The sequence below is a fragment of the Leucopleurus acutus genome (genome assembly GCF_964270905.1).
Source record: "Leucopleurus acutus genome assembly, chromosome: 6".
In the NCBI taxonomy this organism is placed as follows: Eukaryota; Metazoa; Chordata; class Mammalia; order Artiodactyla; family Delphinidae; genus Leucopleurus; species Leucopleurus acutus.
In genome coordinates, this window is record NC_139149.1 from 94,902,376 (window position 1) to 95,190,733 (window position 288,358).

The window sequence follows — 288,358 nt, forward strand, 5'->3', positions numbered from 1 at the left end:
TGAGTCAGAAATATCCATATTTTAAAATTGTCAGGGTTATCTCCCAGATTATTTTATCCAAATGTGATTTGAAAAGAATAATTTATTGCACAAGAAGTTAATAAAAACTAGTTCCATGTTTAGGAAAAAGGACAAAAAATGATTCTCCTGCACCTGGTCAGAAAGTGCTACTTAGCTTTTGAGAATAATTTTGAACGGCACAAAGGCATTCTCATGTTGATGGTCTTACTCCAGGGCTTGTTTTCTGAAACTGCCTAGAGCATCAAATCCAAAATAACAGGTGTGCGTGCATTTCCTATGGGAGTCTGTCATTCCTTTGGTTCCCCTCTCCTGTAAGAAATAAAAAAGTCAAGTTTCCTCCTTCGAGTCACGCTTCAACATGCCAAGGGCGGACATGGCACACCTGCTCCACCTTCGCCACACGTCACTCATCATCAGTGGGAAGAGAGGCATCGAGAGAGAAGAGCGTGAAGATGTTCGTCAGCCACCTGAAGAACTGGGCACGGCTTCCTCAGTTGTTTTCTATGTCTGAAGGCATAAAGTTACAAAATTTGGAAAGGTCAGAACTGCAGGGCAAACTAGCTGCATAACTCCTTTACTGGGAATAGGGATGGAAGAGAGTGTTTACGGTTTGTCAGCTTTCAGCACAGTTTGGAGAATACTAAACACAGGTGCCATTACTCCAGCCTTATTCTGATTTATTTGCAACATCTGTGGAGAAAACCACAGCCTAGAAAGAAATCACCTTGACAACTTCTTTTACTCAAAGAGCTGTTGTATTTTCTCAATGTTCTAACACTCACTCCAAAAACACATTTGTAGAGCTGAATTGGAAAGTTTTTCATTTGAATTGACTTTACCAGTTCTGACCTGGCTGGAGTTAATTTGTCTCATGAAAAGTAAATATTTTGATTTCTAACAAAATTTTAAAGAATAAGTATCTTCTTTATTAATTTACTGTGGTGGGCTTAATGATGGCCCCCAAAGAGGTCCACATCCTAATCTCCAGAACCTGTGAATATGTGATGTTACATGGCTAAAGGGGTTTTACAGGTGTGACTAAGTTAAGATCTTGAGATGGGGAGAGCATTCTGAATTACCCAGGTGGGCACAATGTAGTTACAAGGGACCTTATAAGAGGGAGAGGAGAAAGCAGGGAGGTTTGCTGTTGTGCTGCTGTCTTTGAAGGCTGAACAAGGGGTCTGGAGCCACGGAATATAAGTAGTCTCTGCAAGCCGGGAAAGCAGGGAAGTGAATTGGCCCCTAGAGCTCCCAGAAGAAATGTAGCCCTGTTGACACCTTAACTTCAGCCCAGTGGAAGACATTTTGGACTTCAAAGCTCCAGAACTGTAAGAAAATACATTTTTGCTGTTTTTAAACCACTAACTTGTTATAGCACTGGTAGGAAACTAATACTTTTACAGAGTAAAACTCTGTTCAACTTTTTTGGGGGAATTTGTATCTGAAGCCCACAACGTTAGAGACCGTACGATTACGTTTCACCACACACTGTTACTTGTCACAATTATATGCAAATAACTATCTAGATTTTATACTCAAGATACTTGTGATTCAACAACACTGTTTTTATTTTAAGGCTAAAGGATAATTTCTAGACTTAAGGAAAAACATACAATAGCATCAGTGGAGAGAAACATATTTAAAATACTAACAGAGATTCAGCACTGCTGAAGCAGATAGGTTGCCAGTTAATTATGATAACTTGACTTTTTGATGAGTAAAATCTCACATTCTGTGGAAATGGAGTTTGGGTGTGTGCGTGCAGTTAGCTGGAAGGATAGAAGGAAGCAGAATAAACCATTTGAAGAAGGCTATCCAAAACTTCAAGGGAAGTCTGTGTTTTATTCCTCACCTTAAAAAAAAAAAAAGGATAGATGCCAAGGTTTGTGGCAGAGGGGAGTAACCCAACAGTCACTGGCTTATAAACTCTGAGTGAAGCTGATAGGGCACCGGCAGGACAGTGTCTTTAGGAAATCTGTTAAATGGGGCACAGTCCTACAAATGAACCATAAACCTAAAGAAGAATACAGGTTTTTAACCAATTTTTCTCTGACCTAAGAAACCATGAGACAGAAAAAAAAAATTCTATAAGGAAGAAGCCTGCCCTGGAGAGAAGCCAGGGTCAGCCAACTGGAGCAAAGCTTATTGTTACTGTTTTCATAAGGTGGATGGATGTGGGTTCACCGGGTGAATGAGGAAGGAACAAGTCAAAGGTGGTGATTCAGTTTGGAAAAAAGTATCTCTGATGTTCCCTTGCTGTGAAATAAGCAGAAATAAGAGAACAGAATTAACTTAGGTCTTAGATGTTGGATTGCTATTTATGAAATCTGCTACCTTGATGGGATTTGAGGAAACCATTCAGACTTGGGGGTGAAGCAGCAGAATTTCTTATCTAACAGTTCCTCTTTACTCCGCAAATAGAGGGCTGTGTAAAGGTCTCTGGATGCAAATCTCAGAGCTGTGTGATGAGCCAAGCACAACAGCAAATAGGTCCTGAACCCATTTGCACCTGAGGTGGAATTAGTGAGCGAGACCTTTGGAAAAAGCAGTACTTGCTGGCAATTTCCAATGAATACCAAAAGCTAGAGACTCCTTTCTAGGTGGATGGGATGAGGGTGTCCTGATGCCTTTTCTTCAAGGGTCTACATTAATTTTCTCTCAACTCAACTGCTCTCAACATATTCTAGTTTTACTTTGCAGCAGTGACCAGGGTTTTCTATCTCTTACTTCCATGACTACCTAGATGGCCTTGCTTTTAAAAATTGTGTCGCATGTACTATGCCAGCGTCCTCATTCTGCTTCCCCACCCACTCAACTTAGACCCCAAAGGCATAGTTTGTAAACTGTGTTGTTTCACAGACCCCTTTAAAAATCTAATAAAAGATGTGTAACCCTCCCACTCCACCGAAACAGGAGACTATATATGCACATAATTATACACCAAATGCCACATGTATTTGCAGGAGTTCATGAACCCCTGAAAGCCCATTTATGGAAACCCATGTAAAAAAAAAAAGAAAAAGGCCTTTGCCCTAAAGGATTGTTTCACCCTGTTTTAGGGTTGCTAAGAGCTTTAAAAAGTGAGAGAGGAGTGCAGTGATGCATGTGCCTTTTCAGATAGCTTGGATAGTTCCGTGAGCTGTGGAAGAGTCAAAAAGCAAATAAACGTCAACAGTTCTGAATCCCAACATTGTTTAATGACAACCTTCCCGTGTTTGCCAACTTGCTGCTTGACAACAATCCTGTTGACACTGTGGAAAAAGCTTTCCAGGTCCTCCCAGGTAAATAACCCACTGCTACCGATCACCTGGCCGCCCAGCTGAACCCTTTAATACACACAGAATTCATGATGGTGAGTCATTCCTTGCCAAATGCACCTTGACATAGCATAGACTTTACTTTTTCATGAGATCTTTTCATATACTAATCCCAGCAAAGATAATTATAAGAAGGCATCAATTTTAAGCAAAACCGTATAACAAGTAAAATGTGTTGTTTCCATATTTGTGAAAAGTGTAAATGCCTAACTTTTCTGAAGCATTCTAGTTCCTATTGCTCTAATGCCTAGCATGTGACTTTTGGACAAGTGAAAAGATGTTTTTTAGGTTATTTCACTTGCTGGTGAAGTTAAGTCTCACCAATTTATGTGAAATTCAGTGTGTTACTGGGAACAGGGAGGTAAAATTGACGAAAATTATAACATTCATCAATTCATTATAAACAAATGGGAGAAGTGGTAGGTTTCCTGAGGAAGAAAAACAGTAAGAGTCGAGGGAAGCAGAACTTTTGATGTAGAAAAGACAATTGTGGAGTGAACGGCAGATAAACAGCATTGTGCCCTTGCTGGCTCCACAGCAAAAGTAACTTGATCACTCTGCACAACTTGGCAAGAAGCCTCAGACAGGAGCAGAGAAGTATCCCAGGCAAGCAGGGGGTGGGGCGTGGAAGTTGTTAGATGGGCTAACCAAGCCCTTCCCTAACAGCCAGGAAGGAAACAGATTACCTATGGCTGTGACTAAGGAACCTATGGCCAACAAGACCAGTTGCCTGCATAGAATTCTGCCAAGAAGTCTAATAGCTTCAGCTTTCACAGTGGTTTTACTCAAGTTTGGAAACAGGTGGGAATATCTGGAGGGAAAAAGTCAAGAGGCACTTTTAACTTTAAACAGTAAATGAAGATAAAAAAGATTTCCCCAGTGGGGGGGGGAGGGATAAATTAGGAGTTTGGGGTTAACATATACATACTACAGTATATAAAATAGATAACCAACAAGGACCTACTGTATAGCACAGGGAACTCTACTCAGTATTCTGTAATAGCCTATATGGGAAAAGAATCTGAAAAAGAATAGATATATGTATATGTATAACTGAATCAACTTTGCTGTATACGTGAGACTAACACAACATTGTAAGTCAACTATACTCCAGTATAAAATAAAAATTTAAAAAAAGATTTCCCCAAATCAAAAGTGATTAAATTACTAGAAACCACCTTAAATGCTAGAGATCAGACTGGAGGTAGACAGATCAGCTAGGACAGGGTTTCTGGTTTAAGATAAGAGGAGCCTGAGTTGGAATTGTAGTACAATGAAATTCTTCAGGACCAGCATGTTAGATATAATTTAATCCCTTTCATGCTCCCATTTTACATATGAGGGTGTTCACAGAGCATTTGTGTCACTATATGTTTCTACCTAAGGTACTATAGTTAGTGGAAAACCTAATAGGCTCCAGAGCCCCTGAGGACGAGTTCAGGGACCCTAGAAATAGGGAATTGGATGCAAGAGATACTACAGTGGAAAACCAATTATAGATTAATAACAACTGAAGAAGTTACAAATTAGTGAGAGAGCATCAAATTTAACCAGGTGTTAGCATGATTTAGAATACATTTTAGTGTTTTAGTTCTTTAACTTCTTGGGTTAGGATTCTTAGTTTTTAAAAAGCACACTCTAATCACTCTGTAACTATGCAGAAAGCCAAAAACAATAGTTAAGGGGTTTTACCATTACAAATGTCAAGAAAATGGAATGATCTACACTGTTCCTCTTATTTGAATAGAAAGTTCTTAGAAATGTCATTCAACAATTTGTCCATATGGCGAATGATTTAAAATGAAGACTTCTAATTATTTCTAGCCATAAATTAGAACAAATTTTAAGCTAGGCAAAATTATTAGATTCTAATAGTCACATGAACTTTATCTAAGAAGCCGAAGGTCTAAAAACCTGCAGTAAAAAAGGACACCTTGACTTTATTAATAGTGTTTTAAAACTCTAGTACAATCTTTTCCAGAGAGTTATAATAACACACAAAAGTAGGGAAAAGACTTCCAAGAAGTCTTCCTCAGTTTATTAAGGAACTTCATCTACTGGAATTTATTTTATTATTATTATTACCATTATCATTAGTATTACTTTTACTATTACTGAATTAGGAAAAATTGATCTTTCTAGGCGTAGCCAAAAAGTCTCTGTTCTATACACTCAAAATTCACCTTAAATTATCCCAGATGTCATTTACTTGAAATGTGTAGCAGTAAAACCCCTTCACTGAACTATTGTTTTTGGGGTTCTTGATACAGAGTGAATAAGATATACTTAAAAAAATATGGATCTTAACTCAGGCTAAAGAACCATAAAATTAGTTTTAAATCATGCTAATACACAGTTATAATTTGGTGCCTTTTTTTTGGGCTGCGTTGGGTCTTCGTTGCTGCGCACGGGCTTTCTCTAGATGTGGCGAGCAGGGGCTACTCTTTGTTGTGGTGCGTGAGCTTCTCATTGTGGTGGCTTCTCTTGTTGCACAGCATGGGCTCTAGGCGTGTGGCCTTCAGTAGTTGCAACACGCGGGCTCAGTAGTTGCGGTGCGTGGGCTCTAGGGCATGTGGGCTTCAGTAGTTGTGGCACACAGGCTTAGTTGCTCCACAGCATGTGGGATCTTCCCGGACCAGGGATCAAACCCATGTCCCCTGCTTTGGCAGGCAGATTCTTGACCACCACACCACCAGGGAAGTCCCTGGTGCTCTTTTCACTAATTTGTAGTTTCAATTGTCCTTTAATCTACAATTGATTTTTCTTAGCCTTGGCTTAAGACACAGTGTATCTATTTGGCCACCTAATTGGTGATGGCAAGGCCACGATAGAATTTACTGGGGCCCAAAAGTTAAGCACCAATCAAGTGACTCCAAAGAGAATGTAGGAAAGAAGTGAACCCTATCCTTTTTATTTACACAATTTTCTTTTCATAAGAAATTATTTAAAATTTATGACTGTAGGTATTTCAATGATGAAAATAAACTAGATTAGAAATAAGCCAGGGGTGATACATGAAAGCATTTTGTCATAAAGAAGGAAATGTCTAAAGTAGTTTGGACTCCTCTGAAGAGAAATATGGTAAACAGCAAGTTCTGTACCAATATAATTCGTATTACTATTAATCACCAAAGCCCATGTGATAAAACCTTATCCAAACACTAACCTCATAAGAGATGGAACATGCAGAAATGTCAGTGGAATCTTCATAAGCTAGAATCTCAAGAAACTACAAGAGTATTTTCAGCAAAAGGCAAAGCAACCTCTATCACTTCTCTTTTAGAAATATCGTGAATAGAACATTCTGTAGAATTTGAAATGGGAAGCATAAAGAAGGTGTATTGTGGTGGTAAGGATGATGACAGTGGATGACAGTGGCTATTTAAGGACCAGGCCTTGTTTCTTAGGCATGAAAAGGCAACAGCAATGACCAAGAAAGTGCTGAATTCATTCTGCCAGGATTTAGGAATAAACTGATGAAGTTCCAAGCAGAGTGACTCTGCATATCACTCCCATCTCTGGGAAACTGCCATAGCAAAGTTTCTCAGTTATGTTTCCAGTTGAATTATCAGAAAGTGTTGCTCAGAGCACTAACTTACCCTTCAGAGAACTTCCATATTACTCATGGTATTTAGACAATTCTAATTCCAAACAATCCAGAGAAACCAGGAAGGAATCAGAGTTCACCCTTCAGTCACTGGTTCTTGGAACTTACTTGAGCCAACCTACACATGCCGATACCTTCTCTTTTGTTCCTTTATATTAATCTGCATTAATCCTTTAATCTTGAACAGATTGAGTCATTAAAAATTAACACAAATATGTAGGATTTTTGTTTAATTTAGTTATTGAAATTATCAATTCCCAGCCTATGTGTTGTGTATACATTCTAGTCCTATACATCTCAAGCGCATTTGGGTCTTCTGCTCATGTGCCCGTGGCAGCTGCAGCTCCTGCACTCCTCTGCCATCATGATACTTGATGGCAAATGGTCTAATTGCATGTATTTCCATTGTACCAATAGATTGAAAGAAAAGGGCAAAGCCACTCTGGATTGAAAAGGTAGACTTTAACAGAAGTCCCAGTAATTTTCAGATATTAATAACTTTAACATCTTATTCAGGTAACCAAATGAATATTAACTATTATAATTCCATTAATCTATGTATAGTATCTTCTTTAAAATTGAAGTTGATTTACAATGTTGTGTTAATTTCTGGTGTACAGCAAAGTGATTCAGTTGTGCATATATATATTCTTTTTCATTATAGTTTATTACAAGATATTGAATATAGTTCCCTGTGCTATACAGTGGGACTTTGTTGTTTACTTTATATAGTAGTTTGCATCTGCTAATCCCAAACTCCTATTTGATCCCCCCATTCACCTGTGGTACCTATAAATTTGTTTTCTATGTCTGAGTCTGCTTCTGTTTTGCAGATGAGTTCATTTTATCATATTTTAGATTCCACATGTGACAGAAGATGATATTTGCCTTTCTCTGTCTGACTTACTTCACTTAGTGTGATGATAATATAGTGTGATAATGATATAATATCTTTTTATAATCACAAAAATTAAGAAATATTACAAATTCACAACATAATGTGAATTCTAGATTTGGATGGAGTGCTGTGATTGTTCAAACACACATCCATGAAGAAAATAGTTTGTTGAAAGGAGGGAGAAAAGAGAACTTCTATTTGATCTCTAATCAAGTTGCATCAATATAATCTTAAACATCCCTTTTGTCAGAAGACAATAATATAATTAAGGGCACATGTCTTATGAAAAAATCAAACTATCCATTTTATACTTCTTTACGAAAATCCTTTGGGGTAGTCGAGAGAGATCAGATGGAAGAGAGTAGTAGCTTGAATTGAGTATTCACTTATTCTTTCAGTCAGGGCTCAGTAAACGAAGAGGAAGGCAGTTGAAGGGAAGAGTTTCCTTTTCCTTTCTCAGACTTCAACCTGTAAATCTAAGACCAGTTTTTAGGTACCCACTTACCTAGACAAATATTTATGTCAATATACACACTGGTGTGTGTTTATGCTATTAGTGGTGGTAGGGGTGTTGAGAGGGGTAGTACAAAGGGCAGGCAGTGTGGAGCTGATGCCTACATAAGCTATAGGAGCATTTGGCCAGGTCCACTGAAATATAGCCAGCTCTTGATACGTTCGTTAGTTCATTCATTCGTTGCTTCCTTCTTAGATTTCTTCAATATTTAATTTATTTCCTTTAAAGTATTTACTGAGAACCAGTTATATTCTAAGCATGTCTCTTATCACAGCTATTTTCCTTTCAAATAGCTAACTAGCAAGCTAGAAAATAAGTTACTGTAATTCCATAGAGGAAATAACTCAAGTACGCTGGAGTCCGCTTCACTAATATCAAAATGGTAACCTATTAAAAAAATAAAATGAGTACTGAAACAAAAATGCCATCTAAATTAGATATTCACCTGGGGGTCTGTTAGTCTTAAATAATTTAAGTCAGTGATTAAATTGTAGCAAATTGAAGAAACAAGCTTCTAGGTGGCAGCGGTGGCACCGTGAAAGGGAATAAAATGAACAGGGTAATTAGTCTACCTTTACATTGAAACTGTATCTAAAAGCAAGCCTGTCTTCTTACACACCTTTCCTTTGTCTCCATGAAATAAGACAGGATCTTTAATGAAGTTCTGAATCTCTGTTCCTATTCAAACTGGGAGCTCAAATTTGAAATTTACATGTCGGCAGCTGACAGATACTTCCAAAAGAAATTCCGATGTATTTTCTCTTGTGAAGTCAGTTCCCTTTAAGAGACCAGAATTATGCTTTATGTGTAAGTATAATACATACCAAAAAACTTGATAGAAAAATAAATCTTTTATCCAGAGATGACTGACCCTTCTTTGTGAGAAGTAGACTGCAGAGTGCTATCTCTGAATTTTGCTCAGGGGACTGTGACGGTATCTGAGCATGCATGGGTACTCTTCCTACCTATATCCCAGCCCAGTACTACTGGAGTATCCCAGGCAACAGTTGAGGTGTGCCATCATTTTCAATCTAAGTGGAATGGATTTGAACCTTATCCCACAAGTGATGAGAGCCCCACATTGCTCATAGTTGTTCTAGAAATTCCGGTGCGGAAAAGGAGGGAGAGAGTAAAAGGATGGTGTGTGCTTTTTTTGCAGGGGGTCAATGCTAGCTCTGAACTACTTGTAAACTTGTCATGTTCTTCCCAAGAATTGTGCCTGTACTGTACCACATCACCCCTGAGGCAGTACTTTCTCCTTGATTTCTCCCCTAAAATACCACACTAGTTATGTGAGTGTATAGAACGTTGTATTAAAAGTTTGGGGATAACAAGGGAATTGATGTAGTTAGCCTTATAGTGACTCTTCATAGCTTTCCTCCAATTTCTATTCCCTCACTTTATTATGCACAGCGGTTAACACACCCTCCACCCTTGTATAACCAAAGACTCTCAGTGTGCCAGCCTAAACAATGGGCTATTGACTCCTCTTTCCCTCTAGCAGCACCACAGAGGTGCATTGAGATTCTAGACTTTCCTTTATTCACTCCCTCCATTAGACCCTCCAGGGAAGGCAATAGCGTTGATCTCTACTGATAAGAGTTTCATCATTCTGCATATGAGCCAAAGTAGCTATAGTTGGGTTTTAAATAACCATTTGCTTTTTCTCCATTATACTACATGGTCCTTGGTGTTACAGATTTCACTTTTTCTGCCACAGGATCACAGGCAAAATCCTCTCCATATCAACTGGTTTGTGGACCAGCTGTGGGTTGCCCATAATCTCAAGACCCAAACCCTTACTGGTCATGCCAAGACACTCTGATTAGGAAAGGGAAAGAAACTTAGAACTTCTTGAGTATCTACTCTGTGCCCAGCGTGGTAGATCTACATTCACAAGGACTGAGCAAACAGGTACTAGTATTCCCAATCTTATATATAAGGAGGTTGAGATCAGAGAAATAACTCTCATAAAAATCACATGGGTATTGGAGGCAGGGCCAGAGACTGGGCCCAGATCTTCCAGCCAGCAAAGCTATGTGCCCTTTCATCATATTGCAGTGCTAGGAAAAAGATGTTAAACTGTATTTTCCAGTATTTGACACTCCCATCCCCACCCCTGGGGACCTTTGTTTCTGAGACTTTCTCCAACAGCTTCTCAGATTCTCCCAGCAGGTGATAGGGGCAAATAGCCTCATGAGTCCAAAAGAGCACTTCCCTATGCCAAGCAGAGGGAAATTCAGGCCTTAATTTCAGGGGTCAATAAGAAACTACTGAAATAAACTGGAAACTAAAATTTTGGTTTGATGATAGGTTTGGAGGAGGTGAGCGGATTATCGTTTGGAGACAGAGGGCATGATCTGGTGGTAAATGTGTACACACATGTGTTTGTATACAAGTGGATACAGACATTTCCCACTTTTACTGCCTGCCTTTAGAAAACCACTTAACCAAGAATGGAGAAATGTACCATTGTAGCCACCCTACTTTGTGTGTGTGTGTGTGTTGTAGTAAAATATATAAACATAAAAATGGTTAAAAAGGTAAATTTTAAGTGTATAATTCAGTATCATTAAGTATATTCACACTGTTGTATAACCATCACCATTAGCTAGCCAGGATTTTATTATTCCAAACTCCATACCCATTAAACAGTAACTCTCCATTCCTCCTATCCACCCTTTAGCCCTTGGTCGCCACTATTATACTTCTTATCTCTGTGAATTAGACTGTTCTAGGTACCAGCATGTAAATGGAATCATACAATATTTGTTCTTTTGTGTTAGGCTTGTCTTCAAGGTGTGCCCTGCTAATCTGATTAAGCTAGTAAGGGTAGTTCTCTGCTGCCACTGAAGAGTGGCAACAACTTCTCTGGGGTGAAATGCTTGGTTTGATCATGTCTAGGGATACCTAAGATAGAGGAACTTGATAAATACACAGATTAACCAAGCAAGAATAATGTCTGTGTTCATATACACTGGCACTTGAGCAGATCAGCAAATTTCAAAATGACAAAAGGAAAGCTTTATGTATGCATTCTGCATATGTACGTAGCAATATTTTGACACTAGGAATGAGTATCAAATTTCTGTTCATTAGTTTAGGAAGGTTTACCAAGTTCCTACTGTATTAAAGATATCAAGAGAATGAGATAAAGATCCTGTTCTCAATAAAAATAATGTGAAAATTGTTTATGCCTATCATCAGCCATTATTATGAACATCACTCTGAAATATTATATACAATAAGATAACTAAAGGGTTAAAAATTGTGGCTTTATTTCCCTACAAATAATATTGTTGGGAAGAAAGTCATTCCTACTAAAGGGAAGGCATTGTGGTTTAATATCATGGAGCATATATTAAGAACAATATAATTCTGGCAAAATAATGCTCAGAACTCAGTCAACAAAACAAACTGGACGGCTGTAAAAAGCTAAAATATTACATTTCATCAATTCTAAGACCCACATTTTTCTCCTTTTAGATCTCTCAAACTGAAAGGCATCTTACGATCTATAGATGGAATTGGGTAAATTGAATAAAATAAAAAGTGTCTTCATTTCTTTCCTGAGATTTTTTGCCTTTCCTTTAAGGAAAGGTTTGTTTGATGTGTGCGTGTGTGTGCGCGCGCTTTAAGAACTTGTTTGACTCTTCCAATTTCTATTGTTGATAATTATACAAGCTTAGAATTTAAATGGCACAAAACTCTGACCTTTGTTTTTTATTCTCTGTTCTGACCGTCACTGGGGAGTGCAGAAGCTGAAGCAGATACAAGGTCTGAAATTGGTGATACATAACCTGAGCGTTCTCTGTGCAAGCCTCTGTAACGTATCTAGCTGTGTTTGAATCGTGCCTCTTCCACTTATCTAGCTTTGTGAGCTGACAGGTTACTAAACCTCTCTGTGCCTCGGTTTCCTCACGAAAGGTATCTACCTCATAGCATTGTGAGGGTTGAGTTTAATGTAAGTAAAGCACCTAGAATAATGCCTGGCACATACTAACCACTCTCCACTGTTAGCTGTTAACCCTTGAGCCTCACTTCCTGGATGTTCTCTCTAGGCTCATGTGTTTAACTACAACCCTTATTTGGGACAATTCCCAAAATTATGTCTTCAGTGTGGGCCTTCCCTCTGAACTCCCAAAGTTTATATCCAACTGTTTACTCCACTAGGATATCTAAAGGTATCTCAAAATTAACAGGTTGATAGAAGAACTCAACTTTTTGACTTTCATCAAATTGTCTTTTCAACTTTCTTAAACCACCCTCTTGATCTGTCGCATCGCTTATCCCAGCTTTCAGCAAAGCCTGTCCCTTCAGCATTCAAGGTATGTCCAGATTCGACCATTTCTCATGACCTCCCCTGCATTTATTTCTGGTTCAAACTATCAACTCTTCCTTGAACAACTGAAGAAGGTTCCCACTAATTTCTCAGCTTCCTTCCTCCTTGCTTCCTGTATTTTATCCAGAGTGGTTCCTTTAAGTTGTGACCCGTTATCATGTCACTCCTTTGCTGAAGACCCTCGAATCATTTCCCATTTCACTCAGTAAAGTCCTAGCACAGCTTTTCAGGTGATCCCTTATTTGGCTCGACTACCCCTTGCATCACCTCTTTTCCCTCTTCTCTGCTCCAACCACTCATGTCTTCAAATGGCTCATGTAGCATCCTGCTCTTGCTAGTCTCTTTCCACAAATATCAGGATGGCTCGTCCTACCTCTTTATTTCTTTCAGGTCTCTCATCAAATAGGCCTTCCTTCCCTGTCCACCATGTAGAAACAGCATCCATTTCCCTCCTCACTGTATACTTTTTCTACTTTACTTTTCTTCCTTGCACTTATCACTACACAACATATTATCTATTTGCCTTTCTCCTTGAGATCAGAGATTTTTCATTCAGGCTGTACCCCAAGGGCCCAGAATAATGTTTGGCACATACTAGGGGCTCAGTAAACATTGAATAAATGAATAAAATAATGTGTCATTTTCTAAGGATGACTTTGTTGGGACCCTCATTTGAGTGATTGGATTTCCCACTGCAAATGGATTTGCATTTATCTTACCGGTCTGTGAAAGATTGGGTTAAAAGGGGCTTTTTTTTTCTATCATATTTTCCCCCCGAGATTTGGACACTTACTCATTTGTTCAGAGCCAATCAGTGTCAGCCTTTAGTCTGCCAATGTGGTTGCTGAGTGATGAGGCATTTCATCCCTCTGGGAGTTTAAAGTACCACCTGTGCAGCATGTACAGTTGCAGCTGGCTATGAGCAAAACTCTGAGATTGATCAAGTCAGAATCTCCTAGTAGGGAGCATAGGCAAGGAATGTTCAGACTCTGGGTCAGCTCACGAAGGGTCTTTGAAGTCCTCTCTTCACTTGTATAGATTTTTAGTGCTCATGAAAGCAAGGCACCCCAGAGAGTTGGCTGTAGTCTAATACACTGAAAGATCCCCACAGAGCTTCAACCACAGCTCTGCAGAGAGAGATCTGGGTCTCTCTGGTGACTAAACTCATCATATACTTTTATAACTTAATTTCTAATAAAATATTTGAACCAAGAGAAAAGTCCCTTGTGGATTTTACTTTTAGAGCTGGAGCAGTAAAGAACTTGGCTTTTTCTTATTAAGATGACTTTTCTTTTCGTGCTGTAGAGCTAATCTAATGATTACTTAACAATGTGGTAGTCTTACTCTGCTTGGCTACTGTAACACTATACCAAAGACTGGATGATTTAAACAAGGGAAGTTTATTTTTCACAGTTCTGGAGACTGGGTAGTCCAAGCTCAAGGTGCTCACAGATTTGCTCCTGGTGAGAGCTCACTTCCTGGCTTGTGGATAGCTAACTTCTGGCAGTGTTCTCCTATGGCCTTTCCTCTGATGCAAGTTTCTGGAGAGAGAGAGAGAAAAAAGGGGGAGAGGGGAGATCTATCTTTCTCTTCTTACAAGAGCACTAATTTCATCATGAGGGCCTGACACACATGACCAAATCTAAACCTAATTATCTCCCAAAGTCCCCCACCTCCAAATATCATCGCATTGGGGGTTAGGGCTTCAATACCTGACATTCTGTCCAAAACAGTGGCTAAGAGGTTTGCAGTCAGAGTGACCTGGATTCAAATCTTGGTTGAGATAATTACTGGGTGCATTTAGGCAAATTACTCAACTTTTCTAAGCCTCAGTTTTTTAAATCTGTAAAATGGACCCTCAGCTACCTCACTGAAGTCCTACGGCAAATTCTGCCATCTCTATAGAGCAAATATTTAGATGGTAGCTGTCGTTATTATCTTTTAAATGCCTCCCTTTACCTTATGTAATTACTGAAAATATTTAGAGGAGTATTCTACTTATAATGATATATGGCAATTTTTATTTCTGACAATGCATTTTACATTTAATACATATCTCCCCAGTGCAGAATAGCTTTATAGGTTCTTGAGCTCTTACTAAGCTGTCAATTTTCTTATTATGTATGAAATGTATCAAGTATTATTTTACAATCGTAAAATGAAAAGTATTAGATTGCAAAAATTTTACACTTCAATACTATAGCTTGCTTTTAATCTAATATGAAAGTAGAAAGTAAATGTGTTCTGATAAATATGTATACATGTATATTTTATTTACGTGAAGTACCTAGCTAAGTTCTAGGCATATAGTAGATGTTTAAGAAATGTTAACTTCCCTTCACCCCAATACCTACATAAAGTTTAACACAAGTTTTATATAGGAACCCATGACCAAAATGTTAGCATTTTAATTTTTTAAATGTTAGTTTCTATTTTAAACATTTTTTAATATTACCATTTTTTTCATCTGCCTGACTTCCACAATTTCTAATGCAGGCAATAAGAGCTGTGAAAATTCTGTTGTCCAGACTGATCCCCTTAAATTGTTAATCATTGTTATGCCATTCTTTTGCTAAAATGTTCACTGCCAGATTCAGTCATTTATTTATTGAGCCAAAACTTATGAAGAGCCTGCTGTGTACCAGGCACTGCATTAAGCAGTGGGTATATAGAGGTGAATAAGACAGGTAAGGTCTTTCCCCTGAAGCAAATTAAAGTCTAGTGAGGAATGACAGATAATAAGCAAACTTTAAGATTTTCAAGCATACTAGAAAAAGCCAAAGAATAATGAACAAGGGTAGTATATTCCTTTCTATAGCTGGTCAGGGGAGGTCTCCTGGAGGTCGTGCCATCTGAGCTGAAACCTGAAATTTGAAGTAACCAGCCAAGTAAAAAGCCAATGAAGAGCAATGCATTGAGAGGGGAAAGCAAACCCAAGGCCCCCAAGGCAGATAAGAGTTTAGCACCTTAAAAAAACCAGTGAGTAGACCACTGCGAACATAACAAGTAAGTGAATCTGGAAGGAGATGATGGTGAAGTAGGCAGGGGCCAGATCAGATGATGTTATGCAGTACAAAGGAAAATGTTTAGATTTTATCCCGAATTCAATCAGAAGCCAAAGAAGGATTTTAAGGAGGGGAGTGACATAATTTTACTACATATGAAAATGACACACTTGGCAATTGTGAGCTGAATCCGCTGCAGAGGGGAACAAAAGTGAAAGCTAGGAGCCCAGGCTGGTGGCTATTTCCATAATCCAGGCTAGACGTAATGGTGGTTTAGATGAAGGTGGTGGTAGTAGAAAGAAGGAGTAAGGGAGAGATCAGACTCTTAGATTTTAAACTTGAGCACATGAGAAAAATTACTGGAGGGGGGAATCTCAGCACAGGGTTTGACAAGATGGGGAGTTATCAGGAGTTCTGTTTTTGATATGTTAAACTTGACATGTTTATAATATACAAGTAGAAATGTCAAATGTTGCTGGATATGGGTCAAGGATAAAGACATATATTTAGGAGCTGTTGGCATCTAGGTGGTATGTAAATTCGCTGGGCTAGGAGAAAGTATAGCTAGAAAAGTAGGCACTTGATCAAGCTCTGGAGCACTCCAACGTTTAGAGGTCTCATAAGAAGGAAATAGGAAAGAAGAATAGAGACGGAGCACTCAGAAGTAGGAGAAAAAAACAACACAAGAATGTGTTGTTGAATAATATCAATGATTGCTAGTAATTCCTGTGCCAAATACTGTTTTAATTGCCTTAAAATAACTTAATCCTCATAATTTCAAGAGGTAGGTACTATTATTACCCCATTCTACAGGTACAAAAACCAAGGCACAGTGAGTTAACCAATTTGCCTGTTTACACAGCTCATAAGTGGCAGATCTAGGAGTCAAAGCTATCTAATTCCAAAGGCAATATTCTTAGTTAGGACCTGATATTAGCTCTCTAATTTGTAAATGAAAAGTTGCTTTTTTTTAATCCCCTTAAATATCAAATCTCCCTGAGACAAAATAAGATGACAGGAAAATATCCATTGGACTTGGAACATGGAGATAGATTGCTTCAATGGAGAGAACTTTTCAAGTGGAACATTGGTAATAGAAGACAGATAGATGGGAGTTAATGAGTAAGCAGGAAGTAGGCAGTAGAAACCACAGTATTAGATGGCTCTTGTGCAAAGTTCTGTTGCAGAATGAAACAAAGAAATGGGGCTGCAGCTAAAGAGGGATTTGGGACTCAAGGGAGGTGTGCTGGTTAGGTCATCTGAGAAGCAGACCATAATATGGAGATAGAAGTACAAGAGATTAATTGGGATAATGCCTTTCAAGGATAATGAAGAGGGAGCAGGAGTAGGCAGTGAAAGCCTTGAAATAATACAGAGGTTTGAGACCTGTGAAAGGAGAGGAGGAAGGGAAGGAGGATTAGGTCAGAACAGACTACTGTGCAGCTCTGAGAATGTCTCAGGGAGCCGTGTCATAGATTGCCTGTAGAGGAGCCCTTCATGAGGCAGAATGGCCAGGATTTAGGAGCCTTGCCATGGTCAGTCACTGGCTAGGGTTATCTAGGAAAAACCTTGCCTTGGCTTAAACACCGCAGTGGATGCTAAAGGTGCTTAGCTCCTTGAAGCTGATCAGCAAGGCCTGTCTTAAGGCAGACCTGAGTGTTTGTCTCCAAAGCCATCCCAGGAGGGTTGTTTTGTATATTGGCTTTATACACTGATGAGAATCAAGGTAAAACAGAGAGAACACAATTACTTAAAATTCACAAAAGCTAGCACAGGACTTAACTTTGCCTCTAACACCATTTTAGGCAAAAAAATTTCCCAGTTCCCATTAAATGTTCATTTAAATGGTCCCAACAAAAGTATTATGTAAAAATCATTATCTTAGGAACTTATCTTATTGAATATCAAGTCTGGACACTTCAACTCCTACAACTCTACAGAATAAAAATCTCATTTTAAAAAACAGGCAAAGGACTTGAGTAGACATTTCTCCAAAGAGGACATAAATGGCCAACAGGTATATGAAAGTGAGTTCAATATCACTAATCATCAGGGGCGTGCAAATCAAAACCACAATGAGATATCACCTCATACCTGTTAGGATGGCTATTATCAAAAAATAAAAGATAAGTGTTGGTGAGGATATGGAGAAATTGTAACCCTTGTACACTGTTGGTGTACAAGAGTCAAGATGTAGAAACAAACTAAATGTCCATTAACAGATGAGTGGATAAAGAAAATTGTATGTGCATACCACAAGGAAAATTACTCAGCCTTAAAGAAGGAAATCAGGCCTTATGGGACAACACAGATGAACTCTGAGGATACAAAACAGGCCTCAACAAATTTAAGTGGGTACTTAATTTTATCTAAAGAGCTCAGAACACTTGGTAAATGTCATTAAAACCGTTTTCTTACTGTTGAATATGTCTGTGAAATGGTGATATAAAGATACAATTGCAAAGTCTGAGTGATAAGGTACTAAGGTGAATTGTGTAAAAGACCACATGTTTAGTGACCTGAAAACTATATTTTTAAAAATCTAGAAACCCTTTTTGGTACTGAAATGATAAAGCAATCAACAAACATGAGTCAAAAGTATTGGAAAACTTAACTATGCAAAACACTAGTCTTGTTGCCTTCTTAACTGGATACAAGGTCAACTGCATAGGTTGCAAAAACGTTAGGGATTCATGCTGTGTATGTTGTTTTCACTGGGCTGGAAGACTGAATGCCTTGATTGATGTTTTGAAAACATGCACGTGCAGGCGCGCGCACACACACACACACACACACACACACACGCTGCAAAATTTAAAAACCCTCACAGATTACCAAAAAACAGAAGATTTTTCTATACTAGATCAGAGTACATACACATTTTTAAGTCAATACAGCACTTGTGGAACAATACTTTAATGTACTTTCCCTCAGAGTTAACAGGCTTCCTATTAGAAACAGAGTAATTCCTGAGATATCAGTTGCTTGGGGATTCTTGGTAAAATTACTCTAATAATCCGAGGCAGCATGGAGGCAATAATATAGTAGGCGTATAAAAATATTCACAGCTACTCTCTGTTCCCTGGGAATTTAGATGGGTAATCCCACATGGTTAATAGTACTTGTTATGTATGGTTGAGAATGATTCCAAAACAATAGAAATCACCAAGGAATAATAAGAGGGAGTTAAAAATGAAGGGAACCTTGCCTTTCTGAAGAAAATAAAACTGCTGGCTATTTTGGCCAGTGGTTGCCAAGACCATGTCTTCTTCAAACCCACTTCGATGCTAATTTTGTTCAACAACAGACTATGGAACAATTTAATTCATTCAACTACCTGTTTTGTAAAAAGACAGCAATGATCTCAGTGCAGACAACTGACTTCTTACTCTTGCTGGGCTGTAGATTGTTCAACTACTCTAAGGCTATCTCTATGGGAATTACTATGAGTCGTTTTCACGGGGAGAAAGCAAGGATGAAAAATCCTGGAGTGCCATGGTTGCAGGCACATAACTGCTGCCTCCACACTCCTTAGAGAAAAACGACAGTGCACACAGCAGGAACAATATGTTCTCTCTACTGCTCTGTATTTGTGAGGGGATTTCCTTCCCGGAAGGGCAGGGTACTGGGCTTTATGTCAGCTCTAAGCAAGCCCATGAGGGCTTCCTTTACGTGAGGACTCAAGCAGTGAGATATAGTAGGTCTCAGACTCATAAATTAGGAATAATAACTCTGCAGAGCAAAACTGACTTTGTGCACTCAGGCAATGGGATTAAGTTAATGCCACAAGCTCTACTCTTTGTGAAAGGTAAACTTCTGGCTGAAGAGAACAGCAATAATTATTCAAAATTCCTGAAGTAGGCCAACCATTTGTCCAGAGGGCAAAGAAATCCTGCTTAACTGGCTTCCACTCGAAACCAGTGTCAAGTTCCTAACCTTATGAACTCCCCAGAATGATATTAGGTGGCAAAGGAGGAGCCGTTCTCTTTAGCTTCTTTCTTCTTTTTCTCTCCTTTTCTAAAAATCAGAGCACGCAATGTGGTTATGTTTATATTGGCACACACGTATTGTTTCTCAGAGGATTGTCATATTTGATAATGGACTTCCATCCTTTATAAGCTGGAAGATATTTTTCTTTCTTTCTTAAAATGATAGTGTTCCTTAAGGGAATTCTTCTCCTTCAAGTGGGTGGAGCTAGCAGATGAGCATGTACATTATTGTAGATGTACTGTCTCCCTTTAAGAAAACATTATTGTTAGTGATCTACTGCTTTTTTTTCTAAGTATTTTCTGAGTGGGGCTGGTGACAATTGGTCCAAGAACTGGAGAAAAGTGAGGAATGAGACGTGGCGGTCTAAAGTAGTGGCTCTTAAAATGTGAGATGTCACAGATCTCCTTGAAAATCGGATAAAAATTAGGAAGTACGGTACACTCTTGGTTTCTATGCTCACAAAAAAAAAGTTTCTATGCTCACAAAAATTTATATAGAATCTCAGGAATTTCAGAACCCTCCTGGCAGGCATCAATGAACTCTCAGCCCAAAGTTTATGAATATCAGCTGAGTCCTGTATAAAAAAGGCGTGGAAATGTTTACCCCTACCAAGTTGTAGAAGACTGTGAATACCCCACCATCCTTCAACTTAAGGCTAAAGTCTTTAGGTCATCCTAGTCAGCCCCACTGCTCTGAGCACTGCTATCAAGAAATACAGTTGGGTCATCATTGGCAATGACTGGATTCCTCATAAGTGCTGGATGTGAAACAAATGCTCTACCCTATCTTCCTCTAAATGTTGAGTTCTTAAAACTTTAACCACAAACAGTGTGTTGCAAAACTCACTTGGAGCACTCAGGAGTTCACTTATGAGAAGACACACATGGTTTCAAAACTGGCTCTAGCTGAGTGACTTTGTAGCTGCCTATATGAAATGATCCATCCATTTTAGCTTTGATCTTAGGGAAAATAGCCACATCTTGATACATTCTTCATAATAAGCAGCTTGGATAATACTCTTACTTCTGAATTAAAGGTTAAAAGTATCTGGAGAAAGAACTAACCTTTTTCTTCTTGAGACATTCCCTCCAGGGCAGGCCGAAGGTGTACTAGCAAAGAAGGAAAGCTTATAATTTTTCTCTCCACAGTATCCTGAGCTGTCAATTCAGCAGCTTTCACAAGAACTAAACCTACTTTACAAAAAAAAAAAAAAAGGAGAGCTTGAAAGTGTTGTACCATTAGCTATTCTGATTCTAGTCCATGCCAGGAAGCAACGGTTCTTATACCGTGTTCCATTTTTGATCTAATCCATTTCAACAGCCTGAAGTCTCAGCATGGTAATGCTGGGGGAATTCTTTGATGATAATTGGAAACTGCACTGCCTTGCCCCTTAAGTTATACAATCTGACTGTCACTAGGAGTGTCATTTGGGCTTTAAAGAGCCAGGGATAAGAAAAGTGGGCATCTGAAGTCTCTGTGGAAGGTACAGCAGCAAGTCAGAGTCTCTTGTGAAAGTTCTCCTGTTGGTTAGGTTGGGATATAGAAGGAAGATGTGTGTCCCTCCCCTGATATTTTAGAGCCTCAAGACAACTCAGTGTATCATCATTCAAATACCCAGACTGCACTACCTTTACTTTGGGGGTACACAGCCATGATATGGGATGAAAAGTCACGCTACACAGCAGTTATTGATAACAGTTAAATATAACACCAGGCGTTAAAACCTGGTACCTTCTTGCCATGATAAAGATTGTAACAAGAACAGGAAATGGCACGGCACAAATCCGTTTTCATGATAATGATCTCATGAATGTAAAGATCATAGGAAATGGAACAAATGTAACCCATTCCATTACCACTTGCAAACGGTAACCTCCTTGTCCTAGTCACATGCCCTACTTATGGTCCTGATTAAATCACAAAGGAAATCAAAAGGCTGATTGTGACACCGGGGTAGCAGAGCAGCCCCCATTTGTGTGTGTGCATATGTGTGTGTGCACACGTCTTTCCTTCTTTTGAACTCTGCTGCACTGTTACAGCTGATTCCCTAACTTTGACCTGAAGAAAGCAGGTCAGACACAGAAGGAACAAAGAAAACTAAAAACCAGGGAGTCAGCTGGGAATAGGCACTCTCCTTACCATCCTTTATCAAGATTAGGAAACCCTGACCTTCCCCTAAACAGAAGCCGTAAACAAAGAAGATGACTGGCTGCCTTTCTTCCTTCTAGCCCTCATAGCTCCTCAGCTTCTTAAGGAAAATGGAGCTTCTGTCTCATTATGTGTTCTGTTTGTCCTATCTAAAGAGGTTGCAACTTGATTAGGGCTCATCAAAGGTACAAAGAAAGGTCTCAGGAACACAAGGAAGCCAGAATTGGTTGAGGGCGATCAGGCCCATTCAGTGTTGCTGCTTCCATTCCTTCCTCTTTGACCTGGCCATGTTTCTCAGGAGGATCTGTTCTCCATGGAAAGCTCTTTAGGTAATGCAATGTGAAATCTATAATAAATCATCTCACCCCAAGATGACTGCTTCAGATATGAGGGGGTGTAGTGAGGAACGATGGCTGAGTTTGCCAAATAAATACTAGAGAAGATGAGAGCCAGATTGCCTGGAGTACTGTGCCCACACCCTTCCCCAACCAAATGTCACTCACTCCGCTCAGCTGGCTAGTAACGCCTTACATGGCATCCAAGTAGCTGCTTTATACATTTTCTTCCACTGGGGATTTGTCCAGGCAAGCAGGCCTGAATATACTTTACATTTCAGGCATCCTGAATGTCTGTCCCTTCCAGATGATATCCCAATTATCAAATGGCCCTGGTTGGTTAATGAGGAATGCAATAGTGTTCCTTGCCCTGGTTATATGTCGCTTGTTAAGGGATGTTGGGAGATTCCCAGATGATTTCACATCTTAAGATACCAATTGGTAACTGCCTTATCAGACATCATGCAAAAAATTTTCTGTGGGTGCAGCAGTTTCCTAAGTGTCCTATCTTGATTCCCAAAACTGATTACATTGGAATTATCTTTTCAAAGAAAAGGAAGCCCTAAGTTTCAAATGGTCTAAAATTTAAGAATGTTGTAAGCCCTGAAAAATAATCATTTGGGGACAGTACGGTGTCAGAAAAAGAATATATTGGAAAACTGCCTATGTAGTTTTGAATCTCTAATTCCTTACTAGGAGGTATTAACTGATTGTATATGATTGTGGTGAGTCACAATAATGTGTCCTGTTTACTTAAAATCATTCTATAATACTCTATTAAAAAGTGATGTGATTGGAATAACTAGAATCTAGGTCAGGTTATTGAATAGGCTTCCATCCTCCAATTTTTTATTTTATTTTATTTATTATTTTTGGCTATGTTGGGAGTTTCTCTAGTTGTGGCGAGTTGGGTCTTTGTTGCCTTGCGTGGCCTTCTCATTGTGCTGGCTTCTCTTGTTGCGGAGCACAGGCTGTAGGTGCGTGGGCTTCAGTAGTTGTGGTGCATGGCCTCTAGGGCACAGGCTCAGTAGTTGTGGCGCACGGGCTTAGTTGCTCCGTAGCATGTAGGGTCTTCCCAGACCAGGGATAGAACCCGTGTCCCCTGCACTGACAGGTGGATTCTTAACCACTATGCCACCAGGGAAGTCCCCCAATTTTTTTTTTTTTTTTTTTTTTACTGTTTTTTTTAAATTCTCTTTCACTATTCTATGGGAGACTGTGGTTGTTTACAAGGAGAACTGAAGTGATAGCAGGATGCGGAGGCAGATCTCACTAGCTGTATAGCCTGGGGGTAATCCCTTGGTATTTCTGAGCCTCAGTTCTTTCATTGGTAAGATGAAGAAATGGGTCAACTTGGTACTGAAGGTCCCTTATAGCTCTGAATTCAAAGAGACATTGGGTTTCTATGAAATTTAAACCAGTGACATACACATTCCCTGCATTTGTTGTTGATGTCGTTCTGTGAATTTTTGATGAACATCACCTTGAGGAGGGTGTTATCTTCTCTTTCCATGAATTTTAAGTCTGTCGCCTATTTCTTGCCTATCATTCTTTATCTTTACCAGTGAGAGGTACTTTGTTGTTTCCAACAGTATTTGTCTCTTTGTTTCCACAGTATTTATTTTTAAGGAATAAAGACATGAGAATAGGAAACACAATTATGAAGTGAGTTATATGCGAAGTTTGCAAGGCACAACATGGACCTATGATGGAGACAAGGAGGAGGAAGGGTTTTTTAGTTAGGACACTGCATGTAAAATCTCCAAAGTAATGGAATTATATTTTAAAGAACTACAACTGACTAAATGAAGGAATGAGTTTGTAGACATGAAGTTCTTGAGCTATATTTGGTGAGAAGGAGACTTTTGCTAAACCCTCAGACCTTAGTTTTATTAAAAAAAAAATTATCTGGATGTATAATTAGAAAGAGAATGTTAGAAGTAATTTTCCAAATCAGAAGTATGGGCCAGACCCAACTTTCCTACTATAGATTAATGCCATCATACATAACCCTGAAACATGCCTAACCAGAACTACTCAACTGGCAGAGCTGCCACTATCCTCTGCCGTCCACTCTGTCCCAGCACCCTCTTGGGTAACCCACGTCTGTTTCAAAGGCTTTCATGCTGTAGAACCAGAGATAAGAATTGTCTCAGGCTTGTGCAGACAATTAATCCTGACCACAGCAAGATGGCATTTCCCACCCCGGAAGTGGTATCCGCTGAAAAGGGAACTTCCTTTGATCTTATTCAGGGCCTTCATGCCATTTAAAATTACCCCACTTGAGCATCCTATTTCCCAATTCCACAGTCATCTTGGTTGGCTGTTATTTGAACATTTGAGTTCACCTTACCTGAAATTACTTCATACCTAGGCTAACTTACCAGGGATCCAAAGCAGTCATCGTGTGGTGTGCAGAGGATATAGAGACGGCCTTGTGTGCAAAGGCAAACTGGTAACAAGACGGCATCTCTATCAGTAGCTTGTGACTAGCATGGCTCTCCGTGAATCAAGTGATATTTTCTAATAAGACTTTAGACTTGTGTTTTATCCTAAGTTGGGCTCTGGTGCCAAGATGTCTATGGCCAAGCTAATAAACTGGTGATCAAGCAGATGTGACTTTGTTACCAAAGATTAGAAAGACTATGGAAAAAGTAAACCAAACACTACAAGTGATAATACTACTACCTAGTACAGAAGCAACAATAAAAGCATACAAAAGAATACAGAAAAATGGGCTTCCCTGGTGACGCAGTGGTTGAGAGTCCACCTGCCGATGCAGGGGATGCGGGTTCATGCCCCGGTCTGGGAGGATCCCACATGCCGCGGAGCGGCTGGGCCCGTGAGCCATGGCCGCAGAGCCTGCGCGTCCGGAGCCTGTGCTCCGCAGCGGGAGAGACCGCAACGGTGAGAGGCCCGTGTACCGCAAAAAAAAAAAAAAAAAAAAGAAGAAAGAATACAGAAAAACAATTCTTCCAAAGATTGCATTTTCATTGTCCCCCTTGCCAATGCAGAGTGTCATATTCCTACACATCTGGTAATCCTTACCGGTCCTTTAGAAAGATGGGAGACAGAATTAATGAGGTAATTAGAGAGCTGTAGACAAATAAGAGAAGGCTAGTGTTTGAGATCTCAACTATAGATCTATGCACCTGGTTCTAGATCAACATATGTTTTATTTATGAATCACCTAAAATATGTTTGAGAGTTTGTCGCTTATATCCATGCATTTGTGCTATGGAGAGGAGCCTAAGGTATGTGTTATACGGCAGTCTCTACACTTGAGATAATCTAATGAAAGAGGAGTCAAATACATGTGATCGTGTTCATGTGTTTGTATGTAACATATCTCTAAACTCACTTTAGGTAAGGAAAAGGGTGCACTGGTCAAGTTGGAACCAAGTGTGCAATGTTTCTTCTGAAAATGGCCCAAGGGCTTCATTTGCCTTTACTAAAATGAGAAAAGCTTATGAATAAAGTGGATTTTGAGCTGAGTATTGAAAGTTTAGAAATGAATGTAGATGAGAGTATGGCTAAAGGTTTATAGGCAGGTCATGAAGAAGCAAGTAGGAGAAACAGAAGTAGAGCAATAGCCAGGAATAATAATGGGAATGTTGACGGATGACCTCAAAACCCACTTCAGGCACTTAAGGGATTTTCAGAAAAGAATTATGTGATCCCAGCAATGGAAACCAAGACAGGAATAAAGACACAGACCTACTAGAGAATGGACTTGAGGTAGTAGCATTTAGATGAACATATCTGCAGGAAAAAAGAGTCTTGAATATTAATGGTGGAGCAAGAAATGGTAGCTAAGACCAAAGATATTCAGAACCCAGATGAAAAATGCAACTAAAACAATATAGAATAACAAAATACAATACATAAAATAAACTGACTTTATTAGGGAATTTGCTGGGGCCTGATATCCCTTAATTTTCTGGGAATAGGGAAAGATTGCTTAATTTTCTGGGAATAGGAAAAGAATTTCTAAAATTGTTAAGTGTAATTACCAAAAAAAAAAAAAAAGGGAAAAATCATCTACTCTAGCTATATGGTCTTCTGCTGCTAGGGTTCAAAGGCTGGCTTAGTCTACTTAACTAAATGAAATGTTCTACCCTTCTTTTTCCTCTTCTCCCCTGCACCTTTGGAAATGGATTTTATGCTGATTTTGCATAAAGTATAACATAAAAATTTATTTGGAATATAGTAATCTTGTCTGTTTCAAGAGGGATTTCAATTTCTTATAATGCCTTAAGTTTATTATTAAATATTTTGACAGGGATGAGTGGGGAGAGTATGGAAGAATAATGCTGAACAGTTATTGGGTATCTTCAATTCTGGTTACTATGCAGTGGACTTTCCATATGTTTTCCTATATATTCAATTATTTTTCATTATAGTTATTTCAGTTCATATCTTTTTCTGTTTTAAATAAACTTTACTGCACATTATATATAATATTGTTCATCAGCTTAATTATTTGATGGAAGGAATGATTTAGGGAAAAAACCAGTGTGAAGTAGCAGCCACGTGAGAATGAAGGTCTTAAGTAAAATTAAGGAATTGAGGGTTTGGGGGACAAGTTTAAAATTAAGATATATAGTTAGATAGCTAGATAGCAATTTTACTTTAAAAAAGGAAGAAGAAAAGGATCCAGGAAAGGCAGAGTCTCATTCTGTTAGAACTAGAAAGTTCTGGAGACATTCATGGTTGGACTTTAGGAGAAATACTAAGACAAAGAAGCTAATATTTTGCATTAGTTGCTATAGTTTTGAGGCATTACTGCAATAATTTTAATCTACTCCTGTTTCCATGGGGGTGATGAGCAAATTTTGTGGGTGATTAGGAATCTTGTGCAATATTAGCATAGATGCAAGATACTCTTAAGCAAGACTCATATTTCTGTACCTAATTGGAAAAGCTAGGCCTTTATCTTAAGATATCTTGACTGGGAGATTCATTAGTTATAAAAGAATTTTAACTTTGAATCCACAAACATGTATTGAGGAAATAGATGTTTAGGTCACTATGCACATTCCGAAAGGAGCATCATGTTGAAAGCCCTGAAGATGCATTTTCTTTAAGATGTTTCCCATTAAGATTGAAGATAGTTACTCCAGAAGAGAAATGCCAATGCATTAATAGCACTATGTTCTTTTTGTGGGGTCTGTCTATATACATAGGATCAGATAAAACAGTAATTCCGAGTCACGTTAATCGGGTAAGAAATGTTTGCTGTCTTTCAAATAATAGAACCACTGCTGCCAAGCACTATTAGGTGTTGCAGCTGAAAAATATGTACTGAATATATAAACTTCTGCCAAATATTGCATTTTATTCTGTCTTAATAAGTAATAGAGTAAATTGGAATTTCTAAAATTGTTAAGTGTAATTACCAAAAAAAAAAAAAAGGGAAAAATCATCTACTCTAGCTATATGATCTTCTGGTATTGTATTACTATTTGTAGAGTAGGTTTTCTATGCTGCCATTTTATATAACAGAATGAATAATATGGTAAAAGGTGCGTAAGCAGGAAATTCCCCTAAGGGAAGGCTGCAGAGGGATAGGTGTTTACCAAAGTATTCTACATGTGTATAAGAATCAATGGGACAAAAATACAAGGAAACTTTGTAGTTATTTCCTGTAACACCAAATGATATACTGTGTTGAGAATTACAGGGCATATTTACAACAACCAATATAATTCAGCAAAAATAAATAGAAAACTTCTGAAAACTCCGATCAAGCATTATTAATGCTTAGCAGTTAGATGGACAGTCCTTTAAGTTTTTCTTTACTAAAATGCATCTTACCACCTTTTCCATGATATTTCCCATGGCACTTTCAAGTTTAACTGAGCTTAAATATACCAAATATAAGCATATAATTCATGATTCGGAAATGTAGAGAAACAGATGTTCACAATTTGTGGAGGGAATAGAGTATCACTTGGCATTTGAGAAATGTTCTCCTTCAGTATAGTTTCAAATCCATTACCTTGTTTGATTTTAACAACATTCCTATGATACAGGTAAATTTGGCCTTTAGAAGTATTCACATTTTACTGTAGAAAACGAGCTTGCTACCTGCCCAAGGAGAGTCATGGAATTTCTATTCAGACAACTCTATCGCCTTGGTGTTCTTTCCAATAAGGCCTGCTGCCTTTCAGGACTAGAAACAGGATGGACTTAACAAAAAGTTGAAAATGTCCCTGAAAAGGAGGAATTATTTTTAAAAGAGAGACAGACAAGTGGCTTGCCACTTGTGAAGATTATGCAGTTTTATAATCCTTAGGTTGGTTTGGTCAGCATTTGTAATCTAACCCCTTACTTATGCTTTGGAGAAATAACATTTCCTCTTACAGTATTTCTTATACATATTACATGCTTTCAAAACTGTTCTTTACCACACATCTCAAAGAGAAGCTTAAAAATATCTGAACTGCAATGGGTCATGATGCAAATTCCTACTGACCCCCATTCCTCATTCTTTTCCCCTAAAAGCACTTTTTTTTTTTTTTTATCGCTTCCAACCTGGAGGTGTATAACATTTGACAAAACGAGGTGAGGTGACTCTATTTGTGATTATCTCCTGTTTCCTTCTTAGAAATATTGTCTATGTCTGCCATGACTTCTATGTGGCTGTGTCATGTGAACATATACCATCTTTTCTTAAAAAGTGATGGCCTTTATGCTAGTTAAGACAGATACTACTGTAAACTAGTCATTTTCTATGAAGCTAAAGTTCACTTTTGTTCTTATTTCTCTAGAGGAAAAAGACTTGTTTATTAGTCAAAATTTAATCTAAAAGATTTGTGAGAAAGTGGTATGTCTTACCAATTTTCAAGAGATTTGTTCTATTTTTGGTTATGGGCATGTCAGCTCCTTTAGTGAGAGTTACAGTAAAATTTTCAGTTGGCAACACTTCTTAGTTGTTTATAAAATATCAACTCATTGTTTGAAGTTCTAAAAACTATTGCTTCTTACGTTGTTTAAAAAAAACCAAATAACCCCAAGTTACTGCCTTACTGAATTTTTCTAAAATTTAAAGCAATCCAGACAAGTTAAAACTAAGCTAAACATAAACGAGTAAACTTTATAGTTGAGGTTCTAAACCTTTCAAAATTGCTTCACGAGGGCTTCCCTGGTGGCGCAGTGGTTGAGAGTCCTCCTGCCGATGCAGGGGACATGGGTTCGTGCCCCGGTCCGTGAAGATCCCACATGCCACGGAGAGGCTAGGCCCGTGATGCATGGCTGTTGAGCCTGCGCGTCCGGAGCCTGTGCTCCACATCGTGAGAGGCCACAACAGTGAGAGGCCCACATACTGCCAAAAAAAAAAAAAAAATTGCTTCACATAGTAAGACTTTAAATCCAGTTGGCCCTCCATATCCTTGGGCTCTGCATCCACGGATTCAACCGATCACAGCTCAAAAATATTCGGAAAAAAAAATCTAGAGAGTACCAACAAGCAAAACTTGAATTTGCTGTGTTCCAGCAACTATTTACAAAACATTTGCATGGTATTTACAACTACCTACATAGCATTTACATTGCATTAGGTGTTATAACATATACGGGAGGATATGCCGTACGTTATATGCAAATACTATGCCATTTTATGTAAGGGAATTGAGCACTGGATTTTGGTATTTGAGAGGGCTCCTGGAGCCAATACCCTGTGGCTACTGAGGGGTGACTGTACTTTAAGGATTAGTGGTGGTGATATTTTATATTTCTGTCACACCTCCAACATCATCTATTACAATTCTGGACAAATAATAGATGCTTTACAAATGTCTGATTGTTCAAAACAAATGCTTGTATCATCTGTCCCTTCCTTGCCCTTTTACTGATTTCAGCCAAAGCACACTGATAGGAAGTTATTTCAGTGTTTGTCAATTAGAACATTTAAAGATTAAACACTGAGTTTAATAGGGAAGGAGGATGCTAGACCTGGCCAATAGGAATAAGTGATTAATTCTGAAATAATGAAAGGGTGCAGGAGTAGCCGAAACAGTCAGTTTTATGCTTGCAAGGAAATGATGAGTGGGAAATTTGTGACACCTGACTAAAAATCAATGCTCGTGGAAGGTGATATAATAGCTTTAAGCTGGAAAAAAATAAGTACGGGGAAATCAAAGCTGACACGGTGAAACTGCACAGAAAGAAGTGGGTAGAATAATGACAATGTCAAGCAACTAATGGAGCTAATGAGGCATAACGCGATGGCACTAAAGATCTCATGTCCTCTAAAACAACTAGTTAATTTAGCTGACTAATTTCCTTACCTCTCCTACTAAATCTCTTAAGGACACCCTAGTATGGTCCCCTTATATATTTTGTATCATTTCTCAGAATTTTCAAAACAATAATATTAGAAGGATACATTTCAAAAGAGGAAGTAAATGCTAAAAATAAGCCTTTAACTTATTTATTAAAGTGGTGATTATCTAAATCCAAAACAAATCCCAAAGTTGTTTTTCTGTATGAGAGAACATGAAGGAAAGAGAAACGAAAGTAATATGTACACCTCCATCTTTTTCTGGCTCCAAGAGAAAAAAAGTTAAAATGAAATATGTGTGTCAAGAGAAGAAAGCTTAATACTAGATGTAAAAAGTCTATACTTAGGCTACATTTACTTTATGTTAAATTATTCCCAATCTCCTGTTTGCTTCTAAGGAGACAAGTCAATAGCTTCCTGCACATTCCTCTGTCTTAGAAATAGTAAGAGAGGGTTGTAGAAGTGGGCTAAAAGAGAACACTAATTAAAAGGGATTCCAGAGACATTTGGACTCAACCGAGCAAACTCCTTAAAACTGTAGGAGAGATATTGTCTTCAAGGTAGCAGTCAGTGCCTTTCTCTGACTTAACTTGGCTGGGATAGGCTTCTCTGTTGGCGAGTGAAAGGGTCTCAAGCAGCAAGAGATGTTTTATCTTGGTTAAGCTGATAATTTGTCCTACTTAAGCAAATGATGCAAATTTCCTTGCAAAGCTCCTTGCTCATTAGCTCATAATTAGGGTAATAAATCTGTAATCACCAAACACATCCATGAAAACATCATAGTGCTGTAAAAGTGAAAGTGAGCTTATCCTGTCCTGAAGGAACTAGTAGAGAATTTGCGGAAACCTATTCAAATTCTGAATGCAAAGCTACATGAAATTGTTATAAATTTAATCCCTAGGAAGAAGAGAAGGAAACATTCTGGATGGTGTGAAATCACCTTAACAGTCCATGTGAAAACTGAAAGCTTTAATTGAATTTCTTAAAAATATTTTAGAATTATAAGTATTCTTTATGTTATGCATTATTTTTAAGTGGGTCTTTCATACACATTTTCATACACGAACATTTTTGCAAGTAAGCACTTACTCTGCTGCTGGCGGAAACCAGTGGCCTGAAGGTACCGAGCAATTAGTCAAAATTCACATAGTGAGTCAAAATATCAAGTCAAGAAAAAAGCCCAGTAGAGGACTCAGCAAAGCACAAAGCCCACACTCCACGCTTAATATACAGAATTCTGGGGTGGATGGATAACTTGAACTACTCCTGAGACAAGGGAGAATTGTGAAGGCACGAGAAATCAAGCAATTCTGCTTTCTTTTACGTTTAACAGAAAAATGCTAATTGTATGCTGGTTCCTTGTATACTTATAATACATCTTTCATTCTGCGTTGCTTGCAAATTATTTACAACCGTCGGTTTGCAGTTTGTTTACAAATATGACCCCTCCTCCCTCAAAGCTCATATTAACTAATGTCAGTCTAGATCATGCCTGTACATGCTCTGGATCTTCTGTTTGCTTCTGAGCTCCACCCAACTTGTTCATTTTCCTCATCACTCAAGATTTACAAAATGTTGATTCATGTCAGTACCATACCATGTAGACTGACTAAAACTAACTTCAGAATTAGGGTAGACATGTCTTCTTTATGGAAGTACATGGAATTGCCCTTAGACTCCATGTGTTTGTCCTAATCCATGTGACACTTAAATTAACAGAACTGAATTTCTTGGTAGTTTATGTTACTACTGAGAATATGTTTCTTCTTGCTCAAAAAGTGGTATGTTGAGACCCTAAATTGTTCCAGTCTTAGCAGAGGAGAGGCAGGATGAACTTTCCCGTGGTCTATTTACTCCTCTGAAAGGGAAACGTTTCTTCAGTTATCCATTTGGATCTCTTTTAGGACTAAAATGCAGACTTTTAGCTAAGATGAAACTATTAGAAATTTAGAAATTAGAAATACATGTCCTTTATTTGAAAAGAAAAGACAACAAAAAAGCCATATAAAGTGAATGTGACATCTATTTATATTTTATTCTTAGGAGGTAAGTTTCTGGAGACAAGACCACAGTGGAATCTTAGTGTATGCTAATAGGTAACCAGGAAGATGCTTATCATGTAACATTAGCTAAAAGACCAAATGTGCATGGTAGGCTCAAATATATTTTTATTTTGTATTTAACTCCTTAAAGGTCTTTAGTAGTCTAGCTGCAACTAAAAATATTTAGAATGATATACATAGGTATGAGAATTAAATCCAATCATTGTGAATAAATCATATTGGAACTTAAATACTCCTCTAGGTTTTACCTTAAAAATTTAAATATTTCTTTGCTCCCTTCCCCTTTAATTTATCAAAGACCTACATATCCACTATCCTATCCCTATATGGGGTATTTAACACTAATTTACATTTCACCAATATATTCAAACTTTGCTCCTTGGCCTTTTGGTGAAGTCAAAACTTGCTATAAAATATAAGACATTCATCTACTGCCTAGAAGTCTCTCAGAAAAACTCCATTTAATTATCAGTTTTTCAAACTCGCAGAAGTACTCTGACATTTTCCAAAAAGCAGCTGCAAGCAGCATTTCTCCTGGCAGACCTACAGGCCCCATCCAGTGTAAGGGGCTTTAGTCCAGATCATAGTCACCTCAACTAGAGTGTGAGGCACAACCATTGTTTTCCAGAGCTAACGTAAAGGAAGAGGGGAACTACCTTTAGATGCATTTAAATACTGAAGGCTGAATCATACAATAGAAACAAAAATAGAAAGGTGAGAGAAATGGTTGAGAATTTTTGTAGATTGCTAGGGGAAAAGAAAAGGATAACAGGAAGAAAGAAAAAGGGCAAATACAGAAGACATCAGATATTCTGAAGCTTCTAACTTTAGCACTTCATCAACATTCCATTTTACCCTCTCCTGGAGAGACCAATTTTTCTTCTTGGTCCATCCTTCCCACGTCTCAGAAGAGCATCCCTGAATTCCAAGGCCACATTCTGATAATACTCGTCTCTCATCCCTGTGTGTTGTCAGCACTGCTGCTTGAACAAAATGAGGGGCTAAATCCTCCCATTCCCAAATATTCACCCCTATCTCAAGTTTTTTTTCCCTATATTTTCCTATGATTTATTGTGTATCATAAAAGGAGTAGATCCTGGGTCTTTTTTTTTTTTTGTACTAAATTTAGGTGTTTTACATTTATTGTGGGGAACCTGGACAATGAAGTAAAGAATAACCCCTTGGCTTCATGCAGATTCAATCAATGCCTCCTTTGGCTGCCTCTTTATTGTTATTTAAGACAGAAAATAGTAAATGCATGGAATCTTTTAGTTTATTAAACAAAAATAATTAAGTACACAAAACTTGTCTTTAGATGTCAACACCAATTCTGTCTTTTCTCCTTTTGGGATCTCCACTAAAAAACTCTCAGCCCCCTCCTCCATTTACACGTTTCTATGAGCTGAACTATCTGTGTTTCTTTCTTCAGGGGTATTTACATTTTAACGCTTGCATCTAATTCTGGTATGGAAAACTTTGTTCCTAAGACATTTCAGTTATTACACCATGTTTTTACCTAAGAGACAGGCTCTGAAAGTTAACTTCCCTCATTAAGTTTAAGATGGAGGAGGTGGTGGTGGTGAGTGATTTTTTGCTCTTATCCCATGTCCTCTTCTGCCCTGGAGGCCATGCAAGAGGCTGCAGCAATGGCAGCTGTTGCATACCATTTGCAGGAGACACAGATAATCGTGGAACTCGGAGCTGGGTTGAAATTCTTCTAGTCAAAACCAAGACATGGCGAATAAGCAGGTTTTATTCTGCTTCTAAACTAGGCCTCACGTCGCTTCTGTCCTTGTCATGGTGCCCATACTGCCCCATATACTGAGGTGGCTGGGATATGTAGAATATTCATGTGTCCTACAAGGCTGGTGAGACATAGGTCATAAGCTGGTGCAAGGGGGAGAATTGTCTGTTTTATTTAGACCAATTCAGGAAAAACTGTTTATAGTCCACTTAAAATTTCAACATAAGAATAGCTTCATTTGGTCTTTTGTGAGGGTACATATATTCACTCAAACTTAGATTACCCATTAAATGTCAGTGAAAAAAACTGGAACCACTTCTTATTTACTAACGTGTTAAGGATTGTCATAATACAGGACAACATTCTAAACTGAATCCTAAACATAGGTCCTCTATCACTTGGAAAAGTCGGGAAGACTGAAAATCCGAGCCAGAAGTTGCTCATCACGGACCTGAAATCTAATCCTCTTTAGGTCATTCAAAAACCCAGAATAATTAATGTCAAAATTTCTATGAAGGAAGAATTAATTTCTTTGGTAGTGAGGACAGCGAGCCTCAAACTTGAGTCTTAAGAAAAGAGCAGGAATTGAGGATGTGAACCAAACACTTTTAACATGAGGGCAAATGTCATGATTATCTAATTCAACCTCCCAGATTTTACTGACAAGGAACCAGATCAATTACATAACTTTTCAAGGCATTTAGTGGGAGTCAGTCAACTTCGGTTTGATAACTGACTCCCTCATTTTTCACTTGTGGGATATTAAGTATGTAACTTTACCATAGTTTTCTGTCTACAGAATTGGGATGATTTGATAGTATTGCCTCATAAGGCTGTTGCAAGGAACAAATGGATCTACTCATATATATATAGACCACCAAATCAGTATATGTAACCAGTCTGCACTCAATTATAAAGTTTTCTCCATAACGCTCCTTTCACATGAGGGATTTTAATTTTTCCTCATAGCTTTCAGAATAATTTAAAGAATATAGAGAGATCTTCCATTTACACAAAACTTCTGGAAGAAATAGCATCCTTATGAATTTTAGAATTAAAATATAAAATATATTCAATTTTAGTTCTCATTTGAAATTTAAGTGGGTCTTTAACATGAACTTTGGCCAGACTTGAAAACATGTAATAATTCAACACGTCGGACAAGCATTTCAGGTCTGGCTAAGCCTTGAGGAATGGGAAAAAAGGGAGTGGAAGAGCCTCCCGCATTCAGAGGTAACACCTCCCCACCCTGCTTATAACTCAGACAGCTCTGTACTTTGAAGAGCAGAGGAATAAAAGGAAAAGATAAGAAAATTAAGACTTTCTTGCAGCTCTGTCTTTCTTAGAATTTCTCTTTCCATGAATGTCTTCCTTTCTCTTTCCAGCTCTCAGCCTATCATTCAAGTTCATGAAAATTTCCCAAGATACCCAGCCTACAGCCACCTCTTAGTCTCATAAACTTCTGATACTTATCATTCCATTAATTTGGGTATTAATCCCAAGCCACACTCTGATAACTCCTCTGCTGCTTTAATATTTCGCTATTACTTTTCTGGTGTTAATATTTTGTTTCCCAACTAGATTGTAAGTGACTTGAAGTTCCTGGAAGATATCTTTTTTTTTTTTTTTTTAAATTGGTTGACCAAAGAAAGAAAAGGCAATGCAGAAAAAGAAAGTAAACACTGTAATTCAGAAGAATTTGCCAGAACAACTCAAATACCAGCTTTGCTCCACAAGCCCCACCTCAAAACTAAGCAGGACTGAAACGGCCAAAGCAAAGCCATAGCAAAGCTCAGTCAATATTTAGCTTGTATTGCGTATAGCAATAGATTGCTAACTAATCTTTTTGCCGTCAGTCTCTCCCGTCTAATCCATTCTTCACACGACTTCTTGAGTGATCTTACCTATGTTAGGCACTCAATAATCAGTTGTTTAACTGAATTTATTAAGCATATATTTTCTGCAAGGAAAAAATTACCTTGGTGGTTTGACCAACTGTATCAATGTTGTGCTGTAAGTGAAAAGACAAAACTTTGGCAAATTAAAGTGTAAGAAACTCAACTTAGAAAATAAGGTCTTGGTACAATGTATTCAGGTCCTTTCTAAATTCATAAGGACAGCTGCAAACTAGGGCCCGTTTTTTGTTCACTGCTCTCTTAGCAACTATGGCAAAGTAATAACTCCTTAGCTACATCACTCTATACACAACATGCAATTTGACCATTAATGGTCTTAGTGGAATAATACTGATGTTAGAAACCATAATTCAGGAAATCTTACATATTACATAGATTCATACATTCAATCAACAGGTAGATATTCAGTATCTACTGCAATCCACACACCAAGACTGATAAAATTACCACAGAGGTAAAACAACTACTGGGGTGTTATGAGAACCTTGTTTTATTTAACTATGACAAAATAAATGCATATAGGTAAGATCATACCTTTTGAATCAGTAGGGCTGAAGCAGGAAACAGATGGCACATTCAAATTAAGAAAGCTTGAGAGAGTGTAATGTGAGCTTTCATGAGCTGGGTAGAAAGAAACTACAGGGCCAGTATCTGTTTGAAGGCAGGACTCTTCACAACCCTTGTCCTGAAGGAACGGTTGGGGGGAAGGGGTGGTGACAAGAACTGTAGACAGAATACTTGTGAGGAGGCAGCTGGGCAGAGCGGAAACCTTTGACACCCCACGGGGCTGGGGCCTGAGGTATACACACCCGCCCTCATTCTGGGCACTCCCCCCTATGCCTGTCTGAAGGTCAGAGAGCAAAGAGTCTCCCTGGTGGGGTCCACATGGTTCAGCCACCCAGGCCGCAGGGCAGTGCAGAGAACAGAGCACAGACCCAGAGATGATGTTATTCAGCACCCTTTAAAACTTTATCATAAGTATGGATGCAGTCATTATGGGTTGGTTGAACAGCACCAAACCCTTAATGAATGAGTGATTTAAAGTAGTGCATTTTTAAAACAGCACAATAATATTCTACTGAGATCACTAAGGCAAGGTGTCAGAGCAGCTGTCATTACTGATACTTTTTATAGAAAATGGAAAATTAACGAAGCAAGAAGAAGAAAATCTATTCAAATTTGGTTTAGCTGTATAGAACTACTAATTTCAACCATATATATTAATTGCTTACCATTTATGCCTAATTACCATGTAGCACAATAATGTGTATCATTACACGTGTCATATTCATTTTACAATATTAACTTTGCAATGTTAACTTCACACAATTAGCTCAGTTTAAGTCTGGGCAGTTTTTGTAGGTTTTGACTCATGTAGGATGTTCTCTCTTTTAACTCAGAGAAAGTGATTTGCTTCATTGATACTCTGTCCAATCATATGGTCTCCAGAGACCCAGGAAATGAAAAAGAAATTGTAGCAGATCCTTTCAAGATAATATGACTTAATTTAATAGTGCTCAGAGCCAATCCAAAGCCCAGGATTGGGTTATCAACTCATTCCAGTCATGATATCATGAGCAGGGAAAAGCTCATGCCAGACCCTTTGTAACTCTTAAGTCATAAAACTCAGTATGCAGTGAACTGCCACTAGGAGGATCAAATGGGCAAGGGGTGTGCTATCTTTAGCAAGTATATCCTGGTCACTAAGACCACATTCCATTTTTGCACGTGAACTAATTCTTAACTGTAGCGTAAAACTGGAGACAAGATGACCTACCCTCAAACACCAATGATTAAGGTGATTATGATGTGTTAGTACTACATATTTGCATTTTCAGTCATGATTCAGACATCTCATTACTGGGTCTGTGAATTCATTCCAAGGATTTATCATAAAATTTTTCTTTGACCTTGATAAAGGGAGAATAGATTTAGTCCACAAAGTCTAGATCCTTTAAATTCTCAGATAATGCCTGAAATAATATACTACAAGCTGTTCTGAAAAGGTTCAGTTTAACTATATCAAAAGCCATAATTCAGCAGTGGGTATAATACTATAATTAAAGTAGGTTCAAGGTACTATGTGGTATGCATTTAAAGGATTAATTTACTTTAAAGAGATGATCCTTTGATCCCAGTGAGTAGTTGAGTTGCTTTGCCTCACATCTGGATGAGGATCTATACCCAGAAATGTAAAAGTGTGAGCATATGTTGGGGCATGGGCCATATTTCACAGCCTTACAAAATACAAGAGTTTCAGCGATTCCACTCCTCCCTGGGGATTTATCTTCTAGGATCACAGGACCCTTCACAGTTACTGTCTCCTCATGTGTGGTAACAGGGGTGGATGGTTATATTAAGTCCCGCTATGCACCAAGAGAGAAAGCAACATGATTTGGAAAAAGGCCAGTTGTTTGCATTTTCACGCCATCCTTGCCTGCTGATGTGTTATCTGACCTTTAGACACTTTGCCACCGTTGTACATAGAGGGCCGCTAAATTAACCACTTAAATGTCAACAGGAATGAATTGACCATCTGCGGTAAGCAAATGATGGAAATATGACAGCTGGGGGTATTTTTTATGGGTTAAGAACACTTCCTACATAATCATATAGGAAGTATAGCTACCCTATATTGCTTGCCTATTTTCTACTACATACTTAAATCCATCAGGATTTTAATTCTTTGATCAACCATGTGAGGTATACCATATACCTATACCCATTACGTAGATGAGGCAACAAGATGAATGGAAATAGAAATTTACCTACGGTCACAGAGCACATGTAAGAGGAGGAGCCTAGATTGAGACCAAGTCTGTCTAGTTCTAAAACTCATCTCCTTCCCACTATTCGGTAAGTCTTAGCAATGCCTTTTAGCATTCCAGTTATGGTTGTTTTTTCTCCATGGAGATTTCCCAATTACCGTATACACAGAAACCCACAGCCTATCCCTGACTCTCCTCCCGTTCTCTGTTCCTTCTAAAACATCTGACTCAGAGTAACCTTCCTGAAGCAGCAAGATACTGAGACTAATGAAGCAGAAGTTACTATTATGTCATTTGGGACAACGACCTATGGGCTGTGGTCAGTAGATTACAGCCTGGAAAGGTCACATTTTGGGGAGTCAGAGGTGATGATTCATGATATCTTCTTTTATCAAGATTAGTTTTAAGAAATGTCAGAATGTCCAGTCATCCAAGTTCTCTAAGAAATCTGCTGGTAAAATAATTGTTTTTTCTCAAAGTTTAAAAAAATCCACTAAGGTGTTCTATAACTCATCGTTTTGGGAGGACTGTCAGGGGTTAACAATTACAGATTTCTCCTTCCCTAGGCTCACTCTGGCACCTGTGCCTTACATCCCATCCCTTCCAAATTCCTCAAGAAACTTGTTACCACATGTTTTGCCTTCATCTCTAGAATCTTCAGTTTCTGCTTCATTCCACATTTATTTTCTTCTGCCTTCATACTTCACCAAAAACTTTTAGTTTGCTCTGCTGTCCCCTCCAGCTACCATTACTCTCCTCGTCATTGCTGAGCTTTTTAAATAAGTGGTCTCAGTATGCCGCCATCATCTCTGCCTCATATAGCCTCCCTTCAGCTCCCACCCCACTACCCTTTCATGGATGTGCAGTGGTTTTTTTCTTTGCCAGATACATCAGACAGTCTTTATTCTTGGTATCTCTGTGTCATGTTAATTTAAACTGCTCACTCCTCCTTGAACCACTGGCTTCTTTCTTGGTTTCCTTTAGTCTCTTCCTACAAATTTCAGTAGCTTTTTCTCCCCTATTTTTCCTTTTGTATTTTTATTTACTTATTTTTCTATTTTAGGGTTTCTGTGTAGTGCTGATGTAATCTTTTTTATTAATCTTCGTTAGCAGCTTTATTGAGATATAATGGACATACAGTAAACAGAACATATTTAAAGTGTACAGCTTGATGTTTTGATCTATTTATACACCCATGAAACTGCAATCAAGGTAACGAATATATCCATCACCCCAAAGTTTCTTCATGACCCTCTATATTCCACTCCTCTAACTGCCCCCCACTTCATCCCTAAGCAACCACTTATCTGGTTTCTGCCACTATGTTTTTAATTTTCTAGAAGTTTTATAAATGGTATGATACAGTATTCACCCTCTTTTTTTGACCTGGCTTTTTTCAGTCAGCATAATGATTCTGAATTACTGTTGCATATATCAATAGTTCATTCTTTTTTATGGTTGACTTTGAATTCATTGTAAAAAATAGTATACTAGAATTGGTCCACTCATGTCAATTCTAACTACTCTTTGATGGACATGTGAATTATTTCCGGTTTTGGGTTATTACATAGAAATCTTCTATGAAAATGTATGTTCAGGTCTTCCTCTGAACATATGCTTTCAGTTCTATGGAGTAAAAAACTTAGAGTGAAATGCATAAATCATAGGTGGTATATTTACCTTTTAAAAAGCTGGTAAACGAATCTCCAAAGTGCTGTACAGTTTACATTCCCACCAGCAGTGTGTGAGAGTGTAATTTCCTCTAAATCCTTCCTAACATTTAGTATGGTCCACATTTTAATGTCAGCTATTCTAATAGCTTTATTTCATTCTGTTGCTTTATTTGCTTGTTATTACAATATCAAAATGTCTTCATTACTGTAGCTTTATAATAAAATTTTACTATCTTCCTCACCTTATTTTTAAAATTCCCCAACTGTGGCTACTCCTGTTGGAACTGCTGCTGAACTTGAGCTTTCTCTCTAAACATGACTGGCCTTAGTGAATTCTGGAAACTTTCTCACAATTCCCATAGACACTTATTTTGCTAAAGGTGCTTTAAAAAAAAAAAAAAAAAAAGCAGAACCGCTAGCCCCAGCTTCTCCTTTTCCAAGCCTATAGCTCTGCCAATGTAAAGATGACTATAACTATACTTGGAAATCTCATTTCTTCAAGTTCTGAACTTTTCTGAAATTCTCATCTGACCCTCCCCATTAGTTCTCCCTTCCACTCCATTATGTCAGCACTACCACCATTCTCCTCTCTGTCTCTCAGACTTGAAACTTCATCTGTGACTTAGCTCTGTCCTACTTCCCCTAATCCAATAAATCACCATACCCTGGCCATTTTTTTCATTCAAAATAATTTTCATATAATGCTTCTTCTCTTTTCCCATCGTTCATTCATATTCTCACTTTTCTCATTCCTGAATGACTGAAAACCTAACAGACCATCCCATTTCCAGACTCTCCCTGCCCCAAGCCATTTTCTTGGATTTATCTTTCTAGAGTAAATTTGTTCTCAAGGCAAACCCCTTCCCAGAAGTTTTCCTTTCTAGCTTTGTTTTCTTCTAACTCTCTTTTAACTTGTTTCAGTCTAGCTGGTTTTTTACTTGCATTTACACGTGAAACTAGCTAGTTTTTAAACAAGTATTTTCTAAGTAGAACAGAATTTTAAGTAACATTTACTTAAAGACTTTGTGGAAAGTCTGTGAAATCCAGGAACCATCACAGAATTTGGTTCTCTGTCCTCTCTATTTAAATTATACCTTTAGAGTTTTCTATGAACCGAAAGGCATCCAATCATTTGAGATTGAATGATTTTATTTAAACTTGTCCCTTGTCCTATATTCATACAAGAGCCTACTATAGGTTAAAAGAACAACAAAAACAAAAATAGAAGTCTAGAGTAAGTTCTCTCATGTCTCTAAGATACGAAGTAGACCAACTAGACTGGTGTTCTACAGTAAAGAGAACAAATTCCTGTGACTGTAGGTAACTAAAGGAGAATTTTCAGAAGTGACAGCTTACTAACTATCCCCTTTCTTCAATTAAAAGTTCAATGAGGGGCTTCCCTGGTGGCGCAGTGGTTGAGAGTCCGCCTGCCGATGCAGGGGACGCGGGTTCGTGCCCCGGTCCGGGAAGATCCCACATGCCGCGGAGCGGCTGGGCCCGTGAGCCACGGCCGCTGAGCCTGCGCATCCGGAGCCTGTGCTCTGCAATGGGAGAGGCCACAGCAGTGAGAGGCCCGCGTACCGCAAAAAAAAAAAAAAAAAAAAAAGTTCAATGAATCTACTTAATTTCAACTTAGGTAAATGCCCAATTAATCTTTAGACTTGCCGGCCTAATTGAAAGTCATGGGCAGGTAACATTTGTCAAAATAGAAACAAACTATAAAAGTTTACTTGTGATATTTTGTAGAAGAGATAAGAAATAAAACATTTTCTAATAAGTATAATTGTTCAAGGGAAGTAATATTTGAAGATCAATTACTTGAGAATGGAAGAAAGATTAGAACCTTATTTATACATACAGAAGGACATGAACTAGGAAATGTATCTTCTCCTGGTTTTCAAGAATGTGGTATCCTAAACATGGAATCATTAACATGATGAAAATGCCATAGTTAGGGTAAATATCATGGTTGGTTATTCTGGCATAAGATTATTAATTCTTTAAAGGCAGGTATTTAGCTTTTCCCCATTAGCACCTGATAAAATGCCTTATACATAGTAAGCACATAAATATGTATTTAAAAATTGAGTTCAGTAATACTATTTTCCCAAAATTAATATCACTGACACAGTTAAACAACTGGCTTCAAAGGGTCAATTAGATTTTAATTTGCAGGAAGAAAATAAATGAAAAGAAGCAGTACAATTCCAGATTCAACTTTTTCTAAGCTAAGAAAATAAAATAGATGACCTGAATCAGAGCAGGGCACCGATGAGATAATTTTCTGATACATAATGTAGATTTATTTATAAAAACTGCTAAACAGTAAACATTAAGGAAAAAAAAATTAACCCAGCACATTGTATTAGTAGAAAGGCTTTTTTCCCCAAGGAGCACAAGTTCTTTTGGAAACCTGCATGTTTTTAAGGATGTGCAAGTTCAGGTACATGCACTTGTGTGGGGTAAAGTTGTCATAATCAGAACACGGTGTTTAAAACCCAGGTGCCTGTGCACTCACACAGTTCAACTTCATTTCAAAGTCTAGGAGAATTGAGTTTCCTAGAATTCTCATGAGTAGAAGACGACTAGCTTATTGTTTTTTATCTTCCCACTTCATGTGTGAGGAATGAGCGGCAAAGAAGGATAGTGGCACTGTTAACCTCACGCAGCAAGCTAGCCTGAGCATTGCCTGATTACCCAAGGTCTGTATTGCATTAATTTTCACCTGCTCAGGAAAGAGCAGGAAAGTGCAATGCTATGTTTGGATGAAAACACAGGAATCCAGGTAAGCCAAACCAAACAGCTTAGCCAAGAAGATGATTCAGCTTATTAGGACTTGGGCAGGCAAATGGGGGAAAAAAAGGAGTGGGGGGAAGGGCGGATGCTCGCCTTTTCCTCAGCAAACCCAATCCCCTTCTCCCAAAAAATAACAGGAGATTTTAAGCTTTAGTAAAAGATGTATGCGATGATGCAAAGTAGGTAGAGCAACAGTTTGAAAAGAGACAGCAATAAATCAAATTTACATGTCGTACGTGGAATGTGATTTCTGATAATTTTAGAAGGAGAATTTGAACATAGAAAGGTTTGAACAGACTTTAAAAGGAATGGAGAGGGAGGTAAGAGAGTGAACTTGTCCATTTAAGCATGTTTTTTCCCCAGTCCTTACTGCTCATCTGAAAACAAGAAGTAGAGCAGGTCAGGAAAGGGGTTATGGTTAACACTGCAAGATGAAAGATAAGCAGCCAGGCAGTTAGAAGCCAAAGCATTTTATCTAGAAGAGCAGGTCTGGCCTTGTTTCCATCTTGATAAGAATTTGATTGGAGAGCTTGTTTGTCTCTAGGCTAGGATGGGGTGGCAGGGCTGAAGAACGGGGACAGGGAAGTTGGGGGCTTAGTTATGGAGCTGTGGCAAACCACTAATGTAGTGATAAGTCCTTCTTTTGTATTGTATGTCTACCTGAACTTTCAAATTGTTAGACTTGTCTGTTGAGATAACACGGCTGTGTTTCTTTCAAATGTGCAGTCTTAAATATCTAGAGAATTTAAGTGACCTGAACAGGCTTATTATCCTAGTTTAAAATGTTAAAACAATGGCTAACTGGTTAAGCCACTGACTCAAAACTTGAAGGAAATGACATTGACTTTAACTCCTTTTAAATGGTATGTTTATCTTTTTTCTGAAGCATATGCACAACGTACACTGGATTACTTTTTAAAGTTATGTTCTTATTCCACTTCAAATCCTTTTCTTAAAAAAAGGATTACAATTATAGGAGCTTCTACTTTCTGACGATATAACTGCTTCAGAAGTGGTTTTTAAAAATATAATTATTAAAATCAAAAACTTCTAGGGTCATCAAGTTCTGTTCTTGGTGTTCTTGGATAAGAGACATGGTTTCAGGTTTTCCTGGGGTTTTATTTACTATTACTTTAAGTATCTCAGTCTCTCATAGAACCAAGAAATCAAAAGTTCAAAATGAAATGAGTTATTTTTTTAAAATAGGCCTTTAAAATTATTTTAGCAGCTAATTGAAATGATTTTAACGTGGTGAATTTACTGCTCCTGCCATTAATTGGTCAAGTCGGGTTTATTGAATATGTCAGATGATTAGCAGAGGAGGAAGCATCATAAGATGGATATAACCCATACATTTGCCGGGGTTTATAATCTGTACTATCTGAGAGATCAAGTAGAACATTTGTAGCCCAAAAGGTTAGATCACAAATAAGTTTGTATAAATGACTGGTGGAAAGAAAGATCTTAAAACAACATATTCTTATCTTGGCTACTTTACATATTGTCTGGCACTTTGAGTCTTGTCTTCGCTGGTCCTGAGGCTGTCCCTATAGGTAAGGACACTGCCCTGACCACCAGGAAGAGTGTCCAGAACACCCTACGAAGAAAATTATTTCTAGAATGCTCCCAAATTAAAATTTTTCTTCTTTTACCTCTTGCCTTTGGCTATTCAGTAAAGTTGTACTGGTACTGAAAGTCTGAGGCCAGAAGAAATTTAATGGTAATCGATAACAATTATGATAATATAATAATAATAGCATCCTTCATTTACGGGAAGCCTCCCAGGTGACGGGACTTTGTAAGACATTTTATATATGCTGTTTCTCCATTGGTTATAAATGTCTACCTACTAGGCCCTTACTCTATTTCCTTTCACAGACAAGTTTTGCCAAAAGAAATTTTATGTTTATTCTATATCCTGACCTCCAGGATGCTTTTAATTTTTTTCTTATAAAACAACGTATGTGTATGTATATATACATATGCATATATATATATATATACAATTTAGAAATGTGTGCAAATTTAAAAGTGAAGTAAAATGCATACTCCAACTACCCAGCAATAAACACTTTGATATATATAGCTTTTTAAAAATTGTCCTATATACATATGTACACATTGTTTATTCATAAATGGAGTCATTGTATTCATTTGGTTTATAATTTTTTTCTAATAATAAACATTAATGCCTTTCCGTAGTGTTAAATAGTTACCATTTTTCATGGTTGCGTGTTATCATAAAGCATGGATACTTTTTTAATCAATCTTACCATTAAATATTTTAATTTTTGTCTATATTAGTTTAACAAACACTCAATATAAATACTTTATAGTATTTATTCACTTAATTCTTGTAAGACTCAATTAGGCTGTAACAACCATTTCTGACAATGGTAATCCTTTTACTATTTTACAAATAAGGAAACTGAAACGCAGAAAGGTTAAGTAAATGACCCAAGGTCACAGAACTAGTAAGTGGCAGATTTCAACTCAGGTTGTCTGGTTCTAGAATGAGTGCTCTTAACTACTGTGATATGGTTATGGTTACTATCATAAATAATGCTGCAATGAATATCCTCTTTTTTTTTTTTTTTTTTGAGAAAATCATTAGAATGAGAATGCTGGCTTTTCAAATGCATTGGCAATTGACCTTCAAAAAGTTGATACTTTTCTTTCCACAAGCTGTATATTTCCAGACCTTAGATAATACTGAGTGTTATAATTTAAAATTAAATCTCCTGCTGTTGTATTTCTCATTTCCCAATCCTCTTAATCTAGTGGACCTTTTTCAGTCATCTATTAGCACTCTGTGGCATTGGGTAATTTTCCCTCATTCCCTTCTCGTGCACCTCTTTCCTGCTTTGGTGTGATATCACCCTCTGCTACTCCCCTCTAACTTGTATTAACATTCCTTCTCTGTCTCCTTCACTGATACTTTTCTCTGACCTCTTTTTTAATTTTAGTGTTTCTTAGCTCTCCACTTGATTCTCTTCTCATGTTGCAGTCTCCCTGGGAAGTCTCATCCATCCCCATGACTTTAACAACAATTTAAATGCTAATGCCTCACTAATCTTTATCTCCTCCCAGACATTGCCCCTAAATTCTAGACTTATATATGTAACTATCTATTAGATATCTTCAGCAGGGATATTCTCCAGGCTTTAAAAAACAGAATATATTTAAAATTGAACTCAATATTTCCCCCCAAACCTGCTCTTCATCTTGTATGTACTATCTGAATTTGATGTTACCATCACACAACCAGACACCTAATGTGAGACTCACTCTAGACTTGCACTACAGCATAGGGTAAGAATGAATAGCAATGATTTTGAATCAAGCAAATCTGGATTTAAACCTTACCTCTATGACTTAAAATCTGGATGACCCTGGAAAAGTTGTTTAAACTCTCTAAACTCCAGTTTTATTTTCTGTAAAATGAGGATAAAATTACCTACTCTGCAAGGCTATTGAGAAGAGGAAATGGGATGGTGTATGTTACATATGTTCTTATTGGAGTTCCTGATATACTAAAACACTTAATAAAGAGTATTGCTATTTGGGGGATAATGTCTCACCTCTCACATCCAATTGGTTTCTAAATCCTGTTGTTTCTAACTCTGTAACTTCACTCCAACAATCCTTGCTCTTTACCATCACTGCTGACAATGCCTAGTTAGGATCTAGTCATCTCTACCTCAGTGATTGCAATTTTCTTTAACTCAGTGGTCCTCTCCATTTTTTCCTGACATCACACAGGGTGATGTTCACATGCGTGATTCATTCCCTCGGTCATAGTCAATGTCAAGTACAGTTATAAAAGTTTAGGCTATAACTCTACTCCTTTCTTTCCCATGCCATGAGAAAACATACTAGAATAATAGTAAGAGTGGCACTATTAAAGAGGTTAATTTGAATCTGCTCCCATTTATTTCAGTCTGGTGCAAATTTGAGTACTATATTTTCAATAGCAAACTGCTTGCAGCACATATGTGTGCAACTACATCATGGTTGAAAGCTTTGTGTTAACCAGCTTCCTTTACCAGTTTTCTTACCCCACACTAATCCCATCCCCCTCAAGATTGTCAAAGTGAGCTAGTTTCTATTATGTAGATTTTACTACATGTTTTGCATTTTCTGTGGTGTAAAATGCAACTCCCTTTGGTCTGGCCCTTTTTAGCTTCTTCAGGCTTTTCTTTTTCTATACCTCACCTTGCATTTGCATATGACTTTTGAAACAACAAAATAATGACATTCTCATCTCCCTTTCTTCATCCCCCCTCTCAGTCCTCATCCCACTGCAGTCTGCTTTAGGCTACAGGTGGTCCCTTGATTGTGCCCTTCATCCTGGGCACTCATGACCTGTGTACCACTGAGTATCTTCACTCAGCAGTAATGGACACTTGGAACACTCCCCTTCCTCCTGATTCTTTGGCTGCCCCTTTATTAATTGCATTTTTGGCTTTTTTTTTTTTCCTACCCATACTTCAATATTCTGCCCCCAGGACTCTTTCCTATGCAGTTTTCTTTTCTTCTCTGTTTTTCTGTTCTTTTTTTATTGTCTACTATCTTTGGGAGATCCTCTACACTTTGTAGTTTCAACTACCATCTGTATGCAAATACCAACAAATCCTTTTTTGTTTTTTCCTCTTCTAAGCCTTACCTCTTTCCTGAAACCTATATACCCAATTGCTCATAGGACTTTACCACTTGATGGTCTTATAAGTGACATAATTATTCACAGTGTTTCCAGAAGAGACTTCATTATCCCCCTACCCTCCCAAACCAACCTTTTTCTCATTCAAGTTGCACACTTCTATAAATGGAATCATTCACCCAATTTCTAAGCCAGATATCTAGGAGAATCAGTACTTGACCTCTACAACTCTTTTTTGAATGCTACATTTCAACCAGTTATCATATCTTGATGATACCTCACTAATACCTCTAAAACCCCACAGCATATTTCCAAATCCACTGCTATGCCTTAATCCAGGCTGCCATCATCTCTTACTTAGATTAATTTATCTTTTTCCTTCAACTCAGGACTTAAAAGCCTTCAAGATAAGTTTCAAAGATTTAACATGATTGATATGGCTCTCCAAGACTTGGATCTGGCCCCTCCTTCCAGCCCAGACTACTTGCCATGTTCACTCTCATACCATACAGTCCAGCTATATTGAACTTTTTTCAGTTCCTCATGTGGTGTTTTTTTTTTTGGCTCTGTTTTGCCTGCACGGGATACTCTCCTTATTCCTACTTCCTTCCTTTGCCTGGCTTTCTCCTACTTCAGAGCTCCTGTTCTCTAGGATTGATTGTCTTCCCACTGTAGATTTCTAAGGTCCCAGTATTTGCCATATCATTACATCACATTTCTTTACTAAAAATTTTCATCGCATATGACTGCTAATAAAGTAGATTCAAATTAGGGAACTATAAAAATGTTATCTACATACCTTAAATTATTTTTCAGCCTAATACTTTAAATGCACAATCACCACCAGTTTTTTGATGTAGGGCTATCACTTTTAATTTGGAGATGAGTACGTTGAATGAAAGCCATTGTCTTTCTTTACCACAGTGCACCATGTGTAAGTTCTAGTTTCACTTTATTTAAAGTGCAGTGATAACTTAAAATAGGGTGAAAAGTTAAAGACATTGACCAACCAATCTGAATGTACAATTTTCTGGATTATTAAGACTTTTTTTCTCAGTCTTTTCTGGTTTACATCCTTTACCTAATTTTGGTAGAAATGTTTTTAATGGTTCCCTTTTATTGAGTCTTTCCAAAATATTCAACTTAATTTTCAAAGAAACAACTCTTTCATTTTACAGTCTATATCACCAAATTATGCAAACAATATTTAATTATATTACATGGTTACAATAATAAGTCAACTGTCGTAAATAGTTTGAGCATAAACACAACTAATTCTTGGCAAGCATGCAACTCAACCAACGAGAGAAGTGTGTAGGCTTACTGGAGTGTAGCCTACTGTCTGAGAGCTTTCACTGAGCCCAGAATATTAATGAGTTTGTTTTGCAAAGGCAATTGATAGTATTAGTTAGTTTGCCAAGTCAGTTAAGTGGAGGTCTGTTAAGAGCGCTCTGTTAACACAGTTGTTTCTCTTCCACATTGACTGTATGCACTGTGAGGACAGGAGAAGCATGCATGTCTTAGAAAGAAACCATCTCTTTTTTTTTCACCATGATGTTCACCAACATGTGCTGGGCACACAATAAATATTTGCTGAAGAAATGAATATATTAATAAATAGGTGGAATACCTACTCCTCATAGCGTGTCTTTCCTCCAGAATAGCTCAAGTGTCAACATCTTAATTTATAGCCTGACTTCCCTGATTGATCTCTCTATCCTTCAAAGTAAAATGTGTAACTTCCCTCTTTGTCTCCACTGTATTCTAAACCTCTTTAAAATACTCTTACTAACATTTCATTTTGTTTCTATTTCCTTTTAATGTATTACATCTCTCTGGAAGTCAGGAAATTTTATTTTTATATCTTATGTTTAATATATAAATGGCACATGTAATATTTCCGAGAAAAATTAATTAATAAATAAATGAATAAATAGCTCTGCCATGTAGGTATACTTGTCACTGCTTTAGACGAAGAAACTGAGCCAGAAAGAGTAAACAGCGTAAGTAATATTACAAAGCAAATAAATCTTGGGGTCTTCTTGGGCCATGGACCCCAAAGCTCATTCTCTCTTTCAACTCTATTATGTCTCCTTTAACCACCTAGTAAATTAAAACCTCTTCTAGGAATAGAAGTAAAGCATTTCCTGGTCTCGATCAATTTTTACTTTCCAGCTATCCGTGAATATTAATATTCTCTTTGCTTAATTTTTTTTTATAGACTCATAGGTGAATAGTAAGGAGGAAGGGCAGATGATGAGTGCGCAGGAAAAACGATCCAAACCTGAGCAATGAGGTGCAGTATGTGGTCTGAATTAGAGGAATGTGGAAACTGAGGTGGGAAAGAGATTATATAAAGCAAACCAGACCCAAAGATATAGATTTGCCCTATGGCATTACTTATCCCATGGAATGAGAACATTTGTATAAATTATCCATGCCACTGTTTCTCTCCATGGAGGATACTGTATTTCCCATATATGGTTTGGGAAGGCTTCCTGGAGTAGATTGATCCCAAGGGGGTATCTTGAATGACAGGAAAAAAGAAAATAGCTTAGTGTTTGGAACAAGGGATCTAATTTGCAGGCTGAAAAGCCAGTGTTATTGAAGGAGCTGACACAAATGAAAAAAGGCGAACGTGGATGATGAATAGAGTGAAGAAAGAGCCATTGCAATGTTGTAAGCAGTAGAGAATCTCTGCACACTCAAGGGAAGAAAGGAACAACATCTTTATATTAAGGATTTTCCTGAACCTCCAACTCCATACCACTGACTCTTGCATTCATCTCTGATTTTGTCCAGATCAGACTTGCCTAACACTCATCTTAGTTCTTCAGACGTCATATCGAATGCAAAATCTCTTAGTTCTCAAACTCAAAGCTTCATATTTTAGAAAATTCAGACATAAAATCAATCCTCCAGTTTTCTAAACACATTTATAACTGATTTACTTTCAGTATACTTAATAATGTAGCTGTTCAACAACTTTTTGTGTTTCACCACAAATTCTTTCATATAATCTGATTAAAACACATCCAGAATATACTACTACCTTTCCTACTCTACTCGTTTTCAGTTTTATTCAGCAAAGATATACATCCCTGTGGTCACTTTCTTCAATATCATTATCTTTGTAACATCATCTCTTTTGTTTTTCTTTACTATTTATAAATTCTTAATCCTCAAGCAAGGTGGGCGGGTCAAGTGGTCTCTCCCTTTCCACCTTTCACTTCAATCACTTTTCCACACATTTACTTCCCCTAAAATCAAATCAGCTATCTTCACTGAAAATTAAAAGTACAAAATTATCTAAAATATAAAATATATTGAGATATATAATTATCTTCATATTTGTATCCCTGGATTATCACAGGTTAACTCCATAGATTTAGGCAAGCCATTAAACTCTTAAGTCTCTCGTTACTCCAACTAGAAAATGGGGTGGACAGTAACATCTACGTCATATGATTCTTTTGAGGATGAAAAAAGAAAAACATGGAAATCACCACAGTGACTGTTACATAACAGGTACATAATAAAAGGTAGCTGTGGTCATTACTACAATACAGGATTATTTATACAATTGAGTTTAACTGTTAAGACAGATCAAAGATCTGCTACTGAGTCCTTGGAATGTGGCTAGTGAAATATGTCTAGTCCAAATCGAGATACATTGTAAATGTAAGATAAAAACTGGATTTCAAAGACCATGAAAAACGAAGGTAAAATATAACATTTTTTATGTTAATATTAGGCATATTAGATATATTGGAATACAAAAACTATTAAATTTAATTTCACTTGCTTATTTTAAATGTGGCTATTAGAAAAATTTTAAGTCACGTATGTAGTTTGTATTTGTGGCACATATTACATTTCTATTGCATAGCACCATGATACATAATAATCACAAACTCATGAGTGGGTTTAGTGTTACCTAGAAGTCCTGTCATAAACTTTCTATTTCAGATGAAATGTTGTCACCCATAATTAACTTTATTAATTTTTATAATATATACGTCTAATAGAAGAGGCTCTCTCTTAAGATGATAGATTTTAAATAATCCATATATTATGATGTGAAATTCTTTCTATATTGTATTTGTAAAATGCTCTCCTACATAGCCTGCGAAAATAATATTGGGCATTGTATATTTTATGTATCCAGTTAATTTATATCTGTGTGCATAGCTGAAGATTTGTATGATAATAAATGGAAAAACATAGTTAATTTTACTACAAAGCACGCAGGTTACCAGAAGACCAGTAACACATTGTGGTTAAAAAGTGGTTCCAGAGAAGCCTATGTAGGTAAAAGAGATTGTCTAAAAGCTCTGTCGGGCTACAGGGTTGTTCTATAACTGTACATCCTGCCTTAGTGTGACCTTGGACACCATCTGACTATGAAACCCCAGTTCCCAGTCATGTGATGAGTTGGTGGTGGAGAAAAAAGGCTTATGTAAATAGATTCACCAGAAGCCTCGTGGTGAGGACCCTTGTTTCTAGCTCTGTAAATTGAGACGAAACCTCTAGCTCAAAATAAGATGATAATGCATGGCACATTTAAATAACTGCAAACATACACCTATTTTTTTTTACACATATATGCCACATCTATAAAAGAACAATTTTAAATGGTATTCTATTGCATACATCACAAAGAGAAACAAAAAACTGTTCAAACCTTCTTGAGAGAAGGAGACACATGACTGGACACCACCCACCACCCCAGCTGAGGTATATGGGGATTCACTCTCTGGCCAAGGGGCGGTCTGTGTCTGTGCCTGTTTGAGGTCTCTGGTTGTGCTCTGTGTTTATTTTAGACACATTCAAATTCAGAGGAACTTAAAATTGAGGAAGCTTTCCCTTAAAATTCTTTTGTAACACAATTTCAACTTAACTTTTTAGTTATCTTTCTGAGAACTTCCCAACAGAATTTTCAAAATCTCTCTTATTTATTTATTTTTTGGCTGCATTCGTTGCTGTGCACGGGCTTTCTCTATTTGTGGCGAGGAATGGCTACTACTCGTTGTGGTGCGTGGGCTTCTCTTGCTGCAGAGCATGGGCTCTAGGCACAAGGGCTTCAGTAGTTGTGGCATGTAGGCTCAGTAGTTGTGGCTCACGGGCTTAGTTGCTCTGCCGCATGTGAGATCTTCCCGGACCAGGGCTTGAACCCGTGTCCCCTGCATTGACAGGCACATTCTTAACCACTGTGACACCAGGGAAGCCCCTCAAAATCTCTCTTAAATCCCACCTTTTCTATGAGGCTATTTCTGGCCCCAACACCTTCTCTCGGTACCTGTGTTTTGATTCTTGGTCACAACTTTTCTTTATAATCATTTCTGTACATCTCATTCCTTCTATTGTTTTATGCGTTCCTTGATAAAACTCTTCTTACACTTTACACTTTAATCCCTTGAGTTTAACTTTAAAGTTTGCTTTTTTGCTGTACACTCTCCCTAGATGATCTCATCCACTCTGTGATTTCATATTACCATATATATAGTATATGTATGTGTCTATATATAGTATACATACCATATATTTTATATGTCATATTGTGTGAAATACCAGTATGACATCCAAGTGGAGTTTACATGAACTTAAGCTCAGATCTCTCTCCTGATATTAACCTAGTATCTTCGATTTCCTACTAGACATCTCCATTTGGATGTCACACTGGTATTTCACACTCAACATGTTCATTATGTTCCTCCTCTTTCTACCCCTCAAATCTGTTTCTCCCCACTGTGATTTTGACATCAAAAAATGGCACCACTGTGTACTTACTTTTCTGACTCAGAAACTAGGGTATCATCCTCAATTTATCCTTCTTCTTCGCCACCTACATACAACCAATCACCAGTCCAGCACTTCTACCTTTTAAGTATCTTTGGAGTCTAAGCACATCTGTCCATTTCCAGACCACTCCCATAGCATCAGCCACCATGATCTTTTTCTAGGATTTACTGTAGCAACTTCTACTTCCTGTCTGGCATCCCTCCAACCTAGTCTCATACTGAAGCCCAAGCAATTTTGCAAATCTAACCATGTCACTCCCCAATAGAATCTTCATTGGTTCTTGTTTCCCTTGGTATAGATTCAAATTCCTTGCATTAAAAAAACAAAGCCCTAATATCTGACTCTACTTACTCACCTCTCCAGTTTTATCTCTTGCTATGTTTCTGTTCTCATCATACACTCCAGCCATATTGAGCATGCAATTTCCTGGTAACCATTCATATTTATTCTCTTTCTGTCATCTCTTTCTGATTCTCCTTTGTCCTATTCCTCTTGTCCATCTGTCTGTTTTCTCTCTACCCTCCTCTCCAGGAGTTTGTAGATGTCTTCCCTCTGCATAGAACACACTTTCCATCTTCCTCTCTCAGTTTTCCACATTCATCAAATTTACTTCGATTTATCCTTCTGGACTCAGCTTAGATGTCACTTCTACCAGGATGTTTTTTCTTGCTCCAGTGCTAAATTAGGTTCCCCTTCTATTTATCTTCACAGCATTTTACTTTTACATTTATAGTAATGACTATCATGTTTTATTCCTAATTATTTGTTTTCTTCCTCAGTGTAAGATAATTTCTTTGAGTATACAGACTTTGTCATATTCAATATTATATCCTAAGCACCCAATCTGACACACTGGAAGTACTGAATAAAAGAATGAACTCCCTGTAGTACTTAGCAAAGTGGCTTGCCTGCAGTAGACATTCTAATCCCTTAAATTTTAGATGATTTTACTAGTGAATACTGTAACAGGAACCAAACATGCACAAAAAGAGGAGATGGTATAGAAAGGAGAGGGACAGAGCTTACGGTCTCCTCAAACTTTCAAAGTAGACTCAAAGTTAATTTTGGAAACAAAATCATCTGCACATTCTATCCTCTTAAAGCCTCATCCTACAGGCTAATTCTGTAGACATTTGCTTAAACTTCAAGGACTCAAAGTGACCTTGTCAAGAATCCCAGAATAAATAATGTTCACTGGGCCAGAATCCTAGAATGAAAGTGTGAATATGTTGCTTCATACTTGTTTTTTGTTCTTCTAGAGCTATTTACCAAGTAATTTCTTCAAGGTTCTCAAAAGAAAAAAAAACCTTTACATCTTCAAATAATTTATTCCCTTCACCTTGACAGAATCAGGTTTAAATCTAGATTTTAAAATGTGTACATGCTTTCATAACTGTATCTCCTAAATATTCTATGTTTAATATTAATAAAATGATCAAGGACTTAGACCCATATGTAGCCTAACTTTATACTTAGAGTAAAATATCAAAAGGCCTTGCTGTGTCATGAATTAGGTGTTACTCCATATAAATCAGGCCTGGGCTTCCCTGGTGGAGCAGTGGTTGAGAGCCCGCCTGCTGCTGGAGGGGACACAGGTTCGTGCCCTGGTCCGGGAAGATCCCACATGCCGCGGAGCGGCTGGCCGCTGAGCCTGCGCGTCCGGAGCCTGTGCTCCGCAACGGGAGGTGCCGCGACAGTGAGAGGCCCGCGTACCACACACACACACACACACACACACACACACACACACACACACACACACAAAATCAGGCCTGTTTTTGTGATAAATGAAAAATCAGGCCTGTTTTCACTGATAAATGCAGTGGGGTAGGTCATTCACTCTTACTGTCATTCAGATGGCCAATGATATTGCTGTCCTTGTTTCTCCAAATTAGTTTTATTATGGAGTTCTGCCATAATAGCTGGACAAATGGGATGAATTTAGATCTCACAGACCAAAACAAATTTAGAAGCTAAAGCTCTTTTCCTTTTCCAGACTATTGCATTTGTAATTTACACAGGTTCAAAATAGTGAAAATAAGTCTTACTTAAAAATGAGAAAAGTAGAAAAAGTCTTTGCTTCTGAGAAATACAAGGATTATTTATAACTCAGCCTCCAGAGAACTAAAGAACAAACAGCAGATAAATGGAACCCAGAAAGTTTACAAACTTAAAATGTAACAAGTGAACAAATTATACTAGTTGTACCTTAACCCTCTGCTGGTGTATTATAGGTGACACTGACTGTCCAAAAGCAGCAGCTGAGAGATCACCAATCCTGATGCTTGAATATGCTAGGTTACCATGGAACACTAGCATTACCCAAAGCTACTTATAAACCTCTATGTGGTGACTGATAATTGTGGTTGGGTTATACACACATTGGAAATGCGGCTGGCAAGGCATACGGACATTAATATGAGCCACATGATCACAGAAAAGAAAACACGTGCCCTCCATTTATCTTGGTCATTTTGGGAGGCTTTCTTTAAACTGGGATAATTGTGCCATGTTTTCTGAGTCACATACAGGAGTATAATATAACTGATCCAAGCATATCTAACATACTTCATCTTAAAAAAAAACTACATCATTAAGATAATCTACATTGATAGAATGATATGTTAGCAAATTTTTACATGGCCTCAAAGTCACCACACAATATCAAGCTCTTCAGAGTTAAGTTTTCTATAGGTTAGAAACTATGACCAGGATAAATTACTCTAAGAAGAGTTCAAAATATAGCACAAAGGAGAATGTTATTAACACTGAAAAATGTCATATTGAATATGGTGGCAGGTATCTCAAGAGGATGTTTAATAATTTTTAAAAGCCCAAGCCACATTTTTATAATTAAGGCAGAGAGTGTTTTTCAGCATACTCTAGTTTAAATAGATAATATCGGTGTCTATTTTAGAGTTTCAATTTAAAAAAAGTAAGAGAGATAATAACATAGTGCTAATTCAAAAGAATTAGACAACAACTCATTTCATATCTCAAAGACCCAAGAAAGCTATTTAAATTCTTCTTGGTGAATAAAGTGCTGTTGTCCCTTTACCTGTGCCTGAAGCAGAGTTTTTCCCATGCTCATTATGTGATCAAGTGATCACATTCTTAGCTATAATCAGACTTGTCAAAACATTAAAGAAGAAAGCAGAAGACTCTGGGTTTATACTTGTAACTTGGAAAATATATTAGTGTAATACATTGGTATAGCCAAACTCTACTATTTGTTAGGATGACTACAAAGTAATTTGGCTAAGAGTTTGGAAAAACATGAGTCATTTGCTGTCCCAGTTTTTTTTTTTTTTTCCCTTGAGTGTTATCAAATGATAGTAATATATATACATGTCACAATCTGATGCAAATAAATAAAACAAGAAGGGAGGTGGGGTGAGATGGGGAGACAAAGGATAGAGTGTTTGAAGGCCAAAATATCAGGTTACTTACTTATATTGTAGAAGACAAGGGAACATGGTGGTAGGCGTAACTACAGCAACCATTCCTGAAGACTGGGGAACTTGTCAGGTCAAAGCCAAGAAATTCCAGATGGTTGTACATGTCTCAATCCTGAGGGTACACGATATCAGGTCGGATTTTATCATAAATATATCACTCACTTCATAATGGCTAGAGTTGGAACTGGAGTGAATCTTGGAAACTCCCTTAGGCTACAGAATTAACAAAGTGGTAAATTAGTAGATAGGTTTTAGCACCTAACAAGAATAAGCACAATATCTAGGCCACTTACAGAATTTGGAAGATACCATAAAGTGACAACTTATCATTGCAAACACTTGGATATCATGGCCAGTGCTTCCAGTACAAATCTCTTCATATTACTCATGACAAGTTAGCTCAAGAGTTTTAAATAGAAAGGAGTTGGAAAACAAGCGTAAATATTGGAAATTATATTCTGCAGTAAGGAAAGGAGTATGAGGATATGGATAGACTGATATGGATAGGCAAAGAATGCTATTAATTATGGAGGAAACTTGGTAAAAGCCCACACTTATTTAAATCAAGCATGAAGGCAGTTTTCAGAAGACCATGTTTAGGACAATTTATCCATCTTTAAAATTTCTGCAGAAAAGTGTTAATTCCAGATTATTTTTGCCCTGCTACTTAATGCTGTTTCTTAGCCTTTCTGACTGTGTCAATGAGTTTATCTGGAACCATTCTGTTTAAAAATCACAATAAGCAAAACATTACTTATAAGGTATGACTGTTGAAACATTATTTTTTGTTATCACTACCTTATAATATTTGCTGTCTTTGTCCATTCTGGCTGATATAACAAAAGACCACACACTGAGTAGCTTATAGACAACAGAAATTTATTTCTCACAATTCTGGAGGCTGAAAGTCCAAGATCAAGGCATCAGTATGTTCGCATTCTGGTGAAGGTCTTCTTCCCGGTTCATAGCTGGTGGCTTCTTGCTGTGTCCTCACATAGTGGAAGGCACTAGGGAGCTCTGTGAGGTCTCATTTTTAAGGGAATTAATCCCATTCATGAGGGCTCCACTCTCATGACCTGATCACACCTCCCAGAGACACCTCCTCCTAAGACCATCAAATTAACATTGCGATTTCACCATCTGAATTTTGGGTGGACACAAACATTCAGACTATAAATCTGTTATTCCCCTTTATTAGTGGGGCTTATCAATCAAATGCTGAATAAACTACTTTTGAAATGAAACACTGGACTAAGTATATACAGAATTAAGAGTCTAGTTTTAGCTTTTTCACTTATTGGGGGTGTTTATGAACAAAATCACAACAACCTGAACCTGTTATTAATAAAGTATCAGGTAGCCTACAATTTCCATGAGAACTTTGAGAGTAAATTAGATAAATCCAGTTAACAGCTGTGCTAATTTGTAAAGTCCTTGTAAAAAAGCATACTTAAAACTCATATTCTGGTTGCACTAAATTACTTATATTAAAAATGGCTGTATTTCAGATTAATCAGAATTGTGACAGGGTGAAGAAGAACAGATAGCAAATGGTGCAACCGGTTATGTTGAGAAGAGAGGGGAAAGAGAAAAGGTTGGTGTGGACACAGATGAGGAGGGCGGTGAGAAAGACGCTGGAAAGAGATGTAGATGAACTACATGACATCATGAGAAAAAACAGGGGAAGAAGGAAAAAAATAGGAAAGAAAATAAGGCCACTTACTCCCTAGACTGGGATATTCCGCTTCCAAGATACACATCCACTTTTATTGCTCTAATAGCCAAATGCCCTAGGTCTCCCCATCCCTACTTCTGAATGGGGAATGTTAGAAACTCCCCCATCATTTGCAAAAGCTGTGTGGGCCATAGTCTCTCAAGCTTTTATATCCACCAAACCAGAACCAATACGTGGGCCCAGGGCTTTGAGATAATAGGGACTTTATTCCCATTCCCTCTTAAATTCTCCTACTTCCCTATCAAGGGATTTCACAAAACCCTCCCAGTGGAGACAGCTGATTCTAATCCCAATCTCCATCAGCTGAGGTAAAATGACAATACTGCATGACTCTTGCCTCTTTAGGCATAGGCTTACCTAAGGCCCAGTAGTGCCCCACACATACACCCTTACCTTCATTTTTACCTTTGGTTTTTCCTGTGCATTTAAAAATCTTGCTTCTTTGCATATGTTCCAATGGGTCAGATGATCAGGTTCATGTAGCTCTTTTAAGGGCTTCTAGAACAAACAACTCAACACTATATGTGCAGCAGCTGTTTTTACTGTTTTTTTTTTAAAATCTTTATTGGAGTATAATTGCTTTACAATGTTGTGTTAGTTTCTGCTATATAACAGAGTGAATCAGTTATACATATACATATATCCCCATATCCCCTCCTTCTTGCATCTCCCGCCCACCCTCCCTATCTCACCCCTCTAGGTGGTCACAAAGCACGGAGCTGATCTCCCTGTGCTACGTAGCTGCTTCCCACTAGCTATTTTACATTTGGTAGTGTATATACCAAATGTAATGTCAATGCTCTCTCACTTTGTCCCAGCTTACCCTTCCCCCTCCTTGTGTTTTGAGGGATTTGTCCTGTGCCTGACAAAACTTCAAGTTAGAAGTAGTTGGTCTGATCTAAGACATGTTTTGGGATTGTAGAGCAGCAGTAAGGACAAAAAGAAAAAGGCTAACATTTCTTTTTCTCAGATTGAGCATCTGTTTATTTTCTGGGATCTCCCTTTATTTTCCCCATTTTTATATGGAATTATGGGTACTTTATTACTCTTTATCAATTCCTCCCCTCTGCCTGTTAGGCTAGTTTATGGAAGCACCCCCCTCAAGTTTTGTGCCAAACCAGAGAAAAGCAGCAAGATTCAGTTTTACCAGTTGTTATCCTTGTTGGTATTTCTAGCGAGAAGTTAAAAAAAAAAAAAATCACATCGGGAACTGTTAGTAGGGCTATTAACGAAACATGAGGTTTTGTTGAATGTTTAATGGGTCCATCTTAGTACTCCCTAATAGCAAGAGGCAGAGTGGCAGAGTTGCTAAAATGCTAAAAATGAACTTCCTTCACCAGGTGGCTCACACCCCAGGGAACCCTTGGGCTTGAGCATGTTGATAAAGTCTTACAAGCATATCAAGATTTCAATTATTTATCATTTCTCTGACTCTACTGCAATAGAGAAATCAAGAACATATGGCAGGCTTAAAAAATCTTTTTCATTTTGCTTCTGTCGATACTATAAGTCAGGAGAATTTGATATTTCTTGCTGATCTTGAAGGGATCCTTCATAAACTTAACACTTGTAAACCTTGCTACTTCATTTGTTTGCACTTTTCCCCCACAAGGTAGGTTAGTATTTTGGATTAAAGGCTGGTCAATGAAGTAACATTTCATTTGAATATGTAGCATTTTTCATTCTCTGTGGCATGTGGAAGTGAAATTATTGGGGAATGTGATAAATATTCATAAAATTCTAATACTTATGGATGAAGGAAAATTCTAACAGCCATCTCAAATGTGATGGTGGACTTTAACTTGGCATGGGGGGTAAAAGATAGCTAAAGCTCAATAAAATGAGTTTATAATCATATGTGTTCTTTTACGTTTCCAGTTATGGAGACATTTGTAACAACAAACCTTATGTTAAAACAAACCATATTTGTAAAATTTGAGGAGATTACGACTCACATGGTGGTGGTATAACCTGAAGTGGTAGTATAACAGAAAACCCATTTTTGCCTATGTGATTGAACAATCTCTATGACTTAACCCTTAATCTAATCTTGGTCTGATTCCTAAGAAATGCTGGTTTCTAATATGGTGATTGACCATTACTTGGACGGCTTGTGTAATTTACTCTGTACTCTGGAGCAAGTCCCAACTTTCTTCCCTCAGGTCTTACTCTTTTCTTCTATAAATAGGGGATAGGCTCTGACATACATACCTTTAAGATTCGTTTTAAGTGTAAAATAAGATATATATGAAAACTGCCTGAAGAGAAAAGAGAGGTCATCCTTAACAAAACAGAGGTTACTTTGTTCTCTGCTTTGGTGGACTACATAGTAATGATGGAGGTTTCTGATCTCACATGTACCCAGATCTCTGGGTCAGAAAGCAAGACATGTATACACAATGGCAATGATAACTTAAGCCTGATATGATTCAATAGTTCAGTTTTCTGTATTTGAAAGATGTGTTTGTGTACAGAATTTTCGCCAGAAAGTTTTTATAGCAAACTTTTTATGTCAGAAGTTTATTTTATTGGTAAAATATTAAATAATATACAGAATTAAAAACTGCACTTACACTTCTGAGAAGAAATAAATCTTGGACAAATTATATGCTTGTTCCTGAGATTCCCTAAATTTATTCCAGTAGCTGTGCACTCAGACAGTACAAACCTTTATAATATAATCCTTTTCACAAAGTATTACAAAGTTTCTGCAGCTTCTTTAGTTGTACATACATACAGACACACACTCACACATGCATATACAACACTCATACACGTATACACAATACCCACATACATGCACAGAACATGTATGTGTGTGCATTAAAAACAAAGAAAATACAAGTCCCACATTTTAGTCTGCAGTGACAAAACTGTTAGCGGAGGTCTCCAAACTGGTATATAGCAGAGTGACTTGTCACACAGCTGCAAAGACTGTTTCAGTATTTCCGTAGTAAACCTCATTTTCTGAGGTATGGTATTTGAGCCTTAAAAAAACTACATTACACTGAGCAAACCTGACACACAAGGTCTGGAATTTTAATTTTACATATATATTTATATTTATATATATATATATATATATCTTTTTTAAACAATAGTTTTTATTTTCCCAAATTATTAGTTTGAAAAAAAATGAGGTTTACTGGTTTGACCTATTTTTTTTTCGCTTCTAAAACTTAAAATATCCTAGAAACTGTCAAGCAATTAGTTTTTAAAGTAGTCTAATTACCTTTGGTATTGTTAAAGAAAAAAAATCTAAAATGGCCAAGACATATACTGTACAACTGCAGTAACTGCCTTTAAAAGAAATGCCAAAGAAATGTTATCTTTTAAACCAAATATGTATTTACATTACAGCAGTTTTACTACAGGGACACAGGTATGTATAAAAAAAAGAAAATCAGAATACTACATATAAATATGTATGATATGAAAAATACCTCTTACTTAAGTTTGTATGAAAACAGGAGTGCTCCAAATATTTCTTAAAATTTTTCTCCAATAGGTGATAGGTAAGTGTTTAAAATTGAGCTAAGTGCTTTACTTTTATTTTAAAGTTCATTTCCAAAAGGAGAATAGAGAAATAAAAAAATACTAGGTTCTTAATTTAAAACACTGGGTAAGGGTCTAAGAAAAAAATTCAGTCTCTAAGAATTTCAACTTTAGGACACATTTCTCAGGCAAAAGATTACTAATTGCAAAGAAAATTTAGCCTAAATAGAGATACCATGAGATTAGACCAGTAGTTTCCACGTTCTCTAATCTTTTGACTGTGGAGTGTTTTTCTTTTTGCTTGTTGTGTCCTTTAACTAACATACCATAATTTTCAAGGGTTTCTTTTTGTCTTTAACTAAAGAAAGAAGGAGAAAAATAACCATAGTTTTTAAGACTTCAAGAAAAGTATTGCACTTGTACAGAAAGAAAAGAAAACATCGTTTAAACTACATAGCAGAAGCAATCATTCTGGGATTGCAAATAACACATGGTCTAAAAGGTCAACTATTAAGAGCAAAGGTGGAGCCTGGAGAGCCCACTCCAAACCTGGAATATTATTATAGTAATGTTAAAGCATTTTCTCCCAACTGGGAGATAGTTAAGACTTTTTGCTTCAGATTTTTAACATCTTTCTAAATTCTTGCAAAAAAATTGTTTAATCTCTCATAATACACATTTTAGGAAGAAAAGCGAATCAGAACACAAAATCCAGCAAAAAAGGAAGGCAAACATATCATGTTATTATGATTACATAATCTCTGAAGTCATATTTTAGATACCCAATATTTGAAAGTGAAAGTAACACAAGGGTTATATACCTTACTAGTTTTAATCCAACTACCTTTTTAAAAAAATTATAAAACTACACTTGAGTATAAAAAATATGTCAGCAGATTATACAGCCAACAAAAATCATACACAAAAAATTAAGACTTAAGAGACCTGTGAATTGGTAATAAGAGTTGGCCTAATCCTCAAACTAGTAGGGGGAGAGAGAGGCAGAGATGTCCAGAGACAATGATGGAGGGAACGTGGACAGAGAAAAGAAAAGAGGGGGGGAGAGTAGACAAAATTTAAGAGATCACAAAGAACTTCACTACATAGAAGGGGAAGTGATTTATGTTAAAATCTGAGCATGCTTGACAGTCAAAATGTTTTATCACAGTTTCAGAAATTGAACTACTTAAAGAAAACAAACACAGAAGAATAAAACAACAAAAAACAAAACCCAGAGTCTTTCCCTTGTTACAGTGTATTCATTAAAAAAAAAAAAATCCATTTCCAGTAAATTAAGTAGAATCCTGATAAGTGCATAGTTGGGGATTCAGTGACCTCCACCCGTTCAAGAAGCTTTCCTTACTGTGTGTCACTTGAGGTAATTTGAAGGGCCCGATTAACTGCAAACTGGCTTATCTGTACCTATATGAAGTTTTATGCTGTACTTTATGTGGCTTAGCAGAGGGCCTCTAAATTTTATACTTTATTCACAATAAAAAGGACATCTTAGAAAACTAGTCATTCATGTACCACTCTCTGTATGGGATAAAGGTTAATTCACAACAAATTTATACAGAAAATATACAAATGCCATGTTACGGGAGAAAAACCCCATAAACAGAATTAGGAACTTATTTCTAAGAGTGTGTGTGAAAAATATCCACAAACTTACAGTACAGCAAGAGAAAACTGAAAGGCTAAAAATACAATGTTACATAAAAACCTTATGGAAATTCCAAAATTTTAGGTTTCTGCAATAAATGTAAAAATATTCAAGATGTCATTATTTGGCCTAGCAATACACTATGATAAAAAGAAACACTAGATTATCACAGCTTCTTGGTCATATGACATTTGCTTTGAATAACAAGCAGCTCATTTTTAAAAAAGCTGTCATATTTTAACACATCCATTGCAAGTAATACACAACCATGGTAGGAAACCATTTGAGATTATGCTTTGGAGAACAGCAATGTGATATGACTGTTCAGTTTTGTTTTGTTCAAGGAGAATTAATTACCTGCTTCTCTACATCATTCCACAAAACATTAACAGGTTAGAAGACAGAAGTTCTAAGACTAGCAGAACACTAGTCTACAGGTGAAATTCCAAAACAATACTATATTTTATTGACCAAAAACTCCACTAATAAAGCCTTGTATGATATTAGAACTTATTCTTCCTTAAAAACAAAACAAAAACACATACCACAATGCAATTCACAGCTACAATTTCCCTCTACCTCATATTTTACCTGCATAATCTTGTAATGGTATTCAGAAATATTATCAAACTAAAAAGATATTAACATCTGGTTTCAAAGTTTCCTTTTACTTTAAGCAGATAAGCTGAAAGTCTCTGTATTGGAAATTCCTCTAACAGTTTTGACCTAGGAACGCAAAGAAGAATTATATAGTAATCAATTTTAAGTGATTTTTAAAAATACATAATAAAAGTGTGGTAGAGCTACAACAGCTAACCAACACTCTCTCAATGCATTTTAAAAAGGCACCAATATAAATAAATTTTATAAGTATTTAATACATTAAATTCAGGATCTTAAGACCAGTTACTGTATATTTTAATTATTTTGCAGAAACTGGAGGTTTAAAAACATTTCTAAGATAACTTTCATATATACAGACTTTAATTTCACCCCCCCCCCATTCTTCTTTACTTTTGCATTTGGGGAATTTTCTGTTTTAGAATAATTTTCACACAGATAGTACTTACTAAAATATATATAAAATATAACTAAAGATGACCACAAATGTAACTTATCCCTTTTTGTAAAATGAACAGTTAAAGTTAAAAAATAATGTATCCAGTACCTCCTATAATCTAAGTTCTGTCTTGAAACCAGGAGCATATAGTTTTTTATTTGTATTTTTGCAGCCTTTTCTGTTCTTTTTCCACCATAAGGAATCACTTTAAAGATAACATTTGGGAAGTAAGTAAAACATCATTTTCATCTAAATGCCTTCACTGATGTAAGTTTTGTCAAACATTTAATAAAATATCATAAAACTTCATGGTTCTGTGAGGTCTACAACTCAGACACAAAAACCATAAATCAAAACAATACCAAGCTCACTAAAACATTCTTGTCTTTCTCCATTTGTCAACAAGTAAAAGTTGAAAATTTTTCTTTTCTGTATCTTCCTATTCAAAAGTAATTTGTGTTTCTTTCACTTTGGAGGTTATATCAAATCAAATTAAAGCCTTTTTTTTTTTTTTGATTTGATTTGTTTTGATTTGTTCTGTAAGTACACAGTAAAGCCTCACGGTTTGAGTTGAATAGTTGCAACTAGTCCTAAAGACACACTAGTAACTTTAATATTTCTCAGTACAATCTGGTAAAGTAAACCTACTAAGTTGCTCAGGTATTAACTATAATTTTAACTCTCTATAGGCTCTTGCAACACATCTGATCACTGTGCTTTTTTTCATGAATTTTCTTTAAAAGAATGTGTGTGTATGTGTACTATGATGCATGTATATAGCTGCTTGTATGTATGTAGGAGAGACAATCCCTACTTTTAGCCAAATCTGAATCCTAGTCTCTCGTTCTCCCATTTTGTCCCTCCAGAAAATTCTCAATGGCATGTTTCAACAACTCAAAATCTCTTCCAGTTTGCTTACTGGTCACTTTCACTATTTTAACAAGCCAGATTAGAATGCCTTTTTAAAAGTGATTGACCACTATCAGAGAGAGGTAACACATTTCTCTCACAGGAGCTGGAGATAAAATTCTGGGCAAAATTAGGGCAAAGCAATGCGATGAATTTTTGCCAAACTGGAAAATACAGAAGCTAACCTATTTTCATGCCCCTCAAATAATCTGTAATGTGAAATCTCACCTAAATAAACTGGGCATATAACTGTTATGTAAAACTTGATTTATTTGGTGTCTGACTCTCATATCTATTTTTAGGTGCTACCACCTTGCATATTTCCTTTCATGAAGAAGCATGCAAATATAGCCATCCAGGGTTTCCCAGAAGCACTGTGTCCACAAAAATTCTGTCTAACCTACACATTCGAATTGATCTTGTCCTTATTTGTCCCTGCCATACCCTGAGCCATCTTTACCTCTTTTTGTTCCTTATATAAAGCTAAGAAAGTACAAGTACACACTTGTAGCAAATACACTCTCAAAAGTATTAAGTCCCTTCAATAAAAAAGATTCTCAGAAAGATGAAATCAGAAAAGGAGAGTGCATTAGTACTGTCCTCATGGGGGTACTATGGAACTCTGTAGGTCCACCTAAATTCAGTTTCATCCCAGGGCAGGTAGGTACATGATTGTTCATACACTGAAAATAAAAAATAGTAACCAGGAAAAAAATTCATAGATGATGCCAGCAGAAAAGTTATGAACATACTGACTGCCATCCAAATATTTCCTTGAATTGTAGTAAAACACAAAATCACTAGCCTTAAATTATTTCCCTTCCTCTAAAAGGAAAAAAAAATTAAATTCCAATTATTTATGAGCGGTTGTGGCAGGTGGGTGAGGAAGTCTCAAAGACATGCTTCACCTTTGAACACACTGTATGTTCACGATGCAGTAATGTACCAAAGCATGCAGGAAAAGTGACAGTGGACGTTCTCTCTAAAACAGTTTGCATTTCTGTTTTGGTGCCTTCTCTCAGAGTTAAAGGAACAATTTGGACATTTCTCCAGAAATAATTACCACAGAGGGCTAGTAAAAGAGAGTTGCGTTGTAACCATTTTTGCCTAGCTCTAGCTGTGTCAGTGCTTAGAAGCTGCTTACATAAGCAGATGGTAAACTAGAAAATGAGTGAAGAACAGTACTGGGGCCAGATCTGCCTATCTGTCCACAGTTCTCTAGTCTTGCTAATTCTCACATTCTTGCATCATTAAGAAACACAGTTTCAGCATCCCATGTAATGACTTTTTTTTTTTTTTACAGCGGTTATCAGCTTAATGTAATTTTAGTATTCAGAAATGGTTATCAGATAATCCAGTCATGGTCAGGCCTGTCCTCCGTAAACACAAACAGTAAGTTCCCCCTCCAAGGGTGTCCCCCAAGATGAATTTAATCAGTTTCATTCAGTTCCTCCCCTCTAGTGCTGTTAGACTGCAAAGAAAAAGCAGAGGAGCACCCATATAAAAGAAATTAAAATCTGTACATGAAATATGGCAACGTATGTATGAATTGAAAGAAGAAAAATTCTGCAGTAAGGGATTGAGATTCATTTCTGACAAGAACTTATAAATAGTTGCATGTTTTTGAGACAGAAAAATGTGGACGTGGACACTTAAGCTTGGAGGTTCAGTCACATTCTGGACTCCAAGAAAGGTAAAAATAAGTTTTGCTTTTCTGTCTTATCTATAGTTAATGTACCGGTTACAAAGATGTTCCCTTTTCCTTGTACCAAAAAGTGGTAAATATTATTATTGAAGAAATACTAGAATAAATAGCCCTAGTTCCGTAATCTTATGGGGTTCAAGTTACCACATTCAGGTCAAATTAGCAATTGCTCTGAGGAGATTTTGAAAGAAACAGCCTATGGCAAGATTTTTATAGACCTTCCACTAGAAGAGTAAAAGACGAACAGACTATGGACAAAACACTGGGTGGTCACAGCTTGAGAAAAACCAGTGAAAAGAGAAATACCAGAAAAGGGATTTCTGAGTGGATTTTTTTCCCCCCTACTGTTAGTCTAATTATATTTTTCTGCTGACTGGTTAACACTGATTAAATGCTGATAAAGTGACAATCGTAAGCATACTTTTAGAAACAGATACATATACTATGCTGCCATCACATTACAACTTTAAGAGAAAACTTCCCAAGCAAATTTAAGAAAAGCAGAGGTCCCTTCTGGAAACTATTGACTGCCTCTTAGCCGCTCTTAAACCATGTTATTCTGAAAACTAGATAAAAATACTATTCATTAAAGGTGTTAAAAGTAAGGCTGCCAGGGTGTCTATAAAATGCCAGTCATCAAAACTATGGAAAAACAGTGCTTAAGTTTAGAAAAATAAGATCCTAGGACCTCACATGTATTTGTAGCTGTCCTTAACTACCTGTAGTTTAAAAATTTTGCTATATGGTACAGTGTACAACATACCGTATTAGAAATTCCATAGGGGAAGTAAACATAGAACCCACAACAACAACTCATCCAAGGAGTTATCACTGAAAATAATGTGTTTGTGTTCCATGATCTCTAGAGGGAAAAAAAAAAGTTTACATTTTGAAACAAATTCTTCTTTGAACAGTAAAATTACTTATCCCATTTTAAACTGTGAAAGTCCTACCCAGAAAACGCTAATCTTTCCTGCCTTCAATCATAATCCTGAACATCAGTGGCAAATTAGAATCCTTAGGTGTGAATCTTTACGAATCAAGTGATTATTTTTTTCTCAAAGCATGATATACCTTAACATCTATGCATGGCAGAAATGAACTGCTCTTTAATTCCCACAAAATAAACAAGCCAAGTTGTCAAGAAACAATATCCCATCCCTTCTCTCTTCTGTTTCTTCCTTCCTTATTGTAATTAGGCAGAGCAAATGACACTGCGTCCACAAAATAAGAATTAATGACAGTAATAATATTAAAAAAAAAAAAAGGTATGTCAACATCTGAAGAAGGTGGGATTGTAAGTGCAGTATTTCTTCATGTGCAGTTCATTACTTCATAGGGGTCCCCTTTGGAATGAAAAGGCCTAGTGGAATGTGTGCTCCCCTCGAACAATGTGTGATGAAAACTCATAACGGTCCTGGCTTCTGTAGCCACAGATGTTGCATTCCAGTGGGTCCCGGTAGCCATGGCAACCCATGTGAATGGTGTACATGACATGGTCTAGGAAAAGGACTCGACAGTGCTCACACTTGAAGGCCCTAATCTGTTCTCCTTCTCCATTAAAGACCTTGTAGATGTCCTTCAGCGAGCCCTTAGGAGCCTTGGTGGTATCCAAAGCCTTGACATCCTCCTTCATGTAAGCTGGGCTTTGTTTCCTCTTGGGATTTAAGGCTGGGTTTCCTTGGTAGGACTGGTGGTCATCATGGCTGCTTTCTGAGTCAGTAGAATCTAGGCAGCTATTGCTGGGAGAGGCCTCTCTTTCCTGGGGTCGACTCTTTGGTCTGATGAGAGAGATAGGGCCATCCATGTTGTTTTCATGACTATCGGAGGTTTCCCTGCTAATGGGTCTTTCTATCCTATTTGGATGATAGACCTGAGAATAAGCTGAGCTTATAACTGGGGCCACCTCAGCGATTGTGCTTGGTGGGTGCTGCATCAGAGGGTGAAGGGCCTCAGCTCCAAGGTAGGTGATTGCATTGTTGATGGCTTGGTCCATCATATGAGACTGCATCAGCTCAGCCTCCTTCTCATATGTTAAGTTCATATCAAAGTGAATGTCTGGGTAGCTGAATCGCATGAGCTTTTCCCCTGAAAGACAGAGGGGGAGAAAAGTAAAAAAGAAAAAAAAGAACACAACAAAATAAGTGGTTGGACTAAAAATATAAAAGTACAAAGTTAACTCATCACTTCCGTTTTCCATAATATGGTATCTCTTATTCTTTAGATCAAGTATTTAAGCTCTTTAATTCTGCTGAGACTCACAAATACTCTTCACCTACAAAAAGGATTAGTAATAAAAATGTCACAAGCCATTTGCACTTGTTCTAATGCCACCACGAAAATGCATCTAGCCTAAAAGTTATCATTGTGTGTTATCTTATTTTCATTCTCTATTAAAATGTCCACTTGTCTAGAGCTCAGCCACTATAGGAGAAAGAAGAAATACCAGGTGAAAGTAAGTCAGAGATTATACTTGTTTTTGCATACTTTAAACATCAGTGACCAAGCTTCAAAGATCATAAAAGCGAGAGTGATCTGGTTATAACACTTGTTATCTCACAATTGTGTAGGCTTAATTTGGTTGATATAGGTGCTATATTAGAGAAAGATTATAGATCCAATACATGTCATTCTGGAAAATTTTAAAATGTCACAATTAAAATACTGTTAAAAGCTGATATTGTCTGATAAACTGAATGAAATTTAGGGCTATATAAAAATAGAATATTTCCCAAAGCACTTACTTATAAACTTGGAAAATACTATGTTTCATTGTTTTGCTTCTTGAAATGGATAATTATTCATTTTTGCATCAACCCTTTCTTATTTAGACACATGTGCAATGGTGCTGGTCTGTATGTATACCCATTGTTAGTTTTCTATACATTTTCTTGACTGAAGGATATTTGTAGTTTTCCCTTTAACATTTACTTCAACTAATTTAATTTTACTTCAGTATTTTACTTCAACATAATATCTAATAGTAGCTATAAAAGAGTCTGGTGCATGAAATAGTAGTTTAAATTTTTCTCCTTCAAATATTGCCAGCTTTGGACAGAATATTTTATCTTTGAAAACTTCTGCCACTAAAACAATGGGTTCTCCTACTAATACTTAGTTACTTTGATAGGTAAATCTTACAGATAAATGCTTCTTTAAAATATATGTGAAGTTCTTAGAAACGTTTAGTATGCTGTTTTAGGTGCCTAACATGTGACGCTGATCCATAGAACTGCATTCTGGAAAAATACTTTCATGTGGCTAGTATTATTACAGGTTTGAAGAAATGTCCCCCAAATGAGATGAAGGTAATGGTCAGAGTAATGAAAATGGAAGAAAAAATATGATGAGTAATTATCTTGTAGCATACAATTAAGATATTGCAACGTCAAGAGTTTAAAAGTTAAGCTAGACAAACCTAATCTATATTCTCAAAGAGTTTACAGTTTAGAGGGAGTGACAACAATTTAGGGATCATTTATAATACACTGTGATATATGGTATGGGGTCAAATAAGAGGAATACATAACTCAGAGTAAAAGAAAACTTCTTGAAGAAAGTGACATCAGAGAGAAGAATGTGATGACAAATATTAGCCAAGTAAAGGAATGGTGGGGGTTGGAGCAGCTGGTAGGAAGGTTCAGAGGCTAGAGGGCATGACACATTCTAGGGATTACTTACACTTTGCATATGGCTGCGAATGGAAATAGATGAGAAAGTTGGCGTCAGATAATATAAGGCTCATTCAACAATTAAGGAGTTTGAATTTTATCCTGAGAGCAGTAAGAACTGAAAGGGTTAAACAGGGAAGTGACTTAACTAGATATTTATTTAGCAAGATGGTTTAGGAAGTTCTTGCTGTAGAGGTGTAGAGATCATGGTGGCTTCAACTAGTAGAGTGGCAGTGGAAATGGAGAAAATTCGATGGAATGGAGAGAATTTTAGAAAATGTTGCTAGAACTTGGTGATTATCTAGACACAGAGAATGAGAAAAAGAGGTTAAGTAAGTATGGAGCCCAGGTTTCTGGACTGGGGAACTTAATGGATAGCAATGGGATAGAAAAGATGGTGAATTCAGATTGGGGAATACTATGAGTAATAAGTCATGTCTAATAAGTACTGAGATATAGTCTCAAACTCAGGAGAGAGATCTGGGCTTGAGATATAGATATGAGAATCATCAGTTGATTGAAAGTAACTTCTGAAGCCATGGGAATAGATGATATCACCCAGGCATAGGTAAAGTGTGAAAAAGAGAAGGTCAAAAATAGAACCTGGAAGAACATCAAGATTTTTATGCCTGCCCATAAACTAGGGCAAGTGGGATTTGAGCCCCATGCTTAGAGAGCCCTGGGCCGTGCTGCTCATGGAATAAGGAACGTACAGGGACAAGGGAATGTGCTTACCTGGAGCTTACACCCTAGACCATACTCTGGGTACCCAGGACCCCAGAATTCCTTCTCCAAATGGCTGGGAGCTCGCACCAAGTGTCGCACAGTCCTCTTCATAGGGTCCATTGTCCTGAGTACCAACTGTGCTGCCGGTATGTACACTCTTAGGCTTGAAGAACGGTCAATACACTACTCTTGTGTGCTGTGTGTGGGGTGCGATATGAAAAGAACTTGGATGTGCAGACTAAAGTCTACACATAGGTACATAAGACCCCATTTTGCTACTGGAAAGAATCAGGAATGGGTTTAAAAGGGCCTGGCTGCAGGTCAGGGAGTGGTGGCTCTGCTCATGCCTCCAAGGTCTGATGTGGAACTCCACGGAATCTGAGAATTCTACATTTATTTGAACTCAGTCTTCCAGATTAGGAGGTTAGAACACAATAGTTTTTAAGCCTGATTGACAATATTAAAATATTTAGGCATATGAATTGAGGCCTCCATTACTACTGTTGTCCCATTTGCATAACTGTTGGGGTAAATCCATACAAAAGACTGAGAAGGAGTGGTCAGAGAAGCTGGAAGAAATGCAAGAGAGATCAATGTCATAGAAACCAAGGAAAGAGAGTGTTTCCAAAGGAACTAACTATTCAGCAGTGCAAATGCTCTCTAGGTTTAAGATGGTCTAAAAAGGTTCCTCTGGACTTGACACTCTGAAGCTCGTGGACACCTCAGTGAGAATAATTTCAGCAGAGCACAAGGAAGAAAACCAGGTTGTACAGACTGGGGAATGAGTAGAAAGAAAGAACTTACAGAAAGCAAGTATAGAGAACTCTTTCAACAACTACATCCTTGAAGAGAAGGAGAAAGTAGGCAGCTGCAAAGAGACCTGGGTTTGGGGTTAGATTTTTCTTTTAATCATGAGAGTTTATCACATTGAATGCAGAAAGAAAAATGCCAATAGAAGGGAGAGGTTAAAAATATATGTGAGAGGGCTTCCCTGGTGGCGCAGTGGTTGAGAGTCCGCCTGCTGATGCAGGGGACACGGGTTCGTGCCCCGGTCTGGGAAGATCCCACATGCCGCGGAGCGGCTGGGCCTGTGAGCCACGGCCACTGGGCCTGTGCATCTGGAGCCTGTGCTCCGCAACGGGAGAGGCCGCAACAGTGAGAGGACCGCATACCGCAAAAAAAAAAAAAAAAAATATATATATATATATATATGTAAGAAAGGGGGGAAATAATAGTGTAAGTTATCTGGGGGCTGGGATAGGAGAATTCCAGAGCGCAAGAAGAGGAATTAATCAGAAAGAAGGATGCTTCCTTCATCAATGAAAGAAAGTATTCATGTGAATGCACGTGATCCTACAGGATTAGCGATATTATATTGAAATCATTTCAACTGATTTTATTTCCTATGAATCTAGATGTAATATCACCAAGGAGTGAGATACCATGTTTTGGGAGAGTAGAGAAAGGTCGAAATGCCCAAAGTGGCGAGTAGGAGAGAAAGCTATTCAGGGATGAATTAAAGGAAGGCTGCTATATAGTAGAGATGGGACAACCGGTATTTGAGATCAGTTACTCATTTATTTGCAGTGATGCCAATTCATAAGGCTGTGGGATTTTCTCTAAAATTACTAGCAGCTATGTAGATGTGGAAAAGAGGCTCAATTGGCTCCATTAGAGAGTGGGGTTTTACTAGGAGAAAGGTAGAAGTACAACAAGTCAACAGAGTCATAGAATCTAAACTGAATAAGAAAAGAGAGGAGGAAACATATACAGAAACTTCAAGGATCACTGGCCTGGAGGGCTTGATAAAATCAAAAAACAATATTTAACTGAGGGACATGATAAAAAGAAATTTACAATAAGTGTGGAATGATGAAATTTCTCACTTCAAAAGACATCATAAAAACAGTTACTACGCAATTGTTTGTTATTCAGTTGACCCTTGAACAACATGGGCTTGAACTGCGCTGGTCCACTTATAGGAGGACTTTTTCACCAGTAAATACTGTTGAATCCATGGATGCAGAATACTGGATATGGAGGAACTGTGTATAAGGAGGGCCAACTGTAAATTATATGCAAATTTTCTACTGTATGAGGGTCACTGCCCCTAACCCCTATGTTGTTCAAAGGTCAACTGTGTATTACCACTAGGATAGAATCCAAATAAAGAAAAAATACCATCAAATTCTAATAAAAATCTAATGTCCTTATTTTAGAATCAAAATGTACTTAAAAAAAAATCTACGCTTTTCTAAGGAATTTAATCAAATCGAGAGTAGCATCTCTAAGTCAAAGGAAACATGAAAATATTACAAAGAGCAGAACTAAGTAAATTCAGAAAATAGAATAGCAATAAATTTCATATTTTTCCAACTATACTAGTCTCTAGTTGAGACATAGACATTTAATGGACATCCATCAAATTAATTTTAAAAACAGATGAATGATATTTTAAAAAAGTTATTTATAAACAGGAAGAAAGAGACACAGAGAAATAAAAGTAACTTAGGGCCCAAGGCAGATCTGAGTATACTCTCAGAGGCTAGTTTTAAACTGACCTAGTATAAACTATGATCCTTGGGGCTACCCTTCAGCATTCCTTCAATGAACTTTGTCAGTTAATCTCTCCAGCTTGTCTTAAACTGATATTTTGGTGATTTGTTAGTTCTTTAATTTTAGATTGAAAAGAAATCTTCTCTAAGTGTTTATTGGAGTAGGACAATTGTAACACCCTTTCCTCCCTGAAATAACCAAAGAAAAGATTTTCTCTCAGTCACTACTCAACCCTCACAAGGTGTTCTATAATGCGTTTTGACACTAGAATGTGAGAATCTGTTTATTTTTATCTCTTCTAATTTTTACTCTATGTAAGTCTATAAGAATATATATTACATATATAGTGATAATTCTTTATATTGAATCTGTTATTCATTCATTTTTTTTAAAAAAACTAGATGCTTCTGTATCCTCAGAGATACTTTACAACTTACACTCAGAGTTGGCATCATTCTGTATACTGTATCAAAGAATATCTGAGGGCTTGGAAATGAAAAAGGAAAGTCTAACACATCACATTTAATCTTTTCAGTTCAAAACTGTAGGCTACATGAAAACAAAGATCAAAATATGAACTATAGATCCAAATATGAAACATCTTGAATGTAGGCTGCTGCATTATATATTTTAGTGCAGAATTAAAAAAAAAAAGATTTCTTCATTCTAGATTAAATACTAAAAGCATTAACATTGTGTAAAGAAAACAGCTTAAAAACCTGGCGCTAATGCAAATTTAAAAAGATTACAAAACTGGCTAGTAGGCTACATCATTTCCCTTAAGTATTGTTATTTGTTATTTCACTTTATATAATATTTCATTTTGAGAAAGTAATTGATTACTATCACTCTTTCCTTCATTTCTCTTTCTTAGGCCCATATGCCTAAGGGTGTGTAGTGTGTGTGTGTGTGTGTGTGTGTGTGTGTGTGTGTGTAAATGCGGTACACACAGAGTGGCATAATGGAGTAAAGAGATGGGCATTTACTTCATGAACTGAAATACACCAATATATATTTCTAGCACATGGGAACATGCCTTTGCTCATTAAAATCAATTTTTACAGAAATAAAACCCTTTGTAATGCTTACCCACAAACTTTTGTGGAGTGGAGCTTTTACGTTTTCCCATATTCCCTGTGAGCTTCTCTATGACAGCAGGTCTCTCAAAAGGCACCAGAGAAATATTGTTGTCCATAATAGGCTCTTGTTCCTTACAATCTTCCATAGGAGGTACTATATAAAACCATACAAAAAATGTAATCTGATAATTTCTTCAACATTTAAAAAGATACAAAGCTGGACTTGCCATCTCAATATGTGTTATACAAACATAAGCTAGTATGCTTGAATAAAAGTTAAGTAGAAAGAATAACCTCTAGTGTTAAAGTATACTTTTAACACTAGTGTGTGTATACTCACACACACACACACACAGAGGATTTGTTTTTATCCGAGTCTCTCTCAGATCAATGACATAAACTGTTGCCACTATTGGTGGCCAACATGTTCTTCTTGTGTCTCATCTTAGTCCTCTGAAAGTGTTTTTAGCATTGATTAAAATCAATACTACTTTAAGACTGCACTGTTCTCAAGGCTTCTGGAGTTTATTTTTCTAAAACAATTTAAGTAAGTCAATTTGTTTTGGAGGAAACCTTACACAGACACACAGAAGAGCAGTATAATAGTTAATCAGTTTTTTTTCACCCATGTATTTTCCTGTAACAGGTTTTCTACTTGATGAGCTGAGTGAGCTGTGAGCTCTATTGGCAGTAGCTACATACCTGCACAAAGCAGTCTTCATGAAGGAGATCCAGTTCTAAACATGTCCATGCACAGTAAACAGTGACAGCTTTATGATTGTAATTTATTTTAAAAAGAGCTCTTCAGCAGGACAACATAATCCATTTCTAAACTGGCATATTTGCTTACTAAACTACTGCTCTAATTCATTTGACATAAACTCTCCAGTCTAAGTTGCTGTGGGCTAATATATTAATTCATAGATATTGACATTACATATTGACATTTATGGTGTAGACACAGAACTTATAAAAGTTGTTTTTGGATAAAAATACTGTCAAAGGACATTTAAGTAAAGATAGAGGAATATCAGAGACAGACCAGATCAGTTGATTAAAACCAATATTCACAGGAAGGACCATAACTTATTATTTCTTGATTACTGTTGCTTTCTCCAATCGTACTTGTGTCAGCACTGTTTGGAAATCTAAAGGTTTCATATCTTAGGATATCTTTACTTGTTCATCATCACTGTAAAATGATTTATTCTGCTCCTTTCGTTTGTAAAGGGATAGCCCCACTGTGTGAAACACAATGTATTATCCTTTATAAGGGCAGACACTAAGAGTGAGAAAGCAAGAGATGAAAGTTAAGAAAATCCAGTGCACAATTCAGGTGACCTATTTAATAACCAATACAGGTTGCTGATTTTGAAGAAATGAAAAATGGCATCAGAAAATGTTTTTGTAATTCAAACATGTTTAAAGACATCGATATTCAACCTAAGTTTTGGGTTAACCTAGTATAGCCAGGTGGATGGGCCAGAAAAATTCAATCTTCAATCTCTATTTTAATGGCAAGGGATTCTGTAATTACTGGATGTTAATTTGGGAAAAAATTCCAAGAGGAGACTTAGAAACAAAGAAACACATAGGTCACTTTCTATACAGGTATAATTCATGATATACAACTGCAAAAAGATGTCCCCAGATATTACACACAACATCATGTCCTCTCTTAGCAACAAGTAAAATAAGAAAAAAAAAAAAAACTTAAAAAGAAAAGCAAAGAAAGAATGACCACAGAATTCAAATAAGGGGGGCCAGGAGGATGGAATGGCAGTGGTGATGTGGAGGGGGGCCATGCAATTAGATACAGATTATTGTCAAAATTTTAACTTTTGTTTTAGGTGTTGAATTCACAGGCACTTACTACATTATTAAAAAATAACTATATACCTGAAAAACTGGCCATGAATGGACCAAAGATGAAAATGTCATGAGCCAAGATCCGAAACGAAAGAAGGAAAGAGAAAAAAGTTTGTTGTTGTCAATCTTGCTAAAAAACAGCAAAACTGGTTAACAGGGTTTGCCCCCAAATTGAATATACTAATTAGTTTTGAAATGAATAGTCTAAAACTTGGCAGTTTTGCTCTAAGTCTCACCTTGAATTTTCATATTTGCACACATTTAACACTCAAAACGAAACCTGGGTGTGGGAACTGTCCCACACCACCTCCACCTCAATTCAAGTGATTTGTCCCAAGTTCAATGAAGCTCATATGAACTGAAAACAATGACTTTGGCAGAGCTCTGATCTAACTTCTACTTCACAACCAACAGTCCTTTACATATCAAACATTAGTCTTGTTTCTACCATATCAGCAATAATAATAACAACAACAGACTCACCCTATGTGCTAAGTACTGTTTGAAGGCTTTCCATCTGATAATTTATTTAAGCTTTCAACAACCCACTGAGATAGGTACAATTACCATCTCTTTTATACAGATGGGGAAACAAAGACCCAAAGATGTAATTTTCTCAGCGTGCTTTTTTAAAAATTGAAGCATAGTTGATTTACAATGCGTTTTTTTTTTTCAATTTTTTTTTACTGAAGTATTTTCTCAGTGTTTATATCTAGTTAACAGGGAATATACGAGTAGAACCCAGGTGGTGTGACTCCAGAGCCTGGGCTCTTAGCCACTATTTGAGTGTTGACTTTGTATAAACAAGTTTGAAATATTTTTAAGGTCTCCACTGAGAAAAGATCTGACACATTTTATATATTACATAACTAATCTAAATTATTTGCTTTCATGTGTCTGGGTGCAACTCATCAAAGTGCTTCTAGATATACATTGCTTGAAACACAAAACAAGTTGTCTAGTTAACTCAATAATGCATTAATCGCATTGTGAGACATTCAACTAGGCTAAGAAAATACCAATATGCAAACTCCACTTCTTAGAACAAACTTCATAACCAAATATCTTCCTTATTTTTGAAGTTATAACCATGATAAAAATATTTATCCTTGCATTATTTCATTATCTCACCACACTGATTAATCATAAAGATAGAACCATACAAGTGTTCCCAACATAGCTATTTTGCCAAACAATCCACTCAAATTTCAAATTCCAAGAAGACACAGTCTGAGGGACCTAGATTAGGTCACATGTCCACCCCCCACCAGAAGAGGGCAGGGCACCTAGACTGACAGCCCTGCCATGGCTTCAGCCGATTAGAGAGGACAGCTCTCTAAAGGAAAAGAGAAGTTTTGTTAACTGTAGGAGGATGAGGGCATGTATGACATGTATGACAGGCAAACAAAACAGATGTCTTCTATTTTGTCACAAATTTTCTCCATGTTGTAGAACATAAACGAAGCTTTTATCTAAATTATATTCTTGACAACATTGGGCAGTGCCCACACTTGAAATCACTCTTTCCATTTTCCCATCCTCTGGTCTTACTTAGCTTCATTGCTCTTTTCTTCCCCTTCCTAATGTGTTCTTGGTCTTCTAGATGTCTTACTCTATGCTCTATATAAGGTTGTACCCATATAACCTTATAAAATCTCTTACTTTAGACTACTACCTATATAGTGATGGCTCCCACATCTTTATTGCCTACTGAGACTTCTCTCAAGAGCTCGAGATCTATATATTCAACTTCCTTCTAGATAGTTTCACTTGGCTGTCTCTCACAGGTGCCTAAAAGATAATGTGTTCAAAAACTGAAATCTCTATTTCCCTCCCCAAGCTTTCTCTTCTTTTCCTAATTTCCATCTCAGTGAATTGACACTACCATCTACCTGGTCATCCATGCTAGACACGTTGGGCAAATCCTAGATTTCTTCCCTTTCACCCAGTCTTCTACCCCTCCTCCCTATCATCTCTCCTTATATATACGCATAGAGGTACTATGTGTCTTAGATTCTACATCTATAGTTGCTCTCAAATAACTTCTGCATATTGCCGGCTACTAAGTCCAACTCAACCAATCAGGAGACTGTTGCAATGGACTACTTGGCCCTATCTTGACTCTTCTGATCTATCTCCCACATTTCTAGCAATAAAATGTAAATGTAATAATACTTTTTAGGGTGAAGTACAAAATTCTTTGCTTAGCACAACAGGTCTTTGATGCCCTGTTCATTGCCTCTCTTTCAGGTCTTATCACCTTCCAATTTCTCTCGCCTTTACCAACTGGGCTCTAGTTATACATAAGTACTGGTAGGTCCTTAACCCACCATGCTCTTTTAGACTTCTACTTCTTCACACATGCTGTTGTTCTCTCCACATGAAACACCCTTTTCCATTTATTCAGCTGGCTATTCTGCCTTTCAAAACCCCACTCAAAATTTTCCCTAGAAATTCCTCTTGGACACCCACTGTGATTTAGATATCTGTCCTCTGTGCTTATCATCTGATGCTTATCACTCAGTGCTGTAACTGTTGGTTTACTGGTCTATTTCTTCCAATAGCTGGTAAGTGACCTTAGGTAGGGACTGAATTTTATTTGACTCTGTGTCTTTAGTACCCTTTACGATGTGAGACAAATGTAATAGTCAATGGATGTTCACTAAACATCTTAATGAAGGAAATGTTGTCACCCATTGGAAATAGGTTGAACAAGCTTACTAGGAAGTTTATAGGTTCCCAATTGTCTCCATCCTTGCAATAAAGAAATTCCCTTTACCAAATAATTCAAAACATAAACATAAGAATATATATTCTTGCTTTAAAGTTGGCTGTCTTTCTGGGTCACACTTTCATTTTTGTCTTCAGGCAAGGAGGAAAAGCTAATTACATACTTTGCTTTTTAAAGCTTTTACTTGAAGCTGAGAAGACTTGAAAAATGAGCATAAAATAACTTTCAAATAAGATAATCTGCCATAAAACCCAATTCATCATTATCTTTATTTCCAAAACTACAAGTCATCAATTTCCTCCTTTTCCATCAAACTTGAGGACTTTCGATTCTAACTTGTAAATATGTCTTCAGTGTTTCATCCTTTTCTCCTGCTGCTTCTCTTCATCTTTTCCTTGGCATTCTCAGGCCTAGTCTCTCCTCACACCCCAGTCAGGCATCTATCCTTTATTCTACATTGGTGACACTGTTCTTTAGAAGACAGGAATCTGATTACCCCAATGAAATTCAAACACTGGATTAGCATGTAAAGCTCTATCGTTGCATCACAGCCTACTGTTTTAGTCTCATTTCCTACCACCCCTTTAACTCCAACTATGTTCTACGTCTAGAAACTTGTTAATGTTCTTTTATACCTCCAAGTCTTAGCCTATGGAAACTTCTCTCCCTGGAATGTGTTTCTGTGAATCTATCAGATCTATGCAATTTTTCTCATCCTCGTGTATGGATCAAACACTTCATTTAAGAAGCTTTTCCAAAGACAAACAAAAAAACCCAAACAAACAAAAAAAGAAGCTTTTCCTTGACTTCTCCAGTCAGTTAGGTCACTTCTGCATCTGTGCTTCTGGGGAAGTGTATATGCCTTTATTAGAGCGTTTGCTTCATTTTATTGATCTTTTATGTATTTCCTACCAGACTACAAATATAAGAACAAAATTGTATCCATTTATCTTTATATTCCCAGAACATTCCATAGAGCTTGGCACATAGCAAGCCCTCGATATATGTTTCCTGAATGAAGTGAAAGAAAGTCTCTTTGACTTCAGATGCTTCCTCACTAGAAGGAGCCAACGTGGGAACATGTTTTGGGAAAGAAAGGCTAGGAAATATAACAGTGTCAGATATGAAAAAGAAAGAATAGTAATTAATTTCAAAGAGCTAATGGGTGACCACAATAATGGCAACCCCCCTACCTACTCTGAAAGAAAAGACAGAATAACAGATACGATGTAACAGGATACGAAGAGAGGGAAGGTGTAAATATGAATTTCACTGTGGCTCTGTCAAAAACGAGTCACATGCCAAGCCATGTATGTGAGACAAGGTTAATGATGAACTGTAGTAGCATTTTATCCATATTGTCTCTCTTATGGCATTTATCGACTCCTACCTCATAGGGTCAATTCTCTATTAAGCATGTTAACAAAAGGAAGCAGAGATTAAGGATAATCTCAATTTATTATTAACACCACACCTAGAAAAAGTACAGCATGAAATAGTAGTAATATAAACTTATGTGGTTAAAACTCCATCCATTATTGAAGAACAAATATTTGGGTCTATAAATGATATCAAAACCTACCTGCCCCCTCCCATGCATGCACACACTCCATCTTGGCTTTGTCCCCTGCTCTACCCAGTACCTGAGTGTCTTTCCCACTTTCCTCACTTCCAGTTTCAGAGCCATCTGTAAAGACCTTCGCCTGTCAATGGCTAAGCGATCTGGGGAATGGGGGTTGATGCTGAGGCTGTAGTTGTTTAGAAGTCTTTTTACCCCAAAATACACCTGTTGAAACTTTTTGCCACCACTTATTCTACAGCTGATTAATCTCTCAACAGATAGTTACATGTTGACTATAATTATTTATGTATGCCTTACCTCACTATAACAACATAAGGTCTTTTAGGAGAGATTCTATTTTTCATATTCACATGTGTTTGCAACACAGTTTCATAAATAACTGTGAATGGAAAAATTAGTTAATAAAACTAATAATCCAGTCAAATGTCAAAATTGCAATGAGAGAATATTATACAGAAAAACTAGTAGTAGTGCCATACGGTGTCTTTGGAAAACTCTGGCATGCCCCATGCCTCCATCAGCTACCCTGCCTCAAGTCACCTCTAAAAGCAGCGATTTGAACAGAAACAATGTGCTCAGTAAGTAAATGAAACCTCAAATGCCTAAGTTTACACTGGTAAGTAACATAACTTTATAGGGGATGCAATATTTATTATTTCTTAATATTTAATGCCCTGAAATAGTAAAAAGAACTTTTTTTTTTTTTTTTGTACATCCAATCACTTTTAATTCACACCAAGCTTATGAGTGACAAACTCAGACATCACATATCTGGACCAGAGTTGTTGGACTCCTAGGTCCACCATTTTAACCTCGATGCTCTGGATCCTATACTACTGTCATAGGCCCCAGCAATGCAAGCTTGCAGTACCAAATTTACAAAGACTTAAAACATGGACAGGGTTTTTAAAATGTTGGTTGATAATAATAATATAAAAACAAATAGACTCAACTCACAACAAAGATAGAATTAAATCTGATTCTTTAGATTATATAACCTATCCTCAATACAAAGAAATGCTTCAATTATTCAGGATAACAAAATAAAAGATTCCCAGTTCAACAACAAGTAATCATTAGCTGTCCAATAAATATAGTTCCACAGTACATACTATATAAAACAAAAACCTCACAGATAATTCTTGAGCTGCCTATAAATACAAAACCAATATTTATATTTTAAAAGTGACTACAGGATTTCCCAACTGTACTATTTAATACTGGGCAAATCTTTTTTAAATGAAAGATATAAATGTATCAGTAAGTTAACATTTCTGTATATATTTGTATGAATAATAAAATCAATCAGTATAAAAATATAGTAGGACCAAAGAGATGCCCTAAATCTAAAGAATTAAAATTCATAACTCTCCTTAAAAAGGATGATTTACTAACATTAACTTTTTAGTTATAGATAATTACTAATTGATAAACCTTAGGGACTGCTTTCCTACCCGCTATTGTAGGAGATCAGGATGTTTTGTTTGGGTTTTTATTTTTGTGGAGGGAAGTGGCACCTAATTTTGGTCTAGATTGTTCCCCATACTTGTAGAAACCTAAATCAGTAACTTCCAAGATAAATCACAAGACAGATTGGAGACATTTTCAATTATATCACTGATCACTTACCTAAGAGAAATGAAAATACACAAATGAACAATTACTTCTTTTAGAAAAACCTATAGACTTATGTGAAGCCATCTCAAACTCTTTGGTGCAGCCAATGTAAAAGAAGAGTAAAGAGTACCTTACTTTGGTGTATTCAAGGCCAGGCGCCATTATGATGGCAATTCAAACAAACGCTATCAGGAATAATTTGGGTGTATCACAAAAACTCAATATAGCTTGTTTGCAAAGTGTCCCAAAGCTCAACTCATTTAAAGTACTTAAGATAATCCCATACGAAGTGAGTGTGACCTGAAATTGCTCTAAAATAGACTATAATGTTACCTTCATGCTGAAGAGAAGAGAGAACTATTTAACCCATAACAAATGACAAAAACAGTAGGGGAGAATGAAAATGGTGAATGCCATTGCTACCCACCATGGTGACTCATGACCTGCCCGGCAGCCTCCATGCTGACATTCTGGAGATAGTTGTGGCAGCGTTCCTTGTGCTCCTCCAGTGAACTGCGCTGCTTGTAGCTTCGTCCACAGTAGTTGCACTTGTGAGGTTTACCCACTGTGAAGAGAACTCAAGGTTAGTGTGCTGTCAAGTCTCATCCAAAGCAAAATTACCAGCTAACTTTTGATAGTCTGGAGGAAGCATTTATATGCTTTTCAGACTTAAATCTCTTCCTCCACCACACTCCAGTTGAGACAATTAAAGATAATAAACTTCTACCAAGATTAAAAGACAGCAAGAAAAGGCAGATCGTACCTTTGGTGATAGGGGAAATAATGAATCAAATCATGCTCTGACTGTACCCTAGATCATGAGAGGCTGATGATTGATCTTCAAATTATCTGACTCTTAACACTAACATTTACTCTTACACAGTTCTCTCAGCTCTGACTCATTCAAAAGACAAATCAGGAGTGTCCTAGATAGATGATGAGAATTCTTTTTATTTATTGGGAGAGGGCTAAGAATAGAGAATTTTACTGAAGGAAACTAAAATCCAACAACTTGAAATGTCATTGTCTAATGAAAAGATTATTCATGGGTACCAAGAAGACTAGAAAGAATTCAGGTGATGAGAAAAAGCACAGATAAAGGCAGAGAGTTTCTCTTTTCTTTCCACCTTGGTAAGAACTATTCACACATGCAAAACTTTGCAGCAGATCAGCCTATTCTCCTACAACAGTCAGCACTGTTCTTATATTACCAAGAATTATTAACCTACTAGGTGCTTTGAGTCAGGATTATTAACAATAATCACCAAAGCCCTAACATATTTAGTTATACAACGATAGTGATACTTAATTACATATTTCACATTCAGGAAATGAATTATTTTCTAATAGCCACATCTCATTATACCTGGTAAAATACTTCAATGCTCACATTAAAAAAAAAAAAACTTTAAAAAATTAAGAAGAAAGAAAACACATTTAGGGAAAGAGGTGTGTTTTAATGTAAGACTATTCACAAGGGTATCACAGCACTTCGATTCTTGGTGTTGAACGGATACAGAAAACCATAAAGCATCAGGCGGTCTGTTGCCAAAGCCCTCAGTTAAGCACATTGTGAATCAGGTCAGCTGCTCTCATTTGACTCCCTTAGGAATCATTTTGTTTTGCCTAGAGGACAAATAGACAACTCTTTTTCATGGTCAAAGATAGCATCCTCAACTCCAGGTCCCTTACAAACCCATGCTAGGATAATGGTCATAAATGAAATTGAAATACTTTAACAAGACAAGGTATTCACACCTGCATAAAGATTTCACTACATTGATTAAAAAAACCAAACAAACCTTTAGATTGTATTTGAGGTGCATATAAATTCAAATCAGTTATTTGATAATCGCACTTTTTGTAAACCGTCTTAAAAAACAAAAGCTATCTAAGGCAGGATCAGTCATTTCTAAAAATACGAGGCAAAGTAACTTCTATTTTTCAGAACCAAGAATTTCTGGGAAGTAAAAACTAGGTAGCTTTTTATATTGTGAAGACTCTTACAGCATCGTGTGAGAGCATAAAAAATACAAGAAAATATTCTTTTAGTCAAAAATATTAATGTAAATAGTATAAATATATTTATATATAATTGCATTCCAAGATATGGGGCTACATATGACAAAAAGCCTTTTACGAATTTTCTCTCAACAAGTCTATTAAGCAACTAATACTTGTTAAGCATATACATTGTAGTTAACAGCCCACTATAAACTAGTTCCATCATCTCTGTCTTCCCCTTCTTAAGTCCTGTTGCACTGTGTCCTGTGATACCTATGTTTTACTGTGAACATAATATCCTCCTATACTTCTTCCCCTTATTTTTCTAAGCAATTGACACCTTTTTAACTTAATTAAAATACAGTTCTTGTCCACTTCCCTTGGCTCACAACACTCTATAAACTCCCAACTCCCCAGATAAGGAAGAAAAGACAGGATACTTTCTACTCCCCTCATTTTAGAATTCAACCCCATCTGCTTTACTTCAGCCTCTCCCATTTTGTCATCTATTTGTTTAAAACGTCACTCTTCCTCTCTTCATCCCATCCTTGTTCTCTGTGAGTATAACAGATATTGGAGTAAATTGCTCTAAAAGTATAACCTCAATTTCCCCAAATCTTCATCTGTATTCTATTCCAGGAATCCACATACTGGGTGACATGCTTGACTCTGACATCTCATAACTATTCTATGTCCAAGAAATTTGTTCTGGAAGTGTTCCACCTTACCCTTCTACATGTCTCATTTAATACATCTTTATTGAAAGCCTACTAGGTACCAACACTGGGACAAGGCTGGAATGTAAAGTGGAGAGCAAATTCGCATGGTGCCTATCCTCATGCAACCAACAGTCTGTTGAGGAAGACAGACATTTAACAAATATACAAGCAATACATTACAAATTGTAAATTCTACAGAGCTAAAGAATGGTAAGCTAGTATAACATGGGGACCCCAATTTAGTGTGAGAAGGTTGGACAGGAAGGTCTACCTGAGGTATGAACATTTAGGCTGATAACTGAAGAAAAAGTAGAAGTTCGTCAGATAATGGGGATGTGGGGGAGGGTGGAGGAGAGACAGTGTTTCCGGGAACTGCCGTCATCTCTTTCTATTTACTCTCAAGTTCTTAGCTCCTTCGAATTCTAGATCATGCCCTTGCTACTCTTTGGAAAATTATTTTCAAGCATCATCAACAGTCCCTTCCAAATCCAATGGCTCTACTATCCCTACAAGACCATTTCCTGTCAGTTCTTTGACATTTCTTTTTTTCTTCCTCCAGTTTTATTGAGATATAATTGACATAAGCACTGTATAAGTTTAAAGGGTACAGTAGAATGATTTGACTTACATACATCATGAAATGATTACCACAGTAATTTTAATGGACATCTATTTTCCCTAAAAATCAAGGTCATGAAAATATTGTTTATATTTACTCCCTATATATGATGAGTTTAACTGTATAATAGGTATCAACTATATATTCACAGAAAAGGACCAGTCTTTTGCTACTTTTCTTTTTACAAATGTTATTATTTACACAGTCTCACTATCTGAAACACCTTCATTCTGCTACCCCTCCTCAAAGCTCCCTTAACTCCCCAGTGCCATCTTCTCCAGACTCCGGGTCTCCATGATGTAGTACCTTCAACACAGGGACCTTCTATCGCCCTTCCCCTAATAAAGTTCTATATTGAGGGTTAAAAAAAAATTTTTTTAAAAAAGTAATCGATAGTCTCTGAAGTGCTAAATCCGGTAGACTTTAATCAGTCCAAAATGTTCCTAATTCCTTGCCCCTATCAAACTTTCAGGAGTCTTGAATCTCCTGTTTTAGCTTCTGGGATCAGATTCTGCATCCTCACTCCCTGGCTTCTCAATCTTTTCCTACCTGGTAAATATATATGTACCTCCAGGTTTTGCTCTCAGTACAGTAGTCTCCCCCTTTTCCCTCTAGATTAAGCCCTCATTTCTATGAAATGTCCAAATCATGCCTGGAATAATTTCCCATGTTTGGAAGCTCCTATTTGTCACAAACATTTAAAAAGTGATCATGGTGAACCCAAGGACACAGTTTCCCCCCTCTGTGCTCTCACAGCACTCTGTCCATATTCTGTTGATGCATTACTTATGATAACTGCATTGTAATTACCCATCTGATCTCTGTTTCCCTCGTCCTAAACAACGAGCTCTGTCATGAGGACAGAGGTCATGTTTTATTCAATTTGGAATTGATAGTGCTTACTGTAGTTATTAAACATAGGAGGTACTCAATATGTATTTGCTGAATGACTGTACTTCAATCTCATACTTCCAAATGCCTTTGGAGTATTGCGTTATGCATATTCCTCTGAAATCTAAAATCTAAAATTCAACATATCCAAAATTATCTTCCTCTACAAAACTACTTCTTTATTCTGACTGCTCTTTTGTGCGTTACCACTGTTTTAATAAACTAGACTCGCGATAAGGCAACCACTATTGTTGCCTCCTACCTCATTTCTCACATCCAAATAACTGCTCAAGTTTATCCCTCCTTCTCACTCCCAGAACCAATTTCCTAGTTCAAATGTTCATTACCATGAACCTGGGCAAGCTTAGTATACTTCGAACCAGGTGTTCTCTTCCCTTGTGTAATTATTTTACTCCTCTCCTCAACAACCTTCAATGACTTTTCACTTCTACTGAACAAAGTCCAAATCCCTGTACTTGGCATTCAGCATCCTACACTGTCTGGTCCCAAGGGATACATCCCATCTTCTACCCCAGGATTCAGCCAGGATTACCTTCCGCTTTTACACTTCTGAGTCTTAGTTCTTTCTGGAATGGCTTCACACAATTTCTGCCCCTTGAAATCCTACGCATCCTTCCAATCTCCCTAACCATGTTCCATCCAAAAGCGATCTTTCCTACTAAAGAACTGTAACTGTATTGGTCCTCACACTTAGGAAACTTGTAACATTCTGTCTCTTGAGTTATTTGTGATTACATCTGACCCATGAACAACTTGGGTTTGTACTGCATGGATCCACTTATAATGTGAATATTTTTCGACAAATACATACTACAGTACTGCATGATCTGCAGTTGGTTGAATCCACTAATGTGGAACCGTGGATGTGGAGGGCTGACTGTGAAGTTATATGTGGATTTTCCACTGCAAGGGAGGGGGTGTTGGTGCCCCTAACCCCTGTGTTGTTCAAGAATCAACTGCATGTATACATTCATTTTGATCTCCCATGTTAGATTATGAGCTTCTTGAGAGACTGAAATAATGTCTTATATATCTTTGTAACCTCCAAAGAGTTTAGCATGGTGATTTGTTCACAGCAAGAACTAATAAGTGGTGTTTTCATGAATGATATCATTTCCTAACTCTTTAAATATTTTCCTTTCACTTGTTTTCCCTGAATCTTTTACAAACTTTAAGAGCAATGCATCCATATAGAAAATTTTTTAATTCACCAAAAATTATCTATAATTATATCATTTAGAGATAAGTATCTTTAACATTTTTATCTCATGTATTTTTTCTATGCATGCAAAGATCTATTTTGTTATGAAATTGGGTCATTTTATATGCTGTATTTTATAATCTGCTTATTTTACTGAACAATATATCTTGAAATTTCCCCATGATATAAAATAATAGTTTTGTTGCTGCTGTTAGGTAATAATTTTTTCCTGAATTCTAATATTATGATATGCTGATTTAGTTTGCCTTAGCATTCTTAGTCCTTTTCTTATTTACTTTAATAATTATTTTTCTTTTTACCATAGTTACTATGCCCATACTTGAAAAAGAAAAAATCAAAAAGCCCTAAAGGGCACTTAATGAAATAGTCTTCCCCTCACCCCATGCGCATCTAAACATAATCTATTTCTCTGTCCTCTCTTTTTGGAATTTCTATTAGTTTGATGTTAGACCTTCCAGATTGAGTCTTGAAATTTTTTTCCCTCATTAATTATCCTTTTACCCTGTTTACTTATAGAAAAATTCCTCACCTTTTTCTTTGAATCTTTCTGTGAAATATTTTCTGGTGAATATAAATTTCTCTGATCTCTTTCCTTTTTCTTAAAAATAGTATTCTGTTTTTTCATAGGTACAGTAACGTTTATCTGGGCATAATTTTTTCTTTTTAAAAAAGTTCTTTTTATATTGTCTTCTCTGGCTTTTTTTCTTTTTTACATTGGTGTCTGTATTGGAGGCTTTCCTTAAATGCCTGGTGCCTGAATATTTATTGTCCATTTATATTTAACAGTAAGGCACTAAAAAGCTAATTGGAAGTTCAGGAAACACAGGTGAGGTTTGTGAACTACTGGTGAACTACTGCAGAGTGACCAGGTAATGAAGCAACCTTTTCATTGTCAAACCCCCAAATATAAATATATATGTCTTTTCTCTAGGACCTCTCAATTCCCTTAGAAAAGATACCTCCAATTTCCAGCCCTGGGGGTATGGGGGGATATGAAGCTAGATATTAGTATTCCGGAAGTAAGGCAAGATACGGGGCCAGAAATCTAAATGTTCAACTGTAGTCTTTTATATACTGTCCCTGATTTAAGTCCTTTGTTTTCCCCCTACTCTCTACTTTTCCTGGAGTCTCTAAGCTAGAACCTTTCCAATTCAGTATCGCCAGAGAATAAATGTTATTTTCCTGTAGTTGGTTGGCTGTAGTGAGAGTGGTTCTGTGGCCTGTTTTGTATTCAGATTTTGAAATCCTTTTATATTCAATCCAGAATTTCATCCCTACCATCAACAGTCATGTTTCTTCCAAGTCCAGAGACTTTTCAGGATTCTCTAGGGCCAAATGGCTTTGCTACTCATCCTTTATTCCCTTCTATAATCACTATAAGTTCCCAAGTCTTCTGTTTTGGGAAGTCTATTACCACCCCTCCCTCTATCTTCTTTCCATCTTCCTCTTGCTGCTATTCTGTCCTTTCCCATTGTCTTTGATCTTAATGCGTTTATACTTCTATAAACGTCTACTGTGATTTTAGTGTAGTTTTAAAGAGTAGAGACAGATGTAGCTTTTCATTTCATCATGTTTAGACAGCAACAGACAGCATCACTTTTAATGTTGGTATGCTATGGCTCTGGAAGGGTGTGCCATAACTCTGTATTTAGATAAACAGGAGCATGACATGTTAGTAAAGATTAGCCACCAAAAAAGGAATCACATATTTGTAAGACAAGGGGAATTTGTGGAAATGTAAAACTAAATATTTCCTCTATTCTACTCTAATCTGCTGTGTATTTGTCTGTTATAATACAACATTCCTACCTATATTCAAATATGTTTTAGTGTAACCATTTGCAGTGGTTCTCAAAATATGAGCTGCATGCCTCCTATGTTAGAATTACCTGGAGTGCTCTTAAAATGCAGATTGTAGGGCACCATGCTAGGGCCTAGAATTTCTGAGAGAGGTACTCTGATCTCCCCATGTTTAACAAGCCTGCCAGGTAGTTGCTTATGTACTGAAGTTGAAAAACAATGGTCTATAGAAGCTCATAAATCATCATGTTCTCTAAGTCTGGTATTGAGTTAAAATTTCTTATCAAAGTGAAGAATACTTTTCTAAACTCCACCATAATGATCTTAGTTATATTATTGAAGGAGTTAAAATTAATTTTCTTTTACAAGAAATGTTGGGACGAAAATGTGAAAAGCCTATGGGTGACGTATCATTTATTGTTGGTAAAAAATTTTTAAAAATATTTATTTTGGTATGGGAGTTTACTCCTGTACGTTGATAACATCTTTTGAGGACAGTGATCCACTTTAAACTTTACATCAATTCTACTTCAAACTGACCTGTGTGTCTGGATTTTAAAATTCAAGTGGATCAGAGTCAGTTTGGGGCCATCCCGACTGGTTAGGAGAAACCCTAGAAGTTACCCCTTGCTCCTGGGAGACCCCAGTGGGGTCCAAATGCTGGGTGAGCCCAACATGTCCACAGTAGGTTCCCGAGGATACAGACCCAAGCCTGGAGATAGTGTGTGAGATGCCACCCACAGCATCGCCATCTGGGAGAACAGGAGGGGAGAGAAGACTTTAACAATCTGCCATTACCCCAAAGAGGCCTCACTTAGCCGGAAGTTACCATTTTACCCTGGAATTGTGTGTTACAACTGGAAGAAAAGGAATAATGTTAATGGACCCGTTTACTTCCCAATTCTACTGATAGTGCAAACTTGAGCCACACATTACTTGAATTATATGGTCAAGAAACGAGCCACATTTTCACGAAACGCATGGGTTCATGTCTATTTCATTAAAAATTTGGGCAGCCCAGAAAGACAAGATCCAGCCTCATCCACCAGAACACAGGCACTAGTCCCCTCCACCAGGAAGCCTACACAACCCACTGAACCAACCTTAGCCACGGGGGGCAGACATCAAAAACAACAGGAACTACGAACCTGCAGCCTACAACAAGGAGACCCCAAACACAGTAAGTTAAGCAAAATGAGAAGACAGAAAAACACACAGCAGATGAAGGAGCAAGGTAAAAACACACCAGACCAAACAAATGAAGAGGAAAAAGGAAGTCTGCCTGAAAAAGACTTCAGAGTAATGATAGTAAAGATGATCCAAAATCTAGGAAATAGAATGGAGAAAATACAAGAAGCATTTAACAAGGAACTAGAAGAACTAAAGAGCAAACAAACAATGATGAACAACACAATAAATGAAATTAAAAAATTCTCCAGAAGGAATCAATAGCAGAATAAATGAGGCAGAAGAAAGGATAAGTGACCTGGAAGATAAAGTAGTAGAAATAACTACTGCAGAGCAGATAAAGAAAAAAGAATGAATAGAATTGAGGACAGTCTCAGAGACCTCTGGGACAACATTAAACGCACCAACATTCAAATTATAGGGGTCCCAGAAAAAGAGAAAAAGAAAGGGACTGAGAAAATATTTGAAGAGATTATAGTTGAAAACTTCCCTAATATGGGAAAGGAAATAGCAAATCAAGTCCAGGAAGTGCAGAGTTTCCCATACAGGATAAATCCAAGGAGAAACACACCAAGACACATATTAATCAAACTATCAAAAATTAAATACAAAAAAAAATACTAAAAGCAGCAAGAGTAAAAAAACAAATAACATGCAAGGGAGTCCCCATAAGGTTAACAGCTGATCATTCAGCAGAAACTCTGCAAGCCAGAAGGGAGTGGCAGGACATATGTAAAGTGATGAAAGGGAAAAACCTACAAACAAGCTTAGTCTACCCAGCAAGGATCTCATTCAGATTCAATGGAAAAATTAAAACCTTTACAGAGAAGCAAAAAGTAAGAGAATTCAGCACCATCAAACCAGCTTTACAACAAATGCTAAAGGAACTTCTCTAGGCAGGAAACACAAGAGAAAGAAAAGACCTACAGTAACAAACCCAAAGCAATTAAGAAAAAGGTAATAGAAACATACATATTGATAACTACCATAAATGTAAATGGATTAAATGCTCCCACCAAAAGATATAGACTGGCTGAATGGATACAAAAACAAGACCTGTATATATGCTGTCTAGAGACCCACTTCAGACTTAGGGACACAAACAAACTGAAAGTGAGGGAATGGAAAAAGATATTCCATGAAAATGGAAAGCAAAAGAAAGCTGGAGTAGCAATTCTCATATCAGACAAAATAGACTTTAAAATAAAGACTATTACAAGAGACAAAGAAGGACACTACATAATGATCAAGGGATCAATCCAAGAAGAAGATATAACAATTGTAAATATTTATGCACCCAACATAGGAGCACCTCAATACATAAGGCAAATGCTAATAGCCATAAAAGGGGAAATCAACAGTAACACAATCATAGTAGGGGACTTTAACACTCCACTTTCACCAATGGACAGATCATCCAAAATGAAAATAAATAAGGAAACACAAGCTTTAAATGACACATTAAACAAGAGGGACTTAATTGATATTTATAAGACATTCCATGCAAAAACAACAGAATACACTTTCTTCTCAAGTGCTCATGGAACATTCTCCAGGGTAGATCATATCTTGGGTCACAAATCAAGCCTTGGTAAATTTAAGAAAATTGAAATCATATCAAGTATCTTTTCTGACCACAATGCTATGAGACTAGATATCAATTACAGGAAAAAATCTGTAAAAAATACAAACACATGGAGGCTAAATAATACACTACTTAATAACCAAGAGATCACTGAAAAAATCAAAGAGGAAATCAAAAAACACCAAGAAACAAATGACAATGAAAACACGATGACCCAAAACCTATGGTATGCTGCAAAAGCAGTTCTAAGAGGGAAGTTTATAGCACTACGATCCTACCTCAAGAAACAAGGAACATCTCAAATAAACAACCTAACCTTACAACTAAAACAATTAGATAAAGAAGAACAAAAAAACCCCAAAGTTAGCAGAAGGAAAGAAATCATAAAAATCAGATCAGAAATAAATGAAAAAGAAATGAAGGAAATGATAGATCAATAAAACTATAAGCTTTTTTTTGAGAAGATAAACAAAATTGATAAACCATTAGCCAGACTCATCAAGAAAAAAATGGGAGAAGACGCAAATCAATACAGTTAGAAATGAAAAAGGAGAAGTAACAACTGACACTGCAGAAATCCAAAGGATCATGAGAGGTTACTACAAGCAACTGTATGCCAAAAAAATGGACAACCTGGAAGAAATGGACACATTCTTAGAAAAGCCCAACCTTCCTAGACTGGACCAGGAGGAAATAGAAAATATACACAGACCAATCATAAGCACTGAAATTGAGACTGTGATCAAAAATCTTCCAACAAACAAAAGCCCAGGACCAGATGGATTCATAGGTGAATTCTAATATTTAGAGAAGAGCTAACACCTATCATTCTCAAACTCTTCCAGAGTACAGCAGAGGGAGGGACACTCCCAAACTCATTCAATGAGGCCACCATCACCCTGATACCAAAACCAGACAAAGATGTCACAAAAAAAGAAAACTACAGAACAATATCACTGATGAACATACATGCAAAAATCCTCAACAAAATACTAGCAAACAGAATCCAACAGCACATTAAAGGATCATACACCATGATCAAGTGGGGTTTATCCCAGGAATGCAAGGATTCTTCAATATATGCAAATCAATCAATGTGATAAGCCATATTAACAAATTGAAGGAGAAAAACCATATGACTATCTCAATAGATGCAGAAAAAGCTTTTGACAAAATTCAACACCCATTTATGATAAAACCCTCCAGAAAGTAGGCATAGAGGGAACTTACCTCAACATAATAAAGGACATATATGACCAATCCACAGCTAATATCGTTCTCAATGGTGAAAAACTGAAAACATTTCCTCTAAGATCAGGAACAAGACAAGGATGTCCCCTCTCACCACTATTATTCAACATAATTTTGGAAGTTTTAGCCACAGCAATCAGAGAAGAAAAAGAAATAAAAGGAATCCAAATCGGAAAAGAAGTAAAGCTGTCACTGTTTGCAGATGATATGATACTATACATAGAGAATCCTAAAGATGCTACCAGAAAACTACTAGAGCTAATCAATGAATTTGGTGAAGTAGCAGGATAGAAAATTTATGCACAGAAATCTCTTGCATTCCTGCACACTAATGATGAAAAATCTGAAAGAGAAATTAAGGAAACATTCCCATTTTCCATTGCAACAAAAATAATAAAATACCTCAGAATAAGCCTACCTAAGGAGACTAAAAGACCTGCATGCAGAAAACTATAAGACACTGATAAAAGAAATTAAAGATTATACAAACAGATGGCGAGATATACCATGTTCTTGGATTGGAAGAATCAACATTGCGAAAATGACTCTACTACGCAAAGCAATCTACAGATTCAATGCAATCCCTGTCAAACTACCACTGGCATTTTTCACAGAACTAGAACAAAAAATTTCACAATTTGCATGGAAACACAAAAGAACCCGAATAGCCAAAGCAGTCTTGAGGAAGAAAAACGGAGCTGGAGGAATCAGGCTCCCTGACTTCAGACTATACTACAAAGCTACAGTGATCAAGACAGTATGGTACTGGCACAAAAATAGAAATGTAGATCAATGGAACAGGGTAGAAAGCCCAGAGATAAAGCGACACACTTATGGTCACCTTATTTTTGATAAAGGAGGCAAGAATGTACAATGGGGAAAAGAGAGCTTCTTTATTAAGTGGTGCTGGCAAAACTGGACAGCTACATGTAAAAGAATGAAATTAGAACACTCCCTAACACCATACACAAAAATAAACCCCAAATGGTTTAAAGACCTAAATGTAATGGCTGACACTATATGACTCTTAGAGGAAAACATAGGCAGAACACTCTGTGACATAAATCACAGTAAGTTCCTTTTTGACCCACCTCCTAGAGAAATGGAAATAAAATCAAAAATAAACAAATGGGACCTAATGAAACTTAAAAGCTTTTGCAAGCAAAGGAAACCGTAACAAGATGAAAAGACAGCCCTCAGAATGGGATAGAATATTTGCAAAAGAAGCAACTGATAAAGGACTAATCTCCAAAATATACAAGCAGCTCATACAGCTCAGAATCAGAAAAAACAAACAACCCAATCCAAAAATGGGCAGAAAACCTAAATAGACATTTCTCCAAAGACGATATACAAATTGCCAATAAACACATGAAAGGATGCTCAATATCAGTAATCATTAGAGAAATGCAAATCAAAACTACAATGAGGTATCACCTCACACCAGTCAGAGTGGCCATCATCAAAAAATCTACAAACAATAAATGCTAGAGAGGATGTGGAGAAAAGGGAACTCTCTTGCACTGCTGTGGGAATGTAAAGTGATACAGCCACTATGGAGAACAGTATGGAGGTTCCTTAAAAGACTAAAAATAGAACTACCATATGACCCAGCCATCCCACTACTGGGCATATACCCTGAGAAAACCATAATTCATATACCATAATGTTCATTGCAGCTCTATTTACAATAGCCAGGATATGGAAGCAACCTATAAGTGTCCACTGACAGATGAATGCGTAAAGAAGATGTGGCACATATACACAATGGAATATTACTCAGCCATAAAAAGAAAGGAAATTGATTTATTTGTAGTGAGGTGGTTGGACCTACAGTCTGTCATACAGAGTGAAGTAAGTCAGAAAGAGAAAAACAAATACCGTATGCTAACACATATATATGGAACCAAAAAAAAAAAAAAGGTTCTGAAGAACCTAGGGTCAGGACAGGAATAAACACACAGACGTAGAGAATGGACTTGAGGAGACAGGGAGGAGGAAGGGTAAGCTGGGATAAAGTGAGAGAGTGGCATGGACATATATACACTACCAAATGTAAAATAGATAGCTAGTGGGAAGCAGCTGCATAGCAGAGGGAGATCAGCTTGGTGCTTTGTGACCACTAGAGGGGTGGGATAGGGAGGGTGGGAGGGAGATGCAAGAGGGAGGAGATATGGGGACATATCTGATTCATATTCATAACAAAGCTGATTCACTTTGTTATAAAGCAGAAACTAACACCATTGTAAAGCGATTATACTCCAGTAAAGGTGTAAAAACAAAATTCAAGTGGAAAAACTTACATTGACCAATTTCTCTTACATTGCTGGGTGTGCTGTTGCAGTCTTTTAAGAGGGCTATATAGTGTTATTTCACATAAGAAAGGACAGGATGGAAATTAATCCTTTCCACTAGCAAAAGATAAACGGTTTGCCCGGGTGTTGACTGTGGGAGTCTATCTTTCCCACTTCCCACAACACCACGTTAAAAGCCAACTGGAATATGTTGTCAGAACATAGCTAAAGCCTTTGAGTCATTTATTTTTCAACAAAATTACTTTGAGAACTCATGGGGAAAAAGATAAAAGGAGAGGTTGGGAAGAGAGAACCATTTTAGAGTTGCCAATTTCCTTACTTGATAAGCTAAAGTAGGGCTCATTCACATGATCATAGCTTTACATGGGCACTTCCAACCGTCTTCCTCAAATATCTGTTGCCTCTGAAATCTGAGTTATAGTACATATAGATTTTTACTTTGTTAAATCAGTTTTATTGAGGTATAATTTACATTAAATAAAATCCACTCACTTTAAGTATATAATTCAAGGAATTTTGAAGTGTATATGGTTGTGTAACCACCATCACAATTACAATATTTTAATTTCCATCACCTTAAACCAAAGTTTGGGACTGACATGTACACACTGCTATATTTAAAAATAGATAACCAACAGGACCTACTGTAAAAAATAAATAGATAGATAAATAAATAGAAACTTGGAAAAATTGAAATGTATGAAGAATACAAATTAAAATCATCTGCAATAAACATTATTATAAATCTAAAAAAAGTAGGTCTTACTAATAGAGTTAGTCTTTAAATTGGGTACTGTAAGTCATCCAATCTTGATTTTTCAAAATTATTTTGGATATTTTAGGTGTTTTGTATTTCCAAAGAAATCTGCAATCAATTTGTCAATTTCTATTAAAAAATCCTGCTAAGATATTGATTGGGATTGTATTGAATTGATAGGCTAAATTTTAGGAGAATTAACATCTTAACAATACTGAATTGTTCAAAATATGATCATACTATCTCCATTTACTTAGGTCTTCTTTAATATCTCTTGGCAGTGTTTTATAATATTTCTTGCACATAATTACATAAACCTAAGTATTTCACATTAAATTTATCTCTATTTTTCATACATTTTGGACGCTATAATAAATGGCAATGCTTTCTAATTTTCAGTTTCCAATTGTCCATTGCTAGCATGTAGAAATAAACTTGATTTCTTTTTATTAACTTTGCATCTTACAACCTTAATGAAATCACACATTAATTTTAGTTGTTTGGTAAATTCCTTGTTATTTTCTATGCTATAGGTGATCATGTCACCTAAAACAAAACATAGTTTTATTTATTCATTTCCAATTTGTATTCTTTCCCTTGCCATACTGCACTGACAAGACTCCCAAGAAAAGAAGTACAGAGAGCAGACATTCTTGCCTTGTTCCTACTCTTAAGGGTAAACTTTCATTCATTTATTGTTAGTGTGATGTTAGTTGAAAGTCTTTCAAGGATGGTTTTTATCCTGTTGATAAAGTACCTTTCTGTTCTATTGCTGAGAATTGATAAACCCCACTTTGTCATGATATATTATCCTTTTTTATATATTTCTGGATTCTACTTGCTAAAATTTTGTTAAGGATTTTTGCATTTATGTTAAGGAGGGATATTGCTATACAGTTTTCTCATGTTATAATGTCTTTGGTTTTGGCATCAGGGTAATGCTGAACTGATACAATTAATTTGGAAGTATCACTCCCCCTTCTATTCTCTGGAAGAATTTTCTCCTTACATTATTTCTACCTTAAATGTTTGACAGAGTTTAAAAGTGAAGTCATCTGGCATTTTCTTTGTGGGAATGTTTTTAAATATTGGGTGGGCCAAAAAATGCCTTTGGTTTTTTAAATAAAAATAAAAGACATTTTTCAATTTCACCAAGAACTTTATTGAACAACGTATTCACCCTTTTGTTCCACTGCCTTCTGCCATTTTTCAGGCAACTTCATATTCCATCTTCCCAAAACTTTTTATTTTTTTTGAGCAAAGAACTGTTTCAGGTGCCTTTTACAGTCTTCCAGGGAACTGAAATTTTTTCCAGCAAGAGAAGTTTGTAAAGACTGAAATAAATGGAAATTCGAAGGTGCAATGCCTGGCGGATGAATCAGAACTTCCCAGCCAAGCTGTTAACAGTTTTTGCCTGGTCATTGAAGAAACATGCGGTCTTGCATTATCCTGATGGAAGATTATATGTTTTCTATTGACTAATTCTGGACACTTTTCATTGAGTGCCACTTTCAGTTGGTCTAATTGGGAGCAGTACTTGTTGGAATTTAATTGTTTGGTTTTCCAGAAAGAGCTCATAATAGAGGACTCCCTTCCAATCCCACCATATATACAACATCACCTTCTTTGGATGAAGACTGGCCTTTGGTGTGGTTGATGGTGGTTCATTTCACTTGCCTCAGGATCTCTTCCGTTCCACGTTGTTTTACAGTATACACTTTTCATTGCCCATCACAATTTGTTTTAAAAACGGAACGATGTTTTCATTACGTTTAAGTAGAGAATTGCATGGGGAAATATGGTCAAGAAGGTTTTTTTCGCTTAACTTACATGGCACCCAGCAAAGCAATTCACATAACCAAACTGGTGCAAATTATTTTCAATGCTTGATTTGGATATTTTGAGTATGTCAGCTATTGCCCACGTGGTATAACGTTGATTGTTCTCAGTTAATGTCTCAATTTGATCCCTATCAACTTCAAATGATCTACTCGACCATGGAGCATTGTCCAAAGAGAAATCTCCAGCACGAAACTTCACAAACCACTTTTGACACATTTGATCAGTCACAGCACTTTCTCCATATACTGCACAAATCTTTTTGTGTGTGTTGTGTTGTGTTTTTACCTTTCTTGAAATAATAAGGCATAATATGTCAAAAAGTTTGCTTTCTTCTTCCATCTTCAATATTAAAATGGGTACACAAAAATTGGCCAATTTTGATGTCTTTTTTTTAAATGCATGCTGTTATGACAGCTGTCACATACAATCTAACAAAACTCTTTCAAATAAAGTTAGAGACAACTAAGTGCTACTAGAGCCATCTTACGGAAAAAACCCAACGAACCTTTTGGCCCATCCAATATAATTTCAATTCCTGGAAAGAATATTAAGTTATTAAGAATATCTATTTCTTCTTGAGTGAGCTTCAATAACTTCTGTGTTTCAAGAAATTTATTTCATCTGCTCGAATTTGTTTATTTCAAGTTTACTGACATAAACTTGTTCATAATATTTCCATATTGTATTTCCAATGGCTATAGGAGTTTTAGTGATGTATCATTTTCATTTCTGATGTTGGTAAATTGAATATTCACTCTTTGTACTGGTTGATCTTGGCTAGAGGCTTACGCATTTTATTAATCTCTTCACAGAATCAGCCTTTGATTTCATTGGTTTTTCTCTATTATTTGTCTGTTTTCTCTTTCATTATTATTTCCCTACTTTAGATACTCTAGATTTAATTTACTCCTCTCTCATAATCTCTTTAGAAGCAAGCTTAATTGGTTTGAGACCTTTCTTCTTTCCTAATACAAGCACTTAATTATATACGTTTTCCTCCAAGTACCACTTTCATTCTCATCATGTTCATGTTTCCTTTATATTCTTGAACATAAGGAACATATTTATTATAACTGTTTAATCAACCCTATCTGCTAATTCCACCATTTGATCATTTCCGGGTCTGTTTCTACCGACTGATTTTTCTACTGATTGTGGGTAATCCTTTCCACCTTCTCTGCATATCTGTTAATTTTTTAATAGGTGCTGGCTATTGTGAATTTTACATTAGTGGGTCCTAGATTTTGTTGCATTTCTTTGAAGTATGGGTTACTTGTTCTGCTACGCAGTTATATTACTTGGAATCAGTTCAATCCTTCTGGTATTTGCTTTTATGCTTTAAGGCAGATCCAGAGAACATTTTAATCTCAAGGCTTATTTAGCCCCAGTACTATGGCAATACCACTGAGGTCTTAACTCAATGCCCTGCATATGACAAAGTCTTTCTATACTGGTTTGTGAGAATGAACTCTTCCCAGCCCTAAATGAGCTCCAGAAATTGTTTGGCCTTCTGCTTTCCGGTGTTCTTTCCCCAGCTTCAGGTAGTTTCCTCATACGTGTAAAGAGATCACTAACCAAAGAGTAAAGAAGGCCCTCTGAAAAACTTGAGTTTTTTCTGTGCAGTTTCCTCCTATCTGATACTCTGCCTTGCATATCTAAGCACATAGGTCTCCCTGGACTCTGATCTCTGTCTCCTCACAGTGAGACTGCCTGGCTCTGTTTGGGTTTGCTGTCCCTGCACTGTGGGCTGGAAACTGCTTCTAGGAAGTAAGCTGGGGTAATCATAGACCTCACTGCCTTTGTTCTCTTCTCTCAGGGATCACAGTCCTACAGTGCCTCTTGTTCAATGTCTAAAAGCCATCTAATATTTTGTCTGGTATTCTAGTTGTTCAAGGTGGGAGGGTAAATCTAGTCCCTAATACTTCATCATGATTGGAAGCAAAAGTTATGTTAGTAATTGGGTTAAATACCAAGAAATTAAATACCACTAACTTTGGAGGTTTTACTATCAATACAATTCAGGTAACTGAAATAAAGTTTCTTTTAAATATAATTCTAAGAATATTCATTATAATACCAAGAGTCCTAAAACACAGAAGATAGTTGTGTCAGTGTTCCCAAACACTCGAAAGTTAACACCTAGTCTCTTCTTTGGCATACTGTCCCTCATAAAAATCCTACACTAACCAAAAAAGGGAAAAATTATCAGTATAATCTGTCAGAGATATAGATAGAGACTACTGACCTGAACAATAAAGTACAAATTGAAGATGCAGTAAAGAAAACTTGACAATCCTGACAACTATTCAATTACTAGAAAATTCTAGCAAATTTTTTTGTTTTCTCCATCTGTCATTATGAGGAATTAGAAATAAGAAACACCTGCACCTATACTTCTAAGAATCCCACATACCTACCCAGAAGTAAGAGCAAATCAAATAGCCATAAAGAATTGTGAAGTAGAAATGTTTACCATAAATTCATAGGGTGTTATGAAGTTATATAGCACAACCAAGACTTGTTCACTTATATTTTCTTGAAATATGTCACTTCAAGAGTTATCCTAGTGAAACCTATAAAACCAATTACAATAGCACTAATTCACGTGGTAAATGTTTTATTCTTTATATAGATATATGTTTGTTTACACATACAGAAACATGCAAAGAAGTATTTATATACAGAAAATATATTTGTCATGACACATATAAAATCAGGAACAGAGCATTATGCATATATCACATTCATTTTTCCTTAATAAAATTAAATACACCCACTTTCCTATAAATATATAAATAAATGCACAAATTTGATATCTGATTTTCTTAGCGATTGCTTAAAGAATTATAAATTAATCTGAAGAAAGATTAGCCCTAAAATGTGGCACAACTGTCATTATTTCTGTAATTATATTACTAATTGGGTTAAATACCAAGTTATACTTTATCTGAATTAGTGATTGGTTTTATTGTATCAACCCTGTACATAAAAAAATTCTAATATTCTTGATCCCTAGTGCTATATTGCTGCATCAAAAAAGGTTTTGCCAATTCATATTCAGACTAGTAGTATATAAGAGAGCCATTTCACAATACTCTCAACAATGAGTACTCTCATTAAAGTAATAAATTCTCCACTATTGTGCTAGGCCTGGTGACCCTCCAGTTGTAGCAAGGCACTCTGGGGACACAGAAGCACACTCTTGGGCAGGATATTTTAAAGCAAGATAAGCACAGGATATTTTAAAATTTGAGGGAAATAATAAAACTACACCCCTCAAGTGCCATGTGAACTACCTGCTCACAGTTTCAATATTACAACACAATACATTCCTTTAAATGATGTCATCTTTGTGAAGCTAGGTTTCAGCAGTTGCTGCAACACAAGGCAAGTACCTTGTGAAAATCAGTGTAGAACAGGAAATGAGAGGGACAGTGTCCAATCTGATTCCCGAGGTGGGGAAGTTGTGCAGTTCCCAACAGGGTGTACAATCCCATTAGTAAGTATGACTGTTTTAAGAATGAAATAAAAACATTTTTTGTATTTCAATTTAGGTATACTATTTTTCAAATGGCTATGAAGTGGTTGGGACAGAGATGCTTAAGTCGTTTAGACTTGACTACTTAATAAATGAAACTGTTAGGTATATTTCTTTTAGGTCTAAAGGCACTGGAAAAACTTACTGAGACACCAAGGGCACTGTGAACCAAGAAAGTTTGGGAATCTCTGTGCTAAACAAAATATAATCATATTTCTTTTTATCTCTGTATCTATTAAGGCTAATAAACCTTTGACTTCTCATAAATACTTAATTTATGGCTTTTTGATGTTTAGATGTTTTGAATTTTCATGGAGTTAAAACTGTTGGTAATTTTCCTCTTTGTGATTTATTTTACTGTTCTAAGTTTCAAAATTCTGCCTGATACAGAATTTCTGAGAAATATCTACATCTATTTTTTTCCCTAAATCTTTAGAAGTCTTAATGACTAGTTGTTGTTGTTGTTGTTTTTTATTAAGTAGAAAGAGTATTTTAGAAAGAAAACAAATTCTTACCTGAAAGTGAGCTATTTTTCAAACAGAACCTCTGTTATGCTAAATTATTTCAGTATAATTAGGTGTCCGTAAAAAATTATTACAGTAAAATAACTTTTATCTCTCTAGGCAGAGTTTATCAATGGCAAAGAAGGAGAATGTTAAATGTTCAAATATGTCTGTGAGCTAGGACAGTTAGGTGGATTTCAGAGAGAGTCACAATGTACATGAGCAAACCAGGGTTCTTTTTGATGTTTAGATTCAATAACAAAACAAGCAAATAAAATCTGTTTAACCCAATGTTTTCCCCAAATTATTTTAAATATAAAAGTATTTTATAACAAGTATTAATTTCCTAAGTAACTATTTTTCTATGGATGTACACTGAAAAAACTGAACTATGATAATAAAATAGGTACACACTGCCAGCTTTAATGTACTTTACTGTTTGTTCTTTATAGGATTTGCTAAGTGTTCAGCAAGGCCATATAATTCTTTTATCACTCATTTAACATACATTTATCGAGAGTCTTCAAGTACAGTGGATACAACCCTGAACAAGACAGACATTAGCATTGAATTCACAGAGCTGACATTACTTTATTTTTTTTTTAGTTTTATTGTTTTGAATTTTATTTATTCTTTTATACAGCAGGTTCTTATTAGGTATCCATTTTATACATATTTTGTATATATGTCAATCCCAATCTCCAAATTCATCACACCACCACCACCCCCGCCGCTTTGCCCCCTTGGTGTCCATATGTCTGTTGTCCACATCTGTGTCTCAATTTCTGCCCTGCAAACCAGTTCATCTGTACCATTTATCTAGGTTCCACATATATACGTTAATATATGATACTTGTTTTTCTCTTTCTGACTTACGTCACTCTATATGACAGACTCTACATCCAACCACGTCTCTAATGACCCAATTTTGTTCCATTTTATGGCTGAGTAATATTCCATTGTATATATGTACCACATCTTCTTTATCCATTCATCTGTCAGTGGGCATTTAGGTTGCTTCCATAACCTGGCTATTGTAAACAGTGCTGCGATGAACATTGGGGTGCATGTGTCTTTTTGAATTATGGTTTTCTCTGGGTGTATGCCCAGTAGTGGGATTGCTGGGTCATATGGTAATTCTATTTTTAGTTTTTTAAGGAACCTCCATACTGTTCTCCATAGTGGCTGTATCAATTTACATTCCCACCAACAGTGAAGAGGGTTCTCTCTTCTCCACACCCTCTCCAGCATTTGTTGTTTGTAGATTTTCTGATGATGGCCATTCTGACTGGTGTGAGGTGATACCTCATTGTAGTTTTGATTTGCATTTCTCTAATAATTAGTGATGTTAAGCAGCTTTTCGTGTGCTTCTTGGCCATCTGTATGTCTTTGGAGAAATATCTATTTAGATCTTCTGTCCATATTTGGATTGGGTTGTTTGTTTTTTTAATATTGAGCTGCATGAGCTGTTTATATATTTTGGAGACTAAACCTTTGTCCGTTGATTTGTTTGCAAATACTGTCTCCCATTCTGAGGGGTTGTCTTTTCGTCTTGTTTTGGTTTCCTTTGCTTTGCAAAAGCTTTTGTTTCATTAGGTCCCATTTGTTTATTTTTGTTTTTATTTCCAATACTCTAGGAGGTGGCTCAAAAAAGATCTTGTTTTGATTTATGTCATAGAGTGTTCTTCCTATGTTTTCCTGTTAGAGTTTTATACTGTCCAGTCTTACATGTAGGTCTCTAATCCATTTTGAGTTAATTTTTGTGTATGGTGTTAGGGAGTGTTCTAATTTCATTCTTTTACATGTAGCTGTCCAGTTTTCCCAGCACCACTTATTGAAGAGACTGTCTTTTCTCCACTGTATATCCATGCCTCCTTTGTCATAGATTAGTTGACCATAGGTGTGTGGGTTTATCTCTGGGCTTTCTATCCTATTCCATTGATCTATATTTGTTTTTGTGCCAGTACCATAGTCTTGATTAATGTAGCTTTGTAGTATAGTCTGAAGTCAGGGAGTCTGATTCCTCCAGCTCTGTTTTTTTCCCTCAAGACTGCTTTGGCTATTCAGGGTCTTTTGTGTCTCCATACAAATTTTAAGATTTTTTGTTCTAGTTCTGTAAAAAATGTCATTGGTAATTTGATAGAGATTGCATTGAATCTGTAGATTGCTTTGGGTAGTATAGTCATTTTCACAATGTTTATTCTTCCAATCCAAGAACATGGTGTATCTCTCCATCTGTTTGTATCATCTTTAATTTTTTTCATCAGTGTCTTATAGTTTTCTGCACACAGATCTTTTGTCTCCCTAGGTAGCTTTATTCCTAGCTATTTTATTCTGTTTGTTGCAATGGTAAATGGGAGTGTTTCCTTAATTTCTCTTTCAGAGTTTTCATCATTAGTGTATAAGAATGCAAGAGATTTCTGTGCATTAATTTTGTATCCTGCAACTTTACCAAAATCATTGATTAGCTCTAGTCGTTTTCTGGTGGCATCTTTATGATTCTCTATGTATAGTATATGTCATCTGCAAATGGTGACAGTTTTTCTTCTTCTTTTCTAATTTATATTCCTTTTATTTCTTTTTCTTCTCTGATTGCCATGGCTAGGACTTCCAAAACTATGTTGAATAATAGTGGCGAGAGTTGACATCCTTGTCTTGTTCCTGATCTTAGAGGAAATGCTTTCAGTTTTTCACCATTGAAAATGATGTTTGCTGTGGGTTTGTTGTATATGGCCTTTATTATGTTGAGGTAGGTCCCCTCTATGCCCACTTTCTGGAGAGGTTTTATCATAAATGGGTGTTGAATTTTGTCAAAAGCTTTTTCTGCATCTATTGAAAATGATCATATGGTTTTTATTCTTCAGTTTGTTAATATGGTGTATCACATTGATTGATTTGCATATATTGAAGAATGCTTGCATCCCTGGGATAAATCGCACTTGATCATGGTTTATGATCCTTTTAATGTGTTGTTGGATTCTGTTTGCTAGTATGTTGTTGAGGATTTTTGCATCTATATTCATCAGTGATATTGGTCTGTAATTTTCTTTCTTTGTTGTATCTTTGTCTGGTTTTGGTATCAGGGTGATGGTGGCCTCACTGAATGAGTTTGGGAGTGTTCTTTCCTCTGCAATGTTTTGGAAGCATTTGGGAAGGTTGGGTGTTAGCTCTTCTCTAAATGTTTGATGGAATTCACCTGTGTAGCCCTCTGGTCCTGGACTTTTGTTTGTTGGAAGATTTTTAATCACAGTTTCAATTTCATTACTTGTGGTTGGTCTGTTCATATTTTCTATTTCTTCCTTGTTCAGTCTTGGAAGGTTATAACTTTCTAAGAATTTGTCCATTTCTTCCAGGTTGTCCATTTTATTGGCATAGAGTTGCTTGTAGTAGTCTCTTAGGATGCTTTGTATTTCTGTGGTGTCTGTTGTAACTTCTCCTTTTTCATTTCTAATTTTATTGATTTGAATCCTCCCCCTCTTTTTCTTAAAGAGTCTGGCTAATGGTTTATAAATTTTGTTTATCTTCTCAAAGAACCAGCTTTTCATTTTATTGATTTTTGCTACTGTTTTCTTTGTTTCTATTTCATTTATTTCTGCTCTGAACTTTATGATTTCTTTCCTTCTACTAACTTTGGGTTTTGTTTGTTCTACTTTCTCTAGCTGCTTTAGGTGTAAGTTTAGATTGTTTATTTGAGATTTTTCTTGTTTCTTGAGGTAGACTTGTATAGCTATAAACTTCCCTCTTAGAATTGCTTTTGCTGCATCCCACAGGTTTTGGATCATCATGTTTTCATTGTAATTTTTCTCTAGGTATTTTTTTATTTCCTCTTTGATTTCTTCAGTGATCTCTTGATTATTTAGTAACGTATTGTTTAGCCTCCATGTGTTTGTGTTTTTTACGTGTTTTTCCCTGTAATTGATTTCTAATCTCATAGCATTGTGGTCAGAAAAGATGCTTGATATGATTTCAATTTTCTTAAATTTACTGAGGCTTGATTTGTGACCCAAGATGTGATCTATCCTGGAGAACGTTCCATGAGCACTTGAGAAGAAAGTGTAATCTGCTGTTTTTGGATGGCATGTCCTATAAATAGCAATTAAATCTATCTGGTCTATTGTGTCATTTAAAGCTTGTGTTTCCTTATTAATTTTCTGTTTGGATGATCTTTCCATTGGTGTAAGTGAAGTGTTAAAGTCCTCCATTATTACTGTGTTACTGTCGATTTCCTCTTTTATAGCTGTTAGCAGTTGCCTTATGTATTGAGGTACTCCTATGTTGGGTGCATAAATATTTACAATTGTTATATCTTCTTCTTGGATTGATCCCTTGATCATTATGTAGTGTCCTTCTTTGTCTCTTGTAATAGTCTTTATTTTAAAGTCTATTTTATCTGATATGAGTATTGCTACTCCAGCTTTCTTTTGCTTTCCATTTTCATGGAATATCTTTTTCCATTCCCTCACTTTCAGTTTGTATGTGTCCCTGGGTCTGAAGCGGGTCTCTCATAGACAGCATATATATGGGTCTTGGTTTTGTATCCATTCAGAAAGCCTGTATCTTTTGGTTGGAGCATTCAATCCATTCACGTTTAAGGTAATTTTCGATATATATGTTCCTAATACCATTTTCTTAATTGTTATGGGTTTGTTTTTGTAGGTCCTTTTCTTCTCTTGTGTTTCCCACTTAGAGAAGTTCCTTTAGCATTTGTTGTAGAGCTGGTTTGGTGGTGCTGAATTCTCTTAGCTTTTGCTTGTCTCTAAAGCTTGTGATTTCTCCATCAAATCTGAATGAGATCCTTGCGGTGTAGAGTAATCTTGGTTGTAGGTTCTTCCCTTTCATCACTTTAAATATATCATGCCACTCCTTTCTGGCTTGTAGAGTTTCTGCTGAGAAATCAGCTGTTAGCCTTATGGGAGTTCCCTTGTATGTTATTTGTCATTTTTCCCTTGTTGCTTTCCATAAATTTTCTTTGTCTTTAATTTTTATCAATTTGATTACTGTGTGTCTTGGCGTGTTTCTCCTTGAGTTTATCCTACCTGGGACTCTCTGTGCTTCCTGGACTTGGGTGGCTATTTCTTTTCCCATGTTAGCGAAGTTTTCAACTATAATCTCTTCAAATATTTTCTCAGGTCCTTTCTCTCTCTCTTCTCCTTCTGGGACCCCTGTAATGCAAATGTTGTTGCGTTTAATGTTGTCCCTGAGGTCTCTTATGCTGTCTTCAATTCTTTTCATTCTTTTTTCTTTATTCTGTTCCCCAGCAGTGAATTCCACCATTCTGTCTTCCAGGTCACTTATCCATTATTCTGCCTCAATTATTCTGCTATTGATTCCTTCTAGTGTATTTTTCATTTCAGTTATTTTATTGTTCATCTCTGTTTGTTTGTTCTTTAATTCTTCTAGGCATTTGTTCTTTAATTCTTCTAGGTCTTTGTTAAACATGTCTTGTATCTTCTCAATCTTTGCCTCCGTTCTTTTTCCGAGGTCCTGGATCATCTTCACTGTCATTATTCTGAATTCTTTTTCTGGAAGGTTGCCTATCTCCAGTTCATTTAGTTGTTTTTCTGGGGTTTTGTCTTGTTCCTTCATCTGGTACATAGCCCTCTGCCTTTTCATGTTGTCTATCTTTCTGTGAATGTGGTTTTTGCTCCAGAGGCTGCATGACTGTAGTTCTTCTTGTTTCTGCTGTCTGCCCTCTGGTAGAGGTGGCTATATAATAGGCTTGTGTAAGTTTCCTGATGCAAGGGACTGCTGGTGGGTAGAGCTGGGTGTTGCTGTGGTGGGCAGAGCTCACTACAACTTTAATCCACTTGTCTGAAGATGGGTGGGGCTGGGTTCCCTCCCTGTTGGTTGTTTGGCCTGAGGTGACTGAACCAGGCTCTTTGGTGGGGCTAATGGCGGACTCTGGGAGGACTCACGCCAAGGAGTACTTTCCAGAACTTCTGCTGCCAGTGTCCTTGTCCTCATGGTGAGCCACAGCCACCCTCCACCTCTGAGGAGACTCTCCAACACTAGTAGGTAGGTCTGGTTCAGTCTCCTATGGGGTCACTGCTCCTTCCCCTGGGTCCCGATGCGCACACTACTTTGTGTGTGTCCTCCAAGAGTGGAGTCTCTGTTTCCCCCAGTCCTGTGAAGTCCTACAATCAAATCCCACTAGCCTTCAAAGTCTGATTCTCTAGGAATTCCTCCTCTTGTTGCCAGACCACCCAGGTTTGGAAGCCTGATGTGGGGCTCAGAACCTTCACTCCAGTGGGTGGACTTCTGTGGTATAAGTGTTCTCCAGTTTGTGAGTCACCCACCTAGCAGTTATGGGATTTGATTTTGTTGTGATCGCACCCTTCCTACCATCTCATTGTGGCTTCTCCTTTGTCTTTGGATGTGGGGTATCTTTTTTGGTGAGTTCCAGTATCTTCCTGTCGATGATTGTTCAGCAGTTAGTTGTGATTCCGGTGCTCTAGCAAGAGAGAGTGAGCGTACGTCCTTCTACTCTGCCATCTTGAACCAGTCTCTGAGCTGACATTACTTAACCATTCAAATATTTCCATTTGCTTTATAATGTAGAATGATTAATTTTTGAATTAAATTAAAAACTTAGTATAAAGACACAAACACCAGGAAAAACAGTACATAAGTGTGGATGAGCATTTTAAATGAAAACTATCACAGACAATTGAAAGCAAAAGAATCTACTTTTTATTTTTAGCTCAGTGTGGAAAAAAATAGGCACAGTTGTAAAAAGAAGAAGTCTCATGCAAGATTACTTTCATAAGAATGTATATTGTTGACATCTACTTTTCTATCATTCTCTTTAAGTAACAAGTTTCACAAGATTTCTTCAACTGAACACCTGAAAAAAGGAAGCTAAATGCAACTGAATGAAATACACATTGTAAAATATTTTGGCAGTGTAACAATTATGCTTTCCAGGATCTTCTTTATCATAGAGAGTGTAATTATTTCTTCTTTCTATATTTGTCTATAAATTAATTACTTAAAAAACAAAGATGCTGAAATCTCAGAATTTTTGCAGCTCTTAAAAGTATATACAAGTCAGTTGTTTTTCATACCACAGATATTTACCAACTACCTCAAGTGTGGTATGTATAATCATAATAAACATAATATTCATAAACCATTGAACTTAGAGGTATGCCCACCTCTCTCATAGCAAATGTAACAATAATTATTTAACTGATTGATTGATGAATATAAGAAAAGGAGTCACTGAAATTACAAATGTGAAAAAAATTTATAATACAGCAAGGAGATGGTGAAGTAGAAATCTAAGACACAAGACAAACAGATGTATTTGATACTGTTTCATTATTATAAATGTGCAAAACATTTATCATGGGGAATAAAAAGTATAAAGTCAAGGAAGAACTTTCTAGGCTTATAGAATAAATTAATAATCCCATCACAGAAATTTTCCTTTTTGATATGATTTCTATTCTTGCTTTAAACTACTTTTCTCATCTGACTTTCCAATGTTATAATAACTCAGGGAAGTAAGCAAGGCTTTCAGATATTGTAACAATGCAAGAAAGAAATTTGGATATCAAAGGGGTCCAAGTAAATTGAAAGTAGATAATCTCTAATTTATGGAGTATTCACATAAGGTAAAGAATGATATATATACATATATCCATACTACGGTTTCATACTTAGTTTTCAAATAAGAGCCCTAACACTTACTGTCTATGTGTGAACCCTAGGTTAAGTTAAATAAGGAACTATTTATACCTAACTCATAGGATTTTTGTGAGAAATATAAAAATATGCACATAGAAAACTTAACAAGGTACTTGACACAGTAAATGCTCAATAAATGGCAACTTTTTTCCTGCCTGTAGCTTTCATCACCTAACACATTATATAGTTGACTTATTTATTACATTTACTGTTGGTTGCCTATCTCTCTTCATTAAAATGTTAAGTTACATAGGGCAAGATCTTTTTTCTTCACTGCTGTATCTCAAGTGCTAGAAAAATGCCTGGCACATAGCTAAGAAATATGTGTTGAGTGAATAAATGTGGTTTCATTATTAGAGCTTTTTAAAGCTTCTTCACATAACACAAAGGATTTTCAACTGAAAGAGGCCATCGCTCATGTGTGTTATGTTTACTATCCAGGAGTGAGTAAAAAGAGCACTCTTGAGCTACATCTAATTTCACAAGAAAAAATCTAAATGTATATACACTGAAAAACATTAAAAATATGCATTAGCTGACTCTACAGAAATTAGAATAGGTCAGTGTTTTCTTCCCTTTCCTTTTTTTTTTTTTTTTTTTTTTTTTTTTGCAGTACGCAGGCCTCTCACTGTTGTGGCCTCTCCCGTTGCAGAGCACAGGCTCCGGACGCGCAGGCTCAGCAGCCATGGCTCACGGGTCCAGCCGCTCCGCAGCATGTGGGATCTTCCCGGACTGGGGCACGAACCAGTGTCCCCTGCATCGGCAGGCGGACTCTCAACCACTGCGCCGCCAGGGAAGCCCTCCCTTTCCTTTTTATGGGGATTTTTTTTAGAACAAGTACATTATACCATGAGGCCCTCATCATTCAATTAATCAACAAGTACTTTTTGATCACCTATTATGTGCCAAGCACCATTCAGGGAGCTGGGAATACCTTAATAAATAAGGCAGAGGAGACAGACAGTCTCACAAACTTACATTCAGCTGGAGGGAGACAGGTAACATATGCATAAACAAACAAAAAAGATAACCACAGATTCTGGTTCAAGCTTTATAAGACTTTATGATAGAGACAGCAAGATAGAGAGGACCTAGGAGGATGCTTTAGATAGGGTGCTTATAGAAGGGCATTATCTCCAAGGAGATGACATTGAAGCAAATATCTGAAGGATAATGAAGCAACCATGTCAAGAACTGGGGAAAAAGCTGAAGGTAGAGACTTCTAGGATCATTAGTGCAAAATCCAAAAGGGTAGGGAAAAACTTAAGGAACCTCACATAGCAAAGAACACAGCATGAGGGGTAGAGTGGTATATGCTCAAACAGAAGAGGTGGGCAGAACTTCCGCTGGCCATGATTAACAGTTTAATTTTATTATAAGAACAATGGAAAGCCATTAAAAGATTTTAAGTAGAGGAATAACATGATTTAAACTAGTTTTTAAAATAATGTTCTGGCTGCTATATGAAGAGCAGATTGGAAAATAGGAGTGTGGGAGCTGAGAGCATGGGCTCTGGAGTCAGGAAAAGCAGTTTATACCCCAGCTTTTCCTGAATATATTGGAAATTGTACGAAATATGCATATGTAGTTATAATGGTAAGATTTTGACTATATCATAGCATAATTTTGAAAAGCACTCTCATATAGATGAGTTATTCTATTCTTAGATTTATTTATTTTATTCTAAATTTTTATATGTCCTCAAGCATTATGGAACATTTTTGTTTATTTAAGCATGATATGTTTCTTTAGTTTCATTATGTCAAACACTTTTGTGTGCTTGTGTGTATGTTTAAAATCTAATCCAAATAATACATTGTTGGCAAAATATAAATTTAAAATATAAGGTAAAAGAACAATAACCTTAATAAGATAAAGCTTGACATAAGGACCATACACATAATATTCAAAACTATAGATTGTGGGGATATTAGCGTCTCTCTCTCTCTCTCTCTCTCTCTAATTTTGACTCTACTTATTTGTAAAATAAGGCATTTAAAATAGTGCTTGTCACAAAATAAGAGCCCGTTAAATTAGCCATTAACTTTAATTTTTACAATGGACTGACATTTATCATCTGCTAGGAAACACATATAACCACAACTGATCTCCAGTAATCTTAAAAAACTATCTAGTTAATGTAAGAATGTTCAACTGAAAGCATCCATAGATTCTTTCATTCATTCAATCGATACAGTATAAGGGATACAGATGCAAAGAAGAATATAGTAAGATCTTTTATTTTGAGATGCAGAATTTAGGATCTTTCGTTTTTATCTATATGCTTATTATATTTTTGTACAATTTAGAGAGAAACCACGCTGACTGATGATTTATGATACCTTAAATAAAATTTTAATTATATTCTAAGTATATTTTATATGCTTATAATGAATGGTACTGGGTTTTATTTACCTCATTTGTATGGTTTTCTAACATTTGGGAGTTTTCTTACAAGATTGGCAAGACAGTACAGGCTGTGGATGAACAGGTTTCTTTGACTCACATGCACGGATCAAGTAGGAAAAATAAAAGGAGAGGGTGGAGGTTAGCTTACAAAAAAAAAAACCCTCAACAAAACAAAACAGAAAACAGTGTGATGTTCATTTTTGGACACTGGGTAAGTAAAGAAGTTGGCATGCTGCCCTCCTGTTTCTGCCATGGAGTTCCAAACATGCCAGGCCTGCAGACTCAGCACCGTGGAAAGGAAAATGTGAAACAGCCACAAGCTCAGGCTGTCCACAGTAACATCCAAGTAGGATGCAAAACTGTACTACTCAACTTGTCTACAGAAAACTGAGAAGAATAAGAAATACGTCCATGGTTCCTGCTTATTTCTTTAGAACTCCTGAGAATAGAAAAAGGTAAGGAGGAAAGGTTCCAGAAGTAAACTAATCTGATTTGGTCTTTGAGCCAATGTGGAGAGCCACATCAGATGAGTATGTGTTAGAGAAGAAAGCCTGCTTTTCCATTACGCCTTCTAGAAATAAGTGTCAAAAATTTAAAGAAGCATGAATACCACTATTTGAAACAGATGAGACCGTATATGCTATTAAAAACTTAATTTCTTTTATAAGGCCCATATAAGGTAGAGTATATAATGATTATTTGTGTTCTACTGGATAGAAATCACATGGATGGTCACAGCAGCTGGCCTGACTGAAAGTGGCTTTCCCTCCTGGTCAGCTTTCAATGGGCAGGGCCTTGCATGTGTGTTGTGTGTGTCTGAGTCAGGAATGAAGACACTAATCCCATCCCCTCTCTTCAGTGTTTATTGCAAAGCATACAGAGAGGCACCACGGGCATAAGTGTCAGGACTTGATAGGTGAAATCAGCACAGCACAGTTATGCAAATCACATGTGCAACTGACACTGCTTGTGTAATTATCAATGTAATCCTCCTCTATCTACCACCTCCAGGAAGGAAAGGAGGGGTGAAGGGTGGGCAAAGTTCACACTTGGGAGATCACCCAGAGAGTGGGCCAGGTGCCAGGTCTACAATCAGGTGAAAACAGTTCCTTCTCAAGGGAAGTCTGCAGGGCAAATTATACTACATTAAATGCACCATCACTGCTATGAATGAGCTACACTAAATTCAATTTCTATAACCAGCATCATTTAATCCAATATGTCTATCATTATACTGGTCTATGGCTTAGTATTGTTTGAATGGATCTCTTTAGCAAATCTGTTAGAAAAGTCATGGTGATCTGGTTTTAAAATAATGTCAATATGGAAATAACTGATAATGAAAATCTTTTAGCCACGTACCTAATTTTCAGACATTTTAAACTCTTATTTCACAAAATAATCAGTACTATTAATATCCAAAGGTCTATAACCTATAGCAAATCCATGTTATAAAAAGATTTCATATGTAATAGAAACTTAAGGTACTTATTTATGTACTTTTTGTTTACCTCAGAAAAATAAAGCAAAGTAATATTGAAGCAAACATTGAAGGATTAGGGGGAAAACAGCCTATGAGAAAAACAAAGAGTAGAAGGCAGAAGGAGAGACAAGAACAGGAAGATAACTTAAATGAAACAAGATGAAAAGGGTGTATTAGACAAGAAAGTTAGTGATTACAAAGGCCACATGTGCTTTGAAGTACCTTTTAGTTTATGGAATTCCTGAACAGTCAATAATTTAAGGAAATGATGCGACAGTAGTAGTGAGTCCCTTAGTAAGAAATGACAGTAAATCTGTAAATGACAGTAAATCATCCTCATGGCAAAGTAACGGACTGTCCCATATGAGAAGACTTAAAACTAGAGCATTTGACATGAACTTGTTTCTTTAACAGTATGGTTAAAGGTTAGCATTATCTCAAACCAAGTCAGATGCTACTTTTCAACTTTATTTTCAAGAAATTTGAAGAGGAGGAAAAAACTATCTTTTCTTACCAGCTTCTCTAAGAGCATGTAGTTTATACCTTGAAAATGCCTGTTAGCTGGTTTAATAGTCCACTAAATGTGAACATCCAAATATATTCAAAGGCAGGGTGAGTCATAATATTCTATAGGTATATCTCATGATAGTTAAAGGAATAACTGAACAAAATATAAAATAGAGTTAAAAATAAAAGGCAAACTTTTGAGTTTGCAGCAGTACACTATTGAACTGATACATTTTTTTAAAAAATTAGTATTAGGAAAACTAATACAAGTATTCCATATTTCTGAGCTATTTTTATGGATAAAATATAGTACATGGAATTATAGAGTCTTAAAAAAACAAAAAGACAGTCCTTATATAAAAGAGCTAAAAATGTACAATGAGGCGGATGTTGTTTTAACAGATGGATATTATATGGTACATCTGGTCCAGTTGCTTTTTATAGGACAAAATAGCTTTAACTTGACAACCAGACATAAAGAAAAAACTTCTTAAGTGAAATTTGTCAAACATTGAATAGATTACAAAATCATGTTGTAAAAATTAACATAACTGAGGTGTTTGGAAATAAACTAGACATTTGCTCAGAATAATGTAGGCTTATTGATCCTAAGTCAAAAGACTATGACACTGGAAGCTTTCTCAAATAGATATATTCTAGGGTTATATGCTATAGATATATCACATAAACTAATTTTAAAAAGTGTTTATTTTTAGGTGATATATCCAAATAATTATATAATAAATACTGATTTAACTGAAAGCTAATAAGGTTTTCCTCTGACTTTTATAACAGGTCTTACTGAAAACACAAAGTAATTCTTATTTTCTTAAAATGAGATGAACAAAAAAAAAAAAAATCAGAAAAAATTCCTACACTTATCTGCTTATTCAAGGATATTTTATTTATATATCTCTGAACAGTACCTTAATGTTATAATAAGTAATGTAAAAATACAGTAGTGTTAAGGAATACAAGAGATAGTGGATAAGTTTCCTTGGGACATAGGATTGTTCATTTTCAAGTGAAAAGATTCCATTTTTAAGCAAAGAATATTTTTTTGTAAGAATGTAAGTCCAGTACAATTCCATGGCCAAAACTGAATTTTACATATGGCATAAAAACATTTGAGACTGCACAAGAAGCATTCTTACTTACGTTTTTCTCTTTACAATTTATACAAAGGAATGTATAATGCATATATATTACATAAGTTTCCATACATTAAAAATACATACTCTTCTATTGTGTTTTAAATATTTGGGCACTGCATTAGAGTATGTGAGAAATATACCTGAAGTGCTAATTAGGAAAAAATATGTAATTCTAGTTCCTCCTAGATTTAAAAAATAACAAGTATGCTAAGTATTGTTTTGATTAATAGGGGTCCAGGGCTTAATTGTAACACTATTTCCCCAGTGTACTGGCTATAATAAAGACAATTAAAAGGAGTAATACCTAACGTATGAAGCACACTAATCAAATTTCTAAGAATGAAAGGACTATAATCACTTGCTAAACTAAAAATCTGACAAAACTAATAAAACATTTTTTATAGCAGGAGCACTGATTCAGCACAAAAAACTGACATAAATACTATGTTATGTTATAAATTTACACAAAGGAAATTAGATGATTTGTGTGGTAAATCTCAGATTAATGGATAGAGTTTAAAATATAAACCAGTATCTTTTATTTTCTTACAACCTTATATATTAATATAAGGTTGGGATATGTTTATAAAGTGTAGTTTACTTTCTCAATGGACTAGAAATTTGACTGTGGTCTCCAGCTGATATATTGTTGATGATACAATTCTTTATTTCTCTCTCCTTTCCTTCTCGTCATTTAAATTTCACATGTAAAAGGATCTGGGTTTTTTTTTTCCTTCCTCAGTCATTCTTTCTTTTTGAGTGTTCCAAAGAGGCAAAAGTAGAAAGAGGGTTGCAATTGCTAGATGTCTTAAATTTAGCCAACATACTGCAATAAAATAAAGCAATTCTAATGAAATATCCAGCATCAATATCAGCAGAATAGCTCTAACCCATAATACATGAAAATAGTTTTAAAAAAAACACTGATGACTGTTGTACAAACAAAACTTAGATTGTATTATTTCACTTTTTTTTTCCTAAATGGACAATATTTCACAAATAGGATATAGCACTGCCATAACAAAAGTAAGAAAGGTTCTGATTTCTCCTGTTATTATCTTAAGAAGTTGGGAATAAAATCTAAGAGTTGTTGACAGGAATTATCTGCTATTGAAAAAAGATGATCATATTAATCTATTTCCAGAAATAATATTATACTGTTTAAAATTATTGTTAGAGGGCTTCCCTGGTGGCGCAGTGGTTGAGAGTCCGCCTGCCGATGCAGGGGATATGGGTTTGTGCCCTGGTCCGGGAAGATCCCACATGCCGTGGAGCGGCTGAGCCCATGAGCCATGGCCGCTGAGCCTGCGCGTCCAGAGCCTGTGCTCCGCAATGGGAGAGGCCACAACAGTGAGAGGCCCGCGTACCACAAAAAATAAATAAATAAAAAAAAATAAAATTATTGTTAGAAAACAAACTTTTCCATAGCAAATACTGGCAAACACTACCAAAATATTTTTGCTCTTTAAGGAGCCCTGATTTATTAATTATTTATAAAATTGGGCATCCTTTCAAAATTAAAAAAATGTTATCAAGGACTGTAATCAAAATTTAAAACATGCAATCAAATGTGTGACTGCATCTTCCATCCCAGTGTGAAAAATATCATTCAAGTACTAAGTGGCAAAGGTGGGGGAGGGAAAAGTCAACATTGTTTCACACTTCTGCTGGCATTCAGCAACACAGAGCTTTTTCAAAAATATTCTTTAAAAGGGAATGCATTTTAAATGAACAAACTATATCTGGAACTAGAAGTGCAAAATCAGAAACTGTCTATATCAAGGTTCTGAGATTTACGTTAGCAGATGGTAGCAGAGAAGTAATGTTGGTGCCATGAAGGTCATCTGAAAATCTTAAGACCTATTCCATTTTATGCAAGTCTGTTTTGAAAGTTAAAACAAACAATAGAAAACTAAAAAAAAAAAAACTGGGGAGTGGGGACTACCCTTTTACTCTTTAAGGTTTGATCTTAGTGACTGATGGGCAGCAAAATCCCAGGAGAAAAGATAACAGATTGTTATTAGCATCACATAATGTGAACAGCATAAGATTAAAAGATTAAATTAAGTGATCTGACAAAGTCACACAGCTAATTTGCAATGAGCCCATTCGAAAACCCATTTGTCTTGACCTCTTGACTTCCAGACAGTACTCTTTTTTGCTTTATCATTGAGTTAAAAGAGTTCAGCAAGACAGAGGATGCAATAAACATATGGGGCTGTATCATTTATTCCGTAGCATGTAGTACAGATTTAGGAGTTTGACTGTCTTGGTTTGAATTCAGGCTCCACCCGTGTGACCTCTCTGTGCCTCAGTCTCCTCACCTGTAAACTAGGAATAATATTAGCGAGAGGCTTTCTGTCTCTCCATTCCCTTTGAAAAGCATACTGAAATTCTGGTGCTCCCAGGCCCTTCTTTGGTATGCCGACATAAACACTTCTAGCAGTTGAACTGGATACTCACGTTCAGTCAGTTATTATTCTAGCCAAACCTATTTATGCCAGCTGTACCTGTTATCATAATTAAGTAAATTATTCAAATATACATATTCCAATAAAATAAGTACAGAAAGAAAGTTCTTTCTATAAAAACTAATTTTACCCCTCTGGAAAAATTCAATAAAGGTGAGTTTAAAAAAACTACTAATGAATTGGAGGTAGGCAAAGGTAATCTTAAAAATTAGTGAGAAAAATCTTTTTTTTTTTTTTTTTTTGCGGTACACGGGCCTCTCACTGTTGTGGCCTCTCCCATTGTGGAGCACAGGCTCCGGACGCACAGGCTCAGCGTCCATGGCTCATGGGCCCAGCCGCTCCGCAGCATGTGGGACCTTCCCGGACCGGGGCACGAACCCGTGTCCCCTGCATCGGCAGGCGTACTCTCAACCACTGAGCCACCAGGAAAGCCCAAGAAAAATCTTTAAAAACTTTAATAGAAGTCTGATTGCTTCACAAGGTCTTTAAGTTCTTAAAGAAACTGAAAATGGAATTAGAGATGATGTGATATGAGTGTGGTTTAGGCCAGGAAAATTACTTGAAATTCCATAACTAAATTCCTCACTGAAAGGAAAGGGCCTGGCCTTATATATATATATTTTAAAAAAAAGATTAAATGCATATTTTATATTGGGTTGGCCAATAACATACATCTGACGGAAAAACCCGAACAAACTTTTGGCCACCCCAATGTTTATATTTTTAAATGTTAAGGACCTTTTTATGAAAAGAATTTCCCATATTGCTAGACGTACTGTTTTTAATTGATAAACTACCTGATTTTGCTCATGTCAGGTAAAGGAGTGTTAATTAAATGAATAATCCATAGGAAGTGCTTAGCACAGTGCCTCATGCCTATGGAGAGTTCAAGAAATGCCAGACATTACCTGTCAATAACCTAACTATTGGGGCTATGCAACCAAAATCAAGACACTACCCAGTGTCCTCTAGAGTATGCAAGAGAGTTCCAAATAGAAACTTTCAGCTTATATGGGATCTTACAAGGGAGGGAAGGAAGAAAGAAAGGAAGGAAGGAAGAAAGAAAGAAAGAAGGAAAGAAAGAGCGAGCTAGCATTTATTGAATGTATACTGTATTCCAGATATTTTTCTTAAACTGATTGATAGATATAAAATCTCACAGAAATATGTAAGTGCACATCAATACTGGGCTCATTGTTACCAACCTACTACATGGAAAATTTTCAAATCTAAAACACAGGAAGCAAAGATGCAGTATTAATACTGTAGAACACAATAGCTAACTAGATAAAATAAAACAATGAGCACTCATTACCCAAAGTAGGGGTTGGGATGGAAGAGAAGGAAGCAAGATACTTCATATTAATAATAGTATTTATAAAAAAACAGAAATTAGAATTAAAAATCATTACATTACACTTAATACCCTATACTAGTAAGTTTAAGCACTAGTTCTTAAATTTAATCAATCTGTGGCATATTTTCTTTCACCTCTACAGCCATTTTCACTCTGCTCTACTCCTGCAGAAAGCTAATTTCTATTGGCTTCATCAATAGGCTCCTTTTTCCTCTGGCTTCTGGTTATGCTCATTTAATGTAAGGCATCAGCAAGACAGGAGGGGTGGAAAGAGTGAGGCCAAGGTGTTTATTCCTCAGTCACAGGTTAGCAGGGGTACATTCCTCTACTGAAGGTCAGTTTCAAGACTATCTCCTACATCTCCTAATTCCAGTGACCTCTTCAGACATGGGATTGCAACCATCCCCTGTTGGTTTTCTTTATGCCTACCCCTTCTCTTGTAAATATTAGTGCTTTCATGAATGTCTCCACATCTTCCCCATTTGAGTGTCTTACTGCTTTCCTATCAGGACTCTGATCAATAGTTATTGGTAGCACGAGTGGCCCAAGGCATCAGACAAAATGGCATTCTGGCATTGAATTTCTCATGTTTGAATAGAATAGCATGGCCTCCTTATCAGGAAGTTAGTGAAATCCTGGTAATTCTAGACATGTGCTAGCAACATGATTATTCAAATTGTCACTGATGGTAGTATGAAGTGCAGATGCAAGGCAAAGCTTTAGGAGTTGTGGTCTTTACTTGCTGAAGGAACAATGGTGGTGTCTAATGTGAAGACTGTAGTGTTACATGGCTACTTCTGATGGTCTGAAGGATTATACAAAGGAGAAAGGACAAATCGAAGGTCCTGAATGCTCAAGTCAGAACAGCGGTGAAATATCAAAGTTCTCTGTTAGCTTTAAGAGAGTCCTTATTTACTTACGGCTCAGGGCAAATAAGGCTGAAGACCAACTCCAGAATCTGATTTGAAGGGTTATGAAATTGCCATATTAAATAAAATGGGCAAAGCCAATACCATTTGGTCTTGGTAACAGGGTAATGATAGGGAAAGAGTGAAACAAGGGTTGTTACGATCTAATCAAATACTGAGGTTCAGAATGTTGAACCCCTAAACCCTCCCGAACCATCCTTGCCAGAAGACACATTTGTCTTCACTCCCCACCATTCCATTTAAGGAAACCAACAGTCCCGTAAATCAGCCTTTCCATATAGTAAGAGGACTTCCAACTGCTTCAGCTGAGGTGGGAACCCAATCAGAGAAGGGCGATTCTTTTCAGGACTCATTTCTGTTACCACTCATGGCCCTCCAGGCTCATACCAAGTTAGATATTAATATAGCCAAAATCGAGGGATATTTAGGAGGTGACAGCCTGTACACTGAAAGAATTGCAAAACTTTACCAATTTGTATCAGTAAGGAGTCCAGATAGCATGTAAGGAAATGGATTGATTCTAAGGGTTTTATACCAAGAAGATGAATTAAAATGCTAGCTCAGGCCAAATTTATCAATATAGGTGCATTCATCTGGAATTTGGGATTTAATATATTGCCTTGAGCAGGTGGGAGTGACTGGTTTATTGAACCCTTGATTCAATGATGGCTTACACAGTGAAAAGTTGAAAGGGCAGAATTTTCTTGGCACACCAAAGTAGAAGTCCAAAAGCTCAAGTAAGAATATTGGAAAAGGGCTTCCCTGGTGGCGCAGTGGTTGAGAGTCTGCCTGCCGATGCAGGGGACATGGGTTCATGCCCTGGTCTGGGAAGATCCCACATGCCGCGAAGCGGCTGGGCCCATGAGCCATGGCCACTGAGCCTGTGTGTCCGGAGCCTGTGCTCCGCAACGGGAGAGGCCACAGCAGTGAGAGGCCCGCGTACTGCAAAAAAAAACAACAACAAAAACAAACAAACAACAACAGAAAAAGAATATTGGAAAGGATCTATTATGAATGACCCCATTCAGTCCTCCCCTAACCATACCCTTGGAAGGGCCTCACCAAAGAATTACATTGGTGAGGAAAGAACCAGCGTGCTTGGAAAGCTTCCTGGTAACTGTCTTCTCTAGGCTGGAGAGAACAATGATAGATGTTACCAACCGATCTGGGCTCCCTAATTTAAATGTATCCAATGTGATCTTCTGAGATGGCAGAGGCTTTGTGGTAGAAATTAATTTCAGGAAGTGCAGTTATCTTAATAAGCCACGGGGACGGGATAACAATGTGTTTTGCGCCACAGGGTTCTATGGAAATGGCTAATGGATTACAGATCCTCCAAGAATGAAAACGATGGTTAGACTGCCAAGCTGCTAACTAAGAAAAAGTCTAGGTCTTGTGGGCAAAAACCCAACTTTAGTCGCCGTAGTGGGGTTCATGATCTCTTATCCACTGCCCAGACCTAAGTCTATTCACATATCCAGAGTCACATAATTTTAGGTGGAGCCAGAGTCCCTTTCAGAAGGGCCCTGAAACCTGGCCACCGCTGTATGCTATGAATTTTCCTCTAAGCCATTCCAGAATCACCTGTGGCCATTTATGAGGGTGACTGTGAATTGGGAGAAGGAAAATACCAAATCCTTCTGCAGGTTATTAGACAATTGTATTAGATTAGCTCTGAATTGGCATTAATCCCTGGAACCCAAAATACCACTGTGGCCCACCAGTCAAACTGGGAGCTTATGGAGGTCAAGATATATATGGAGATTTCACCCAAGTCCATCTTACAGTATCATAGGAATAAATGCATTTAGTAATGGGAAGAACCTTTACACTGGTTTCCTGACCCATGGCAGGAGGTCTATTATAAAAAGCCAAGAACAGTGCTGTCCAATGAAAATATGAATCACATATATAATTTAAACTTTTCTAATAGCCACATTTTAAACAGGTGGACTTAATTTTCATAATATATTTAATAAATATAATTTCAACATGTGGCATTAACCATATGAAGGTACTTAACAGCCACATGTGACTAGTGGCTACCATATAGGAGATTGCAGCCCTAGAACTATCATTTCTTCCAAGATAATAAACTAAAACTGAAGGAGGCTAGGGTGGTCACTCCTACTACATACCCGTTTAAGCTGTTTGTTAGGCTAATGCAAGACCTAGATGGTTCTATGGATGAAAGACAGTTTAATCACATAATGCCAACTACAGAAGCAGTTCTAGTAGTAGTATCTCTGCTGGAGCATATTAACATAGTACCTGATACCATGTATGGAGCTACTGACTTAATTTCTTTTAAAAGTAATTCCTTATCAACGAAGATAATCAGAGGCAGTTTGTCTTCACAATGCAGGGTCAACATACTTTCACTATCTTACCTTAAGGTTAGGTCAACTCTTCTCTCTTTGTCGTAATATAGTCAAAAGAAATCTTGTCATAATATAGTCAAAAGAAATCTTTGTCATAATATAGTCAAAAGAAATCTTGTTCATCTTGACATCTCACATAACATCAAGCTGGAACATTACATTCATAGTATCATACTAATTGGATTTGGTGGTGGGTCAGGAAGTAGTAAACACGTAAGATGCCTCAGTAAGACATATATTAGGGCATAGGAGATAATCTCTATGAAAAGTTGAGATTTGCAGCATTGGTGAAATTTTAGGGGCCTAGCGATGTAGGCATGTTGAAATAAGAGCCTCTGTAGTAAATGATAAGTTGTTGCACCTTGTACCTTTCATTATGAAGAAGGAGACAGAAAATGTGGTGTCCTCTTTGAATTTTAGAAGCAAGATATACCACGTTTGGGTGTTCTGCTCTGATGCATGTACTAGATAATCAACAAGGCTGCCAACATTGAGAGGGGACTGGGGCAAGAAATGAATCTGCAGTGTACCTCTGCTGTAATGAAAGCTGCTATTTAGACTTTTGGTTCTAAGATCCAGAAATGTAATGATTTTTGGAAATATCTGTGGTAAGCAAAGATGGTGTATGACATCTGCCACTGAAGCATCAGAATGCAAATCCCTAGTGGAGTAAAGATATGTGATCTTCTCAGTAATGATTTGCCATTTGAAAAGCAGCTCTTAATTTGTTATTGGACTCTTGTTAAGACTGAGTATTAGGCCATGCGACTCCAAAAGACTACGTGGCCCAAACTAGACAAAATGAACTACGTGTTAATCCGATTCAACATATCATACAATAAGACGTGCACAAGAGCATTTCATTATTAAATGAAACTTGGATCACACAGGTTTGGGAAGCCCAAGTATACATCATGAGCAAGTAGCTCACGTGTTTCTGATACCTGCTACTACTGCTTCACAGTCTCTCACAATCTGGCCTCATGGGGTGTTCTCAATGACCAATTAATGTAAGATAAAACCACATGAACCCAGCTTGTAAATGGATTGTATGGTATTTAGTATTAGCTGCAACTACTGTGTTATAGGCCCAATGAAGGGGGCTGCCCCTGGAATATAGTAGTGAAAGATAACCCCCTAGCAGAATTTCAGATTGTACGGTTTGCATGGAAGAAGAGATAGCTGAGGTAATGATACATGGCATGGCCATATGGTCAAGGACTTGGAAGAACAAGACTGGAAGATTGGAGATTGAAGGTTTGGGAGCGTTATGCAGATGTGCCTCTCAGAATTTGTACAAAGTGTGACAACATGGTTACTACGTGAATTCCCTTTGGAGGGCTTCCATTGTGGAGAACCCTCTTAGTAATCTGGACAAGATTATGTGATGGGTGACCCAAGCCAATAACACAATCTGTTTTATGGATGACAGATTCTTCATCTAGCTACCCTGGTGCTTGCTCAAGTGGCCCATGTACAAAGTGACAATGGGAACAAGGGTGGAAACTATGCATGGCTTCAACAACATAGATTTCCCCCTCTCTATGGCTGATTTAACTACCACAACTGCTGAGCTCACCACTTTCCAATGCTGAGACACTGATACAGCATTATTCTCCAAGGTGATCGACCAGTCAATTAATTAATGGCTGGCAGGTTACAATGAACTTCTTTCAACCTGAAGGAGGGAGAAATTTATTCTCATAGGAATTGATAGATATTTGCTATATAGATTTACCTCCCCTTCCTTCAGTACTTTTGGATGTGCCTCTATGCCTGGATTTAACAGAATGCCTTAACAATTATCATAGTATTCCTTAAAATATTGACTTTAACCAGGAAATTCTTTTCACAGCAAAGGAAATATAGAAATGGGCTCAAACCTATAGATTTCGCTGGCCAGACCTCATGCCACGTCATCCAGAATCATTTGGCCAAATAGAGTGGTGAAGTGGCCTACCAGTGGAGTGGTTCATGTATAGTTGCTAGCTGGGAGAAGTTTTGGTGTGTTCTATAGGATGTGATAAATGCCAAAAGTCATCTATCTCCTCCATTGCCAGAATGCATAAGTTTGAGAACAAAGAGGTTAAGGTAGTAGTGGACACAACACAAATACCTCAAATAACTCATTTAAGGGATTTTCACTTCCTGTGCTGAAATCTTGGGATTGGTTGTTTTGGAGATCTCAGTGCCCAAAGGAAGAATGTTTCCACCAGGGATCAGAGTTCTGTTACCATTGTATTGGAAGCTGAGACTACTCCCTGGCTATTTGGGGCATTTTAAGCTGCTGAATTAACAGGAAGAGAAGTGGGCTATTGGCTGGTAATTTTTCCAGATTACCAAAATGATCTGGGGTTGTTGCTATATGATATGGGCAAGGCCAACTATGTTTGAAACTCAGGAGATTTAGTGGGGCATCTCTAACAAAAACTTCTCCAATAATGCTGGTTATTGAAAAACTACAGTAATCCAAGGAAGGAAGGGCCACCAAATACTCAATGTTGTAGGAATTCAGGATCACCCATAAAGAACCCTGTCCAGACCAGGGGCTAAAAAGAGGGTGAAAGTAAGGGGAAGATGAAATTGGCAGTGGAAGAAGAAAGCCATATATATTGTGAAAAACATTGGTGATGGTTAATGTTGGAAGTAGGTCTGAACTGACTTCACCCCTTGATGATGCAGTAAGTGGATGATACCCCTTCTCCCCCTCTCATCCCTCCATTAAACTCCCCTTATTAGCCAATTTGAGCATATCTGTTTATATATCTGCAAAAGTCATGACTTAGTATACCAAAATACAAAATCAGCATAATAGCAGTTAAAGGGACCATGTCTTTTTTTTTTGAATCTCAAAGTAGAAATGTATTTATTTACAAAATTTACAGTTTCATAGAAACAGCTTTGCTTTATGCACATAAACTTTATAATTATATAGAACCATGTAAATTATAGGGTCCGGCCTTGCAAAGCCAGTGGAAGGGGCTTACTTTGGGTGACATCTTTCCCTCCCCTCATTCCACTAGCCACCAACCCAGAGCTCCTATATGGGCCATGCCTAATCTGCATAACGAAACCAATTGTAGCCATCCAGCTTAGTCTAACACAAAAACCAAGGTGGCTTGACTTCTTAGACACTACCCACAGGGATAAATCTCTTGAAAGAACAAAAAGGAAATCAAGGAAACAAATTGAGATGACTGTCAAATGCCTTCCAGAGGTGTCAACAGGCAGTGAACCTTCTAAGAGCAATCTAGCAATCACCAGGCAAAATTACATGTATACACTAAACCGTGATAGTAAAAACAACACAGTTTTGTAAATTTTGTGACCAGTGGAAATAGATGTTTTAAGTTATATTTCTGCCTCAACTTCATCCTCATGAAAAGCTATGTTTTATATAATCCTTGGTCAACTGAATAATACTTTAATAAGCCAGAGTGCATGGCTACCTAAAGGAAATAACTGTCAGGTCTTAAAAATATCTTTCAATAAACAATACCACTTTAAGATATAATTTTCACAGCATAATTTTTAAATAAAATATAATGTGTGATAGTTGGAAATGAGTGAACTGCTTTAAGTCAGGGATGAATATAAAATATATACTTAAAACAGTTTAATATTTGCTTTAATTTCATTTTTCTGTAACAGCCCCAAATTTAAGAGTTAATGTCTAGAATAGTTTTACATTATTTCACATTCACGTTAAAAAACTGTGTAAAGCCTTAAGGATTAACAGGAAAAATGTAAAGAAAGATAGTATGAGCATTACCTCACAACCCACAGCACTCTCTAATATAATTTGTCAATGTAGATGAAGATATCACTTCCATCATATCTTCATATTAAAATTAAATTTTAATACGTCATTATGAACAGAAGGAGCATATAAAACTGGCTTGAAGAGTATTCTGTATTAATGTTCCACCTTTAACTTCTTAGTTATGGCAATTCATGCTAAAGCCAAATGAAATTCATTCGGTATCTAATCATTCTTTTGCTTGTATGCACTATATTCTGGCATTTAAAATAAAATCAAACTTATTCTAGATTTCTAAATGATGATTTATGAAGCAGAGAAAAGTTTCAGAGAGCATCCAATGACTATAGTTTGAGAGTTAAAGAAACAAGGAGGGTTAAAATTAAACATAAAACACTCTCACCGCCAATTTTCTAATGAGCATAATATTTTCATGTTTAAAAATAGTGATATTTGACTTCCCACTGAGGTCCCAGCCCAGGTGCCATATCAGTCAAAATAATATCACAGCTTTCCTCTCCTCTATGGTAACAATAGCACGTAACGATGATATTTTACTAGATTTTCCGTTATTTTGGATTAACCATAATTACTGCATTAATAATTGTAAAATTTAAAAATCATAGAAAATTTATGTAACAGCTGTTTTCTTCAATGGCTTGAAACTCTTCAGTTGACAGTACTCCTTTCTGCCAAGTCTGTAAGCCTAAAAAAGAAGGGCCATATGCATCCTGCGAGATTTGTCAGTTATTCAGTGTACACAAATAAAAATACTGTCTAGCTCATTCCCAGCTACGCACCAAAGTTAGAAGTTACTTTGTGTTATGCTATAGCAGTCTCCTGAGTTCTCATATTTTACTTTCTACTCAAAGAGTTGGTGGCACTTACCAGAGTGGGTCCTGAGGTGTCCTGTGAGGGCGTCCCTCCTTCTACAGGCATAGCTACAGAAAGGACATTTGAACGGCTTCTCTCCAGAGTGTAACTTTATGTGTCTCAAAAGGTTGCCCTTCTGAGTAAAAGAAGCTCCACACTGGTTACAATGGAAGGGACGTTCACCTGCAGAAGGGGAAAGAGGTGGGGACGATCAAGTAGGTTATGTGCAATTGACTAATTTGCTGTACAATGTTAACTACAGCCAGTTCTCTGTGCTGAGAATGTCCATCTCCCTCCTAAGTCTTCCAAACCTTTATCTTCCTAGAATTTGCTTTGCTAATACCAAAGTCCCAAACTTTAGGTCAAGTGCCGTTTCAGCTCTTCATGTAAATTTTACAGGATTCCTGTCACTGACTGCAAAGAGTAACAATCATAGCATTGACCACTGGTTGAACAACTAGGTGCCATCACTTTACTGACTTTATTGGTTGCTTTACATACAATATTTCAAACCTCACGATGGCATTACTAATTTGGTATTAATAATTTCAATTTACAAATGAAGGAATGGAAGTTCAAGTATCAAAGTTTCTGATTATAGTCACAGCTAATAGGTAATTGAGCTGATCATGACTCTTGGTCAATTTGACTACAAAATCTTGCTCTCTTTATTGTACCATGTTATCTCTTAAAATAAATCACAGAAACTTTGAGCTGAAAGGGACCTTTAGTCTAACTCTCCAATTTAGCTGATAATTTTGTTATCAGGGAGCCAAAGAGGTTCAATGAATGAACTAGGTTGCAAAGCTCATTACCACAAAATCTCAAAATATAGCCCAGGTCTCTGGATTCTCCTAGTTACTAACAATAAAACCTGTGGCAAAATTTCCTGATATAATCAGAGAAAATCAAAAGAAAATTATTCATCCAGACATTTCCTGTACATATATTCTCTGTTTCTTGTGAAAATCATTTATTTGATAGGAACCTTTTCTCCTACTACTCATATTGCCCTAAAATTGTTTAAGCCAGAATTATCTGCTGTCTGTTGCCATCAACTGGCTGTTGACAATGTCACTGAAGGTAAAAACGTAGTTTGATGAGGGAGTAAAATTGGCAAGTAGGATCATACGGATAACATCATTAAACCATGATGAAATACTCCCTTTAAACATGTCTATCTATAAAGATAGACATAAAATATAAATTAATATATAAATAATACAAATATATTAAAACTCAACATTAGGATAAAAATTAAATGAAAAAACAATTCCCTTTTGGTTGAACTGGACCATTTCTGTACTTGAGGTTAGATAATGACTGTAATTTTAATAGTTTTCAAAAAATTTTACACTGAATTGTCATGCTTCATATCTTTAACTGAAACATTCATAATAATAGTGAATAATGAAACCACACTGTATTGGGGGGCCTTTAAAATAATGCAAACTCAGTGATTCTTTTTATTAAAGAAAGCTAGGAGGCATAAATAAGAGAAACTTTGGTCACCTTCTGGCAGCTACCACTGCACATTCTATCATATAGATTATAAAGCCCAAGGAAATTGAAAAACTGACAGATCAGGTGTATCTTGAATTCTGTAGTTCTTGCTCATTTTGGAACTAAATGAGATATATACCAAAAAAGAGTAATCTGTGTGTGTGTGTGTAGCAAGGGTTAAGGTTTTTTTCTTAAGAAATTTGGAGAGGAAACTTAGGACCTAAGTTTACAAAAAGTCCTATATTGATGGTTGAAAAAGAATTATTCATAATGTTAAAGTTACCTTAAGTTTTATCTAATTTAACTTGGTTGATTCATTTGGTAAAACTGACAAATCAATACTAAATACAGCTTAAAAAAGAGGCACAACCTAAAACCTCTCATATGATATCTTATAAAATAATCAAAGTTTAAAAATAAACCTAATTTTGGTAAATTTTTTTTAATCTTATGCACACAGACACACACATATACAACTTAATTCTTTTACTTGTTTCAATGGAACAGCAGTCTAAAACTAAAATCAGAATTTTCTTCTCCCCACCTGTGTCATGAAATTAGTAATAAAAAGGCAGGAGGATTTTATTAATGAAATTTTCTTACTCTCTAAAAAGTTAATAGCAAATGTAAATTACACATTTTACTAAAAACATTTGATTTTACTTTTGAAATCTATGTAGGGTTTCCCAGGCAATAACAAATTAGTACTCAATAACTTAAAAACAAATTAATGTGGTGAACAAAAATATTTGAAATCATGTTTGCCTTTGGAAAATACTCCTGTAGCATGCTAACTTTGATTTTCTTTAAGCCTCCTAAAGTCTTTGAGCTGAAATATTTAAAAATTCCTAATTTAGGTTACTGAATTCATCATTCAGAATAATGCTAATCTAAAACAATTATAATAAGGATCATTTTTAAAAAATAATTTTTAATTTACTTAATTGAGTTTTATGAGACTAATGACAGGGTAATTTAGTTGTTAGGTTACATTTATAAAATATTCCAGATATCCTCAAATATTTTTTAATAAGAATTACTTCTGAATTTATATGATCATCTTTAAAGGGGTAGGAGAAATGTCTAGTTATATCCAGAGACACTGCCGTGTTGCTGAGTGAATAAGTCTTAGTGTGAAGGCGTTTGCTAATTCTGTTCCCATGGCCATGGGAAGTAAAGAAAGAAGCATGATGAAGGTAATCAGTCATGTGCCCATTTTTGATAAGAGGAAAGAGACTATGATAATAATGCACTTTGATTTCAATCAGATGAAGCTTTAAGAAATACTGATTTTCCTGGCCTATTAATTTCAGAGGTATGTGTAAAATCTGGTAACTAACTGAAAGGTACAGTTGACTACCCATAATGTCTATGTAACTTGAAACAACACATCTTGGTTATTTCTTTTATAATAATTTGTTTTTTCTTTAATAAATAGACTGAATCAATTGGTCCTTTTCAGGTTGGTTTAGACCTTGTCTAAAATATATATATATATATATATATATATATATATATATATATATATAAAAATCACTTTCTTCAGATGTAAATAAAAGCAAATTTCAGGAGAAACCCACAAATTTACTAAATACATTAGTGACATTAAAGAGTAAGTCCAATTCAAAAACATCAAGTAGGCTATTGTATCTGTGATAACTAATCCTCCCATGGGTGGGCACCAAAGTCTGGATTAACAACTCTGGATCCAGGAGAACAATTAAGATGTAGTCACGTAGCCATGCTATTCTTTATTTCCATTCTCAATCTGTTTTTTTTTAAAATCTTCTAATCTACTCAAGGACCGTTTTATTCACTGGGTGAAGTTATCTACCTATTATGGAATAAATTATATTTGAATATTTTATATACTTTCATAAACATATTTCTAGATCTGTGTTTATTCAACTGAAATGCAAGTATACATGCATCAATTTGCTTTGGTGAATCAAAGACAGAGGGTGTGCCTGTGTTGCATGGAACAACCACCTACAAATATGAAAAATCCCAACCATGTGTAGAGAGGGCCTTAGAGCAAGAGAATGGCTCTACAAAGCTGCAATGGACAAAATATGATGCTGAAAACTTAGTTACAAAGATAACAGTACTCTACCCCAAAGAGATGCAAAATTAAGTATATTCTACATTTATAGTGTTTGTATCAATTTGTGTTTATGCATGAATTGATTTACTACCCCTATTTCTTTTCTTCTCCCTGTATTCCCAGTGAAGAGTGCCTGGAGTATCCGATGACAATATTACCTGATTACCTACTAAAGTAGCAATACCAAAGAAATAGCACCAAGCCATTAAAAAAGACGCTGGAATTGGCACTTTAGTAGAGTATGAAAGAGAAAGAAGAAGAAGTGAATTAGATATGATACTCCATGTCAGTTTAATGAATTGCGTGGTTATGTATCTTTTTCCACTATCAATTTTATATTAGACATTCCATGCGCTAAACACTCATAGAAACAAGCATATGTTTCTCAAAGGCTTTTAAGGATTTAAGACAAAGTCTTTTATACTAGCAAGGTATAAATAGTTGGTGAGAGGGGGAAGTTCTAAAATGAAGACAGTTCATCAAATTAAGGAGAAAACATTTGGTTAATGACTATATTCTGACTATATATATTTTTTCCAATCTATAGAAATACAAGTAGACTTTCTATTCTCACATTGCTAAAATGGAGTTGAAAATGTCATGACCCACTCAGATGTATAAACTGGGTCATCAGAAATACATATAAAAATGGCTAATTTAAAGACACATCATCACAATTTCACGGTTAACAATGTATGGCAGGTATCCCAAGCTCCTCTACGAATGGCTAGTAACTTTAAGAAAAACCTCCCAGATCTGAGGAAAGTGTAGTAATTTTTCCAGTACTCTAATAAATATTTATTAACAATAAAAGTTCATAGAGTTCCAAGAGTACTTTAAATAGTTGTTCAGTCTATTTTCCTTGCCTTTACTAGCTGAGTGAATCCCATACTCCTAGGACTTGTGGAAATCTGTATAACTATTTAGAAACACTTTCCATGTTAGTTAGATGGTTTTCAACTCTACTAGAGTAAAAAATATGAAGTGGACAGTACAGTAGGTATGCAATTGTTAACTGTGTTTACAAACCAACAATCCTCATGAAAATCACTGCAGTTACAGTAAAACATCAATTAACCTAAATTTTCAACAGAGTATATTCAGATTCTTTGAATATTCTTAACTCAGACCATAAAAGGTTTATTAAATATCTTACAAAATTTTTTAAAATATATTTTTCAGCCTTAAAATGAACACTATATGCAATTCAACTGAAAAGTCATTAGACTAATTTTGTTTAGTTTCTACATTGCTAGATGGGAGAAGTTAGACATCTGAGTGTTATCTTCCTCAATATAATCACTCTGAGATGAGGAATACATCGTAACTTTGTGGAACTCTTCTTTTAGAACTGCAGTTGGAATTACTTCATGAGCATAGAAGAAAAGTAGCCTCACTACTTTACAGCCTTTTCCTTTTTTTCTTATCAAATATGGTACCAAGCTTGATCTTTTAATTTTTCCATGAGACATTTTTAAAAATTAAAAAAAAAATTTTCATTAGTAATACAAATATTACTATAAACTTCAAAATATTTTAAAATCATGATGCTATTTAAAAAGGAAATTCAAAACAAGAAAGTAAAAATGTAACTGACTATATGGTTGGATAAGAGTGTAAGCCCTAAAGCTGATGATTTTGTTTAAGATAACACTGATTTTAATGTGTAATTTCTCACTATAATTAAAATATCAGCCTTATAGTAATACCTCATCATAAAATATTGATATATTGATATACCAAGCATAGAAAATTGGAACAAAACCACTCTGGACATCAGGAAACCTTGATCCTAGCCTCACAATGCCCTTAACCACATAAGGGATCATGGATAAATCACTTGACTGTTTTGGGCTTCAGTTTCTTGATGTGTAAATGAGAGGTTTGGACTAAGAAGACATCAATGTCCCTGGTATCTCTCATGTTTTAAGCATCTACTTATGAAATTGATTATCTAGAAGTCAATCTTTTAAATCAATGTCTTTACTGTGATTTCTCTCTCTTCCAAAAGAGTGTCATATTTTAAAATTCTGAGTGTATGAGTTATTACTATTTTGCTGTATACTACTACTCTGCATTATAGTTTAAGCTATCATTACCTTTAAATCAAATTTCATATAAATTTGAATTTTTCTGGGTCAATGATCTGCCTACCTTGCCACAATCTCATTTCTTGTGTTTTACATTAAAAAGAAATTTAAAAAAAATTTTACCAAAGGATTTGAAGAGGTTTAAATAAGGCCTTCTCACTGAGTTGGTTTTTCACATTACTCAAAGGTCTAAAAGTGTATATTAAATTAACCTGAGGTCTCTTTCCTCACCTGATTCTGTGATTACACATTCCTACCACCCTTTGCTGTATTCTACCCTACATATCTCCTTGCAGGAGTTATAGTTAAAAATTACAGGAAGATGGTGACATCCTGGAACTGGGGGAGATAAATATCTGCCTCCTACAGAGACCCATGGTAGGCAAAGATTGATTGGAAATTGTATTCCAAGAAGTTAACTAGACAAGATGAAAATGATCAACCCTTACATAAATGCATGAGTACCATGTTATAGCAAACTCTATTACCTGCCCATGGGTATGGTAAAATATGTATAGGAATACAAAAAGATCAAGTTACACAATGAAATTCTCCTATACCTTTTGAACCCTTATCATATTTTTGCTATATTAAGAACTGTGGAAACTGAATCCCAAACTTCTTTTTGATATGCTATTCAGATTTGAAGGCTGGAAGTCAAGACCCAGGCTACTCTCTGCTTTTCAGCAATCCAATACTAGCAGAATTCTGAAAAGGTAGTTTCACCATTGCCACCCCTGAATAAAAAGGAAAGAGAATAGATGTCAGGTAATATCAACATCAGATGTCACAGGCAGTCATCAGGTTATTCTTTCAGCTGCTTACCAGTGTGACTCCTTTTATGTACCATAAGCACATTGGGCCCAATGCAAACCATGCCACAGACGTCACATTTCAGTTTACCATTCGGAAGCCGGATTCCTCCCTCGCCTTGAAGCTCCTGGACTTTCCTGTTGTCTGCCACCTCGCTGCTTTCAATTAGGGGTTCTTCTAGGCTGCTACCCTCATCATGGCCCCTGATCTCGTCTTCGCGGCTCAGGGGTTTCCTGTCACACTCTTCATCACTCTGCATTTCTAGCTTTACTGAATTTGCTGTAATTTAAAAAGAAGAAAGGAAGACATTTTAAATGCATGTTATGTGTTGTCACCTACATCTCTTTTCCACCCACTGCCATTCTATTAACATGGTTGAGAATGCTATCCTAAGTAGAATATAGTCCATCCCCCACACAATGTTAGTACATACTGTGTTCTTTGATATTTCCGTGAAGCTCTGGCATGAAAGTGAAGATGGCTTAGGAAAGCTCAGTATCAACTGGTATTGTTATACTTTTGAGTTTGTCACTAAGGCTACTAGACTGAGGTAGGATTATGAAAAAGACAAGATTAGATACTACTTAACCCATTGAGCTACACCTCTTCTGAATTTAACAATCATTATATATACACTTCATAGTCTCTGTTTTCCATTAGGGTACTTGCATAAACCTGTTTTTTCTTTTCTTTAACATCTTTATTCGAGTATAATTGCTTTACAGTGTTGTGTTAGTTTCTGCTGTATAACAAAGTGAATCAGCTATCTGTATACATATATCCCCATATCCCCTCCCTCTTGCCTCTCCCTCCCACCCTCCCTATTCCACCCCTCTAGGTGGTCACAAAGCACTGAGCTGATCTCCCTGTGCGATGCAGCTGCTTCCCACTAGCTATCTATTTCACATTTGGTAGTGTATATATGTCAACGCTCCTCTCTCACTTCGTCCCAGCTTACCCTACTCCCTCTCTGTGTCCTCAGGTCCATTCTCTACGTCTGCGTCTTTATTCCTATCCTATCCCTAGGTTCATCAGAACCATATTTTCTTTTTGTTCTATCAAGAGAAACAACTCGGGATCTTAATCCAGCAAATAGCTTAGACGTATGAAGGCACACTGTCAAGGCACATATCCTAAAATCAGACTAAACACGTTCAGTTGAGAGCTGTATAAATGAAGGGCAGAATGCACAGACCTCACGTGCTCTTAAGCTACTCTTTTTTTTCCTATGTGAAAAAAGTTCTCTATGGAACATATTAGTCTGCAAATCAAAGTATTCCAACTTTAATCTATGCACACCAAAAAGCAGTGAATGACAGGAATGGCATAGCATGCATGCACGCACTTGTGACTGTTAAGAAATTCAATGCCTTCTGTTTGCTGTTTTTGGATCATCCCACAGAAAAGTTGGAATTTTGTTAGCACAGCCCTCATTATGGATTGCTGACAGAGTCCTTTCACAAGAGAAACAAGCTTTAAATGAATACCAGTTTTTTATCCAGTGATCTTGAAAATGCCTCCAGAAACCATATCAAAGTTACTAAGCAAAACAAATTATTTGGTATTTCTTGAATAGAGGAACTATTTTCATAAAAAGGAAGTAAGTTCTTTTTACTGCAATTGTTTTCTTAGAGAAACCACCCCTTCTGTGATTTGTCGTTAGTACTCATGATAGGTAGTACATATCATCAAAATGACTCTTCCCTTTCTCCCTCTTTGGAACTCCCCTGTGAACTACAGGCAGTGTGGTACAATGTGGGGATCACTGGATTTAGTCAGGAGAACTGGCTTTGACATTTACTGCAGTATAATCTTGAACTAAGTATTTAACCTCTGAATCTTACGTCTTTCATTTGTGGAGATGAATTCAGATTACAGAATAAAGTTTAAGCAGCATAGTTTAGCTATTAAGAGTGAAGATCCTAGCAGTGGCACTTAGTAAGCAGTGTCACCTTCTGCAAGTTACTTAAGTTCTCTATGTCCTCTACAACACTGGGACGATAACGGTACCCACTTCCTAGGGCAGATGTAAGCATTAAATGAGTAAATATAAAAAATGGGCTTACTATTATTTTTCTTTGGACATACAGTGCTCTTTTTATTCCATAAGGTTTTTGTAAAGATCAATTAACTTATAGTATGTAAACTATCCCAAGATCTACAAAGGGATAGACAGTCTTCTTGCCTGATCTCTAATAAAATATCTACTCCCTTGAGTTTTACCCTATTTACAAATTAGGACTGCTTTACTGGGTTTTGAGAAAAGTAAAGACAATATTTTTCCATCTTAATATCCCCAGTATGCTAAAGAAATCTGTGGCATATAGGAGGTATTTCAGGCAGTATTCCCTGAGGTATTTTACTTGATTTAGAATCTTCTTTCTTTAAGCTTTTTAAAAATATGTTTAAAGTATCCATTAACATAGCAACGAAAAATTAATCGTCATAAAGGATAAAAAGTGAAAATTAAGTCCTTTTCTACCCAAAGTTCACCCATTCTTCAGTTCTGGTCTCAAAAACAACCCCTATCCTTGTCTTCTGTTTAGAACTGTGTGTGTGTATATGTATGTGTGTACGTGTGTGTGTATATGTATGTGTGTACATGTGTGTATATATAGTCTCTCTTTTTACACAAATTGGACTGTACAATTTATCTGACTTTAACTTTCCTTTCTTCAATTAACATCTGTTCAATATTTTCCATACATAGGAATCTACACTGTTCTTTCTAATACCTGCATAAAATCGACTTTACAAATATAATTCATTCATCCAGGCTTTTAAGATACTTCTTGTTTAGTGCTATTATAGACACTATTGTATAATACCACACAGAACTGTTAATCTGATAAACACTCGTTATTGTACTTCAGATTTTTAATATGAATTTTTTTATTGTGAATGAAGTTGGGCATCTTTTTCTATGTTTAAATGTGTGTGTTTTTTTTTTTTTGTAGAACTGCCTATCAAAGTTCTTTGCCCATTTTTCTACTAGGTTGTCAGCCTTTCTCACTGAATTTAAATGCTTTATATACTAAGGAACTTAGCGCTGTGTCTGATATGTTTTGCAAAAATTTCGGTTTATCTTTTTACTCTAGGGTATTTTTTGGCATGTATGCTAATTTTAAATTTTGAATTTTTAACATTTTCAATTATGGCTTCTGGATTCTGTGTCTTGCTTCAATAGATTTTTCCATATTCCAAGAAATTTTTCCATATTTTTTCTGAGAAGGAAAATTTTTCTAACTAATGTAAAATACTATTGGTTACCCTATGTAGTCCCACATTTCATCCACAATTATCAGTCATTTAAAAGAAATATTAAGAAGAAAACAAATGAAAAGTATGACTTTATGCAGCATGACTTCATATACCAGCCTGTGAGCAAATTTTCCCGCACATTTAAGTGATGTCCTAAAGATCACAAACTTTGCAGCAATGCCATCATTTACATTCCTGAACTAGTCAATATCTGATAAGCTACCTTTAATGAGTATAAGGTCTACTAGCATTTCATTTCGAGAACTGAAGAAATGTATACCTAAAAGAGTGGGTTTTGGGTCTGAAACTATAGGCCTCTTAAATTTCAAAACAGTACCAAATTATGAAGGATATGACTTGATATTACACTAAAGTATCATCTTTTTCCTAGTGAGAATATTATAATATGGACATCAAAACATAGTCTCAAACATGGGTAAATATGTCATTTAACAATGTATTAGATATTAAAATTATACTTAGAATTTCTATCCACAGAAGAATATACTTGAAATGAATATCCAAAAAAAAAAAAAATGTTTATTAGCACTGAAATACAGAAAAAGTGGAAAATTATAGTCATCTTTTCTCTAACAATATTATACTCTAAGGAATTATATGTTTGCCATGTATGGATGTGTATACACTATTACTGTAGTAAACAGTATATTTATTGCTATAGTAAATCAATAAAATGAAACACATTTTAATACATACATAGCATAGATTAAGTTTTGCATTAATATGATGGCCTATGTACAAACAAAATTCCATTCTAATTAATTTTTAACCCATCCTACTAAAATTAAGTTGAAATTCTAGGACAAAGAGTGATTACTTAAAGTGGTCTGAATTTTAACTGTTAAATAGAAAAAATTTCTCTACTCAAAGAACATAAAAGAAATTCTCCTATGATTTATTTTTACTGTTTAGGATGTTTCTAATTAACACAGAGCACCTAATATTTTAACTCATTAATGATTAAATTCAAATTTCTGGTAAATTTATACTCTATAATTTATATATTAATAAATGAGTTATATCATAATTATTTGTAGTTACAATATATAAAGCTATTATAATTATTAATCATTGTATAATAATCATAGTACATAAGTTACCAAATCTTTGAATTTTAACTCTTCATATAATACTTCTTTTACAATTTGGTTAACAGAAAGGCATCCTCATAAATGGCTAATTTCTATGAAGATAAGAACTTGCTAGTGTGAGTGAAAAGAAATCTTGTTATTATAAATCTCAATACCAACAATTATTTTTCAAGCTTATTTTCTTGCTACGAAATGAAGAATGTAAAATTTAAACATATCTGTGGGAATTTACATATACTTTTATATACTGACAAGCAGTAACAGTTTAATAAAAACAATATTTTGTCAGAATGAATGATTAGCAATGAAAAGATGTGAAATAAGATTTTAATTGATCAATCTGTTCTTTGTTATTTGATATTGTAGTCACAAATAACTATAATATATAGATATTTGAATATTTTTAATAAATAAATATGCTTAACATAGGTATCTTTTTTTCTCAAAGGAGATGATATAGTTCACAGTTTAAAACAAAGAAAAGTCAAATTTTAAAGCATCAAGAAAAAGTTAACTGTTGTCGTGATTTTTTTTTTTTAGTAGACTTGGAGGTTTGTGAACATGGTTCAAGGATAATAACATTTAATCAAAAAGACTTTCATAATCAATTTTACATAGACAAAGCTTTGAATATATTTCATGTTAAAACATTCCACATATATATTTATGCAAAAAATTGCTTCATAATGCAAATAGGTTTATGAATTAAAGCTTTATCCCCCTCTTCTTTATGCTTTCAAACTACTGTTTTTTAACTTTAGGATATAGTTTATAGATGCTATAAAAACGCATGGTGGGGGCTTCCCTGGTGGCGCAGTGGTTGGGGGTCTGCCTGCTGATGCAGGGGACACGGGTTCGTGCCCCGGTCCGGGAGGATCCCACGTGCAGCGGAGCGGCTGGGCCCGTGAGCCATGGCCTCTGGGCCTGCGCGTCCGGAGCCTGTGCTCCGCGGCGGGAGGGGCCGCGACAGTGAGAGGCCCGCGTACCGCAAAAAAAAAAACAAAAAAAAAACGCATGGTTTAATCACCTCCCATTTACATGTAATCATCCCAATACTGAGAAGTAAAGAGACTCACACAAGAGCTCTTATAAATGATTCCCAGGCCAAACAAATTTCAATTACAGAAGTTTCTTCAGTAACCATACTGTGCTCTCTACACTCAAAGCCTTCATAATTATCATTGTTTCGAGATACATAATACTGAGTGGATAAAGTTACACTAGACTTGCCTTAAATTCAGTAAAATGGTATTAAATAAAAGGATAACTGAATAAGGGTATTTACACAGCTAAACATATATAGATCACTGTTTTTTTTTTTAAAAAAGGCAGAAAACCAAATGGGGAAAAAATTATTTTGTGAAGCTGTTAAAACAACATTATTTTGGTTGTCTATTTCATACTGAAATTTTCTTTACTACTCATTATACTTCGAAAATTAAAGACAATTCAAAACCCAAATGTATACCACTTAAAAATAAAATGGAAAATGAAATGTACAATGTTGTTACATACACTAATAGACCTCACAAAATAGATCTCACCCACCTCAACCAATAAGACACAAGGACCAAAATGGAATTCTCTCTAAAACTCATTGAACCAGCAAATATTTATTGCTTGCCTAATACTTTGCTAAAAGTGATTCATTATGAAGGTTTAAGACTAAAAGCTGAAGAATATTTTTCACTTAAATAAGAAACCTATATTAGCAGGATGGTATATACCCAGGTCATGAAAGAGTTTATGAGTAAAAGTACAGGAAATAGTTTACTAACCTGTAATTTGAATTTATTGAACAGTACATAAATGTGAAGAAGCTTTTCCTTAGAAATTGGACATTTCCTATTTTTTACACCATAACTTCACCAAATTACCCACTTATGCAAGGTGGCATATGATTTTGCAATGTCTGGCACCTGATGGCTTCAAATAATACAAAGTTCTCAATTTTTAAAATTTGGGGGAAAAGATCATTTTTTACACATATGGTGACATATATCCAGTTAATTTTGAATTACCAAATTGAAGGAATAAATTCTATCCTCATCCTTAGAATGAGGTTTTCACAGATAATCCTATCTTTTTTAAAATGTCAAGTTTTGAAAAATCATAGTAACCAGAACCTAAAATATCATTATTAAAATATTTTTTAAAATCTAAATTAAACTTTATACAACTTAAAACTTTATTATTAGTATGAGTTGATTCTACTAATCCACGAACAGATTATTGAAATTCCCTAGCCAGGAAAATAATCCAAAGGGATTATGATTTATTTGCTGTATTTGAAAGGATATAATATTTATTGTGATTTATTCTGTTTAATTTCCAAATTATATTTTTCAACTCTTAATTTTTAAAGGAAGCAAATACTACGGGAGTTAAATATTTCTTTCACAGTGTTAATAATAAAAGAGAGCTAAAATGCCATTCTTATCAAACTGGGAAAAAAAATCTTTCAGGTGTGATGTATACGTGGACTTTCATATGCTTGGTTTCTGTTGTGTGAACATTCAAGAGGACACTTAAGGGGTGTTATTACTTATAAGCATTAATTTCTCCAGGGCTATGCCAGATACTTGAAACGGTGTTATACACACTAATTGAATCAATATGTCTATCTAATAATCTGTTGAAGTTGCTTCTGAGCTAATACAACTCTCTCTCATTTAAACTTTCAAAAAAGAAACACCAAACATGATTAAATCCATGTTAACAGCCCAGCAGCTGTTTAAATAATGTGTTAAAAAAACAAACTGCTTTCAAAACTCTGATGTAAAGCACAATTATTTACTAATGAACTTACAACCGTCTAAACAATGAAAGTAAAATACTCACAACAAAAATTATATTAAGGTATGTGCAATCATTTTTCAACAAATTTCCTCAACAAAATTTCACACAATATAAAAACTTTGTTCCTTTTAACTGTGAGTAAATAAATGCATAAGTCTTGCAAAACAGCTGCCTCATAACATCCTTAAAGTATTCGTTTTAGAAAAGGTTGGACAAGTCTAGACACTGGTGTCAGTGAACTGCAGCTGAGCCATTTGTAGGTAGCATTCTGTCTGCACATCACATCACCTCATTTTCTCGTCCTCCCCCCACTCTCTCCTTTCCCCAATATAGTTAGACTATGTATTTCTTAAACCTAGTAGGGTAATAGATCAAGACAGTGCTGGTTTCTGAAATATGACTACTATTCTAAAAACAGTGTGGAAGAAAGTTACTCTGCACCTGACTGCAGGAAATCAGGGTCTTTACCTCCCTTTCTGCCACTTAACTAGTTCTGGGACCTTTTGGGAATTTTTTTTATTTTGACTCAGCCACCTGCATCACCTGAAATATGGGAAAAATAACACTTGATACTCCTGAAAACAGCAGGCTAGATAAAATAGTCTCTTTACACTAAGGGTTTAGAATCCTTTTAATAAGAATAATAATAGAAAAATAACAACTTATTATAATTCTTCCTGATTTAAAAAATTCATATTGTCTCATTTGATACTCAGAACCACAGTGGATTGTACGTAGGGCAAACACAGATAAACAAATGGAGGCACGGTTGTTAAATAACCTTCCCAAGGATGCAAAGGTAGTAAATGTGAGCCTGATATCAACTCAAGATCTTCTGTCTCTTAGCTTCGCATCTTCCTATGACATGATACTGCCTCTCCAATTAAACAAGCAACTAATATTAGTATTATATTTAGGACAAATACCAGTCCTAGGCAAATAGATCTTTCAGATGTTGTAAAACTGTGTCCATCAGTTAAAGAGGATACCAGGAATTCAAGACCACATCAGTCAGATAAAATAAAAAGAAGTTTCCACAAACTGAACTACAGAATTAATACGTTCTATCAAGTCTGGGATGCATATGCCCACTCAAAAGAACTACTTTCTAATTTTTAGATTTGCTTTGGTCTTAAGGCAGGGGTAGGTCCATGTAGTACAACTAATTCCTGAAGAATCTGCCAATATTCAATCATTTTCCTGATCCTTGCTTTTTCTATATTCCTTGTCACTCTATGACTTATCAGTGGTAGGTAAAGACAGCCATTTGAGAAAAAAATCAATATAATCAACTTTAATCTCTAAACCAACAGTTACGGAGGATGGCATTTTAGGACTTCCTTTGTCACATTTTGACAGTCTTGTGTCAATGTTTTTTACCAAGATAAATCATACCTATGAGTAGCTCATGCATTATTTCATTTACATTTAAAGAGATCTTCACAACAAAATAAATACCAAAAAAGTATCCTCTCTACCTCCTTGGAAAAAAAAGTAAAACTAAGGAGCCTAGACATCTCACTCCCTAATGGTCTCCCACAGTGCATGCAACCATAAACAGCATGCCCATCATCAGACTACCCATCTTTATTGACCAGCACAGTGGCACCACTGTAGCCCAAGGGTGAAGTTTCTGTTTTCTGGCAGACAACTAGTTCATGAGATGTACAACGTGGAGAAAATAAGCCTAGTTTAAATAGAAATGCCACAGGCAAACAACAGTCTATCCCTTTATCCATGCTTTAAATGAATGATTGCATTTGCCAAGTCCTAGAGATTCAATATGTGCCATGTCTTGCATATCCAACTCCTTTTTGTGCATTTTCGTGGGCAACACAGAGCTTCTTTAAGATTCCCCATGCCTTCTCACCTGGAACAATTTCAACAACTTTCTAGCTGGGTCTCTTTTCAGTTTTTTGCCACACTCTACTCCCCCAATTCATCGTATGTTCAGTTTTTAGATTAATTTTCCTAAAGCAGAGCTCATATTGCTCTTCTAAATGTCTTCCATGACTGCTCACTGCCTACAAATTAAATACAAAGGTACTGGTATGGACTTTAAGGACCACCACAGCACAGTTCCATCATTGCTCTTGGCCATATGTCCTATTAGTCCCTTAGTTATTCATACTTTTTCCAGTCATTTTCTAGTCATTCTTCCTGGAACTTATCCTATACATCTCTACTTATTCCCACCCCCCCGGCCCCTATTATTATTTTCTGGAATCTTTCCCCTACTTCTGTCAATATCAGCATACCTTCAAAGCTGACTTATCTTCCACCCGTTTTCATGAAGTGTTTCCTGAGCACAAAGACACATTACAGTGATTTCATTAGTATATTTGCCTTAACTCTATGCTCCCTATGGTGTGAGATTTTTGAAAAGAAATGCTGTCTTTATTCACAATTGTAAAACCATCTTCCCCTTACACGTACCAGGCATTCAATAAATGTTTGTTGAACTGCTGTTGCTGATTTACCTATCATACTTCTTTTTTAAGTTACATAGGCTATGCATAAATTAACCACAAGTGACAAATAATTATCATAGAATTAGGTTTTAAACACAAAACATCATCAACATAACATTAACTAAAGGACCACTGTAATAAAAGGAAAGACTTTCAGTGCATTACATGCATCACCTGATATTAATCATGACAGCTGCTCTGTGAAGTATACAATATTACCCTCATTTTACAGATGAGAAAACTAAAGCTCAGAATGGGTGAGGTAACATGTCCAAGTCACACATCTATTCAGAGCCAGATCTGAAATTAGAACCAAGAACTGATGACCAAATTCTTGCTATGTCCCCTATGTCACCAAAAGCAAAACAGTTACTAGTTACCAGTAAAGAAAAAAGGATGTCAGTATGTTAAAGAAGAGTAACTTTGAATCGATGTGTGCCATCTGACATTTTCTTTACTGCATGTTGAATACAGGTGTAGTAGTTTGCCAGCTTTGAGTAAAGAGAAATTTGTCTGAAAGCCTGTTTTGGAGGAAGACCAGCTTCCACTGCCAGATTTTCTGAGCATGGATTTTATTTCATATAAGAGCAATCTAGTTTGAACTGGTGTTTGGCAACCATCTGCTTAACATAACTGTGGGAGGTTTGTGAAGCAAATTACATTGTGAAATTCTCTCTTTAATAAGGGGAGTACAAAATTGTTAACCAAACTTCTGTAAGAAGTAAAATCGTTACTATAAAATCCAGCTGAGTGGGCATATTCCCGAAGGGACCCAAACATTAGATTGCCAGAGGTCACTGAGGACGTTTAAACCAGGTCAGAAGGCAGTGCTGCCGGCTCGCTAAAGAGAAAGAGATAAGAAATGGAGCAGGGTTTCTATTACGGAGCAAGGGCAACAGAGGGAAGAACCAAAGCCAGGCGATGCACTTCAACAGCTTTACTGAGCCTCTGAACTGAAGTGACAGAGGAACCCAACAGCTTTCCATACCCTGGGTTCAAATATCCCTGGTTGCCAAAGTCTGGAACAAACATCAAGGCTACAGAAGTTCTTTCCCCGATGTTCTTCCATAAACCCTTCACTATTTGTGTGAAATAAAGAGAGTCAACATTTGGCCCCAAGATGCAGGATTGTTTGGTTAAAAATGTATAATCAAGAAAGCGTATCAAGTAGTAGCAAAAAAGAAAATTTGTAGTTGTGATTAAGAAAAATGAATCTGAACAACCACCCAGCAAATTTTATTTTCTTCAATGTAGCAGCGGCAATTTTTTTTGCAATGTTCATACCTGTTTCCTACCCCTAATGAATAGTCAGTCATACAGAGTGCATTTGTTAAAAGGTAAAAAAAATAATTACAAAGCAACATAGGAGGTACTAGGTGAATAATGGAAATGCTGGATTAGAATACCTGTGTTTAAGTACTTTACATATGTGGACATTAAGAAGTAATTTAACACGCCCCTGTTTCCTACCATGTAAACTGGGAATAATATCCTCTATATAAAAGTCATAAAATTGGGGAAGCATAGTCAGTTAGTGCAAGCAGTTAGAGCCTATGGCTAAGAGACTCAGTACCCTCGGGTTTAAGGCCAGGCCCTTTCATTTATTAGCCACATGACCTTAAGAAACCTCTCTCAGTCTCATTTTTCTCATCTATAAAATCAAGAAAATGATTACCTGTCTCCTAGGGCTGTTCTGAGTATTAAGTACAATTGTATATACAACACGCTTACAGCTATTTTACTTCTTATTAATAGAGCTACCATATGAAAGCATATCATAAAATGTAGGACATCAAACAGATGTAACTGGGGGGGGGGGTATGTTTACTCCAGGGAAGCACGGGGATGACAGAGAAGGCTTCACGAAGTGGCATTTAAGATAGTACTTACAGGTTGGATATGCTTTATATAATAAAGAGAAGACAGATGGCACTCAAAAGCGGGGCGAGCATGAAGAGAAAAGAAAGATGCATGAATACATGTTGGTTTTGAGTGACACCGTTTTTTTCTGGAATGCATATATTCAATGGGTAACATAAATAGAAAATATTTTAAAATCAAAGTTTAAAATAGAGTAAGACACAAGGGAATTAATGCTTGTAGGTAGTAATTTCAAAGATGAGTGCTGTCAACTTATTAACAGACTGTTTCAACAACCACAGTACAGAAGAGGGATCTCCTTAGAATTTATTCATTCATCCATTCAAAATTACTTACTGAGCACCTGCTCTGTGCCAGGTACCACAACACAGCAGTGAATAGGACAGATATGGTCCCTGCTTTCATGGCACTTGTGAAATTTATGCATATATGTATATATGTATGTATATGTATTTTTCTGCGTTTATATATGGGCAACTGTGCACAGTAAAATATTATGATGTGAAATACAATGACTTGAAAGCCCTTCCCCCAGCATATGCTACTACTATAAAATCTCAGTGCAAAATGCAGAGCATAAGTAATCAAGAAATACTCTCATAAGATCACTATTTCAAAAAGACAGCTTTTTCTGAATTGTAAGTAGTTACTTTAAGCAGTCATCGATCTGTGAAACAAAGTTTTGATTATTCAATGCGTTGTCTTTCTCCATTTCTAGAACATCCTTTAACCAGCTTTCTAAAGCTCATAGTTAAAGTATATGAAACATAATTAAAATGATGACATAGTTCTATGTATCATAGGAAGCAAATTAAACAGATATGTCTGATATCATTAAGGGGCATACAAATAGCTTGTCTTAGCTTGTAAAAGTAAGCTAATACACTTATTAGATGCAAAGGAGCCCCTTACTCATTTAAAAAATACTTTCTTTAAAATACTTGATATTTTCTAATCATATCATAAGTAGACTAAAACTTATACAAACTGAGTTTTATTTCTCCTTAAGTTATGATTTTGTGCTGATCTCACATCTCTGTCACCTGTAATTGGACGGGTTACCTTCTAAGAGACTTAGTTTCCTCATCTGTGAAACCTAGATAATGCTACTTATTTGTGCAGCTAAAATAATTAAAAGCCTACCTGCCTGAGGCCATGATTCTTGAGGTCCCTTCAGTCTGTGGTATATGTGATTCCAGGATACAAGCAAACTATACTTGGAATTTTATGTAAAAAACGATTTGTGTAATCAGTAATAATAATCAGCTACTTAGTATCTAAATATAATTTTCTTTATACAAAAAGTCATTGCCAAAACTGATGTCAAAGAACTTACCCCCAATGTTTTCTTTTAGGAATTTTACAGTTTGAGGTTTTAAATTTAAGTCTGTAATCCATTTTGAATGCATTTCTGTACAGGGAGTAAGACAGTGGTCCAGCTTCATTCTTTTGCATGTGGCTGTCCAGTTTTCCTTATTGAAGAGACTATCTTTGACCTACCTGTCTGTTCTTGGCTCCTCTGTTGTAAATTAACTGACCATATATGAATGGGCTTTTTTTTGGACTATTTTACTTTCATCTGTGTCTATTTTTATGTGAATATCATACTGTTTGGATCACTATAGCTTTGTAATATAGTTTGAAATCAGGAATTGTAATGTCTCCAACTTTGCTGTTCTTTCTCAAAGATTGCTTTAGCTATTCAGGGTCTTTTGTGGCTCAATACAAATTTTAGGATTTGTTTTCTCTTTCTGTGAAAAGTGTCATTGGAATTTTGATAGGGATTGAATGGAATCTGTAGAATCCTTTGGGTTGTATGAATATTTTAACAATATTATTCTTCCAATCCATGAACACAAAATATCTTTCCATTTATTTGTGTCTTCTTCAATTTCTTTCATCAGTGTTTTATAGTTTTCAGTGTACAGATCTTTCACCTCCTTGGTTAAATTTATTCCTAAGTATTTCCTTTTTTTGATGTTGTTATAAATGGTATTGTTTTCTTAACTTCTCTAATAGTTCATTGTTAGTGTATACAAATCCAACTGATTCTTATATACTGATTTTGTACCCTGCAACTTTACTAAATTTGTTTGTTAGTTCTAACAGTTTTTAGGTGAGTCTTTAGGGTGTTCTATATATAATATCATGTCATCTGCAAATAGAGATAATTTACTTCTTTCTTTCTGATTTGGATGCCTTTTACTTCTTTCTCTTGCATAATAGCCAAGATATGGAAACAACTTAAGGTTTCAATGAATGAATGGATAAAGAAGACATGGAATATAAATACAACGGAATATTATTCAGCTATAATAAAGAAGAAAATCCTATGTTTGTGACAACATGGATGAACCTTGAGGGCTTTATGTTAAATGAAATAAGCCAGAAAGAGAACAACAAATACTGCATGGTTTCACTTATATGTGGAATCTAAAATAAGTCAAACTCATAGAAATAGAGAGTAGAAATGTGTGTTGCCACGGGGCTGGAAGGAGGGGAAAATAGGGAAAGGTTAGTAAAAGGGTACAAACTTTCAGCTATAAGATAAATAAGGTCTGAGCATCTAATGTGTAACATAGTAACTATAGTTGATAACACTGTTTTGTTTAATTAAATTTTTCAAAGAGTGTAGAACTTAAATGTTCTCACACAGTCACAGAATGATAAATATGTGAGGCACGGACTGTTTATTAACTACATGGAAGGAATCCTTTCACAATGTATACACATATCAATTCATCACAATGTATACTTTAAATATCTTACAGTTTTGTCAATTATATTTCAATAAAGCTGAAAGAAATTCAGAAAGCTTTTAAAAATAAATAAATCTCTTTATACAAAATATGTTCCTAGGTTTGGGGTTCATACAAAAATCTTACTTTTAGATCATATATTTAAAACCTCTGGGTTTAAAACAGCATCCCTAAATCTACCCATTAATGAATTTCTGAAGGTCACAGGTAAGAGTATGTTGAAATGTGAATATACGTATTTATACATATACATAGTATATATACTGAAAACCTTGTTGGTATGTGTGCAGGATGTTCTTTATTAAGCAATAAATGTTAGCTACTTAAGCAGAAGATAGTGCAATGTGATGAGTGTGCCATCCCCATGTGTTTCCTTCAGGTGAATACTTGGCTGGCATCCAGAAGGGAAAAAAAAAGCAAAACAAACACAACATATTCAAAACTTTAAAAAAAAGAGTGCTACAACCTTCACAGAAAGCACGAGGTCCTTGATTCAAATAATGCTATAAAGACTCTTGAAATTTTCCTCTTTTCTACCGCGTCCCTGTCAGGATGTGAACCCTGCCATTATGTATGGCTTGCGACTATTTGCAAGTTTCCTCCCCAACTGGGACTAAGGGGGAAATGTGTGACAGTAGGGATTGCCTCAGCACTTCACAGGGACTGTACAAGCGCAGTGATACCAGCTACCTTGCTCCCTGTGACAACTGGCCACCAGGTTTCATAGGTTAAATTTCTGAAAGTAATACAAGTTGTTAGTTTTAGAAGCCTAGAGTTTTTCTTTGCTTGAACCATTACAAGGCATTTTACTTCTTTTCCACCTTCAAAATGGGTGAAATTATTTCAGGGGCACAAGATTACCCAAATCTATGATTTCTGTCACATGCATCTCACAGCTTACTGTCCTCTTCCACATTCCTAGTAGGCTGCCTCTGTGCAAGGCAGCACATGCTTACCAAAAGCACCTCATTCTGTGGAAGCTGTCAGCAATTACTGCGATGAACTTTAAATCTTTTTCCTCTAACTACTGGAGTATTCCAGAAATAATGACACAACTTCTCCCTGTTTTAAAATGTCAAGCTGACCACTCAGAAATTCAAGCTACGTTTCTCCAGGAAGGCCCAAATGATAAGACATTTTATGAGCCTTCCGTTTCACCTCCTGTTCCATTACTACGCTGCCTTAACACCTTCATGGTGTAGCAACACCTTCTGAGACAAGCTGAAACTCAAACAAACCACAAAAGCTGACACCTGAACAAAGTTAACAATATGTGCCTGGCAAGTATAAGTTATATATATATTTTTCCTTTCCTTGATCTGATACTATCATTTGAATTAATTTTATTTTCTTCCTTTAGTGCTATCTCTAACAGTTTGAATCTGTTGCATGATTAATTTAATTGTGCAATAATATTTAAAAAATATATACCCAGTATACTCTGTTATTTTCATGTATTTCAGGATCAAATGTATTTTTAAATGTCTGGTTCAACATTCACACTCAGAGAGAAAAAAAAATCTCTCCAAAATTTGAACTACCTTCCTTAAACTCATGAAGCTTTAAACTCCCAGCCGACACCAGAATTAGAGATTTTCAAGGTTAATGGGAATGCAATAAAATCTTGATGCAGTTTTTCAGATAATATAGAAAGCATATGACTTATAATTTTAACTATGCTCAATTTTGGCAAAGAGAGGTACATTACTAAGTAAGAGATATATAAAGATCAAGTAAGGTTTAAATGGCATATCTTTAACCATACAAAGGAAACACAAATTAAGGTATAGGATCCTGATGAATAGCTTTTACAGACAATATACTTCTCTCTTCAGATATTAAAAGTCTTGTTATTGCTGACATCTAATATAAAGTGTGTGTTTGGGAAGGCACTGGCTTGTATTCCAAGATCAGGGAATTCACGGGCTTTCCTGATGCTGCCTTCACATCATCCCTTTCCCATAAAAATAAATAAGCAAACCCCTTCATTCATTCAGTGCATATTTATAGAGTGCAATCTATACACTAGACACTGCTAAGTATTGGAGATACAAGGGCAAACAAGACAAGCATGGCTTATAATACGATTGAGACAGAGACGATCGCAACAATGTAGGTTGTCCTCTGAGAGGAACAGAGTGCCAGGGGAATACAGGTCTCAGTGACAAGATACAGAATTTGAGAGGAGGAAAAGGAAGACAGGAGAGCCAATGATGGTGTCCAGGTCGCTCAAAACATTACTACTGAAAAAGAAAAATACAAGGATCTCTAAGGTTAAATCTAGTTCCAGTGGGGCCATACGAATTCATTCATTATGTGGGCCAGTTTGAAATGGCTACTAGCAATGGAAGGAGTAGGTGAAAAAACAGGGAGAAGTACTAACATTTAGAGAAGGCCCATTTTGTTGCATGTCCTTCAACATTAGCCATTTAATTCCCAAACTTTGTGGTAGTTATTAGCTTCATTTTATAGAAAAGGAAGCTGACGATCAGGACCACATCATAAGGCTGAAAAATACTGTGTCTCTGAAACCAGCCAAATACCCTCATGATGTATTTCACTGGGTACAAAGGGAACCAAATGGGGGGAGGTACCCAACGTCCACAGATACAGGAACCAAATGGGGGAAAAAACCAACTTCCACAAATATGGGAATTCAAGGTTCATTCTCTATTGATACTGCCATCTTAAGACGTATTTTACTGAGTACTATACAGACACATGTTTGTTAGTAACTGACCTTAGAAGAGTACAGAATAAAGATATACAACACTAAGCAAAACACAAACTCATTTACTGAGTAACATGCATATGAATGAAATGCAACAAACATAAAAGGGCAAAGAATTTGCAGAGAAAAGAAACTGAATTCAATGAATGGGTCTAAGAATTGGAATTTTATGCCTGATTTTAAGGTGGCAAGAGTGTGAGTGTTCATTTACTCTGCAGGTATGTCTGGGTATAACTTTTCCACCAGGTACTCTGCTAAGCACTAAAGACAGAGTGACAAAATCAGAGATAGTCTTTGCCTTCATATTCTGCTCATATCAGGTGGAGGCAAAGGAAGACAGCAATCATTCAAGAGTTTGTTTGGAGGAAGGGAGTTAGTATAAAGGCAGAGAATTTGGAACAAGAAAGGCTCAGAGCAATTCACTAAAATTCCTGGAACTGAGGACTTGCAGCCCTACCATATACACCTTTATCAGAAATAACTTCACTTCATTACTGTTTTAATGATGTGAATTTTTGTTTTCAGTATGTAAACAACTAACAAAGCAGAATATTTACCATTGAAAATATATATTTAAGTATCAGTTGGCAGGTCTCAATAATTCCTAGAGTTCCTTTACTACATATACAAACAAATTATCAAATTGCCTTTTCCCATTTCCCACCATGAAGGTAGCCCCACAATTTGAGCAAACCATAAAAAACTAAAGCACACACACACACACACACACACACACGATTTGAATGAAAACCTAAAATAAAACGTCTTCAACCCATTATACTAACCATCATTAGATACAAGATCGCTCTGACATGTAATAGAACATTTGGTCAAAAAGTAATAGCTGGGCTAAAATATCTACATGCTGATAAGAGTTGCAAGATTTCACTATGCTGCCATATTATCAGTCTTAATGAAATTCACTTGTCAGTTCCATTCTGAAACAGTGAATTCTGGCCTTGCATGACAAGGGTAAAATTAAAATCTCTTTTCTTTTCCTAATCAAATCAGCTAAAAATGAAAAATAAGAAAGAAGAAACTCCTCTCACTAATTGGTCAAAAAAAGATTAGTTTTGAGACTCCTTTCCTTTGCTTTATTTCTGCTTCCACTGTTGAACTTTTCAAATAGTACCATCAGCTGCTTTTTTTAAAAAACTCACTCTGTTGCCAACAAGTATATTGAGTAAAACTAGCCAAAATATGTGGTACTATAAGGAATAATGGGGTAGATAGTCTAGAATTTACTTCTACACCAGCTGCAGGCTTTATTATCATTATCTTTTACTGGGTATTGAACCCATCCTATTGTGGAATATGTCACAAAGAAGCTCAATCTAAAACAGAGAAAGCAAAGAAACCTGTCTACTTATCTTGACTTTAATTACAAACTTCTATAAAACCTTAGTGAATTTCAGCACTCTTAAAAGTAAGCCTGATAAGAGAAGGGGTCATATTTATTTATCTTTTTATCCCTATTTATAGAGCACCTTTTCAAGCCTAGTGTATTAGACACATTAGACTTCATTTTCTCTTGTTATTATTTTGTGCTTTTGTTTAAGTGTTAAGCATGGCAACCCAATAAAAATTAAGTATGGCCTAGAAGATGATATGAAAATTCAACTCAAATGACACATGAACCTGATAAAGTCTAATGCAATTAGTCTAATGTAATTAGACTAAAAACGAATGTAGTTATTATGGTACTAGGTAATGATATACAATAAACCTACCACAGAACTGGAAGTAGATTCTACTCCTACTTGTAGTGAGGGACTTCAGTGAGTAAAAATGAAGGTAAACATTTTGTATCTCAGTTTCCCAATGAGTCAATGGAAATAAACTAACTCCATATTTCCCACAGAAGAACTTTACAAAAGTCAAACAGAAAACACTTCCAGGGAAGTATTCTACAGATGTTTTCTCATAATCATAAAAATGTCTTACAGTTGTGGCAAGAGAATTATTCAATGCTTGATGGGCAAATTGATATAGAGCATATTACACCTCTGAAGGATGTACCTCTTGTACCACAAGAAAATCAGCAGAAAACCAACATACACGTTTACCTTTCCAAACTGCAAAGCTGATATTAAATACATAATATTCAAATCAGGAAACTGAGAACCACATTGACATCTAAAGAGCCAGACGTATGTACAAATTTATAAATAACGTAAGTTATTCAGAATGATGTGAAGAACTGTCTCTAAAACAAACAAAATCTAGAGGCTGAGAAAAAGTGAATTTTAATTTCACTTATTAATCCCGAGAGTAGAGAAACACAACTATTTAATCCAGTTTCTATAATCATATTTCTCCAGTTCCCTAATTGTTTTTTAACATCCTCTCAAACTTAAAAAATAACAGTAATTTTCATTATTTTGTTGCAAATGTCCAGAGCACTGATCTAAATATCAGACTAATTAACAGTATAATAAAAGAGCAAAAAGTAAGAAAAAAAGAACTTTGATGAGGTAGATCAATCTCTTACTAAAAACATGAACAAAATAAGTAGTATTTGTTTCCCAAGCTTTCCCTTCACTAGTAACCTAATATAAAACTAAATACAAAGAAATAAAATTATTCTGACATGTTTATAAGTATTATATACAAATATTTATATCAAAGATTAAAGTCCAGACAGAATATTAGTTAGAATTTACAAAAACACAACAAAACTCTTAAATCCAATTGACTGGAGATGTTTACTTTTTTTTTTTTTTTAAGACTAACATAGCATTAATTACTGCATAGAAGTTATGGTTTAAATTTCACATGGAATCTAGACTCTGTGCTGTATTTCAATATTTACCAAGTTTTGCTAGAGTAATAATATATCAAATTTTCATAAATGATTCCAATTAGAAAGAAATCCTTTCCTTACATATTCTGTAAAAATTTTACTCATCAAGCTTTTTAGCATATTAATGTGGTAATATAGAAAATCATTATTACAATTTTATTTAAAGGTTCACAAAATGTACTCAGGCCAGAGAGACAGGCATGGATCCTCATCATAAAACAGCAGTGTGTTTTCTTAAAACTAACTTTTAGGGATTTCAGATCTGAACTATTTGTATACTTTTCTAGGAAACAATTCTAAAATGGCATACAAATTGTTTTTCAGCCATCTTCCATACTGATGCCCTATTATTAACATGATTGAGATAGTCTCACCTAAAGAGAAATGCTGAAATCCACTGCCTTATCTTGCTCAGTTTAAAAAGTTTTATTTTGTTCTTCTGGTTTAAAACAGCCTTATCAGTATTTTAATGTACGTTTAATTCCCATTCATTAACATTAAATATAAAATAGTAGATCTCACTGGGAAAAGTTTCCTAAAAGTTATGCCACGTATTAGTGAAATAATCCTTTGGAACATGCTGTATATGTTTATGTTCATTAGCAAAATGTTCATTTAAATACTTAAAATTAGCATATCAGCAGTAATATTTAAAATTAACCAAGAAATAAGTAAAAAGGCCACTCAGTAGAAAATATGTATCTTTTATGCCCTATGTGACTTCAAATTAGGTAGATGTTCTGATAATGTCATTAGTAGATTACTTTTTTTTTTAACATGACACCCAATTTGCTCTGGATTTCACCTAAATATATATTATTTATCAACTGCCATTTGAGAATCCTAGTACAAATACTGCTTTTCTGAGGTAGTACAAAAACCTTCTTTAAAAATGAAACTAGTATCCTCAAAGGAAATATTTGATTAATTTTTCATTAACTGATATATATTGACATAACCATTAGGTAGTTTATATTAAAAACAGTAAACATATTTTAATCATCCTCACTTGGGTAAAAAATACAGATAAGGGCTTCCCTGGTGGCGCAGTGGTTGAGAGTCCGCCTGCCGATGCAGGGGACATGGGTTCGTGCCCCGGGCCGGGAAGATACCACATGCCGCGGAGCGGCTGGGCCCGTGAGCCATGGCCACTGAGCCCGCGCGTCCGGAGCCTGTGCTCCGCAACGGGAGAGGCCACAACAGTGAGAGGCCCGTGTACCGCAAAAAAAAAATACAGATAAAACGTTTTCATGTGACCTCTATCTTGGTATAATTCAAGCACTGAAATACAACCTGAAGAATATGGAAAGAAAATTTATGATCCTTCTTCACCTGGGATGAAAACTGTCAAATGACTCATGGGCATAAAATAATTAAAAGCAAACCCTAAAAATACACCACCATCCAGGCACGGGACTTTACCAAATTTTGGTAAAAAACACAGCAAAAAGCAAAGGGGATGTGGCATCACAGCCATTCATATACATATATTAACCCACACAGAGACACAAAAACTATGTTTTATAAATTGCTATTTATAAAAAATAATACAGATTTTTTCCCCAAACCTTTTCTTCAAATGAAAACATTAAAAGTAAATTTTTATAAACAGGGAGAAAAAAATGAATTAAGCTTCAAAAAACCCTACTATAAAACTTACAAATCTGCCAGGGATGAAGGTTCAGTTGTATAGAAAAACCCATTTGCATATGTTCTATATGTTCCAAAACACAGAAACATGAAAGGGTTCCAACTATATAATGTCATTTCTAAAATAATATTAATAGAATTCCTAAATATAAGATATACATAAGACATAAATGAGACACAGAACTATTTGGAGACAGTGTGTATTAAGCATATAATGCTAATATGAAAATTAAATATGACAGCTTGCAATTTAGTTTCACTGACATAGCATCTACCAATCTATCTATTCAGCCCTTGTACACTACAGCCTTTTTTTTTTTTTTTTTTTTTGCAGTATGCAGGCCTCTCACTGCTGTGGCCTCTCCTGTTGCGGAGTACAGGCTCCGGACGCGCAGGCTCAGCAGCCATGGCTCACAGGCCCAGCAGCTCCGCGGCACGTGGGATCTTCCTGAACCGGGGCATGAACCCGTGTCCCCTGTATCGGTAGGCAGACTCTCAACCACTGCGCCACCAGGGAAGCCCCAGCCTTTTAATTAAATCAAATGAGATAATGTATGTGAAGTGCTTTTTAGCTCTAAAGACAAATGTATTAACTACAGTTATTACAATTGTTTGTAATTAAATATTTAATATATAATTGGGGAGAAACAGAATACTATCATTTCCTTTCCTCAGTACTAAGGAATGGTTATTCATTTTCAAATGTTCAGAAAAATTTCTATATATTATTTTAAATTAGGAAAAGCCTGAGATATGGCTCACTTCCACATCCAAATTCTACAATTCACTATAAAAAATCAAGTGTATGAATTTACAAAACCAGGAGGCATATAACTAAAATAAAAATCATTTCAAGGAAAATTCTGGTTACCTTAGACTAAAAGATGGTTACATATTGGCAGGAATTTACCAAAAGGACTGTGGAATATCTTTATGTAGGCTACTTAAGAATGGTAGAAATATCCATCTTACATGATGTGAGATTCACCAAATCTGGTATAGAGAAGGCTTATTTTAATAACTTCCTAGTGATATAATTCTCCATTTCCAGAATTCTAACACCAAATGAACATCAGAATGGAGGACTAATATGTATACTAATTTGTCATTTGTTTGTATTAGTAGTTCTTAAAAGGTACTCTTGAAAACCATAAGTGTTTCATATGCTAATTTGCAGTACTGCATTGTTAAAGTAAAATAATACTGGTCTTTTCCCATCAGAAAAAGTCAATTTCTAGAACTTTCCAAATTTAAATTTTTTTAAGAATTTATATTAAATCACTGTTACTAACTACCTCTTAGAATACTGAATGCTGGCAAACAACAAAATGAATGAAAATAGCAAATGAATATGAATGACAAAAATGGAAAACAGTCTAACATCTTTAGTTTGTCAGTTTATTTTAACTAACCCTTGGGGTTCTAGTTGTGACTTTATTCTGTGCATTTATATTAAAAAAAATCATGTTCACAGCTAGTTTGAGTGATGAAATTATATCTTTATTTCTCTTTGTAATCTAGATTTTGCTTTTGTTTTAAAATCTATAACACCAGTGGGTTAGGTTAGGAGATCTTATATTCCTTTCCAGCTCTAAAGCTTTATGATCCTATTAGGGATCCCCCTGATAAATCTACGTATTCTAATCCTCAAATCTTCAACTGTAAACAGATTACCCATGTGTCCTTTGAAAAGACAATTCATAAATACATGAACTTATGTTTAGTTTTGTGGATTTTACAAGGGTAAAAAACAAAACAAACTGAAATTGTTAAGGAAATTTGAAAATATGCATAGCAATATTCTAACTTCTGTTTCAAATGTTTAAAGAAAAATACACAATTTTTTAAAAAGGGGGAATTTTCCCCCTTTATGTTACATTAGTTCTTTGGTCCATATAAAGAATTAAGTTATTTTCAGAAACAAAATCTGTCTTATACAGATTATGAGACTATTTTGTCTGTTTATATTGTAACGGAACTCATACTTAGTTCCATATAGTTCACAGAAATTTTCAAATCTGCCATCTCATTAGATCTCACACTACAATATGAGGTATAAATATTTCCAAAATACATATAAAGAAACTGAATCCCGGGCTTCCCTGGTGGCGCAGTGGTTGAGAGTCCGCCTGCCGATGCAGGGGACGTGGGTTCATGCCCCGGTCCAGGAGGATTCCACATGCCGTGGAGCGGCTGGGCCCGTGAGCCACGGCCGCTGAGCCTGTGTGCCCGGAGCCTGTGCTCCGCAATGGGAGAGGCCACAGCAGTGAGAGGCCAGCGTACCATAAAAAAAAAAAAAAAAAAGACACTGAATCCCACAAAATTCAATTGATTTTAGTAAAATCACAAAGTAAGCTGAAGATCCATGGCTTAAATTTTATTAGTTGTTTGTTTGTTTGTTTGTTTTTGATCCAAATACTGTGCTTTATCTTCCCTTTGAAAAGTAATGCCAGAAAGGAAATTTTACATTTTGGTGAAATAAAGTGAGTTGCTACCTACTTTTGACTATTAAGTCAATTATCTGCCTCATAAAAGTAAAAATTAATAAAGGAAACCTCAACTAAAATTAAAGTCAGGAAGACCTGCAGAGAGAGCTCTCAAGCCCTATCACTCATCATCAATTACCCCAACAGGAAGAGGTAGAATCCAAGGATCTCTTGCGTCTCTAACAGGAAGGTGCCTCTACTTTACTTGCATCTCTAACAGGAAGGTGCCTCTACTACCCCAGCAGGAGGAAGGAAGATTTTCTTCTTGGCCAGTAACAAGCCCAACCAATAGAAAATGCCACAGCTCAGCCAATAAGAAGCCATCACCACCCTGAACTCTTACTTTACCCCACTGAACTTTAATTTAGAACAGCCCCTGCCAAGTCCCTCTTTTCCTTATAAAAGCAAGCTCCCCTCCCTTGTTCTCCGGATTTCCTGTGGTCCACCACAGCTTTCATTTCTCAAGTTGCAATTCCTCTGGCCATTCTCAAAAAAAATTCATTTTGCTAGTGAGATAACTGGCTATCTTAAAGTTGACATTACTTGGTGTCAAAAGTGGGATGGGAAAGCAGTGACCACCCCCCACCCCACCCAAGGGATAATGATCCCCAAACTGAGCAAGGTATGCACATTGAGCCATCTGTGTTCATCGTTTGCATGAGTAAATGCCTACTTTCAGTTTGGTAAGTCTCCTCTTGGATTCCAAGCTCCACTCACTGCATTTTGAGCTCTCCAACTTTATTCAGGATTATGAAAGAGTTGGCCCTTGGTGTCAAGACTTCATCCTTGGTGAATATTGATTATTTTCCTTTCAAAAGCACACTAGTGCATTGGCACAGTTCCTCTTGGAATTGAGCTAGCTAGGAAGTTTCTTTTGTTCTTGGGAAAATTTGAGAAGTGGGATCCCAATCACCTGAATGCTCTAAGGGCAACCCTCCTTCAGGGGCCCTGGCCAAGTTTATGTTTGGCCAAGTTTATGTTTAAGAAATATGGGCCCTCTATGTGCACATTTTAGCTAAATGGAGCAACCTGACCAAGAGTAATCTAGAACACCATTGGCCATTATGGGGAACTTTTCACCTCACCAAACTTGGGTTTCTTAGGACTAAATTAGAAAGCCATGGTTCTAAAATAAAACAAACTAAAATGGAATCTCTATTTTAATTGCTGCCTGGAGGCTTCCAAACGTATCCAAGACCCCAAAATCACCTCTTTGAAAAATAGAATTTCTAAGTTAACCAAGACAAACAATTGAAGGAAGACAAAATGGCTCCTGAGTCTTTCTTTTCCCTTCACCCATCTTCTTTGTCCCTGGGTAGGTGACAGCTATCTGTACTCAGGTTCTGCCCCTGCTGCCATATTCCTCTCTTCTCCTCTGCAAAAACGTCCCCCTTTAAAATCAAACCCTCTGAGAATTCAAGTTCTAAACCCCTAATTACTGTTTCTAAGTTAACTGGAGCAAAGAAACAACTAGAAGGAAAAATTTAAATAGCCATTGCCCTAAATTTTTGATAATAGACAAATATACTCCAAAATTCCTAGGAGAAAACTTGCTTCTTTTTACTGTCTCTTTGTTGAAGCTCCTTGATAAGTCACTCACCTCATTCAAAATGGGGAAACTTTGTTTTACGAAAGTCCACCTTAAAGAGCACCATTAAAGAGAAGTTTCCAAATCTCTCCGGAGACAATGAAATGCATTCTTTGATTTATATGCAGAAGTCTCTCAAGAAGACAAATTGGCTCCAAAAGTATCCTCTAGGGGGATACTTACAGTATGCAAAAAATAAAATCTTTAATTAAAAAAAAACAAACAAACTTTGGACAACTGAGCAAGTAACCTTAACTTAGTCCATCGGCCAGGAACACAATTTGGATCCGACTATTCTACTGAGTTTTATACCTGAGACAAGGCTAAAATTTAAAACAAAACTATAAGGTCTCTAGTCTGCATCTGTCTGTATTTTCATGTGTGTCTATATATATGTGTATATATGTGTTGTAGATGTGTGGTATTTTTTTCCCCCTTTTCTGAATGGTACTTCTGAATGGTGCTGCTAGATTTAGTTTGTAAAAGGACTCTATTTAACTACCTTAAAAATGAACACATGCCTTATATGAACTGAAATATAACAGAGACTGGCCCAGATGCTTTTTGTGTTTACAGGATCTGGGATAAATTTTAGTAAGTGAAAGCTAGCTTAAGGCTGTTCGTTTAATTAACGTGCATGTTTTCATTTAGAGTTATCCATGCTGAAAATGAAGACATTTAACTTTCATTCTACCTGAATTTATTGGTCAGATGAGTTCATGTTACGTCCATTACAAAATCTGTCAGCAAGAAAAATCACTTGGTGTGATAAAACTTTCATAAGTAATCTAAACATAATTGTTGAAAACAAGAACATTAAGGGGATGCAAATGAGATAGTAGCTTCCCCAAATCTTTCTGGTAACCTAAAACCTTACAGTTTTGCTAACTTAAAATAACTGATGGTTAGTCATTAAATATCTAGATCATTTCCAAATAAGATAAAATACTGAAACATTACTAAAAATAGGTTCATCCACGTTTGGCTCCCTTTTCAAATAAACTATAGATATTTGGTTCTATTGGTAAACATGTTTTGTGTCACATTAGAAAATTTACTATGAGGAAAATATATATTTAGAAATTATGAAATGTATTCATAAAATTTGCCAGTAACAAACCATTCACAATTGTTTAAAGCTAGAAATAATAAGGGAAACAATTCTGTATGCAAAGAAAGCAGGATGTGTGTTTTTGGTAAGAAAAGATATAAAGAATGGAAATGCATCTTTTGTTGAGGGAAAAGCAAGTAATTTTGTCCTAAAGTGAGGCTGGTTGTTTCAGAATAGGAAAGAGAAAAACAAACAAACAAGCAAACAACAACAACAACAAAGACAGGACAAAGGCTAAATGAAAACAGTAAGTTGTAGAATGTTTGTGAAAAAGTAATCTTTAAAAAAGTAACTATTTGTGTGGTCAAGCTGGGTAAAACTGAATTATTACAAGAGGTTTAAAATTAAGAGGTTTAAAATACACTACTGATTTTATTAAAAGTAAAATGCAATTTTCTTTCATTTGCTAAAAGGACAAGGTTTACTGAACTTTTGGTCTGTGCCTGATAAGAGACTGTGAAAGGTTTTTCCTTCCTTACCTTTAAATATTTGCTTAGAAAACAAGATCTGTATTTTATCAAAATTATTTCCCATGCTTCACGATGTCTTAATCAGGTCTCTAATTATTTAAGAAATTTGAGTCTTCTCAATATTAAAAGAACTAAGTTTTACTTACAACTATGTAATCTGTGTGTTTGTCTTTGAAATCTTTTACTGTTACTTTGGTCATATAGATAATTATCATTTCATAAGAATCTGAAATACTATTTGGTCATAGGTCCAAAATCTTTTGATATTTTTTGACAAAATTCCCAAAAATCAGATTCTAAATGAAGTCTTTTTGACCTTGAACTAACTTTGAGCTCTTCCAGAGGGTGCCTGAAAAATATCAAAGGATTTGTCTCACCTGGTAAATTTCTAAACTAATCAGGCTTACTTGATATGCTAAATTACATGGGAAGCTTGTCAAATAAGAAGGAATACTAAACTTTTAACTTTGTATCTGTTAATTAACACGTTAATATGTGTCCCAAAACTGCATGAAACTCCTGAAATTCTGCAATATCCTGATATGTGTTATCAAGTCGTAATTTTAACATGTATGTCACAGAAATAAGCAGATCCTCTTGTCAATTCCATTATAATGAACTCTCATCAGATCTTTAATAATGGGCATTTAAAATCTTTTTTTTTTTCATTTACAGTTATGCTTTACTCTGATACTTTTGCAAATGTGTTTCCTCTTCAGAGAAATTCAGGAAAATACTTTGATAGGTACTCTAGAATACAGGGTTTTGTTACATTTAAGATCTTAATAACAAACTGGGTAAGAATTTCTTAAACTCTAACAGAAAACCAATTGCTTTAATGTTTTGTTTTCCAGATTTAAAGGGCTCCTTTTTCTCCTCTCCCTTAAGCTATCTATAACTTAACGCAATTTGGTAAAATGTATCTTCACAACAAACGTTGAAGCATTAATCCTTTTCTCCCTCCATGATCCCTCAAAGGTTCTGAAACTCTTATTAAATGTTCTTGTTTTTCAGGACAGTATGTATTTGCATAGGTCCGATGGGAATCTGTTCCCCTGGTAACAGGATGCCTAATGCACCTGGTTCCTGCTTCCTGTGACACACGGCTGAAAAAAGGGGTATAGAATTCAATATTGTAAAGACCTAATTGCTTCTATTAAAAATAACCACACTTCAGTGGAACAATCCTGCTCACAGTGTATTCCCAGAAGATGAAGACCCCAAACACCACACTCTGCAACCTGGAGATTTGTTTACTGGAAAAGACACCTCCAAAAGGACTCTCTCCAGCTTTGCTGGAAGAGCCCCTATCAGGTACTGCTAACTAAGCCTTGTGCCACCAAACTCCAGAGAATGGATTCTTGGATTCACATATCACACCTAAAGTAAACACAAGACCCCAACTGGACCTGTACGTCAATTGATGACCTCAAAGTAAAGACTTCCAGGAACTGAAGCAGATGACACCTGACAGAGACAGCTTTCCCAAGATGTCTGGCCCAGGCCTGTAAATCTTTTCACCTCTGCTCGCTCTTGCTCCTTCTCCCTCTCTCTTGGCAAGACAATGCCCTTATTTGCATCTCTCAACCTATTGAGAAAGGGGGAACCTCTCCAATGGTTGGATCCATCATCAGAAACCTAGATCTGTCCAAGACAGTAATGATCCTATGAGTAATTCCCTGGAATTTTAAATGCCACTGTATGCTTGAATTGTGCCCCAGGCCCATTTTAGAAAGTGAGGGTACTAAGCCCACTAACCTCATTCCTCCCTTGCTTCAATCTAACCCAACCTTGGGATGGGAAAATAAGAGCTCTCAAATATCTACATAAAAACTCTGTGGGACGGCCAATATAAATTGGGCCATTTGTAAGCTTGCTGACCTACCCATATGTTTAGACAGCCTTTTGATATGTAATAATATAATGTCTGAGCCTTGGCTAAATGATGCTAATGTCTCTATACCAGTGAATGGGTCCAGAGACACTGTCAGTTTTGCAAACCTCCTGGCTACACCTTTAAATGTGGAGGTTTTGGTAATGGCCTTTATGCTTAGGCAACTCACTGCCTTGACAGCAGGAGGAAAAAAGGACAGTGTGCCTTGCTGTATTTACTGTCCTATTCTCTCTCCATAACAAAATAGAAATTTCCTACTGGTCTCTCTCATTAAACCTCTATAATCAAATCACCCTAAAGGAGAACTTCGAAGAAGTATATGTGGTTCTGTGTCTGCCACCATAGCTAGAGCTTTCTTTGCATAGATGGGAGTATGTGCCAATGGAATAAATGATCAGAAATCTCTCCCTAACGTTAGGAAAGCTGGTCAGTTCCACAGCCAAAGCAGTTTTAGCTCAGCAAAGACTGTTTGACTCAATGGCTAAAATACTTTTGGATAATCATATAGTGTCTGTGTGATAGCCAACACCTCCTGTTGCACATGGATAAATGCCTCTGGAGAGGTAAAAACACAATAAAATTAGGAAACAAGCACATTGGCTACAATAAAGTTCACCTAACAATTCATGGTCTTTTGATCAATTTAGCTTGTTACCTTCAGATCTGGGCTCCTGGTTTAGAACCATCATGCAAACTACGTTTGCTATATTGTTTTTAATTCTGCTCTGCATACTTGTTAAGTTCTGTACCTGCTGTTTGATGAACCTTTGTAAAAATGACGTACTAATAAGGTGATGCTAGTTTAGCACTTTGAGATGATTCAACACTTATGACCTTGACGAAATATAGACTGGATAAGAAATGCCTTAGAGTTCTCCCAACTTATTACTCAAATGTGGCCTCAAGCAGTTTCCAGTCCGTGTACATTACCTCCGATGTGGGACAGGACAAGCAGGAAAGGCTCTTTCTGGGACAAAGGGACAAACCACTAGATGTAGAGAACCTGACACTTGATCAGCAATGCTTTCAATAAAAGTTCTTGATCAAAAGGGGGAAATGTGAAAATAATAAAGGCAATCTCAACTAAAATTAGAGGAATACCTGTAGAGGGAGCTCTCATTCCCTACTACTTGTCATCAGTTACTCCAAACAGGAAGAGTTGTACCTTGTATCTCCAACAGGAAGGTGCCTCTACTTTACTACCCCAGCAGGAGGAAAGAAAATTTTCTTCTTGTCCAGAAACAAGCCCAGCCAATGGAAAATGCAATATCTCAGCCAATGAGAGGCCATCACCATGCTGAACTCTTGCTTTCCTCCAAAGAACTTTTATTTAGAACATGCCTCCAACTCCCCCCGCCCACATTTCCTTATAAAGGCAAGGTCCCCTCCTTTGTTCTCTGCATTTGCCTATGGCCCACCATAGCTTGCATTTCCTGAACTGCAATTCCTATGGCTATTTCTGAATAAACTCATTTTTCTGGTGAGATAACTGGCTATCTTATGTTTTCAAAGTTGACATAAGCATGGGCCAGAGAGAAAACCCACCAAACAGAATGGGACTCTATTGTAATTTCCTGCTATTCCAAGGTCATCCTTCTCTCCCATGTCAACCTCACAGCCAAACTGTATTCTCTAAGAGTTTTCTGTTTTCTGTATCCCAATCTATGAAGGACAGCAGCTGCATGGTGGGTACTAACTTATGAAATATCAGGTTGATAAAAAAGGACTAGTCCATCATCATGAGGTTAAGTCTATTGAAAAACTGAAACTATTGCATTTGTTGGTTTTTGTTTTCTTTGATTTCCTTTGTTTGAAGGGTGAGGTGAAGGAATATCTATGAGCAACAGGCTCCATCCATAAACCTCCATCATAAATTTCTTGCACGTTACCAAGAGAGGATGCTCATACTGTCCCACCACAATTGGGCAGGATATGTTTGCCAGTCCCACTCAAACTGTGTAAAATATGAGTGAAATAGCCAGAGTCTTTTTCCTTTGGCAGTTACTTCCATTTTCCCCCAAATAGTAGGGCCTTTAAAGCACCTAATTAATGCGCATATGTTTATCCACTCTCCACTCTGATGTCCACTTTGTCCTTTCCACACACATCCTAAATGAACAAGATTCTGTATATGCTTTCCCATCACCTGCCCCAATCAAAATTCACCTATCATTGCCTCTATTCCCTGGAATCCTGCCAAAAGCTTTTACGAAACCAATTGCCTAATCTGATAAACTGATGAGCTATTTCTAGCAAAAAAATTGATTAATACTTAAAAACCACCTGTGCCCCAATTTCACTTCCTATAACTTTCAACTAGAAAGTTCAAAGGAACAAAAGGAATAAAGATACTCTTAAGAGAGGAAAAAAGCACCAAGCTTGAGCTACTCTATACCCTGAAGTATCTATAAAGCGTAAGTATAAATATATCTGGTATATTCAGTTCTGATGTGGTAACAGGTAAAGAAGAGTCTTTTTTGCTTACCCAGTAATTTACAAACATTTTTTAGTGAACTTCCAAAGAAGTTGAAGATTTACTTTAATTTGTGGAATAGCTGAAAAAAAGACTAACTATGAATTGCTAACTATTGAAGCTAGGTGATGAATGCAAGAAGGTTCATTAAACATCTACTTCTCTATATATTCAAATTTTCCATATTAAAAGTAAAGAGAAAATAGGTAAGAAAATCAATCAGTTGATCAATCAGTCCAGGAGCAACAGTTATAAAAATACAGCAAGCAAATTTAATTCAGAAAGAATCTTGAAAATTGTTGGAATAGAAAATAAGTGATCAAAAAGAAGAAAACTTTAACAACGTATGACAATAAGAGATATGGGTAAAATACAAGTGATTAAAACTATATGTAAAAAAAGTGAGAACTACTAAGTGTTTAGAAAATACTTTCAAATAATTTCTTAAATCTAGTAAAATTTCATAAACCTGATAAATACTTTTAAAAGCCCAACTTAATTAACTTTCAGAACAGTGACAAATCTAAGATAAAATATCTGAGTTAGCCATGGTAAGAAATGGTTTGATGGTAATTTAACAAAAACTATATGCTGCATATCACTGACTCAAAATCCTAATTCTGACCACCTTGATAATTGCAACACACATGGGGGGAAAATAAGACCATTTACTAAGTTCTCTCTAGAATCCTAAATTTAATCGAAGATGGAATGTTTGGCATAGTCTTGACCTATTCTTAAATTAGTCCTAATCATTAAAAATCCCTTTTATAAAGCGTTTTTTTTTTAGTGTTAGGCTGGATTTTTTAAATGTAAATTTATTAAAACTGATAAAAAGGAATTAGAACTCTTATTCATTTGTCCAACATTTATTAAGTTAGGTAGAGTCGTAAGCCCAGAGACTAGAAAGATGAATGAGGCAGAACCACTGCCCACAAACTCAAGAGCAGACATATCAGGCCTGGGAAAAGCATAAGAGGTAGTTCAGGAAGACTCACAACACAGTGTTATCCTAGCAATCAACAAACTGGAACATGGCCCAAAGGTACACTGAAATCAAGATATTAGCCAGAATAGAAGGAAAAAATAACAATTATATGAGTGTATCATTATTAGATTCAATTCCACTCCAGTATCCATAATACCCATGAAGCAGATGCAAAGCAGGTGACTGGCAATGATCCCAAATGAAGTAGCAGAAGTCATTCATTCTTGTAAATATTTACTGAACTACAATGAGCTCGAAGTCTAGTAGAGACAGAAAGTCAACAAATAATGAGAATATGGTGTGATGATTGCAAATAGATGAGTGGACTTGGGTATAGAAGGAAGTGTAAAGGAAGGGATGACCAAGGAAGTGTGGGTGGGTTAAGGAAGGCTTCCCAAAGAATATGACAAAACTTCATCTTAAAACATGAAGTCTGCCAAACTGTGGGAGGACACCCAGGCACAGGGGATAATGTGTATGAATGCAGTAGAGTACGGAAAAATGGAGTGCAAACAATTGGTGGTCTGCAACTAGCCATGGGGAAGGTGGGGTTTAAGGCCAAGAAAATCAAAACCCTGGAAGCAAACCACAAACTCAGGCCCTAAGGAACTGAGGTACCAAGGTCAGACCAGGACTAACAAATATAATTCTGCATTCAGTTAGTGGGCCACCACACAGCTCCTAATGTCCTCCCTGTTAGGGTCCAGAATCTGAGTCTATTAAGGATATTCAGCTGTTAAGGTCAGAGGTCAGGCTGAAAAGTCAGGCAGATCATTAAACATACTTTAATAAGAACTAAACTAGAACTAAACCATAGACCTAATAAGGCCTCTAAAGAAGTAGTGGAACACCAGATCAAGTTAAATGTAAGTGAAGCTGACTACAAGTTATCCAGTAATTATGAAAAATCTAGGATTTTTAGTAACATGTCAAATGGAGATTCATTTTTCTAGTTTTGTTCTACTCAGTGTTGTGCACTACATGTTGAAACAATTTGCCATGAACTCCAGCAGCAATTGATATATACGTTATTGCGCTAAGTTCGAGTAATAAAAGTAATGATAAAGAATGATCCTTATACTCAAGAATCTTATAGCCAAATTAACGAAATAAAACAGCTACCTAAATATATGAACAAATATACAAAGTACAAGTGTCAGATCAGTGCTTTCTTTTATTTACCATTGTACTTTTTTCACTAGCTTATCCTGTAATGTTATATTCATGCCAGAAGTGAAGAGATTATAATAAGAAGAAAACTGATAAAAGTAGCAAAAGCCCACTATGGTATCAGTGCCAATGATGGCAATGAAGCAAATCCTTGGACCAAGTCAATTCTAAAACTCTAAGGCTATAGGGTTTGGCTCTTATATTCATAGTCAGTATTCCAGATTATTCGAAGTACTCAAAGCCCTCAATAGGTGAAGGAATATTTAGATCACATAAATTTACCTCTTATGAGGCAAGAGTTAAAAATGTCCTTTTTCAAAATTTGGTGAGTATGTGAACAAGAAATATCTGCTGTCACCTTTACACAAATACTAAAAGGACTCATATATTTTAGTGACAATTGTTTTGGATGGGATTTTCAGCAAATTAACTTACTATATTCATAAAAGCTGGGGACATTTTCACTACCTTTGACTGTTCAAGAATTCCTTTTTCATTCTGAAATATGTTTGCAAAATATACTTTCAAAGGAGAGGTTTTGCTCTGCAGAGTTAGCAAGTCATTTAAGTCTCCCCAAACCATTTTATATTTATTTTCCTTCATGTGTCTGTTTATCTGATGGTAATTTTATACTTTTGATACAAAATAATACATTTTCAAACCCTCAGTTAAAATGAGTCATATAAGTGAAACAATATCAAAAACTATAGCAAAGAAAGCAAGAAATATTAAAATTAAGTATTGAAAACACTCTACTTTTACAATATTTGAAGTTTAAGTAACCTGCACAAGCTCTAGTGGAAAGAGCAGATTTTGAAGTAAGTCAGGCCTTGGTTTAAATACCAAAACTGATGCTTATCATTTACCAATTATTCAAATACCCCTGTCTAAGCCATAGTAAACTGAGAACATGCTGTGGAATCAAACCGTCTTGATTTCAAATCCCAAAGCTGTCACTTACCAGCTGTGTATCATAGAGCAAGTTAGTTCACCTGTTTCTCTCCCCTAGAATGTTTCACTGATTTAAAAAAATTGAAATAATGACAGCTACTTCTCAGAGATACTTTCAGGATTAAATGGTATAAAGTATATGAAATCATCTCCATAGGGCCTTACACACAATCGTACTCAGTAAATGTTAGTTCTCTGTTCCTCTCCTTCTCCAAAGGATTCCCCTAAACTTCCATTTGCTCACTCATTATTAATTTGGTTCCTATAGTCAGTGTTAGAAAAGTATTTAGTAATTATTTAATAGCTTGGTACACGAAAATGAACATATATGAGATCTTGTAGAAGTAACAAAGTAAACAAAAATATTTTGAAACTATCTTAAAATGATAAAATATATGAATAAAAAACCATCTGTCACTCTAAAACAGAAGTATACTTGAGAAGAGAAAAATTGTGACTTCCCCCAACCTTAAAGTTCTATGATGGCAGGTATCACATCTATCTTAGTCACCTGATGTTTTCTCAACACCAAGGACAGTACTAGGTATACAGCAGATAGTCTATTAACATTGTTTTACATATAAATGAATGAATGAACGAATGTGTAAATGACATAGGTTTGAAAACCTCTGCAGTCTATAGCATTTGAGAAAAACAGGTCCCCTCACCATCTCTTCTTTAAGTATTTTCTAAGTTGCCACAAAGCCCCAAGATTTTGTTGGGATGGGCATTACTTGAATGCCTTTCATACATGAAGAAACATCGGTACGACTTCTCTAAACTGAAAAATAGTAATAACATGAACCTTTGTGAAAGTCATATTTTGCAACTTTTGCAGCTCCTCCCTGTTTCCCCACCACACACTGGTACAACGCTCTTTGCTAACGTAGTATTCTTTTTCATTGGATGTCCTTGTTTGTCCTCATTTTCCTGCTTTCATCATTCCAGGTACAGCCCCAATGTTATTTCCTGAGAGAATATCCCTTTCTGATGAATTCTGGCAAAATTAATGGCTGCTATCAGAATAGTGAAACTATACCCCGACTGTAAGGGGAGTGATATGATTTGACTGTCTCTTCTATTAAACTCTGACCTGAGAACAATCTTATTCACCTCTGCATTCCAGACACTTAACACAGTGGCTGACACATACTAACATGCAGAAAATGCTTCTTGAATCAAATTGAATCCTTTCCCAACTTATCTTTCTGATTTGTTATAGTAACACTTAGAAACAGGTGATAAAAGCAATTTTAAGAAGCATTTTTTAAAAGAAGAAGTTTAACTCCTTTTATTAAAAGGTGCTAAAGAACAACTAAATATTTTCTGGATTACATATATTATCAAATAGAAAGGCTTTTGGACACATAACTCATGTTACCAGCCAAATCTGCCGACGAGGTAAGTGACACCACTGATATCTTAGAGGATGAATGGCATGTATATTAACATATTTACATCAAATATTAACATATTTCAGTGTGATTTCATTTAAGTGAGGCTTAGTTTTAAAAAAAAAAAGATTAAGGACTTTATTCACCATATTCTGATTCTAGAAACTATTTTTAAGTCTTATTTACAAAAGCCAGTAAAACTGGAGTTTATTCATCAACCCATGAGAGTTTTAGCGTGCTGGTTTCACTGTGGTGTAATAAAAGAATGAGAGAGTGGATATCTACTCTGTAAAGGTGTTGCAGCATTAATGATAGGGAAACTGACCTGAGAAAAACATTTGAAACCCACAACATAATCTGTAGAATGAAGGAGGCAAGATGATGTAGGGTTAGCCTGCTGGTCAATACAATGTACTCTGTTTAAAAATTATCTTATCCTGATGTATAACCTCTATGTTTTGCTGTGTATACAGAAGAGCAGGTCTCTATTCTCAATTATCCTGAAGGAGGTTGCACCTTGTTAATGATAGGTGTCAAGATCTCCAAAAGAGATGGACTTTACTCACTGGAAAATGTTGAGACTTTCCGGGATCACTCTGGCCAAGCTCTTAAACTTGAGAAGGTGGTGATTAAAAGTTAGCAAGTAGCTCTGTAGTGGTGATATGTGGAGTAAAGAATAATTGCTAACCCAAACTGCAAGCAACACCAAATATTAACTTCACTGAATTGTAGACCTCAAGACTGATTAGTATAGGCATCATCACCCCATTAAGAACAGGAATTACCTGGACTTAGAAAAAACTTTTGAATTTTCACCTAAACACTATACTAATAAATCTTATGTTCTTCAATATTCAGCAGTACTTCTCAGTGTTTAAATATAACTCTGAATGTAAGCATGTAGAATCCAGGGAAAGAATCTCTGGAATGCTGTAACTGTTTGAATAGTTCCTATCCTGCAAATACCTGCGTCCAAACAGAAAAAAAAAGGCTGGAAGAAAGCTGCAAATGTTACTAATTTAGTAGTACTAAACTATCTGAAAATACTGTTTTGAACAGTGCAAAATAATATAGGACATGAGGTACGATTCACAAAAAAAATAGACTAAAACAGCTCTAATTTTCCATAGACACGAATGTCACCTGTGGCTGCCGGGAAGCAGAAGTGATCTCTATGTGGTATTAAGCTAGTTCACGTGAGTGACAGGAGTCTGCTTATTTTTCACACAAAAACACTAGCCACAGCAGGGGCAGCTCACCTTTCCTCCATATCCTTACAGATGTTTGGAGACTTCTGGACTTCCTCAGCAGGAACTACAGGGACTAACAACTCTTTCAGAGAGACACCCTCCACCCCTTATACAATCAGGCACCGGTCCAGCAGCCCCTGGCTGTGCTGGAGCAAAGAATTTTAGGAATGGGGAAAGGAATGGCATATTCCTTAGAGAGGTTAGCCTGGAATGGGGGTGGAGGAGGGAGGAAAAGAGGGCACCCTTCACATCCCTGTCAGTCAATTATTATTAACTATTATGCTGATGGAATGGAATCTAACATTATACTGGCCACGTCTGGCTCTCTTCCATGTTCAAGACGATTGCCAAAGAAGGGGCTGTGGTTTTATTAAGTGATCTAGCCTTTGCTAGATCCTTAAAGATCTCTCTGTTAATGTAATAGGAAGAGTTTCAACATAATATTCTCTAGTATACATTTACTCTGTTCTGAAAAAAGTTTCCATAATCTAGTACACTTAAAATAGTAATCTGAGGTTTAAAACAAAGGTTAGAGGCAGTCAAATGAATGGAAAACCTAAGCATATCAAAGGTCTTGATACACAACGTACGGTGAGATTAACTGTAGAGGAGTGAAAAAATTGTGATCTAAATACTGCCTGCTGCTGTATTTGACTCATTATTTCTGTGGGAATTTGATTTGCATAAATGTATGCCAGACTATATGAGGCAACAAATACCAACTTACATCACTGACCATATTTCCAATTCAGAAACCCCCCCCCCATGTGCTTACAAAATTCAAAATACTGATTTTAACACTTTGCAGTTCTAGGAGGTACAAAAACGCAACTAATTTAAATAAGAAAAGACCACTTTCAATCTATATATGTGCAATAAACACCCATCATTATTTGTTCATTCATACCCTAGCTCATTCCAAAATATTTAAAATCAGTTTAAAAAATAATATTGCTTTTGTCCAAAATAATAACAATAACTGAAGATATTTATATCTACTAATTCATTCCAGGCACTGTACTAAGACTTCTGCAAACACTATCTAATGTAGTCATCAAAACAACCCAGTCAAATAAGTATTATCCCCATTTATAGATGAGGACACCATGTCTTAAAAAACTAAATAACAGGCATATCTTATAATTAGTCAGCAGCAAAATCTTTGGATAAGACCCTTTGTTCAAGAGTCAAGGCTTCTATCTTCATGTCTCATAGAAATGAAGCTCAAACTTCCCCTGTTCAAAACAGAGCTCTTCACTTCAGTCCCCAAACCCAACCCTCCTCCCAGCCTTCCTGTACCAGTAAATGACATCACTATTCACCAGTTGCTTAGGTCAAAACTAGCAGTCACTCCTGACACCTCCTTTCCCCCCACATACCACCTCCAATCCATCAGCAAGTCTGAAAGCTTCTACTTACACATCTGACATTTCCCACCATCTCCACTGCTCCTGCTTGAGTTGGTCCACCACCATCTTGCACAAAGATCACTTTCCCCCAGGCCTCCTTAAGGTTGCCTTGCTTGCACTACTGCTCCCTTTGTCCACTCTCCACAGAGTATCCAGAATGGTCTTTTGGAAATATTTATCACCCGCTACTTTCCTTCTCCTCATTTACACCATTATATCCTCACTGGTCTTGCTGTTCCTCAAATACACAAAATATGCAAAGTTTTATAATTCCCAAGAATAATCCTAATGCATCTTCATTTAGTAAATCTAATGCTTTATGTAATAGAACATTTTTGGCTGACAGATCTGGGGGCCAAAAAGTAATCTCTACTGTCTCGCCCCAATTCTGTCTATAACCATTCATGGGCATGAACACTTTCATCCCATAAAGGAAAGAAGAGGGAGGAAACTGAATTAAGGGTTAGTAACAGAGAAGTATCGAGGACAAAGTACAGCCTCATATCTGTTCTCCGTGGGACTCCTTGCCTGAGAGTAAATGCTTATAGTAGAAGAATAAGGGCCAAAAAAATGATAGAACTTTGTTCCATGAGAAATGAAATTCGGAGAAGAGATTATGACCAGAAACCAATCAAGAGGCACTTCGTGATATTCTGGATACTAGCAGCATTTGTTGAAGGCCAGATGACATAGTAGGGCACAGAGTTGGGGAGAGGGCTCCTACAAACAAATCTCAGAAGCCACCTATGGCATCCTTGATACAAGCACTGGCTTTGTCCTCATGACAGCAAAGGGTCTTTGTCAATGAACTTCTTGTGTTTTGGATGTACACCTTTGAGAGTCAGAGGAGAGAAGGCAGGAAGTCTATGGTAGTGACACCTGAGAGAATGATTTCCAGCCATCTGTGAAGTGATAGTTGACTCCTGGAAGTAACTGGTAACTAAGAACACTATGAAGAAGGTTAATTTCCACGAACCAGGCGAGTGGGGCTGGCATTGGGAACCCCAAGCCACCTTAATCTGCTCACTAAAGTACACGTGTCTCTATGTGGAAGTCACGGGCTGGTGATATCTGTAACATTTAGATTCTGCCTATAGGTGAAGCACAATTTTTTTCTTTTCTTTTTAAAGCTTTCTAATGGAGAGTAAACAAACATGGTCTTTTGTGTCACTAGCTCCAGGCTCATTTTCGTTGGCATTCACACTTTTATTTGATGTCCTGGCCATACACAGAATTATACAATGAAATGTTTTTATATCGTACTTCACTTTCACCAAGAAATAAACCAATTTTAAAATTCAAGATTTTTAAAAATTACAGATGTAATTGGTTAAGATGAAGTACTGATATGACTAGGATCCTTAGAAAGAGGGGAAATTTGAATACATGTGCATGTAGGGAGAATGCCATGTAAAAACGAAGGCAAAAATAGGGGTGATGTATCTACAAGCCAAGGAAAGCCGAAGATTTCCAGCAAACCACCAGGAGCTAGGAGAGAGGCGTGGAACAGATTCTGTCTCACAGCCCTCAAAAGGAATCAGCACTGCTAATATACTTTGATCTCAGACTTCTAGCCTGCAGACTGTGAAACACTAGATTTCCACTATTTAAGCCACCCAGTGTGTGGTACGGTACTTTGTTACAGCAGCCTTAGAAGATTAATACAAGCTCAGATGAGGTCAAGGAAATGCAGAAGTGATCAAGAAACTACTGCAAAAATCTTCTGAAAGATTCTAGAGAAGAGGAAAGATGCCAAAGCACCACAGGTGGGGTAATTTTATAACTTTTAAAGGCAAAGGACATGAATTCTGCAAATCAGATAAGCTTATGATGAACCCATTAAAATTAGTAGGCAAATGTTTGTGTAACAACTTTTAAAAAGTTCCAATATGGGTTCACTAAGAACAACACTTTTATTTTGATTCACTTATTATGCTGGTAGATTAAAATGTGTGGACTTTGTTCATCCTGAACTTACACATTTGAAGAAACCTCTCTCAATATTCTTAAGGTCAAAATGGAGAAATATGCAGGAAATAACATGAGAGTTAGCTACTTTCATAACAGGTTGAACAACCACACCCAAAAAGTGTTGATTAATGAAAAGATGTTAACTTGAAGAGAAGTCTCAAGTTGTATGCCATGGGGCTACTTTAACCTGATTGAAAAGAAATATGCAAAGCATGTTTGTCAAACCTGTGGATGACACGAAGCTGACAAGGATACCTGATCCTCTGAATGGCTGAGTCTGGATTCCAGAAATCTAACTGAGGAATCACTGAAGGAACTAGAGATGTTTAACCAAGAGATAAGGAACAAGGGAAGGTAGATATGAAAGCTCAAGGGTAGAAATATGTAAGATGTAGGAGCAATGAAGTTCTTGCAGGAAAAATTTGACATCTTAATGAAAGAAAGAATATTTCACTTCTCTCTACCGCTATCACTCTAGTTCTAATTAATATATTTTACTTAACTATTATTGCTGGTTTCCTCATATCCACTAGTTTCCCATTTCTTCTCTTGCATTTTCCAGTTTTCTCAAGAACTAGTTAAGCCATCTCTTATAAACTGTAACCAAAACGACCTTCTGTACCATTTCAAGGTATGATTATGGTCATACTTAAATTTTTACTTTAAATATAACAGGCTAGGGCTCTCGCTTGCCCTAGAAGTGCAGTCTACATGCCATACTGCAAGGAGGAGTAGGAAGTATTAATCAGTTTGCTACTCTCAAGACTACTGGTCTTTTATCACCCATCAATGCTGGTCTCATCTGTCATGGCATCCATCATCCTGGCTCCCTATTCAAGCCACAGTGGCTTGATGATCTGGTTTCACTTGGTGACCAGCTCAGCCATGATTTACACTTACCATAATTGGCTGCTCTTCCTCAGCATACGAACTACCCTGATGACATCTACACAACTTTCCAGCATCAGCCCCATGAGCTCAAAAGCTCTTCTCAGTGTTGGTCTCCAGCCTGTGTTCTTCCTTTCTGTCCTCAAGTAAATTTTTCCTCAAGGTAATTTTATATCACGATTTTCACTGCCCTTTCCTGAGACTGGGTTTTCATCAGGGCCATACAGCTCCATCCCAACAGAGACCAGGTATTAGTTCTTTCTCTTCCAGAAAGCCCTGAGCATCTTATGTGAATTGACCGCCTCCTCCCCAGGAACCAGCTTTACAGAGCAGAACACACCTGTATTCTCAGGGATTGGTGGCCTTTTATTAATGAAGTCAGAAAGCTTTCTGTTCTAAGACAATGGCTGTGTTCTTGCTCTACATTCATTTAACTAAAAAAGTCATTTAAGTAATACAGAAAATCAGCCTTTCTAAATTTAAATACTTGCTACTCCCCCCGCAAAATCTATAAATCAAATCCTGCCAACTCAGTGTTCAAAATCTTTCAATAGCTGCTCATTTGCATTAGAAGAAAAATCCACACTTCCTCCCATGATCTACAAGAAAGTATTTATCATATGGGTCCTTCCTACCTCTCCAGCCACAACATGTCTCATCCTTCATCTCGCTCACAAATATTAGTTCCAATTGCCTTCTTTCATTGCTTTGATGAACAAAAACATTATCTCCCTCCTTAGGGCCTTGCACACATATATACTCCACTGCTCTGTGAGGATCCCCTCCTTACCTACTCTTTAGCTAAAATTTCACCTCTTCTAAATATTTAATATAAACTAAAGCCCTAATGCTCTTTTTCACAGGCCTCTTATACTTTTTTTTTCATATCACCTATCATAAACCATCATTAGGTATTTCTGTGTATGCTTACATTTTTGATGTAAGGCCAGAGCCATGTTTGTTCTGTTCATTACTGGAGAATAAGTTCAGTGCCTGGCACATAGAAAACAGCAGGAAATATTGTATTAAATAACTAAATAATAAGCTAGAAGTGGCCCAAAACAGAACCACCAGTTTTGCAATCTTGGAAAACATCTTCATTGCATATCAAAGGTTTTGCAGAAAGGATTGCTGAGTTAGAAACATCAACTACGTGAACGCTAACTTTCTAGTTCTGGAATTAATGCTTTATAAGACGTAGGCTGATACGGATTATAAGACATGAAGGTCATTATAAATCTGAGAAGTAAGTAAAACTTTCAAAGAGGAATTACCTGAGATAGGACTAAGATAGAACTTAAAGGAAATGTTTGACTTGGAATAGCACAAGATAGAGAATTTCCGAGGTGTGAAAAAGAACACAGGGAAACATAAAAAGGGAAATGAGAACATCTTGTGTTAAAAGATCAATCTGACTTCTTTTAAGAGAGGCATGAAATAACATGTTAAGCAGAAATGGTAAGGTCAGTTGATAAAGGGTTTGAACTGAGTTCTAATTTCCACCTCTTGGTCAGAGGAGTGATGAAATTAGGAAGAGTCATCTGCCTATAATTAATATGTTAGAGGGGAAAGTAGCTAAAGGTAAAGGGCCACTAAGAGGCTACTAACCTACCATAATACTTATGAAGTAAAGACCAGAGTGATAGTCTCGATATCTAGCAATTACATACATTGGTACACTGCAGAGAGGCTGCAGTTCCCACAAGCATCAGCAGGAGAGAACTAGCAAGGGACTATCATAGCTTCAGGAGTCCACATGGGTACTTGGCATTTGCTAGGAGTGGCGGGTGGATTACCAGCACTGCCACCACAGGTACCATCTTTTTTGAGGCAGTCTATGCCCCCACTGACCTGGGAGAGGAGTTTCATAGGAAGACGGAAGATGCTATACATAAGCTGAGACAGGCTGGCTGGCTAGCTGATAGCATGTTAGTCAACAGGGTACTCATGAAGCTTTCTTCATGGATAGAATCTAGATACTCATGGAACTTGGGGCTAAAAGCTATTCATCAAACCTGCACAAAAGCATTTTAGTATTTTAGCAACCAGCATAACTGTACCTGCAAGTGCTTGCTGAATGTCAGCCCCGGGTAAAGAAAGCTTAGAATGAGAGAAGGAGAAGTAGGATGAGAAAGGTCAGGATCAAACCAAGAGATATCTTACAGGAAAAGAATAAGAAACTAGAGGACAGGCTAAGTATGAGAAACAACATTTAGTAATCAGTGATTCCAAGATTTCAAGCCTAAAGAACCGTATGGAGCGCAGGGCTATACTAATGACAGATAAGATAGTTTGGAAAGAGAATTTGAGTGAAGTGGTATATAAGAATTCTGAGTTTTTAGTATTTTGAGCTTAAAATGTTATTTATAGTTATTTCTAAATATCCTAAATATAGCTAGAAATATTCATCTTAAGTTCAGAACCGAACTCAAAGTTTCAGACTTTGGGAAAAACTAAGGAAAACTAAGGATAAATGTGATCATTGTAGATAAGCTCTTTAAGTACTGAACACTACAAAGAATGATTGATAGAGAAATAGCTTTTAGAATAAAATAAATTAAAATCAACCAAAATATACCATTAAATTAAAAATTATGGTGTTATACAAGTACTGAATAAATCATTCAGTAAACCCAACATTCATTCAAAACAGTGATGCTTAATCCAGGAGGCACACCAGAATCATGTGGGTAAATCATTTAAATACACTGATTGCTATGGACTAAATTGTATCCACCACCCCCCTCCAAATTCATATGATGAAGTTCTAACCCTCAATTTCATGATACTTAGAAATGGGGCCTTTGTAAGATCATTAGGTTTAGATGAGGTCATGAGGGTGGGGCCCTCATAATGGGGTCAGTGTCCTTTTAAGAAGAGATACCAGAGGGTTTTCCCTCTCCTTCTCCCTCTCTCTCTGCCACATGACGACACAGTGAGATGGCCGCTATGGGCAAGTTGGGAAGATTCCCTCACCACCAGACCCAACAGACCCAACTATGCTGGTATCCTGATCTCAGACTTCCAGCCTCCAGAAATGTGAGAAAATAAATTTCTGTTGTTTAAGCCACCCAGCCTAAAGTATTTTGTTATGGCAGCCTGAGCAGACTAATACTCTGAGATTTGACCAATTAAATGAGAACCACTGACTTAAATCATATTCAAAGATTACAGAAATAACTATATCTAATTTAGTCACCCAACTAATTTAACTGAAATATTTTAGTAGGAAGATCTGTGACCTAGCAGAAAAGTATCCAGCACACAGTTAGCACTCTAGAAATGCTTGTTACATGAACAGATATATGAATGAATGAGAAATGCATACATGCATGACTAAATAAAATGATCTTGTGAGAGAACATATATAAAGTAAAATATCACAAGCTGAAAAATTATAGAAAATTCTTATAATTCTATAGAATTATAGAAAATTCTTCAATGAAGAGATATACAACAATAAAGATTTATCTGATAATGAAAAGTTTTAAACACTGAGGAGTCAGAAATTTAAAACCATGTATATATTACTCATTTTAATTATACAACAACCTCTTTAATTATTCAATGATACACAATAAACATTTTAAAGATTAATTCTTTAAAAGTATTTTTTATTACAATTAGCATAACCTTGAGATTGCTTTTTATCTAGTTTTGCTGAAGTTTCTTACGGTGGAAAAGTCTGACATTTCAATTTGGGCTAAGAAGCACACTTTGCTGTTTCACTAAACCTAAAAAAAAATAAGTTATAGCATGTATTTCAGCAGAAGCAAAACTCAGGAAAAATTCTTAATTTAGTATTTCTAGCTCATCTAAGGATATTGTTTCCATTTACTAAAGGGAGAATTATAGATATTTAAAGTAAAATGTAAATACTATGCCTCGGAGTATAAGAATCCCAATTGCAGTTTCCTTAGTATCAACTGATATTCATAAGTAACCCATCTCTGAGTTACAATGACTACTAAATATCATGCAGCCTACAGGAGGATAACCTGGAACATATGCCCAGAATTGCCCAGAAAAGGTAATGGAGAAGAAGGTATAGCTGAAATTTCAAAAAACAGCACCCATTCTCTGAGGGCAAGGCGCTTGATCAAGAGAGCATTATACGCCAAACTTGATGTAAATTTCACAAACTCAATTGCCAAAACATTGACCATAAAAACACCTAAGAATATCTAAAAACGTCTCTAAGAATTGTGACTCAAGCCTGGGCCCCCCAAATAAAACTGCTGATAATTACATGTAAACTATGATTTTTTTTCTCATTGATTATCAAAGCAACAAGTTCTCATTATATAAAATCAGTATATACAGAGATAGATAAGGCAGCATCCACAAATCTACCCCTACTTTTAACATTTTATCATATCTCTTTTTGTTGCTTCTTCTCAAAGAAAGTTGAGAGCACAAATGGATAAATAATGTATTATTATTCTTTTCAAGGAGTTGAGACTATATGTAAATTATATACATATATAATATGCATTATATATTATTTACTCCTCTGAAATGGTCTAATCATTTCCCATTTCATTAAGAAAATCATCACATAATTTTCTAATGTTGCATAATACTTCCCTTTATGTAGCAACTATAATTTACTAAGCATTGTTTCCAAAAATAATGCTTCAGTGACCATATTTATGCATAAACTTCTGTCTGTACTTCTGATTAGTTTCTTAATATTAGAATATTAAAAGAGGCATTAGTAGATCAAAAACCAGTGAGGACATTATAAGGGTCCTGATATATACTACAAAATTTCCTTCCAAAATGAAGCACCAATTTATATTCCTACGAGTATTGTGTGAAAACTACAGTGTTACCAATAATGTTGTCAATCAAACCAACACAACATTAGCAATGTAAAATAATCTCAGTAATTTTAATCTTCTTTTAATATCCTGGGTGAAGCATGATATTTCACTTTTTAATGTGTATTTCATGCTCACAAATAGGGATGTACATTTTTTTTCTTCTTGTAATTTTTAAAACATTATAAAGATGAGTTTGTCATACAAGCTATTAACTCCTAAGATTAAAAAATTTTTGGCAACTGCCAACTTAATGTCAGTCACTGAACGGCTGAATTATTATTGTCTTTATATTTTAAGACTGAGATAATACATTGAATATGTAGTAAAATCAAGGTTGACGGTATACTTTATAATAAGATGGTTTATTTTGCTGATTTAATACAACTATGGAATCATTTTAGATGTTCAAGTTAAATATGGGGGTTCTAGAAATATTCAGTAGTTGGAAATAATCAGACTTGTAATATAAATTGACATGCAACATTTTAAAACATTTTATTAGTGAATAATCATATCTAAAAAATTAAAGTTCCACCTCTGCTATAATTACCAAATAGATAAGAAAAAAATTAAACTCTGCACAGTTAAGCAAATAGTTATACTGTATAATATATATAATACCAATTCTCTTTCTCAGGACTTTTTTAATCACAATTACTTTTGCTGACAAATATTTTAAATCCCAAGGTTCAAAACTGATTTAATATTTTTCAAGTACCCAGAAATCTCCACATTTAGCCTTTCTGTGCAGCACATGAGTTACTTAGGTGACTTTTATGAGCAATCATATCCATGAGATTCTATGACTTAATAAGATATAATTAAATTTAATTAACAAACTCTCCCATCCTTATTTCTTCGGGTATAAGGGGAAATAGTGATTCTTATACTAGAGAGTAGTGTATTCTGGACCTGGCACATAGAGCACAGAGATGCTCAATAAATGTTAATCCCGTCCCTTCACTCCCTGCTCTCCCACCCTTCCCTCTCTATCAGTATATACTTGCTGACAAATCAATTATTTACATTTAATTAAATGTGTGATAAAATATGATATAATTACACGATACATCACCAAGTATCTTTATACCCTATTAATGTTAGATACAATCTGCCAAAGTACAGGATCATATCAAAGGACACTTTTCTGACTCAATATTGAAAAATGAAAGACACTGTGACTTATACATTTTTGCAGTTAACATGTAGTAATTAACCTCAGAAAATCCCAGAAGTTAGGTCAGCTATATCATACTGTATTGTTGGTTCTAGACCTTCACTGTGCATCAGAATTATCCAGGGAAATTAAAGGATCATTACAGATGCCTGAACCCACCCCTGAAGATTTTGATTAAATTGGTCTGGGGTGCGGCCAAGCATTAGTATTTTTTAAATATCCCCAGATGATTCTAATGTTCAGCCACTGATCTCAAGTCAAAAGGAGATAAGCTACAGAGGAGTAAAGTGACTTGCAAAGGAAGCCAGTGAAGAAGCTGAGCCTAAGAATCCAAATTGTCACTTTTAGGAACAGTAAGAAAAATCTCACTCTAGAGTTAAAAGGGGTTTGAGTCTGAGGTTACATAACCTGAAAAGATTTAAACACATTCAGGCAGGTACCACATTTAATCCGCATTTAACCTTAAACAAAATGCTGATGGTCAACAGTCATCCTTGCTGTTGTTGCAAATAGTCTTCCCATCACATTACCTTAATTACATGACTAATATTCCCTTTGCATCTTAAAGAAAAAAAAAACTTTAAAGACTAACATAAAAATGAGCATTTTTTGCTACGTAAGAAGAAATGTCTTCACAACTAATCTACTCTATACAAAAATGAACAGTAAAATATGGCAGAATCACTCCAAAGCAAAGCGCTCTCTCACTCTGTCCTGGTTAAAACCTGTTTGTCTGGGGATTGGCTCAGCTGCTCTAGTTCCAGCTTCCCAGCCTTCCAAGACACTGACGTGACCTCAGTCATCTCTTTGCTGCAGCTGTATCCAACTAACAAAATCCAACACATGCAGGCACTTGTTTCTCCATTATCCAGTGCCTTCAAGGGCAGCAGAGAATCAGGAGCCAGTCACCCCTTCTAGCCTTGCCCTAGATAGTTTTTATCCTCAATATTTAAACACTGTCCAAAGGTGATCAGGCAGATAGACACATAAATGATCAGTAGTAGAATGACCAAATGGAGACAAACAAAATATAATATTAGCTAGTTGGATTATAGAGTTTTAGGGAAGAAAAGCATCTGGAAAACCGAGTTTACCTATCACTGATGAAGGTCTAGAGGCTTATTTGGTTGGGGATTCTACATACGGAAAGTCACCTTTCCTCCCTCTCTCCCACCCTCTCTCCCTCCCTCCCTCTACTCTTTCTTTCTTTTCATTCGCAAAGATAAAGAGAAAATAGATTACTAAAGAGGTTGGAGAAGGAGAAAAATACTTTAAGTGCTACTTTATGAGATGCAAATATTATATACATGCTTCTTGAGAGCTGGGTAACTGTGTCCACATGAAGAGTTGGGATGCCTTTCAAAAATCCCATCTCATCTCCTTTTTGAGAAGAGGGACACTACCTTATGAACAGTATCAACTATAATCTGAACACATTATCCCTAAAATTTTGCAATTTATCAATAACTGGTAGTAACAGACTCTGAGGTCAACATGTATGATGACTACTCATCTTACTGTGCTGTACCAACTTACCACTGGAGGAAACGTTTGAGTTTTCCTTTTCTACCTCTAACTAGCTCCTGATTTTAGAGCACGACACACACACAAAAAAGCTACTAAAACTAACATAATCTCTTTCCTCCATTGCTAAAAAAAAGAATGTCCTAAAAATCTGGGATATAAATTAGAAAACACCATCTCCTAACCTAACATACAAAATGTATGTGTTTAACAATCACTCCCCCAACCAGTACTCATCTTTAAAATGAGGGTAACATGAAACCCACCCCACTGTGATTTTATAGCATTAAATGAGATAAAGCAAACCCTTTGTACTTGGCACATTGTAAGCCCTTAATAAATGATACTTATCAGGCATATAGTAAAAGCTCTGCTCCTTTAAATGCAATGAAGAGTTGGCTTTCATTTTCATTTTTGTTTCATTTATAAAAATTATATGGTATTCTACTTAGTAATATAGGTTGGTTTAGGGTATACTTATATTTTAATGCATAGCATTCAAGGTAACTGACACAGAGCACATAGGTGACTCTCCTTATGTTATGTCCTCTAAAGTAATGCTTCTCAAAGGACCTGTGAAGGATCACCTTTTTTAAAAATTCCCAATTTGTCACAGACAAATACCTTTGTTTAATACAATAAAAGTAAAAGTTGAAAAATACAAGCTCCAAATTTTTATTACTCTGTCAATTTTTTCCAAAAGTTTTAAACACTTAACTTCTATGTTTATCTCAAGGCCAACTAGTAACAAACACTTCCTGCTCCATAGACTGCACATTAAGTAGAACTGTTATAAAGAATATCTGATGTTAGGAATGATGGATAGGGACTGTTTTATAATAAAACCAACTAAAATTAAAAAATAAAAATCCTTCTCTTACTGATGATGTTTCATTTACATGGACCACAATAATTCAAATGAGATATAAAAAAAACAATAAAGTAGCCAGTATACCATTTTGAGCCCTTCGTAAAAACATCTTTAATCTACTACCTTGAAAGGCTATTGAATGAAGGAACTGGATTTTAACTTAATATTGATTTAGTACAGAGCAGTATAGAATAACACCTATACTGTAGAATTGTCACTAAATAAACTATGATAAACAACCAGTAAGAGTAACCTCACGAGTTTACATTTAAATTATTAAATGAAGTCCCTCATACAAATCTAACTACAATATATTTTGGAACATTTGGCGACTTTAATCGAACCTGTTGCTCCTCCAGACAGTACTAAAAAATAGTGCTATGTACCCGTAGAGTTAAAGAGAAACCCCAACAGTATAAAGACAATAAAGTCAATAATATATTAAGATTTTTAGTTTTTCTTATAGAATATATAATGTTTATTATGCCTTGTCTTTTCTCTTCTTTTATGGTTTCAACACAACCTCTTACCAGTTTTGGCATTAATGCAAATAACAGTATAGACTCTACCTACACAGTTGAACTTTATTAGGGCTGTCCTTCTATACACATATATATATTTTACATACATTTAAATACATTTATATATTTTTATATGTGTATAAAGGGATGTATATATCCCTTTATTAACGAAAAAAATCTCCTATATCCCTATCTCTAAGAAGACAATAATACAATGAAACAATGCGAGGTGGAGAGAGAACATTCTTGTGTCTATAATGATAAAGTTTGGTTTAATCAGTAAATCACTTCATACCTTTCAAGCCTATCTAAAAAAAATCTCAGAAACCATGAAATGTTTTCAATGGTTATTTAGAAGTCCAACACGCTATCCATTGATCAACAGAGCCACCTTCGCTGGTTATTTAAAACACCATATAGTGCTTGGGGTTGGAAGGGAAGGTAAGAGATAGTCTCTAAACCAGCATTACTGGGACTTCGCTGGTGGTCCAGTGGCTACGACTCAGCACTTCCACTGGAGGCGCAGTTTTGATCTAAGGGGAACTAAGATGCCACATGCCATGGCATGGCCAAAAATAAATAAATAAATAAATAAATAAATAAATAAATAAATAAATAAAACAGCATTACTCATTATTTCTCCCATCCAAAACAGCTTTTCTCTTTGGACAAAATTCAACACCCACTTATGATAAAAAAACCCTCCAGAAAGTAGGCATAGAGGGAACTTACCTCAACATAATAAATCCCATATATGACAAACCCACAGCCAACATCTTTTTCAATGGTGAAAAACTGAAATCATTTCCTCTAAGATCAGGAAGAAGACAAGGTTGCCCACTCTCACCACTATTATTCAACATAGTTTTGGAAGTTTTAGCCACAGCAATCAGAGAAGAAAAGGAAATAAAAGGAATCCAAATCGGAAAAGATGTAGAACTATCACTGTTTGCAGATGACATGATACTATACATAGAGAATCCTAAAGATGCTACCAGAAAACTACTAGAGCTAATCAATGAATTTGGTAAAGTAGCAGGATACAAAATTAATGCACAGAAATCTCTTGCATTCCTATACACTACTGATGAAAACTCTTAAAGTGAAATTAAGGAAACACTCCCATTTACCACTGCAACATAAAGAATAAAATACCTAGGAATAAGCCTACATAAGGAGACAAAAGACGTGTATGCAGAAAACTATAAGACACTGATGAAAGAAATTAAAGATGATACAAACAGATGGAGAGACATACCATGTTCTTGGATTGGAAGAATCAACATTGTGAAAATGACTATACTACCCAAAGCAATCTACAGATTCAGTGCAATCCCTATCAAACTACCAATGGCATTTTTCACAGAACTAGAACCAAAAATTTCATAATTTGTATGGAAACACAAAAGACCCCGAATAGCCAAAGCAATCTTGAGAAAGTCAAACAGAGCTGGAGGAATCAGCCACCCAGACTTCAGAATATACTACAAAGATACAGTAATCAAGACAGTGTAGTACTGGCACAAAAACAGAAATACAGATCACTGGAACAGGATAGAAAGCCCAGAAATAAATCCACGCACCTATGGTCACTTATTTTTGATAAAGGAGGCAAGAATATACAATGGAGAAAAGACACCTCTTCAATAAGTGGTGCTGGGAAAACTGGACAGCTACATGTAAAAGAATGAAATTAGAACACTCCCTAACACCATACACAAAAATAAACTCAAAATGGATTAAACACCTAAATGTAAGGCCAGACACTATAAAACTCTTAGAGGAAAACAGAGACAGAACACTCTATGACATAAATCACAGCAAGATCCTTTTTGACCCACCTCCTAGAGAAATGGAAACTAAAAAAAAAAATAAACAAATAGGACCTAATGAAACTTAAAAGCTTTTGCACAGCAAAGGAAACCATAAACAAGACGAAAAGACAACCCTCAGGATGGGAGAAAATATTTGCAAAGGAAGCAACTGACAAAGGATTAATTTTGAAAATTTACAAGCAGCTCATGCAGCTCAATATCAAAAAAACAAACAACCCAATCCAAAAATGGACAGATGACCTAAATAGACATTTCTCCAAAGAAGACATACAGATTGCCAACAAACATATGAAAGGATGCTCAACATCACTAATCATTATAGAAATGCAAATCAAAACTACAATGAGGTATCATCTCACACCAGTCAGAATGGCCATCATCAAAAAATCTAGAAACAATAAATGCTGGAGAGGGTGTGGAGAAAAGGAAACCCTCTTGCACTGTTGGTGGAAATGTAAATTGATACAGCCACTATGGAGAACAGTATGGAGGTTCCTTAGAAGACTAAAAATAGAACTACCATATGACACAGCAATCCCACTACTGGGCATATATCCTTAGAAAACCATAATTCAAAAAGAGTCATGCACCACAATGTTCATTGCAGCTCTATTTACAACAACCAGGACATGGAAGCAACCTCAGTGTCCATCGACAGATGAATGGATAAAGAAGATGTGGGACATATATACAATGGAATATTACTCAACCATAAAAAGAAATGAAATTGAGTTATTTCTAGAGAGGTGGATGGACCTAGAGTCTGTCATACAGAGTGAAGTAAGTCAGAAAGAGAAAAACAAACACCGTATGCTAACACATATATATGGAATCTAAAAAAAAAAAAAAAAGATTCCAAAGACTCTGGGGGCAGGACAGGAATAAAGACGCAAATGTAGAGAATGGACTTGAGAACACGGTGAGGGGAAAGGGTAAGCTGGGATGAAGTGAGAGAGTGGCATGGACATATATACACTACCGAATGTAAAATAGATAGCTAGTGGGAAGCAGCTGCATAGCACAGGGAGATCAGCTCGGTGCTTTGTGACCACCTAGAGGGGTGGGATAAGGAGGATGGGAGGGAGATGCAAGAGGGAGGAGATATGGGGATATATGTATATGTATAGCTGATTCACTTTGTTATAAAGCAGAAACTTAACACATCATTGTAAAGCAATTATACTCCAATAAAGATGTTAAAAAAAAGAGCTTTTCTTCTTCCAAATGTCAAATTAAAAGCTTCCTTACCTAAAGTAGTCCAGAAAAGACATCAGAAATGAAATGGAATAGATACCTTCACTCCAATCTGCCTTAAGAATGCCCTAGGAAAAGGACTTATACTAGCTTTCTTCACCGCGAGGTTTTTCTGGTGACTGACACTACCTACTCTGAAGATGATTCTGAGGTTACAAAAACAAATGAGTTTCAAATGGAGAAGAGCCTTCCCTAGGTCCAAATTTAATTTATATTTCATTTCAGGAAGCAATGATTAAAAATGTTTAACATCCGCAAATGAAAGTAACTTTAAGACCCCAGTGTATAAGGTCACAGTCAGCTATCAAAAAATAACCCAGTGCCTTTCAAAGTACTTTTAATCAGTCTCTGTATTCCATCATACATGGAATAGAGTACAGCTTGTTCCATGTTTGGTCCAAGATGCTAATGATAGTAGCTGTGGCAATCAAATCAGTAGCACAAATGATAGCACATTAACACCTAAAGTGCAAAGGAACATTCTTACCACTTTATTCTCACTTTAGTTCTGTCCAAAGGACAGGAAATAATGTCATTCCTCCCTTAACAAATGAACATACCATTTCAGATAACTGATCCATAACCAGTTACCAGTATTCAAAATTGGCACTTAGAAGAACACTGTCACCATGGAAGCCAACAGGAAGTGAATTCCGGGCTGTAAACCTGAATCTGCTACATAGATTTTTCATATTTTTGGTAAAACCAAGATAGAAGCACATATAATGCATAGTTTTAGGGGCTTCCCCGGTGGTGCAGTGGTTAAGAATCCACCTGCCAATGCAGGGGACACGGGTTCAAGCCCTGGTCTGGGAAGATCCCACATGCCATGGAGCAACTAAGCCCGTGCACCACAACTACTGAGCCTGCGCTCTAGAGCCCGTGAGCCACAACTACTGAAGCCTGCACGCCTAGAGCCCATGCTCCGCAACAAGAGAAGCCACTGCAATGAGAAGCCCTCACACCGCAACAAAGAGTAGCCCCCACTTGCCGCAACTAGAGAAATGCAGCAATGAAGACCCAATGCAGCCAAAAATAATAAATAAATAAAATAAATATAATGCACAGTTTTAAAGTTGTGGCGATTTTCATTTTTTCAATTATATTATAATTTGTGACTGGCATCTTTCAGATGGCACAGATGTACTATCCTAGAAATAACTGACTATTTTCTGTACCCAGGAAAGCCAAGACATGATTAGAAGCTGTCAAGGTATCTGTTTGCCCAACTTTTCTCCAGCTGGAGCAAAGGTAATAAGCTCTTGAAGAATACAGAGAAAGTGGAGAAAGAAAAAATTTTCAGATTGAATCTTCAATGCTGAATTAAAATGCACAGTGCAGTACAGTACTTGACCATAAAATGCAGTTCAAACAAAAATAAACCAGAGCACTTCACAATTCACCAAGACAAGTCTGGAGGTTGTTTTTGAACCTCTTCTTTGTTTCCAACATAAAAGCATTATGGCATTTTAAAAAGAAACAAGATGTCAATCTCTGAAGATACCAATAACTCATTATCAGAAATTAACAAAAAGTATACATAAAGACCCACAGCATAGAGCTAAAAGTTTTGATAGGACCATATATATTATTTAAAAGAAGGAGGCCTCAGTTATATTGAGTTTGTAGAAAAATATACTGTTGACTTTACTAATAATGAAGTATTCCACTCTTTCTGTCACATTCCCAGTTGTACCAGAGGAAGAAAAAAAAAAGCAGTGCTTCCTCAGCATTCCTGCTACTCTACAACAGCATGCATGAAGGCACCAGGATGGAAGCAAGTATGACCAACAGGGCAGCTGAAAACAGATTTTTTTTCTACTCTAGAATATTGTGGAGTAGGCAGTAATGGAAAAATACGAGAGTAAGACAGCAGGGAGGCAAGAAAATAATTGGAGGCTCAGCCCATAGAGTAGTCATGCTAATGAGAATATAAACAATAACAATAATAAGTAACTGAGCTCCGATACTATTCCAAATACTATAGAGGAGGCTTCATTACATACCTCATCTAATTCTGACACAGTCAACAAATGTAAGTATTATCGCTTGTCCTTATATAGGTATATCAACTGAAACTCAGAGGTATTAATTTATTCACACAAGGTCACTTAGTAGCTAGCAAGTTTTTGGAGTAAATGATGATAGATTGTGATCAATGATGATAGACAGACAGACATGTATACATGTTTATCACAGCTAACAGAGACACTTGGACTTTAACCTATGACTGACTGTCTCCAGAGCCTGGACTGCCTATAAAAATATCTTATTAACGCTTACAAAAGGTAAACTGATTTATCAAGTCAACACACTAAAAACGAGAGGCTTAATATAAGTTTAGCAGGCACCTGATGAACGTACATTGAATGAAAGAATAAATGAAGGAGTGCGTGAGGACAAAAGATGAATGGGCGTTTTTTTTTTAAGGAAAGAGTAGGAACTCTCTTTAAACTTTCTTATTGTTACCTTCATTCCCTGAAAGAAAAGGTCTTCTTAAAACTACAACTTGATCTTCAATAAATGTTTGTTTTATAAACTTTGGATAATTAATACAATATTTGAAGGGAACTTAACAAATAACTATTATAAAGTGTATATAGATTTCTAAAATGTTGTTATAACTTAGAACAATTATTACAGAAAACACACTGTAAATTTTTTTAATAATCACAAATAAAGTCATCAGATTTATAAGGAAAATGTTAAAATTATAAAAAGAATAGTATATTTTGAAATGTACTGAATAAAAGGAATGCTAATTATGTCCTATAAAGGGCACATTCAGAATATGTATATATTTTCTGCATAAAACTGTGTTTTGTTTCCTTTATTTTAGTTCTCACTTCAGATTCTATTTGCACTATAGGTGAAGTATAGGAGTAAAATATAGGAGAAAAAGAGGGTTAACTATTCCATGCCCTGCAAAAACCCTCAGGAAAAAAAAAATTATCTTGGTGGTGTGATGAATTGGGAGATTGGGATTGACATATATACACTAATATGTATAAAATGGATAACTAATAAGAACCTGCTGTATAAAAAAATAAAATAAAATTCAAAAAAACATAAAATTCAATTTAAAATAATTTAAAAAATAAAATAAAATATTCTAAATCAATTTTTTAAAAAATTCTCAGCATGGTTAAAACAGAACCTGTTAGTCTATCTCTTAGGCTACCCCACAAGTCTTTTAAAGTTTTGTTTTGCTGTGGTTTTGAACCTTATTGTAATCTCTCTACCTCTGCTTCCAACAGACAAAAAAACAAAGAGTTAAAAGGCAAATACAACAGTAAACCACGGGTCAGAGATAGAGCTCTCTCAGCCCATTCCTGAACAAACTTGTTGCCAGGCCTGTCCGCACCATCCTAACTCCTATGTTTCTCTGGCCTTGAGCCAAGAGTATCATTTTACTCCGAGTGAAGAAAAAGAGTTTCATTCTTCCAATCTTGTACTACTTTCACCCCGACCTTGTAATCTTGTTTTTCCACATTTTCTAACTACTCAAACAAAAGCCTTCCCCCTTAAAATATGCACAAAGCATAGGGAAAAGAAGAGAAGGAGAAGGAGGTGTTCTCTCGATAGATAGTACTCATAGTACTGGGTGCTATTTTAAACACTGATAAGAACAAGCATGGAAGCAGGGACTCTGCCTACACCCAGTGAATTCAGGTAATGTATCCATTGTTCCACGTTGCTATGGTCTGGTGACAGGAACCACAACTAGAACAAGCTTGCCCAGCATTTTCCTTTGCATTTAGATGCCAACTTTGATAAGGTCACACCTTAAAAGATCCACATAGCATGCAACACACAGATAGCAATAAAGCCTTCAGCCATTCCCAGACTCAGATAAGATGGTAAAAAGAAGAGGAAATCAGAACAACATTCACAAACGCAAACAGATTTACACAGCCAACCAATTTGTAACTACCACTCTCTAGATCCTTCCTCACACCAGGCATCTAAGTGGAGCCAACAACAAAAGTAGTGGAGAGATTTCAATCCTCCCCCCTCCCTGCTTCTATCCCAGAATTTTCTCAGAGGAGCTCACTGCCTTCCCTCACTGGTCTCCTTTGAGGAGAATCCAAAAGAAGTCCTTCATGGCTGTGTTTCTTTCAATTCCAATGACTCCCTGAAGTGAGTCATTCCTGACCCTTTATTCCCCTGAACCTCCCTGAAGACCTGGCGCCTCTCCTAGAGCAGAGCTCTCCTCCATAAGCTACCCATAGAAAGCAATTCCCCAACTGCCTTCCCTCCCAATCATTCCCCGAAGATCCAATCCTCTCCTCCCCTGCTGTTTTCCTTTCCAACCGCTCTCTTAAAGAACCTGACATCACTATTAGTGAAAATACACAAGAGGTTTGGGAAGGAAGGGGTAGAATACCACTGAAGTGAGGGAAAACACGTGCGCGCGGGCACACACACACACACAATGAAGGAATATTCTAATTTCTGAACTGTTTTTTTTCTTACCTGAAAGTTTTGTTTATACATAATACATTATATCACCTCTGATATACTCAAACTTTCCCAAATCACTTGATGAAATGATTTTATCTAAAACATTTCAATACGTGTAATACATGTGTGTGTATTTCCCTAACAAAAACAACACAATTTACAGAAAGCTTACCAACTTATAAAATTGTGACCGAAATCCAAAGACAGAAGTGCAAAGATCCTTTTTTACCTCCTATCAAGCACTGAAAATCAGAATTCTGGGGGAAAAAGAAACTTCTTCAGTAAAAACTACTGATAGATTGGCACCATGCTCAAAATCTCTGTAGTTAAACCGCTGAACTGCTGTGCTGTAGCTTACAGTTTAACCAAACTCTATCACAAAACTCTATTTCATTGTAATGTTGGCACTAAGATTTAAGAGTTTTGAAACAACTTCTTTTACACTATTTAACTTTTGCCTGTTTCAGATAATATAACATCTCTGGGGCAAAAGATAAATGTATAATCTGTTTGAGAACATTTTCTCCAATCTATATATTTTCATAATCAGAAATATAATGATAAGAATTAAGTGATTCTATTTTTTTCCTTTTAAAGGTATAAATTTACCTAAACTTACTTTATTTAAATTGTTAAACTTCATCATTGACCACTTCTTTTTAAAAACAGCATACTACTATGACGACTGATGATAATAAATCAAATAATTAGTATTTAAATATTTTAACATTGATCCTATTTTAAAATTTTCTTCTGTAGTTTCTAAAATAGTAATTTATGGAAAGAGGGAGCCAAACTCTTTTTCTAAATGAAAAGGTGGTCTAACCACTCTTAAGGAAATATGTTTGTTTTTAGTAGGTTTTCCATTCTGATACCAAATATCTAAAAGCCCTTTGCCACTTGGAAAATCTAAAAGTAAAGTATCTTAAGTCTCACTGTCACATATCTTGTTCATATTCAGTACTATGAGAACACATTAAATAATCCATGTATTTAATATGTGGTTAATATATAATACTTGCGCAATAGTGCTAAAAAGTATCTAATTTTTAAATACTTTTCAGCTAAAAGGTTTTTCTAAATTATAATGTAATTTTCATTTGAAATATCTCCGTCATTGCACTCATCAGGTCATAAGGTAAAGAAGAGATATATCATGTGGTTGATAAATGGGAAAAAATTATGAATTTAGAAATAATTATATCATATGGGGGGGCCAAATTAGCCTGCTCAGATTCAGAAACACTTTAGGGTTCTCTCAGATACATATGGAAAGGGGGTCATCACAAAGCACTTGGACTGTTAGTAAAAGACAACCAAAATAATGGTCCTCTGAAGATACTTTGTAATCCCTTGCCCTTGAGAACTTTAAGGCTTAGCAGAGCAAGAACATGAAGAATTACTTCTTACTTGGGTGTGATTCACTATATTTATGTCAAGAGATGATAATTATAAGGTCTCATGGCTTCAAGGCTGTAGCTTTTGAGAGAGGGGAATCTTTGAATCCAAACATATTTCATGCTTCATTTTAAGTATGAATGCATACATGCATTTATCCAGTTTCCATTAGAATCTCAAAATTCTAATTGTAGAATTGTCTCTATTTCTCTCACTATAGAAAGAGCAGATTTGGTCATCTGTTGTGAGACTCTGACTAGAACTTAATAGGTACACAAGTGAATTGTGAATCAAGTTCAGTTATTATAAGAACTATATTCCTTTCATGTGCCAGAGTTTTCAGGTTTTCAGTGATAATTTGGATAATTTTCCATGAGATATATATATATATATATATATCTTTCTCAGGAATATTTATGGGAGGAAAAACAATTAAACATACATCACACATACATATTTCTATACTCCTACACCTTTCTTGACAATATTTTTGAGAATTTTCAAAAATAACTGGAACATGGTAGAGCATACTACAGCCTGAATTAGAAGTCAGAAGACTTAAAGTTTATCTATTTACTAACTACAGCCTTGGACAATTTCCTAACTTTTCTAGGTCTCAGTTTTTACACCTCTAAAATGAAGGGGGTTGAAATATCTCTCAAAAGCTATGATTAAATGAAATGAAAAGATTCAGGGGCATGATCCTCAATTAGGCAAAAGGTAACATAAAGACAACTTGAACTGTCAGAAGGATGCAGTGAATATAAATTGAGGAAAAATGATTGAAATTACTAAATAGAAACCCACAAGACATCCCTTTTCAGTGTGTAGCTCACTGAATATTCCCCAAAGTATTCATAATGAGTATTATGTCTGATGTCAACTAGAACAACACTAGCTGCTAAGAAATGAAATAATGAAGACTATATAAGCTGTGAAATTATTCCATTGGAAAGTAGGGGATTTGTTTAAATTCAGCAGAATGCTGGCAGAACTTTACATATTTCTTTTAAATTTTACCTGCATTTACATAGCACAAAATAACTTTCCTTACATTAGCTTAATGTACTACTTTTAACATCCCCAGTGTCCCGTGATCCGTACTTGGTCTCCATAAGCAGATTTAGATGCATGAAAAGACATAGGGATCACCTTCTAAAAACCCTTAGTGTGGCCCACAATTTCAGAGAGCTGAGCTACATGCTGAGCTACTGAACTGATGTGACCTGAGATCTGATCCCACTTCAGTAGTCATCAGGCTACAGTGCTAGTGTTACTTTACCAAAATAAACCCCTCCTCAATAAGAAAACGTGCCAAGAGTGCTTCCAGGTGCCAACTTCTACTCTTCTGGAATAAGATTCCACTAACAAAGTTAATAAAGCTTTGAACTGTTTTTCTTTAGGAGGTATGTGATTAGATTCTACTCATCCTGAAATTAAGTCTCAAAGTAGATGTAAAAACACACTGCTTTTTAAATATTATACGTATATGCAATACATGTTCATTGTATAAAATTCAGAAATCTAGAAAAGAATATAAAACAAACAAATATCACAATTCCAATACTCAAAGATAACCATTATTAACATTTGATGTATATTCTTCCTATTTTTAAGAAGTATACATACACTTATATATAAGTGGGGTTTTATTTACAAATTTGAGATCCTGCTAAACTTGTGCAGCCTTTTAAATTTCTGTATTTTGAAGAATTCCTATGCCATAATTATCTTTATAGCACATTATTTTTAATAGCTGTATCTTATTCTCTCCAGTGGATATGCTGTTTTTTAAAACAATCAACCATTATTTAAAATCTTTCAAAGAATTTAAATGGAACAGCTAATTCTCCATATGAAATATTCTATTTGAGGAAATGATTTTAAAAGTGATTTTAATAATTGATCCTATCAAACTTTCAGTAAATGAAGAATGAATTTAAACCAAACTTACAACAGTAAAAATTTTTGTAATCAACTTCCCTTTTTCATTCAAATAAATCAAATATTATAGGTAGGGGCAAACTGTGCATACTGCCTAATTAAAATTCATCTTGGAATTTTAGGGTTGCATATCATGATTAATATAACCACAAAACTAATAAATGCTTATAGTCAGCAGTCTTTTTCGAAGACATTCACTCTAATCTTGACCACAACCCTATGAGGCAAGTATATATTGGTACCTTTTTTACAAATTAAGAAACCAGCTTTCTGAAAGGTTAAATAATTCTCACAGCTAATAAATGAATCCTACCAAAACGTTAAGATGTAGCTCTTGAATCCCATGTTGAATAATGTTCGATGTTCTCATTTATATTTATGTCTTGTAAATTCACATTTATTAACTGAATTTTAACCCTAATGAAAACAAACTCCTAACACTAGCATTATTACCATCATGTTACAGCATGGCAATTTGACAATGTTATACTTCAAGGAGATAAGCATAATAAGGTAAAATATATTCAGAGATTTTTAATAATATAATTTTCAGAGCTGCATGTTGTATAGTAACGTCCAGGAATTTTTAAGATGAATTCCAGTCCTGATTTTTGTTTAACTGGTTTTTTAAACTACCACTTACACATATTTTTGGATAATAATTGCTTGATGGTTTTAAAGTGTGGAAGCCAAGACAAAATGCAATTAAAATTATTGAATATATACAATAAATAAAACTATCAACAAATGATTTGAGTGTGAGGAATTTAAATCTATGCTGGGGGGAGGGAAAGCAAATGGATGGATTATGCTAGTCTCTTACAGTTACACTTGCATGGCACCATGGGGATGACATTTTTAGTCCCACTTCCGAGGAAAATTACTGAGTAATAAGTTTTTTTTTTAATTTTCAGTGCTTATTTTTTCTTTTTTTTGTTGACTACACACACACACACACACATATATATATATATATAATGTAATATATATTTGCAGGGGTCTAAAAAGGTTTTAAGGTATATATATACAGTGAAAAGTCTTGCTTTAACAAAGTATATAGTGAAGAGTCTTACTTCCAATCCATTCCTCTATCTGCTCAGCTCTCAACCCTTAACCCTCTACCAAAATACCCTCAAAACACATTTTTTGGCTTTCTTACACATCTTTTCCAATATTTTTAATATAGTGATCAGCAATTTATCTCTTTTTTGTATAAATGTAGCTTATATTTTCTGTCCTTGCTTTTTTTTTTAACTTAGCAATATATTTTGGAAATCTTTCCATATTCATAATATTCCTCATTTTACACACCTACATAATACCCCCTTGTTGAGGTACCTAATTTATTTAACCAGTACTCTACTGATGGACATTATTTGCAAACTGTTTCCCATTTTTACTATTAAAAACAATGCTGCAATGAATAAATCTGTACATTTAACATTTTACAAATATATTGTTAGATAAATTTATAGAAATAGGAATACTAAATCAAAACTTATATGCATTTGTTCTAACTTATATTCATACCAACTTATTCTCTCATCAACAATGTATGAGTCCTATTTCCTGATAGCCTTGCCAATAGAGTATGCTATTACACATTTGGATTTTTGCTAATATACTGGATTATAAATGCTGTCAAGTGTAGTTATAGATTTTTTTCTATTTTGAAACTCTTTATATGTATAAAAGTCACTGGTATTTTCCTTTGAACTATGTGTTAGGATAATTTGACCAGATGTCCATTAGGTGTTCTTTGTCAATTATTAGGTTTTGTTATATAATAGGGAGATCAGATCTTTATTCATAATGAGTTGCAATTTTTACCTTCAACTTGTTATTTATGGTTTTGCTGATTTTTTTGCCATGTTGAAGTTTTAAATTTTTATAAGTTCAAACATATTAATCTCCTTAATTGACTTTTAGATTTTGAATTTTATTAAAAAGGCCTTCTCCATACTAAGACCATAAGAAATTTATATTTTCTTATACTACTTTTATGGTTTCATCTTTCAAATTTAAATCTTTGTTCCAAATCAGACCTTATCCTGATGTTCAGTATGAGATATGGATGCGCTGTATGTTCAGTATGAGATACAGACTATATGATGTACCAAAGAATACAGTAGTTCTTCCCATTTTTAAGTATTCTTTTTCATGTTATTTAATATAAATATTATGCCATTAAATAACAGGTATATTAATTTTGAACTTCCCTATTATGGAGTTATTGTTTGTGATCATTTTTCAACTGATTCTCTGAGGTTTGTGAGCATAAAATCTTATAATCTGTAAATAGTGATTATTTTACCTCTTCCTTGCACCGTTTTATAACCGCTTTTCTTTCTTTTATCTAACTGCATTGGCAGTTTCCTCCAGCACAATATTAAATAATGGTAAGGAGAGTGAACCAAACTTTTCCTTGCTTCCGATGTTAGTAAGCATGCCTCATGTGTTCCTATCAGTCATGACTTTTGGGCTGATATATTCTATCACATTGACGAAGTCTCCTTTCAATCCTATTTTACTGAGTATGAAGAATGGTCATTAATTGTCAATTGTTTTTTCATATGTCTTTTCAGTGTCTATAGAGATACATGCATATGATTTTTCTCCTTAGTTTAATATGATAAATAGATTTCCTAGCATTGAAATATTCTTGCATTGCTGAAATAAACCCCTCTTGTTGACAATATTATTACTTTAATGGAACCTAGACTGCTGTGATTTTTTAGGAACCGCCACTTATTTTGGACCATTTTATTTGACAGCATTAAAGTATGAGGCCAAGTCTTAAAGTAATAAAAAATTACCAACCAGAAAGATTTAGGAAAAAGGACTTGAATTTAGATTTGGGACTGGATATAAATTAATTGATTACACTAGACTGTTACAGGTCCATTGGTTAGGAACTCTAGGACTAACATTTTCAGTTCTACTCCTCAGGGGAATTATAGGCTCAGCAGAAGCCTTTTAGCCTAATATTGTGTATGGGTTTTTAAAAATGTAATAATACATTAATTTAACTTTATAAAGATTTACTGAACGCCTACTTCTTTTTTCAAGGCATTGACTGGCTCTATAGTGTAGTTCAGTGGCTTGCAGTTTTTAACCTAGATACACAATAAGAAATACATTTTTTATTGTAACTCAATATATATGCATATCTATGTGTGTCTAAATATATATGCATGTTTATGAAAAATGGTTTCATAAAACAATATTTATACCTACTACATATAATGTACATTTACTACACACAAATATATCTTATATTCTTACCTTTTTTATTCCATATCATTTTTATTAAACTGCTAGTCGCAAAACACTATACTGATTTTGCAACCCATTAATAAATTGCAATCTGTAGTTTTGGAAATATTGTCATACTAGCTAAGAACATGGATTCTGGAGCAAGACAAACTAGGTTTGAATCACAGTTATACCTGTTGATGGCTTTTAACTGTAGCTATGTATCTCATCTTTAAGATGAGGGCAACAGTATCTACCTATGAAGATTAAAAGAGCTAATACTTGTAAATGCATGTTTCAATAATATATTTGACTGGTTTGATAAAATATTTCCCTTAACCCTACAGTTGCCAAAAGAAAAACATCATCCATAATATAGAAACTGAGGAAAAATCATTCAAAATACAGACTTCCTAAGATCTATTAGAAACAATGATGAACAGCAAATATGATCTAAACATCTCATCTGGACTGTGTCTTTCCTTCCAAGGCCTTGGATATAATCAATAAATATTTGCTGAATTAAATAAGCATTACGGGCTCCTTTTTATTCTCCCTTTTATATACAGATACACATAAGTCCTTTTTAAGGACTTTATAAACCAGTAACCATGCTAAGTAATTATAATTTACCAGTACACTATAAAGAAGTTACCATACATTGTGACTCAAATATATATTTTTGACTATTTCATAGAACCATACTAATATCTCTAGTAGATGTAGTCTTTTACTCCAGATTTTCAAATCTGTAAACTTGATAAAGAAACACTTCTATGTTATGTTTCTTAAAGATACTTATGAGAACATTCTGGCTTATTGTCTATCCCCTAACTCCTTACTACTTCTGATTGAGTAGTAAAAGAGGTAACGAGACCCTCGACATAATTACAGGTATTCATAAGGAACTCGGTGACCTAGTTCCTAAAATACATGGGTTCAATGTCTCTTACCCAGAACTCCTACTGGAGAAGTTGGTGGCACTAAAAGAGGTGGTAGGAACAAATATCCTTCTTTCTTCAGATTTACATGCTAATCCTTAGGGGAGTCAAAACGAAATGGAAATAAGCATATAGTAAACATCTGTATGAAAGTATGTAGGTATCTAGTGGTCATTCTCAGAACAACAGAAAAATGTGAGTCTTTCTATTTTATCCACCAGGACTAATAATGCACACCCATGCTGGCTCTTGGCACGGCTGTAGCAAGGGACAATCCAGGAGACATACAATGGTGTAACTCTAACTCAGTCTGAAATGGTAGGCCAAAAGTAACCTAATTTTTACAGTATTTAGGTATAAAAACACCTTAAATCCAGCCTGGAGGAAAGTTACCGTATTTCCTCCTCAACTCCCAGCATTCCAGGGCCTCTCCAGAGTGAACTTTGAAGGCAATGGATAAAAGGTATTTATTAGACAAAATTTCGTATTTCCATCAACTTGCTGGAATTTGACCACTATACATATCGAGTGATATTAATAGTTAGGCTACCTCTGGTAAATATGCTACATTAATTTCAAGTACAATCTCAAGAAACCCTTTAACTATACAAGTGTCTGTTTCTCAACAAAAGAAAGCCATGTTTGAAAGTCAATTAATATATTTTTAATAGATTTATTTATTTTATTTATTTATTTTTGGCTGCACTGGGTCTTCATTGCTGCACACGGGCTTTCTCTAGTTGCGGTGGGCTTCTCGTTGCAGTGTTCTCTCTTGTTGCAGAGCACAGGCTCTAGGCACGCGGGCTTCAGTAGTTGTGGCACACAGGCTCAGTAGTTGTGGCTCACGGGCTCCAGAGTGCAGGCTCAGTAGTTGTGGCACACAGGCTTAGCTGCTCCATGGCATGTGGGATCTTCCTGGACCAGGGCTCGAACCCATGTCCCTTACACTGGCAGGTGGACCCCCAACCACTGCACCACCAGGGAAGCCCATAAAGTCAATTACCTTTTGAAGTAAAAAGTTTTGTTTTTTCTATGCTCTCTCTCTCTCTTTTTTTTTTTCCAGTTGTAACTTTTGATATTTTGGAAAATTTTTTCCTAATTGGGTGAAGGGGTGAAGGGAGGTATTTGTTTTATTTAGTTTTAGCACGTTCCTAAATCTGACTGGGATTGTGTTCTTAAATTGGGCATCTGTTTGACAAGGAAGGGCAAGGGGTAACCAAGTTTGAAAGAAATAAAGGTAAATGGATATTTTTACACTTATCACAAGGACGGCAAGGACTAGCCGGCTGGCAGAACCCCAGTCTCTCACTGAAACTGCAGCACCGCCTTCTCCCTAATACACCTATAACAATCAGTCCTGCCTAATACATCCGCTGGAGACATGCTCTCTATCCTTCAATGTCTTCTTGAATTCCTTCAATATTGATACTCAACTCCAAAATTCAGGTTGAAATAACAGCTGACTGAAATTTTTCAACATATTTTCAGTGCTCCTATTTGCTAATGATAACAACAGGTTTTACTGAAAAAATGGCATCTTCTTCAGAGAAATCTAAAATTTAATCTGCCTCTAAAATAAAAGGGTGTACCTATGTGTGTGTGTTGTAGGGAAATAGGATGTTTTTTTTTACTCTGACAAGAACTCTGATCATTTTAATTTGATAGATCCTAAACGTAAATTGCGATAGAAAAATTAAATAGTATTTTGATTAAATAAAATATTAAGTAAGAAAGACCTATTTTTTTCTTTGCCTTTCATGTTTTACCCCTTGATTTACTGTTACATGGACTTGAGAGATGTAATTATTAGTGATCATATTAATTGACTATGTAATATACAACATTGTATGAACCAAATGTATGAACTGTCACAAAATAAAGTATATGAAAAAGAATGTGAAAATCAAATTATGAGATTCCTTAAAAAGTCTCCTGAAAGGTGTAAAGATTTGATTTTCCACAGTGTCTGATTTAATATGACTTTGATCAAAGAATAAACCTCTGAAGAGGTTTATAAACAAAAGCATAAACCCTCTTAGGGAAAGCTTTTTAGAATTAAAGCAAAAACATATTAACTCTTAAAAGTTGCAAAACAGTAGATTCAATTGAGCACTAAGAAGGCAAAATCACAGCTAAATTAGGTAATACCAGGGCATGGTAGCTATGAAAAAGCTGGAGGATAAATATATACAATCACATATACTATTATAAATCATATTTCACCTTGCTACATAGTTCTTAAATTAATTTCATTCATTCATTATTCAGTAAGTTTATTGAACTTTTAGTTTATGCAAGGCACTGGCCTAAGAAAATAAAATTATACATTTGTATGCCTTACAGATGAACTGGTCTTAATTTGAGGTAGGAAGAAGGGAAACAGTGACTGGAGAGGAAAATAAGACATTAGCCCTCTCGTGAATAAACACGCTATCCTATTAGTTAGATGCAATTCTATAGGCTTGAAACAATGAAGGAATTAAACCTTGGACGGAATATTTCCTTTTATTTCTCTGCCACCTTGGGAAAATGTCTGTTTTCATAGTGAGGTCTCTCAAAATGATAGCAGGCTAATTGGCACAGGTTCTTGAGATACTGGAAGCTCGCCTGGCTAAGCAGGCAGCCTGCCCATCAACTTCAGATCCACATATCTCCCGAATTACAATCAGAGACTGGTGTTCACACCCTGAAACCAATCCATTACTCTCATCTCCTGCCTTAAAAATAAATTAAACGGATAGGTGAAGGCATTGCATAACTCAAACTATGTGGATCTCAACAAATATGTCCCATTAACTACCACGGAATAGTCATATTAGCATTATACCAAGTGTTTCCTTATCAAAACCAAAAGATAATAGAAATGTTACCTGCCAACTGTGAGTAAACCCAGAAAGTCTAATTATTTACATGGCATAATAAATATTTAGGTCTTATTTAAATTTACAACATTTTAGAAATGAATAGCTATCTCAGAATCACAATGCTTGGGTGTATGACAGAAAAAAATACCTGTGTAACAACAGAGCTTTCTCACTTTGTACACAAAAAATAGGGTGAAACTCTTAGATATACCAGAATACCACCTGAACCTCTTTTAATAAGAATAATAGATGATACTTCGTTGACTTTCTGGTAAACACTTATAGTAGGAAAAACAAAGTCATATTATCAACATCTTAAGTGGTAAACTTTCCCTTGGTTACAGGAGCACAAAAATGATGTACTAGTAGGTTCATTACCACAGCATAAAATACTCAGTAGCTGTTAAAAATCATGATATATATATATATATGCTTAATAACATGAAAACAGTGTTTAAAATGCATACTGTTAAGGGAAAAACAATCATACAATAAGCAATTTTTATTATATGATCCTAGCCATTTCTATGTTTACAAAGGCATAGAAAATGACCTGGATATACTTTAAGTTGTTAAATAAATTACATACAAAGCAATTAGAACAGTGCCTAATACACAGTAAATGCTATATAAGAATTTCTGCTATTATTATTTTGCAGCAATTGTGAGATTATGAGTGCTTCACCCCTTTTTTTACTTACACATATTTTCTTTTTCTCCTTATTAAACTATACTCATTCTATAATATATATTTACAATAAAATGCATATCATTAAAATATACATAATTAAAATCAGGATTTTCATATCTAATAATCACAATCCAGGAAAACTAACCCATATTATAAATCCTCCACACAACTGGTATACCTAATAATTTTTACTCAGTGGCGTTTAAAGTTCAGTATGAAAAAAGCTCAGAATTAAAGGTATATAGGAAAGAGAAGAAACAAACATCACAATTTTAGACATCTGAGTATTCTGTGCTGTACTAAGAAAGAAATTAATTTCACAAAAGCTCCTGACCTCAATCAACAAGCCTACACATAAAGGAGCCGTCATTATTCAACACCACCTCCCCAACTCAGAAAGCCACAGGAGCCACTGCCATTCATCCAACAGTTATTTAATAATAGCGTTTCACATTCACAGGATCACTTTCTAGGTGCCCCAAATGCTGCTAACGTTTCATGCATCATCTCACGTAATCCTCCCAACGGCCTCATAATAGAAGTGTAGGGCAGAGGGCAATGAAGCCCAGAGAGGTTAAGTAACTTATCCGTGGTTGCACAGCTCATAAGTGGAGCCACGATTTCAACCGAGGCAGAAGCTAGGCCCCAGCATCTAGTCACTAGTTCAGCATCTGCTATGAGCAAAATGTTAGGCATATCAACACCCTTGCCCTGCTAAGGCCAGGGTCTTGAACAATTACTCTGTCAATCCTCTTTCAACTCTCAATCCGAACCCCTACCTCTAGCACCACAGTCACTGTAAGTGCATTTATCGCCACTATCACCAGAACTCCTGACTATATGCGGAGAAATGTATCCCTCAAGTTCTGATTTGTGATTTGAGAAGTATTTCCTCAGAAATGGTTAGCCTGTATAATTCTATTGATAAGATAAATGTCACATTAACTAAGCTTTTTCATTGGTTATTCTGGAAATTTAACACCATTTTACTTTTCAAATGAAAAGTGCATTCTTTTATTCCAACATTTTACTTTTAAATTATCAAACAAAAAAATTTTTTACAACATGTATTGATTCATAATCAAAACCACCATAATCAGGATATGGAGCAAAAAAGACATTTTAAGTAAAAAAGAAAAGTGACTTATAAACAAAGACAATCCCTGTTATATCTCGTTCTGTGTCTGCCAACTAACTGACTAGGTTTTCCCTCCTTCCTAGGGAAAACGCATTGGATACCAAAATAGAAAAGTTCTGTATACTTTTGCAAAATATATATTTATACCTATGGCATTTTTATCTTTATGGATATTTATTTAAAAGCTGTAGTTTTACGGAGGTTTTACCAAAACAGTTGCAATTCTTTTCCATGGCAGTGTTTTGACAAGTGTGGAAATTATTAAATCAAGCACACCTTTTCCACACCACACATGACAGAGCACTGCTTATCCATAGGGAAGGGCTAGGCAGAGGTCTCTGGTGTAAGATTATCAAGTGTATATTTATGCAGTATTCAAAGACATTTGTAAATGTGTCCTGAATTTATCAAACTATAACCAGAAGTTCCTTATGTTGAAACAAAACAAACAAAAGTAAATTATACCAAGTCCAACAAACTGACAAAGGTAGTTTCAAATCTTACTATTAGCTCAAGGTCTCATCGGCCTTATAGATATCACCTGAGACCTCCTCACCCACAAAAATTATTTGGCACAGGGTGAAAGAATGGCCAAGGAGTCACTTCCAGATCCTAATATTCTCCAACTTTTTTAACCACAGAGTTAGTCTTTATTGCTGATATTCTGTACTCATGAAACAAAAAGTCTCAACACAGGTCAAATACCACTTTGGAGCTGGAAAAAGTTACTTCAATGTTATTAATTTGATCGAAAACAAAAGGAAAATATTCATGGGCCCCAAACATTTCCTCCATACCTTCCCATATGATCTGGTGCCTGAAATTCCCATTATTAAAACTGTATTACAGGGCTTCCCTGGTGGCGCAGTGGTTGGGGGTCCGCCTGCCGATGCAGGGGACGCGGGTTCGTGCCCCGGTCCGGGAGGATCCCGCGTGCCGCGGGGCGGCCGGGCCCGTGGGCCGTGGCCGCTGGGCCTGTGCGTCTGGAGCCTGTGCTCCGCGATGGGAGAGGCCGCGGCGGTGAGAGGCCCGCGTACTGCCAAAAAAAAAAAAAAAAACTGTATTACAGGGCTTCCCTGGTGGCGCAGTGTTTGAGAGTCTGCCTGCCGATGCAGGGGACACGGGTTCGTGCCCCGGTCCGGGAAGATCCCACATGCCGCAGAGCGGCTGGGCCCATGAGCCATGGCCGCTGAGCCTGCGCGTCCGGAGCCTGTGCTCCGCAATGGGAGAGGCCACAACAGTGAGAGGCCCGTGTACCGCAAAAAAAAAAAAAAACTGTATTACAACAACTTGAGACCGAATTTCTAGAAAAGCCTCTACTAAAGTACACATGCTACTCTAATACAACTGTAATCTATCAAACTAAGTCACTCTCTAAAACCTCGGCTTGAATGACTTTACCCAATTGTTCTATGACAGCACAGAAAGCTGAGAAAAGCATTCCTACTGCCACAGACAGGTTCTGATTTGGATAGAGAGGGATTGTGGAGACCAGTATCAGCATCATGCAACCCTGCAAGGAAGGCAGGACTGAGTGGGGCAGTGAAGCAACAAGAAAGTACCACAAGGGAAGTGGGTTTCTAAAAGGAGTGCTAAGAAAGAAGAAAGAATAGCAAAAGGCCCAAAGACAATTCATACGCTTCACTAAAACTAGCCTGATCTACATAACCTTTGCTGGGGTACCCGTGGCATGCCCCTTCCTGCAGCGTTCTAAGTACTCTTCCCACCACAACCTCATTTATTTTTTAATGAAATAGGTCAGCTTGACAAAGGGCAAATGCCTGAGCTGAAACAAATTTCCCTAGGGTTAGTCAGAGGAAGTTTCATTACAAGTCTAAAACTATGAGCCAGCACAAACAGGACAGATGCAAGTGTGGGAGAGAAGAAATATGAGAGGGACAAAGAATAAAGGGTGTACCACTGTTATTATTGTTACAGATGACACATAGAAGGAAGTCCATAGGAATTTTGCTTATTAATACTCTAGCCTACTGTGAGGCCCAGCAACAGACGTATCCATACTCGCTACCTCCAAACTACAAGAATAAGCAGGAAGCAAGGCCTGAAGAGGTTTGAGTGCTGAGGGCAAGACTATCCATACAGATCTGGGTTCGGAGGTCACCATCCTTTATGGATTCCTACTGTATCCTGTTCACATAAGGAGAGGTGAAGTCAGATCAAAATTGGCCTTTACTACTTGATTCCCACCCCCAGCTAAAGGGGATTCCATCTGTCTTCCCCTAAGGGCAGTTCTCACTACAGCCCACTTCATGAAAGCCCATTCACTCTCCCTTAGTCATTTGTTCACAAAACATTGGAGAGGGGTGCACCTATTCTGTACCTGGTGCAGTTGCAAGATCACAGGTACAGAGATGAACAAGACATAGTCTATGCAGCAGAGGATCTCAAAGGCTAATATGGAGGCTAATATGGGAGACAGACGTAAAACAGTAACAATAAAATGCGATAGATACTATAATAGAAATATGTACACACTCAATGCTACAGGATTACAGGGGAATAATTAAGCTTTAAAGAAGCAGTAACATACATCTGCTTTTTAAGGATTGGGAGTTTCTTGGGAGTCAAGAAAAAGGGACAGAAATTCAAGGAAAAGGGAAGGGCTCAGGCAAAGATAAGGTAATTTGAAAGAAGTTGTTATGTTCAACACAAATGTGGCAAGTGTCTGTGGTTGAATCATGGTATATGTGAACGGGAATTTCAGGAAATGAAGATTAATAGATTATGTTGTTTAACAAAGGGTGTAGTAGAAAATACAAAAGAGCTTATTAGTTCTTTATAGGTAATATAGCTCTTTTTAACTCCCTGTAGGTAAGGGGAGTCATGAAGGTTTTAAGGCAGGGGAATGATAAACAGATTTGTACTACAGAAAGAAATGTGACAAGGCCAGAGAAAGAAAATGATTAATTTTATGAATCGAACTAGAATTGCAGACAACCTCCAATTCTTCCCAAAAAATCACTGGATCCTCTGCCTTAATTATATGGATATAATTGGGAAACTGTTACGCTTGCTGTCTCAAACTCACATCTAAAATATTCAACTGACGTTTAATTTTTTACTTATTTATGATTTCTATCTGTGAAATTTCATTTTTTAAAGTAAGAATGAATTCTTCTCTGTTCAATTATCATTTTTCATAAAGCATTCACTGATTATGGGGCATAATAACCTATAGGATCTATTCTATAAATAAGTTTTATGCTTTCTGATTCTGTTTCTATCTTTTCCATTATTTCTATCAATTCTCTTATGTTCTCTGATTCTATTTCTAGTGTATTGCTACAGGCTATTAGAGAAATATAAGGTCAAGTAGGTAAATATTCGCACAAGTGCATTTAAAGCATGCCTCTCCTCTTTCCTTCTGGCTGCAGCTCATGGGGATATGGCTCCCTATCTTACGCACATCAGTACTTGGGTGCCACAGTGATACCATTAGGTATATTTCTTACATTCAGTAGTAACTCAGTGTGGAAGTTGGAGTCTCTGTGAAACTGTTTAGCAGATCATATAGGATATTACTGAAATTCCATCAATATTTTTTCTAACATTCAGAGTTGCTGTAAGTGAAAGGACCCTAATGAAATTTTTGCAATTAGCTTTGGAAGAACTGCTCTTAACAGACTAGTCAGCTTCTTTGAGGTACAATAAAGGAAAATATCATTGTAGCAAAGGCCTTTTATAACCACAGCATTGCTTTAAAAAGACCATTATTATATTTTCCTACAGACAACTAAGTAGCAAAATGGAAACATTCTTAAGAGTTCCTTCTCAGTTTGGTTAGAAACTGCGCAGCACTAATCAGCTGTTGAAATCTAAACTGATTATTTCTGAAGTGTCAACAGATGCACAAGCTCCAGAGCTGAAACAGGAACATGTGTCTGGTTTTTTGTAAACAGGCTGAAGGAATACAATTGACAGAAGTATTGTCTCTTCTCTAGAGAGAGAAAATATTGTCTCAGAAAATGCAGTGTGAAAATGTTGCACATGGTTTTATTAAGTGTCCCAAACAAAGTAACCTAGAAGGCCAAGAAAAAGGAAAGTGACCAAAGGCAGGTAGAGAACAGGAAAAAACAAGAGAAAAAGAGTAAAGACATTCTACCTGCTGCAATAATGCAATGTAATATATCTTTACATTTTTAGCATTTTCTTGAAAAGGGCAACCTCCACCCCCTGAAAACCCTAAGGACGCAGTCAGGCATATTCTTCTTGTACCATCACAGAAAAGTAAGGGACATTTTAGTGTTTGATAGTAACATGCTGTAATCCTCTGGCTCCTTGGAGCAACCAGTGTCTTCAAAGCAGTCCTTTCCAATTTCCTGCATAGATATTATTTGATAGCATTTCTGAAACTTGCCTGACGTGGGTTCCTTCCTTGCTGATTCTGATTCAGTACACCTGGAGTGAAGTGTGGGCCTCTAGTTTTATAAGCATCCCAGATGATTCTTATGATCAAACAAGTTTGGGAAACAGGCTGCATAACACAACTATTTTTAAAACAACTTGGGTATGAGGATTATCCCTTCCCGAGAATTTCACAATATTCCTTGAAATGAAGGGAGACCCAACAGTGCTATGTGAACTTGCTGAAGCACTCTTACCAAATCGGCAGTGGCATAATTAAATGGGCTAACAAATTTCCTAAACATATACCCAATCATATTTCAGCTAGGGAATCCCCTAATCAGATAATTCTCCAAAATAAAGGAAAGATGTGTCTGACAAAGCCTCGCCTGGTTAATCAAGAGAAATTCCCATGGCTAGATTTTGCCACAGGTGATCTGGAGCACTGCTATGTCTCCGAAGCTAGGGTCAGCTCCTCCCCAAATGTTCACACACAGACAAAGCCAGCTAATTTCCCTGTTAACAGTGAGTCACCATCCTAACAATTTAGATTGCTAAGGTGCACATATTGAAATATATGCTTCCCGGCACAATTCCATATCCAATTACCATAGTAAATCCAATAAAGGCACAGTAAAACTGCCACTCAGCCAGGGGAGAAATACGAAGTCATAAGCCAATTCAAATATTGCTAATGCCCGTGGAGGAACAACTGTGGATGCCTAGAACCCCTGTCAGGAAACCCCGTCTTATCTTTTTCATCTAGGAATTTTTCATAATAAATTTCAGCTGGAAAATTTTGGTAAGTTTCTACATCCTAAGCTAAATGAATGCCTGAAAGATATTCCCATTTTTTATTTGAGTTTTGCAACATCTCTCTATATGCCTCTTCCCTTTTAAGTCTTAGAGCAACAAGCTTTCAGGTAAATATAACTCCTAAAACATCTATGTATGAAGTCAAAATTTTGCATTCCCTTTGAAATGGAAACATAATCAGTGAATTTGTGTCTTCAAAATATGTCCAGTTTTCAGGCGAAATATCATCTTAAATATAATTTAATCTGAACTGTCAAAAGACTTAAAAGTTATTTAAGGTTTAAAAGAGAAATTCCTTAAATTTATTTAAATAACTTAAAATTATTTATAGTTTTATTAAGAGGTAACTTACTGAAAATAGAGTCAGGGTTTTTTATTTTGTTTTGTTTTTGTTTGTTACTTAACCATACTTATCTTAGATGGTTTACTTGTAGCTGTCTGGGCAAAGATGGAAAGAGACAGGACATACATATGCTAACTATGGCATTGTTTCTCAGAATAAATTATGACAGTCTTTTAAACACAGGGCCAATGCAAAACTCTAAAAATGTACATGAAAACCTAGGACTACAAGCACTAATACAGAACAAAGCATCTAAAATTCCCCTGAGATATTTAGTTTGTGTCTTAGTAAAAGGCAGTAACATTCCAGAGAGGCAGATGAAGGCTCAGCATAAAGGACTTTCTAAGAATCAGAGCTGACCAACAATACAACAGCTTCTCTCGCACAGAAGTGGTCAAGGAAAATCCCAGAGACCACCTGTCACACGTGCTGCCAAGAATATTCTTGCTTTGTTTAGGAAGTTGTTCTAAATGACCTCTGGGGTCACTTCCAAGTAAGTGTTTGATTCATCAAGGTTATTTTCAGTGGTGAAATAAATGACACGAGTGTATACACAAACGCACACACACACACTTGCAGTCCCAGAAGAGAACGTAGAAGCCTGATATTTTTAAATGTGATTTTATAGGCAAAAAGCAGAGATTGAATCAGCTACATCCTCAAACCACCATTCTGCAGAAGGGAATAAGGTACAAATTTGTTCTACCTCAGCATGCTCTTTGAGTCAAAGAACAAGCCCAGGTCCCTAGTGGTCTCTAGCATATTCTTTAACAGGCTGCCATCAATCTAGTTCTTGGGACAGACTGGGAGCTACAAAACTACAGAACACATTTGGATGTATAATTGTATAAAAAAACACAGATGTCATGAAATGAACTTTCTCTGCTCTCCAGCATATTTCAGTTTCCCGTGCGAGAAAAACCTAGTAGTTTCCTGAAAAAGTGCACCAGAAAGTAAACAAACAAAAGGAGTACTAGACTTCAGTCTTTTTCAGGAGTAGGCTTAGCCTGTGAGTTCTGAGACAAATCAACTTGCTTATGAACTGAAAGCCTTGGAGAGCTCCATTAGTCTTGAAATAGGAAAGAAGGGGAAATCAGGTCCTATGGAGACAGCTCTTTATCCCCTTGCATAACCTCATGAAAAGCATCCCCCTTATTCAAAAACTAGAGACTCCAATGTAATTAATCAAATAGTTTTTAAGTAACACCTTATTTTTCTTTCTGTATCCTCTGCTTGCTACTTCTACTTTTTAGATATGCACTCTTTTCTCCTAAAAGAATTGCTGCTACACAGATAGCCAGGTTCCATGGTATAACAATTAAGATTTTGTTAACCTTAGAACTTTATTGAAGCGCTATGCTAAATACCTTGGAAGAGTTTCTTATGTGATTTACCAAAATGAACCAATGAAATGAAAGCAGAAACGGGAATAAAAGCTACATTTTCTGCCATATTTAACTTTTGGAAGTTTTTGTTTAACATCAAACAATCAGTATCTTCCCATTAAATCTGCCTTGAGACATGGACCCCAAATAAAACCTTTTTCCTCCTTTCTCCTAGTTCTTAATAGAGTTTTTAATTATAGTTTCTTCTGGATGCTAAAGTAGAAATGTTCTTCATGGACAGAAATTAAACACAGACATTCTAACCAACAAACATACAAAATACTGTTTAAGTAACCATAATTAAGAAATGTCAAATAACCTTAGATACTATTTTCCCCTATCACATTAACCAACATTGATAAAATTCAGTGCTGTCAAAGGTGACAAAACAAGGACCCAAAGACTACTTGTAGTGTAAATTGGTAACCTTTTCACAGGGCAATCTGCCCATGCTTTATCCACCAAAATGGTCATTGCACATACTTCATGACAGCAATTCTGCAGCCAAGTTATCCTAAGGACGCTGTGCAAAGGTAAATGGATGGACAGGCCATTCACTGTAACACTGTTTATGTAATAGCAAACACCTAGAAACAAACTAAATGCTCATCGTTGAAGGACTATCTAAGTAAATCACAGTGTATCCTCAGGGTATAACGTATAATGGAATTATATGCACCCAAGAACAAAAAAAAAAGTCCAAAAAAAAATTCCTAAATGCAAAATCAAGTCATAAGTCAGTATGCACAGTGTAATCCTACTGGTAGTAAAAAAAAAAAAAAAAAAAGAAAAATATATAGATGTGGTAGTCTATATTCTAGCTGAACTAGCACTAGACTTAACATGCTAGAATATACCAAAACTTATGGAAGGATAATTAAGAAATTAGTAACATGAGAAACGGAGGGCTGGGATTACCTGTGCAGTGGGGCTTTTACTGTTCATTTTATATCTTTCTCTACTGTTTTAACTTCCTACTCTGTCCCTATGTCACTTTTATTTAGAATCTTTATTTAGACTACTCTTCAGTCCCAGACCATGGCAGAATTTTGTAACGCTGGCCACATCCCCTGTGGGATGCAGCTCACTACCCACACCCCATCATCCCCAGCACTATCATACCATAACACCAAAGTTCCAGTTCGGAACTTACGTAATGAATGGTTTCAGAGCTGACATTTCCCCCACCACTTTTCTTCTTTCTTCACATCCTTATGTTATTTGTGCGGATTTTGGCCTCCCTTTCTCTAAAATATAAGCTTGTCTGAGAGCAAGGTCAATGTTTTAATCCTTGCTTCTGCCAAAAGCATCTAGCACAGTACTTAACAGGTATGAGTAATAAATAAATGTTAGCTTTGCTTTTTATGAGATTATAGCTTTGAGGTTAAAATTTTATTTTAAAGGGAAGAAACTACCACACTTTCCTGATCATGCATGTTTGCTAATAAATTACCTCCACATTACAAAAAGAAACACTGAGGTACTTTAAACTTAGATTTGCCATTATTAAACAATTAAGTAAAAGATGGAGAAAAGGAGACCGAAACATTAAAAGAGGTCTAAATAAATTTTGTAAATGCTATGAAAATATGCAGTCTTTCATTAGGTATGCCATATGGGGCAAGAGAACACAGGCAAAGAAAAAGGAACTGATTGAAGAAAAAGTGTTATAATAATCCCCTCATTTCCAACAGCATCAACTACAATTTCAAAAAAAAAGGCACTGGTTTCAGCTCCAAGTACACATTTATAACAGTGAATAGGAACTACCCATCAGAATGGAATGATTATTGATTTCTTAATGGATTACTGCTGTACAAATTTATACTCACCAAAAAACCATCAATCTTTGTGTAATAATTATAAACCTATCACAGTACATACAGCATTCTGACTGAATTGAAACTTACTGCTATCTGCCGGGAAATGACCAGTTTTCTATTTCTCCAGCTCCAACCACAATACAGAATGGCGAGCAGATACTTACATCAAATGTTATTATAGGACATGGCTTTGTGACAGCCACAACATGCACCATCTGTAAATGGCTATTAGAGAGGTAAACATTCAGGTCCTGGTGAATGTTTTCTTATTATTCATTAGCTATGAAAACTGTAAATAAAATGGGCATTAGGTAGTTACACTTGTCAAATGCCTATCATTACTGCCAGGTAGTGGAGAAGGGGTCAAGGGCAAACAGTACATTAGCTGAAGTCATGCTGTTCTGATTTTATATCCTAATTTCAAACCTCTCCCCAAATCTGCATCAGAAGTGCCAAACCACTAAGCTACAGAGGTTAGGTCTCTGTCTAAACCCTAAGTGTATTCTTAGTGAACTGCAGTTTTACTAAATACAAAGTGGAACACCATTATAATTCAAATATTATTTTCCAAAAAGAAAGCCCCATTATGTCATTTCCACCAAGCAGTCTTTAATCATTGGATAATTATGTGATCCAGCATTAATCAAATAATTTCTAATTCTTGTATTTTCCAGCTGTAGGTTTTAGATAACACCACTTCCTTCCAGATAGTTAATCCCATTCTGAACACCTTATTGATCTATAGTATGCACATATAGTCACAGAATGAAGATAGTTAATCCAACCTAAATAAAAGTAATTTGCAATCAATGGTATACTTGTCATTTTCTCTTTAGCTTCTAATCTATTGAATATTATCAGAATTTTTGGTTAGATATATCAATTTTCTTTTCTGAAAATTATAACATGTAATTTTTCCACCCAATTAACTAACTTTAAAAAATGTATTTCCAAAACATCCTAGGAACTAAAGAAATGAGATTTGATTGTTTTTATAAAGGATTCCCTTTCCTAAGTACTAAGAGACTATTAAATTATCATGATAATCAACCATAATAATTAAAATACTATTAAGTATAATATAAAATCAAATAGAAAAGCTAAATAAAATTACCATAATAAAATAAAATAAATTTGTGAAACACCACAATGGATTTGTGAAACAGTGGAATTTGTGGATGGCAAACTTGTTTGTTTTTTTAATGGAAAAGAATATTCTAAATATTATAACAATCAAGTAAGAAAAATACTCATATTCTCTAGAAGGCAAGAGATAACTTTAGACTGAGTTGATACTACTTATAGTTCAAGTAATATCTTAGGAACCATATCTAATAAGTATAAAAATAATATGCAAATATTTATAAACTACAAAGAATAACAGTTAATTGCACCAGAAAATGAGCTACGTGCTTTATGTAAGTTAATGCATTTATTTCTTAAAACCTTATGACAGGTATTATTATTTACAGCTGAAGGAAATGAATGTAGACTATCCAAGAAACACTCCCAAGGTCACATAGTAGAACAATCAAATATCGGCAATTCCCTACATTTACCTTAAAGTAAGGAGCAGAGCAAGGACTTGACCCCAGGTTTATGTTACTTGAAAATCTTAACCACTTCTATTGGGCCCCACCCCAAAGCATAACAACAGCTGCACCCACAGAAACTGCTATGTTCCAGAGCAAACAGGTACCCAATATTTATTGTGAATGAAGCAAATGAACACATGAATGAAAAGAAGGAAAGAGCAAATTATGTAAGGGAAGCAACACCAGGCCAAGAGCAAGAACATAAGGCTTTAAATCACTCTTCTACTCTTTCCCCATGTGGGCCTCAATGTGCAGGTTTCTAAAGTACAGGTTTTGGAATAGATATTACAGTATAAAATACTGTGTTTAACATACTGGTGCATGTGCACGCACAGGCATGCATGCACACACACACACACATAAACACACGCATGCAGAATTCTATTTATGGAAGGGAAAGGACAGTCATTTAGTGAGACCTTGAGCCCATATGTATCATCTACTATGTTTTCCTGGCCCAATTCTGAGTGTTGGGGTTACATCAGTGACCAAGACAAATGTTCTTCAAGTGTGTGTTGAGAGAAGAGACAAATAAATAAACTAGATAATTTCAGATACTATTAAGTACCACAAAATATAATAGGGTAATGTCATAGAATGCCTGAGAGGGGCTTATTTATCTAGGGTGCTCAGGAAAAGCCTCTCCAAAGGGGCAACAGTTGAGTGACAGCAGAAAAGAAGGAGGCTTCATTCGAAGTTATCATGGAAGAGTGTTCCAGACCCTCAGATGGGAATGAACTTGCCCTGTCCAAGGAGAAGAAAGAGGGGAGATATTTTGAGAGTTTAGTGAAGAAGAAGAAGAATGGAGGAGGACTCAGACAGAGGCAGGAGCCACATGTCCTACAGGATCTTGCAGACTGTGGAAAGGAATTTCAACTCTATTCTGTTTTTAATAGAAAAGTTTTGTGTTTAAAGCAATGGAAGGTTATTATCTGGTTTCAGTTTTAGAAAGTGCAGGTCTGACTATTGGGTGGATTATGGGGCAAAGAGGAAAAAGAATGGAGGCAGAAAGACCAGCTACAAATTTTTGTAATATTTTAGGTTTAGAAGACTAGGAAATGACGGCAGCTCAGACTAGAGATGTAGGAGTGAACATTATGTAAATTCAAGATATATTTTGGGGGACTTCCCTGGTGGCACAGTGGTTAAGAATCTGCCTGTCCATGCAGGGAACACGGGTTTGAGCCCTGGTCCGGGAAGATCCCACATGTCACGGAGCAACGAAATCCGTGCGCCACAACTACTGAGCCTGCACTCTAGAGCCCGTGCGCCACAACTACTAAGCCCACGCACTGCAACCACTGAAACCCTAGAGCCCGTGCTCCACAACAAGAGAAGCTACCGCAATGAGAAGCCCACGCACTGCAACGAAGAGTAGCCCCCTCACCGCAACTAGAGAACGCCCAGGTGCAGCAGCGAAGACCCAACGCAGCCAAAAATAATAAATTTTTTTTTAATTTTATTTATTTATTTTATTTATTTATTTTTGGCTGCGTTGGGTCTTCGTTTCTGTGCGAGGGCTTTCTCCAGTTGCTGCGAGCGGGGGCCACTCCTCATCGCGGTGCGCGGGCCTCTCACTGTCGCGGCCTCTCTTGTTGTGGAGCACAAGCTCCAGACGCGCAGGCTCAGTAGTTGTGGCTCACGGGCCTAGTCGCTCCGCGGCATGTGGGATCCTCCCAGACCAGGGCTCGAACCCGTGTCCCCTGCATTGACAGGCAGACTCTCAACCACTGTGCCACCAGGGAAGCCCAAAAATAATAAATTTTTTAAAAAAATTTTTAAAAAGATATATTTTCGAAGTGAAGCCAACTATTTCTGATGGACTAGATGTAGAGTTTGAGGAAAGGACCAGTACCAGATACAGATTGGAAAGTCAAAGCATTGCAGTATTTAAAAAAAGAAACTGAGAAAGAGACAATGACCTGCAGATGGAAACATAAGGGCTGCTAATAGATGTAGGTGAATACCAGATGTTTTCTGTTCACTGAGTAATTGGCAGCCACTGATTATGACACTTCTAATGAAGCCACTCCCTCTCTGTTTCTTTCTCTCAGACAGGGGCAGCACATTTTTCTCACTTTTCTATCGAAAGCTTCTAGCTTGGGCTTCCCTAGTGGCCCAGTGGTTGAGGGTCCACCTGCCGATGCAGGGGACACGGGTTCGTGCCCTGGTCCGGGAAGATCCCACATGCCGCGGAGCAGCTAGGCCCGTGAGCCATGGCCGCTAGGCCTGCACGTCCGGAGCCTGTGCTCCACAACGGGAGAGGCCACAACAGTGAGAGGCCGCGTACTGCAAAAAAAAAAAAAAAAGCTTCTAGCTTTCTGATTGCAACTAACTGGACCATTTCCTTTATCTCAGTAGTCAGTAACCTAGAAAATCAAAACACATGGTAAAAGTAGAAACTTGGAAATAAGTACTAATGACCAAGCCCAGGGTCTCTCAGGGGAAGCAAAGAAGTAAAACACCAAATTCAAAGCATGAGTGCACTTTAAAGCAAAAAAAAACAAAAAAAGGCTTTATTATAAAGTGATAAATACAACTTAATAGGCCTTAATCGCCAGAGGTGTGCGCATCCAGATACATGATTCTGAAAATATATCAGTATCCAAAATGTATCCAAGAACTCCACACTTACAAAGCAAGCATTTGGGGGAGTGCTGAAGTTCTCCACCATCCTGAAGAGCCACCCAAGTAGGTAACAATGCACTTTATTAAAAACAACTTGCTAGCAGCAAAAGTATTTTACAGTAATTCAACTCCAACTGCTCACACAATAGAGAAAAAGATGGCGGGCTTCCCTGGTGGCGCAGTGGTTGAGAGTCCGCCTGCCAATGCAGGGCACACGGGTTCGTGCCCCGGTCCGGGAAGATCCCACATGCTGTGGAGCGGCTGGGCCCGTGAACCATGGCCGCTGAGCCTGCGCGTCCAGAGCCTGTGCTCCGCAACGGGAGAGGCCACAACGAGAGGCCCGCGTAACGCAAAAAAAAAAAAAAAATGGCAAACAGAAAATTACGGATTTATTACCACAAAGGGTTCTTTTCAGCATAAAAATGCAGATGACCTGTTATCATTAAATTGCTACTATAGAGATACAAGCACTTTCAGTTCAGTTAGGATTAAGTACATTGCTTTCCAATATATGCCAGTTAAATATTATAGGCTTAATTTACAGAACCTATACCAAGCAAACTACATTTCATGAACTTCCAAATAACATACAATTTTGTTGTAACAATAAAGAAAGGAAAAAGAAAAGAAAAAGAAAAACCAAAGCTAGAGAAGCAATAAAATGATTAGTTCTTAAGAAGATGTTACAATGTAAACAATGAGAAGACTTGGCATTCTCCAAGCTATTAAATAAATACACCACCTGATTTTTTGTAGCTATAGGCATGATTACAGATGTCTGTAAAACTAGGTAACGATTGGTTGCTCTTTTAAAATTGGTCAGACACATTTAACCAATTATTTCAAGAAAGGATTCAGATAAAAACTGGAAAAAGAAACTTTCTTAAAGGTTCGGTATCTGATCCTAGGTACTGTTGTAACAATTATATCATGGACAAAGGTGATAAGTATCACGATTGCTCTAAGAAAATTAAGGTCTGGCCTCACAATCTAGCATAAGCAGAAATGTGTACAGTTTCAAGAAAGAGGCATTTGATTCATGGGTTTTTTTGGTTTTGGGGGGGTTTTTTTGCAGTACGCGGGCCTCTCACTGCTGTGGCCTGCCCCACCGTGGAGCGCAGGCCCCGGACGCGCAGGCCCAGCGGCCATGGCTCACGGGCCCAGCCGCTCCGCGGCATGCTGGATCCTCCCGGACCGGGGCACAAACCCGCCTCCCCTGCATCGGCAGGCGGACCCTCAACCACTGCGCCACCAGGGAAGCCCAATTCATGGGTTTTTAAACGATCTTTGGGATTTAGCTACTGGGTAAGAGTTCCCTAAAAACAGCAGCAGTATTACTCCCATTTTCATGTGTGTCTACTAAATGGCTAGCTTGTGATTTGAGAGATCTTGGATCGTGGAAATTAGAAACCTTCATTAGACATAATAATAACTTTATTTTTTTATTGAAGTATAGTTGATTTACAATGTTGTGTTAATTTCTCCTGTACAGCAAAGTGATTCAGAAACATGTGTGTGTATATATATATATATATATATATATGTATATCAACACACACGTACACATTCTTTCCAAAATTCTTTTCCATTATGGCTTATCACAGGATATTGAATAATAATAACTTTAAAACTATAAACTTTCTCAACAATCTCTCTTACTTCACACTTCTTAAAAACAAATAACCAAAATGTCTTGGGGTGAATTTATATATATATATATAAAGATTGTCTACAGATCTTTTAGAATCTTTATAAAATCTATCTCTGTACTGTAGAGCAACATTGGCCTAAAAAGATGCATTTTATGAAGTCATGTGAGGCTTCTAAGCACTTGAAGCTTTTAGTCTAACAAAGTATTTTGTTTGAGTGAGTGTTGCGAAGAGAGTTCAAGAGCCTAAGCTAGTGTTAACTTGAGACCATTTATTTTAAAACTGCCTTGTGGGTAAAAAGACTAGCTGGGTGATGTATCCTTAGTACACACAGTGCTGAAGTGACCAAACCTGTGGGGTTCATCTAACTAATAACTTATAGAAATAACTGAGTTACATCTCTAAGGTGTCTAGCCAAATAAGCAATTCATATTAACTCATAATGTAGTTAAAAATTAATAGGCAGCCTTCCTGATGGAGACACATACGTAAAAGGCAACATGCTAGCTAACTTCTGTGGAAAAGAGAAATTAATATTTCTTGAAATGTGTTAGGCACTGTGATAGAAGCTTTACTGAAGTGTTTTATTAATCCTCACAACAACCCCAAGAGACAAGCACTAACTTTGCCTATTTGACAAAGGAGGAATTGGAGATTAACACATAGCACAGCCCAAGTCCTAAACCCAAGTCTGATCAGCACTGAAGTCAGGCTCTGACGGCTACCCCCAGGCTGTAGAGATTATAGTCATTTTCCCTGCGCTCAAGGAGATTCCAGTCTTACAGGGGCGATAAGATGTACACAAGCAATGGAGTAATGGTAAAACAAGATAGGAAGTGATAAAGGCTTCCTAGTTTTTAGAGAGGAAACTATTCCTGGATAAAAGGATCATTTGTTTTAAGGACTGACTGCACTGACACTATGCTCATAGTAACCCAGACCCAGGAAAAGTTACACTTCAGACATGAAGAGCAAAATGTGTAACTTTAAATGATCTCATTGGGATTTACAAAGATTTCTGCATCTTTTAACCAATGACCTATGAGTAGCCTGTTTATTATGTATTCTGCTATAAAATCTTCTCAAAAGAATATCCACTTTTCTTCTTGATTGTTCACAGAGGAAAAAAATGGACATTACTGGGGACTGATATATAGTTCTGAGAATTCCAGATATGCAACAGAGAGATGGGTAATGATGTAGGACACACAGCTCCATGAGTATGGAAATTCATGGAATTTCAGAACCATACTTGGAATTCACTCACCAACATATCTAGTAAATAAGTAAACAAGACCCCCCTCTGGGCCAGGTCAGGAGGGAGTCACACTGTGCAGTCAAATCCTGCCACCAAACACGTCTTCTGAACTGCCATCTTCAAATGAAGTGCATTCCTACCGCATAATTACCATTTCAATTACATCCCTCACAAACAGAGCAGGTTTATTTGTGATTCGCATTAATTAGGTAATTTTAGCTTCATTTCTTTAGTAATTGATTTGAATACAACAGAATTAATAATTGCCTCATATCTGCACACACATTTCTTTTCAAACAAGGACGATCTGACAGCACTCAGACAGATGAAGAGCAAAAATATCCACTCAGGGATGCAGATATCTTGAGTTTTATCAGCAATGCTTTGGACTACTTTTTTTTTTTTTAATTGTTGTTGCTTAAAAGCAGAGTAAAAGCACATCCTTTCTAGAAGACTAGTTGATACCACATGTATGTGGGATCTTTTTCTCGGTTATTTGATTCAAGTTTTTTCTCATACTCTTTTCATCTAACAATAAAATAATAGCTACCATTCTGGTTAACTTACTCCATGCCAGTCACCATTCTGGAGCCTTTACATGTATTATTTCTAACACTTGCCACTCTGACAAAGCAGATTATTAATATCCCTGTTTTACAAACTGAGATTCTAAGAGATGAAATATCTGTCTAGAGGTCTCACATTTGATATATATCAGGGCTCACTTTTTTTTTACCACATAGGGAGGGGAAGAGGAAAATTCATTCAGTTCTGTATTTTTTAAAAATATATGTTTATTATTTTCTAGTAACAAATAAAAGGCTTAAGTAATGCCAGGAAGAACAGATTCCTCTGAGACTGCTTAAATAAATATTAAGATCAAGTTTTAATGAGCACATTGTATGTTAGATGTGAAAGCATTTCAAATAGTCTAAAATATTTTACAAATAAAATATATGACTTTTAATAGGCTTAAAAACTGTTTTTTCTTAAGCCAGTTAAACATATACCCTGATCTTGTTTTTATTATTTATGGGCTTAGCAAACCTTCCCTTCAACAATAATACATGTGTAAACTTCATCTCACGTCTGATAAATTTTTACTGCGGTATTATCACAAGGTTAATTTTAGAAGAGTATTCCAGTAGGTAACAGCCAACCTGGGAATTCTAAATCTCTGACAGGGTATGATCTGAAGAAAGTCTTTTGAAACACTCAGTGCTTGTGTCTTAGATACTTCAGGAGGAAAATGGAAAAACAAGAGATCAGAGAACAAAAACTGGATGCAAAACCCCATCTCATCTGCTCAATATCAAGTTCCTTCTTCATTGCCGCCTCCCATGAGGGAAAAAAAAAAAAAAAGAAAGAAAGCAGAGAAAGTTCTTACTGTTTCTGGCAGGCTTATGGTCTCCCTAACTCCCCAACGGCCTTTCCCACTGAAATGAAGTAAAAAGGCAATTGAGGGACAAGATCAAAGTTGACTGCATCCGTTATAATTTAGGAACACAACCAATTAGGATACCTCTCAGACACAGCATATATTTCAGTCACTTTTGCAAAAGATAAAAGCAATAGGTGAGTCCAAGATGGCCATCAGTAACACCACTGGGTTATGACAGCAAACAATCTATTTTATACTACCGACTTCTACTGCTTCAATCTTCCAATCTTTCTAGGCTGAAACCCTTAGGACTCCAGTTCTTCTAACCAGTCAACCCCCATCTTTCACTCCCTGGCTTTCAGATATCTGAAAAAGTACACTTCTTTCTATTGACTATCAATATTTATCATTTATCTTCTACCAGAAACCACTTTAATCTTATGGCCACATTCTTCATCACTCAAGCAGGAGGTAACTTCTTTAATTAACTTATAAATTCAGATATTTATTTATGCTTTCTGAAAGAAGAAAAAAGGAAGGGAAAGATCTCATTTTTCATTTGCCTCTTCCTCTCTCCAGTATATCTGCTAACTCAAGTGGGTTCTGTGGCTTATCCCTCACTTCTGGATTCACCACTTGTGTTCTCTCTTCTTGAGCTACCTCTCTTCTCTGTTCTCTATACTCCATACCTCTACTCTTTCCTTTCAATGAGCAACATTCAATGGAATTTTAAATTGATGAACATGAAAAAGAGACTAAGGGTCTTTTAAAAAAGTAAACTTGGGCTTCCCTGGTGGCGCAGTGGTTGAGAGTCCGCCTGCCGATGCAGGGGACATGGGTTCGTGCCCTGGTCCGGGAGGATCCCACATGCCGCGGAGCGGCTGGGCCCATGAGCCACGGCCGCTGGGCCTCTGCGTCCAGAGCCTGTGCTCCGCAACGGGAGAGGCCACAACAGTGAGAGGCCTGCGTACCGCAAAAAAAAAAAAAAAAAAAAAAAAAAAAAGTAAACTTTATTATCATATACAAGGTAGAACGGAAAACCTAAGGATAAGTTTTAACTTATTCTACTCAGATTTCTTTTGGCATCGTAATGCTACATGTCTCCTTAGCATTGCCAGAAGTACACTTATATGAACATTATTTACTTTACAGCATCTCATGCTATGAATCAATATCACTCAAAAAACTTTCCAGAGTATGTAACTTTATTTGGAAATTCCACTGTATTACAGCCATTAAGAAAACACCTTATATTCAGAATAAATTTAAAATAATATTCAGTGAGTCTGTTGACAGCATTTGTATATGAGAATACCCCTGACTTCAGTATTTATCATCAACGGCAGTAGTCCAATTGCATGAGTCTATTATATCACTGAAATTTCAAGGTTAGACCTTTCTTATCAGCGATATCATTGTCTCTTTTACAAAACAGCTCCGTGCTTTGAGAAGATGGTTGACTGAATTTGTTTTTTTTTTTAATTATGCAAGTAAAAGATCTTTTATAAAAGATCTAAATAATGCAGGACTATTTAGAATAAATGATAAAACACCCTATTTACCTTCACATAAGCCAAAGTGAACACTACCAATAGTCTGGTCTTCCCTTCCTTCTTTCCTTCCTTATTCTTTGCTTTCACTCTCTCTCTCTCTCACACACACACACACACACACACTTTTAAAACATAAATGGCGCTCTCTTGCACATACAGTTGTATGAAAGCAATTGTTTAGTTAACTATAATTTCTCTGATTTGCTTAAAAAATAACAGATCTTTAAATCTGTTACCAGTTATTGTACTCAAACTGTGGGACCAACTAAAACTACTCGAATTCATCAAAAGATAGCCTTATTGTTAGCACAATATATGTAAAAATAATTTATTTTAAATTGTTTTCTTGGGAAGCAGGGGTGTTTCTTTTTGTTCCCAAAAAACTGAATCCAAAAACTGTAATTAGGTCATTAATCTGTCATAGTTCAGACAGATGGCAGTGTGTAATTCATATTTTGAGTAAAAAACAGAAGACTTACAGAAAAATATCTCGTATTTCTTTTTCTAGTTCTCAATTATGTTCAAACAAAATCTATTACCACTTTCAAATATTTTGCAACATTCAGCAATATAATAGAATTTGTTTTATATTTCAAAATACTATATTAGAATCAGTGTTCTTAAAGTACTTATAATTTTAAAACAGTACTGCTTACTGTTTTTCAATGATTAAGTACTACTTACCTATTTTCAATACCTAAAAATTCTTAAACAGCCCAATGTCCAAGCTCTAAGTGATATATGAATAATCTAAGCAATCATTTCTAGTAAAAATAAATGAACCTACTTCAATCAGGAGTTAAACGTAAATCCTCAGCTCGAAAAGGTATACAAATGCTACTTTTCCATCAAGAAGGTAACAAATGTAATGAAAATAATGCAATCTACCTCAGACCATCTGGATAATAAAGATACTGACATAAGTCTGATTAAAAGGCTTGAAAGACATGTCTTACAAAAGAAATATATTTCCATATGTAAATACTACTTGCTAAAATGTTTGTTTTGAACAACAAAAACAAAACAACAAGGCTCTTCATGAAAATGACATAACAGGAAATGTTTTATATAGTTGCAGAAGGAATAATTCCTCTTTAGAACTCAGCCAGAAATTCTTAGTTAATTCAACAGAAACAGAGCAATGCAGCTTCCCAGCACTTCAAAATATGGCCAAGCCCTGCATACTGATGTCTTAGTAAGTAGTAGGTAAAGTTGACACCGTCAGGTGTAAGGAGAGCTACAGCTTCCATGATAATAAGAGAGCAATGACAAAAATGTCAAAGGTGTAGACACCAGAATGTTAATTTATTAGAACGTGACTTTACACTGATTAATTATATGCTCCTCAAAATATCTGGAGAGCATAAGAAAAGTTAATTGAAGCATTCCATTTTGTACATGCAGTTTTAAATAAGTGATAGAAAAACTGATTTTAAAATTATATGTGGTGTGAAATCTGTAAACACTAAATGTGTCATATAAAGATATTAGTAATGAAGACGATGATGATGACTATAACATATTCACTGAAACATTTACACTAACTTGAATTCCACTGACTATGTTAGTATGGAATCAGAAAACTAAAGAGACGTTTAGAATCTTGAAGATCATCTGTTTGGGGCTGATCTGAAGATTACAAAATCCTTTTGAGACTGAGACATGGTTGAAATAAATACATACCCTAACAAAGAAAATCACAAGTAAAATGGGATTTCAGAATTATTTCAACATCTAAGAAATCAACTTTCCAAATTTCCTCAAATAGATCAGAAATACATTATTTAAATACACATATGCAATATGTGAATATAAGCAGTTCCTTAATTCAATAAATAATTACTGGGCTCCTACAATGACCCAGTATGATACTGTATACTGGGAACGAAGAAATATTCTGTAACATCTTAAGGAAAAACCCGAACTTTTGGGCCAACCCAATAGATAAGGCATAGCCATTTTCTTCAAAGATTCACATCTGGAAAATCTCTAATTTCTTTATAATCAACATGTGGCCCCAAAATAAAGCTGTGTGCTTTGAAAAAATATTCTTAAATTCACACTCAGTAATTAAGATAGCCTTCCCTAGTAACTAACCTAAAATATTATACTTGTCTATAAAGTCTCATTTGCTGTGGCCGGACTACTTCAGAGATTTCATGAAACTAGTGTGATGTTTATTCCTCCTGACCTATTAATTAGAAGCTCTCCTAGATCCCCAGCTAACGTAAGGTGCTTTCTCAGGTGGCAGTGCTATTTTCCATCTTCATCTAAAATAGATACTAAGACCTCTTAAACTGCTGGCCACATCACCCATCAACATTTCTGCGAATGGAAGTTTGAATTTATGGTAATAGTAGTTGGGGTATCCTTTATAGGTATTATAAGATAGCTTTCATAGAGTTAGGCTATAAAATCAACACTTAACAAATCTAAGCAGAAATGTAAAATTACATTAAAGAAAATGAATGGATCCTAGGCTGACAAGAATTGGTTATAACCTGATGACATGTATAAGTTAAAAACTGAATCTGTGGGATTTAGCCAAGGAAGCCAAGAAAAAAAATGACTCTCAGAAGTATTTTGGCTGAGGCTATATCTAGGGAATCTAAATCCATGTCCATTCAGGGAAGAAGGAATTGGACAAAAGACTTCAACCATACTGATGCAAATGGCACTGCTATTTCTATTGTGATGCTGAACATATTAGGGTCTCTTAGTCTGATGCCATTAAACATTTGAATTATGTAACTAACTCCCTTTGTTTGTATTCCTTGCTAACCAAATGACCTTTGTTGCTTTACCCATATAGGTCAGTACACACACAAAAACAGATCTGGTCAAGCCAACTGAGGTGATCCAGATCCTATGTTAGTTGGTTCAGGTTTTGTTCGTTTGTTTTATTTTTAATGAAAGTACAGACATAAATTGGTATTCCAACTTTAAACATCAATTTTGTAAACTTGTTTAATGCGAGTCAACCTTGAGATACGGTGCCGCTCTGTGCATGCTGCCAATCAAGTTTCGGAACTTGTAAGGCTGAGAACAAAATCCTACATTATAGAAAATTTCTTGGGGAAATGTTCTCCTGTGGGAACCTATTTTAGAAGCTGGCTGTATTTTTGTCTCTGTTTCATTGTGTGTCTTCAAATTTATACACTTTTGAAGAATTCTCAGAGGTAAAAGGTGAGAAGCAGTTCATTTCTCTACAATGGATATAAACTATGGTGAGCACAACACACTTATTTGCTTCTAAATGCAATGGGATTATTAATATCTCAAATAAAATATGAATTCTCTTGGACCTTGAAAGATAACATCCACTCCAAAAAAAAATCCCTAACACAGTTTTTGTGCCCCAGCATCAGCAGTGCATCACACAAAGAAAATGCTTAATAAATGTTTGCTGGATCAGTGATTAAAAGATAAAAATATCTCCACAGCAAGTTCTGAATCTCCACATACAGGAAATCTCAGATGAAGTTATTTTCATCATTAACATTCATTTGAAATTTCATGGTGTCTTGGGTAATCAGGGCTTAATTTCTAAGATGGTGTTCTATAATATATGTTTTAAGGAAATAGATTAAGATGTTTTCTATACCACACTTTTCCCCTTACATTATTTTATCCCAAGGGGCACAATATTATAAACTTATAAAAAATTATGTACCAAATAATTTCCAAATGATATATATCATGTTGTATATTTATCTCAAAGTTTTCAAAAAGGCTCTGCATAAAATCATTAAATTCTTTGGCTATTAATGTAGCAGAACTGGCTAGTACTTAGTTAACAAATGATTCCTCATATGTTTTAAGCTATGTATTTATAGATGAGAAATAGGTTACAGAATAAAGACAAATCATTACAGTAGAGGTCTTGGAGTGTATGGCATATGATTTTTTTTTAATATGTAACCATCAAAGTTATGATATTAAATAGACCACAAAATTTTAAGGAGAGGGCTAGCATGTTTTGTTTAAAAATCAGTGAGTCAATCACATCAACTAATCCAACTTCTGAGACTAGCATAAAAGGACTCCATTAAGCAAAAAGAGTTCATTAAAACCTGTGATCGTACATTTCCATATAGAATTTTGATTCAATGGGGGCAGTTGGGGAAACGTGGTCACTGATCAAATGCTGAGAATTACTTAGGGAAGAATTTTTTAAAGAAATACTAAACTATTGTTAAAGTAATACAGGAGGGAAAGTAACAAAACCACAAGCTACATATTAGATTTCACTAATTAGGAAAATTCACACTTAGTCTAAACTATCCTCCTGCCTGATTGCTATCCTCTCCCAAATTCCACAGGTGCTTCAAACTCTCTGTATACAGAATTAAACTAAACTAGATCTTTTCCTGGAAACCTGTTCCAGTATTTCCTATCTTCCCTGATGGAACCTATTGCCATCTATCCAATAATCTAATAATCATCATGAACTTTCTCCTATCCTTAACCCTACGATCCAAGTCCTGTCCACTTTAAGCTATTATTTCCCAAATCCTTCTCTTCCTTATTATCTTCACTACCACTGGCTCTCATGACTTTTCACTCTGTCATTGCAACAGCCTGTTAAAGAACCCCCTGCCCCTAGAGTGTTCCCCAGCCACAATCATTTTACTCCTATTGTAGCTGGTATGATCCATGTCAATAAAAAGACTGAAGTAATCTTATTTGTTAAAATCCTGTGCTCCCTTGAAAATGAAATCCAAGCTTCCTCTTATAAAAGATATTCCATTATCTTGCCCTGGTTAATTCTCCAGAGTCATCTCTGGCTTCAAATTCTAAGACTCCAACTTTGCACTCCAGAAATACCAATCTGTTTGTATTTCCCAGAACATATCATATTATTTCTCAGCTCCCACTGTGGGTTTGTTTGGTGAACAAGCCTTCTGCTTCTCTCCTAAATCCTATTCATTTAATAAGTCTCAGCTTAAGCAGCATCTCCCTCCAGGAAGTCTTCTCAAACTAGTACCACCCCTCACTCCCCATAATAATAAGAACACTGAGGTTATCATAGTATAATGCCCTGTTCAGATGTCTCTTTCGAACCAGAGCATGAGCTACAGGAGGACCAGAGCATGAGCTACCGGAGGACAAAAATAGTATACTATTCACCTTTGGATTCACCTTACTGTGCCTGACACATAAAAGATAGCCTACAAATATTTGTTGAATTAATCAACTAGAACAATATAGCAACATGTCAAATGCTTGTGATAATTTTATTTTAAGTTTACTTCAAATTTAAAACACCTAAACTATTACCGCCAAAATGCATAATTAGCAACAATCAGGCCTACAACTTGATTAAGTATCATCAAATGAGAACTGACGGTACTACCAGAAGCAACAAATATGGTGAAATTTTAGATACAGATTTTCAAAGAAAGAATTGATTCTAGATATGGCTAGGTTACTCTACTAAGAGGACTTTTTCCATTCTTAAAGACTGGTGGCTTTAGGGCACCAATGATAAGCAATGATTTTCTTTACATGTAACCAAAAATATAAAACTTAGCTCAGGAACACTGAAACCCAATAAAAAGAATCTCTGGCACATAGACAAACTCTACTTCTTTCTTAACCAAAATCTTCACAGATGCTTTAAATAATAGAGGGGGGTTTTCTTTCACTTTTACCCTAAGTTATTAGAAATGCCTATCTCCATTCCATGGACCTATGTAGTAAAACGGAAAGAGCAAAAGATCTGAATTTCAAACAGATATTGATTTGAAAAAAAAAAAAAAAGAGAACATTCTTATGAATCATGGTTTGGTGCAAAAGAAACTTACCTGCTCTGAGTGATAGCAGCAGTGATTATTTATTGGATCTTAGCATGTGTCAGGAACTGCGCTAAGTATTTTGCATAATATTGCCTCATTTAAACCTCACAACAGGGACTTCCCTGGTGGTCCAGTGGTTAAGACTCTGCACTTCCACTGCAGGGGGCACGGGTTCCATCCCTGGCCTAGGAACTAACATCCCATGTGTCACGCAGCACAGTGAAAAAGAAGAAAAATAAAGATAAAAAAATAAACCTCACAACAGCCCACTGACTTAGGTATTGCTTATCCCAATTCTACAGATAAGAAAACTGGAGCTCAGAGATGTGAAGTAACATGACTAAGATGATACAGCAAGCTAGTGGCAAAGCAAGAATTCTAACACAGGCCTGTATAACTCCAAAGCCCATATTTTTAACCACCTGCAATCTACTGCTTCTGAGCCTCAGTTTTCTGTAGTATAAACAGAGTAACTTCACAGAGCTGTTGTGGAGACTAAGTGAAATAATATGGATCACTTAGTATAGTGTTGGGCATCCTATATATATTCAATAAATTATGCCCCCCTTCTTTCTCTCACTCCAGTTGTGATTACACATTTATAATAAGGGAAAATAGTTCCTAAATACTCTTTACCTATTTCAGCAGAGATATCCTGAGTCTTGATTAATTCACAAAAGGAAAATACTAACAGGTCAATAAATATATATTATATAAACAGATATAAAGGAAAAAAGCAAAGAAAAACAACACAGTCTACCTCATCTGAGGACTGTGACCCTGCTACTGATCTTTCAGAACATCATAAAATCAAAATGTATCGCTATTCAAAGTCAGGAGAGAACAGGATGGGACCCAGGGATCTCAATTCCTTACGGCTCAAAGGAAGACTCCCAAAAGAACCTAACCAATCACATTACATCATTTTTAATGTATTTCCAGTGAGGAAGACAAATTTGGACAAAGATAGAGGCAATATAAACAACACTTCTACAGTAAGCTGTTTTGTTTCTCCAAGACAGACATTTATTCTTACTTCAAAGCAGACTTAAAAGATGGGGGGGGTGGGGGGTGGGGGCGGAATGAGCTGCAAAGTAAAAAATACAGAAATTTTGCTGTTAATTCCCTGCTCATACGTACTTCCTTTAGTTCCTTTTTTTTTTTTTTTCCTTTTGGTACATGTCCATGACACTTACCTCTGATGGGTGCAAAGAAATCAAGTCAAACTTATATTTTTTAATTTCCCGACAAGTGAAAACTAAATGTAAGGTATGTTGAGTATATATACAAAACTAAGTACTACGACTGAAAACAGAGCAAGCTTTTACATCAAGTCCATCTGGTGTTATATTAGGGTGTGTCCTATGGAAATCCAGCCAAGGGTGACTGCCGAACTAAGATACAGAAGACAACTCAGAAAGCTGGTGAGTCCCAAAACATAAGCTATATTTTTAAAAGTGCAGTAGAGCATCTGCTTAACAAGATTATCTGTTATCATTCCACCCTCATAATAACCCTATTCTACTTCTGTAATACTGTTTTTGTCACTAAAACATGGGTCAGTACTGGACATGGTGGGCACCCTGAGATAATGACATTTTCAAGAGTTATCAATAAAGTGATCTAACTAACCCACAAGGTAATATCAGTTTTACATCCCAATCCTGACAACTTTATCCTTCTGCTAAGGGACCTAAGAGGCCAACTGGTTTCTTCAAACCTCCATTTCCTCACAAGAAAAATAGAAATCATACTATACTTATGCTTCACTAGGTTCTAAAAATGGAAACTAGCTAAGAAAAAAAATGAATGTGAAGCACTCTAAAAAGAATAAACTAGATTCCCTGACCTGATTATTGGTCAGAGTCTTGTAAAACTAGAATTACTACTTCTTCCAATTCCATACATGCCACCTGGCCATCAAACTGACTGATAAATGGTATTGACTGCAAAGTTGATCCATGTAAAGGTTTTAAAGTAATAGAAACAAAATTTATGTCACAATGTATTTTCACACCATTAGCTCTCTCCAAAGAAAATTTACTTGTTAGCATTATAAAAGTAAATGATAATGAGAAAAATAAGATTAATGACAATTTTTTGAACCTTAAAAATCTTTCAAAATACTCAGCAGCAGGTATAGCACAGTTTGAAACCGATACTGAAGCAACTATATAAGAATTGGGAATGAGCTAACCCAGAAACATAAGGAATCACAAAGTAAGTCTCATCTGATGGACCGAAATACAATATGGATTATTTTTGTATTGTTCTGTCTGAGTTGTCTGTCTCAGATCCTTAACTTCCAGATTCTATTTTTAAAATCACTTAACACTGTGTATTTCCAGTAGCCATCAAGGCATATACTGTCATCCCTGACACCGAAGATTGTCAGCAGACTCAATATGTACACTAATGATCTTGGGCAACAATGCCCATCGTCTTATCAAAGAGATCCTTATTCTAGAAGAAAAAGTCTAAATTTCTCTAAGGAAATCCACTCGAAAATATAGGATGTAGTCATTACAAAATGTTAAGTTCACTAATACCTCTTACTTCTTTTTATCTTACATGCTGAATTTTAAAACCAAAGACTGCCAGGCACTGTAACATTTTTAGTTCTCTCCCAAGTCACCGATGCTCTCTTCTAGCACTGTCAAATAATGATAGCTGCTGTCATTATTTTTTATACAATAGCTGGCAGCAAGTTATACAGACACCCTTCATCTTAGAATAGTCATCGAATAACCTAAACAAATGACTATGACCTTAGAATAAAACTGACCACTTTCCTAAAGCCAAAATAAGTGGGCTATCACATGGTAGTGTTACTTTACTGCTAGAACGTCAGTTATTTCATAAAATCAAAGGCTTTATTCCTTTTATTTTTTTTCTAACTGTTTTAAAATAACTTTTTTACCTCTTACACATATACGCTTGTCCTCCTTGCTGCTATGGAACCTATCTTATTCTATCATAAAGGTTTTCACATTTACTTTCAGCTCTAATACTTTCAACCAAAACTGCAATTCTGTTTTTGGAAGTCACAGCCCTTTAGGAATATTATTTGAAGATATTAAAAAATGTGGGAAATAAATAAGTTCTTTTCATATAATAAAGTCAGCAATGCATATAAAGGGATTTAGAAAAACCAGTAATCTCAGACACAAGTGATTTGACAAGTCACACACGCACAAAAAATTATTCCAAGTCATAGAAAAACATCTGAGCGACCGATTGTAGGTCTCTTATTCTAATTAACAGACAAGAGTCCCTCTCTAGCACTATTTGCTTTGGCAATCTAAAATGCTGATATTCTCCTAGATCTAACAGAGAGGAAAAATGGGTATCTTCTCCATCTAACACCTAAGTGGGTAACCTAGATACTGTAAATAGAGGCTACGTAAAGGATGCAACAGACAGCTCTGAAGTGAGAGCCAAAATATTTAACCTGCAACTCTTTGGAAAAGAACATGAAAACACATGCAGCTTAGCTAAAAACTATACTAACATGGAATTGCCACAGGCTAGTAAGTTAAAAAAAAGAAACAAGAACAAAACCTCTTTACCAAACATAATTTTACTGCTGTTGGGTGAGAAAAACTCAAATATCAAAAGCACAGTTCTTATTTGTCCAAACTGATCATGCCCATACTCTGCAATGTTTATTTAAAATAAATGAGTGAACTGCCTTTTAGAAAGGACTACTTGCAAAACCAAAATCAAATTCACAAATAGAGGAGCTAATTAACCAATTACCAAGTATTTTCCAGCTGATATTCTAGCAGTGGCTGGGGGATGACAGTCAAAGTCTGATTACCCAATATTACGTACCCCTTATATTCAATGTTTCTAAAGACAATAGCTAAATATTAAGCTAACAGAAATTGTATATCAATCTATCTTTATTCTTTAGGAAATTAAATGAAAATTATCTGAAAAATAAAATATCTATCCTGCCAAGGACCTAGTAATGTTAAATGTTAAAATGTAAAAATTGTACTCCCTACATTGCAATAGTAGTATAACTTTTATCAAATCAATAGCCAACTAGCAGAAAAATTAAATTAATCCTACAAGATCCATTACAAGAGATTAGCACTATAATTTAATATACATTCCATCACTATTAATTTTCTTCCTACATGATAAAGGAATTTCAATGACTGCTTCTAGAATGAAGTCTTCCTAGGAAGTGCTTCCCATTAATAAAAATAAAGAAAACTTTTAAATAAGTAAAGTAAGTTCACATAGTTCAGTCGAAATTTCAAGTCAATAACTAGAACCACTTAAAGTTAACAAATTGCAAAATGTATTCAATAGTATTCTATATACTCTTGCTTATAATTCAGAAGTCTTAACTACTTATGAAGCTAGTAGTTTCACAATAACATCAAGTTTTGAAACTGTAAGAGGGAAGTGGAAAGAAAATTTGTTCTCTCAGGATAATCAGAATTAATATATTAAGAATATGCTCATAATTCACTCGATGATTCAGTTTTCTTTAGTCATTAAATCTTCATTTAAAAAGGAAAGAAAATGCTTTTCCTTCACATGTCACCCAAATAGAAAGCTTTTAAATTAAATTATATTTACATGTAAATCAGATGGCCTTTCTGTATAAGAATATAACACATATCAAAAGTATAAACACACGATTTCAAATTAAGTTTAAGTAGGAGTAACAGAGCATTTGCACTTTATAACTTATGAAACATTATAATTAAGAGAAAATAAACCAAATTCTTAATAAAGTATTTTGTCTTCTGTCACTGACAGCATGTAAGTTGCTTTTCTATTACACAAAAACAATGTTTCGTATATCAATGAATGACCCTTTATCAAAAACAGTAGCCAAAACTGTCTATTCCTGCAAGTTCAAAACATCCTTCCAAATTTTCTCAATTCTTCTCTGGACAGTCTAAAACAAAATGCTTTCACTTTGTCAGAGAAATGGATGTAAATGAGTTCCACAAATTTTCAATTACATTTCACTTCCAATGCTTTGGACACGAAACTTTCACACGTTTAAAAAAAAAAAAAAAGCAACTAACACTGCAATTCTACCACTGATGGATTAGCTTTGTGCCAAGGTAATAGAAAATAATTTCTTTTCCTTTTTTTTACTTCGAAGAGTCCTTTGGAAATAACGTGTTTCCATACTTTTTTACCCAGCAACAAAAACAAAACTAAAACCTGGCAAGACAAAAGAATAACCAGAAAAGCCTAACATTTCTTACCTGATACAGGTAAGCACCAGCTCCCAAATGCCACCTTGGGATAGTTCAGACTAGTAAGCAGGCTCATGTTTTACGATACCAAAATGAACAGGAATAAATCTGTGTTGTTCTTTCTTTAACAAAATCTATAGCAGCAGCTACACCACAATGTGAGAGGACCCTACAGACCTAACAAATTCAAGTCTATCGCTAGAGAAATAGGAAAAAAAAAATCATAAAATGAAGACTTACTGCTTGTCATGTGACTTGGTGAGGCATGCTGTCCATTGGGTGTGCTTGAGGTGAGGTCAATTGCCATACTGGAGTGTTCCCTTTCAGGTGAAAGCTCATTGTCACCTGTTTTCACAAAATAAAATCTTTTGGTCTCTGTTCATTGTCATCTAAAATCTAATTACCAACTTTGTAATCATATATGCAGGGGTATGCATATATGATTTTAATGAAATACATTTTTCCCTTAAAAAGAAACTATAAGGAAATGTTATTTAGAAATAGACAATAAATGAACGAAATGACGAAAAGCAACAACCAGCCCACGATTAAAAAATTACAAAATTTCATTATCACATTCATCTAAACTGTAAAATAATGGAGACTGGAGTAGTTGATTTCTAAAGTATCTTCTAGTTGAAAAAACTGTTTTCTTTTAACATCTAATTTAATCCTTAAGCACACAGTATTTTTAATGAGCATTTCCAAAATGCTGGCTATCAGAGAGTTAGATGTTTGAAAGGAGAGTTTGCTAAAAAAAAAAATGTCAACTTGAGTGAGCTAATTCTCTTTCACATTATGTGTCTGAAAAATAGGTTACAGAGTACTAAGTATTTAGTACATGCCATATTAGTAGACATATATGTAACCCGACCTATTCTAGACTTAAAGTAAATGAAAAAACAATAAAGTAGTAAATTGTTGATCTGCTAAGCTACTATTCTTAATATAGCAGGTATATATCTATAGTTCCTTCTTATTTCACTTCAGTGCTATTTTCTCAAACTCATTTACAAGGTGAAATTGTGAACAGATAGGAGGTAAGAGTTTACAGTTCTTGACAAAAACTTCCAATTCAGAAATTACGATACAGGTAGCAAACATAATTTTATTACCAATAACAGATTAATGAAAATGAATACTTACACGTTATATAGCCATCAATAGCCTCTGTTTCCATAGTCAAAGTGCAGTGCTGCAATACAAAAGATTATACCCTTAACACAATGATTCCTTTCAGTATCTGCCATTAAATGCTTAACTTATTTGAAGCTCCAAGCAGTTAGCCCATGTTGCTGCTGCTGCAACCTGTGCCCAAGAAACATACTACAGTGTACTGTATGTGCTCATTTGCAAGTCACTGAACTCTTTCTGCAAATGATCTGATTCCTGCTGGAGATAGGATAGGAAAGATAAGTGTGCTATGAGATGGGCTGCAGCAAGAAATGAATGACTCTTTTAATCAGAATTTACTCGGTTTAGAGAAAAAAATAGGAAGGGGGTACACCTCCAAAGTGCCAGCTTTAACTGGGATTGAAGTATTTTACCATTCACTACTTCCTACAATCAAGCTGCAGTTTGAGGACTTCCCGAGTATACAGATAGCTCTATTCACAATTGTTGCAAGTTGGTTCATCATGTTCTAATAGGGAGGGGGGAGGACAAACAAACAGAAGAAATACAAAACAAAACAAAAAAACTTCGGGCCCAAGTATGTCTCGAAGGTTTCTGCAGCAGTTACCCAACTGCCAGGCTTGTATTGACATTTTAGCCAACCCCAAGTTCTGTGTAAGCACCTGTTCAATGTAACCTTAATTTCCTGCCAGACCATGGTTGGATACCATGCCGAGCCTACTTAATACACTCCAATTTTGAAAAATTCATACACTTTTTGAAGAGGGTAAGGGGATCACTTTTTCAAAGTTTGGGGAATTATTTTCGTGCACCAATGACACAAAACAGGAACTTAATTCTCAGAAACAAAAGTAAATTGTATGAGATGACACCCCCTAGCTTTGATTTCACATAACGAAAAGATCGATAAGCTAACTGTATACTTTGAAGAAAAAAGTTTAAAGAATTGACATGTCCTGAGAAGATTTTTACTTATTTTTTTTTCCTTTGGCCCTAGTCCTTTTTGCCTTTAGTTTCAAAACTCTCACTGCACCAGCAGCTAAATTATTCACAATGAGCCATTTCTGTATTGATCGCCAAGTATATTTAGCCCTGGCTCCTGGAATTTCTCCATTACTTACTGGAAAACAGGCAGCTTCACTTCTTGTCTCCAAAACCACTTCCCTTCTCCCTCCCCTCCCCTTCTTCACCACCACCCTCCCTACCCCCCCCCAAAAAAAACTTTTCTTTCTTCCTTTATGGAATAATCAGATCAAATTCCCAACTCAGTCACTACATAACACTTAAATTTCAACCTGCTGTACTGTTATCAAATTCTTTCAAATTATGATTACATAAGGCTTTAAAGAAAGGCATCCGTAAAGTTTAAAGGGGAGCAATTTCTTCGGATATTTTACAAATGAGTTTATCTCTTTAAAAATGTACACATTTAACACACACATATTAAGAAAGAAACGTCAGGGAGAAGCGAAAGAAGTCTGCCCCATCAATGAAATGGTTATTAACCCTCAGAGAAGGAAAGAAAGAAAAGGAGAAAGAGAAACGAAATGTACATACAAAAGAAATTGTCCTTTGATTAAAAAAGATTCATCACCATTTCCAGCTCTGTCGGGAGATCTCAGCTTCTTCTAACCCCTCAAAGAGGAGGTGACAATGTCGGGCTGAAGATAAACGGAGAGAGAAAGAAAGAAGTTTTTTGTGTTTCCCCCTTCTCTTTCCCTCCCTTGCCCCTTCCAAGCCAAGCCCCCTGCAGAGTTCAAGGCAAGGAGGAAGGAAAAGCACTTTACAGGTGGGTCATTCCGAGCCCAAATCCAGCAAACAGATCGGCTGATAAACAAAACCAAGAAATGAGAGAGAAGGAACACCCCCCTTCTCCTCCTCCTTCTACCCCTCCCCCTCGTCCCTTTGGGATGGTCTAGTAGGAAAAGTCACTCAGGAATGGCACCACGTACTTTCAGGAAAGAGGAAAAAAAAAAGAGAGAGAGAGAGGTCAGTCAGTGCTACAGCAATGCGATTAACAAGAAGAGAAAAAACTTGATCCACCGGTTCCTTAAGAATCGACCAAAAGCTAAGACAAGAAAACTGAAAGAAAAGGCGGGGGGTGGGGGGGGTGGAGGGGTGTTGAGAGGGGAGGGACAGTCAGGGAGAACCCAGCAAAGAACCTAGGCCAACTTCACAGGACTGCTTTTCGCCCTTGGCAAAAAAAATGATAATAATAATAAATTAAATCTTAATTCCATCTCTTTTGCCCATAACAGAACCTGTCAAAGTGATTTAACGGCTGCCTTTTTACATGTCATACCAGGTTGTTGTTGTTTAATTCCAACAGGATCTGGATATTACCTTCTATCTGGACAGCTGTAATTTATTCCAGGCTATCCAACCTTTCTTGGAATTCAAGTTAAAACAAAGCAAAACAAGTCCAAATCCATGACAGCTATAGAGATGAGAACTGATTAATCGATTAACATCCCAGAAACAGATTACAAGGAGGGGACGATAAATTAAGGCAGAAGACATCATCTTCAACCCGACTCCCTGAGCGTCCTTTACAGAAATCATTACCCTAATCATAACCACAATCCATCCCTCCCAGAGAAAAATATCTATAGTATTATTATTATTACTGGTTAATAGCAACAAGTCATTTGATCACATAACAGTGCAAAACGAGATACTATATAATTACACTTAACTTTGAAAACACTCCCCCCCTTTGCAAATCAGATACACATATTTATATATAACCTATGAATCAGAAGACAAAACAAGAGCTGTTCTTCACCACGCAAAAGGCAAGCGGAGATTTACCTCAGCAGTGCATGCAGTAAAATAATCCCATCACCCTTTTGTTTGTGTTTACTGTTAGTGTGTCCTCTCTCTTTCTTTCTTTCCTGTGCCTAACGTGTGTTTGTGCACTGCAGTTGGTGGTGGAAACTAAGGCAGTGGATCTGTAGCTAAGGGTAATCCTGTTTTTACTTCCTCCATCTTCAGCGAGGAGCAGGGTTAGCCCGGGACAGCTGGTCAAACCCCGAGAAACCGATCCGCCGGAGCCCGAGCACATCTCCCCCGCCGGCCGGGCTCGCGCAGACGCCCGCGGGCGGAGGGCCGGCTGGCGGCGGCGGCGGATGGCGGGCGGCGGGGCCCGGGGCGCGGGCGGGAGGACGTGCGTGCGCGCGCGCGTGTGCGGGCCCTGGGCTCCTGTGCGTGTGTGCGTGTGTGTGTGTGTGCGCGCGGGCTGGCGAGGGCGCGTGTGCGCGTGTCTGCGCGCTGCGCCGCTCGGCGCGCTCGGCAATCGATTACAGGACAAGTGCTGCCCCGGCGGCTCCGCGACGCGCGCCCTCCCTCGCGCCCACCCGCGCCGCCCCTGACCCGGTGCCCCCAGACGGCGGACCCCGCCCCCAAAGGGGGGGGGGAACCAGGTAACCCGCTTCCGAGAGTGCTCCGGCAGCCCCCATCCGGTCCCCAAGTGTCGTAGTAAATCTCACGTTTTCTGTCGGCTCGGAAGGAAGAATTGCAACGGCGAGGGGAGGTTCATTTCGGCCTCGAGAAGTTTTCTTTCAAACTGGGATTTGTGGTGAGGCCGGACGAAGGGAGCGGGACCGCGATCCAGGCGCGCGACGCGGAGCTTTGGGATCGGCGTCCTGGCCGGAGTCTGGGTGTGCGCGTGGACCCACCCACTCAGCTTCGCAATAAACTGTGCTTTGCGATTTCAGAAAACGGCCCCCGATAGACCAGGACACGAATAAGCAGAGAGGGGTCCTGGGGAATGGATTGAGAAGGAAAGTCAGGTCTGAAATGAAGCTCAACTATTACTATTTTGAAAGTGCTTTACAGTGCAAGTTTAAAATTAGAGTGTCTACTTGTTTTATCTCCACCGGGCACGTGGCACATCCACCAAAGTCAAAGGAACGGGGGAGAGTCCAAAAAATTATTAGGAGTAAAGTGTTGTCCATCAATATCATCAGTTAGTTATAGCACAGCTTTTGTATTTGGGAAGAACTTATGTGGATCGTCATGAGAAAAACAAATGCACGTTCCTTCTACAAACAGTCGCATTTAGCATCTTTCTTGACCACATTTGCAAAAAGAGGGAATAGAGACTTCTATAATTAAAGGGAAAAGGAAAATGAAAGGAGCTGAAAATACTGCACTGTGTAGTCTGGGTGGCTTAAGTTTGAAAACACATGAAATTATCAGGACTGCCAAACAGCATTTCTGAGAAAGCATATCACAGATTGTGAAGAAAATCAATGCTGAAAGAGTAGGAGCAGTCACTGTACTCCTTTCAAGAATCCCAGAAATAGTTGCTGAGGTTTTTTTCTGCTGAGGAAAGAGAAATGATACGTTGACAATAAAATCATCACCTATATCTTAAGCATCACTCTGTATATCTGGGAAATTTTGGATAATGTCTTTAAATTTCGGGACTGGGAAGGAATTTATTCACACTAATAGACACTAAATCATGAACATCATGTGACTTGTATAATCCTGTATTTAAATTTTTTAATGAATTACTTTTTAAAGGTTTACTTCCTATGTTGGATTTATTAAACAAGAGTTGTACCAATAGGTTTGTTTTTTAAGTTATGGAAAATGATAGTTGGTGCCGTGCTGCAAACAAGATTAACCAACTTTCATTGGAGAGCAAATCATTTGGGCTCAGGCTAGCAACAATTTTATGACGATTTTAAGAACACCTGTGAGTTACACGTTAGTAAAGCAGGGGTTGTTTTTTAACCTGTCAATTATCCAAATAAAAGTAATTTTCCTAAAGTCATATTTGGGAAAAACCAAACATAGAACTCCACAAATTATTCTAATCATCCCAATAGATAGCAAAGATTTTAATCTTAAATTACTATAGAAAATTGGAATGTTCATAATATATAATTTCCCAATATACAAAGGGTAACATAACTTCTCTAAATTGCCACAAATCCCCCCTAAAAAGTAAGCCAAAGTGTTTAAGTATCTGCAAAGTTATGGAGGCTCTTAGAAAAGATGAATTAAAACATATGCAAATTTAAGATGAAGTATCTGGATAGTTTAAGCAATTTAATTCTTTAGTAGAAGTGGATCCATTGTAAAGTCTTAAGGAATCATCAAGTTCCCGAAAGCTAGCACAGCTGATAGTCTTTGCCCCTAGCTGATTAGAGCTTAATTTAGCTCCCTTGAAAGCCTATCCTTTTCATGAGTTACTTTCATTGGCTCCCTAATCACCAAAGGTACACTCTCTCCCTCTAGTGGCTAAGTGTTCAGACACTTGACATTTAGTGGCCCTGTCTCCCCCAAAATGGGGGACTTGGGCAGGGAGCAATGGTGCCCAGATTTTAGAATGGCGAAGATCTCATGACTACTTGTGAGAATTAGACCATTTGGGGAAATTTTCCCTCTTCTTAACATCCTATGTTCCTTTCTAATTTGCAGATCATGGTATATCCAATTTACCCCAAAGAAGTCAAGATTATGTTTACATACAAAGACTGGGGGTTCTGTTTCATCCTCTGTGGTCAAATAATCCTGGCTCTGAAACTCACAATTCCACTTTTGGGAAGGAACCTTTGTATAAACTGTAGAAATTCACTTTGCTAACAGTTTTTCTCAACAGTATTTTTATAGTGGTCAGAGCATATCTGTACTTCCAGCCTTTGCCATAACTGTCCACACTTTTATAGTTATACTATGCATAAAAAAATATATCCCCAGCAAGTGCAGTAGCATATCCTTTGGCTACTATATGCAGTTGGAGAGTTAAATTTTCACTTTGGGGGCTGGGTGAGGAGGCAGGGAGAAAACGTACCCCACCCCCACCATTTGTCATATCACTGGTTCTTCCTCCCCCTTTCTGTCCCATCCTACAGAAACCGTTCCTTCCCAGCACCAACCCCTACCTTAGCACTTGCACATTTCCTTCATTATGCAGTGTGTAAACATGTTATTCATTTGTTGAGTTTTTAAAAGAAAATCTGTCTCCCTCACTAGAATGTCATCTTTTTTAAGGACAGAGATTATGTCTGCTAACTGTTGTTTTCTCAGAACTGGCACAGTATTTGGCAGGAGTTGGTACTCAGTAAACATTTTACTGAATGGAGGAATATGGAGCAAGTCCCATACTCACCTAGCTTCCATGTGTCAAAACTATTTTCCAGGGCCAAAAAGTATAGGACATCCAAGATACACTCTAATTCCATAAAGAATTTGGTCAAATCTTGGCTCATAAGTCATGTTACAAATAACCTTAACAGGTCAACTCTGTCTTATGATCCACGTGAAGAACATGAATGCCTTGGTAGATAATATAAAGTTTTATAAGTATGAATAGTAAAAGTGGGTAAAATAATTTTGAGTAAAATACACTTATGGGACCCCTCTGTTTCATAAACAGATTATTTCATGTTAATACCTGATAGTTCATGAACCAGACTATCAAAGAATGCAACAGATTTAATTCTATAACTACTAAGTGCAATTAGCAAAAGAACATTTTTAAAAGGCACTGTAGCTGAAAGATATAAGGTATTAGTCTTGTTTTCTTCGGATACTTTATCTGTTTTAGATTTAAAAGCCCTAGCACCCTTTAAAAGAATTTGAATAAAAGTTCCTTTTTTTTATTCAAGCAATTAATTTTATGTTTTAAAGTTTGGGTTTTGTTTTTAGCAGAGGGTAGGAAGGGACAGTCTGTAACATTGCAGTACTTTCCTAATATCAAAGAAGAAATTTTTGGAAACTGATTATGTACTTATTATTTAGATGGCTTTTTTTTTTTTTTTTTTTTTAACATCTTTATTGGGGTATAATTGCTTTACAATGGTGTGTTAGTTTCTGCTTTATAACAAAGTGAATCAGTCATACATAAACATATGTTCCCATATGTCTTCCCTGTTGCGTCTCCCTCCCTCCCACCCTCCCTATCCCACCCCTCCAGGCTGTCACAAAGCACCAAGCCAATATCCCTGTGCCATGTGGCTGCTTCCCACTAGCTATCTACCTTACTACGTTTGTTAGTGTGTATATGCCCATGACTCTCTCTCGCCCTGTCACAGCTCACCCTTCCCCCTCCCCATAACCTCAAGTCCGTTCTCTAGGAGGTCTGCGTCTTTATTCCTGCTTTACCCCTAGGTTCTTCATGACATTTTTTTTCTTAAATTCCATATATATGTGTTAGCATACGGTATTTGTCTTTTTCTTTCTGACTTACTTCACTCTGTATGACAGACTCTAGGTCTATCCACCTCATTACAAATAGCTCAATTTTGTTTCTTTTTATGGCTAGATGGCTTTATTGTGCTAGATATAGACCATAATCAACCAGAGTAGGTGCCCTAAAATAACGTGAATCCCTGAAAAAGTTAAGTTTACCAAGCGCACATAGGCACAGTGTTTTAAAACTGATCACTTGTTTTATTTTTGTCAGGTGGTGGTGTTCTCTTTGAAGTGGTGTTCTCTTTTTAAGCAGGATATGGAACAATGGTCTCACTTTCTCCTGGCGACCTAGATTGGCACTATGAAGAAGCAAGGAAGTCATAAATGGAACCATAGTTTCAAAAAAAGCATTCTAAGATACCCCATCCATTTCATAAGTAAGGTGTATTAATACCTCCTAACTATGCCTCCGTGACTACATTGATAGTCTGCGGTCTGTCCAGCTGGCATTCGAGTCCCACGTGGTAGGGGTCTTCTCATTCCATCCACCTTGAACAATAGTTTCTTTTAACAGTTCTTAAGAGTGTCACTTTTCAATTATATAAGGCTCTTGTGCAAATTACCCATGTCCCTAGAAAAGGTAACATTATGACTTAAATTCACACTTTGAAAGAATAATATCACATTTCTTCTAGAAAGCACATTTTGATATAGAGCAGATGATAAGCTATCTCTATCCCAAATAAGAATTATAAGTTGTGGGAGTTAGACTGAAGGGGTGAGGACTGGAGAGATTTCTGGAAAAAAAAATGAAAGCACATATTTTTAAAGATGTCATTGAAATCTTTCATAGTTGCTTTAAATGCAGATGTGTTCAGCATTTGAGGAAATGAGTGCTATTAGTGCAAAAATGAAGGAACTTTGAGTTGGGTCAAGTGCAGATAGATGATGCTCGAAAAACAACTCTAAAAGGCATGGGGAAGAAGAGTCTTCTAGGAAATCCTGAAATCATCAAACACAAAAAGTATAATGAGGTTATTGGAAAGTGTTAGTACAAGAAAAAAAAAAGATGATTCAAATTTTTGAAGACACAGCTCACAAATAGAGGATAACAGTAAAAGGAGAACACGTTAACTGGTGAGCATTAGTTTAGGTACAGAATAATAAACACTCTCTGGGAGTAGAAGGAAAAACAAAAGTGAGCATTTGACTTTGGAACTGGGAGGTGAACATAGGGCCAACTAGCTTAAAGATCTATAACACCGATGGTTGGCTTCTGCTGGAGATGTCCATAGTCTAAAGCAGAGTGATGGCAGGTTGCATCTCGAGAGAAGTATTTGGTAGTCAAACCAGTGCCAACAGGCATGTGATCCTGATTTTTTTTTAGCCTGTGAAAAGCTCATGGAATTACATGCCCAGTGTTTGTGAGAAGCCTCAACTCTTTGTAAACCAAAATTCTTTCACAGTCCAGCAAAGTCTAATCACATATTTAAACAATCCTATATAGACTGAAGAAAATAGAACTCATTAACAACAGAAAGCGAAGGAAAGAATCCAGGGATTCAACTTTCCTTTTTTATAGCCAGATGGTGGCAACGTAGGGAATTAAAAGCCATACAGGGGTAGAAATGGGGAGCCCTTTCCTGCTTGATGACTCTGAAAGAGGGCATGAGGTGTGGAAGGAGGGAAATGAATCAAAGAAAGGTCATTTACAGGTAGTCAAGTCAAAGGTCAACTCTCCTAATTTTCATGACTTGTGATTTAAAGAAAGGTTAGCTTAAAATAGAGGTTAGTTTGGCATTCTGAGCTGTCCCAAGATATGATATATGAAGATGAGAATAACACCAACAGTATCTCTCCCCCAGCAGCTATGTTCAAGCTTCATAAAGGTACTGAAAACTTGACATCATGGAGAAGTACTGGACACCAAGGGAAGTCCCACTTAGTAGACTAAGGATATCATCAAAAGTCCTATAAACCATATTCCAGAAACTGCTTCATTGGAAGACTGTGTCTTTCAAGTGTACTCTTTTTGAGAAGCAAATCCTCATGCATAATCTACAGCACTTTAATTTTTTTATTATAAATGTTTTTATTCATATTCTACCTTGTTCTAGACTGGTTTAAGTTACCTTATAAGCATATGTATTTACATTTATATAATTATTATATATAGTATTAAATTACATTTACATATATGGTATTAAATTAAATTTAGAGGTGCAAGAAGAAAGCAAAACATAAATGAAAACATGAAATGAGAATAGTACTAAAACTACATATCATGATTCCCAATTAAACATTTCTTTAAGTCAGGCCACAAAATTTGTAGCTTTCTAGCAGCCAACCCAAAACCAAAACAAAACAAAACAAAGCAAACAAGTAAACCCTACTCAGGTACATTCTCCACGGCACCCATAAGATAAAAACTGAGCAGTTATTCAATAGCAATACAATTCTTTTAGGTTCTAATAAAAAGAATGCTGTGTAATGTAATGCGGCACTTTAGATTGATGATACAACTAACTTCAACAAAGTTGAGATATCGGTGGGATTAGGAAAGCCGTATGTACTGTTATTATTATCACTATACACATTTATGTCAGGCATCATAACCCGCACAGTCATTTTTAAAGAGAGGTAATATTAGCCCCATCTTTCACATGAAGAAATTGAAGGTTGGAGACATTATTATCTAGTCCAGAGTCCCACAATGTCAGAGCTGGATTTAAAGATGTGTTTTAAGTTGTAGAAACCCTATGGTAATTACCACTAAGCTATACTGTCTCCTTAATAACCAAATATGTTTATCAATCATACAAGCCTGTTGCTGTAGTTAAATCCAGCCCTTTTAGTGACATACTGTCTGATATTGAAACACTTGAAAGGAAAACTGAATGTCCACAGTGTTCTTAGGAGGTTATTCAAATGTGGTATCAGCGTAGGAGTCTACCAAATCCAGTGCCTATTTGTGTGTGAAACTCGACCTGTTGGACATCTAATACTTTAACATCAGATATTCATCTGTACCTACCTTGAGCCCTTCTAAACAAGCGAATGACAAGAGAACCACTGAAGGTGAATTAAAAGATAACTGTCCTCTAAAGAATTAAGTAAAGAGATATAGACAAGAACTTTAAATTCTGGATCACCAAGCATATTTGCACATTTTGTTTCAAAGGGGATCATTTCTGATATATTGCTCTAAGAAACATAAGCGTCAAACTCCTCCCTTTCGTAGACTTTTGTACTTCACCTATATGTGCAAAGAATGAATGACTGACTTTCTGTTGTGAACATTGTGATTTTCAATAGTTATGGTATTCTTAAATGACATTTTGAATTTCAAGAAACAGGTTTTATTTTAGCAGAGAGCAGCTCTCAGTTTATAGTAAAGGTCAGTTTGGACATTTTGCTAGGACTCATTAAGTGAAGCCTGTGAGATTAGAATTTTTATCTCAGTTTTAATTTACAAATACAGTGATAATTGGAGTAGACGAATAAAACTATATTATTTTAATTAGTTTTTTCCATCCCAGTTTGCTAATAGGTGTAGAAGTTGCATATTTGTTCTCTCAATAGCAGGGTTTTTTTTTTTTCCAAAAAAAAAAAGAAATAATACTTTTATTGGCAGAAATTTGCTTTAGGGCATTTTGAATAACCTGCTCTAATCCAGAAGAGCTTCCCCAAACGTTATGGAATAGCCAACAAATGAGATGAACAAGGGGTCTGGTATATTCATAATATATTCTTAAAAATAATTTAACATTTCCTAATATTTATTTTAGAGAATGAATGCTTAACAGAAAACTAGTTAAATATTTAAACAGGAATCATCTTTCTTCACAATGTAATATGAATTAGAGAGGGGTACCCTACTCTCAAGTCTTTGGGAATATTGCCTTCAGAGATAATTCCTGATGTGGAGGTGAACACTGCAGGCTCTGAGACCTGGTACCATTAGGCAGATTAGCATACACAGAACCCTTGATCAATTCCAAACCCAACGTTAGCAACTTTGTAATATTTTCACTCTCCATGTCGTTTTTTGTGTGGGGAAGGAATAGACTTGGCAATTATGTTTTTGTTTACAAATAAATGATGTTTTGGGGATTTGTATAGCCATGTCTTATGAGTTTAAACATTTTCAGTTATTCTTTCTAAGAACAATAGTGCACCTATGAATTTGAATTTCTGCAATCCCACATGGCTAAAGGCCAGACCCTGAAGAGTGAAGCTCCCTAAGTTCTTGTTATTGTGCACATGACCCTTATCCTCTAACCAGACTTCTCTCCTGACCCTTCAGAATATTATGGACTCACCCTTTTGCCTGCTTTAGGACCTCAGTGGATATTTAGCCTCAAACAGGCCAACTTGCTTATGGAGATTCATGAGGGACAGCAGCATTTTTGAGATAAGCTGTCTAAATGAAACCATTCAGAGATCTGAGAGGGAAACCAGGAGACCTAAGAAAGAGAGAATGAAATTAACCACAACAAATGCTGCCTGTAGTGATGACAATAAAAAACAGATGAGCACTGAGAGAATAAGAAGTGAGGGAGGAGAGGCTGTGAGTATGGAGCAAAAATGTCCATGAGTTTGGCTATAAAAGGAAAGGCAGAGGCTAGTAGCTGGAGGAGAATGCGGAGATGATGGAAGTTTTGTTTTGTTTTGTTTTGTTTTGTTTTGTTCTTTATGTAAGACTTAGGCATTCCTCAATGCTGATGAGAAACTGTCAATAGCAATTTAGAGACTGAAGATAGAAGCAAACTGGAGAAGTGAGGTCCCTGAGGGGATAGGAAAAAAATATCTAGAGCACAAGTGAAATAATTAGCTCCAGAGAGGAAAGAGATAACCCCTTGTACTTAAGAGAAGCAAGAAAGGATGGATGCAGGTGCAAGTAAGTTGGTTAGTTGACATGGTGGGAAGTTGGGGAGGGTTTGAAGAAGATATCAATGCTATTCACTGAGAGTGAAAGAAAAAGTGACTGGATTCAAAGTTTAAAAAGAGTGAATAAGCTTGAAATAGTTGCTATGAAGGATATGGGAGAGGCTAACTAAAAAAGTATGGAAAATTGATGGGCAGAATAGAGGAACCAGTTGAGGCTGGTGACCACAAATAAGCCAGCAATATGCTCCATGCTGTAACTATAGCTGGGCTCACAGCCCAGGTATAATATGGAAACAAAATGAACTACAGACGTATCCAGTGTAGAAATTTCACCAAGTAGGGAGCTGGAAGACACTGGATCAAAGAAGTTGAATTTAATTAAAAGAAATAGATTGAAGCAATGAATGATTGAGTAAGCTATACAGAGAAGGATACTAATAGATTGGGTACTGACCAATAGGGCAAAGTAGAGTGATACACGGACCTAGGATTCCAGTGGGGTTGAATAACTTGTATAAGAGGGAATACTGAGTGAGACATATATAAGCACAGAAGACTGTGAAGAGAAATTTGATATCTCTGATGGAGAACAAGATACCAGGATCCAGACTGGAGGTTGAGAAGTCCTGGCCTTTAGGGGTTGGATTATCAGAAAAGTGATAGGATAATCAGCAGATTATCTTGGGTTTTGGGAGAATAGAGCAAGATTCTGAACTAGGTGCTGAAGTCTTTGAAGACTGAGTCACTGAGAGGCGGCTGATGAATAACAACAAGAAGGAAAGGCAGTGAAGAGGTAGCAGGAAAGAAGGAGCATCAGAGGAAATGCAGTTTCATACAGAAGTGTAAATATTCTTTAAAAATGGCTTTGGATTGTATGCAGGATGCTGACCCCATTTTCTAATCCTGACCTAGGTAGATAATAGGAAAATGAGTGGCCTTCACTTGAGAGGACTATGGTTAGGGTGACCCTATCACCTGGTTTGCCAATAACAACCCTAATTTGCACCTGTGGTCCTGACACAATTATTAATAGTGCCATCTTTTACTCTTTTAAAAGTGTCCTGGTTTCTATGTTAAGTAGCATGTTCACCCTGCCTTAAAGAGGAGTAGTGGCCACAAGGAAAAGCTCCTTCATTTAGGAAATAAATTATTTTTAAATAAGTGAGAAAATATAATATGGATTTGCTTATTTGTTTGTTTTTTGTTCTGTTTTGCTTGAGAGAAGCGTTCCAAGGGCCATAATAAGAAAAGTTTGGGAGGGGATGGGGCAGTGGGATATTGAATCAGAGGACAGGAGATACCAAGTAGTATTTGAACTGAGAATACAAAAGAGGAGTTGATCACGGGAGCTCTCATCTCCATTTAAATTTTCTCATCAACTTTCTGACTCCTTTAATCAGGAGTCACATGGACAATCAGGCCTTCAGAAGTTAAATATGCCTGTTATTATTTATATCTTTACTTTGTGGCCAGAGATTGTAGCAGTTATTGTATTACAGATGAAAGATTGGAGTAACAGGCCTTTACAAACATTTAACATTGTGCAAGTTTCCTACAGATTATTGCCATAAGATGGCTCTTAATTGGGATGATAGCTCCTGACAATTGCTTCCCCTTGCACTTACATTTTGAGCATTCTTTCCTCTGAACTTTGACAGATTCAGCTTTCTCTCTGCCAACTGAACTCCATTACTTCCTTCAAAATCAGGGTAAGAAAACAAGGCAGCTTAAGGTCTCTGGAACATATGAAGCGTGGTTTATTCATCAAAGTCACTAGATTTTGCCAAGCATTCTACACTGAGAGCTGATGGTGAAAGAATTAGAGAACTTAAGTCAGATGACAATACCAAAAAGCAAATAGAAATTAACAACCTTGCTAAAAGCAAAATATTCTGGTGTCTCTAGGCTAAAATGCACCTTCAAAGACCAATGTAAGGTGTAACCAAAATAGAATTGAAGATTCTTTTTTTAAAAAAAAGGAAATGGTCCCACTTTCACTAAACACAGAAATCCCCATAACAGCATCTTCATAGGAGACCTTTAAGTCAACGAGGTCGTTTGCATTTAAGTCTACAAGTAATATATGGTAATACAACTGATGCATAAAGATTGTCAATGTAGCTTATGGAAATATAGATAAAGCTATTTCCCTGAGCTGTAGACATTCTTCAATGGTCATGATAAATAAATACGTAAGTTAAAATGAGTGGTTTTTTCACTTTCTAAAAATATTCATTCCAATTTACAAATAGACTCTCCATAGGAATCCTTAAAGTAGAAAGCTTACAGCATTGATTTAAAATATGAATCATTTATTTAAAAGTCTATGCACAGTTTTTCAGAATTACCTCATGTTAAGAAATCAGTCTCACTGTCTAAAACTGTGACTCACAAACTTTCTTCTGTTTCTAAGCAATCCACACGTTTAATATATTCCTATTTAGTTACGTCTTTTCATTGTGTAAGAAAACTCTAAGCTGTACCCGCCCCACCCCCTTAGCTTCCCACTCTATTCTAGAGGAATATCAGAGTATTGGAAGTGTTATAGCAGATTGAAAAATATTTCCTATAACAGTGTCTTTCAGATGTCAGGTTGTAACCTATTAGTGGGCCGTATATTTACAGTGTTATAACCACCAATTTTTAAAAAATGAAATAGAGTGGAATAGAGTAACCAAAGCTGCTTCTAGTGCTACTGAAAGAATGAATGCTTTGAAAAGGCCAAAATTAACTAAATCTGTGTGCTTTTCTCATTAAATACTAAAAGCAGTTAAGGTGACTGGTTTCAGGTGAAATTTCAGTTTAGTTTAGCCACACCTTATCTTAAAAGATTCGTAGTAGCCACCGCTGGTCTTCTATAGTTTTTTGTTTTATCAATTGGAAAGCAGTTCTGTTCAAGACTGATTTCTGGTTACTGTTAGAAGTAGATTATTGATTGATCCCCCAATACTCCCTAAAAGAATTTGAACTCAAAGTAAATTCAGAGAACAATAAGATGAAAACCTATATATAACATAAAAGAAATCAAAGGGGAAAGAAAAAGTATCAAGATATGCTGGTTCCAAAATGCTGCAATTGAACACAAAGCTTACTTCTGAATTCATGGTAATCAGGCAAAAGAGGAAACACACTATAGGTTACATAGCCCTAATTATCTAGGAAGCTGTGAGATTATCAGCCCAAACACACAGAATTTCCCAGCTCAGAGCCCCAAAATGAATTTGACCCAGCTGATGCCGACAAAAGTGCCATTGGTGGTACAATGATCAAGAAGGCCTAGGGTCAAATCCCAACTCTGTCACTTATTGTGTTACTTAACAGTTGGACATGTTTCTTTATCTCTATTTCCTCATCTGTTAAAAGTGGATAATAATAATATAACTTAACTCTTGTTTTGTTTTGTTTTGTTTAAATAAGGATTAAATGAGGTAATATTTGTAAATGATCAAATCAAGGCTGAGACTGGCTCTGCTACCGGTAAGGGTTATATTGTGTTTCTTTACTTAATTAAGCAAGCAAATATTCTAAATGGTAGTTTTGCAAAGGACATTCTTAAATCAGTGTGATTGCAGTTAGTGCAGTTAATTATTGTAGCGCTATGAAAGCCGACCATTGCTTTATACCTTATGTTTCTATTGATTTCCTTCCCAATATTTTTATCTTTCAATTTTTTTTTAAGAAAATCAGAAAAATAAACATATTCTACGCCACATGGGTCAGAATACCCATATCTCATGCTTCTTCTTCAAAACATCATCCTCCTAATAAAATATGTCTGGTTCAGATATTTTTGTGCAGACCTCAGTCAACTGAAAACTAGAGCATCTGTGTCATTGCGTAGAAAAACCTCACCTAGCAACAAGCAGCTAAACTCACCCATACTCATGTGAGGGATGACAAGTTTACAATTTGCAAATTATCTCTTGCAAAGACTAAAAACTGTCCAGTTTTTGTTCGTTTTCCCTTGTTGGGGGGTCTTTCAAATGAAAAATTTTGACTTAAGCATTTTTAATGAAATCAAAGTTACAAAAAACTCTATAGACAAAAAATTTTGTATATGAAAAGACAATGAATTCAATCACACCTTATTCATAAGCCACTTTAGTTACACTGAATAATTAAATCAAGTTTTTTATTTGTGCCCCTGATCTATGTTACCATAGATAATACATTACATACATTAAAAATACATGCTTTGTAATTTCACTTAGGTTAACTTACTTAGCATCTACACTCCACTATTGACATCAATAATGTTATCATTTAACCCATAATAAAATATATTTTTTCATGCATGAGTATCCTATCTCCCTTACTATATTAGAGCAATTTTAGAGAAAGACTGGGTCATTTTTTTCTAACACCCTTACTTCTTAATACTGTGATTTACACAGATTTGCTACTATCTTTGTTAAAAACAATTATCATAGAGATGGAATCCTTCATCAATAAAGTAGTATAAAATACTCCAATGCTTCCCAGTCATTTGTTCATTAAAAAGCACTTTTAATGCAGCTTCCTTTTTCTTTTTCTATTTTCAAATATCTATGCCTTTTTAAAAATTTAGGCCTTTGAACTTTGGCTAAATCAACCAAGCTATTATTGCCTTTTGCAGTTATTACATAAACATCTCTTTGGTTTCTCCTAAATCTTTGCAGAGTTTATAAAAAGCCTCTTAAGTGTTTTTAGTCCTCTTTTTTAGAAGTTATATGATCATATTATTTCAGTTCTCACTAGTCCTCTTTTTTAGGGGTTATATTATCACAGTATTTCAGTTAACACTGTACACCTCAAACATTGGTGTTGATTTAGAGTACTGTATTCATATTATATACTTTTTAAAAAGTGAACTTATGGCTTAAAATAGTGCATGACTTCACTATGACCACAGAACTAAAACTAGGATTAAAGTCTAGCTTTCAGAAACACCTGTTACTTATTCTCAATTTCTTTTAACTCAGGCTAGAGAACATGGTGAACTTTCAATTTTTAATCTTTAATTTTTATTTATTTTTCTTTTATGTAGTTCTAGTATTTTTATCTCTCAATAAAACTGACACATTTAATTTTCATTTTAATGAAAATAAAAAGTTACTTTGGACATTAAACTGAAAGTAAAATTTACTGTATATGCTACCACTTAATAGTAATGCAGATTTGTAGCTCAGTGTATCTTAGTCTTATCTTTTATGTTTTCATTTAAAAGATTGTTTTACAGTAGATTTATTTAGGAGCAATGTATTTTAGGAATTATCAAAATTGTTAGTTTTTCTCCTTTCCACTCAGCTCATATCTCTCATTTAGCTATATAAGAATTAAAATTTTTATTGGCAAATCCATGTTGCAAGTTGGATGGGGAGTTTATTTTATTGCAAGAAGTGAGAACTTCATCATAATTAATTCATTTTTATTTTTTAAACTTTGATTAATTCTAAGAAATATTTGAGGTCACTGTGGGAGTCTGATTTGAGAATCTGAAGAATTAACTTGGGAGGGTCTCAATGCCTACCAAGGTATAGGATTAAATTCAAAGTGACATAATGAAAGCAGTGTAATATATTTTGACACAACTCATTCATTTGATATATTATTTATCCTATCTATGTATTTTAGGAGGTCATAGCCATAAACTTTGAATATCCTTTTTAAAAATCTCTAATAATGGAAATGAAATTAATTGTGATGTGAAATAATAAAATTATAAAAATTACTATAGCCTGCAGATTATTGTTACTGAGTTTTGATTCTTTACTAAAAGTTGATATGTTGCTACCATCTCCATAGACAGAATAATGTGTCTTAGAAAAATTATTCAATGTATCTTATAATAAGAGCCAGAAGATCTTTTCAATAGAACTAATAAATATTGCTTAGTTTTATTTTTAACAAAGCAATTTTTATCAAGAATTATCTGGCTAAGTACAATAACAACAATAGAGGGAAAATCAGAATCTCCCTCATTACCTGCTTCTGTAATTGTGCATGCATAAAGTATGCTTGAAGGCTTTGAAAGGAGAGATTGTGCAACTTGAATACTAATTTTGTCAGTACTGTAATTTCACGTCTGCTATCCATGTTCAAGCTGGTTGTGCTTTGAGGAGCAGCTGAAGCTTTATGAAAACTTTGTAAAACATTCTATTTAGAAGCAATTCTTTTCCTTTGCATTATGCGCTCTGGGTATTTTTCTTCCTTTGTGTTTTATTTTAAGAACATTTGTATGAAAACAAGATCTTTGTTTCTTACAAGCACATCTGCTCTTGCTGCTTGTAGATTATGAGAAGTCATCATCCTCTGTGACATCATAAGTATTTCCATGGCAACCCATTGGGCTTACTTTTTTTTTTAATATAATAAAAAGTTACAGACTGTCAGCAGCAGCAAAGTGTTTATCTCAAAACAGATACATAATAACTTCCCAGTTTTCTGCACCCACTGCCTGTGGCCTATTCATTGCAAAGCACCAAAGCTTTAGCTTACTGCATTTAATTCCCTTAAAGTCCATGAGACTGCCAATTCTGATTATCCACAATCTAGTGAAAGAATAGGATGCTTGAAGAAACAAATTCTAAGTGATTAACTGTATTGTACATGGCTTGGCTGGTATTAGTTCAATGAGGGAGGAAATACATGACACCTTGTGTTTTATGTTCTATAGTAAATAATGATATAGATTTTTGTTTTTTTTTTGAGGTACGCGGGCCTCTCACTGTTGTGGCCTCTCCCGTTGCGGAGCGCAGGCTCCGGACGCGCAGGCTCAGCGGCCATGGCTTACGGGCCCAGCCGCCCCAGCGGCATGTGGGATCTTCCCGGACCGGGGCACGAACCCGTGTCCCCTGCATTGGCAGGCGGACTCTCAACCACTGCGCCACCAAGAAAGCCCTATGATATAGATTTGAATAACAGCTGGAAGGATCTTGAAGCCCTTTACTTGAAATGATTTTATGAACAGTCTCTACATCCACTCAGCCACTTCAGTGCTGTCGCTACTGTGATGAAATGTAGCAATGAGAGACCTCAGAACATAATCGTTTGGATAGCGAGCCAAGGCTACTAAAGAGGACTGGGACCAGGAACTGATTGTGGCACGTTCTACTACATCAATATCAGTCAAAATTATGAAGTTTAGGTCACAATAACCAAGGAATCCATAAGAAAATATTTATCGAGGACTTGCTATGTGCATAGCACACTTGTGCATAGCACATTTAAGGTAGTACATACACAATCCCTGACCTCCCAAGCCCTTCTTTAAGATTGTCAGATTAAAAGTATCAACATTTTTTCCCAGCACTACTTAGTTTTGAATTAAATCGTTTCCCCTTTTATTTAATCAGTCCCATTTTATTTTAAAAAGTGTACACGTTTGACATGAACCACATTAGTTCAGGATATTTGGTGAGCTAAGCCCGAATAAGCTGTTCTGTGTTGAACGCTAAGGGAAATTTAGAGAAAGAGGGCTCAGAGGCAGCTGCTGTCTGGGAGCTCTTGGATTCAGAATGGCAGCAATAAGATACATGATCCTGGGTCTAAAGCAAGTGTCAGTTATACTGGTAGCAAACACACAAAATCGTGAGTCTGAAGATAGTCAGGAATGAGAAGATGGGCACAAGTACTAAGAACAAAGCAACCAAAACAAGGGAAGAAGGCCTAGGGGATCTATCTAAGCAGAGGCAGGGCAGGTGTTGGGCAAAGGTCATAACGGCAGGCAAATGGTAGAGGTCTAAGCAGTGAGGTGGGCAATATTGTAGAGGCCCAAGAGCATGAATCAGGGACCCAGTCAAGCAAGACTGAGCTCAGACATAGGAGAGCCATTCACCATGGTACCAGGGGACAGGGCAGGAACCAAGTGAAAAGGGTCTAAAGTCCCAATTAAATGTCCCAATGAGTGAGTATTGTTGTGACATATATTCGTATAATTATTTTTTTATTCACTGGTTCAGTGATAAACACTCTATTAGACACAGGAATTAATAAAATTGACAAAGTTGACCTTATGAAACACATACTGGATGAAACAATGAAGAATTCAGTAAATAAATGTATAATTAAAATCTGTATTACATGTCATGAAGGAAATAAACAGGTGTCAAAGTAAGAATTAGAGTGGGGGTAGAGAGGTGCTACTTAGGTATCACTGAAGGCCTCTCAGAAAATATATATAACATGGATTTTTAAAAAAATCTTCTTAACCCTACCCCTCATCCCCCTCCACCCTGGCCTACCAGCTTTAAAAGGATAACTATTTAACATGCACATCCGTGGTTAGTTCTATTCCCAGATTTTGTAATCAGCCAGTGGCTTCCTGCACCCAGTGATTCCACACCATCAAAATCTCCTTCACATCCCTGAATTGACCCATGTATCTATCCAGACTCCAAGGTCAGCTGACAACCTGATTTCTCTTATTGCCACTTAAACCTCCATGATGATAAGTCCCTGTTAAAAATAGCTTATGATGAGGGTAGAAGTTTCTTCTATTCAGAAGAGGCTAACATAATGAACAAGCCCAAATATCTCAGAGGCTTAACACGTTATAAGTTCATCTGTTGTTCAAAGCATTTGGTGAGATTCAGGACCTTTCCAAATTTGCTCAGTCATCCCCTTGGGTGATTGGAGGCCTCTGCTGACTCCTCTGCTTTTCCCTAGCAACCAAGGGAAGGAAGAGAGCAGAGGATCGTGAGAAAGTTTCTATGGGCCAGGCACAGAACTGTTGGGCATCTCTGCATCCCCCTGCCTACATTCCATTGGACAGATCTCAAGTATTCAACGGTACACCTAACAACAAGGGAGGCTAGGAAATGTAGTCTAACTGTGTGCCCTGAAGGAAAAAAGAAATGGGTTTTGTTGAGTACAATAGTGTATCTCTTTATTTACCAAAAAATTCATTTCCCTCTTTTCCCCACACACAGAGTTTACTCATCCTCTCCCTAAGTGAGTTCACTGAAGGCCCCAACCAATCACTAAGACTGCTTTGACTGAACCAATAACTTGCTTTGAACACAGAAAGGAGGCAACGTATTTTAAGAAATACGAAAGACCAAGGAACATTATTAGTATATCCTTTTGTGCTATTTCCCCCTATATTAGCCAACCACTTATACAAAAATGATGTCATAGAAGGAAAGGGAAAGATGGAGCAAACCATAGTTCCTTCTTTCATTCCTTCCATACTCACCAGTAAGCCAAAGGTAGAGAGTACTGAAAGAATGTGCACACGTGGATAAGCAAAATAAAAACAGTTGAATTCGTAGTGTGAAGCATTTCCACTGTTCCGGCAAGAACAAAATGCATACGCATGTTCACGCTGCAAAACAAGAGTTGTGTAATTTCAGTAATTCCACATGAGTTAAATGCTCTCATATTTGCATTTAAAATTGGCATTGTACAATATAGAGATGAATAGTAAAATGAAATTAAATACTTATTTAGAATGACATTAAGGAGCAAATACAAAATACCATAAGTCAAAACATGCTGTAAAAGAAAGGATAAGGATTTTTTTTTAATTAATTAATTTATTTGGCTGTGTTGGGTCTTCATTGCTGCGCGCAGGCCTTTCTCTAGTTGCAGCGAGTGTCATTGCGGTGCATGGGCTTCTCAGTGCGGTGGCTTCTCTTGTTGTGGAGCACGGGCTGTAGGCATGCGGGCTTCAGTAGTTGTGGCATGTGGTCTCAGGAGTTGTGGCTCGCGGGATCTAGAGCGCAGGCTCAGTAGTTGTGGTGCACGGGCTTAGTTGCTCCGCAGCATGTGGGATCCTCCCGGACCAGGGCTTGAACCCGTGTCCCCGGCATTGGCAGGCGGATTCTTAACCACTGTGCCACCAGGGAAGTCCCAAGGATAAGGTTTTATATTTTAGTACTCTTGATAGCAACTTTTCCCTGTGACCCCATATTTTTATTTTGCACTGGGCTCTGCAAATTATGTAGCCTTCCCTGGGTCCAGTGAGCTATGTCCTTGCCCCAGTGTAACTGCAATTAAAGCTTCCAGTCAGAAAAGGGAGGAATAGGATACACACAGCAGTCAATGACCCATAGAAGTGATTCATCCTTCTGGGTAGGCACTGTGAAGGGGGACTGCCCAAGATGCAGATAGTTTCTTGTTCTGTCCCTGATTCTGCTTTCCGTGGCCCTTGGCTCCTGTCTCTAAGAGCTTCTTCCTTAACCATCATCCTCCTCAGAAATATCTGAGATGGTTGTTGAGGAATGTCCCCTCCTCATCCATTGTGGGGCTTTCATATCTCTCTTCTTGTCTAAGGGTGGTTTTAAAGACTTTTTTTCAGCCCTAGCTCAAAGTTTCCTTGTTCTACAATTTCTACAAAAAAATTTTTTTGGTAAGTTTCCGATCTATTTGCTTCCAGTTAGTTCCATGTGCCAAGTGTTTTTTTTTTACTCGACATAGTTATTAAACTTGCCTTATTCTTGGTTTCCTGGTCCCCATGTTTTTCCTTCAGTTTAAGGGCAGGTACCTCGAGGCAATCAGCAGCAATATGCTATGGTGGAAAAGACCCTCTCTTAATCTGATATTTACTGAAGGGCTGAGTTGTTTGCAAAATCTCTCTGGCCCTTTGTCATTCAGGGTCATTTTTTACTACAGGTCCCAAAGCTATCAGCTTTTCAACCATGGAAGGCCCTTGATCCCTGAACTTTCTACTCCTGCCGTTCTCTGCCTTAAAATCAGCCCAAACTCACCTGAGTGCACATCTTTCTTGCTTAGATAATTGGCCAACACAGTACTGCATTGAAAGTTCCAACCACTTTCCCTACAGTCTCAGTAATTTGTGGTCAGCCTTCCAAGTTCTCCCATGACAGCCTTATTGAAAATGTGCTGAGGCATGGCAGAACTCTCCAGACATCCAGCCTACTATAGTATATCTTCACTTTCTGCTGGCCAGTCACTAAATCAATGCCACTTATTTTGGGGTATTGTTACAACAGCAGCACAGGTCAAAGTACCAATTTCCATTCTTACCTAGATAGGATAGCTGCTGTAACTAACACTAAAATCTCAGTGCTTTAATATACTAAAGCTTATTTTTGTTCATGTAACACATTACTGTAGGTTTATGAGGAGTGACATATCACACAGTGATTAAGAGAACTAGGTTCCTTCCATCTTAAATTATTTTATATTGTATTACCCAAACTTATATTTTTGAAAATCTTGGTTTAAAACTTGTTGTCGAAACAATTAAAAGGTCTGTTTAGAAGTTCAGTTTATTTTAATACTTATGTTTAATGTCTATCACATCTGAAAAAGACCTCTCACAATCAGAGGTAGAGCCAAAAGGAAGAAATATACATTTGCCTGCATTAAAAAAAATTATGATACTCAGTTTTCAATTTTGTTCACAAATTCACACAAGGATTTTGTTGAAATTTGACTTCTAAATTTAAATTTCCATCTTCCCTGATGTCAGTTAGTGGTTCTTACAAAACAATCAAAAGACTAATTATTCTAATTTTGACAAATGCACTTCAAACTCACTGAAATATTTTTAAGCAAGTCAAAATTCTATTTTTAAATTTTCTAGGTATGAGGATATGAGAAGTATTTTTAAAGATGACAGATTTATTTACATGATTTAAGCTACAAAAAAAATTATGGTAGAAATCATTCCCAAAATTCCTTTACAAAATGTGCCCTCTGTAGCATGAGCTTTTTTGAAAATGTAATTACGATTTTGTTCATTGTTAAAACACTACCTGTACCATGAAGGAACGGGTGATTTATATTTTTGCAAGTGCCTATTGGGCAGTATAGCCACTGGTTATCACAGAAAATGTCACCAACCAGAAGCTGAGCATCAAAGGGGCCCTTGGGTGTAGCCCATTGAAGTCAGTCTTTCAGGGCACAGAGAAGAGTGTGAAGGGGTGAAAAGAATAGATCTGGAGGAGCCAATGAAGACTGGGGCAGGCCTCCCCAGGAGAGAAGACCACTAAGGTAACACTGACAGCATCGGATCGGAGGGGTGGAGAGACTAAGAATTTGCCTAAGAAAGTACCTTTTGATAGAAGCAAGTTGTGAAGAAACAATGTTCCCCTCTACCGAAGATCGCTTGAAAAGATCTAGTGAGGTGCCAGTGTCAACCCGTATATATTAAATATCAGTAAATTTTAATGGATTTCTTTTTAGATAAAAATACACACAAGTTCTATTGTTTTCTTCCTTTAACCCCAAGAAATTTTTCTGCAGACCCCTAAGGGTGCGCACACACCACTTTTGAAACCACTGGATTAAAGACTACTCTGTTGGACCACAGTTGGCACACTTAGTCCCAGCTCAGTTCCTGGTAAACATTCTGGCCAAAGGCAGGAAGAATTTCATACCTTGTGCTTAGTTTGCCTCATACTATTTTGACTCTCATCTAGATGTACCAGAATCAGGTTTAGCCCCAGTCCCACTCACAGCCAAGCTTCAGGCCCATCTTCCACTGAACGTGTTGTCTGGCTCTTTGTGGAGAGCTCAGCATCAGCCTGTCACCACCGCTCAGCTCTAAGCTGAGTGCTATTGGCAGAATGTCAGCCTTATGATTATATATGAGGGACAACACATTATGTCAATGCACTTAAGTCTTTCTTTAATCTGGTATGAAAGTTAGAATGACTTTTTTGTATCTGCTTGACTCTTGGCAAATCAAGCAAGAGGTTTTAAAAAGAAAAAGATGAAACATAATGCAGTTTATACAATGAACAGGATTTTAGGTTCCAACCCAATGGCTTCATAGTAAGGAAAGGATCTAAAGCAACAAAAAAACTAAAAAGGGAGACAAATGACATCTGCAACTTTCTTCTACCTTTTTTGACAGGAACCATTTTTTAAATAAACTTTTAATTTAAGAACAGTTTTAGATTTATGGAAAAATAGTTGCAAAGATAATATAAAAAGTGGACTGTATAATTTCTCACCCAGTCCCAAACCCATTAAAAATTTTTTTTTGCTTGTTTATTTGGTTAGATTGGTTTGCTTTTTATTTTTTGAAATCATATGCATTTAATGTTGCTTCAACAGATCAGGGCAATAATTCCAATATTTGTGTAAGGAGATACCACTGCTATATTCCAGGGATTTAGGGTAATAAAAACACCCTGCTTAGTTAGAATTCAGAGCTGTGACCTCTGGCCTTCTTAAGTAGATTTAGGAGAGTTTAAAACTGCCCCTCTGGGCAAATATTTTAGGAGCTGATGAGCATTCAACTTCACTTAAGATACAGCTTGTCATCAATACACCCAAGAGACTGACAATTTCTATTTATCACTTAATGATAGTGAACCTGGCGTTCCTCGTTAGCCCCAGGACAAGAAAGCAGAGTCGTTTTGAGGAGTAGACCAATCTTTGAAAGACTAGGAAGGTCACCAGTCTTTCGAAGAGTTTGCAGAAGCTTAGAAGCTTGCTGCCCTATAGCCCAAAGAGGAGACTGAATAAACTCAAAATGAGGGACTGTGATTGCCCCTTTGCCACTCAAACCTCATGCCCTTAAAATATAAACTACTAAAATATAAATATATATATATATATATATATACACATAAACTACTTGGGGGCAGAGGTCCTTATTCTCCATGTAGAAATTGTGCCTGACACATAGTGACACTCAGTAGATATTTGCTGATTGACTCACTCTGAAGAAACTTGGTGATACCTACTCTGTGTAAAGAGTAAGAAGAGGCTACTGAATTGTCAACGTAAGAGAGAAGCCTTAGAAGGAAGAAATTCATGACTTTGCACCCTATTTTTAAACCTTGGGATTCTGTAGGAAAAATGCACACGTGGTCCAAGAAGCAAACAATATTCAATAGCCCCTACATAGAACACAGAAACCATTTCTTACTGAAATCTAGAGTATTCAAATGTTGAGGTATAGTTGAGAATGGCCACTGGCTAAGAGGAGATTGTACACAGAAAGGCTTGTCAGTAGAGGTCAGTGGTGCTGATTACATGTGGCAATAGCAGGGAGCTATCATCTCCACAGAAGATTCTCGTGGCTTAGGCAGCTACTTGTTGTGGGACATGAAACTTGGTGTAAAAAAGATGCTTCTTTGGACAGTTTTCATTGTTTTACATCATAAGCCTTTAGGTCTTTGCAAGCAACCTGTTGCAAAACATATATGTTGATATTTCAAGTAATAATGATGGGCATGTTTTAGGTTCAGTATGTACCAGGGGAGAGTATTTTTCAGTTTTTAGGTAGCCACCACATAGCCACATAGTAATCCCTTAGAGTAATAGTTCCCCTTTATATTATGGATATCTGCTAATAATATTAATATGTACTATTTATTGAACACTTTCTAAGTGCTCAGCAGCATATTAAATATTTTGCTCTAATCTTAAAAAAAAATCCATATAGTTGGTAGTATTACAATCCCCATTTTAAAGGTGAGGAACTGAGTCTTAGAGAAAAGTTAAGAACCTTGCACATATACACACATCTAACAAGTTTGGACTGAAACCCAGATTTTGTTGATTCTAGATCCTGCAAGCTTGATCACTACGTTAAATTCATAGAAAGCTTAATAAAATGAACTGTGTGTTTTCTTTTTACATTGTTCCATTATTCCGTCACTAAACAATGTAGTTTAAATCAAATGTAGTATAGCCGTAAGAACTAGGGTTTGCTGCCTTAGAACCAAGTTATTCTTCATTTACTTCATTTAACAGTTCTGTGTTGTGCCCTTCTATGGTCTTAGCACTGTATGGAAGATACAAAGAAACATAAAACACAGAGCCTGCCCTCAGGGATATTATGTTCTTGAGAATAAGAGCAAATTAAATAATCATAAAATTAGTATGATAAGTTCCCGAAGTGAGTTGTACAGGCATGTGCCACAGGAGTTCAGAAGAGAGAGGGACCATTATGCACCTGAGTGGACAGGGATCATCTTGTGGAAGTTGAATGATTCCTTAGAGAGTGAGAAGGATTTGGGTAAATACAGAAGTAGGAATAAACTACTTCTATACCTACTTCTTCCTACAGGAAGGAGGGTGAACACAGATTACAAAGTAAAAATAATCACTCAAGTGTCCATGGCGTAGTAATTAACAGTTTAACTAGAAAGTATAATTTGTACTGGGGAACAGTAAGAGAAGAAAATGAAAATTAGAAACATGTAAGAAAAGCCTTGAAGGGCCAGTCAAAACTTTACTCTGTGGGACAGGGGAAGGAACCTGGGACTTAGAAGGTAGTAGCAAGAAGGGTTGGCTGGATTGGGTGAAGTGGAAGGGATCAAATAACTAAGCTCTGGGTGGAGGGAAAATAAATAGTAGGTACAGTGGGACAGGGACAGATGAGACTTCCGGTCAAAGAGGGAGAGAATGAAGACTGAAATCTTGGTATGTCTGGACCCTATGAAAATGCTTTCCCCAAAGAGTAGGTCATGTTGGTGGAGTGCCATTACAGAGAAGACATACAGCTTAATGGATTTAAAGAAAGCAAAGAGGGCTTCCCTGGTGGCGCAGTGGTTGAGAGTCTGCCTGCCGATGCAGGGGACACTGGTTCGTGCCCCGGTCCGGGAGGATCCCACATGCCACAGAGCTGCTGGGCCCGTGAGCCATGGCCACTGAGCCTGTGGGTCCGGAGCCTGTGCTTCGCAACGGGAGAGGCCACAACAGTGAGAGGCTCGCGTAACGCAAAAAAAAAAAAAAAGAAAGCAAAGAATTTAAAATTCATTATATAATGTGAGCATTCAACAAATAGTTCGAAATTGTTGATGATGGTACACAGTTTTAAATACAAAGAGAAAAATGTGAGCCCAACTCTGAAATTCTAAATATAAAAGAGAAGAGTCAGGGTTTCTTGGGTCGAGGGGAAGGCAGAGAGAAAAAAGGAAGTGCAGAAAGGTTAAAAAATGATACATCTGCATGTTCTAAATATTAAAGGAAGAAAAATTGAATGATAAATGTGAGTTAAGAATTTGGAGACCCAAGGACCAGTCAATTTCCCTTTTCTACATTGAGTGATATGAGAAGGGCAAACAAGGGTGTAACCTTCACAATATAGGCTGTGATATTTTGTAAAAAAATCGACTCTTGCTTAAGGGGAATGGGTGATGAAATAAGATCAGAAAATGATTACTTTTCGATGACAGTTATACATACGGAACTGTGCAAAGGGAGTTTAAATAAGTGAAGTAGAAGTTTTATAAGGCACAGTAGAAAGAATGGACTCACTGTGGGAAATGGAAACAGAATGATAGAATCAAATTTGAGAGTTGGGAAGATATAGAGGGGGAGTTTTGGACCTTAGATAGCTAGTGTGAGTAATAGGAATTAGGGTAAGAAGTTAGTTCAGAACCTTCTGAAGAACATCACAGACATTTCCAGGGACAGGATGTCAGAAGAGGCAAGCCTCTCTACAAACATGGACACACTAGGGTCAGTTTCAATATATTGAAGAGAATGTTTCAATTTTGGAAACTGACTTTGGGAGGTTCCTTGGGCAAGTCGGGAATGAGGGGGAGATTCTTTAAGAGATGTGGGAGCCAAAACAACTCTGTCACCATTCTCTATTATGAAACTAAATGACTGTCTGGGGGACTTGAATAACTGATACTTCATTGCTGCTTCACTCCAGTAAATTGAATATAATGATGTCCTTAACTTACTAAAAGGTTTAGAAGTGCCCCTTGAAATCATCAAGAAAAGAATGGATTGGTGTATTTATTTCTTATTCTTCAGTGGTCACCATGAGTGCTATTTCTTCCAAGAAGGCTTTTGTATGGAAATGAGGGCGTGTATGGATGCATGGAGTGAACTGTAGTAGACGTAGTTGGCTGCCCCCTCATACTCTTTCTATATTACCCTCATTGTCTAGAAGCCACATGTTTTGAGTGAAATTAGGCTAGTCCAGCTCCTTTAAGATTGTACTCTGATTAGCTGATTCCAATCTGAGTGTTACAGTCATGGACCCCCTTATAGTAGACTGGTTCATGGATAATGGGTCATGTGAATCATGACCTAAGCCAACTTAATACATGGAATTCCCCTGGTCAGAGATTGGTTAAGAGTCAGTAGAGAACTTAAGTGGTTCAATTAGAAGGAAATTCAAGACTTCAGTTACTGTTTGCAGTAAGAAATTTAGTCAATCAATCATTCTCTCCTCTTTCTTTCTCTGACTCCCACCCTCTTACTGTGGTTATTGGTAATTTTGTAACCACAAGATTAACTAGCCTTGGAATAAACTTGCCACACTAGAAAGAAAACTGGAGAAAGAAACAAACTGCTCCTTGGTGAATACCATAGAGCTGCTGGATCCAACCTTGGCTGCAACTTATACTATAAGTGATATTTTGAGTTTGTGAGTCAATACATTGCCTTTATTGTCAAGGCTAGTTAAGTATTATAACTGGGACACCTTTCTGAATTATATTTATACTCATCTACTGAAATATTTTATTTTTCCCATTTACTTGAATCTCAACACATGCTGTCTTGCACTGAATTTATTCGCCTATATTTCCTATCTTTCTGCACAGTTTTTGAGCTCCTTGAGGTCAAGGACTGAAATTTACATATTTCTATGTTTCTCCTAGCTTTCAGAATACTACTTTGCATATAGTAGTGCTTAATAGATATTTCTAAAATGAATAAATCAAATTTATGAAAATGTGCATTTGATCTCATTAGCATCATACTGCAGTTAACACATATTAATAATTCTAAAACTTAAATAAACTGAGCATGAAAACATCATTCTTTTAATGTTTCATATTTTATTTGTTTGCTTGTTTCTCTTCCTTGCTATAGGAAAGGCTGTGATAGTGATTTCTGTTTTTCACTTTCTTCCCCACAAACCACAAAAATTTCTAAGATGTTATGACAGTTTATCTAAAGTTCTAAAGATTAACAAGCATTAATCAGTGTTATCAGTTCTGTTGATGTAATTCTAACCAAAAGCTGAGTATCTTGACATTTTAGTTAGCTAATGTAGTCTTATATTAGGTAAAGGAAAGATTTACATTAGGATTTGGATACATTGAATATAGCCAAAGGCCAAAAGGAAAAGCTACCTTGCTTTTAAAAGCTACCTTAAAAGCTACCTTGCTTTTAATTCAAGCCTTGACTCTTACTAGATATTTGACCATGGCAGAATTATTTCTCTTGGTCTCAGTTTTCTCATCTATAAAATGGAAATATTTATACTATCAATCTTATAGGATTCTGATAAGGATCAAATGAGTTCATAAAAGCAAAGCACTTAATTTTAACAAATACTTAATGAGTACTGTTTTTCTTCTTTTCCTTCTTCCTCTCTTCCTTCTCCTTCTTCTTTTCCTGCTCCTCTTCTACCTCCTTCTCCTTCTTATTGTTCTACAGTATTGTTTTGATGTTATTACCATCCAAGTTGGGAAACAATGATAGTTTTCTCCATGTAAAAATTACTTTTTCTACTTTCAGTTTCAATAAAACATTGTATTTGCTGCTTCAGGATAAAAATATAATCTTCCCACCTACCTGGTAAAGATAAAGCCTGGCTGGTCACTTTTTCAGTCACATGCCCATGCAACAAATAAGTCTACCTATGAGAATATTAACAAATGAAAGGGCCCTAGAAGACAGTACCAAAGTTACAAAAATAAAATAATTATATAAACATAAGGTACTTTTTCAATAAAGTAAACACAGTGGCCTTTAAAATATATTTAATACATGAAAAATGTTTAATTCATGAAAAGTAGGTTTTTAAAAAACTAATTTGATTTTTATTTTACTTCAGTGTTTAATACAGTTAATTTAAATTATGTAATTACATTTCATTGAAATTTTCATTGCGATAATTATATACTCACATACAGTTATAAGAAATAACGCAGGGGCTTCCCTGGTGGCGCAGTGGTTGAGAGTCTGCCTGCCGATGCAGGGGACACTGGTTCGTGCCCCGGTCCGGGAGGATCCCACATGCCACGGAGCTGCTGGGCCCGTGAGCCATGGCCGCTAAGCCTGCGGGTCCGGAGCCTGTGCTTCGCAACGGGAGAGGCCACAACAGTGAGAGGCCCGCGTACCGCAAAAAAAAAAAAAAAAAAAAAAAAAAAAAAAAGAGAAAGAAAAAAATAATACAGAGAGATCCCTTACACACTTTGTTCAGTTTCTCCTTATGGTACCATTTTGCAAAACTATAGTATAATATAATATCACAACCAGGATATTGACATTGATTCAATCCAGCCATTTTATTCAGATTCCCAAGGTTACTTGTCCTCATTTGTGAGTGTGAGTACATGGTTTGGAGTTCTTTATGATTTTCTCACCTGTGTTCATTCCTGTATTCATCACCACAGTCAAGACACTGAACAGTTCCAACACTGTTCCAACCTCCCTCCAGTCCTTCCTGTACTTACTTTCTGAACAAACCAACCAACCTTATAAATTAAGCCCCCCGAGTCATGTTAGTTCTATCGCTAGATTAAGGACAAGGTTCATTTGCAAATGGTCATGTGCTTCTGATATAAATCTCCCTGAGCAACACTCATTAACAGGCACATCTGATTATGTATTTTTGTGAATGTACTCACTTTTCTCTAGTATCTCTCTACATATGTATCTCTCTATCTAGAATAGAACTGAAAATACAAGGATTCATTCATTTATTTACTCCACACTCAACTCTCATCTATTTTAATTACAGGGATCTAGTCAATATTTTAACATCAAACCAGGGAGGGACTTTGCTATCTGGCATAATCACCACAAACTCTTATCTTACCTTTTATGTATAGAATTTTACCTATATTTATCAGATGTACATGACATTAAAGTCCAGTTATGGAAAATATTAAAATTAAATATATACTTAATTTTGTTTGTATTTTAAGTAGAAATTTATTTAAATGTATTTTTCATATAAGATATTAAAAATATAATATACCTAGATTATCAATATCCTCTAGGAATAAAATTATAGTCAGAAATGCCTATCAGCCAGTGAATACATTGATCAAGGTATGAGAAATTACAGAAAACCTGAAATTTATGGCAGCTAAAGGGAAATATAGGAAGATGAGCTTAGAAGGTGTGCTATGAATCCTTTAAACGATTTCAGTGCAGAGAGACTAGGCATTCAGGAACTACTTTGGAGAATACTTGCCTAGATGTGTTTCCTTCCCAGTCATCGGTTCTGTCAACTGAGGATATCTCTTGAGGTTTTCTCACCAGGAAATGGAAATAAGTCCATTATTTGTAAGAGATTAAATATTGATCACAATTTTATATTAGTTCATATTAAAATCTATATGTAAGTGCTTCATTATTGAGTTCAGTTTCTGTGTGATTGTTCAGTTTCAAACAGCAACACAAGAAAATTTGCTTCTACTGTCAACGTAAAAAAATTAATACTGCATCATATAAAATGATGGAGATGACATTCAGTGTCATTTTGTGAGGTATGGTGTTTGAGATTCAGCGCTCACCAAAAAATAAATGTTGACGAATGGCCAACATGATAAAATACTGAGGCAAAATAACCCAAAAGGGAAATGAACATGGTACTGTAGTCAGACTGTAAGAGTTCCTTGCTGTGCCACTGAACAAGCAAAACACTCGAACTCCCTGTGCTTCAGCTTCTTCATTTGTAAAATAGCATAATAATAATAAAATCTACTTTATAATATTGTGCAGGTTAAATTAGTTGATACATATATAGCACTTAAAAGACTCCCAAGTGTGTACTGGTTGCTCAATAAATGTGAACTGTTACTAAACAAGACATAATTTTAAAAGTAATCTCAGCGTTTATCCTGAGTATCTCAATAATGTAAAATTACGCTGAGAAATGGCAATTGTTCAAAGAGCAATCTCAGAGATCTCGCAATAGTTCTCTGAAACAGTCATTGAAAATTAGTTGATTTGCTATTAGAATCACTACCTCTTTATCATAAGAATTAACAGTGAGCAACACAACTCTGTATACCATAGAGTTACAGAGAAACCCACATAGAAGTTTGCCAACTAACTCCCTCCCCCCACATATGCTGATAAGGAGCAATCTCCAGAGATTTCGAAGTGTTGCACAATGACAAGTAAACTGCGTATCGTGGAAAGGTTGAGGTAGAATAGGTATATAGGCTGTTAGCCTTGGTGTGATATTTCATTTCCCTTTCTTTTATTTCCTCTGTCATCATTTCTCTACACAATATTTCCCAGCACCTTGATATCCATTATTGCTTATTTATCCTGTACCATATTTAATACCAAGCATGATATTGTATTGATCAACCCATTATGTCTTTCCAGCCTGTCCATCTCCTCCGTTCTGATGGTTTTACACATTAGCTTTTTTGAATGGTGGCATAATTTGATTTAGAGTCTCCTGGTACGCACTATTTCTTGAGAATATATTAGACACTTCAGTATGCTGCTTTAGTTCTTTCTGGGCAAACAGCAATACCTTTTGCTTTTACCTGCTGACCAATCCCTCTTATTCTCCTTTGCAAGCTTTTCTTCCTCTGCCTGTCTTTTGCATGTTTTTCTTCATATTTTTAGCCTAAATTCTCTCCAACTTCTTATCTTTATGGTGCGCTTGAATGATCTCCTCTTCAACAGCTCCAGATATAATCTATATAATAAATGACTCCAAAATCTAAACCCCTAAGCTAGACCTCTCTATTACTAGCCTTATGACAACTTCATGTGGTTGTCCTACAGTCCTCTAAACTCAGCATGACCACACTGAACTAGTTATCCCCCAAGTCAACCTCCTGTAGAGAATGACACCCGTAACTATGTATATTATCCTTAGCCCCTCACTTCACTTACCTCCTACAGCCAATCAGTCACCAGTCCCTGACAAATCCATCTTTAAAAAAGCTTTCTAATTGGTCCTTTTTTCTCCATCTCTATCTCCAGAACATTATTCCAAGCCACAAGTATCTCTTGCTGAGATTATTGCAAATCTTCCTAAGTGGTTTCCTTCCACCCCAAATATTCTCCAAGGATGCTGTCAAAGTAAGCTTCTTAAATGTGAATCTAGTTGTGTCACTCTTCCATTTAAAAACCTTTCAATAACTTCTTGCTCTCAGAATAGAATTGCAACTTTTTGTTTTAACTCCTAAGGCCCTTCATGACCTGGCACCTTCTAGGAGTCAAGCTGTTTCATGGTGAAAGCATAAACTTTGGGATTACATGTCTGGATTTAGATCTTAACTGTTTATTCATCCATCCATCCATCCATCCATCCATTATTGAGCAACCACTGTGTGCCTGGCACTGTTCTTGCCTCTGGATAGAGCAGTGAAGAAAACAGACAAAGCCTGCCCTTCTGGGGCTTTCATTGTAGAGGCATGAGACAAACAATTAACAAGAGAACACATACAGTATGTCAGATAATGATAGGGTGCTCCAGGGCAGTGGTCATGATGAGATTGATGTGCATATTTGGTGTCCATCAGAGTAATGAAACAAAGAAGGCAAATCTCTGAGGTAGAAGAGTATTGAAATGCCTCCCCCCCACCCCGCACCCCCAGCTGAAATCACCTTGGGGCTAAATGTCTCTGGGACACTTTAATTTAATTTTTTTTTTTTTTAGTATCTAAAAGAATCTCTATCTGCTGCCTGGAGAAGGAGAAGAGGCTATGAGGAAACAAGAGTGGAAACAGGATGACGATTAAGAGGCTATTTGCAATTGTCCAGGACACAGATACAGTTAGAGCAGTAATGATGGACATGGTGAGGAGTGGTCCGACTCTGAGAATATTTCTAAAGTAAAATCCAGAGGACTTGCTGATGGGAAAGCATCAGGACTACCTGAAGATTTTGACTTGAGAACTACAAGTGGTGGAGCCATTCACTAAGATGGGAAAGAATGTGGGAAGATCCTATTTGGACTTTAGAGGGAGAATCAAGGATCCAGAATGTGTTATGTTTGAGATGCCTCATACATGTCTAAGTGGAGATGTTAAACAGGTAGCTGGGTATGATAATATGGAGTTCAGCTGAGTAGTTTGGATGGGGATATAACATGGGCTGTCATTAGTATATCATGATTTTAAAGCCTTGGGACTGAAATGAGGATACTGAGGAATGAGAGTGCTAATAAATATTAATGAGTGGCTCTGTATAAAAGATGTATATAATATGTACATTTTTACATACTACCCCTTTAGACAGGACTTGCTCTCTCTAATTTACCACAGTACCCACTACCCACTAGGCTACACATGTGTACTTACACAGGCCCTAGTCAGTCACTTATACTACCTGTCTGGCCATTCTGACATTGGTTTGTTAAATAAACAGGAGTAGTTTTTCTTTCTGGGTCCTTTTCATTTTGTTTATTTACTTTATGCTGCCTTTCATGCTGAGAATTTTGTATACTATATGTAGCTGCTGGGGTGTGGGTGGCTTAAGAGTTGTCTTTCCAAGAGAAATTACCAGGTTGCCTTGAAATGACCAAGTTGAGCAGGTTTCAGGTATTGTCTTGGGGAGGACAATTTTGGTGTGTAAAGAATATCAATATATTAACTTTGATCAGTCTTCAGAATTAAGACTACCAGGTTTAAAAAGATTTTAAAAAATTCTTTTCCAAATATGGATGGCTCATTTTACCTTAATTTTTTTAAGTAAAGCAATAATTTCAGGTATAATAAAAAGAGCCACAAAAGTATCAATAATTTATTATGGAAATGATTCAGTGTAGAAAAATTATATTCCGAATAGTCATGAACCAGATTTGTCATCAAGTGAATGTAAGGATCACAGAGTTACAGTTGGGTGCTAAACACTGAGTTAATTGCCCTCTCACTGAGGGCAAAAGGTTAGCTTGCAGCCATATGCCATAATTTTTTAAGTGATTTTTTTCTTGTCTGGAAAACGTATGAAAAATAATGAGGAAGCAATGGAAAATACTTCACATTAAAACCAGAAGGATGACTTTCTAGCTAAATAGAGGTCATAATTTTTTCTCTTTTTGAATTTTTATCTCCTTTCTGTTCTCTTTGTTCTCTCTTTCTGCTCCATCTGCCTTTCCTTTCATGGGTTTACATGTCTTATGATATTTTTTTCTTTTTCCCGCAGAGCATAGATATAATTTCCTGTGTGGCACTCAATATCTCCAAGACCTAGGATACTCCTTGAGAGGTATGGTACTATTTTGAGGTAAGTTATAGCATAAAACTGCATTAGCTACCTCATTTGTGAAAATTATACCAAATTCCCAGATATGTAGAAAGCAGTTGCTGGTAAAAACACAATCCTAATGGTTTTCATAATTGATGTTTTCAAAACCAGAAATAATTCTGATGATGTTTCATCCCCCTTTCAGGACTTTAGTGGTGAGAAAGGATTCTGTGTTTTATGAGATCTAGTAGTATTATATTTAGACTATTTTACTGCTGTATTTCTGTAGCAGAGAGACTTAAGAAGCTTTTCTTATACTAGTTTCTGAAACACTAATGGAACATATATATACATTTTTTCTACTTTTATTAACAGAACCACAGGAATGCATTTTTGTGGCAGATGATTCCACATGGAGTATGAACATTTTTCAGCTAGTAGTTTATACCTTTAAAAGAAGACATTGTTACACTGTTCTGTTTACCTTTTTCAATAAAATGTAAGATTCACTGAGGGCTCTCCCAGTTAAGTTTTAAATTATTTTGTCCTACTCTAGAGTAGCTTTTCAAATTAAACTTTCTGCCGTGCTTATTGGTCTACACATTAATTATAAACTGCTTGACCTTAATCAATTTCTCTTCTATCTATTAGTCCAAATGCGAACTCAGTGTTTAAATAACTTAAGGTACGTGATCTGACTCATGCAAACTTCCATTGACTTTTACTGGAGTCGGTGAAATTTTGTCAGACATCCAGGATCTAATTTGTTCCTACATCCTAGAATACAAACTATAAATGAGAAACTGGTGAACTTTGTGCCATATAGCAGGTTAATGTTCTTTTAATGTTTTTTCCTGGTCTCGATGGGATTTTTTGATAAATCCATAGCATTTATAATGACATTTAGATTCCTGGTAGATAAGTATTAAGTTATCATCTATACAAATACTTAATGAGTTTATGATATAAAATATTAACATTACCATTTATTATTATCATTATTGTTATTCTTCTTTAACATTAGTTTCTAGGTGCCTTAGTTAAATGGAGTCTGTGTACAGAAACAATTCGTTCTTGCTGATTGTTCATTCCTAAAATATTTAGGCATAGTTCGAATAATGATATTGGGTAGCTGAAAACTATTTCTCATGTAGTTAGAAATGAATAAAAGATTATCTAAAGTAGCATGAATCACAAGGAAGCTAACAGATCCAGCAGGATGGCAGCATAAAGATGTATACTCTACCCCCAACCCAAAAAGTACCTCTTTGATCAAAGTAAAGCAACCACAGTGATAAGGTGAAGTGAAATGGGGCAGAGGATGCTTATTATGTGGATGCAGACCACAGATGTCCAAAATTTTCTTTCAAATAGAGTTGAGAAAAGAAAATTAAAGGAAAATGCCATTTTTTGGAGAGTATAACAGTCTTACAGGAAATAAAGGAAATTCTGGCAGGAATCAGAGGGACAAAGAATGGAGCTGCAGGCGGACTCAGAAAGGATGGGGCCTTGGAGCCTCTTTCCCACCGTAGTTCAACAACATTCCAAGGCCCTGCTGGCATCCCTGGAATGTAAAGTGAGCACCCAGCCCCTCCTCACTTTGTTTTTCTGATCCAGCTTTTTTATAGTTGCCTGAGTTCCTTCAGATGAAGGAGTGAATACCCATCCTGTGCAGGGGTAGGTCTGAAATGGAGAGGAACAGAAGTAAGGAGACCAGAGGAGGTGGAGAAGAAAATAGCGACCACAGCAACAAATTAAAAATGGAGGAGACAACATAAAGCATGGAAAACTGAAACTAAGATGACAGAAATAAGCTTGCTCTGCAGTCAGTTACCCTGGGTCCCAATCCTGGATCACTGATTATTGTTAGGTGTGTGCTATTGAACACATCTCTTAACCTGTTTGTGCCTCAGTTTTCTCATCTATCACATGAGGATAATAAACACCCTATGTGTGAGGATTAAATGATAATATGTCACTTATATAAAAAGGGATTATGACAGTACCTAGCACTTACTGTGTTCCATACATGGTGATTGCTTTTATTACATTAAATAATTTAATACATTTAGTTAAAACTATTAAATTAAATACTACTATTATTAAATCTAAATGAACGTGGGCTTAAACAACTCATTTATTTAAAAGGTGAACCCTCAAATTAAGTCGAAAACAGTCTTTATGGTGTATAAAAGAAAGAGAGCTGAAACAAAATGACTCAAAAATTAAAAGAAAATGGACAGTATGGTAGAAAAGCTGATTGCTATTACCTAGGAATATTTAGTCCATGTAATATTATCCCAACCACAGGATAAAGGTCATGGTCTTCATCCCTTGACCCTGGCCTGTCCCTGGCTACAGCTGATGGAATGAGAGATGGACACCTAACCTCGGACCATCAAGCCATGGTCTAGCTAGTGGCCTGTGCTTTGTGTCTTGGCTGAAAAAGGCTTTGGAGAAGATCAGATTTATCTCTTAAAATTGGGGAATTAAGTGAACGGAGTGGAAGAGTGTTGTTGGAGTGAATTGGTAACTCCTTGTAGCCTTAAATGAAGTATAGCATGAAAAGAAGCACATGGAAGGAAGCTTGTCCTGGGCTACCTGGTGGGAGACAAACAGGGAAATTCATGGATATAGTCTAATCCTGTAGCAGGAAGTGGTTTCTGCCCCTGCTTCCTGCTCAGAGACCACTAAGTGACAGCAGCAGAGTCCTCTATTGAGTCAAGTTTCTTTCGTTAAGATCAGGACCCTGACAGAAAATAATGTTATACGGGAGAACGGGGAGGGGAGGGGACTGTAAATTCTTGGAACCCTGGTCTCTCTGAGGTACTTTCCTGTACAGTTTCCCTCCCATGCGTGATGAGACTTCTCTTTATAAATTCATCCTGTGACCAAAGCTTGGAATGCAGAATGGGCTTGTGGAAATAAGCAAAAGCAGATTAAGGAAGAAAGGCCCTTTACCAGGAGTTCTAACTGATGTTTCCCTTCAGGGCCCTGAGGCTTAAGCCTTTATTTCTAGAAGAATGGGGAGAGGAGGAGTTAGTCCCATTTGTTGCTAAGCAACCAAAGCTTTGCAGGCCTGTTCTGAGGTCACGTTTGCAGCTATTGAGAATCAGTGACAAGGTGGATGTAGCGATGCAGGGAGAAGCCTCTTCTTTCAAAATTTCTGGTTCTGTGTTTTAAATGATGGAGCTCTCCAGAACAAAATTGATTGGAAGCCTATCAAAGTTCTTCAAAAATGGTGTTTTGAGAAGTAAGCCAGGCCTGAGAAGGAGGGGTAAATTTCAGACTCAAACCAACAAAACAGAGCATCTTATCTCCCATACAAAGTCCAGGACCAATACAAAGGATGCCAAGAATAAACTTAGTGAGAAATATACCAAATCTGTGTGAAGACAAAGCAGAAACCAACCAACTAAATGAAGGCAATAAAAAGATATCAGAATAAATGGAGAGATATTTCATGTCCTTGATGGGAGGACAGATATTGTAAGGGTGTGAATTTTCTACAAATTTATTTGTAAATAAGTATACCACATAGATCCCTTCTGTTTGTTTTTGGTTTGTTTGTTTTGTTTTTTGCATGACAACACAATCCTCATTTATTTGGAAGAGTAAATGTGTGGGATTATTTAGAAACATTCTGAGAAAGAAGAGAAATGAGTAGGAATTTATCAAAGACATATTAAACCATATTGTTAAGATGTGACAATTGAAACAGTGTGATATTGTGTAATAATAGCATTGGAATAAATAGGCAAATCAATGGAAGAGATTAAAGAGTCCAGAATCAGACACAAGTGGGAATTTAGCAAGTATTAAAGGTGACAATTCAAATCAATGTATTGAATGGATTTTCCAAAAAATGTTTTGGAACAAATGACGTAGCATTTGCAAAAATATAAAGTTGAAACTCTACTTCCCATTTACCCCAAAAATAAATCCTAACTTTAAAATTAAAAGATTGAAATTGAAAAAAATAAGATCATAAAGTACCAGAAGAAAATTTAGATTAATAATTTTACATTTCCTAATACAAGGAAATGTATTAGTCTGCTCGGGCTGCAGGAACAAAATACCACAGACTGGGTGGCTTAAACCACAGAAATTTATTTCTCACAATTCTGGAGGCCGGAAGTCCAAGATCAAGGGGCAAGCAGGGTTGGTTTCTTCTGAGGCTTTACTCTTTGGCTTGCAGATAGCCACCTTTTCACTGCATCCTCAAAATTTGTTTGTTGAAGCCTGAAGCCTTAATGTGACTGTATTTGGAGACAGGGCCTCTAAAGAGATATTTAAGGGAATGGGGTCATAAGGATGGGGCCCTAACTCAATCTGACTGCTGTCCCTATAAGAAGAGGAAGAGACACCAGGGATGCATGTACACATAAAAATTGCCATATGAGGAATAAACAGGAAATATTTTCTAAGTATTACCTCCAAGGCAGAAAACAGTCATTAATTTCACTAGAAATAAAAGGAATTCAAATAAAATAATGAAAATCTCATTTTTCATTGATTTGATTTTTTTTTTTAAACTGTAAAGTCCCACCCTTGGTGACAATATGGGGTTGCAAGTATGCACAAGTACTGTCTCACACTGTTGGGGAGAGAGTAGGCCAGTATAAATACTGTTCAGGGAAATGTGGCAATTTGTGACATATTATAAAAAGCATGTGTATGTTTTCCTATTTATTAGATTTTATCCTAAAGAAATAGCCCAATAGGTGAAAAAAATGTATGTACAATCATGTAAGATAGTTTCAGATAATAAAAATAGAAAGCAAATTAAATGTTAATAAATAAGGGATTGGATGAACCAGTTAAGATGCTGGTTATACAGTGATATACTCTTCAGTCATTAAGAGAGATACAGTAGATCAGTTCTCTGGATATGGACATAGAATCTCTAAGATGAAATGTTAAGTGAAAAAAGCAGGTTAGCGTAAGTTCCCATTTTTGTAAAAAATATAAAGAGAAGTAAATATGTTGCAAAGGGGTTATATATAGTCTGAATTGTTTACGTTAAACATACAATATTTTGCTAATCAGAAAGAAAGCTATTTTCACTTAAAAAAATTTGTAGAAACAAAAAGCATATTCTATATACAGAAACTATATTTAAAATATACAGAAAGCCAACCTATGACCCAGCAATACCACTCTGAGTTATTTACCCTAAGTAATGAAAACATATGTCCACAAAATGACATATAAACATCTTCACAGCAATTTTATGCATAGTAGCAAAACATTAGAACCAACTCAAAAGTCTACCTTCAGGATGACCAAATTGTGGTATATTCATACAATGGAATACTACTGAGTGATACAAAAGGAGCAAACTATGGATCTATAGAGTAAAATCTATAAAAACATTATGCTGAGTTGAGAGAAGAAACGCATAAAAGAACACATACTCTGTGGTTCCATTTTTATGGCCTTCTAGAACAGGTGAAATAATCTAAGGTGAAAGAAATCACAACCTGGGTGGTCTCTGGTGGGAGATGTTGACTGGAAAGGGGCAGAAGGGAAGTATTTGAGGTGATGGAAAAGTTCTATATCTTGATTTCAGTAGTGCTTACATGGGTACACTTCGTTGCCAAACTCCTTTGACTCTACCCCTGAAGTCCATGCATTTTATATCATGGAAATTATATATCAACAACAACAACAGCAACATTAAACATTGCCACCTGACTATGAAAAACAAAGTTATACAGAAAGCATATTTTTTAAATGACAGAAAATAAAGGTAGACAGAAGACTCTTGCCTGAGGAACCTCAAAAAATAAGGAGAAAAGGCCTTATAAGGTCTGTGGGTTTAAACATTTGGGGAACATGAACTTAGAGCTTTCCTGTGAAGGTTGTATGCTAACTATAGATGGAATGTTGTAACTAAGAAAGGTCCCTTGACATTGATGAGAAAGAGCTTGAGAAATACAGTTGGATGATGGAGGAGAGGCATCCTGCCACCAGCCAAGAATTTGTCTGTTTAAGTGTATCTTTTGAGGTAGAGGTTTATTCCTAATGTGAAGACGTGTACATCAGATTTTCAAAACTGGTAACACCAGTTATTAAGAGTAAAGAAAGTTTTGGAGGACTTCCCTGCTGGTCCAATGGTTAAGACCCAGGCTTCCACTGCAGGGGACACAGGTTCGATCCCTGGTTGGGGAACTAAGATCCCGCATGCTGTGTGGTGCAGCCAAAAAAAAAAAAAAAAAGAGTAAAGAAAGTTTTAAATAATTTCTCTCTTTCTTACTCCATGAGGTGTTGTTTCTTTGCTTGCTCTCTGAAGTATTGCTCACTAAGCAAGTTTTTAAGCTCAGTTATATATATATATATATATTTTAAGGAACATATTTGTTTTTTAAAAGATAAAAAGTGTCCATATTATATATAGTATAGGAACCTCTTTGTTGGAAATCTGTATTATGCCTTATATTATGTGACTTTCATCAATTTTATTTTTTTAATCTTTTTTTTTTTTTTGCTTCCTAACAAGTAAAAAGTATATTTAAAAATATGCAAAGTTCACTTTTTATGAACTCAATACTCAGTCTGTTGTGTTGATCCCACAACATACCCATGATGCTAAAAATTCCATGCTGGCATTTCAAACGGGAGTGAAGCAGCATACTAAACTACTTTCAGCAAGCCTAGTGCCAAATGATGAAAAAATATTTATTTAATTTATCATGAGTCCATTGAAGTACGAACATGTCTGACTTTTACATTTAGTATTGAAGAGGAAATCAACAAGAAAGGAACGATTATTAGGTTTTGATTAGACATCAGACTCTCCACTACCCTACTATCATTGTTTTCCTTTGTAAAAAGGTATGTGCAGATGTGCAGCCACATCTTCAAGTTTGCATTCATATCTGTTGGATGAAGTGTTTTGGTAGTAAGGATGCAGCAAGAAAGGGCTGGAAACTTTGTAAGAGAGAGAATCAGTCAGAAGGAATGAAGAGTATAAGGGGTTATAGGCCCTGCAGAAAGTGGATTCCAAACCCTGGAAGCCAGAAAGAGAAATGAAAACAAACAAATGGAAAAGGTTGACAGATGAGACTTGATAAGTGCAAGGGAAGTTTAATATTTGGAAGCTTCATTACAACCACTGCCTACTCTTTTCACACATATCCAACAGCAGTGCTTTGCTTTTCCCTGAGGAATACGTTGTTTTATTTTTTAATTTATCAAAATTTTTGTTTTTCTTTTTGGCTGCACTGCGCTGCATGTGGGATCTTAATTTCCCGACCAGTGATTGAAACTGTGCCCCATGCAGTGGAAGCGCAGAGTCTTAACCACTGGACCACCAGGGAAGTTTCTCCTTTTTTTTTTTTCTTTTTTTTTGGTATTATTATAATTCATGACATTTTGAGGTAAGCACTGTACAGAAAAGTTACATTATATATGTATTACTTTTTTTTTGCAATTTTATTACTTTTTTTTTACATCTATATTGGAGTATAATTGCTTTACAATGGTGTGTTAGTTTCTGCTTTATAACAAAGTGAATCAGTTATACATATACATATGTTCCCATATCTCTTCCCTCTTGCGTCTCCCTCCCTCCCACCCTCCCTATCCCACCCCTCCAGGCAGTCACAAAGCACCGAGTTGATCTCCCTGTGCTATGCGGCTGCTTCCCACTAGTTATCTACCTTAAGTTTGGTAGTGTATATATATATGTCCATGCCTCTCTATGGCTTTGTCACAGCTTACCGTTCCCCCTACCCATATCCTCAAGTCCATTCTCTAGTAGGTCTGTGTCTTTATTCCTGTATTACCCCTAGCTTCTTCATGACATTTATTTTTAATTCCATATATATGTGTTAGCATACAGTATTTGTCTTTCTCTTTATGATTTACTTCACTCTGTATGACAGACTCTAGGTCTATCCGCCTCATTACAAATAGATCAATTTCGTTTCTTTTTATGGCTCAGTAATATTCCATTGTATATATGTACCGCATCTTCTTTATCCATTCATCCAATGTTGGACACTTAGGTTGCTTCCATGTCCTGGCTATTGTAAATAGAGCTGCAATGAACATTTTGGTACATGAATTTTTGAATTATGGTTTTCTCAGGGTATATGCCCAGTAGTGGGATTGCTGGGTCATATGGTAGTTCTACTTGTAGTTTTTTAAGGAACCTCCATACTGTTCTCCATAGTGGCTGTAACAATTTACATTCTCACCAACAGTGCAAGAGTGTTCCCTTTTCTCCACACCCTCTCCAGCATCTATTGTTTCTAGATTTTTTATGATGGCCATTCTGACTGGTGTGAGATGATATCTCATTGTAGTTTTGATTTGCATTTCTCTAATGATTAATGAGGTTGAGCATTCTTTCATGAGTTTGTTGGCAGTCTGTATATCTTCTTTGGAGAAATGTCTATTTAGAACTTCTGCCCATTTTTGGATTGGGTTGTTTGTTTTTTAGTTATTGAGCTACATGAGCTGCTTATAAATTATGGAGATTAATCCTTTGTCGGTTGCTTTATTTGCAAATATTTTCTCCCATTCTGAGGGTTGTCTTTTGGTCTTGTTTATGGTTTCCTTTGCTGTGCAAAAGCTTTGAAGTTTCATTAGGTCCCATTTGTTTATTTTTGTTTTTATTTCCATTTCTCTAGGAGGTGGGTGAAAAAGGATCTTGCTGTGATTTATGTCATAGTGTTCTGCTTATGTTTTCCTCTAAGAGTTTGATAGTTTCTGGCCTTACATTTAGGTCTTTAATCCATTTTGAGCTTATTTTTGTGTATGGTGTCAGGGAGTGATCTAATATCATACTTTACATGTAGCTGTCCAGTTTTCCCAGCACCACTTATTGAAGAGGCTGTCCTTTCTCCACTGTACATTCCTGCCTCCTTTATCAAAGATAAGGTGACCATATGTGCGTGGGTTTATCTCTGGGCTTTCTATCCTGTTCCAGTGACCTATATTTCTGTTTTTGTGCCAGTACCATACTGTCTTGATGACTGTAGCTTTGTAGTATAGTCTGAAGTCAGGGAGCCTGATTCCTCCAGCTCTGTTTTTCCTTCTCAAGATTGCTTTGGCTATTCGGGGTCTTTTGTGTTTCCATACAAATTGTGAAACTTTTTTTTCTCGTTCTGTGAAAAATGCCGGTGGTAGTTCGATAGGGATTGCATTGAATCTGTAGACTGCTTTGGGTAGTAGAGTCATTTTCACAATGTTGATTCTTCCAATCCAAGAACATGGTATATCTCTCCATCTATTTGTATCATCTGTAATTTCTTTCATCAGTGTCTTATAATTTTCTGCATACAGGTCTTTTGTCTCCTTAGGTAGGTTTACTCTTAGATATTTTATTCTTTTTATTGCAATGATAAATGGGAGTGTGTTCTTGATTTCACTTTCAAATTTTTCATCATTAGTGTATAGGATTGCCAGAGATTTCTGTGCATTAATTTTGTATACTGCTACTTTACCAAATTCATTGATTAACTCTAGTAGTTTTCTGGTAGCATCTTTAGGATTCTCTATGTACAGTATCATGTCATCTGCAAACAGTGACAGCTTTACTTCTTCTTTTCCGATTTGGATTCCTTTTATTTCCTTTTCTTCTCTGATTACTGTGGTTAAAACTTCCAAAACTATGTTGAATAAGAGTGGTGAGAGTGGGCAACCTTGTCTTGTTCCTGATCTTAGTGGAAAGGCTTTCAGTTTTTCACCACTGAGGACGATGTTGGCTGTCGGTTTGTCATATATGGCCTTTATTATGTTAAGGAAAGTTCCCTCTATGCCTACTTTCTGCAGGGTTTTTATCATATATGGGTGTTGAAATTTGTCGAAAGCTTTCTCTGCATCTATTGAGATGATCATATGGTTTTTCTCCTTCAATTTGTTAATATGGTGTATCACATTGATTGATGTGTGTATATTGAAGAATCCTTGCATTCCTGGAATAAACCCCACTTGATCATGGTGTGTGATCCTTTTAATGTGCTGTTGGATTCTGTTTGCTAGTATTTTGTTGAGGATTTTTCCATCTATGTTCATCAGTGCTATTGGCCTGTAGTTTTCTTTCTTTGTGACATCCTTGTCTGGTTCTGGTATCAAGGTGATGGTGGCCTTGTAGAATCAGTTTGGGAGTGTTCCTCCCTCTGCTATATTTTGGAAGAGTTTGAGAATGATAGGTGTTAGCTCTTCTCTAAAGGTTTGATAGAATTCGCCTGTGAAGCCATCTGGTCCTAGGCTTTTGTTTGTTGGAAGATTTTTAATCACAGTTTCAATTTCAGTGCTTGTGATTGGTCTCTTCATATTTTCTATTTCTTCCTGATTCAGTCTTGGCAGGTTGTGCATTCCTAAGAATTTGTCCATTTCTTCCAGGTTGTCCATTTTTTTGGCATAGAGTTGCTTGTAGTAATCTCTCATGATCTTTTGCATTTCTGCAGTGTCAGTTGTAATTCTCCTTTTTCATTTTTAATTCTATTGATTTGAGTCTTCTCCCTTTTTTTCTTGATGAGTCTGGCTAATGGTTTATCTATTTTGTTTATCTTCTCAAAGAACCAGCTTTTAGTTTTATTGATCTTTGCTATCGTTTCCTTCATTTCTTTTTCATTTATTTCTGATCTGATTTTTATGATTTCTTTCCTATTGCTAACTTTGGGTTTTGCTCTTCTTTCTCTAATTGCTTTAGGTGCAAGGTTAGGTTGTTTATTCGAGATGTTTCCTGTTTCTTAAGGTACGATTGTATTACTATAAACTTCCCTCTTAGAACTGCTTTTGCTGCATCCCATAGATTTTGAGTTGTCGGGTCTCCATTGTCATTTGTTTCTAGGTATTTTTTGATTTCCTCTTTGATTTCTTCAGTGATCACTTCGTTATTAAGTAGTGTATTGTTTAGCCTCCATGTGTTTGTAATTTTTACAGATTTTTTTCCTGTAATTGATATGTAGTCTCATAGTGTTGTGGTTGGAAAGGATACTTGATACAATTTCAATTTTTTTAAATTTACCAAGGCTTGATTTGTGACCCAAGATATGATCTGTCCTGGAGAATGTTCCATGAGCACTTGAGAAGAATGTGTATTCTGTTGTTTTTGGATGGAATGTCCTATAAATATCAATTAAGTCCATCTTGTTTAATGTATCATTTAAAGCTTGTGTTTCCTTATTTATTTTCATTTTGGATGATCTGTCCATTGGTGAAAGTGGGGTGTGAACGTCCCCTACTATGAATGTGTTACTGTCGATTACCTCTTTTATGGCTGTTAGTATTTGCCTTATGTATTGAGGTGCTCCTATGTTGGGTGCATAAATATTTACAATTGTTATATCTTCTTCTTGGATTGGTTCCTTGATCATTATGTAGTGTCCTTCTTTGTCTCTTCTAATAGTCTTTATTTTAAAGTCTATTTTGTCTGATATGAGAACTGCTACTCCAGCTTTCTTTTGGTTTCCATTTGCATGGAATATCTTTTTCCATCCCCTTACTTTCAGTCTGTATGTGTCTCTAGGTCTGAAGTGGGTCTCTTGTAGACAGCATATATATGGGTATTGTTTTTGTATCCATTCAGCCAATCTGTGTCTTTTGGTGGGAGCATTTAGTCCATTTACATTTAAGGTAATTATCGATATGTATGTTCCTATTCCCATTTTCTTAATTGTTTGAGGTTTGTTATTGTAGGTCTTTTCATTCTCTTATGTTTCTTGCCTAGAGAAGTTCGTTTAGCATTTGTTGTAACGCTGGTTTGGTGGTGCTGAACTCTCTCAGCTTTTGCTTGTCTGTAAAGACTTTAATTCTCCATCAAATCTGAAAGAGATCCTTGCTGGGTAGAGTAATCTTGGTTGCAGTTTTTTCTCCTTCATCACTTTAAATATGTCCTGCCAATCCCTTCTGCCTTGCAGAGTTTCTGCTGAAAGATCAGCTGTTAATCTTATGGGGATTCCGCTGTGTGTTATTTTTTTTCCCTTGCTGCTTTTAATATGTATTCTTTGTATTTAATTTTTGACAGTTTGATTAATATGTGTCTTGGCATATTTCTCCTTGGATTTATCCTGTATGGGATTCTCTGTGCTTCCTGGACTTAACTATTTCCTTTCCCATATTAGGGAAGTTTTCAACTTTAATCTCTTCAAATATTTTCTCAGTCCCTTTCTTTTTCTCTTCTTCTTCTGGAACTCGTATAATTCGAATGTTGGTGCATTTAATGTTGTCCCAGAGGTCTCTGAGACTGTCCTGAATTCTTTTTATTCTTTTTCTTTATTCTGCTCTGCAGTAGTTATTCCCACTATTTTATCTTCCAGGTCACTTATCCGTTCTTCTGCCTCAGTTATTCTGCTATTGATCCCATCTAGAGTATTTTTAATTTCATTTATTGTGTTGTTCATTGTTGTTTGTTTCATCTTTAGCTCTTCTAGGTCCTTGTTAAATGTTTCTTGCATTTTGTCTATTCTATTCCCAAGATTTTGGATCATCTTTACTATCATTATTCTGAATTCTTTTTCAGGTAGACTGCTTATTTCCTCTTCATTTGTTAGGTCTGGTGCGTTTTTACCTTGCTCCTTCATCTGCTGTGTGTTTCTTTTGTCTTCTCATTTTGCTTATCTTACTGTGTTGGGGTCTCCTTTCTGCAGGCTGCAGGTTCATAGTTCCCGTTGTTTTTGGTGTCTGTCCCCAGTGGCTAAGGTTGGTTCAGTGGGTTGTGTAGGCTTCCTGTTGGAGGGGACTAGTGCCTGTGTTCTGGTGGATGAGGCTGGATCTTGTCTTTCTGGTGGGCAGGTCCACATCTGGTGGTGTGTTTTGGGGTGTCTGTGGACTTATTATGATTTTAGGCAGCCTCTCTGCTAATGGGTGGGGTTGTGTTCCTGTCTTGCTAGTTTGGCATAGGGTGTCCAGCACTGTAGCTTGCTGGTCATAAGTGAAGCTGGTACCTGCTGTTGAGATGGAGATCCCTGGGAGATTTTCCCCATTTGATATTATGTGGAGCTGGGAGGTCTCTTATGGACCAGTGTCCTGAAGTTGGTTCTCCCACCTCAGAGCCACAGCACTGACTCCTGGCTGTAGCACCAAGAGCCTGTCATCCACACAGCTCAGAATAAAAGGGAGAAAAAGTAGAAAGAAAGAATTAGTAGAAGTAGGAAGAAAAAAAGAAAGAAAGAAAGAAAGGAGGGAGGGAGGGAGGGAGGAATGAAGGAAGGAAGGAGGGAAGGAAGGAAAAAAGAAAGAAAGAAGATAAAGTAAAATAAAATAAAGTAAGATAAAATATAATAAAATTATTAAAATAAAAATAATTATTAAGAAAAAAATTTAAAAAAAAAAGGATTGATAGAACCCTAGGACAAATGGTGGAAGCAAAGCTATACAGACAAAATCTCACACAGAAGCATACACATACACATTCACAAAAAGAGGAAAAGGGGAAAAAAATCATAAATCTTGCTGTCAAAGTCCACCTCCTCAATTTGGGATGATTGGTTGTCTATTCAAGTATTCCACAGATGCAGGGTACATCAAGTTGATTGTGGAGCTTTAATCCGCTGCTTCTGAGGCTGCTGGGAGAGATTTCCCTTTCTCTTCTTTGTTCTCACAGCTCCCAGGGCTCAGCTTTGGATTTGGCCCCGCCTCTGCGTGTAGGTCGCCGGAGGGTGTCTGATCTTCGCTCAGACAGGATGGGGTTAAAGGAGCAGCTGCTTGGGGAACTCTGGCTCACCCAGACCTGGGGGGAGGGAGGGGCAAGGAGTGCGGGGGGCGGGGCGGGGGGGGTGCTGAGCCTGCAGCGGCAGAGGCCGGCATGACGCTGCACCAGCCTGAGGCGCAGCGTGCGTTCTCCCGGGGGAGTTGTCCCTGGATCCCGGGACCCTGGCAGTGGCGGGCTGCACAGGCTCCCCGGAAGGGGGGTGTGGAGAGTGACCTGTGCTCGCACACAGGCTTCTTGGTGGCGGCAGCAGCAGCCTTAGCATCTCTTGCCCGTCTCTGGGGTCCGCGCTTTTAGCCGCGGCTCGCGCCCGTCTCTGGAGCTCCTTAATCCCCTCTCCTCGCGCACCAGGAAACAAAGAGGCAAGAAAAAGTCTCTTGCCTCTTCGGCAGCTCCACACTTTTCTCTGGCCTCCCTCCCGGCCAGCCGTGGCGCACTAACCCCTTCAGGCTGTGTTCACGCCGCCAACCCCAGTCCTCTCCCGGCGCTCCGACTGAAGGCGACCGAAGCCGACCGAAGCCCGAGCCTCAGCTCCCAGCCCCGCCCGCCCCGGCGGGTGAGCAGACAAGCCTCTCAGGCTGGTGAGTGCCGGTCGGCCCTGATCCTCTGTGCGGGAATCTCCCTGCTTTGCCCTCCGAACCCCTGTGGCTGTGCACTCCTCCGCGGTTCCGAAACTTACCCCCTCCGCCACCCGCAGTCTCCGCCCGCGAAGGGGCTTCCTAGTGTGTGGAAATCTTTCCTCCTTCACAGCTCCCTCCCACTGGCGCAGGGCCCGTCCCTATCCTTTTGTTTCTGTTTATTCTTTTTTCTTTTGCCCTACTCAGGTACGTGGGGGAGTTTCTTGCCTTTTGGGAGGTCTGAGGTCTTCTGCTAGAGTTCAGTAGGTGTTCTGTAGGAGTTGTTCCACGTGTAGATGTATTTCTGGTGAATCTGTGGGAAGGAAGGTGATCTCTGCGTCTTACTCTTCCGCCATCTTCCCGGAAGCCCTCTCTGTATTACTTTTTAAAAAGATAAAAACTGTTCCTTCAAATATAGTATACATAGATCTAACATTAGCAAAGAAGTTCAAAAGAGAGATCAAAGCAATGCTAGTTGTTGAAGATATTAAGATATTTAAAAAGAAGCAAAAATATAAGAGTAATTTAAGCAGTTCAAAAGTAAAATTTAATATGAGAAGTATACATTTTTAGAAGATCATAATCAAAGAAAATTGGAAGTGAACACTTCTGAAAATTTTCTGAATGTTTTAGATAAATGTTTAGTCAATAAATATGTAGAAAATGGGCCCAGGAGTCACATCTCCCCTCCTGTTTCTTAAGTTATATATTTGTGTTTAAACAAACCTTGACTCTAATAAATGTATCATAGTCATATTTCATTAAAATAACTTTTAAAGAATTAAAAAATAAAATTTATATTAAAACAAACATATGTACATATATTACTAATGAAAAATATTTTAAAGTTTTCAGCAAAATTGAATAACTTCTATAAATCACATTGGTACATTTGTTAACATAAAAACTTGTCTTCAATTTTAAAAAAAATTTTTTAGGAGATCACAATTTTTTAGTCCATTTATAAACTGCTTTTTAATGGGCAGCTGCAAAAGCTTTCCACTGCATAGTCCTTTTTTTATGTAGTAAGACTGTCAGCAACTTTAGACATTTATGATCAGACTTTCTGATTTTTACTATACTCATTTAATACATGTAACTTGTTATTTAGAATGCAGACTTGCCCTTTAAAAGCATTCCCAAGTGAATATATCCACAGTTTTCATATTGTAAAAAATATATATAAATGATTTCTTATTTTGAGGCAATTGATAAAACTACTTTGCAAAAGAAATTTAGTAGAATATAACCTTTTAACAAAGGAAAGTTTCTGAACTTGAGGATGTCACAAAATATAAAGGT

General features: G+C 36.4%; 1 protein-coding gene across 1 annotated transcript; it reads right to left on the minus strand.

Annotated features, from left to right (window-relative positions):
• Positions 1-69,016: 69,016 nt before the first annotated feature.
• IKZF2 (IKAROS family zinc finger 2) lies at positions 69,017-239,588 on the minus strand. The gene is made up of 8 exons (XM_082840606.1): positions 239,501-239,588; positions 236,702-236,750; positions 235,796-235,900; positions 135,530-135,796; positions 129,023-129,190; positions 84,167-84,304; positions 75,951-76,094; positions 69,017-69,996 (listed from the first exon to the last, which is right to left on the minus strand). The coding sequence occupies exons 2-8, from the start codon at positions 236,733-236,735 to the stop codon at positions 69,272-69,274; spliced, it is 1,581 nt and encodes a 526-aa protein (XP_082696732.1). The 5' UTR covers positions 236,736-236,750; positions 239,501-239,588; the 3' UTR covers positions 69,017-69,271.
• Positions 239,589-288,358: the final 48,770 nt, after the last annotated feature.

What these genes read in the sequence shown, in the direction of transcription:
- IKZF2 (XM_082840606.1), bottom strand. Translation starts at nt 236,735, where the DNA reads ATGGAAACAGAGGCTATTGATGGCTATATAACGT. An exon ending in ACCAAGTCACATGACAAGCA is followed by an intron (nt 135,797 to 235,795) that starts GTAAGTCTTCAT and finishes TTTAAATTACAG; the next exon opens with CAAATTCAGTAAAGCTAGAA. An exon ending in ACATAAAAGGAGTCACACTG is followed by an intron (nt 129,191 to 135,529) that starts GTAAGCAGCTGA and finishes CCCCTTCTGCAG; the next exon opens with GTGAACGTCCCTTCCATTGT.